This window comes from Ursus americanus, chromosome 12, assembly GCF_024610735.1.
Source record: "Ursus americanus isolate L20-20 chromosome 12, mUrsAme1.1.p, whole genome shotgun sequence".
Taxonomy (NCBI): domain Eukaryota; kingdom Metazoa; phylum Chordata; class Mammalia; order Carnivora; family Ursidae; genus Ursus; species Ursus americanus.
The window spans coordinates 25,804,194-26,009,142 of NC_142138.1; the positions used below are offsets into that span (position 1 = coordinate 25,804,194).

The window sequence follows — 204,949 nt, forward strand, 5'->3', positions numbered from 1 at the left end:
CGCCAGCCTCTAGGAGCTGGAGGGACTGGGGTGTGGAGAGAAGCATGCTCTTCCAAAGCCTCCAACCGTTCTCCAAGCCTTGCCCATTCTCATACAGTTAGGATTAGAAACTGTAGTTAGATGTTAAGAAGGTCTTCACATTTAGTGAAAATGGGCATAATTGTCTAGTAATATCTTTTATTAAACAGATATTTAGTGTGTTTTCACAAGCCGTTTCCTGTTTTATCAGAGATCTTCCAAGGTCCTGTTGCTATTCTTACTCCCCTTTGACGATGAGGTACTGAGGCTCCACGAAGTTAAAGGATATGCCCAAGGTCTTCCAGCAATTCTCCAGCCTCCGTGTTGTTTGCATGGATACCATAACCACTCTCAGCAGGTTAACATCAATAGAAACATTGTTCCCACATTTTGGAAGGGTCTTGTTTTTTCTGCCTCTTCACATTGTCCAGGAAATGAAAAGATTTTAAAATATTTGTAAATTTCATTTTCCTCATATTTCCTCATCATACAGCTGTGTGAGTACCATTACTCAGACTTCAGATAGACTTCTGGAGCACTCCGTTAGTTCCTTTGCCTTTCCTAGCTTAGTTGGTATCTTTTTTGGCTGTAAATGAGTGGTAGGTGATGAGAATGGGGTATGTTCTCACATTCTTTGTTCCTGGGCTGTTGTACTGATTCTGTATGACAGCTTGAAAAATATCGTTATAGGATTTGTATAGTGTTTAATTTTTTAAAGATTTTATTTTTGTGAGAGAGCGAGAGAGCACGAACAGGCGGGGAGGGGAGGAACAGAGGGAGAAGCAGAGGTGGACTCTCCACTGAGCAAGGAGCCTGATGTCAGATTCGATTCCAGGACCCTGGGATCATGATAGGAGCTAAAGGCAAAGGCTTAACTGACTGAGCCACCTAGGCGACCCGATTTACATAGTTTTTAAAGGAGAAAAGCAAAAATGTAATTTAAACTTCATTTTAACAACATGCTTTAATTATATTATTATTCATTTTGTGTTTTGATGTCTTTTAAAACTTTTTTACACTTTTGAATTTTCTCTTTTAATTTTTAAAAAAGATTATTTATTTATTTGTCAGAGGGAGACTGAGCACACACAAGCAGGAGGAGGGGCAGGCTGAGGGAGAAGCAGGCTCCCCACTGAGCAAGGAGCCCCCCATGCTCCTTGCTCTGCAGGACTTGATCCCAGGACTCTGGGATCATGACCTGAGCCAAAGGCAGATGCTTAACCAACTGAGCCACCCAGGCGTCCTGTGAATTTTCTCTTTTAAAATGTCATTTCCAATGAGAACAACAGCTAAGAAGGAATAGTAAAGTGGTTTACTTTTTAAATCTTCCCCAAACTTTTGTCTTATTAATTTGAATTAATCTGAAACCCTTAATCGTGAAAGTTTTTTCTAAAATGTTATTTTAAAAATGAAATTGTAATTGATGTTATTATTAGATACATACTTTATGTAACACATTTGGATGAAAGTACATATCAAATTAAATTTTTCAGCAGTGAGTCTCTACCGTAATTATATATTTAAAAACTTAAAGACTTTTTCATGATTCATACAGCAAAGAAAGCAAAGTTGATGTTTCCCAGTTACATCAAAAATTATTCTCATCTTTATGAATATTTGACTTATTTGAAAATTTACTTTGCCCATTGCAGTGCATGTTGTAGCTAACTGGACTTCGTAAGAGTAACGAGCATCGCATAGTATGGAAGAGTTAATGTTAGACTCTTTACTCACCTCTATACCAAAGCTCTAAATGTGTTGCATTTCAGATGTTTTGTGTGACACTTTCCTCCTTTCAGCGATTTGCTTCATCTTATTGTAAGTTGTCTGCTTTGTAGTTATTTACCTTATAAACTAGTGATTTAGGGGATCTGAGGAGTCACAGAATTGGATACTGCCAGTTGGATTCTGGTTGGCACCTTTTAGTGTGGAAGCAGAGCCTGAATTATGTTGATCTGAAACACCAGCACCCTCTAGTGACCAACCTAATAACATGCTGTACACTACAGTAAAGAGAATTTCTAAATGACAGTTATATGTTTTACCTAAGGAACCTCTGCTACTTTCTTAGAGATCTGCTCATTAATACATAACTACGGTCATTTTGTTTTCCTTTGAGTACACAAACTGTCATGTCTGCTTAATCAATAGATCAGTGGGGTAGTAATGTTACAGTCAGATCATTGAAAGACCACATATTCAAATATTTTTTAAAAATTTAAGTATATATTCACCCATTGTATATTTTTAAATTAAATCCTTCTCTAGGAATGATTTTAATCTACAGATTGATTTCCCCCGTGTATCTTACATTTTTTAAAATTCACATGTATCAGTATTTAGCTAGTATTGATGAATTTATTCTGCTACTTCTACTGAATTTGTATCACGAAATCTTAAAATAGACATGGTTACAAAAACAAGATTGATAAACGGGCCCTTGGTTACCTCATTATGGATGGAAAATATCTGCAATTCTTAGTCCATAGATCCAACTGCTAATTTCAGCATATTTTTAGTCATTCATTCATTCATTCAAAAAATGTGTATTGAGCACCCAGTTCATGTCCAACACTGTACTAGTTGTTAGGGATATAAAGAAAATACATGGAAGTCTACATTTATGGAGTTTATGTTTTAGACAAAATTCTTGATTTTTAAAATCTGAAATAACACAAGAAGGGAGTGCTAATTTCAGTGGCTTCTGTGATTTACTATGGAGGTAAGATCTTATATAAAATCCAATTTAAAAATTTATGTACAATTTTCATGAAAAACTGGAAAAATATGTACAGTTTTCATGATCAAGTGAAATTTATCTCAGGAAACCAAGGTAGATTTAAACACTCAAACATCAATCAACATAATTGCCATTTTTAACAAAATAAAGGAAATGCTTGAAGTCTTCATTAAATCAAACATCTGGGTACACTGAGTCTCTTTGTATTGATTGCATTTTCTTCAAAGTTTTCTTCCTGTCTCTTTACATGCTTAGTAGTCTTCAGTTGAAAACTGCACATTGTAGTTAATATACTGTAGTGACTACAGAGTCTATCGTTTTATGAGAATTACTGATTTGGTCTGGGGTGGGGGGTTTGTGGAGGAGGAGGTCAGATGCTGCAGTCAACCATCAGGTGGTTAACTTGCCTGGATTCAGACTGCCAACTTTTCGTCTCTTGCGGTACACAGCTGCTTCTATCTCTGCTCTGTACTCACGGTTTCTCATGGCTGCTTTGCGGATTGATCTACCCTATACTACATAATTTGTTGGTCAGCTAGTGATGGGGACCACCCTCTCTGTTTTTCTTGACGTACAAGGCTTCTTCTCTAATTTCTCGCTGCTCTGCCAGCCTTGGGTTGTGCTCTAACATTTCAAGCTTGTAAAGCTTCAACTTTTTGCCACCTGAGGTGCATATGAGGGGAATAAACTCATTTAACAAAAACATCAAAGTCATGGACGTAGTCTTGAGCAGTTTTAAGACTAGATTCTACTCTGGCCTCTTGCTTTTTCGCCAGGGGGATACTCTCTCATGTCTAGTTTACACATATTTGGGCAGAAGTTCTCTGTCATTCCTTTTACGGTTCTTATCATCTGGATTTTCTACTTAAATTTGCAGTGGTCTTTTCAGCCTTGAACTCGTCTCTGGCACTTTTTCACCAATGAGACTGATTTTTCCACCACTGATATCCCACAGACATAGTCATGAGGGTTGGGCATCACCCTCAGTCCTACCCCTTTTAGTTATAGGGTTTTGTTGTTGTTTTGAGATTAAAATCTTCTCCAATTTATGTATGTACACTTTTGAACGCTTTCCAGTGAGTTTTGTTTTAAAATTTTTAACCAGATTTTATAATTGTTACCTGTAGTGCAGTATGATAATAACATAAAGACAGACATATCTGTTCAATGAAACAGAATACTCTACCTACCTATATTTATACATTTGTACTTATACAGGTAGATATATACGGCTGTGTGTGCGTGTGTGTGTAGAGAGAGAGATAAAAGAGAGGTTATACACATATGAATTCAATTAATTTTCAACAAAGGTGTTAAGATAATAAAGTATTTTCAACAAATGTTACCAAAAAAATTGGATACCTGTATGAAAATAAAGATGAACATAAACCTTATCTCATGCCACACAAAATGGACTGTAAATTAAATGTAACTATACTTAATCTTCTAGATTAAAACAGGAGAAAAATCCCTGTGACTTCTTTGGCCGCCCATCTTTACTGGAAGTACTTTTGCAACTTGTCTTTTGTTTTTAACATTTAACATCTGATTCTCTCTTTTGGTCAGTATGTATAGAAATTCTTCATTCTTCTTAAATACCACAAATAATCCAAAAAATTCTTTCTGAAGATTTGGATTATTTACAATTTCTGCTATAAGAAGCAGTGGTGCAGTAATATTCTTGTATATATTGGTGTGTGTACTTGTAGGACTTACTTTTTACATGATAAATCCTTAGAAATGAACTGCTATACATGAATGACCCCCAAATTTATATCTGCAGCCTATTATTTCTTTGTTATACCCAACTATTTGTCATTCCATTCGGACGGCACATAGACATCTCAGTGTGTTCAACTGGAACTTCAAATTTTCTTTCCCACTCCTGGTTCTGTGTGAGTCTTCCCCCTCTCAGAACACAACACTACCATCCACTTGCTGAAGCCAGAAATCCAAAGGCCATCCTGAGTCTTCCTTTTCCATCAGCTCTCCCAATCTATCATCCAGTAATACTAGTTTTAATTCAAAATATAGCTCATATACATTCACTTGTCTCTGTTTCCTCATCTACCACCTGGTTCAGGTCACTACCATCTTTAATCTACTGCAATCATTTTTTCTAATTGCCTTGCTTTTATCATTTTAAATTTTATAACAAATTAAGCTAAACAAAAAGTTTAACTAGAATTTATATTTTAAAATGCTAATATCATCTTCATCTCCCCTTTTCACTCCCAAAACCATTATTAACAGATTGAGATGTATTCTTCCCAATTTTTTTCTATGCTCATGCAGATTATTTCTCAAAATGAGTTTCTGCTTTTGTTTGCCAGCACAGTACTGCTGTCTAAAATATTTACAATCTGATAGGTGAAATGTATTTTATTAATTTGACGTTAAATCTATTTCCAGGTCTATTAACTTCTTTAATTGCTTTGTACATTTTCGTATTGCATTGTCATATGCTACTAATTTTTAGGAGTTCTTTGTACAGAGATCTCACCTGTTTTTCATTTTCCTAGTCACTTGCCTTTTTAACTTTGTCTACTATCCTATGTAAAAAATTTATTCAGAAAAAAATGCTCATTTTTTCCTTTATGGTTTTGAGGATTTCTGCTTAAGAAAGTTAAGGTCTCAGGGGTGCCTCAGTGGCTCAGTCGGTTAAGCCTCTCTCTTGATTTTGGCTCAGGTCATGATCTAGCCGTTGTGGAATCGAGCCCTGCATCAGGCTCTGCACTCAGCGTGGAGTCTGCTTCTCTCTCTCAAAAAGTTAAGGTCTCTTCTTGATTCCTAAACCCAAGTTACATCCTGAAATATTTTTGCTTTAACCCAATAGATTTACATTTTTTACTTTGTAGCAAGTGGTAATGAGGTGGAAGGTTAACTTCCTTTTTGAAGGACTATCATGGGGGGCAATTATTAACAGATTTGCTGTAATTTTGTTTCTATGCTTGAGGTTCTTATGTGCTTCCTGCATTTGTGGAAGTTTCTTTTCAGGCATGTGCTGATCACGACTTATCTGAAGACGAGGCGGACCTACCAGGGATCTCCACGTGTGCTCTTTTCCTATTATTCACCATATGAATGAATCTGACTTTGTCCTTTCTGTCCTCCCCACCCCATCTCAACTCAAGAAGTCTCCACCCAGGAAACTTCTGTGATGTATCCCAAAAACCCAAAGGAGTAAGGTGGCAGCGTTCAATAGGTTTCACCTTGCTTGTTTCTCTTTATCAGATTATCAATCACTGTTTTCCATTCTTTTAGTTCAACGTTACTGAAAAATCCTGTTTAATACATTGTTTTGGGTGGAAGGGTAAACCTTGCCAGGAAGCAAGTTTTCTGCTTATTTTTGTTTTCTTTCTACTCCATGTTTGATCTATTTTTGACATGGAAACTTAGATATTGGTTTACCTTTTTTCCTAATATATGCTTTCAAAGTTACACATTTCCCTCTAAACCCTGCTTTAGGCGAATCTATTTCCATTGTCATTTGTTTTTTAACATATGAGGATGTTAAATCCAAACTACTTTCTAGTTTTGCTATTGAGTTCTAGCTTAAGCCCACTGGACAAATACATCCTGTGCTATAAATCCTTTGAGAATCGTATGGTTCAACAGTCTGCGTGTATTCTATGTGCAGTTGCTCAACGTAATGTTTTGCAATTATTACATCAACTTGACCATGTTTATTCCATATGCTTAATGCTATTGTTACTGAGAAAGCTATTATGAATTCTTACACAGATATATTCACCCTTTCAGTCCTAACATTTTGAAGTTATTAGACTTTGATACGGAACGCTTTATGAGAAGCCTGGGCTTAAACTCACTTCCAAATTTATGATGATCATCTTAGTGCTAAATAACCCTCTTATCGGGGTGCCTGGGTGGCTCAGTTTGTTAAGCAGCTGCCTTCAGCTCAGGTCATGATCCCAGAGTCCTGGGATCAAGCCCCACGTGCAGCTCCCTGCTCAGGGGGCAGTCTCCTTTCCCTCTCCCCCTGCTTGTGCTCTCTCAAAAATCTTTAAAAAATATTAATATTGCCACATATTGGTTACTATTTGCTTGGTACCTTTTTCCCCATCTTACTATCAACTTGTGTTCTTATTCTGAATCCATCTTATAAAGATAAAATGTGATTCTGAAAATTTTAATCCAGTGTGATAACCTGTAATTGGGGTGTATAATCCATTTTAATTACAGATATAGTTTAACTTGCCTGATGTAGTTCATGATTCTCTTTAAGAAAACCTTTTCCAATTATCAAATTTTCATTATCCGATTTTTCTCAACTTTTTGTTGTACCTTTTCATGGTTATTGCAGAAACTTAAATATGCTTCCTTGACTATTAAAGTTTACCTTAAATCGGTATGAAACTTTCACCATTTCTTGAGGAATGAAATCTTACAATGGTTTAAAATCACTTACCTTCTTCCTTATGTTATCTTCCAGGTTTTAAGCCCAACACATCAGTTACATAACCCCAATTTAGGACTGTATTATTTTGATCACACAAAGGCTATAACTTTAATCTGCTTAAGCAAGCCTTCTCACTGTCCTTTTCCCATCAAGTAGGTCTTTCTAATCTTTCTCCAAGAAGCAGCCAAATTTATGTTAAAGCTAACTAGGACTATTTCAAACCTTTCAATATTTCCCAACTGTTTTTAGAATCCAATTCAATTTCTTTTCTATGGCCTAGAGGCTTTGCATGATGGAGTCTCTACCTCTACTACTTCATTTTATGCTATTTTTTTTTTTTTTACTCATTATACCGTACACCACTTTCACTGGCTATCATCTTTGAACAGACTTAGCAACTCTGGTACAGATCTTTCAGGAATTACTCTCCCAAAGATAATTTGCCTGACCTTTAGGTCTTCTACCCACCACTCCTTATTTTCTTCATGGTACTAATCAAAATTTGTAATTATTCTGTTTTCCTAGTTTTGATAGAAGAGTCACTAGAATACCTTGCTGTTTCCCCATGTAATCATTAACTAGTTCACAGCCAAGCATGCAGTAGCCTCAATCAACATTTGTAAATAACTGAATAAACATAATGCTTCAGTATGTTCTAAATACTGACATTGGCAAATTACCCTCTAAAAGGCCTGTGCTACTGCATGTAGCACTGGGTGTTATATGAAAACAATGAATCATGGAACACTACATCAAAAACTAATGATGTACTTTATGGTGGCTAACATACATGATTAAAAAAAAAAAAAGAAGGGGGGAAGGCCTGTGCTAAATCATCCAATGATGAAAAAAAAAAAAAAAAGGACCTTAAAATGATCGTATAGATTCAAAAAGCCCAAGCCAATGCAGTAAAAATGGCACTAATGACAAGTGTGTAATGGTGTGTGTGTTAAATGTTGTCTTTGTAATCCTTGAACAAGATTTTACATGTGAATTACTTATAAATCCTAGTATTTCCTTTCCTTCTTTGCCTACATAAGAAATCAAATGTAGAGGAAAGTTTGCTACTTCCTAATTGGCTTACCAAACTCATAAGTCTAATTAGAGTTCATGTCAGTCATCATTTGCTCAAAATGTTTATAATGGTCAGATACTTGATTTAGATCTTGATATGAAATGCTTTATGAGAAGTCTGGGTTTAAACCCATTTCCACCATTAAATGGGGGAAAACATAAAAACACAACTATTACAAGTAAAATGTCCCAATCTGTCTCAGTACTTTTCCATCCTAGGGTTTTAGTACTGCAAACGCTGCAGTGCTGCATATGTAGCCTGGGAAGTATGGATATGGTCTTTGTATCTGGTAGCCAAGTGAACCACTTCTTGACCTTTCCTTTTCTGTGATCCTAACGCATCAACAATGGCAGTTTTAAAAGTATGACATATGGGGGCGCCTGGGTAGCGCAGTCGTTAAAGCGTCTGCCTTCGGCTCAGGGCGTGATCCCGGCGTACCGGGATCGAGTCCCGCATCAGGCTCCTCCGCTGTGAGCCTGCTTCTTCCTCTCCCACTCCCCCTGCTGTGTTCCCTCTCTCTCTGGCTGTCTCTCTGTCACATAAATAAATAAAATCTTTAAAAAAAAAAAAAAAAAGTATGACATATGGCAATGCAATCTTGTAATGCTAATCACACAACTTACAAAAGGTGCAAATAATTTCCTATTCTCTGATTACTGATATCACATTAAAATTCTTAAACTCTAACCTACAATTTTTGATTACAAGAATGCAGATGACTTGACTGCTCAGAATTCTACCATTCAGGCAACATTTTCAGGTTTGAAGCCAACAGGTAGATTAAAGAAGGAATAATTTCACCACGAAGAGTAATATACTTATCACTTTTTTCTATCCACGATTTAACACTCCCATTTTGTATTTATTTTCATGTTTTCATGTCCCTACTGAGCAAATAACTTGTAAATCACACACTTTCCTCCTAAAAGCCAGTGTTAAGAGTCCAAGAAAATGTTCAAATCATTTTTGCCAATAAAATGTACTTCAGTGGTGTAACTATCAAGCAGTGATATATTATTCTAAGCTATTTTCCACTAAAGTTTTTAAAAAGGCTTGAAACTGTACTTTAAAAATAAAATACTTATTAAATTTGGTTATACATGATATGCCTACACATAGGCATATCATGCCTACTGTTCTAAAGACCTACATTTGTAAGACAGTATTTTAATATACACAGAATCATTTTGAACTATTTAATCTGCTCTTACATCAGAATAAGGCAAACTACATTTTAAATTCATCATTTTGCAAACAATGCACCCCATTACACTTAGTTCAATGATCATGCACTCTGCAGGAACTCAATTTACCAATTTATAGCAAAGTTGCTCAGGTTAATATTTTTGCTGAGGCACGTTGGGAAATAAATCAGTAGCTGACCAAAAGATCTTTCAGCTTAGTATTTTTCAGTGCTTCTGTCATTAAAAAAAAAATCTGAACAGATTTCAAAATGTATTACCAGTGAGGCTGTTGTTCCCAATTCTATCTTGTTTGCAATAAATACAAATTGCACCCTTTAAACACAACACTGAGGAACACAGCTTATTTACATGAGATTTCTAGAGATTCTATAGTCAAATGAAGCATAGCTGCATTGGTAACCTCAAAGTTTTCATAGCTTATGAAGAAATGGTCTCATTAAACTTAAACAGAAAAAAACCTCTTCTTGAGACTTAAGTTTGGGAACTAATTTTCATGCTGGTTAATCTTGCAAAGATAGAACTTCAGAAAAACTCCAGCAATCAAAGAATTATTTTTGATAAGAACAAAAACATCCTACATTAGTACTGGAAAAGACAACTAATCAAAACTTATGGAACAAAACCGCTATTAACAGACTCCTTTGTCAAACACTGCGTGCTTGCCAGGACAAAGTGCTGTTTAAGAACTAGGAATACTGAGTAAAGACAAGGCCTCACAGGAAATTCACATAATTCCTGTGGAAACTCAGAGGAAACAGGGATAGCATCCCAGCATTCTGAATTGAGTCATGAAGGCCAAGTGAGGAAGTGATAATAGGGGTGTGTGTACGGGGCATTTCAAGCATAGGAAACTTGTACGATGATGAAAATCTATCACAAGTGGTTCAGCATGGCTCAAGTGGTTAGTGCCTGAGTTGTGGGGGAGGAAAAGGTGTGAATACTGGAAAAAAATAAATGACCTCTTAATGATATGTGAAAGGATTTCAGTTTAATCCTGAAAGCCAGGAGAAGGCAGATTTTAAGCAAAATAGTGATATAAACAGATTTGCTTGTCACCAGTGATGAAATAAACATTTGAGCATTAGTATATATTAAAACATGAGTAAGGGGAAATTAAGAGCCAATATTTGCAGGTTGGAGATACTCAGCCTTTGTGATGACCCTGATAACAGCTAGCTGTTTCATCTTTGGGTAGGTACAGTACCTTTTTGCTCTGAGTACAACTTTAAGGTCTTTTAACTCATCGTTTTCAGTGTTCAATGTGGTCCCATTTAACTCTGACAGATTATGAAGTTCCTTCTTTCTCTTAAGTTTTCCCAGTCATATTTTTGGTACCCAATACAAGATCAAACCTTGAGCCTTCGCAAATTAGCTCACATTCATTATAAACTTCTCCTTCAAACCTATTTGGGTCAATTCAAGAGTTTTGCTTTCATTCAGGCAAAACTAATTCTTCCCATTTTTATCACTTTATTTCTACCATAAAATATTTTATAGGTGCTCCCCCACTAAATTAAGATAATGGGAAAAGGGCCGTCCTATATATTTTTAGCTTCAAATCCAGTCCTTTTTACACCCTTGACTACTACTATGTAACTTTCCTCATAATCTTCCTAGGTATATTATTTAGGAATTTACCTTGTTGTTGGAAATATTTTCCTTATGCTAGTACCTTTTATTTTGCTAAATATGTACATTCAGGAACTATCACATATTACGTTTTTTTAACAGTGCATGCAATGCTATGTAAAGAAACCACATTGTTTACTGGTCATGCTCAGTGACTACAAACTTGGTTCTAATGGTAACCGGATCTGTCTCTCCTGATAATTGTAATTAATTGCCAAGGCTCCTTTTTAAAGTCAAAGTGCCATGGCCCCTCCACTCCTCACCCTACCATGATGAATCTAGATCCCATTCCTTCACCTATTTGATGACACCTCTCCAACAATTCTTCCCTCCCTCCTCCATCATCTACTTTATTAGTTCTACCGGAAGAATGGAGGCATGTCAAAAAAACCACAGGAACCAAATCTCTAAGAACTTCCCCAAGGCCAAAGCTGGGACAACTTGAGCAATAAAGCACTGGACTATGGCCTAAAGTATAAAAAAAAGTATGCCTGAGTCCATACAGATACAAATGGGAGAAGTTGTTTTTTTTTACAGAATAATTCCAAGCAAGTAGATAAGCCTTCCCCCAACAGGAGTTTAATTCCCTGATCTCCACTCTGAAGGTGGACTATATTAGTACCTTGCTTCCAAAGGATAAGTAGGTTAAGGGGCAAATACTAACTACAATGATGAATCTGGGCAAATCCAGATATTATGTACCCCAGATACATGATGCAAAAGGCACTTTTTCTCTAATATTCTTACCCTTCTCCCAGTCTAATCATCAGAAAAACCAGACTAACAGAATGGGAGATATTCTCCAGGATACCCAGTCAATACTCCTCAAGGCTGTCAAGGAACTAATGAAAAACTGTCAGACCACAGGAGACTGCAGAGATATGACAACTAATTGCACTGTGGTATCCTGGACTGCATCCTGGAACAGAGTAATGGAAAAATGGTGAAATTCACATAAATCTGGATTGTAATTAGTAATACATCAATGCAAGTTTCTTAATTTTGTCAAAAGTACATGGTAATGTGTTAAGGATGGTGAAAACAGGGTGGGGGAATATTGGAATTGTGCAATTTTTGCAACTTTGCTATAAATCTAAAGTTATTCCAAATTAGCCTGTCTGCCTATCCAGCTACCTACCTATAAATGACTGAAATTAATACCCTTACCAAACCACTAAGAAACCCTTGACCATTTTGAATATTTACCTTCTGAGACAAATTATTTGTTTATTAGAGGTAATACTGAAATTTGCCATCAGACTTGGGGGTAAATCCCCATTTAGTCATTCTTGTGGCTCCCTTGGACAAGTTTTAAATTTCCTTAAGTTATAACCTTGCTTTTTATAAAAAAGTTATGTAAAGCTGACAGGGAGAACCATATATTGCCTGTAATCTCTTACTACATACCTTAAACTGTCTTTCAATTAAAACTGCCCACTCTATTTTCCAGTTCTGGAAAGCTACAAGGTCATTTAAAAAACATCTCACGACTGTATCAAAAACAGGGGGCGGAGTGGAGAAACTCCCTGCCTTTTTTTTTTTTTTTAAGATTTTATTTATTTATTCGACAGAGATAGAGACAGCCAGCGAGAGAGGGAACACAAGCAGGGGGAGTGGGAGAGGAAGAAGCAGGCTCATAGCGGAGGAGCCTGATGTGGGGCTCGATCCCATAATGCCGGGATCACGCCCTGAGCTGAAGGCAGACGCTTAACTGCTGTGCCACCCAGGTGCCCCAACTCCCTGCCTTCTTATCAACATCTACAGACTGGCTGTGGAAGCCAGAATACAAAGGTAAGAGGGGAAACAAGACTTGTTTTACTTTTATAATTGTACCTAGAGATGGTCTTGTGTTTATAATTTGCCCTGAACTCAAACATTAGATATCATTCAAATAGTGTTTAGACAAAAGGATTCTAAATGAGAATTTAATTTAGCAGTTAAAGAGGACTGTTGTTCAGTGTTAAAAAGTCAAAGTTTTAAGTTAATTCAAGAAGCACAATATGGAGTGCTATTTTACCACATGAAATAAAGTGTGTGATGTTGTGGTAGGAAATATTCAACAAATCTGGGTTTTCTCCATTAAAAAGAAAGTCACAAAATTTTGAGTATCTAAGGTTATAGTTATAGTTGATCATGACTTTGGTATGTTTTAAACCAAGCATTCCTGTATAAACACAGGGTGATGTTATACAAAGGTAAATGAATATAAAAGAATTTAAAATGCACAATAAAAAGTAACAGGACTGTAATTAGCTTAAAAATGAACATTTACTCAGAGCTTAAAAATTCTAATTTATTTCTCACAAATGCCACTTGATGCTTGACTCACAGCTTTATTTACATTTGTCTACAGCATCATTTCCTCATGAAATGAACTAGTACAGCTTAGTTAAACCAAATGAAATCATAATCATCTGAATTGTCTGTAAACTATTAGCTAAATTTATAACCTTGCATTTGCTTAGTACAGCCAAAGTTTCAAATACAGAAAGCACAAGAATAAACCAATGGTAACATGTAGACTCTAGAAGATCATCTGGGCAATTTAGAAGGTGGACTTTCAAGAAGTCTGAGGCACAATTACAAGAGAGTAAAAGTTCTTGTGCAACCTACAGTAAACGTAGCAAAGAAAATTAAGACATACAAAAAAAACAAGGGGAAGTTCACTGTAAAAATATTATCAAAATACTTCTACATAAGATATTTTGCTTTCATCTTTAGATCAGTTGAGAAAAATCACTCATTTTAAAATAAAAAACAAATAATTTTGTTTGGTCTGTCTACTAAACACCTTAAAACTTTAAAATTTTTAATTGCAGTAGACAATAATTTAAAATTAAGGAAAAAAACAGAAAGTGGGTACTGATCCCCATGACAAAAAAATCCCCAAGCGCACTGTCGATTTCCCTTAATATACTTACCTTGCATTGCCACTGAAGATACTGCTAAGAGAAACCTTTCTGTTTTTAAGCCAGAGGACAAAATGGAGCTCAAGTCACCAGATTTTAATTTTGAGAAATAAAACAAACTCTGAAGTATTTTAAGCCATAAGTAATTTTAAGTGAATAGGAACAGTATTTTCTGCGTGTCATGCAGAAATAAGCATTTGTTACTCAAAAGAAAATTTTATGCAGTGTTTGAACATCTCAAGGCAAATAAATATTCACCTAAATTCACAATCTCTCTGTTGGCCTTTCAACCAGAGAAATACACTTCTGAAGCTTTCTTCAATTTGTTCCTCATTAACAATGATTTAACTTTGCACTACCATATGTGATAATTGGGTTTTTAAAGGTTATCACAGAGCTTCTTAAAATATTAAAAGATAAACATTTTGAAATATATGTTTTTCTCATCAATAATACCAGTAAAAAGAGGAACTGGTTTTACACTTTTGTTCAAGCTCATTTGTCAGGCAAGGAGAAATGAATAACATCCCTTTCCTTCTGCAATTCACAAGATTTTTCTTCATTAAATGTGGTGGTACAAAAAGTAAAACTGAGTAAGAGAGAGACAAAGATTCTAAGGCACCCTCAGCATAGGGAATTTCAAAATATAAGTTTTCAGTTGGCCGTTTTTTATTTTTTCTGATAAGAATCACTTTGACATAGATTAAAATAAACAGGTTGACTCCTTTTCCCAGATTAATATAAACAGATTGTTTCCAACTACTTTACCACAGTCTTGCCTCCATGCCCAAAGTTCAGGCAAGCCTAGGTTATCCTGTCTTCAGTCAAGAGACAGTTCACATTCGGAAATGAAAAAAACAAGAGTTCAAATTAGGAAACGAAGTACTTTGTCATAGCTGAAATGGTTTTAAGTGAAGCAAATGGTTGTAAATAATGAATGATAAATAGAGCATCTATTTGGGGACATTATGGCTTAAAATACTATTTACTTTAAATTTCACAAATAAACACAGCTGTATTGTTCTGAAAAGCAATGAAAGGCATGCACCTCTACTAGCAGATTTAGCACTTCTGACCAAGTAAGACACCAACTTCTTAAAAAATATGCTTCATGCACTGTACTGATTTTTTTTAAGATGTAAATTTTAATACATTATTTCTTTTTTGAACTTGAACGGGAACCAGATTGGGATGATCCAGAAGATGACCTGTGGTGCCTGTAAGACATAAGGACAAAGCAGATAATCTAGTAAGCTAGAGCTGGTTAACAAGCATTCATTCATAAGACTGAGAATATAATAAAAAATAAAACCTCGTTATGCTGGCAAAAAGAATAATTAAAATATAAGATACAAATGTATACACATAATCACTAACTAGTGTTTAGATGTTGGATGTGAGCCCAGTAATAGCATAACCGTAATTTAAAATCTCTATAATTTACAAGTATCTTCTCAAGATATAGCCACCTCTCAATTATTTAAGGTAATGAAGGAAAGCCTTGCAAAAATGTGTAAAATTACAGATAATATACAACAAAAGCATATAAACTTGGTAATGGAAGTGTGACTAAATCAATCCCTGTGATACACTGTAGTGTGTTAAGTCTACGTGTAAAACAAATACAGCAAGGCTTCTGTGTATATATTCATAAATAATTACATTTGGAAATCTAGGTCACATAAGATGATTGTACAATTAGTTATAGGGTTATATTCATGCAGCTAATATGAATAAGTCAATATATCAACCTGGGTAAAGTAGTGGTGTTCCGAGGGGTTGGCCCTGGGCTCAGGGTTGTTTAGTGTTTTCACCAATCACCTGGCTTATGGAATAGAGAACATGTTCATTAAGTTTAGATGACAACAAACTAGGGGGATTATATGTGGCTAAGATAAAAATTTGCAGAGTGGTAAGAAAGCACAGAATGAATTTCACTCAAGTACAGAGTAATTTTCTTACAAAGGAACAAATGCACAAAAACAACACTATAGTCGTGTGTAACCTTAATATCTAAACCTTAAAATGTGAAGCAAAATTAATCACTCTGTATAAGAAGGAATCATGAGGTAATCCTACCACTGAAACCAGCAATAATTAGATTCTACTTAATTCTTATTTTCGCAAGCTGAAAGGATATGGAAAATTTGCAAAGATCACAAAGGAAATCACTAAAATGCCTATATAATTAGACATTGAGAAAGTTAATGAAACTGAGTAATTAATTAGCCTGCTGCAGAAAAGGCTGACAAATGACACCTACACTCTCCAAATTTTAAAAATGTCAATATATTAAGGTGATCTAGTAAAGGTTTTTCTCTTAAAAAAAAAAAAGATTTGGACTGCAAAATGAAAAATGTATTAGCAACAAGAAAAATTTCCTTATATCCTCATAGATGAAGGGCACAAAACAATAATTGCTGTGGAAATGCATTTATACATATTTAAATGAGAAAAAGATTTCCAATGATCTAAAAGTCATTTTTTTTACTAGAGGCCCCAGAATTCTGATTTCTAATATTTAATGTAAAATTAATAACATAAATACATTTAAAAATCAACTTCTAAATTATTTCTACATACAGCCTCCGAATTACAATCTTAAAAGACAGAAATAACCGAGAGTTGGCTATAATAATCATATACGAAAATAAAAATTTAAACAATAAAATGACCGGATAGTGAAAGAGTGGTTTGATCTACAACTTTTCTAAGCAACCTGATCAAAGTACACAGGATAAACAAGTAATTAATGGTTTTGAAGTTCAAAGTTGAAAAGTGTAATTTAAAATTGGAACAAGGAGATAATGAAAATCTAATGCTTGACTAGGAAGTTTAATCTATTAAACACACTTAAGAACACCCATTCTTATTTCTACAGAAACCCAAACCTTTCAGGTGACCGTGATCTTGTTCGTCTTTTTTTGCGATCACCAGATGAAGAAGATCTAGAACGACTTCTCTTTCTGTTCCTCTCAGGAGATGATGATGAACTTGAGTAAGATCTTTTTCGTGGGGAAGAAGAGCCCCTGTGGGACCTGGAGCTGGATCTTCATTGATTGAGAAACAAATCAAACATTTCATTAAAAGAAGAAATGAGGCAGATCATTTAATTAACAGCTCCAAAAATAAACAGGATATAACAACTGAAAATTTTGTAAGAAGGAATACTTACTGCATACTCAACAGAAGACTTCTGGTTCAACCATGAAAACAATTCTATTTAAGTACAATTACTTTAATTTCATCTTTTTAACATTCTAAGTGTTCATCACTTATAATTAAAAATCAGCTTATTTCATTTTAAAGTATACATAAATAACAAAACCAAAAGGTAACTGCATTTGCATGGCTTTATATCTAGAAAACATCCTCCCATTTGGGAAACAAACTTGTATATCATACACAACTTCCCGAGGCAAATAAACAATTCCTTGAGGAATTATGCAACTTATTAGTTAAGTTGCTATACAAAAGGCAGGGATAGGGCACAGCAATGAGAAAGAACAGTAACTATTAAACTGCCAAATAATCAAAGAAAAATAAAACGAATTAACTTTAAAACTCTCATTTATATTAACAATCTTTATTTTTATGAAGGACTACTATTCATGAAGTATGAAGTGTTGACATTCACATGTTTCAGGTAGAAGTAAATGTGCAAATGTTTAAATGCAAATTTTCTTCATTTACATATTTTGGTTGAAGGAATTTAGCTCAAACTTCCCAAAAAATTCACCTTTGGGCTTAAAATAAAATCAGAAAGCCCAAAAGGAGAATTCTTTGGAAAGTTATAAGCAATGAAAAAAAAGTTTGGGAAGAACATGAAAGCTGTTCTGTAAATCTGAATTCTAGTACTTCCCAAAGGGAACTAGGATTTAAGGATCTTCACCTAAGAAGCACTCAAAAGATCTAAAACATTGATAATACATAATAACAATAAACTCACTTGCTCTCCATTTTGTATTGGCTTAATAAAAGCTTGCGTATCATTCTTTCTTCCTTTAGTGTTAAACTGCAATTGCCCTCTAATGCTACAGATTTGGCTCCACTAAGCAATTATTTTTACCAAAAAACTATCATTAACATCAGTGTGAATTTCCACACAAGTGGAATTTTAGTCGTTTTCTTATTCTTGTTAAATGCTTTAAATAAATGATCAATAAATCAACCTGAAGGGTAGCATATTTTGACCAAATTTAGGAATAAAACTTCAAGAAAATAAACACTAATGTTTCATTTGCTTATTCACAAATTGTTTCCCTATACAGGTTGGACTAAATGCAAACTGAAGTTAACAGTAATGCTTACTTAAGACCACATCCTACCTAGATTAACCAACCATATATATGTATTTTTTAACCAACCATACTTCTTAATTTAGTTTGTAAAATTTAAGAGGAATGTTTGTTCTATATATAGTATTTATGTATAACATTTTATATTTATAATTCTATAATATTTTGTATAATATTACCAAAAAATAGAAATATGAAACATTCCAGAAACTTTATCCGATGTAAATGACAAAACAGTTTCTGTAAATACTGAAACAATTGCCCTACAAAACAAAATCTGTTTTGAGGCAAGGTTAATTCTCTTCCTTTTAAGAACATAGTAAACTTTCTCTTTGCATATCTCTAATTTTATTTGAACTATTATTGCAAATATGACTTTAATGTACTAGAGATCTGGTGATAAGACTTGGCTCCATCTTCCTACTTCATCACATTTTAGCTAGCACAAAAATAACAATCGTTGCATTATGCAAAATAGTGATCTTAATTCAATCATGGGAATGTCTTGGCACACTGCTGGCAATGGAAACATCTCATGGTGAGAAAATTAAGCTGAGGCAAGTGCATTAGTTTTCTAATGCTAAAATAAAATTGACAAGTAGAAGCAAAATAAGGAAAAAAGCAGCAACGCCTTCTGCAGCCTTTAAATATTTTTTCTCTCTGCTTTACAGAGAGATGCTACCTCATTCACCTTGATTTCGACCCACGAGATCTCGAACGTTCTCTGGAACTGGAACGAGATCTTGACTGCGAACTGGAAGAACTTCTTGAACGGGACCTGGAACAACATGGAAGGATTTTTTTTTCCAGGACCACTTAAATGAACTTTGTGAAATGAACACTGAAAGAAAAATATATATTAGAATTCATTTTCATATAAAAAGACAACTATCTGAGATATATATTTTCAAAACATAGTATTTTAAGGTAACTAAAACATTTTATTAAATATTTATGCCCAAACTTAAGCTATTTTTTTTTTTAAAAATCAACTATCACTTTCCAAGTTTGACTAAATTACTCCAAAAATCACTCAAAATTGTACAAACAAAAACACTAAGCATTATCTCACTTCATTAATACTGAATACTTTCTTTTCACAAATAATTTTTAAAGCAACCCAGGACTTACACATCCAGGCATACTGAATGCTGCTGTTTATAATTTAACTTCTCTGATAGATCTCTATCAACTTCCCTAATAAAATTCCTTCTGTTTCCTTAGTCTCTAGCTAGTATGACACTTTAAGTATGACGACATGTGTATGTTTGTTTAATTGCTATGTTTTTCTGTCTACTCAAAGGTTAGAGAATTAAAGAGAAAATACATTAACAATCCTGTCATTGTCTTAGGTAATTATATTACTGAAAAATGATACAAGGGGAGATACAGCCCATTTAAATTTTAAAAATCACAAATGAAATAAAATTCACTTATTAACCTAATATATATCTTTAGTTTATCCCTTAAAATACCACTCTACAGAAAAAGATTACTATTATATTCACATCTTCAAATTACTATATTATCACTCCTGTAAGCTTTCAAGCTTTATAATACACAAACAAAAATTATCTAACTGTTAAGTACTCAATTAGCTAACACTTTTATCCCTAAATACCATTAAAATTCACGGCCTATGGCTTCGCTGCATCGTGAATAGAATTCTTCAAGGGAACACTGTCTTTATAAGGTACTGCTTTTGCTCACCTAAAATTTTCATTGTTGACTATGCAATCAGGTAATATTTATTGAAATTTTACATTACTAGCAAAATAATACTCAAGTACAACACCAACTAAATCCTCTTTTTCCTGGACATCTCAAAATCACGAGCATTAAGCCAACAGAACTAGTATGTCTGAATTTACTCCTTTATTCAAAATACCTCTATCAAAGTAAATTATTAAAACATTGTACATTAAGCAATGATTTAATTAGTATCTAGAAAATTTCTATACTAGACTTTAACATCATGAGTGTAAATATAATCTTCACTCAAAAGTTCCTAAATGTATACTACCTATTTAGATAATTAAGTATCACTATATGTAATGATTTAAATGAATTTTTAAAGTATTTTAAAAATGGCATGGTGTAAAAATGAACCAAGGAAGTTTCACATTAAAACTCTGCATTTCTGAAAATACTAGACAGTAACTTCACGGCACTAAGAAAAAATTATTTTGTAAATGTTGACTTGAATGAAATCTCTAAAATAAAAAGGAAAGCTTATTCAGTCAAGAAAATCAAAATTTATAAATAAAGAAGTTAGATACTGACATTTTGACTGGTGTTACCCTTGACCTGTACCCGTTTACCTGGACCTAGACCTTGAACTTGAGGGGGAGGATGAGCGTGATGAAGATCGTGAATGTGAAGATCGAGACTTTGAGCGACTTCGTCTATTAGATTTCTTTTTATTACTATCTTCTTCTTCACTGGCATCAAGATTATATTTTGAGAGATCGGCATCATCTTCATCCTCATCCTAACAAAAATTTAGTCAATTATTTAGACATTTGTATATTAATGCTATCTACTAGGAATAATGAACTGTTCTGTGTACTGGACATCTCCATATGGATATATGGTATCATCTACATCTCGGCAAATTCTCAATCCTAAAACTTGCCTACTATATTCCTCATCTCAGCTAAACAGATTTGACCATCTCAGACATTTCATCGAAGAAAACCTAAAAGTCGTACTTATTTCTTCTTTTTCTGTCACAATGTATTACCAAGTAAGCTGTCAAGAATTTTCAATTTTACCCCTTAAAAGTCCGTGAATCCCTCTTCTTTATCTTAGTTCACAATTTTGCTCTTTTCTCCAGTACATTACAGTATAATCTTTCACGCAGTCTCCCTAACTCTAGAAATCCAGTCTGCCTCCCCAATATCTCAATATATTGATAGTCACCACTCTGAAATCTATCAGATTTGTTTGATCTCATTTGTTAAGCTTTAAAAATTGTTTCACACTGATTTGTTTAGTTGCATTTGAGGGCTTCTTATGATCAGACCTCAAGTGCACCCTTAATCTGGATGTATACATCAGGCCATAAAACTTTATACTCGACTCACAGAATAAATACCACCTGACCTGATGGTGGGGTTTGTCCCTCTCACCACATTCTCCCCCCTGCTCTAACCACATTGGTTTATATATGATTTTTTGATGTTGCTTGTTTCTTTCCTACTTAAATGACTTTTCTTTGTTGTTCTCTGCCTGAAAGTGCTCTGACCACAGCACTTGTGGCCAGCACCTAGTATCATACTATCATTCAAGGTCTCAGCTCAAATTTCATCTCCTCAGAAATCTCTCCATCCACTGAAAACAAAGTAGCTCTTCTCATGATGTTACCACATTTATCTTTACGATGCCATTGCTATCTAAATTATCTCGTTCATTTATATCTTTCCCCTCTAAAATTGAAGTTCCAGTAAAAGAAGGATGGCTCTGTCTCCATTATTATTGCATCTCCAAAGCCAGAATAGTGCTGGCCAGAGCGAAGCTCAAAATCTTTTTGAGAACAAATGAATACATAAAGCATATCTTCGCTACTGCACAAATATCGTTGAAAAGATTTGTGTTATATCATAGCTCAAATAAGACTAAGGGGAAGTAAGACAAAGAAATCATTTACCTCATCTAATTTATATTTAGAAAGATCTTCATCCTCATCCTCTTCTTCTCCCTCAGATTCTTTATCTTCAACTTCCTTTAAAATAGATGCAGGACCAACTGCCTTCCCTCTGTATTTTTTCTTTTTACGTCCAAACTAGAGAAAAAGTTTCATATTTCTGTCAGCTTAAAATGTTTTAAAATTACTATTTTTCTAAGAAATTACTTTTATATATTTAAGTCAATATTTTCAAGTTAATTGTAACAATTATATATTTAAGTTAGGACTTCTTAAAAAATGGTAGGCTACTTTAAAGGATACAAAGTATACTTAGAAAAAGAATATACATTTATTGTTCCTTTGCATTTAAGATATTTTTTAACATGTTTTCTAATTTGTGTTCAACCTGCATATTAATGTATAGCTTACCTCATCATATTCACCATCAGATTCTTCTCTTTCTATATATTCAACATTTTCTCTTTCATTAAAACCACCACCATAGCCTAAAAAGGGAGGGGCATAAATTGTTACCCTATGACAATTCACTGAAATAACGAAAACATGTCAAAATCACCTCCAAGCAATAGAGGAAAAGAAAAATCTCATCAATGACATTTGCCTTAGCTAATTAAATTACTAGCTTAAAAAAAGCATATTAAAAAAACATCACTACGGGGTGCCTGGGTGGTTCAGATGGTTAAGCGTCTGCCTTCCGCTCAGGTCATGATCCCAGGGTCCTGGGATCGAGCCCCACATCGGGCTCCCTGCTTGGCGGGGAGCCTGCTTCTCCCTCTCCCTCTGCTGTTCTCCCTGCTTGTGCTCTCTCGCTCTGTCAAATAAATACATAAAATCTTAAAAAAAAAAAATCATTACAGAGAACCGTGTCAAAGTTAGATACTTTGGCTGAAAAAGCCCTGGTTGCTACATTTCTAGCTCTTCTCAATTTCAAAATGTCCTGTATGACTTAGAGTATGCATGGAATACATGGGTGGAAAACATCTCCTTAAATTCTATGCTATAACCAAGTTTTGAAACTAGTTTCTTTTGTACTTTATAATTCTTCTGGGAGGAGTGGGTTCAGTAAGAACTAAGAATCAAATTTCACTGATTACCAGTTGCAGACAGACTGTATTTTTCTGGTATGTTGAAATTTTGCTAGGTTAAAATGTAGCTAGGGTTTGGAATATTCCTAATTATATAAACAAATACGATGACATAATAAAGGACATCCAAATTGGTTTTAATACTATTTTTAATATATTGTTCAAAGTCACTCAGGTTCAGTGAAGTAGGCAGTAAATTTTTAAACTGAAAATACTCTATTAAAAAGTAATCAAGATCAGCAAACCACTATTCTTTGATGTCACAACGAACATCTACAATTGGACCGACAGTTTTTTGACACAGGCTGAAGAGAAACTGGAGTTAGTTTTAGAGAAAGAGAGTGAGATTTTGAATAAATCTCCCACTAAAAAAAAAATGGACATATGCAGGCAAGAGGAACATTACCTAACTACTACTGTGCATACTGCAGAGCAGTACCAGCACATAGAGGCAGTGATTCCAATTTAAGGATTTCATGAACGAGCAACACTAAATAAATTTATGAAACAAAGAAGTATTTTTAAAGAATTTAGGATATGTGGCTTTAAAATTACCAATCATGGGCATTTAAAAAAATGATCAATTACCCTATCATCATTTTATAAGACACACAAATAGAAGGGATTTAACTGTCCCAAGAAAATAATTTACTAAATTTAACTTTCTTAAAAAAAAAACATTAATCTTGTCTTCATTATAGTTTAAACCAGTGAAAACTGCAATTGTGTAGGTGCTTATCCCTCAAATACTTGCTTGTGATCCCTTTCCTCCTCCTCCTACCTTATTTCAGAGACAATATGGACTTCAATTATATTATACAAGAACTTTCTTTCGCTTCTGTACATGACATACACATGAAGAGGGTATTAAATACCATTAACAACTTTTCCTTAGTAAAATCTTGCCTCTAGCTTTTCAGAAATTAAATATAAAAAGAGAAACACAAATACAAATGAGTATATGCTGAACCTCAAGAAAACAGCTCATATTCAATGATAATTTTAGATTACAAATACTGTGGAAAGTTATAATCCACTATAGTTTCTTACCTCTAGATATATTTAATATTGTATCAATATGTCCTGAGATTAAGGTATGAGTAGTGTAAAACACAACAAATTTTAAAAGATAACTAAAAATAAAGATCTAAGCTTCAAAGTACTTAGAAGTAGGAGAAAAACAAAAAAAACTTTCACAGGATCTAGATGGAAAATAAGTCATTTTAAGTCATTTTAAGAGATGATTAATAATAAAGATCTAAATTCTAAAAACTTAAAAGGAGAAAATCTAAAACAAAAACAAAACAATCCACAGGATTTATATGGGAATTAATTCACATATAAAAAAAGGGAAGTGAACAAATATAATGCAATAGCATGATTATCTTCAGGTTAGCAGTACAGAAAAACACCTGATAAACTAGACTGTTTATATGTGGAAACATGTAAAAATATTAAAACAATTCTATTTAAAATCCAATAGTTGGGCTTCTAGAGTTCTTTGTTCACATTTAAGTAATTTGCAACTGAAAAATGACCTGGTAAATAAATTATTGCAGGATTTAAAAAATGAACTGTAATTCAGAAGTAATTTTGCATAGGTATGTACGTATAATTAATTTTTTTTAAGATTTTATTTGAGAATATGGGAAAGAGAGAGAACACGAACAGGGGTAGGGCAGAGGGAGAGGCAGACTCCCCACTGAGCAGGGAGCCCAATGTGGGGCTCGATTCCAGGACCCCAGGATCATGACCTGAGCTGAAGGCAGCCACTTAACTGACAGAGCCACCCAGGCACCCTGTAAAATTACTTTAAAATGAATATCATAGCAAAGATAAAGCTAGTCTCATGTTCTCATACAGGCTACAGAAGAACAACTTAATTTTTGAAAACAAGGACATTACTGAAGTATAAACTATTCAAAACTAGGAGAATGGCTAAGTAAATTATTTGTATAATTATTTGAAGGGATAATGCAGAAGTCAGCAATCTTTCAGTAGCACATCAAGTTTTCTTTTACTCAAACTATCCCATACTTAGTAAATGTTTCCCAGAACCTCAGACTTCCTTATTAAAAATAGTGAAGAGACACTGGAGAGCAATGCTTAGGTTATTTTCACACCTTCAACTGTGACCAGCAAAGATAACTAGTTATAGCCAGAGAAGTGGGAAGGGGTCAAGACACCAGAATCACAGAAAAAAATACTGAGTAAAGGAAAAGTGATAAGACATCAAACTTTGAGGACTTCAGTTTCTCTTGCAATAGTGAAACTTTAAAGGAAGAGTCATAAAATAGGTCAGAGAATATGAATAGATATAAGGCTTTTTGGGAATACAATTTAAAAAACTGTTAAATGTTTTGGACTTTATCCTAAAAAAAGTTTTAAACCAATGAAGTTTTTACTTTGGAAAACAAAACAAAACATCTCTGGCTGCCAATGGGGTGAGCGGGGGGAGGGCACAGAGTATGTACAGATAACAACTAAGGGGCTATTTCTCCAAGACAAGATATAGTGGTATTCCTATCTAGGAAAGTGGTGGAAAATAATTTTGGGGGGAATAGAGGAGAAATGAAGGAGTTATTAAGCACATCTAGATTTCTGGCTTATGCAACAAGCATATGGTGGGTAGAACTAATCCTGAGAAAGAGATCACTAGAAGAGGGCCAGGTCCTGGGGGAAAATCATGAGTTCAGTTTGGATATAATAAGTTTGACATTTACATGACAATGTTGAATAGGCAGCTGAATATATATATATATATGGGTCAAAGAAATCTCAGCTGAAGACATACATCTGAGTATTATGGTGTGCCAAAGATTAAACTTAGGGCTTAGAAAAAAATGCCCAGAAAATAAAGAGCAAAGAAAGAAAACTTAGAGACTGGACCTTGAAGAAACTCAACAAACATTCTGTGGCCAGGCAGAAGATGATTAATCTAAGGACACAAACTACCAGAGGTATGGGGAGAAAAAAGATCAAAAAGATGAAACACATAATTCAGAGGTGAAGGCAGGGAAAAAAAGGGAGACTCTTATTAGAAGGCCCCAATCTACCCAATCAATACAAAGGCCACGAATGAAAAGAGCGGGGTAAAATTTTTGAGGATTGAAAAAGAAAAAATATCTAGGAAATTGGACTATAATCTCACATGAGAGAACATTATTAAAAAAAAGGGGGGGGGATAAAACAAGAATTTCTGTGGGCAGTCTTGATGGCATAGGTCCAGATGATTCTGGAAGGGCTAATGGGTCTCATATCCCCAGAAACCACACAGTGGAAGCAGTCTGAAGTTCTCAAGGAAAGGAAAACAGGGAAGTAGTTTACTAAGTCTAAGTCTGACAATGATAACTATATATAGAAGGAAGCCTTTGATTATATGTTGTATGAATCACTACATGATAAAATCAGATTTGATGATGTGGTTGGGCTTATTGCTGATAACTGAAAAACTACATTCTATTAGGTAATTATTTTCATCTCACCACAGAGAACACACAGAGCCAATAGTAACCTATTACTTAGGCCAATGGTTACCAAACACCACCCAAATCACCTACAGATTTTTGGGACACACACCCAAAGAGCTTTCATAGTTCTACTTTGAAATCTGTTTTTAAAAAAGTTCCTCAAATGACACCAAGGCACAGCCAAATTTGAGTATTACTGCCTAACCTTTAGACAACTACCTTAAAAAGGTGCCTCTCTGCCCTTCCTAATGCCACTGTTTGTTAGCACAGGACTTATAAACTGGGATATTATTAAACAAAAGACTTTTTCGGGTATGAGAGAAAAATATCAAGATAAAAACCTAAGAGCAGAACAGCCAGAATCCTCAACTACTGTGCTCTTATAAGAGAATGTGATAGAACTGTCAATTAATTTTTAGTTATCTTAAAATCATTTAGTTAGAATTTGATTATATTTTACCTGTTCTTTCTTCTAACTTAGCATACTTTGGAGTATTACACATGTTACACTCTGATCTTCTGGCCCAATTCACATTACTGCATCTTTAGAAAAGAAAAATACCAAATTAATAGGCTATAATACAATGTAAGAAAAAAAGTAAATTTTTAGACATTCTAGAATTTTAAAATAAAAACTTGGATGAAATCACCACCATAAAGAAATGCTTAAGAACACCGCAAAGAAAATGTACCAGTAGGCTTACATTTTCTGAAGAGAAAATATGGATTCCAACAAGACTGAACTATCTAAGCAGAGAAGAAAAGCTATACAGTTTGAAGAGTGCCTTTGTAATTTTTTTCAAAAATGAAGCAAATAATACCTAGAGATTTTGATGCCTCAGGGGGAAAATTTGTTTTAAATTGAAGGTTTCACTAATTTTTCAGTCTCCAAACTCACCTCAAAGAACAGTAAAGTTATCCCTTCCAAATAAAGTTAAATTTTTTTTTTGAAGTGCAAGCACTGAATTTCACGGCATTTCAGATCAAGTGACTTAATCTGTTGGAGAATTCTCCAATATAAATTTAACATCTATAGGATCAGAAATTTATGTAAAACCCTCTTCTGATTCAGTCCTTTTTCATAGATGTGATTCATTTGCACAACAGAAAAGATGGAAGTTGGAAAAAATCTACACAGAACTTGAAAATCGAAAGTATTAAGAAAAACTACCTAACGAGATATAGTTATGGCAAACAACTTATGATTCTAAAACTACTTTGTAAACAGGCAAAATGAATTTTGCAGTGTATTTCGTATTAATGATGGAGGCTGAAAATTTTTGAGATTTTTCAATAATAGAAAGTAGGTTTTGGTAGTTTTAAACAGCCCTTTTTTCTGGAATGCAAGCTTACCTTAAGCATTCACTTACTAGTATACATAATCCATCACAATAAAAACGACTACTACCATTAAAAAAATAGAATTTAAAAATTCTTTATACTTCTCTATCAGACACAGACTAAACAATCAATGTATGTTTGATTTAAAGGTTTCCCTGGTTTGTCAATGTGACTAGTAAGAATTGGAAATATTGACAAATAGTGGCTAGACATATTATTATGGAAGAAAAAGTGGATAATTTAAAACACATACGTTTTGCACTGCCAGTCATTAGCACTAAAAAGGCCTCGGCTCTTTTCTGCAAGTGTCTTCCCTATTTCAGTACCCCCAGCTTTCATCATCTTAGCCTCAGTTGTTTTCTCTGAAAATAGGAAAATAATGCATTATGAATCTGGGGAAATTAAAAAGATGATCTGTATACAGTGGTAACAGAAGCTTTCTTAAATGCTTACCCCGACCACATCTATTACAGCTGGTTCTTCTGGCAAAGTTTACATTCCCACATCTGAAAATTAAAAAAAAAAAAAAAAAAAAAAAAAAAAAAAAAAAGACATTATATAAATTTACAGAATTTTAAAAATTCTATATACAAATTTTTAAGCATGTCCTCAATATATACCTGCATCCAGAACTTCTAACACCATCTCAAATTACAAAACAAACAAAAACAAAAAAGCAGCCCCACCCCCAATCCTTGCAATTTAGGTTGAAAAAATGTAATATTTAAAATCACAAGTCCAGGATAAGAAACCTCCAATCTTTCACTAACTGGTTATGTGATCCTGGTTAGTCATTTAGGATCTGTGTATTTCAGCGTTCTATTAGCACCTATCATCGATTATAACAAAATCCCCCTGGCAAATGACTTGAGATAGGACTCTACTTCAACAATTACTGTGAGGCACCGAGACTTAAAATAAAATGAAACAGCTTGAAAATAAATCCTAGTATAGAAAATAAGAAGATATATACAAAAAAGTATTAAGTATTATAAGAAATACATAATACTAAAGATGGACCAAGGGGGAAAATAAAGATAAATCAGAGATGGCTTCATGGATCTTGACAAAATCATCTTTTTATAATGGAATCTAAGGAAAGAAGATAGATTATACTAACTAAAAATATAAATAGGTTCAGTAATTACAAGGAAATGGGAGTTTTCTGGGAGTATTTATCAAACTTCTGAAACCTAGTTGAAAAAAATAACAACCACAACCAATAAACTCAACACAGTGCAACACAGTATCACTTTATGTTTATATTCAGCAAACTTAATTAAAAACAAGAAAACTATCAGGTTCACTAACAGTGGTCTTAAAAGTGCATCTGTATAGAATCACATGCAAAGCTTAAATTTTTAAAAGTTGATTACTTTTCTTTTAGGTGTTATACTAGAATGAAATAAACGTGAATTATGAAATGGGCACTAACCTGAGCACACCATATAATTTTTATACCTTTTTTCCCCATAAAAAATATGCCTTATGACCCAAATAAGCATTGAAAATATATCATGAATATACAAACTGTAGAAATAATACTCTATTCACCTAATTGTAATGGAGTTGAATGTACTCTTAGACCTACTTCAAATATTTGCATTTGCTGTCATGACACCATCAAAGACACATCATTCCACAAGTAACCAACAACACAAAAATCACAAGTTGTTTAACTTTTGAAAGTTTTCAATAGTATCACTTACAGCAATGCTTATTCACAGCATATGAATTTGTTCTATTATATACTGTCAGGCAGACCTGACTCTTCAGATCATCCCAGTCTTTATGCAAATAAGCCATCCATTTATTATGAAATAAACACAACAATACTTCATTTAAACTACTTAAAGTGTGGATAGAAGTCAAATGTTGGGGAAATATGGATTTAATGCCCTTAAAGGACAGTAAGTGATTTAACTTTTCTAAAACTGCTATCAACAGCTATCAATTAAGAGTATTCACATTTGGTATATTTCATTGCTCTACAATTTTTGGACAATTACTTTCCTTGTATTTCCAAATAGGTACATTTGACCACCCTTCAAAAGAATCTGGCACTTTAATAGAGCACACTGGCTTCAGCAACAATGTCAAAAAGCTCAGCCACTAAAACACGTGCTTCTCTGCTGCCAGGAATCTCCAGGGCTGAGCAGGCAAAAACACAGGCCTCTCGCCTTTCGGCTCTAACGAGGCGAAAGGTTCAACTCTTGTGGCGAAATTAAAGATCAATAAAGAGAAAAATATCAGAACTTCCTAAATCAAAGAAGGTTAGTGTTCAGGGGTGGGGGGCGTACGAACAGTAGGGAAGAAAGCTGAAATTAAAAACAAAACAAACAAACAAAAAAAAACAAGGCAAATCATGAGAATCAAAAAGACGAGTTCAAGAAAGGAGCTTCCCGCGAACGAGAGTAAAGTTCTGCAGGAAAAAGTCACGTGGGGCATATCCAATAGCAAGCTGGCCTGGACTCTGGAGATTTCCTTATCGCTGAAACCCGGCCGAGGCGGGGGTGGGGTGTGGGGGCAAAAGGTAGGCCATCTCGCTCTCGAAAAAGAGGGGCTGCTTTGGAGAGACAATGTCGAGGAAACTTGGAAACATACTCAACACAAAGGCTCCCGAAAGAGCTCATCGAGAAGAGACTGGAGCCTCCTTCCCGCCTGGGAGCTGGCGGTTCGCCGCCTCAACCCGGCTTGAGGTACCGGAGACCGTAAAAACGGAAAACGCCGAGCGAACCTGGGAAAGCTTCCACTGATAAACCCTGCCCCAATTCGGGACCCTTCACGAACTCACTTTTTGTCAGGGCAAATCCAGTCACCGTCACTGACTCGGAAATTCTTGGTCGACATCTTGGACGCCGCCACCACAGCCACCCGCAGCTACGTCTTCGCAGGAGGAAGCGGGCTGGGGACTTTCGGCACTCTGGGGCTGTCCCCACGACGCCTGACTCCGACGCACCACTGCACCAGGGCTTGATAGTGAGGACACTCGGCCGGGATTGAATGTGAACGTTCTAGTCCAGAGTAAGATGCGTGTGCGATTGTTTCCTGGCCGAAAGAGTTATGGTACAAATGTATTCTCTGGAGCTAAACTAACAGGCGCCGCAGGGTCAGCCCAGGCGGGAGGCCTTCGTGGCACTGGAAGCCTCGGAGAGCCCCCTACAGGCGGGAGGACCCGAAAGGAAAATATTTCCGCTCATATGGGCGGAGCTAGGGAGCCTAGGCGGAAGTGACTGTAATCGGATTTGCGTTTGGGACCGCGGGCTCAGGCTAGGTTTAGTGGATAAGGTATGGTGGGTTAGTTAAGTATTTGTAGAAACTGTTTTAATAAAGGATTGAGAACTCTGTTCTTTAATTATGCACACAGCACACGGATATCATTTAGAAACTTACTGTTTTTTGACACATACGTGGATACAACGGATAAGCAATGTACACGTGGGAACCGACCAGTAATTTTAGAACTAGGGTATTGCCAATATTGTTAAAATTATCTGTGTCTTTTACCCCTTGCTTCCTTCCAGGGGTAACACTCTCCTCTATTTTGGGTTTATTCTTTCGCTTTTTAAAATTTTATGTTTATAAACTGTTGAGCTTTACAAGGATAGTAGGTTGTTATGTAATTTGCAGCTCCCTCCCTCCCCTCAACTGTACTTCCAAATTGGTTTTAGGTTGTTAAATATGTTTGCTTGTACCTGTAGTTCCTTAATTTTACTGCTGTATACTGATAATATTTCTTTGTGTGACAGTTTATCCCTTCTATTTATCAGGTTTGTCATTACAAACCCTAGTATAAACATTCTAATGCATGGTTTCCTGTACCAAAATGCAAGAATTTAGGAGTACAACATATACCTAGAGAGAATATTCTCAACTACTTCCTAGTATTTAATAACTGCTTTAAAGTCTGATAATTTTAACATCTTAGTCATTTAGGGGTTGGCAGCTGTTGATTTTATTTTTCCTCGAGAACTGGTTATATTTTCCCATTTCTGTATTGATTAATTCTCTTTGTTGAGTAATTGTAGTTTTTATCTTAGACATTTTGAATATTATGTTGCATAGACTCTGGGTCCTGTTAAAAGCCTTTGGGGGAATACTGATCATTTTGTTTTGTTTTAGGAGGTGATCAATCCAGTTTGAGTCAGTTCCACAAGTTTAGTCTCACTTTCTGTGTGCTGGTCCCTATCAGTTCAGTTTTCAAAGGCTTTGTTACTTTGCTTTGAGTCCGTCCTATACATACTACACTCGGGGATTATTTTGGAACTTGGGCAGTACATTAGTTCCCCCTTATTTGCAGTTTTGCTTTCCCTGGGTTCATTTACCTGTGATCAACTGTGAGAAGCAGATGATTCTCCTTCTGACTTATCCTCAGAAGGTCAATAGTAGCTTAACACTGTTACAAATGCCTATGTCATTCACCTCACTTCATCTCCTCCTATAGGCATTTTATCATCTCACATAAAAAGGAAAGGGTGAGGGGTGCCTGAGTGACTCAGTCAGTTGAATGTCCGACTCTTGGTTTTGGTTCAGGTCATGATCTCTGGGTCATGAAATGGAGCCCCACATCAGGCTCAGCAGGGCTTAGCATGGAGTCTGCTTGAGATTCTCTCTCTCACTCTTCCTCTGACCCTCTCCCCTGCTCACACATGCTAAATAAATAAATAAAATCTTAGAAAAGGGTGAGTACAGTACAAAAATATATTTTAAGAGTGAGAGACCACATTAACATAACTTTTGTTACAGTATATTATTGTAATTGTTCTATTTCATTATTAGTTATTATTGCCTAATTTATAAATTAAGCTATAAATTATCGTAGGAATGAATATATAGGAAAGAACAGTATATACAGGGTTTTATCTACAGTTTCAGGGAGCTGCTGGGGGTCTTGGAACATATGCCCTGTGGATAAGGGGAGACTACTATCGTTTAAATTATAGTTTAGTTCCCATACCTTTTGCTATACAGCTTTGTGTCTTTCCTGCGGATGCTTAATTCAGCTGTGAGAACAGAATTTATGTGGGTTTATGCATAGAATTAGGGGGTCCCCTTCTACAGCTCTTTTTGATATTCATCTGATGCTCTCTGTTTTGCAGGGACCCCTCTTCCTGGCCTTCCTGCCAGAAATACGAGGTTTTTCTTGGAGTTCTAACTGCCTTCCATAGCTGCAACAGCTGACTAGGGCCAACACTGGGGCAAAGAGGTGAGAGAAAAAAGCATGGATTCCCTCCATACCCTTCATACCACAGAGGCCTCCTTTCCCACTTCCCTTGTTTAGAAATGTAGGGTTTCTCTTGGTCCAAACCTGGGCCCCAACTCTCAGGTCAAAGCCCAGAGGGAGAAAAGGAGGGGGGGGGGAAAGCCAGGTATTCCCCCCCTGAACTTTGGCTAACAGAAATCCCTTTTCTCCATTCATCCTGATAGAAATACAGGAATTCTCTTAATTTTTGCTAGAGACCAGGCCTCACCTCAAAGCTGTGAGAGAAAAGTAGAAAAAAACAAACAGCATTTCTCCAACCTTTGATTCTCCCCAGTCTGCCTGTTTGTTTACTTTTCAGAGCCCTCAGGTAGTTGTTTTTTGTATTTTGATCTGAGCTTTTAGCTGTAATCAGCAGGAAAGAGTAGTAGTCTTATTTCATCTTGGCTCTGGCAGTATAAGTCAAGGAAATGGAAATTACTACTGCAGATGAGAATTAAATTCTCATTTAATCATGAGAATGATTAAAATGAAAATTTCAGACAATTCTAAGTGTTGGAGAGGGTGTGGAACAACAAATTCTTCTACATTCTTATACATAGTGGAAGTGTCAATTGCTGTATCTCCTTTAGAGAACATTTGTCCAGAATCTATTAAATCTGAACCTTATGACCCTGAAATTCCACTCCTAAGTATATTCCCCACAGAAATGCACATTATATTCACCAAAGATGTATATAATAATGTTCATTGCTACATATTCATAATAACCCCAAACTAGAAATTCCCAATTATTTATTAATGAGAGCCTGGATAAATAAATTGTCATGTATTCACACACTGGAATATCATATATAGCAATGAAAATAAAGTGCAATGACATTAAACAGTGTATAGTATGGTATTGAGTTGAATGTATAATATTGAATTGAAAAAGCCAGGTACAAACTAGTACATTTACATCAAGTTCAAAAGCAGGCAAAACTAATCTAAGATAATGGTTACCTTAGGACATGGGGAGGACATAGCAACTGGAAGGGTACATCAGGGGCCTTTTCGGATCCTGGTAATATTTGTCATGATCTGGGGCTAGTCACATAGCTATCTTCATTTTATAAAAATCCATCGAGCTGCACACTTATGATTTGGGCATTTTTTAAAAGAAAAAGTTTAGAAAACACTTATATTTGCCTATCTCACCTATCCCCTCATTCAGTAGATGCTTGGTGAATATTGTACCAATTTCAGGGGCAGAGAGTGTGATCACAGACCTGCTTGTGACATGGTGAGTATCACTGGTGGATACCTTCTGGCCCTAATAGTGATTGAGCTCTCCTATAGTTGTAATATTGAATCTACCATAACTTATATTAAGTCATATTACAAGGCTATTAGGAAAAGATCTATTCTTGGTTCTAGAATTAACAGAGTTTAAGGTGGCAATGACCCAGTCTCTGAGCTTTACATTTGTAGATTCAAGAAGAATTTTCTAAAAGTACAGATAAATCAAGAAGATTCTGTTTATGCATGTTCAGTCACATTCAGAAAAAAATCTGCTACTCAAAAACAATGGAAAGTAACTTTTTATAAAGTTCCAAATCATTAATTCACTAAAAGAGTCATAATTGAGATATAGTAAAATAACTTTTTTTTAGTTGACCAGAATTTTTTCCCATGGTACATAATCCTTATGTTCCGAAGTATCTGGAATTACAGCTTAGCAAGCAACCATAAAAATGTTTGCTCCCGAAATAAATAGCTCTTACTCAAACAAAAGAACAAGGAATTTAAATAAATAAATAAAACACTGAATTTAACTGTCATACCTAAGAAAGTCCCTAATTTTAATCTGGGCACTTGTGGAAAGTAAAATTTACTTCATAGGTCACAGGGACAGCAGTGACTAGGCAGAGTTGTGGCGTATGTGAAGTTGTGGCTGGTCTTAGTGCAATCTGTGCAGATATTGCAGGATAGAGGGGAGGTGGCTCTAACCTCCAGAAAGGGACTCAGAATTTGGAAATGGAATAATAAAATACCATCCTTTAGAAGTGAGGTTGGAAGGATTGACATGCAATTGATTAAATCAGCCTTCTGAAAATAGAATTAACTCACTCTAACATCTGATTTGTAGTTGTAATATGAGGTGAACAAAAATCTCCTAAAGCCAATCCATATTCCTGAGGGAATTCTTTTACAGGTAATAATCACTACTATTTATTAATCACTATATATTCAGTAGTGTGCTAAGAGCTTTACATTCATGATCACACTTAGAATCCTACCAATCTTTAGGAAAGTTGTTGTTAGCTTTGTTTATAGATGAGAAATCAAGGTTTAGAACTCTTAAGTACTTCGTGAAGGGCTGACTCAAGTCCGATTTCTTGGTTTCTAATCCCAGCTCTGCTACATGTTAACCATGTGACCTTAGGCAAATTACTTGATCTGTATTTTGGTTTCTTCACAGAGGAAATAAAGATGATGATAATAGTACCTGTATTTTATTTATTTTTAATACCTGTATTTTATTTATTTTTTAAAAGATTTCATTTATTTGAGAGAGAGAGAGAGAAAACAAGAAGGGGGGAAGGGCAGAGGGAGAGGGAAAAGCAGACTGCCCACTGAGCAGGAAGCCTGATGCAGGACTCTATCCAAGGATACCGGGATCATGACCTGAGCCAAAGGCAGATGCTTAACTGACTGAGCCACCCAGGCACCCAATAGTACTTGTTTTTTAGAATTGCTTAAAGGGTTAAGTGAGCTAACTCACTTAAGGCGCTTGATAAACAGAACTCAATAAATAAAGGTAATTATTATTATTCAATTAAAGGCTAGAGCTTGTGAATAACATCCAGTTAATGTATCAAAAGTCAATCAAGTATCGTTAGTAAAAATTTTCTGTGAGAATCATATGTCAACAGAAAGAGGATTTACGATAAGTCTTAAACAATAGTGAACAAGCATAATATATCTGGTAATGACCAGAAGAGAAGGCTATTTGTGCTTAAGGATTACAACTAACTTTTCAGAGAGAGATATTCCGAGAATAGAAAAGGAATTTCTACCATCCCAATTTGAAAGAAAAATCCCTCAAGACTACCCATTCTCTTTCTTCTAATTATATGCTCACCAAACAGCACTCTGACTGATCATTTTCTCTCCTGAGTACATTTAAACTACCATGGCAAAATACCCAGAGCGAATTCTCCATACACATTGTTCTTTTAGATTTAGCTGTCTTTATAGATTGATAAATTGACATTCTGAGATGCATATCAGTTTCTTATGGGTCTGCATAACATGTTGATCCCCAAGAGTTTAATTAGCACTGGTGGAAACAATAAAGTTGAGTTTCTGAACCCACAAAGCTAAAAATCTGGTTTTGGGTATTGTGCTACAGCTCTTCATGCTGGCAGGTAACAAAAATCACAATAAAATGGCTTAAACATCAAAAAGGGGAGGGAGTTAATATTATAGAGAGAAGGTGTTTGATGGAATAGCAGGGCAAGAGTGCAACGCAGATTGAGGAGACTGAAAGAAGCATGCCAGCACTCTTGCAGTAGTCTCTTGTCACTGCCTCTCTGACTCTCATTCTTCCCTTTCTGTAGACCAGCTTTCCCTGCTACTTCATTCACGGAACAGACAGAAGTAGTACATACTGACTTTAGACCTGAGCAAGTGGGGCTCGTAACAAACCCTGTACCTCTGGCAGTCCCACCCTTTGGAGAACCTTCTTCAAATGTTCTAGGTCCCCTCTGGTGCTTGGCAGCCAGAATCTAGTCCTGTGCAGGTCTTGGCAATGGAAGCCCTTAAGTGTTCTGTTGTTGCTGGTGGTGGGGTTTGGCCTGCTCAGCAGGCCCTTCTGGGTGGGATACTCTAGCCCTGAGCCTGGACCTTATTGGCCTCAGTTCCTGTTTCTCCCTTGCAGAGTCCTCTTGACAATAACCCCCTCTCACTGTGAATGGAGTCCACCAGGTGCCAAGTGAGCTCTGGGGCTTACACCTATGGGTGTAGGTTTTAGGCTGCATGGCCTTGCCTATTCCTGGTGAGCCAAAGCTCTCACTGGCCAGGACAGTATTTCTTTCACGGGATTGCACCAAGTTTTAGCTGCCAGGATGGGGCTGATTCACTGATTTGGGGATGATTTTCGATAACATTGGACACAGGACAAATTTAGGACCTTGGTTACCCACTGTCCTCCATGGGCTGCCTGTGTGAGGTGGTGCATGGGTGCTTACCTGTCTGTGTTCAGACCTGGGAGCCTCCTGGTAAGGATCAACTGAGAGGTGTGAGTAGCCCACGGGTCTTTAATCCAGGGGTCCCTGCCCTTAACCCATTGTCGGTGCCCAGGGCAGTCACACCACCCTTTTGCAAGTTATGCGCTATATGTCAGGTAATCCTGGTCATGGCCATTCTTGTCCCCTTCCAGAGCTTTCCAGACTGTAGTACTGCAAAGCCAATGGTCCCTTGTTATCAAAGTCTTTTCTTGCCTTTAATCAGTGTGGTGACATTCTGCTGTCCTGGGTTGGTCTTAAGCCCTGTGGGACAAGAGATAGATATGGCTTCCCTGAGTGGGACTGCCCTTCTTGCTCTGTCCAGGGTCCCTCATCTGTCCCCACCACTGGTAACTGGTATGTGGAAGGCAGGACTGTGATCAACATTAAAAAGGTCACATTCTAGCAGTGCAGTGATCAAGGCTTAGTTCAAGAGAAGACATGGTTGGAAGATGTGTTGTTCTATGATAATGCTCTAAATTCCATAAATAAATGCTATAAACTTCGAAATGATGATTTAACATTACTATAAAATAGAATAATTGTTTGCATTTTCCTGTATCCTCTGGCTAAGGCTTGCATTTGTGGTCATCATCAACAAAGCACATTAACAATGTTTGAGAGTCATTGGAAACCATTATTCAAAGGCAGTACAATGGATGTTGCTATGCGATGAGTGATGATGTAATCAGAATTCAATAAATGACATCAGGGAACTGCAGAGATCTATACCGTTTCAATTTTGAAAAGTTCCAAAGAGCCATAGCATTGTGAATAATAATAGTGTTGCTACATTTTCCTTGCAGCGGGATATATGAAATTAGCCAGGAATGGTATCTTTGACAATAAATAACACAAAGAAGTAGATCCTGGAAGCTAGGAAAAGTTTTCTTGTGCATTGATTGGACAATAAACATCTGTGTCAGTACCTTTTTCTTGCCCTCAATTTTTACTAGTAAATCACTACACCTCACATGGGCTCATGATTTTTGTAATTACTTCTGTAATCAAATTGTTGCTATTGATGGCTCCCACCTGCACACCCCTAAGTATTTCCGCAAAGCCTTGTATACCCTAGAGGCAGTGCTGGACAGAAGATAGTGTTAACAAAGCTACACCTTTATATCTCTTTTGCATTTTAGAGATTCTCAACTGGAATCTCTTGGCCCCAACTTCAAATTTCCAGACAAAGGCTCTGGCTTTGCTAGCTTGGTCCCATCAACCATGTCAGGTGGTCAAGGGCATGATGTAGTGTACAGCCCAGACTTCTAGGAGGGAAAGGGAAAAGGATAGCACCCAGAGAAAAGAAAAAGAAGTTGGTTATGTTAGTTTTCTAGTGCTGTGTAATAAATGACCACAAAGTTAGCAGCTTAAAACAACCTATTTTATTATCTCTCAGTTATCCACTGGGCACACAGTTCCATCTGAGGCTCAGAGTCATCTTCCAAGCTCATTCAGGTTGTTGACAGAATTCAGTGCCTTGCAGCTAGAGTCTCATTTTTTTGCCAGATGTCAGCCAGAGCTGGCTCCTGGAGACTGCCCTTAGGTCCTAATCATATGACCCTCTTATAACACGGAGTTTATTTCTCCAAAGCCTGCAAGAGAATTTCTCTACAGTCTATTCCTGCTGCTGCTGTTGCTGCTACCACCATTACTATTACTATTACTTGCTACCGCTACTGTAGTCTTATAGAATGTAATGTAATCACTGGAGAAAAGAATCCATCACCTTTGCTATAGAATGTAACCAGATCAAAGGAGTGGCATCCCATCATATTCATAGGTCCTGCCCGCATTCATAGGGGGAGTATAATACGTGTATGCCAGAAGGAAGAATCTTGGGAGCCATCTTAAAATTCTGCCTACCATGGCTCTTAATAGTCAATCACTCCATGAAATGGCTGATACAGTTGCCTCTATCTTAAAGCACCGAGAAATCTTTAAACTGACCATCCTCCTTTTTCTTCTCAACATTCTTTAAAGAACAGCATAGTTTATAATACTGCTTAGGATGTGTGTGAATATTCGTAGACTTTCAAGTCTCATGTACCCCAAAAATATATCTCTGGGAATAATTTGTAACACAGATCTCTTTTTCTACAATTCAATGACAAATTATTAAACAGTGTTTACTTAGTACACTTACAATTTGATATTCTTAGAAATTCAGTGGATTAAATGATGTGAGTATACACACACACATACACATGCACACACACACTTCACAAGTCCCCTACAACTTAAATTCTCTTTTTGTTCTGTGCAAACCATTAAAAGGGAATTTTTGCCAGCTGGTGTTTCAGAGTTCTTTATAAATTAGTTATTGTATTTACTAGTCATGTGGGAGTGGAAAAGTCTAATTGGGTCAAGGAGGCTGGCCCTGCTGGAGACTGAAAGGCAAAGCATGTATAAGGTATCACTTGTGCAGTGCTTTTTTGAACACATGTTTTAAAAAAAAAAAAGTGAACGATACTGAAGTTACATGCAAATTTATGGGAAAATCTCATCATAATTAGAATAAAAATTTATTGAAATTTGCGACAAAATATTTTAGCTGACATGGACTTCGCACGTGTTCATGCCACCCGGAGGAATGGACTGCTTAATGTTAAGAGCACATTCATTCACTCATTCCCTCACTCACTCAAGGGGACAAGGCTAGATATTATAGCAACAAAGAGGACAGTATCACAGCCTGGTGCTCACAGAGTCCTGGTGAATATAGATGTGTAAAGAGATGGAACAAAGTGTCGTAAGTGTAGTATGGGCATAGAGAATACTGTGGGCATTCCTAGGTGGAACAACTTTCCCAGTTCACAAGTGGGGAAGGGAAATCCATCAGGGTTAGTTCATTGCAAGTAACAGAAACCAAATCTGGTTAAACTTTATCTTTCAGTGTTAGGACAAGAGGGAGCAAGCCAGTCACGTGGGGCGTGAAACTTAAGGAGGCAGTCTCACAGCTGCTGGACCTGGAGGTGTCATCTGAGAGTGAGTGTCTCCTTAAATTTTGGGGGTAAACAGCTGCTCACTGCAGTCTTGGTCCTGTTTTGCCCTTCAGTCTTACCAACTTAGTCGAAACTCTTTTTTTCCCCCTAATTTTCTTCCCAATGAAAAACAGTTGAGAAACTCATTCACACTGATGTAAATAACTAAAAACAATTTAAAGTACACATTCTTTTATCTTTTTTTTAAGATTTTATTTATTTATTTGAGAGAGAATCAGCAGGGGGAGGGGCAGAGAGAGAGGGAGAGAGAATCTTAAGCAGGTTCCATGCCCAGCCAGGGGCTCGATCTCACAACCCTGAGATTATGACCTAAGCCGAAATCAAGAGTTGGATACTTAACTGACTGAGCCACCCAGACGCCCCAAAGTGCATATTCTTTTAAAAGAATTTTCAGCTTTGCAGAAATCATCAAGCCCTTAAACGATGGGGGGAAACCTCAAATGTTGACAGGGCCACATAGTAGCAGGAGTGAATGAAGCAAGCCTGTGTGAGACGCTGTGCAGTGAGGGAGATTGTGATGGGCTTTCAGAGACCTTCACATTCAATCTAAAAATAGATACTGTTTTGGCCAAACAAAAAGTATCTGCTGGATTATTAGATCAGTAGAATAGTTGTTCGTATTCCCTGTCTAAGGTTAAAAAAGTTCAGTTGCTATGTCAGAATTTCTGTAGGCAAACAGTGTAAGGTCATAACGGAATTGGATGGAGAATACCTACTTGGGGTATTCTTTCTCCAATTAAACTTTCCTTGTGAGGCCTTATTAAACATTTCTTTGGCCTAGTTATTCCCACTTTTTGCTGTCACAGCTTATTGTCTTGCCTGTATTCCATGAATCACAAGACATAACTGGAATGTTTTTCCACAGCTTGTAACTGGAGAGAAATACATAACATTTAGGAAAAAGAAAAGTTGCAGTAACACTAGACTCTTAAGAGTCTCTTGTCTAGACAGAAGTAGGAGACTTATATAGAGGAGACAAGAGGAGTCAAAGTTTATGTATGTCCAAAGTACTTTCCTATTACCAGGAAACTCCAGGTGCTTCTGAGGGGACTGTCAATCATGGTACTTCCCCTAACTCCAAGGACAGGTTGGGATTCTTGTCCCAAGCTGTCCAATTGGAATACGCAGTCTCTTGAAAGGGAGGAAGGAGCAAAGCAGCCAGCCTGTGATCCATTCACTTCCTTTATTAGAGGGACACCACTAGGGGAAAGAAAAGAAGAAAGTGACATGGTCTAACCTTGTCAACTGGACTTGAGGCAAATAGAATAATGATTTTAGAGAAGAGGAGCAGGCTTTGTCTACAGAATGCCCTTAGCAGGATCTCCCTTGGCAAAAACTGCTTTCAGTGAATAAACCTGGAATCTATTGATTTCTGGGACATGGCTTCCTGGGACCATGTCATATAAGCTATACAACTCTTGGAGGTATAAGATGAAGATGGTTCATAAATAACATGCCTCCTATTCTATGAGGTAATAATCTGCAAAACTTCACACAGAAACTTCATCTATTATTCTGGACTGGTGGGTAGCAAAGACTTTGCAAGAATGTCCCAGACCTTTCTCTGCTTTGTCTTTGTCTCTTGATGTCCTGTACTCTTGAAATTTTTAGTAAAGCTTGATCTAGGAACTATCTCTGAATTTTGTGAGTCCGATTTGTTAATCCAGTCCTGTGTGTTAGCTCGACTGGTCATGGTACTTGGTTGAAGAATGAATATGTGAACCAGAAAAGACCAATCAGAATAGTCCCTAGGATTCATTTAGGAACATTAGGTGAGGAAAATTCTCTCTCCATTGGGGTTCCTAAAATGGTAAATGTGGATGTGAGACACATTGTAGAGAGAGAGTCCACCCACATGAAACAAGTCAAGCAGACAAAATAAGAGCTGATGGGAGAGAAAGGAGAAGTAAGGGATGGGAAGAGAGAGTGAATTCTGAATATAGCATTTGAATCCCTGAACTTTGTTCTGTCTGAAGCCATGTCTACCCCTGGACTTCCTCCATAAGCCAAGTCAACACATTTTCTTTGTGCTTAAGCTAGATTGTGTTGGGTTTCTGTCACTTACCGCCAAGAATTCTAACTAATATCATAGCTGGAATTTGGTATGGACCAGACTAGGAGAAGGACTTGAGAGCTCAGGGACAGACAAGCCATTCAGGAAAGAGTAGTTCTCAGAGATAAAAATCAGATGAGAAACAAAGAAAATCCATATCATAAAGCTATTTAGAACTTCTGCCTCTGGTTCATGCATAAACATTATTGAAAGGTTAAATAAGATTACAACTATTATAACAATATGTTAAACCATCTTATCCTAAGCAGTGTGGAGGCATGCTTTTCTGCCTTCTTTTTCTTTTGCCAGCTGTATCCTGTGACCTCTTTTGCGGCTATGTGACCAAGTAAGACAGTGTTTTGCAGCTTTGGCTTTGGGTTGGGAAGCAGAGCTCCATTTTAGAAATTGTCCCTTTATGTTGTAATTACCTATTTGTTTTCTTTAATCCCCAATTCCTCATAGGTAGGAGACAAATCTTATTTATTTCTTCAATCTCAGCACCTGGAGCAGTTAGTGTTCAATATTTGTGGAACAAACGAAGAGAGGAGTTTTGTTTTTGCCATCATTGAAACTCTGCCCAAGCCTGACCAATGGGAAATTGCACAGGCATGATTCCTTCCTGTTCCCTACCAAATGTGCATAATTATATTACTCAGTATGCGACCAACTGTTAGATTGTGATGAATGCTATCATAGTTAAGGCATGTTGCTAACATTTGCAGTGAGCAAGGAAGGACTGTTTTAAATTGTTCCACAGTTTAGAGTAGTGGTTAAAATCATGGGCTTTTGGAACTAGAATTCCTGCTCTACTGCCTGGTTCCTGTGTAATCTTGGTCAAAGTGTTCCATCAAAATACATCATACTGTTGTTGTCAATGTTTAATAAGTGCTATATTTAAACTCTTGGGTTTAAATATAGTAAACACAGTAAGTGCCATGTGTTTGCTGTGATTAGTCCTATTCTTCTCTAAGCCTCCCTTTTATCACAGGAAAATGGGTATAAAATTACATCTGTGTGTAAATTTCAAATAAGATAATGCATATAAAATGCTTGGCAGTAAATACACAATACAGAGCAAGTATTAATAGCTATTACTAGGATATAGTTAGATTAATTAAAAGTTACTATGTGTACCAAACCTGGATTACCCATTTTCAAAAACAAAATAATAATATAACTCATTTAACATTAAAATCCACTCATAGACTCTTAAGTAGTATAATGTTGGGATTAATGGTAGAGGCGTTGAAACCAGTTCACCTGGGTTCAGCTCTTAGCACTACGACATATTACTTGGCAAGTGATTTAAGTTCTCTAGTCATCTCTGATAAAATGAAAATAATGATAGTATCTGCATGATAATGTAGTTCTGAGGGTTAATTGAGGCAATGCCTCTAAAGTAATAAACACAATGCCAGGAAAGTAGTAAGCAGGCAATGAATATTAGCTCTTATTATTGCTCTGAGCCTCAGTCACTTCCAATGGTAAAAATGAGGATAAAGATATCTACCTCACCAGGCTGGGATGTGGATAAAATGTGATAGTTCCAGTGAAAATGTCTAGTAAATAGTAGGTATTTCATAAATGCCAGTTTTCTTTCCCATTTTTATGATTCAGGAGACAACTCAGAAGTTTTACAATGCCTTAAGGTTATCAGTATAGATATCAATTGGATTTCTACATGTGTGGTTATAGGACGGAGAGGATTAGGTAAAATTTGATCAGTGACATACTAAATGTTGTTTATTGAATAAACATCATTCAGACCATTCAGTTGGCTTATTAGCTGTTCTATCTTATTAAAGAAGATTGTGCCAGGAATACCCCATTTTTGTATATTTGTTTGATTCAGGCCACAGATAAATGGCGATTTATTCTACTCAGAGAAGGATAGAAAAGTAGGCTGGTATTTCAAGTTTCTTGCAGTGAACATGGTGCACAATCTGCTAGAACTGAAGGAGAATATTATTAATCAAAGGGTGCACAGGGAGGCAGAGGACTTCATTATGCTGTTTTGCTCCCACAACTTGCACCTGGAGCTTTTTAATGAATGTGCCCTTTGGAGACAGGTGGCACTCTGCAAAGTGTAAACCTCTCTAAACCTCTTCTTGTTTCAAACTGACACGTCTTCATGGCACTGTGAATAATCAATCTATGCCTTAAATGAGGTGAAAGGCTTTGGTAGGAGTATAATTAGTTGAAACATTTTTTTTTTCTTGGTCTTTAGGAGTACACATGGCTAGAACAAGGGAAAGAAAGAATGTCAAGAAACAGCTGGAAAAAAGAAATCATGTATTCATTGAAAAAGGCAGGCCTATAAATGATGATATTTTGTGCTGGGTGAACAAGCACAGTAGATGGCAGTTTAGTAACACCCAATACCATTTTGTCACGTTTAGAAGTCATCTTTTTAAAGAATATGTAGAAAAATATGTATGTTTCATATATTTATTGTCATCTTTTTTGGGAAAAGTTCTGCGTGTGATCTCTGTTGGCATAGAGAGACAGAATTGTTATAAACTTGTCAAATAGCACAGAATATAAAAGGGACATTGGGGTGCTCTGGGATTTTTACACCACATTTTATTAGCATCTCATTCATTTTGAAGCATATAAAGACTTTTTAAAAAATATATATAGAAGCAATAAAGCACTTGGAAATTACTCTCAATAAAATAACACCACAACCAACAATTGATTTCTAAGAAAAACTGGCTGTACTTTTGCATTTCATTGATGGTTCTTTAATTGTTAGTTAAAGTATTAGGCAAGCTATTAGAGGTATGGAAAGAGAGCCAGGGATAGAGGATATTAGGAAGAGAAGGTAAAATTTCCAAGAATTTTTGAATGTGAAAATGAGAGAGAAAAAAAAAAGAACCCAACTTTTCCTGAGTTACCAGCTTAAGATTGCATCACTTGTCACATGGAATTCACCAAAAGTCCAGGCATTAAAAAAATTCTGATCCCAGAACAGAAAGCTGACAGTTCTTCCTACAATGGAATCAGACCATTACACACGCTCTTTTGGTTTAATTGAGCATACATTATATCCTTCGGCAAGAAATCTTCTGCCATGGTACCCTATTTTCTTGGGCACCAGGGCTTGACAGATTTCTCACACAAGTAAGCAGTTGAGAGTGATACAATTTTGACATGAAATGTGTTTATACTTTGAAAGCCATTAAACAAGGCTTGTTTGCTTATAATTTTCTAATAAAATAAAGGGCCTTCTGTAGAAAGCAGTTTTAAAAACATCATAACATTTTAAGTGTGTAGGTCTTGCAACGTTTGTTCTAATTTTCTAGTGACAGACACAGAGTGATAAGATTTTCCTAACAGATGCTTAGTGCTGGGTACTCACATGTCACTCAAGCTGACAAGGTTTTAGGAAAAAAACACTTTCGTTACCATGTTACCAGTTCGAAAAATTAACTGCACATAATTGCACATAATTCAGTTTTGCTTAATTGAAAAGTATAAATGTCACAAAATATAATTTATTAAAATTAATATGATAGAATTAATTGGAAACATACCCTAAACAACCCACTAGATCCTATTCTACAAATTTGTCTGTCCCAGACAAGATTCTAATCCTACATACCTGGAGAAAAGCTTTAGTTTAGCTTACAATAGGATCATAAAATTTTGGAGTTGGGAGAGAGACTGTGAGATCATCTATTTCAAATCAATGCCTCCTTTTAAAGATTTTATATATATATATATATATATATATATATATATATATATAAAAGGTTTGAATTTAATTGATATTAAAATAAGATATAGCAAGCACCATTCAGGTTGTGAATGAAACGAACATAGTTTCTTCATTCATACATTCATTCATTCATTCAATCAACAGATATTTATTGAGCATCTCACATAACTGGTATATTCCAGAATTATGCTAGAGACTGGTAATGTGAGAATAAATATTTCACTCTTTCGGCCTCTGAGGAGGACCTCAGAGGATAGCTGGGAAGGTAGACAAATAAATTAATGACTGTACTGTACTCTGATAAAGGCCATGACAGGTTTGTATACAGTCATATGGGAAAAATGATGAGGAAGCAATCTATGTCACTTGGGAGTTTTTCAAAGACAACAGACAGGAAATCACTTGAGCTGGAGCAGGAATTCTCAAAGGAGAAGTGGGGGCTGAGGATCTAGGAGAGAAAATAGATACGAAGGCAGAAGTATGTTTGGAGAGTGAGTGTGTGAAATGTAGGGAATGGTGGGAAGTGATATAGAGTCAGACTTGGAAAGTTAATTCAAGGAAAGACTACAAATATCAGATTCTAAAGAATCTGGCATTACTTTTGTAGGAAAGAGGGCACAATTGAAAAAATGTGCAAGTGAAGACAAAAAGATATCATCTGATTTATATTTTTGAAAAGTTACTACGTTAGTCATAGACATGTTGAAGTATGTTTTGGTGTTATACTTGGACAGTGGAAGTAACAATGGACAAAGGTGTATATTAAGATATGTTTTAGAAACTGACTGAAATTGGTGGTCAATTGCTTGGGAGAGACAGGTGCTAAGGGAAAGGGAAAAGTGGATGACTTCAAGAGGTCTGGTTGGCATGATTAGTTTTGAGGGCTTGGATAGGCACTTATTTAATCCTCTTCACAAGCTTTTGAAGATTATAACAGATGAGAAAAACCAAAGTTTTGGAAAGTTAAGTAATTTGACAAGGTTACCACATAGGTAGTAACTTATGGAAACCAGGTTTGAGCACATTCTGTTTGACTAATTCCAGAACCCAAGCTCTTAATCACTGTGCTAGTTCTTTCTGTACTGACTGAGTGGGCAGTGACACCTTTTACTGGGCTGGGAAATACAGGGAAAAAAAATGTTTTGGGGCATCTGGAGTGGCTCAGTTGGTTAAGCGTCCAACTCTTGATTTTGGCTCAGGTCATGATCTCAGGGTCATGAGATCGAGCCCCATGTCAGGCTCCATGCTCAGCAGGAAGTCTGCTTGAGATTCTCTTTCTCCCTCTGCTCCCACCAAGCATGCTCTCACACATGCGTGTGCACACACTCTCTCTCTCAAATGTAAATAAATCTTTTTTAAAAAGTTTTGAATAGAAGATAATCAGTTTGACCTTTAACATTTTGAGTTTAAAAGGCCAAATAGTGGAAATATTCCTAAGAAGATTGGAAATAACAGTCCTAAAGCTCATGAAAGATGTGGAGTTAGAAAGTTCAGATGTAGGGGATATCAGTGAAAAAATGATGGTTGAAGCCATAAGAGTGACTCGATGGCCCAAAGAATAGGCATAGGGAAGAGGATTGAGCAGAAAGTTTATGGTGACAGTGGAACAAAAAGAGTCCAGGGAATGAGACTGAGAAGGAGCATTCAAATGGCTTAAAGGGAAACCACCATAATAAAACTTCCACACAAGTCTGTGAAGTAGAGATTTATTTTTCTTCCTTGAGCGTATGTTGGACAGAAGGTTGGCATCATCTTCTTAATTGTTCATTATTGCATTAAGAGCATTCTTAACAACTGTGAAAACTGTCACTCTTTCTTTTTTTTTTTAAGATTTTATTTATTTATTCGACAGAGATAGAGACAGCCAGCGAGAGAGGGAACACAAGCAGGGGGAGTGGGAGAGGAAGGAGCAGGCTCATAGCAGAGGAGCCTGATGTGGGGCTCGATCCAGTAATGCTGGGATCACGCCCTGAGCCGAAGGCAGACGCTCAACCACTGTGCCACCCAGGCGCCCCGAAAACTGTCACTCTTAGCCTCTCCTTTTCTGAAGTTCACAATCTTTTCCCATTCAGGGTCACCATTTTCTACTCCACACAAGTTCCCATCGTCAAACTAGACCACGAATCCACATTTTTGATGATGATGGATGTGCCCACTCTCAACTCAATTTCTAGACTGTGCTTGAACTAACTTCACCTCTGACATGTTTCCCTATGGTTCCAGGAACTGCTCTGCTTGTGAAATATTTAACCATGAAATTCCAATGACTGAGCATAATGTCCTCCTCTTCCCACTAACTCAATTCAGATTCAACTTAGTTCACATCGCTTATTGAGTATCTATCATATGTTGTGTCCTAGGATTTGGTAGATATAGATATATATCTCTCTGAATATATATGTATTTACGTATATATATGTTTCTATCTATCTCCATCTCCATCTATATCTGTATCTATATCTGTATCTATAGATCTTAGCACTGAGACATTGTTAATCTCAAGAATTTCACTTAATAGGAAGGGAGCAGATATGAGACATTTTTTGCAATCTCAGTGTAATAAGTAAAATGCTAGAGGCATATTATAGGAACAGTAGTGTGATATGATGGAAAGTTTGAGCAGTTGTACTTGAATTGGAGACGGGAGATATATTATTCATTTATAATTACATAACTAAACCCCTAAACATAGATGCTTAAAATAGCAATGGTTTATTATTTCTCACAATTCTGTGGGTTGACTCGGCCCTACCTATATTCAACTAGTGGTTGGGATGGGTAGGCAGAGCCAAGAAGGTTCTACTTACATGTCGGGGTATAGGTGCTGTATGCCAACTCTCCCTCCCTGTGGCCTTTGTCTCTATATGATATACTTTAGGCACAATAGCTTGAACTTCCTTACAGCATGGTAGTTGGTAGTTACACTGGAACTGGCACAGTGCTAATTCTACAGAGTTTTATTGGCCTGCCCAGAATAAAGGGCCTTTTGCAGAAGTAATGGCGTGAGTGTTGCTGGGATGGGATAAAAATTCAGCAGCCATTTTTTTTTAAATACAGATTACCACAAGAGAATTTAAAAAGGAAGAGATGCTTGAGATGAGTCTCAAAGGCTGAGAAATTCGGAAATTTGTCAGGTGAAGGGGGATTTAGAAGAGGAGCTCTTCAGGAAAAACAGCAGTGACATAAAGGGAGGAAGCAACATAGTCATTCGATTGCCAGGACATGTAGAATGCCTGTGAGCATTTGTGGGAAGGAATGAGAAATGCACTCGCTAGGCAAGTAAGATTATGGAAAGCCTTGTTATAAGAAGTAAATTGAACTTTATCTTCCAGATAAAGGCTGCAGAATAGCCTTAAAGAGGTTTTATGTAGGGGAGCGGCTGCTCTTTACTCTCATTGATTCTTCTACTTTGCAGGCTTTGTATGTTCTTGATCAATAAGCCTTTGGCTTTCTTTCCTTATTCAAACCAACCTACAACTCATCGTATTCACTTAAACCTCTCTCTCACTAGCCCAACACTCTCATGACCTTCTTTTCATTCCATTATCCTAAGCCTCAATTCTAGAATAACCTAACCATCTGTTTGTTCTGATCTTAACACCAGGCATTGAATAATACTGGAGCAAATCACACACCATGTTGATTACCTGCCTTATACATTCATGATTTCCAACTTCTGTTGGGCTCTTAATATCCTCTAGCAAATCTTTACATATTCTTGCCCATTCCCCATGCTGGTCATTTCTTACCAGTCTTTTTAAGTTTTGTACTTAATGCTGCCCTATTTCCCCTTAGCAGATTACCTTGACTATTTCACAGAGGAAATAGCTGTTATAGCTGTGAAAAACTTGCTTCAGACCATCTCTTTGAAGTTCACGTATTCCTCTCCTGGATCATCCCCTTCCTTTCCTTCCAAATTCCTGTCATCTGCCTGGGACTTGTTTTACTTCTTCTACACCTCTGAATTGGCTTACAGTTCTCATCCACTTTCATCTTCCTTCCTTCCACAGTCATGATGCCTCCTGTCCTTCACCTGTGCTCATACCCCAAGCCTTCTACCTCTTGCAAGTTCTTGCTCTGACAATGATGTCCTTTCTTACTCGCTTTTTCAGTCTATCTCTTCCCACAACTTTCTCCTCAGCCTAAAACATGGAAAAATCTTCCTCATCTGGTCAGCATTTTCTTCCGCCTTGCTTCTCCCACAATCAGTAATCTCGCAGTGTACCCTCCTGCTGAATCATTCTTATTTCATATTTACTTCTTAGCAGCCTGCAGTTTGACTTAAGTCTTGATCAAATGTCAAGCAGTTTCTTTTTTTTTTTTTTTTTAATTTATTCGACAGAGATAGAGACAGCCAGTGAGAGAGGGAACACAAGCAGGGGGAGTGGGAGAGGAAGAAGCAGGCTCATAGCGGAAGAGCCTGATGTGGGGCTCGATCCCATAACGCTGGGATCACACCCTGAGCTGAAGGCAGACGCTTAACCGCTGTGCCACCCAGGCGCCCCTGTCAAGCAGTTTCTAACACATGGTATGCATGCAATAAATGTGTATTGGTGATCAATTTCTAATTGCCAATATTATGATCTCTTTTTAGCCCTCATTTTACTTATGGTGAGAGGCGAGGGACAGTTTCCATTTTAAGGTCCTGCCCCTGGCACGGTGGAACTTGCAAACCACACATACAAGTGGACATAATGGCTGGGATTCTGTACTCCACAGATTTCTTAGAAAATCAATGTTATTCTATTAGCATTTTGGTTTGTTGGAGCCTGTGTTGTAACAATTGGTAAAATGTATTGAATATTACCATTATTGATATTTCGTATATATATAATATATATAAAGATTATATCTTATACTATATTTTACTATATAAAAATTATTATTTTTTAAAAATATTTTATTTTATTTATCTGACATACAGAAAGAGAGAGTGTGTGTGAGCACAAACGGGGAGGGGCAGAGAGAGAGGGAGAAGCAGGCTCCCCACTGAGCAGAGAGCCCCATATGGGGCTTGATCCCAGGACCCCGGGATCATGACCTGAGCCAATGGCAGACGCTTAACCAACTGAGCCACCCAGGTGCCCCCATAATTATCATTCTTATTACATCTCTCTTGAAGTGTGGTGCCTTTTTAACACATGATAACCACAGATTTTTAGAGCAAACAAAACTTTCTATTATGCTAGACAGATTTAGGAAGACAGGAATCACGTTTCCTAGCACATAATAGATAATCAATATATTTTTATGGGATGAATGGATGAATGTTTCTTGTATGTAACCCAGCCAAAATTTTCTATATGAACATAGAATGTATTTCTGATATTCCAGATTAAAAATACCATCCACTGTTAGGGCTCAGAGTGTTCACGCATTCTAAAAGACTGTTGTGCTATTGTTATTGAAAGAAAAAAAAAAACACCATTTAGTACAGCAATTCATAGGTAAATTTCTTTGTTTTCTCTGGAAATTTCATCTGTTAGGGTGTTGTTTTAGATGCAGTCTTTCCATAGAAACACACATAAACTCATGAGGAGTTTGAACTTAAACTACTGCTATAAAACTAGGTACTTATTGGCCTTCAATTCATCTGACTCTTATCTTATGGAATGTGAGCTCATTTAATGGCATCAAGCAAGAGAAACTAGAATAGCATCCCGTGTACTGCATACCTTTGGGACCATCCTGTATAATGTTGACATTCAGTCTCAGCCAGCCTGACAATAAAATGATCCATTTATCCAACACAAGCAAGCAAAGGAGGAGATACTGCATCTTTTCACTCTACCTCCCACTCCCAGAGCCAGTCCGATGCTTCCTTTGGGCCAAACACACGCACACATAAAGCACTTCATCAACAATGTTTCATGTTTTCTGTTAAATTGGATTTACTCTTCTTACGTGAATTTTCCCCTAGATACTTTTTCCAAATAGCACAGAAAATATTTGAAGTGAACTAAAACTTTTCAATAATAAACTTTGTGGTTATAAAGACCTAGGACTAGGAAACACTTATAAACAAATACAAATGAACAGCTTTACCATTATATAGACAAGACTACTGAGGAGCTTAGGAGAAATCACTGATGCTTTAAAAAGAGAGATGTATTAGTCTAAACTTTAAAAATCAAACTTTTCAAAGAGGCAGTATTGTCTAATTGGGGACTTTTATAAGTTTCTTGGGAATCTACTCCATAAAGTAATTGTTTTAATCACCAAGAGTATTGAATAAATTTTTTACTTCTGTAATTCCATTCCCTGATAGTTCTGTTTCTTTTCTTTCTTTAAAGCACCAAAAGCAATCCTCTTTTTACCTAGTCTATGACTATTATGGTTGCTTAATTAGATTTTTTTTTCTTACTGAAAATAAATCATTCCTCCTCGGGCTATGTTTTATTGCCAACGGAGAATTCAAGAACGACCAAATAGCCTCCAATTTTTTACTGTTGCAAGCGACATAAATCCAACTCAAACTAGCTTAAATAAAAATAAGAAATCTCCAACTCATAACTGAAAACTCCACAGGTGAGCCTTGGCTTCACATGCAGCTTAATTTAGAGCTCAAATCATCAAGAACCCCCTCTGGGTTGCTTCTATTCTCAAGCTGACTTTCCTTGTGAGCATAATGGATAAGGCAATTCACATCTCTACTAATTCCAGTTGAAAGTCAAAGCTTCTCTTCTCTTCTCCAGGAACATATGTACCAGTGAGTTATTATGATGGTTAAAACCAGTAGTATTTGTTACGTTAGTTATTATTATTATTATACCCTTAAGTTTGTGCTACTTGTCCATCTCTGTACCAAGCACTGTGGTCATACAGGATATCTGGATAGTTTTAAGATCCTTAGAGTTTTAGGGGAAAGTGTTCAATCCCTTATAAATCATATATTTGAGAATAAGGTAAGTAAATTCTCTCAAGGATCAATAGAGTACTTTTTGCCAGAAATAAGGGTGAAAAGCTGGCAAGGCAATTGTGATGGTTCATTTTATGTGTCTGAATGAGCCATGGGGTCTCAGATATTTGGTCAAACATTATTCTGGGTATATCTGTGACAGTATTTTTGGATGAGATTAACGTTTCAATCAGTAGACTGAGTAAAGCAGATAGCTCTCCCTAAGGGGTGAGTCTTATCCGATCAGTCGAAGGCCCAAATGAAGAAAAAACGATGACCCTCCATGAATAAGTGGGAACACCTCCTGCCTGACTACTGAGATGGGACATCAGTCTTTTCCTGACTTTGGACTTGAACTGAAACATTAGCTCTTTGAAGTAATAAGTAGGATTCTAACAAAGAAAAAGAGACCTGGACAGAAAGATTTTGGATGGGAAATGTGGCAGAAAGGCTTACAGGAAACCATGAGAAACCCTGCTTAGCTACAGATGGTATGAGGGCTGAGTCCTCTATCAGTTAGTGATCTTTCAATTGCAACATTTAGAAAATCCAGCAGAAAATGTCTAAAACCAGAAGAGAATTTGTTTGTTCTCATGACCGGTACGTACAGCTTGTGTGCCATTTATCAGTTTCTTGCCTCTGGGCTCCAAATTCACCCTTTGATATATGCTTTATGGTAACAGGCAATCCCTTTTAATGTTTCTCCTTATAAGTGAGACTTTTATGTAGGCATTGTTAGTAGAGGGCACTGGATGGGCCTCGGAGGAGGAAAGGGCTCTCCTGCCTTGTCTGGCTGTTGCTTGATAGGTTTGCAGTGTGGTTGTATGGACATCTGGTGAAGTTGTGCCCCAGAACGTGGTCTTTTGGCAACCTTGCAGGCTGGCAGTTAGCACTGTCCTGCATGCTGGACATAGATTAGCACTCCACAGTCTTCCTGTCTGCACCAGTACCCCATTTCCCTTTTCAGGTCCCTGTGTAAATTGTCTGTGCCCTAAAGGGTCCCCACTAAGCCAGCTTCTGCTCCCTCTGAAAGCCTTGCATGCTTTGCCTGCCATCCAGAAGGTTTCTACCCTCTACAGGTTGCTGACTGCCTGCTCCCCACCTGCACTCCACAGGGTTGCTTCCTGATTGCCCAGCAACTGCAGAACAGCTCAGGTCTGGGAACCCGATTTGATTTCTGGGCTATCCAGTGATGGAACTAAACTACACCTTCTCCAAGGAGGTCTGAACACCAGCATTGATGATGGGGTCTCCTTCCAAGTTTGTCCTTCCTAGGGTATTCTTCCTCAGCCCTAGGGTACCATACAAAATTTCTTTATATTTTATAGTCTCTCTTATCACAGCATAATACTCCTTTATATTATTATATTTATATTTCTATGTAGTTTCTACCTCCTGATTGGACTCAGACTGATATACTTTTTCTCAAGGTTCAAAAATTATTACCAGGAGCAATCTCTTGGCTATGCTTTCCTTGGACTGCTTCCACCGCAGCTGGTCTTTCTTTTTGTGGCTTCACATATTATATTTTTAAACTATCAAATCCATTTGAAGACTCAGAACTTTTCCCCAGAAGCCCCAGCTCTATCTCCTCACATGTCATAGCTTGGGTTGGGTTACATCCCTGATCCTATTCCTGTGTCCATGAGGGATTCTCAATTTCCCACTATCTATCTACCTGGAGACAATCACTTCTTCATTCTAGGATTTCTCACTTCTAATATGCTACTTGTGATATCAATTTCTACATCACTGATGAATTTTGCTCTTATTGGGTCTTGAGCCTGCTGGCTTTTGGGCTGGGACTAAACCATCAGCTCTCCTGGGTCTCCAGTTTGCCACTTGCAGATATTGGGGCTTGTTAGCATCCATAATCACACAAGCCAGTTTCTTATAATAAATTCCTGCCCCTCCAGTCCCCACATCTTGTTGGTTCTGTGTCAGTATTAACCTCTGAAAAGTAACGGAACAGAGGAAGAAGATACAGAATGGAAGGGTAGGGGAGTGGATGAAGACATGAGGATTGGAGGGATGTAGAGAAAGAAACAACATGACACCTTTCTTTCTCCCTAAAGGAAACTACACTGACTTCTAACACCATGGATTAGTGCTGCCTGTTTTTGAATTCTTTTTTTTTTAAAGATTTATTTATTTATTATTTTTGGAGAGAGAGTGAGTGAATGCAGGCGGAAGGGGCATAGGTAGAGGGAGAGAGAGAATCTCAAGCAATGGGGCTCGATCTCACGATTCCCAGTTCATGATCTGAGCTGAAATCAAGAGTCAGATGCTTAATGGACTGAGCCACACAGGTACCCCATCTGTTTTTGAATTTTATATGATGTCATTAGATAGCATAAATTATTTTGTGTCTAACTTCATTCAGTATTGTTATGAAATTTGTACATGCTGTTGAATGTATGTATAGTTCATTAACTTTCATTGTTTTATAAGTATTCCAGTGTATGAATACACCACTGTTTATTTATCAAAGTGACTGCTTAAGTGGAATTTGGGGGTTATAGGATATCCATGTGTTTAGCTCTAGGAGATTCTGAGAATCAACTTTCCAAAACAGTTCTATCCATACACTTCCACCAGCAGAATATGAGTTCTTGTTGCTTCATAACCTCTCCAGCACTTAGCATTTTCATACTCCTAATCCTTAGCATAGGAAATTTAAGCTTAATTTTGTCTGCAGGGGTGAGCCACTGAAGGATTTTCAGTTAGAAAGTGGTGTGAATGGGAGAGCTGCACCCATAGTGTTGCATAGATTAGAGTGAGAGAAAGGCATGAGGAGGGAGGCTAGTTGGAACCCTATTTTAGGGATTTCATAAAAACAATGTGAAAACAAACTAGAGTATTAACAGAGGGGCTAAAAAGAAAGATCCTGCTGTAGCGTGTGCCTGTAAATAATAAGATTTGGCAATTAATACATTGTGCAGGTGGAGGTAGCAAGGGTGACTGAAGATGAGCACATGCTTGGGCTTAAGTGACTGATGAAACACTGGTAGATTCTAACCAACTTAAGAAAGCTTGGGAGAAAATGATGGTTTGGGGGAAATAATTTTTACTCAAATTGTATCATTTACCTTACTTAACTTTTTACCAGACTCTTAATTTAAAGCTGTGACAATCTTTTTTTCCAACTCTCATTTCTTATCGCTGGAAGATCACTCTCAGTAGAAGTTGGATCTGTCAGAGAAGAAAGAACCAGGACTATGGTGGGATAGTTATATTGCCTGCCTCTCGGTGAACTCAGTATCCGGAGGAAGCAACAGAAGGTTTTCTATTATTCAAACCTGACAGCTTTGGTGTAAGGAGTGATAGTAGCTGGGAGAGTGACAGGTCTGGGACTTCTGGGAAGCCTAAGTCCACACAGCTTTAAAAGCAGGAGCTATTCTGTGCGCTCACTTCCATCACTAATTCTTTCCTTCTCTCTAGGCATTTGTTTCTCTCACTGGCGTAAGCAATTGCTTCTTCTATTTTTGCAGCACATTCTTTGTCTACCTGGGTATTCACAGAGATATGCCAAGCATGTAGATGCTCGAGGACGAGCACCCCACTACCTTCACATGTACTGGTGTGGAGATAGTAACTCCAATTGATTGTTTTCATTTTTGAGACAGTTTCCTGGCATAACCGTCCAGGCATTGCTGTGTTGGCCTATCTATATGCATTCCTGTTCGGTGGATCTCATAGGCTGTGTGTCAGTTTTAGCACAGCTTCTTTGGCAAAGGTTTACCTTTTATACCTTTGGTGATATTTTACCTACCATTGTATCCAAAAGCTTAAAATGACTTGTTAAGCTTATTTATATTGTTTCCTCCAACAGAATCACTTGACAAAGGATTTGTCTTAAATTTCTACTTTCCAAGCCTGTTACTGTATCTTAATAACTTACAGTGTGGCGCCAACAGGAAACAGAAATAATAGTACCTTATATTTCTAGACTGCTTTAAAATTTTCACGGCACTTTTACATCTGTTTTATTTCTCTTTACTCTCCCCATCACCTTAGGAGTGAGGTGTTATTATTTTCATTTTTCAGATGAAGAAAACTAGGCTCAAAGTCAAGCATAGTGTCACAGCCAGACTTCAAATCAGATCAGTGCCTGTGATTGTTAGTTTTGTCTGGGCCTTAGTCTGCCCAGCTCTCTGGTTAAACCTTGATTCTGGGTGTGTCCGGAAAAGATTAGCATTTGAATTGCAGGACTGAGTAAAGCAGATTGCCATCCCTAATATGGGTGGGCATCATCCAATCTGCCCCCTGAGGCCTGAGTAGAACAAAATGATGGAAAAAGGGTGAGTTTTTCTCTCTGCCTGTTAGAGCTGAGACATCGGTCCTCTCCTGCCCTTGGACTGAGACTTACACCATCAGCACTCTTGGTTCTCAGGCCTGTAGACTCATGTTGAAACTTACACCTTTGGTTTTCCTGGGTCTCCAGTTTGTGGACTGCAAATGGTGGGGCTGCTTAGCCTCCATAATCATGTGAGCCTATTCCTTATAAAATATCTCAGTTTCCTCTTGATTTACTTTCTCTAAAGAACCCTGACCAATATAGTGTCCTTTTGCAGTGCTTCTGCCCTGCTTACCTTTTGCATCTAGCTATGGGTTTCCCCATTATCCTTCAACTATTGGTCAGGAACTATATTCCTGTCAGGTGAGGATTATCCATATATTGAGTATGTATACTTTAGCATTAAAACATCAGCAATTCTCAAAATTATCAGGTAAAAATTTAGTACCTAGAAATGAGGTAGGGAAACTGAAGGGCCCCCATAAAAGACTGCTTTTTTGCTACCTCTTTTCTTGCTAGGACCTGCACCTCCACCTTACACATGCCTTAACGTACGTCCCCTTTGTAAAGGTCAAGCAGTTGATTTCTTTGGAGTCTTCCAGCCTAATAGATAACATCTCACCGGGTGAGGTTGTCATGCATGTTTTCTAAGACCACTGACTCCAGACACCTTGATGCCAAGACCCTTGGCTCCAGGGCATAAGTGACTTGTGGAGGACACCTAAGCACTTGTCCTTGTTTTGTCTACTTCCTGGTTTCTGAGACGGCATGTACACCAGACCACCATTCTCAATAAAAACCCCAGACACCAAGCAATGACGAGATTTACTCTTTTCTCCTTTCCAAGACTTCCAGATGCTTGTCTGTATCTGCGATCTCTCTACATCTTCAGTAAACTCTGCTCTCACTTCATCTCAGCTGAGTTTGATTTTCATCCTGCGCAAAGCCAAAACCCTGTTGGCTCGTCCTCCGGGTCCCCCTCTGGGTCTTTGGACCCAGCAAGCCTGCATCAGAACCAATCTGCATTCAGGAGTTAATTTTATGGCATAAGAATTTACCTTTTATCTTTTTATTTATTTGCTTTAACCAGTATCACCCCACTGTGTGAATAGGGTTTAGACGAATAGCCTGTGAACTTTTATTATAGGCTTGTCTTACATTTGACTTTTTTGGGGCACCAATAAAAGCTGTCAACCACTGTCCGATTATATTGCCAAAGAAGTTGGTTTTCGTAATCTAAGAATTGCGTCACTTCATATATAATATTTTTCTTTTTTTTATTATGTTCAGTTACTCAATATATAGTACATCATTAGTTTTTGATGTAGTGTTCAAGTATTCGTTAGTTGCATATATAATATTTTCTTGATAGAAATAAATTTATTTTCCTGGATATGTTACATAGATCTTCAGTATGTGTGTATTTTTTAACAGATTGGTTATTGGTAAATGTATTAAAATAATAATCCAAAACAAACTAAAGAGAGAAAAAGCAACTCTTGTGTTAGCTTAACATTAAATATTGGTCAGCACCCAGATGAAAGACTAAAATGCAGGTGAGAACAGATGTAATGTTTGTTAATTTATTAGCAGCATGCAACTCAATCATGCATTGGAGTCTACTGGCTAAGATCAATGTAATGGAAAACACAACTCTCTTGAGTGCTGTTCTTCTAGGCTCTTCTAGTGAAAAGATATTTTTAGGCAACACTATGAAATGCAGAGAACTGTGAAAGGTAATGAGGTGTTCTTCACAGAGCAGTGTACCATGTCCATTCTATCACTGAAAGAATAATGACATGAGTCAGAAAAGCTGAACACATATACATTTAAATTCCTGAAAAATGATGTGGGTGTGCAGTTATTTAATTATTTGGATATTTTGTCAATGTTTACTTCCCGGCTAACCAGTGAGCATCTTTATATTCAGCCATGTAACAGATTTATGAACATAGTTCAACTTCCCTGCTTCTGTGGGGAATCCAAACAACATGAACAAAGCTGGAGAAAGGGAGTTAGTAATTAGGTTCCAGAATGATGAGAAGTAGGCAATTCTTATTCAAGACTATGAGGATTCTGTGAGCCAAAGAAATTGGCAAATATGAACTTTAAATCTGTAGAGGTCAGAGGAAAGAGAGAACATTAGATTTGAACAAACAAAAATTAGGCCCAAAAGGTATGTATGTATGTATGTATGTATGTATTTTTTAATTTATTTATTGGCTCCATGCCCAGTGTAGAGCCCACACTGGGCTTGAACTCATGACCCTGAGATCAAGATCTGAGCTGAGACCAAGAGTCTGACCCTTAACTGACTGAGCCATCCAGGCACACCTAGGCCAAAAAATTTTTAACCACAAAATAAGATAGGAAAAAAGCAAAAGCCACTGGGAATGGGCAGGTGGTTCCTTGACAATTTCTTCATTTGACAATGCTAGGGGATAAGATGATAGAGATTTTTCTTTAGAACAGTGGATACATGATGAGTGAAAGGGGTCAGGATGGCTAAAGGGGCCAGGAGCTGAGTAGATGATTATTGATTACTCTTCCCTACAGTACTTTACCCAGTAATCTGTCATTAGTTACAAATGTAGTCAATTATTTTGTTTTTCTAAAGGATTCTAAACAGATTTTGACTGATTTTTAAAAATTGAGCTGGGTGATTTTGGAATTCAGTTAGTAATACAGAGCTACAGACTCAGAATGGGAGAAAAATTTCAAGGTTATCCAATTGCTCTTAATAATAGGAATCCTTTCTATAATGTTCAGATTGAGTAATAATCTCGTGTTTGGCTCTCTGTTGACATGGTACATGTTATTTTATGAGACATTCCATCCCATTGTGTACAGCCTTGTATCTGTAATTTTTTTTGGCTGCCTAAACAGCTTTTCTGATTTCTAGCAGCATTTTGATTTATGTTTGTGAGAAACTCTCTTCTCTATTAGATGCAGCCTAGTGGCACAACTTACTAATCATGGCCCTGACCGACCCCACCCTAAATGGGATACCAACATGACCCAGGGTAGAGCCGCCAGCCTCTCCGTCTAATTTGGATCTTGAGCACAGTGACAAGTATTTGGCATTGTTTCATTTCTAGCGTTGGTGCCCTGACCAGACTATTTTTTCCCCCTGAAACTGCTTGCATTTCCTGCCTTCTCATTCTCTGAATGAATCTACCGTTTTTTCTTGTTTCCAAAACTGATTCTCCTGAGTCCTGTCAGTTATATGTATGACAGTCAACTGGGGAGCCTATTAAAAATGAAGAATCCCAGACCTCACCCCCCTCAAGTTGTAATTTAGTAACATGGAGTGGGGGTACAGGAAGTTAAATATACAACACGTCCTCTGGGTGACACTGAGGCAGTCAGATTATGGGCTGACTTTTGGGAAACACTACTCAGATGATAGAACTCAAATGTAAATTTGTACTTCAATAAAAAATTTCTGAAACTGGAAAAGGCTTGCTGACCACCTCATTAAATGAATGAATCCCAGTTCTTTCATTCACTCAATAATGCAACAAACAGATATTGAACGTCTATCCTGTGCCGGGCACCATAATGAGCCTTGGGATATATGATACCATTAAGATTATTTCAAACTTGCTATTGGTGGGCACTGAAGCACTGAAAAAAGAACAAGGAGCACATATCTGTATTTCCACATCCTATGTTCAGTACATATTACCAATGATCTTCAAAAGAAATGAACAAGCATTTACTTCTGTATTTCAATATGCTCCATACTCCTCAAAGATATAACAATGTAGATTTTTAATTCTAGGTATGTTCTTTCATGTATGTAAAACCAGAAATCTCAGCTCTAATTAATTAGTCTTTGACATGATAATAAAGTTCAACCATAACAATTTTTTTGCCAGGTTTAATAAAACAAGATTTTCTTCTTTTGTTGTACTATGGATTTGCCTCAGAGTTAGACACATAATGTACAATAAAAACAACTGTATAGTTGAATAGGATATGAAAATGTGCAGAGGCTCCTTCTTTCAGCTAAAAACAAAAATAACTCTATGCAAAATACTTTCTGTTAAATTAGGCTCAGACTTCATATTATTTTGGAGGGTATTTTAAGATTCTAAATTGATGGTCTCGAGTCAATTTTGAAACTTAGATCCCACCTCACAAATTTTTGTTGACCTCTAAAATTTCTCATCATAAGCTTGACTAGTTGTAAAATATATAGTTTACAGAAAATTGTGAACATTAATATAAAAATTTCATTAGTCTTTGAAATGCATCCATTTGATTCCTGCCATAATCCATATAAAAATACATGAACAAACTCACTTTAATAACCAAAAATTCTTCATTTATTTTTTCTCTCTGAACTCCTATTTCTATAGCACTTTTCCAATAAAATTTTATCCTGGTTTAATACACTTTTTTCTGCCTGAGAATCTTTTAGTGATCACTTTTCCTGCCATAAAAACAGATATGTAGGTTGAAAAGTAATTAAAAATTTGTGACCGTACGACTCCAAGTGTTAAAATTTCTTCTGAATTGATTTTTCATTACGAGTCAATATAAAATTAACCTAAACAACATAAATAATTATACATTTAGATAAACATAAGGATAAAATTTATTAAAAATGTATCCATTATTCAAATGGTTGAGCTATTTTTTGTTCAATAAATGTATGTATCTGTGAATGCATATTACTTATTGCTAGAATGAGGCAAAGCTCAGCATCAATCTATTCTATTTTTGTTTTTATGGATGTAAGATCTGAGAAAACATATTCCCATAAATAAGTAGATGAGAATGGAAAGAGTTTTGTTTTAGCAATGTCACTCAAATGTTTGAATTCCTTCCAAGTTATAAGCCAAAATCACATAGTTATCTATCATCAAAAATTATTTTTAATGATCTACCAGCTGTCATCTTAATTAGGTCTTCTTTCAATTTTGTTAAAGGCAAAGAATTGAAACCAATTCCAGATTTTATGACTCAGTTATTAGTCATTTACTTTCTCAATACCAACACCTATATTTTGAATTGTCCTATTGTTTGCAACTCTGGAGATTTTTACACTCAGGGTCAATGTACCATAGTAAGATGGTAAAGTGGATGATAGGCATGCCTCTCTTTTTTAAAAGGAACAACTGGCATGAATATTCTCAGGCAGTCAAATTTTGGAAAGAGTACATCTGGAACTTGGGATCTGAAAATTAATTTCGTGAAAATTATTCCATTCCCCCCAAAGCATAGATGTCCCAGGTAAAAATCTGATGGTGTAAGCATGTCTCCTTTTGAAGATAGTTACTGGTTATTCAACATTATGTGAATGTAGATTTTTCTATATTGGAACAAAGAGACCTATTCTAAAATAGCTGCAAAAAAAAAAAAAAAAAAAAAAAAACCTCCTTTCCCACATTGTCTTCTTACCATGTGACATTGACACTCCTCTTGTTGAGAAGTGGGGATCTATTTTCCTTTCCTTTGGCTTTTGGGGGGATTGGGACTATTAAGGAAATAATGCTCTGTGATTTCTGAGGCTAGGTCATTAAAAATGATAATGTTTCTGCCTGTCCACTGGGATGTTCATCCTTAAAACCCAACTCCCATGCTGTGAGGAAGCCCGACTACATAGGAAGGCTGTGAGTTGGTATTTTGGCTGAGCCTCCTTTGGGGTTTCAGACAACAGCCAGCATCAACAACCATATGTGTGTGTGAGGAAGCCTTTGAGATTACTCTAACTTCAGCCACCTTGGTCATCTGGATGTGACTGCATGAAAGACCTTAAGCAAGAACCCCAAAACTGGGAGAGATAATAATATTATTACCATTACTTTAAGCTACTGTGTTTTGGGATGATTCATTATGTAGTAATAATAATCAGAATAGGATCTACCAGAATACTTTAGTATTCTAAATCATTTGACACCCAGTCAATTCAAAATTTATGGAAGTGTTACCTGATATCGGGTGAAATTTATTTTTGCATGTGGTGAAAATTGCAAAGTACATTGGTAGTGCATAAAGATGGCAAGGAACATTAAATAGTTAATGTTTAATTTCATTAAAGAAAATATAGCTTGAATTTCATATGTTCCAATTTATTGTTGTTTAGAGTACTGCATGTATATGACATCACCCAAACTCCTTATCTTTTAATTTTTAAAAATTTAATTATGGGGCGCCTGGGTGGCTCAGTCGTTAAGCGTCTGCCTTCGGCTCAGGTCATGATCCTGGGGTCCTGGGATCGAGCCCCGAATCAGGCTCCCTACTCTGCCGGGAGCCTGCTTCTTCCTCTCCCACTCCCCCTGCTTGTGTTCCCTTTCTCGCAGTCTCTCTCTCTCTGTCAAATAAATAAATAAAATCTTTAAAAAATTAATTATATTCTCAAAGTAATACTCATGCTTAAATTTAAAATCCAAACAGTACTACAAGCCTAAAGACAAGCAAACAAGCAAACAAACAGAAGCGCACCCCTGTCCCCTTCTCATTCTCTTCAAGCAAACTTTTATTTTCAATCATTTTTAGCTGTTTAATCTGGCATTTACATCCCAATTTCTAATACTATATTTTATTCCTAGTTCTGTAGTTTTGTTTTTAATTTTAGGTATTATCTATTAGCTTCCTTCTCTGGAAGTTTAGGAATATCTCTTTTACAGTGCCTCTTCAGCCCTACTTTCAATGCATACACCTGCTTTTCCTCCTGTTCTCCCATTATAGTTATATCAGGGGTTTTTTTTAAGATTTTTTTTTTTTTTTTTTTTTTTTTTTTTTTGGTCAGAGAAAGAGAGAGCGCTGAAGCAGGGGGAGCAGAAGGAGAGGGAGAAACAGTTTCCCTGCTAAGCAAGGAGCCTGATGTGGGACTGGATTCTAGGACCCTGGGATCATGACCTCAGCCGACGGCAGACTCTTAACTGACTGAGCCACCCAGGTGTCCCCTTATCATGCTTTTCTGATACATCAGTCTTTATACCTTAAGTTTGTATTATACTATGATTACATTTCTCCTCTTTTCACAAGTTTTTATTATGTCATTTGGTTTGTTATCTAGGTCCCTATGACTATTTTAGCCCCAGACTTTTTCACAGAACTATAAAACAGCTTTCAATAAAACTCATGCCTTTGAACACATAATGTCTAGGTTCCATTCTCCCTTCCTCTCTTCCTTCCTTTCTCTCTTCCTCCCTTCCTTCCTTTTTTCCTTCCTTCCTTCCTTCCTTCCTTCCTTCCTTCTTTCCTCCTTTTCTCCTCCCTCCCTCCCTCTCTCCCTTCTTCCCTTCCTCCCTTCCTGCCTCTCCTACTTCCTCTCTTTCTTTCTCTCTCTGTCTTTCCTGGATCCCACTGTCCTCCTATGCCAATCAGGATTCATTGCTTTCTAGGCCAAGAACCCTAACTGATATTCTTGGCAGTCATTGCTGGGAATTTTCTTTCTTTTTTCTTTCCCCCTGAATTAAATTTTCTTGTTTCTTAGATTTTATCTTCCTATTTCTTGGTCTATTTCTTTGTCTTGATGGAGCACATCTTGTAGGATTTTTTTTTTTTTTAACAAAGCTTGCATACAAGATAAAATTTTTGGAGATCTTACATGTTGAGAATATTTTAATTCTACCTTTACTTTTGATTAAAGTGTAGCTGAAGGTAGAGCTTTAGGTTAGAAATAACTTTCCCTTAGAATTTAAAGTGTTACTTTGTTAATTTCTGTTGATTTGTTGTTATAATTTTTTAGTCTGAAGCAACTTGGATTTCTGATCTTTTTCATATATTACTCAGACTTTTTGATGATTTGCTACTTGAATCTTTGGTTTCAGCTTTCTGAGTGCTGCTAATGAGATTCTACTAGCCATGTCATTTCCATCTTACAAATTAGTGTTTTCATCTTTGTCTGCTGCCCTCACTGCTTCATTCCCTCCTCCGCTGTCCTTGTTTTTGTGGTCTCATACCCTTTTTATTCCTTTACTCTTGTTTTGTTGGTATTTCAGGGTTGAACGTGTGTGTTTATCATGTTTAACCTGAATTCTATAACTTTCTAATGTTTTCACATCAGGGATGTACTAATTCTGCCCCCTTAAGTTCTTTGTGAATTGTATGACTTTTCAGCATTCATCAAATACATATATACCTGGATGAAAAATGAACAAAAATGCATCCTTATGTTTTCTTTTGATTCATTGGTATGAAGGGAGACAGAGGTGTATTGTTAGGTGTTCATTCAGGAGAACTAGGAAAACATATACAGAATTGGTTATGAAATTGTTGGCAAGACTGATGGAGTGAAGAGGGAAAGGTGAGGTTACCCACCTACCCCCGGCCTGGCTGGGGAGCCGAGAGGACACGGGGTTGCCCAGAGCTCAGGGCTGCTGCGCTGAGGAGCCCTGGAGGTACTACCGCTGCTCACTGCTGCTACAACTATCACCACCCTTTGCAGGCAGCCAGGCCGCCACACCTCACTTATGCTGCAGGAACCCAGGGGCCCTAAGTCTCCTGCTTCAGAGGCTGGGGAGCTACTGCTGCTGGAGCCAGTGCTCAGGAATGCTGTGCCGCTAAGGCGAACGGGGCACCTTCTCTGCCTTTGCTGAGCTATTGCACTGCCTGAGCGGGACTCCACAGCCTGCACTTGCCCTGCCCGTCTCCTTGATGCTTCCACGCACCATCAGAAACAGAAAAAAAAAAAAAAAAAAAAGGAAGAAAAAAAAAAATCAAGCCCCTAACAGTGCCTCCCATTGGCAGAACCCACTAGAAAGCAGCTGGCAAGGAAGTCTGTGAGATGTGGTTTACAGGCTCCCAGCCATCCTGCCATACAGAGGAGATTCCAGAATGCTGAGAGCCAAATGACAAATAGCCAGCCCAGAGGGTTTAAAGGGAAAGTCAATAACTGACTTGTGAATATTATCATTTTTCTGGGTAGGCATATCTATTTGGCACATACTCTGAGTGTGATGCACAGCTATAAATATATTCTATATACATATTTTTAATAGTCAAAGGCCTTTGAGAATAAAATCAGAGCTGCTTGTGGCAAAGAGGTTTGATAATTTTCCAACTGTGAAGAAAACTTTAATGATTATGGTATTTCATTGATTATTTTGGCATTTCCAGAGTTTATCTTAGATATTGCTGGCTTCTCTGACATTTTGCAGAATTTGGAGCAGGTGTATAAATTTAAAAGGTTGTTAAGTGAGACTTTTCCCATTGTCTCAGATTTTCAGTTTAGGCCAAAAACGGAGCACAAGAGATGTTAAATTCCTCACATTCTAAAGATTGCTGTGAAGACAGAGCCAAAATTAGGTTCAGAAACCACCCCCAGGGCCAGCTAAGAGAGAGCTGGACCGGACCTGTTGCCACCAACCTGCCCCTGCTTCCCACTTTTCTTTCTCCTGTCCTGAATGCACCTGACTACATTGAATGACTAGACAATTTTTTTCTTTTTTTAGCTTGTATATTAAAGTGAACGTGGTCTTTCAGGGGAATCTGGCTATTTTTGTTGCTAAAATTGAAGATGAAGAAATTCCTGTTTGGCCAATATGTAATCATGGGAAATAAAAAGGTGTCTGTCTGTGACTTCTGTGCTCCACCTATCAGAGAGACTGAGAGTTCAACTCTGCCCCCCGCTCCAAACTATTTGCTCTTGTTTCGAAAAGTCAAAGAAATGACACATATATGACAGAATATCGTATTCCTATTTACTTGTTCTTATGCCTTCTAGGCAGAGCTATTCAAAATGAAGGAATGAGTGCTGTTAAGAATTAATGTTAACATGATATTTGGATGACTTTTGGCCAGAGGATTCATAAATGCTCAAATTCTTTCGGGTCTTGGCCATCTTTTCCTGAGAAATCCTCTAAGAAAGTGTATGTGCGGGATGAACTGATCAATACAGCACAGTGACATCACACTGTAACAACTGCTGGGATTTCACTCCCAACCAGGACTCCACAGAAAAACTCCTACCTATATATAGTGGGATGGCTTAAATGGTCTGGAAGCCAGGAAGGCCAAAAGACTTGTTCTGACCATTTCCACTCCAATATCCAATCCACATTTGGACCTCACCATTCTCATGTGGTGAAAATTCCACTTACTAGTGCCAAGGTGTGAGACGTAAGGAGAGCTGGAGCCTTAATGTGCCCTCCCTGGACCCTCTTGGGCTGTTGGTAAGCCACCTGGTGGAAGAGAAAGAGTAGATAAAGAGAGAAAGGGAGAGAAGGACCAAGCTTTCTGAGGGGCAATCAGGTTCTAAGCTTAGCCTTACTTCACCACACTCCTGTAAGTGAGAGTCCTGAAAGACAAAGATTGAGGGCGGTTAGCCAGTCTTTTCCTTCGCTTACTACCATTACCACATCTTCGAAGAAGTGAAGGGTAAGATCACACAAGTGTGTAACTTTTACCTCTGTGAATGCTCCGTTGTGAGCCAGTTCAGAGAGCAGTCTGACCATCCAAGTCAGCACTGGGATGAGGTAGGCTTGGGGGAACAGCAGGAGTGAATGAAACCTACAGCTCCTCTGAGAGGCCACCGAGATCATTGTGCTGATGTCAGTCTTGTAAGTAATCACTACGGATACTTAGAAAGTCTGAGTTTTCAGGTCTTCGTGTTTTATACTTGCTGTGTAAAAATTATCCTGATGGCCGTGAAACTGCTTTACCTTCTCCTCTGCGGAGGCACTTTTTGTCTGTCTTGTTGATTTCATATTTTCTAGACTCTAGGGTGCCTTTCGTGTCTGGCCCTGTGTCCTCAGTTGGACAGTGTGTTCCTGTGGAGCAGGTGCCTTGTCATTTGCCTCTTTGTATTCCAGAATCTAACAGTGTTTGGCCGTGAGTAGGCACTCAGTAAATGTTTGATGATGATAACGTTGCCTGGTGTATGAAGGACATTATTTAGATTCATTAGGGCTTTTACCAGAACACATTTTTTTTTAATGAAAACTATCTTCAGATCTCTATTTTGAAAGTTTTTGTCAGTATTTTTCTTTCTTAAAAAATTGATTTAGCATTTCAATACAGCTTGATGGGCTAAATTTACTTTTTGCCTTTGCACTTATTCTTTTAGAAGAACATATATTTGGAAAAAGATATATGTGAAGAACTGCAGAGACAGAGGCTGTGTCTTTTGAACTAAAGTGGTACCCAAGGGTAGAGTGATAGAAAGCACTTGCTTTGGAGTGACCCAGCCCAGCTGGTTGAAATAAAAAGCTGGGATCAATCCTAGGACAAGTTGAATTGTTTTTCCATTCTTGTTATGCCCCCTCTCCAATGCTCTTTCTCAGAGCAAAATGACAAGTATAATAAGAAATACAAATGGGAAAAAATAATGGGAAGGGATTATACTTTCTTGCCAGTCAATGTGCTAAGTTATGTATATCAGCTCATTTAATCCACACAATTACTCTATATAAAACACAGTGTTATTATCAGCAATTTATAAACTAGAAAACAAGCTCAGAGGATTTGAGTAATTTGCCTAAATCCACCACCAGTCATGGCAGAACTGAAATGGGAACACTCCCTAGTCTGGCCTATGACCTTGACCACCACACACCATTGTTGCCTAAAGACTAAGAAATATTCTTAAGAATAAAAAGGGGGGGATTTTGAAGACCAGGAATGGCCTACTTTTCAGACAACTTTTGGAAACTACCCAAACCATCAGCAATCTGAGCTTTAAATTTTATAAAAGTGGCAATCAGGCCAATTGAGGATTTACCTAGAGTTTTGGACTGACACCTTTACTGAGGCTTAGAAGTAACTGAGAGGCACTTTCAGTTGAACTTTGAGATTGACATATTTTGCTTACTGTTCTGCACAATAGTCATTCTCTGCTGAAAAGGATAACTCACTTGTATAAAAGAATGACCTGGGATTGGCTTATTGTTGGAAACATAAAAAAAGTTGTAATAAACCAAGACAGGTTATTTTGAAGGCAGCAAAAACCTGGGCTCAGGTGAAGGATTAGCTTTTTTATATATGTATATAATTTCATTTACATTGTCTACAGCATCCATTCTTGTGTTTTACTTTTTTCTTGCTTTGGAATAATGAATGGAGTTATTTTAACTGAGTGCTAATGTGGTGAGTGCCAGGTGAAAAATTCAATGGAAATGCTGTCACGAGATTCTTTTGTTTTACTGACAGAGGTGTCATGTTCTCTTGATTCCTGATATATGGAGTGTGAACTGATAAATCGTTTGAAGATGAAATTGTCAGTCACCATTATCACACTCAAGCAATTATCTTTTCTGGTGGCTTTCACTGCATGAAATTCAAGTTTTGGAGTGTAGAAGCAAAGAGAAAGAGAAAACAATATGGATGTGACCATAAATTGGAAAAGTGCTTAGGTTAGAAAAGTAAGGTTCCTGAGGGGCTGGAATTAGGCAGGGGGTAATTGTCTGCTACTTCTGAGACCAAGAAAGAGAAGTAAGCCAGGAAGAAGGGGGCAGAAAGGATGTGGATCCATCTGGTGCTAATGAAGCTCAAGCTTCAGGGTCCCTTACATGATGGAGATCACTCCAAGGCTTTGATAGGGACCCTAGTAATAAATTCACACAGCCATATACTTTTGTAAAATTTGTGCAAGATATTTAACTGCAATCAATTAAGTCTCCTGTCTTTTCCCACTCTGACTTCTCTTCCATTAAATTCTTCCTTCTTTTGGGTGGTTTTGGAGAGACCCCAGACATTGTTTGAGATCTAGCTAAGAAAATCTGAATGGAGAATACATTTTGTTTTAGTTCAGTGAAATATATTTAGTTGATTCCCATCATCACTTCCTATACGTTTAAGTTAGTACTTCCTCATTCTAGAATAAGAATAGCTTCTAGGAATATTCCTATTGTTCATTCTGCCAAGCTGGTTGATGCTATGACTCATAGGTATGTGGCCAAACAACATGAATGTGTCTTAAGGAGCCTAGCATCTAATGTATGTGTGTAGTGGAACAAAAACAAGGCTTGAAATACATGGAGCCAGAAGCTAGTCCATAGAAAATTTTTCTAATCATCAGATGTGTAAAACGATAATTGGAGGATTTGGTTTCTATCTATAATCTTTCCTGTCAGGAATATACTTAATAATATAGCATGTAAGTTAATCGTATTTTTGCTTTTTGGGGGGAGAAATTGTTTGAAAGAGAATCTGTCAGAATTCTGTATTTGTAGGGCACGTGTGTAGTATTTCCACAATGATGATTATAATAACCATATACAAAAGAAACTTTAGAGAGGGTCTACCAGCCGTTTACTGGCACATATCAAACTTCCCCAAACTTGTTGGCTTGAAACAAAAATCATTATTCTGTCATTAGCGATTTGGCCTGGGCTTTCTCAGATGGCTTATCTTATTCTGCGGGGCGTTTGCTGGGCATGCGCTTAAGTCTGGGATCTCAGCTGTGGTGGCTAGTGCTTTTTCTTCTCCCCCCTCACAATATTGCATCCTCCACAAAGCAAAGGTTTCTTTGCTTTCTGAGTGAGAGCATAAGCAAGGTCTCATACAATGTCACTTCTATGAATCAAAGAAAGTCACAAGGCCAGCCCATATTCAAGAAGTGGGGAGATAGGAATTTTACCTTCAAGTGGAAGTTGTTGCAAAGAACTTATGGTCACTTATTTATTCTTTACCATGTAAGATTTCCCAATTTGACAAAATTTTTAAACATTAACAATACTAAGTTGTGAATCTGAAAGAGATCACTAAGCTATCAGTAATAAAAAAAAATTAAGTCAACTGTCCTAGAGGCAAATTTGAATTACCATTCTGTTCTTTTTCTATAAAATAATATTAGAAAAATTGTGGTTGTATGAAGAGACAAAGAGTATGCAGCTGAAAATATGGTGGGCATGGAGAGAAGGATGAACAAAATATGTCTTGAGGTCTAGTTGAATTTGTATTTGGTTTATATAACCCAGATGTCAGTACCATGCTTAGGAGTTGATAGGGCCTGGGTGTGGATGAGTTAACATTACTTAACAGTTGAGAGATTTGGGGTAAGTTACCTATTTCTTTGAGACTCAGTTTTTCATCTGCGAAAAGGAGTAATACTGATTTCTTCATGTTTTTGTGGCTGTAAGTGTAGTAAATAATGTATTAAAGCACATAATACTCCCCTGGTATGTCACAGACAGACAAAGATACACCTTGAATATGTCTACAATGGTCCAGGTTCTGTTCTTAGAACTGGGGTTTTAGGGATGAATAAGACAAAATTCACAAAATTCTTACCCTCAAGAAGGTTCCATTCTAGTGAGGAACTTAAGTCTAGTAAGACACTGACTTACTCTTGAGGAGCTTATATTCCAGGCCTCAACACATCTTAGTTCTCCTTCTTAGCATAAAGACATGAATAAAATTATAAGGAAAAAATACTTGGAGCAATAGTCTATGGAGATTTTATACATTTCCTACTTAAAAGTGTGCATTAATTGATCAAAAAGAGCTTAAAGAGAGGAGATGCTGGGAGTTCACATGTAATGAACTTGCCCAAACCGTAAGTGGAGGCTAAATTATTTAGGATTACTCTAATCCGGTTAGCTAGGAAAATTGGATCTCTCTCTGTCACATTTAAAAGAAAGATTCTTATCGAAGGCAAGCTGTTCCCTTGTTTTCTTAGTATCCTGGAGAATTAAAAGAAAATCTAATTTAGGAAAGCTTTTCTGTCTTTAAAAAAAAAAAACAACTCAATATGTTGAAAAGGCAACATTAAAAATGCATTCCCTATCTGAATCACAATTATATTGAAAATATCAAATATTGAGTTTATATGCATTTTCTTTTAGCATCTACTTTTTCTATAGAAATAACATTACAATATGCATTAAGCCTATTAATTTATTTTTCTCCTAGAGATGAATACATTATCATTATGTAGTTGCCTGGCTGGAGGAGGGAGGAACCCTCAATTTTTTATTGAAGTTGCAATTTCAAGGGGGAGCTCATTTTAAACGTTGTCTATCTTTAAATCTGGGCAATTGGTTTTGTACTTTTTGATTAAATAGTGTTTTTGAACATAGTAGGAATACTAGAAAAACAGATCAACCTCTCCTTTATTTTTATTTTTTCTGTAAAGCCTACTAATGTTCTATGGTTTTAGAAATTATATTTTTGGGGGTTTTACAACATGAATTAATAGCAATGAAGGAGACAGTTACTTTGTCTACACATGTTTTGGGGGATGTGGAATGTTGGTTTATTGACTAATATGGGGTATTAAAAAATACAACATAGTTAGAAAACCCCATTCTCAAAAGTTGTCTCCCTCTAACAGTAGTTAGGTATTTTTGCTTATTTTAACATATAATCTAAACTTGATTGTGTACTGGAATCAAATTTTTGTTTTCATTTTAAAAACACATCCTTTTCTGTTCTTCTTATCTAAAATATGGCTTAGTATTTCAGTTAAGCCATTCTCCAACTTCCACTTTCTATTAGTTTTCCTTCCTTTTTCTTTACAAAATAATTCTTATGGGGGGGGGGAAGCAAAGGGAGAAGGAGAGAGAGTCCTAAGCAGATTCTGCACTGAGTGTAGAGCTGGACATGGGGGCTCGATTTCAGGATCCTGAGATCACGACCTGAGCTGAAACTAAGAGTCAGACCAACTGTGACTGTGCCACCCAGGCGCCCCTCCCTTTAGTATTCTTAATTCATTAAAAGCTGATTCCCTATTGCTTTGGACTTTATTTTGAAGGAGCGTTTTACCAAAGATAAGCATGATTGGCTTCACTTCTCTAAACTGAGACTATTTTAAAATAGTAACTTTTATTATAGAATTGAACTTTTTCTTTCCCCCTATACCTTACCAAATACTGTTTCAGTCATGCGTTATGAGCAAGGCTGTGCAACCTTTTTTGTATTCACACTAATTATTCTCCAGTTCATTTCAGCCATAGAAATAGGTGGCTTAAATCTCTGGATTTGAATTGCTTTCAGTTAGACTAGTTGATTGTATCTCTTCCACCTTTCAGTTATTGTCAGCTCCTTTTAATACGATGTGTTTTCTTCTCTAAAGGGAGTATCTCACCAATAGCACAGATCATTAAAAAAGTGATACATTGAACTTCATCAAATGAAAAACATTTGCTGATTGAAAGATATCATTAGGAAGCTGAAAAGACAAGTCACATATATCTGATGAAGGACTTGCACCCAAAATATATAAAGAGAACTTACATCTCAGCAATACAAACAATCCAATAAAAAATGAGCAAAATATTTGATCAGATATTTTACCAAAAAGTTATACAAATGATATCAGTAGTCACTAGGATAATGTGAATTAAAATCACAATGAGATACTACTACATAAAATGAAAGTGACCAATAATGCTAAGTGTTGGTGAGGAGGTGGAGCAACTGAAGCTCGCATACATTGTTGCCGGAAATACAAAATAGCACAGACATTTTGGGAAACAGTTTAGCAATTTCTTTTAAAATTAAAAATATACTTATCATAAAGCTGAGAAATTCCACTCCTGGTCATTCGCACAAGAGAAACAAGAATGTATACAAATGCTCTTAGCCACTTACTCAAAATATTAAAAAAGAAAGAAAAGGAAACAACCCACATGACCATTAGCTGCTGAAAAGATAAACAAATTGTGCTGTTTTTATACCATGAAATCCTACTCAGCAATAGAGAGGAAGAACTGCTGATACACAACAATAATATGGCCCCACCTTAAAAACATCACTCCAGCTGAAGGAAGAGAGACACAAAGGACTTCATTTTGTATGATCTCATTTATATAAAATTCTTAGAAAAGGAAAAACTATAGTAACAGAAAGGAGACCAGAGAGATCAGACTGGGCAAGGGGGTTTATTTCAAAAGGGTATTAGGATGACCACAATGGCCAAACTATGGAAAGAGTCCAGATGTCCACTGACTGATGAATGGATAAAGAAAAGATGGTATGTGTATACAATGGAATATTATGCAGCCATCAAAAAAATGAAATCTTGCCATTTACAATGATGTGGTTGGAACTAGAGGGTATATATGCTAAGCAAAATAAGTCAATCAGAGAAAGACAATTACCATATGATCTCACTGATATGTGGAATTTAAGAAACAAGACAGAGGATCATAGGGAAAGAGAGGGAAAAAATGAAACAAGATGAAACTAGAGAGGGAGACAAACCATAAGAGACTCTTAATCATAGGAAACAAATTGAGACTTGTTGGAGGGGAAGGGGTATAGGGATGGTGTAACTGGGTGATGGACATTGGGGAGGGTATGTGATGTAATGAGCACTGGGTATTATATGAGACTGATGAATCACAGACCTGTACCCCTGAAACAAATAATACATTTAAAAAATTTTAAAATTTAAAAAATAAAATAAGTAAATCACAGGGATATAACATATAGCACAGGGAATGTGGTCAATAATATTGTGTTAACTTTGTAAGGTGACAGATAGTAAACAGACTTACTCTGGTGACGATTCTGCAATGTATAAAAATGTCACAGCACTGTGTTGTATACCTGAAACTGATATAATAGTATATGTTAATTTATTAAAAAAGGGTGTTAGGGAACTTTTGGGGAGATGGAAAATATTCTCTATCTTGAGTATGGTGGTAGTTACACAGCTTTATACATTTGCCAAACTTCATTGAACTGTACTGTTAAAATGAATGCTCATTTATCATAAATAATTTGGAAAATACAGAAAGCTTTATAAAAATAAAAAAATCATTTCTTATCATGTATTATAACTACTATAAATATTTTTAGTAAAGCTTTATTTGAAGAACTGAATATTTCAGAAAATACAAAGTCATAGAACATTACTTAGCACCCCAGAAACATGTCTCCTGCCCCTTTCTAAACAGTAAATCCTCTAGTCAGTAACACCAGAGCTTAGTTGTTTTTATTTTTAAAAATTTTTTTCATAAAGTAATTTCATCTTATTAATTTTTTAAGATTTTATTTATTTGTCAGAGAGTGAGAGAGAGAGAGCAAGAGAGAGCACAAGCAGGGAGAGCTGCAGGTAGAGGGAGAAGCAGCCCCCCATTGAGCAAGGAGCCAGATGTGGCACTCAATCCCAGGACCCATGACCTGAGTGGAAGGCAGATGCTTAACCAACTGAGCCACCCAGGTGTCCCACCAGGGCTTAGTTTTGTCTGTTTTTGAAATTCACATATGGAATTATTTTCTTTATGTCTAGTTCCTTTAGCTTAAAAATACATTTCCAAGTCTCATCCATGTTGCATGTAGTTCTAGTTCCTTCACTTTTATTGTTTTATAGTTTCCCATTGTATGAATATGCCAGAATGTATTTATCCATTCTACTGTGTACAGTTATTGAGTTATTTCTAGCATTGGGTTATTAAAAATAGGATTGCTATAAACATTCCTGTATACGTCTTTTGATGAACAGAATATATATTTGTCAGGTGCATACCCAGGAATGGGATTGCATATGTGTGAATTTATAGAAATTTTGAAATAGTTTCCCCATGTGGCTGTATCAGTTACATTCTAACCAGTGGTGTATGAGCATTCCAGTTGATCCACTTAGTAATGTTTTGATATATTGTTCACAGAATTATAGAGCAATATCTCCCAGTTTATTTTAAAAATTTTATAATTTTTAATAAAATTTGTCTCATATGTTATTCAGAGATTTGAAATTTGCTCTTTGAATTTCCTTGTACTTAACCTTATAACATAACTATGTTATTAAATATTTTCCAGAAAGATTATTGTTAATGGCTACATAATGTTTTATTGTAAGGTTATTATTATCTCCCGCAACTATTGTCTGAACTTCAGTTTCTTCAACTATACAACAGTAATAGTCATATCCATGTAGAGGGGTTTTTGTAAAGGCAAAAAGTAATCTAAGTAATGCTTTACATAATATATTTTTAGAAGATTTTAATTAATTAATTAATTTGGAGAGCACTTGTGTGTACAAACGGGGGGAGGGACAGAGGGAGGAGAGAGAGAGAAAATCTCAAGCACACTCCATGCTGAGCATGGATGCTTTATTTATTTATTTATTTATTTATTTATTTATTTGGAGAGCACATGTGTGTACAAGCGGGGGTGGGGGAGGGACAAAGGGAGGAGAGAGAGAGAGAAAATCTCAAGCACACTCCATGCTGAGCGTGGAGGCTGATGCGGGACTCAGTCTCACAACCCGGAGATCATGGCCTGATCTGAAACCAAGAGTCTGAGTCTTAACTGACTGAGCCACCCAGGCGCGCCACATAATATTTGGCATATGATGGACGTTCAACCAATTAGTTCGTTTCCTCTTCCAGCATTGTGTTCCTCTTCCCTAATGGAGGAGGATAAATCAAATATAGTAAGGGGACCTTTAATTTAGTTCATTAGAGCTTTATAGTTTTCTTCATATAGATTTTGTTAGATTGATCCTTAAGTATATAATTTTGGGGGGTCTTACTGTAAGTGTAATGTGTTTTTAATTTCAAATTCTGGTTGTTTTTTTGTTGACATGTAGGAGAGCAGTTAATTTTTGTGTATTAACCTGTATGGTGCAACCTTTCTATAACCACCACTTACTGGTTGCAGGAGGCTTTTAGAGTGGTTGCTGATTCTTTCAGATTTTCTGCAAAGACAATTATGTCATCTGTGAATAAGGACAATTTTATTTCTTCTTAATCTGTACACCACTTTATTCTCTTTTTTTTTTTTTAAGATTTTATTTATTTATTTAACAGAGATAGCCAGTGAGAGAGGGAACACAAGCAGGGGGAGTGGAAGAGGAAGAAGCAGACTCATAGTGGAGGAGCCTGATGTGGGGCTCGATCCCATAACGCCGGGATCACGCCCTGAGCCGAAGGCAGGCGCTTAACCGCTGTGCCACCCAGGCGCCCCTTATTCTCTTTTCTTGTCTGGTTGTACGCTGGGTCAAGTATGATGTTGCTAGGAATGGCGAGAGGGAACGTGCTTGTCTTTGTTCCAGTCTTAGCAGGGAAAACATCCAGTCTCTCACCATTAAGTGTGATATTAGCTGTAGAGTCTTTGCAGATGTTCTTTATCAAGTTGAGGAAGTTCTCTTTTATCCCCAGTGTGTTGAGAGTTTTTATAATGAATTGGTGCTGGATTATGTCAAATGCTTTTTCTGCATCAATTGATAGGATCATACCATTTTATTCCATAGCTTGTTTAGGTGATGGATTACATTAACTGATTTTCAAATATCGAACCAACCTTTGCATACCTGAAAGAAATTCCTTGATTGTGATTTATAATTATTTTCATTCATGTTGGATTAGATTTGCTAAAATTTTGTTGAGGGTTTTTGCATCTGTGAGAGATCTTGGTCTGTAATTTTCCTTTATTGTAATGTCTTTATTTGATTTTAGTATTAGGGAAAGCCTGGCTTCATAGAATAAGTGAGGAAGTGTTCCATCTGCTTCTGTTTTTTGGAAGAGATTGTACAGAATTGTATCATTCCTTTATTAAATGTATGGTAGATTAACCAGTGAAACCATCTGGCCTTGGTGCTTTCACTTTTGGAAGGATTATTATCAATTCAGTTTCTTTCATAGGTATACATAGGCCTATTCAGATTATCTATTTCTTCTTATCTGAGTTTTGGTAGTTTGTATCCTTCAAGGAATTAACCCATTTTATCTAAGTTATCAAATTTGTGGGCTTACAGTTGTTTAAGGTATTCCATTATTATCCTTCCAATGCCCTTGGGCTCTGTCACGATGATCCCCCCTTCATTTCTCATACTAGTAATTTGTGTTCTCTCTTTTTATCTTAGTATGGCTAAAGCTTTATCTATTTTATTGATCTTTCCAAAGAGCCATCTTTTGTTTTTTTTTATTTTCACGATTGCTTTTCTGTTTTAGATTTACTTGCTTTCTGCTCTAATTATTATTATTTCTTTTCTTTTGCTTGTTATAGGATTAACTTGATCTCCTTTTCCTAGTTTTCTAAAATGTAAGTGTAGATTGTCTATTTAGACATTGTTTTAATATATGAATTTAACGCTATAAATTTCCCCTTAAGCACTGCTTTTGCTGTATCCGTAAGTTTTTATTAGTTGTGTTTCATTTTCATGTAGTTAAATTTAGTTATTTAAATTTCTCTTGAGATTTATTCTTTGATCCATGGACTATTTAGTAGTGTGTTGTTTAACTTTCAAATATTTTGTGATTCTCCAGCTATTTTTCTGTTATTAATTTGTAGTTCGTGGTCTGAGAACACACTTCGTATGACTTCTACTTCAAAAAAATTTTTTAAGGTGGGGGTGCCTGGGTAGCTCATTTGGTTAAGCATCTGCCTTCAGCTCAGGTCATGATCCCAGGGTCCTGGGATTGAGTCCCGTGTCAGGCTTCCTGCTCAGTGGGGACCCTGCTTCTCCCTGTCCATCTGCCACTCCCCCTGCTTGTGCTCTCTCGCTTTCTCTCTCAAATAATAAATAAAATCTTAAAAATATATAAAATAAAATTTGTTAAGGAATATTTTATGGCCAAGAATGGTGAATGTTTCATGTGAGCTTGAAAAGGATGTGTATTCTATTGTTGTTGGTTGAAGGATTGCTTAAACCTTAATTAGATATAATTAATGGTGCCATTCAGGTCAAGTATATCATAAAAGATTTTCTGCCTACAAAGGCAAACATTATTCTGGGACAACAGAAGGCACTTCTATGACCTCTGGTCACCAAGAAGGTAGTTACCATGGAAGGAGGGCAAAACCAAAAAACTACTGAAACCCGGTGCTATCGTGTGAAGGAGTTGTTTCATTTTGTAGATTGTTATCATCAGTTCCCTGAAGAACTTTTACTAACACGGGTGTGAGAGTAACTAATTTAAGGACCTTGTCTTTGGTTTTGAATGCTGCAGGGTGGGAGAGCGTGTTTGGATTGATACAGGACTCTCAGCTCACGATTGAACAATCACAGATGACTATTCAGATAATTCAGACACATAGGAAGTTATTCCTGAGGGGACAGCTAGGCTGGTGAACTGGATAGAAGCCACTGTAAGGTCTGTTTACATTGAGGAGGGGGACGGTCCAATTCGCCCCTAAATGCTAAGTGGAATGCTGCAGACGAAGTAGTTGATGTGCTTCACATGCAAGCTATATAAGACTGGCTTGATGATAATTAGGAAATTTACCTACTGAACATGCCTGTTACCCAGGTTATGTTTAATGCTGTGATTAAGGGGCTTTTTTTGCATGGGCACCCAGTACACCCAATATAACTTTACTGCTGCAAAGTCAAGCAAGAGCCTTATAGAATTTGCTTTTTCAGTTTCCCCTTATGGATCTTACAGATACTAATAAAAAACATTAGGTTAGTTATCAAGAGAATGCAGGGAGGCAGAAGGGAGAGTCAAGGGACTCCTCCCAGGAAAGTGAAAATGTTTACACTGTTATTAAGAAATGGGGTGAATCAAGCAAATGTTAATAGAGGGAAAATAAGAGTCACAGGACTTGTCCCAGCAGGTGGATGGTTATTAAGAATGGGTTGAGTAAAATGCACATTGATGGTGTTAAAAGATAAACTGAGGCATATCAAAAATTTTGAGTTTATATGAGCAAACACTGATTTGAATCGAGCAGCCCCAAACCGGAAATGGTTAGGAGCACTCCACTGACAGGAGCTAGGGGAAAGACTTTATTTTTTATTTCTTTAGGGGAAAGACTTTTACAGAGAAGGTACAGAAGCAAAGCAAAGAAAGTATTACAGCTGAAGTGGTTGCCTTATTTGGAAAAGCCTGGTGAGCTGTTGGTGATTGGTTGTCCTCGGGTTTAAATTTCTTAACCTTTGAGGTATTACAGGCTTAGGTTTTGGTTTGCTTACTACCAAGGCATTAAAGTCCCCTCAGTCTAATGGCCTCTTTACTAAATTAATTTTAAAATGGTATTAAAATAAAGGTCTGAACACAGCATCCTTAAAGTTGGGTTGGCCCAAGGAGCCCCCAGGTACCCCCCAATATTAAAAGGTTCCAAATGAGTCCCTCAGTTTACCACAATTTGGAAAAAGTTAAAAAGCCAGAAGGCAGTCATGATCAGACAGGAGGGCGGTGGAAACCTAGCCTATTAAAGGAATGCCCATGAGAATCCCATCCCTATGGAAATCGCTATGGGACATGTGGATGCCCATCAGAACTCCTTTCCAGGTTCAGATAGTGATTGGAATCACTAAGCGGATATTTGCATGTGCTTGCTTCCCGTGGCTACCTTGGTCCACGGGATGGGTGGACATGAGAGTACTGCAGCAGTGCAAAGATGGGCTTGAGCTAGACGTAGGCCTCTTACACCCTCAGAGGCACAAAATGCCAGTAAGAACTGTTCTGTCTGCCAGCAGAAGAGACAGAGACTGCAGATGGCTGTGTGACAGATTCCCTGGTAGGAAGGCCCGGAGCATTCCTGGCGAGTCAGACTGATGCTAGTAGTCCTGGGGACTACAAATGGGCTTTGACAAGAATAGACTCTGGCTCTGGATTGGGCTTTGCTTACCGGGCGGTACATGCAAATGCTCGGAGTGCTAGAAAAGAACTGGAACACAAGACACTGCACCAATTTGGACCTTTGAGTCATATTTCTTCAGACCAAGGAACACACTTTACAACTTAAAATTTCCAACAATTGGCAGAGAGAGATTTTCTTTAGAGTAATAGTTTAATAGAGAATTGGAACGGGCATTCTGACATCAGTTGTCTAAACGGGGTGGGGGTAGATCTGGGCATGAAGCACTGGCTTCCACACCTTCACGAGTGTGCTCACAATCAAGAGGAGTGCTCACCATCAATAGAAGTGGGTCTGTAGGAGTGTTTCGACTGGATAGCGTCCTCTGTTTTTCTGGTAGATCTGGGGAAGAGTGAGTGGAGGAGGATGCTTGTATGAACATGCGGTTCGTGCCAAACTGGGAGGATGCCGGTATAACGACTGTATTTTTCTTTCTTCTCCACATCATCTCAGTTTTGTTTTTTCTTTAATGCAGTAGTCACAGGACCAAGGCTTCAATTAAAAATGTTGGAAGCAGGAGTGATTCCTAAGCAAGAAACTGTATTTTTAAACCTGTAGGTCAGAATTCCTAAGAGCCTGAGGGGGTGGGTTGTGCCTTCACCCCATCTGTAAAAATTAGGGTTAATGAATGTGGCTATATTGCCTGCTGATAAAAATAGCCCACTAGGGGCACCTAGGTGGCTCAGTCGGTAAGCTTTGGCTTGGGTCATGATCCCAGGGTCCTGGGATTGAGACCTGCATGGGGCTCCCTGCTCAGCAGGGAGTCTGCTTTTCCCTCTCCCTGACAAGGAACCTGACAAGATTGAATAGAAGCCTGAAAACCTGAGAGGCCTTGCCCTGGGAGACATTTTCATACAATATGGTGATGGATTGGACTAATTATTAATGACTGAGTGGAATTCTAGTAATGAGACATTATCTTTTGACTTCTATGTTCTTTTTGCCATGAACAATGATCAGGGGGTTGGACTATGATGTAATAAATCTATATTTGGTCTTTGCCTCTGTTCTTGACATAGGACTTCTAAGACCGTCGGGATCTCTGGAGTGATAAGAGTATCTTTTTTTTTTTTTAAGATTTGTTTATTTATTTTAGAGAGAAATAGAGCAGGGGGGAGGGGTAAAGGGAGAGGGAAGGAGAAACACAAGCAGGCTCCACTGAGTGGGGAGCCCGAGGGGGGCTCAATCTCACGACCCTGAGATCACTACCTGGAGCTGAAACCAAGTCGGAGACTCAACCGATTTTGCCACCCAGGGTGGCACCTAAGGGTGTCTTTTTGTATATTAATGTCTGGAAGCTGGGGGCCCCCAGACAGCCTCAGAATGGGGGCTGGTTGCCAGAAGGACCAAGGCTTGGTTAGAGGGTTAGAACTTTCAGTTTCATCCCCATCCTCCAGGGAGGGGAGAGGGGCTAGAGATTGAGTTAATAACTGATCATACCTATGTGATAAAACCTTCATAAAAACCTCTCACTGAGGGGGTTTGGAGAGCTACCAGATTAGTGAACACATCATATGCAGGAAGGATGCCATACTTTACCTCCACCGGGACAGAAGCTTCTCATGCAGGACGTCCTCAGAATTTGTTCTGTGTACCTCTATATCTGGCTCTTTGTCCGTACCCGTTATCATAGCCTTGGTTATATAATAAACTGGCACATGTAGGTAAGTGTATTCCTGAGTGTGGTAAGCCATTCCAGCAAATACTGAACCTGAAGAGGGGTCATGGGAACTCTTGATTTATAGCCATTTGGTCAGAAATATGGGAGGCTTGGTTTTATGACTGGCATCTGAAACAGGATCCCTCTTGTGGAACTGAGCTCTTAAGAGATCTGATGTAAATTCCAGGTAGACATAAATGAATCAGAGGACACCCAGCTGGTGCTGGGGAACTGCTCAGTGTTGGAAAAACCCCACAGAGCTGTGATTCCTTCTATTCAACTGTCTCTCCAGATTTTATAGTGGTGGTTTGCCCTGACACCTCAATTCCTTAATAAGAAAATCCAAGAAAAGTTGTTGATTTTCAATTTGTTCAGCTTTTTCTTACCGTAAGGATAGGAGTGACTTCCAAGTTCTTTACATGTCAGAGCTGAAACCGAAGTCCACACATAGTAATTTCCTCTCTTGTGCCTCCTAGGTTTTATACCAAAACTTGTATTAGGCTCTAACATGGATGACTGTAGGGTCGCCTGGGGTCCTGGTTATACAGGCTGTAAATAAGCTAAAGTCTGTAACTTATTTTAGTACCTCTTTTCAGTCTTACATGTTTCTCTGTTTGGATGGAAATCACATAATCCCCCCCGTTGCTACGACACCCTTGGGAATAGTTAACTATTCCCTGACAAGGGCAGTTGTATTTGACTCCTGCACCAATTCAGTTTTGTTATTGGAACACCTTACACTTTTCCTTTTTTCCTTTCGAGGTATCTCTCCTCTTTTGGCGTTTGTGTTTATTTTTGTTGTTTTTCTCAGAGATGCCTATTAAGGTGACTAGACTATGTTCTACTGTGAAAATTAACTTCTGCGTGGCCATATAACTTAACTATCAGAAACAAGATTTGAGAATACCCCTCTTAACCACCTTACTCTATTTGGGTTTCTATAACAGAATTCCACAGTCTGGGTGGTTTATAAACAAAGGAATTTATTTCTCACATTTTCTGGAGCCTGGGAAGTCCAAGAACAGATGCTCGCAGGTTGTCTGAGAAGAGCTTCCTTCCTGGTACATATAGACAGACTTCTTTTGGCTCTATCCTCACACTGTGGAAGGGGCTAGGGAGCTCTCTGGCATCTCTTTTAGAAAGTCTCTCTTCATGAAAGGGCTCTAATCCGTTCATGATGACTCTACTCTCAAAACTCCCAGAGGCCCCGTCTCCAAGTACCACCACATTGGGGATTAGGTTTCAACATATAAAATTTTAGGGAGCACAAATAGTCTCTAGCGTTCTGTCCCTGCTCCCTCCAAATTCATGTTCTTCTCACATGCAGAATACATGTAGGGGCCAAGAGGAGGCATCCAAAATGTGCTACTTTGCAATATTGATTATTTTTTTAGAGTTACTTAAGAAACAACCAGTGCAATGCTGCTCAGACCCTCCCTCTGTCCCCCTGAAAGCAGGAAACAAATATCCTATGTGAAAAATACCCTCCCTATAATAAGAAGTAAAAAGACCGTTTTATCACGAGATAGTGACTTTAAAGTAAAAAATTTGTAGAAATAAACCTTGTTACTTTTTACTAATCTACTACCTCAGCCCAAATTCTGCTTAGAATTCCTTACTAATTAAAGCTCCCGAAACCTATTTTCCTTACCCTGTAAATTCCGCCCAAACTTGTTGTCTTTTTGTCTAAAATGTATAACCGCCTGCCTTGGTCATTTCTTTAGGTCTCAATTTTATTATTGGGCCTCTGTGTGCATGTAATAAAACTTTTTTTTCTCTTGTTAATCTGTCTCATATAAATTTAATTCCTAGTCCAGCTGGAAGACCTTGAGGGGAGAAGAGAATTTTTCCTTCCCTTCATATACTTATTATATCCCAACAGCCCCAGAAAGTCTTAACTCGTTCCAGCACAGTTCTAAAATCTCAAAGTCTCTTCCAAATATCATCTAAGTTAGATACGGATGAGACTCACGGTACAATTCATCCTGAGGGAAATTCCTCTCTAGCTCTCAACCTGTTATGTACTTTCCAAAATACAGCAGTGGGACAGGCATAGGACAGATGTTTCCATTCCAAAAGAGAGAAATATGAAAGGGGTAGCAGGTCCCAAGGAGTCCAGACTTCAAGGCAAAATCCATGAGATTTTAGGGTTCAGGAATAATCCTCTTTTGCTCAATGCTCAGCCCTCCTGGCTTCCAGGTCCCATCTTCTAAACTCATTGAGGCAGGGGTCACACCTGTGGTGGGAAGTCCTGTCCCTGCAGCTTTGCCAGGCAGGAGTTGGATCCCCAAGACTTTGGGTGGCCCTACCCCCACAGCTTTGGGCAGAGGTTATCTATCCTGTTAACAGCAAGGTGATGGTCTTCCCTTTTGAATCCAAGGAGGCAGCCCTGATCGCCTTCAGGGTCTTCACTAGTGCATGTTCAGAGCAGAATAGTTCTACTGTCCCATCCTATAAAATCCAAGCCCAACACCTTCCTTCATTCCATCCTGCCTTTTCCCCCTTCAGTTCAAACTGGCAGTTTTCCTGCCAGGGTGGCTGATTAAGTTTGTGGTTCACAGCTCTATTAATCTCCTATTAAATGTTCATGGTCACTTGGCCACATCCTTACTGTTCTCTTTCTAACACACTTTCTCATTTTCTGCAAAATGGATAGGCTGAGAATTTTCCAACTCTTTAATTTCTAGTTTCTTTTTGGTTAATAATTCTATCTTCAAGTCTTTTTTCTCTTCTCACATTTTACCATAAGCAGTCAGAAGGAGCCAGGCTGCACCTTTGCTTAGGAATTTCCTCAGCTAAATATCCAGTTTCATTGCTCATAATTGTACCTTCCACAGCACACTAGGACGTGAACGCGGTTCAGCCAAATTCTTGGTCACTTCATAACAAGTATCTCCGTTGTCTGAAACCATGTTTGCCACTTCCATCTGAGACCTCAGAATGGCCTTTACTTGTCCCTAATTCTACCAAGATTCTGTTCACCATAATTTACTTACTCCCTGGGATGGAGGGTTTTTCCATAGCTCTCCTCTTTTCTTTCTAAGCCTACCTCAAGACCACCATTAATGACCCATTTATGACAATGTAAGCTTTTTATAGCATGTACCTCAAAACTCTTCCAGCCTCTGGCCATTACCCAGTTCCAAAGCCACCTCCACATTTGCAGGTTTTCTTTGTTTTGTTTTGTTTTGTTTTTATAGCAGCTCCTCCACTTCTTAGTATCCATTTCTGTGACAGTGAAGACCCTCTGTAGCCCCGAATTTTAACTATCAGGGCCAAGATTTGAGAATGCCCATCTTAACATGACTTACCTATTTGTTCCAGGAAATGCTTATCTAGGAGGATATGGCTTATAAACTAGTAAGTAACTAAACTGCTTCAGGAAATTCCTGATTGGTCCAGGAAAATTGATGTCTTACCTGGGCAAAGAGCTTGCTTGTGTAACAAGAGCTTACTTATGAAGACTTGCTTTAGAAAAACTCTTGTCTCACTATGTCTGTCAATCATGGACTACTATTAATTAATTTGCCCAGTCCTAATCAGTTCCTCACCTTGAAAGGCTTGCTGATTTGAACCTAGATCTCAAAATCATATGTATCTACATCTTCTGTATCTGTATCTGTATCTATATTTATATTCTCCTCTGACCTCCCCCTTCTGGGAACCACTAAGACTCTTAAGGTTATTTTGTTCCTCCTTGCGGTACATTTTATCAACTCGACTTTGCTTGATTTACAAGATATTCTGATGGCCGTGGACCCCTTGTAGTATTGGAATTTCCAAGGCAAGTATTTTTACCATAAGCAGTCAGAAGGAGCTAGGCTGCACCTTTGCTGCACCATTAATATACCAAGTATATTAATTAGACTCCACTGTAATTCTTAAAACACTGGATTCTCCTGAAAGATTAAATCAGATAGAAAGGGCTTTTTTTTGGGGGGGGGGGGGGTTCATTGCCTGCTTCTACCCAGCCAGATCCTTATTTTAACCAATTCCCATCATAACAGACCATTAATTCTGACACATTCCTATGAATTAAGAATACTCTTATCTCAACTCTTCAGGTGGGGAACTTGGCAGAGAGGCTAATTGACTTGCTCAAGATCACTATGTGAACCAACAGCCTGGCTGAGATACAGCCCAAGCCTCCTGACTCCCGGGCCCATGATCTGTTCACCAGATGTGCTTTGCCATCATTCTGCTCTGCTATCAATAAGCTACTGACCTCGTTTCTTTCTTAGTTGCCAGAAGTCTACCTTATGTGCCAATATCATTTCTCTAGTTCATACCTGAATTGCTTTTCTGCCTGGCCAACTTTGTAGTGTTACAGTATTTTCAGAGTATGGCAAACGTACCATAAAATAATATATTTTTTTAAAAAATGGCATAAGATACGGAGGTAGGAGAATTCTTAAAATATGCTGAGTCTTACAATGTATAGCTTTGCAGTAATAGAAAAATTCAAATAGGTTTCAAAATTGAGGTAAGTTCTACGTAGCCAACCACACACTGTGCACTTTGAGAGGAAAATGGGGAAACTAATGTTGCTTTGTAGCTAACAGATCATAAGTTATACTGTAAATACAGTGTTCTTTATGTAAACTCACTTGATTTAGGCAGAACATCCTTGAATTAAACTTTCTATCCATCTCTTATCTTGGCAATATGTCTTCCAAAATGTCATGAATTGAAATGGTTTGTCTTGCAATGGATTCCACTTTCTTTTGTTTTATGTCCCCTTTTTTCATTCATCTGAGTTGTATCTACTATGAAGTTACCAGCATGATTTGCTTCTTTGCAGGCCAAACTAGTCAAATAGACTTGTTATTAAGGTCTATCAAGGGCTTGATGGTTCCCACTCACCTTGGAAAACATGAAGAGGTAGTAAACCTCACAGGAAAGAAGTTTCTGAGGCTTCGTGCGGGTGATTAGAAAGAGCCTCCAGGGAGCCAGGAGTGAATTTACTCACCTAAAAAGAGAAGCTCCTAGGAATCCAGACTAACTGCTCCCAGCTTTCACAAACATGTGGTACCCTCTTTACCCAGAACTTAATGAGGGCATGAGCTGGTAACTTGTGGCAGAATTCCTAGAATTTCAGAAGCCTGACCCCTAATATTTTAGAGGGGGACATCATTTTTTTTCCCCAGTCTCTGGTTCAGCATTGCCTGAAAAACTTTTGTTTTGAGAAGTTTTTACTGTTTATTTAAGGAAGATAGATAAAATTCTTGTACTGTATATGTGTGAGTCAAAGATAATCCCTGGATGAAGAGATTTAGGTGGCAGCTGTAGAAATAAGGGATAGGTAAGAATTGGTCTTGAAAATAAACCCATAGGAACAGTAGCAATATTACGTACCAAGTAAGAAAGTAAACAAAATGTCTGTGTTGAGCTAGGGACCTATGTGCCTTATGGAGTATAAAGATGATAAAGAAACAGTTCCTGCCTTGAATCTAGGTGAATGGGGAATACATTTATATAAACAGGCCACTCTAAGAACAGCTGAATGTAGAAACAGGATTCAACTAAGCTAAGGAGGACTTCCTAGAGGAAACAATGTCTGAGCATGTTTTTTCGTAACTCATCTCTGATATTTAAAATGTATGTTATTTGGGGGCGCCTGGGTGGCACAGCGGTTAAGCGTCTGCCTTCGGCTCAGGGCGTGATCCTGGCGTTATGGGATCGAGCCCCACATCAGGCTCCTCTGCTGTGAGCTTGCTGCTTCCTCTCCCACTCCCCCTGCTTGTGTTCCCTCTCTTGCTGGCTGTCTCTATCTCTGTCGAATAAATAAATAAAATCTTTAAAAAAAAATGTGTGTTATTTTGCTAGGACTGCCTTAACAAAATACAACAGACCAGGTGGCTTACACAATAGCAATGAATTTTTGCACTGTTCTGAAAACTAGAAGCCCAAGGTGATGATGTCTGGCAGGCTCGGGTTTCTTCTGAGGCCTTTTTCCTTGACTTTCATCTGGTTGCCTACTTGCTGTGTCCTCACATGGTCTTTGTTCACTCCTGTCCCTAATGTCCCTCAGTGTGTCCAATTTCCTTTTACAAGGACACTACTCAGGTTGGATTAGGGCCAACCCATATGACCTCATTTAACCTCAATTATCTTTTTAAAGACCCTCTCTGAATATAGCCACACTCTGAGTACTGGAGGTTAGGGCATCAGCATAGGAATTTTAGGGGAATGCAATTCAGTCTAGAACAAAATGTTACAGATCTCCAAAAGGCATTGTAGGCTTTTCCTTTCCATCTTAATTTTATTTTCTCTTTCTTAAGTGAGAAGCAATGTAGCATAACAACTAAGGGCATGGACACTGGAGTCAGCCCACTTGAATCCAGTCTTTGCTGTGCCACTTACTGTATGTGTAACCAAAGGTGAGTTGCTTGACTTCGCTGTATCGTGGCTTCCTTGCGTGTGAAATGAAGATGTTCATGACTACCCCGTTGGGTTGCTGTGGAGTTTAAATGGATGAGTAATATAACATACATATGTGCCTGGCACATAATAAACACTCAGTAAGTATAAAGTATAAAGGATAGCAATAATTTCTGGGTATAAAGTTATACAATATGATACTTACACATACCAGTGCTCATAAACAAAAAAATTATATTCTTTGGAGTCAGATCTCATTTTTCATCAAATGTCATAATGAGACAGAAAGATGTATAAGCTTAAGGTGACTATCCCAGCTATAATTTGTGTCACTTACTATTCACATATTCACATGCAGCATACATCTGCTTGATCATCTGTGTTTCTAAAATAATTCTAGTGAGATTTCAGACACCTAATATTGTTATTAATAAAAACTGCATGTGTCTTTTTCATTCGTGTGGGTGATAATTCCATACTTAGGTTTGCTGTGCGAAATTCACCCTTAATCTAGTCTGGTATATTTTTGGTGCATGTGTTATCCCATGTATTTGTTCTTCATAAAGACATTGCCATCATTTTTTCCTCTCATAGTCACAAACTCTAAATAATAGCCAGTAGGAAAACAAAAAGTTTTAAATGATAATCATTATGTGTTGTGCTTTCATAGACGGTGCCTGTCACCAATAACAATGACCAATGAACTATTTTCAGGCACCAACCAACTTACCCAAAGGGATGTCTCTGCAGCACTTTGTTCTTTTTATTAACTTGTATATATAGCATTTGCTCTCTGCCTGGCCCTGCTCTAAGCACTTTACATATATTAAATCAGTTAGGCCTCACAACAACTCTATAGATGCTATTATGTCCAAGTTTTGGGTGAGGAGACTGAGGTACAAAGGGAGTAGTCACTCAGTGAGTAGTCAGGCCTAGGTCATCTTGGCCAGATTTTCATTCTGGGCACTCTTTTTCCTTTGGGCTTAGAGCACACTAATCATTTCCCATCTCCTGCTCACTCCTTCTTAATATCCTTTATTCGAGCTTCCTCTTTAGATGGGATGATTCTTGAATATTGGAGTTTCCCAGGGTTCTGCTCTTGAAATGCTCCCTTTAAACTCTCTCTCCCTTATCTCTAGGGCTCACCTACAATCTAAATAGAAATGAATCTTACATCTGTATCTAGAGCCACTTTTCCCCTGAGTTGAAGACATATTTCCAACCACCTCCCGGGCACCTCCAACTTGGATACTGAGCACCAGAACATTGAACTCCCCGTCTGCCTCACTCTCCCCAGATCTCTCCACTTCCAGTCTCTAACCCCAGCGCTAGACTCTCCGGGCTCCTTTTTCTCCCGTGTCTGATCTGACACCCAGTTCTCCTGACTCTGGCCTCAGGTGGCTCTCTCCTCTTGCCCCTGAGGTCTAGTCTTGCTCTCATTGCTTCAGTTTAGGATCTGTAGCTAGGTGTCATTTTCTATTGTCTTAACATCCATTAATGATTTTCAGTTGCTAAAAGTTACTGTTTGAACAGGGTGCTGGTAGCTCATACTAGCATTCTCTGCAGTTTGACGTCTTTCAATCATTTCATTACTGCGAAAACACCAATGTCCCAGGCCTAAGCTGGGATTTTGTTTCTTGAGCTAGCTTTCTGTCTTCTATTTGCTAGGAAAGAATCCAGTTGTTATTTTATCTCAGTAATATTCTTCTGCAAGAACAGGATGCTTTCATGATCGAGCCTTTTTTTTCAGAGTTCTAAAAAATAGAGGTTTTTTTTTTTCCCTGTTTGTTTTTTTCCCTTAGCAATTACCATTGCACAAATAGCATGCAAAGAGATAAAGATCTTTTAAGAAAAACCCAGTTTATTTTTCTCTGGGCTAGTTCCCTGATCTATAAAATCTCTTTGGGGAGGTTATTAATTACACTGTACATTATCTCTCATCTGGACTTTGCAACCTTCAAACTGTCTCTTTCTCTCCACTTTAACTTATCCTCTACATAACCTTCCTAAAAATGGAAAAACAAAAATATTGGCCACTGGATTAGATGAAAATTGTTTCAGAATGGCTTGCAGGCCTTGTGACAAGTTGGCTGAAAATGACCTTTTCACCTTATCTCCCTCTTCTCTCAGTTCATATCACAGCAATTTCTGGCCTCCCTGCTTCTACACATGCTTGTCACTCCTTCCTCAATGTCATTTCCTCCTTCTGGACCTAAAAACCCACACATTCCATCAAGACCTGACCCTGACATGACTCCTGGGCACTCTTACCCAGTGTGTCTAACCACCTACTGTCGTGTTGCCCAGGACGACCCCGCCCTGCTGTGGTTAAAGGCCAGAACTCTCATGCCTAATTTTCATCTGGCTCCTGGCCATGGACACTTTTCTTGTTTAACTCCCAACCTTTTGTTTCTAAAAATCAATTTAGATTCTATGACTTGGTTCTTTTTTTTTTTTTTTTTTTTTTAAAGATTTTATTTATTTATTCGACAGAGATAGAGACAGCCAGCGAGAGAGGGAACACAAGCAGGGGAGTGGGAGAGGAAGAAGCAGGCTCATAGCAGAGGAGCCTGATGTGGGGCTCGATCCCAGAACGCTGGGATCACGCCCTGAGCCGAAGGCAGATGCTTAACCGCTGTGCCACCCAGGCGCCCCCTATGACTTGGTTCTTACCCCTACTTTTTCAATAGGGTTTCACTTCTGACTTTGTCCCCAAGCTTGCCAGGCAACCACCCCACAGGATGAAGCCTTAACCCCAGATTCAGTCAGCTTTCAGGAAACTCCTTTAAATCTGATGTCCCTCAAGAGAGGGATCACACAGTCTGTTAAAAATCTTCCCATTTTTTCTCAGAATTGTTCACTATCTCCTTGGGGCCACGGCCATATAATATTATAGTTATTTCTGTATTGCAATTATAAGTACTGTAATACTTCGGGCCACACTCTCAGGTGTGAGGAGTGTAACCTGGCACTTCCATTCCACTTCCATTAGGCCTCCTTTCGGACACTGTCCGTGTTGCTCCCAGAGCCCCTCATGTCCCCTTTATGACTTTTATATATTCTTCCCTGAAGGTCAGTGTGCCTTCACTTTCCTCAGCCTGCATCTGTAATTCTTCTTCAGAGGACTGCCTTCAGACTGGGGTTGCTTCTCCCAGAAGCCTAGAGAGCTGGAGGTGCCCAGGAATGACATCCCTCCAAGGGCGGCTCTTAGCCAAAGATGGAAGGGACAGGAGCACCTTCACTCTGAGAGGTAGGCTGAAGCCCTTTCTGTGGGACTTTGACTGAACTCTTACTGGACTTTTTTTTCTCTTCCATGCTCTGCTTGCCCTTCTCCCTTATTGGTTTCTCTCAGGAACATTTCCCCAACAATTCACTTGCACGGGTCTCCTTGCCTCAGGATCGACTTCTGGGGATCTTGGCCTAAGACGTCACTTAATCTCCCTTTCAAGTCTATTTAGCTTGATTACAAAAACAGTTATCTAATTGAATTCTGAGTCAACTTGGAAACTTCAGATTGAATCTCAGCCAATCCAGAATTTTTGCCATCGGAGCTCTTCTCTCTTCTCTACAAGTTCTGGTCGAGTAGTCCTGGTAGCAGTGATGTTTTTGCAGTGTCATGAAGGATTGTGCCCGTCTGTTCCCAGCTGTCAGAATTTGTCAGGGTGACATATTATCTTACTACCCAATTATCTGTTTCCATGTTTGCACTCATTACTATGGTTAAAGCTTAACAATGTCTAGTCTCCTATCTTTTTGTGTTTTTTTTTTCATTTTTAGCACTTAGAACACAGACACTAACTGTTGAGTGAAAAAAAAAAATAACAATCCAGCACCTTTGTAAGCTAGGCCTTATCATCTTCGCTTTACGGAGGGCATAAATGGGACTTGGAGATATTACATAATTGAGGCAATGGAAGATAACTGATTAATAGCAGAACCAGAATTCAGGTCTTCTGACTTGATATAAATTTTTTTCACCACCCATTCTTGCCTTCCTCCATGCCACTCTAAGGATTTCATGGCTATGTCAATTTGCCTGGTGTTCAAGGGAAGGTCCTGTGTATGCTGCTCTCAGCTGTCAGGAAAAAAAGTCACAAACATCTTCCTGGAGGCCTGTCAGAGAAGAGTCATTCTAAAGCCTCTGTGATTCCTAGAACTGAAAACCAGAATGTTCCTGACTGGGCTTCCTCCTTGAATATGAACATTGATTAACACGTTTCTTTCCTGTTTAGAGAAACTTTCCACATCTTAGAGATTTATTTGGAAACCCACCTGTTGTAAGATCAAGCATCAATTTTGATATCATTTTTATCTGCTTGATAAGCCTTCTATGGGGGCAGGGGAGAAGTCCTTCCCTGCTGGAGAGGAAGCATTGGGTCTTTAAGGAAGGTATATATTTGTAGCTTAAATCAGAAAGAAGACCAAGTAATAATGGAAATTGCCCACGATGGCAATGGAAGAAATGTACTCTTGGAATGTCTGCTGTAAGGACAATGCTCTTAAATGATTGATAGCGAGCAAGAAGTCCGGGCCCTGCACTGTTTCTCCGTCTCATCAATTCTCACTCTTAGGAGTTCAAAGTCTTAGATCACATGTATCTTGTAGGATTTAAAAGGCATGCCTGATATCTTCAGAGGAGCAGAGGTGGCATGACCCTTGGCTCCTGTGCGTGTGTGCAAGGCTCTGGGCCCTCCTGTTGTAGCATCGCACCTGTGCTGAGCGGGGTGAGTACAGGGGCTACTTAGATGGAACCAGGCTGCTCATACCTGCTGCCTTGCAGGAGGGAGGAACCATGCAGTTTGAAAGACGTGATTTAGTTAATACGCTACACTCTGCCTCTCAGGCATCTGGGGGCACGTCTTTTGTTATTTTACTTATTTCTCCTGACAAGGGCATGATATGGTAGTTTGTTAGGGAACAACCGTACCATTTAGTGGAAGAGCACTTTCCGTTTTAAAACTTTTAACTTGAATTAATGTCATGTAGAGTATATTTGTTTTAACCTATTGACTCTTAGCACTTAAACACCTTAGGCAAGATCCATCTATATGTACAGAACCTGAAATCATTTGCAATTTGGTAATGTGTCTCGCTGTAGCATTTTTGAAGTGATTATGAATTAAATACAGTAGTATCGTCTTATATTCCATTTTGGGATCTTAAAGTTGACATTTACTTTTGCAAATAAATTCCATGCAAAAACTGGCATAGTACTCTCTCCAGCTTGCACATTTATGGTATTTTAATCTTTTCATTTAAAACCCTGAATAGTAATTTGGGGACTTTTTAAAAAAAATTCTTGAGATATATTGGGAATAAAGAGATGCCTATATTAGGAGGTAGATTAAAAAGCTAAATAATAATTGGTTCATTTAGGAGTGCCTCCAAATAAAATTTCAAACTTAATGAAATTTGACCTCAACTAAAGCTTCTTACTGTGTGTGTCCCTCTATTGTGTGCTGTCCTCGTGGTGGCCTTTTGCCTTTCTTGTCTTGCGTATGTCTTCTATGCCTCTAGGAGTATGGATCTCTTCGGCATCATTAAAAGCCATGATGACTCTTCCTTCTGAAATGGGTGAGGACTCCTTCTTGCTGGAGCCCAGGAGAGGCTGAGAGCAGGGATGTCCCTGAGTCCTCCAGTTCTAGCTCAGCCTTGTCACTCATGAGAACTTCAGGCTATTGGTGAACTCTCCAAAAAAACATTAATTTTACTTTGATGAAATGTAGTTTAAGCTCATATTGAAGGAAAAATTGTTGCCTTATCGGCATATATCTGGCCTTGTCTTTTTAGAAACAACAGATATCCATAATTTTCCTGAAGGCCAATAATTGTTTTCTTGCTCAATAACCTGATAGTAAACTCTACTTTCGTTTTTATAGGCTATTCTCTTTGTTGCTTGGGAAATGACTTTGGGAACCAAATTCAGAATTCTAGATTCAGAGACCAATCTTGATTCATGCATCTAATAAGTGTAACTGAGTGCCTACCATGTAACAGGAATTCTTCGAGGCACAGGGGAGACAATGATGAACAAGACAGACAAAGTTCAGACTCTTGTGAAGTGTGTATTCTGATGGGGATGGGAAGACAAACAAAAAAACTTTGCAAGTAAAGAAGAAAAATATCAGGTTAAGCGTTACGCACAGTGTTAAGATGGAGTGGTGTGATAAGGAGTGATTGGAGCTACTTTAGATGATCAGGAAGGCTTCTCCAAAGAGGCAATATTTAAATGCTAGCTGAATAACAAACAGCAGTGAGAGGGGCAAGATTCCTGGTAGAGCAAAGTGCCCTAAGGGCTAGAACGAATATGTGTTGTTAGACTAGAGGATCTAAGACAGCCAGGATAGCTGAAGAGTTCTGGGCAAGAGGAAGAACGGAAAGATCTGATATGAGAGAGGTAGGTAGAGGTCACATCATCTAAAGCTTTGTAAGGCATGTGAAAGAGCTTGGATTTTATTGTAAATCTATGGGAAGTCGTCAGAGCTTTTTTGCAGGGTAGTGCTATCTTAAAATGATTACATTGGCTGCTATATGGAAGGTCAAAAGATGCTAAAAACTCACAAGAAGGAGACAGAGGAAGAGGGCTGGCTAATTAGCAGATGCTTTCCCTTGGAGGTCTTCCTTTTCCTCCTCTTCTTGTGAGTTCTTAGGCTCTTTTGACTTTTTGTACCCTCTCATGCTTCTTGAAGCTTTACTTGAAATCTTGCTTAAGGATATTGCTTGGTTCCCAGCATCAATAGATTTAACAAATACTTAAATATCATATCTACCCCTCCCCATAATGCATAAATATCACAAGGGCTGTTTAAGTGTCTGATACATAGTAAGTGTGCAATATTTATTGAAGTAATGAATGAATATGTGTTATAAAATGAGAGAGGCAAGGTATTAAGGAGAATTGTCTTTGGAAAGCAGCCCAAAATTCTTTGTTTCAACATCCTCTATTAATTTTGTTTTTGAACTCTTATGTGGACAAAAGGTTGCTCTTAATTAAAGGTCTTATGTGCACACATACCGACATACATACACGTGCACACAGGTGTTTGACCACTAACAAGCAAATTAATGTGTTAAAATTTTGCTCCTTAAGAGGAAGCGATTACATTGCAAAACTTTAGCACTTTTTGAAGTTATTTCTATTTGGGATTGTTGCATTTCTTATCGTACTGATTTATTTTTACCAGTACAAAAATGTTCATTTATCTGCAGATTTTGTAACTGAACGAAGTTGTATGCTCAAAGCCCGAGGTTTAGTCAAAATATTTGTTTATATACCCACAGTGACCATTTGTAACAAAATGTAGCCAACACCAGTAGAGAAAAGTCTACATTTTAAAAGGATAGGAAAGATCTTCCATGGGATGAGGAAGGTTTTGCTCTGTAAGCTTTCAGAAAAAGCTTGACAATATTTTAAAGGGAGAATGGTGATTTCACACTTAAGACCATGATCTGAAGATATTACAGGAAACTACGTAAAAGCAGGAGGGGATTGATGTAGCACGGTGCCTTTTTTTATAAGCTGGCTTTCCCACGTATCAGTGATAAAGCCACCCCTTGCTTTCAGCCTGGGTTAGGATCTGGCTAACCTTTGAATGAACCCTTTATTCCTGCTATTGTCATGAACAGAGAATTCCCAAGAGGATCAAATGCAATAAATTCCTTTGGAAGGGAGGAGTATGAAGTCAGAAATAGGAGCATGGACTTGTCTGGAGCCAAGACCCTGCATCAGTGGGTACTAGGTAGTCAGGAGCACACTTGCTTGGATCTGGGAGCCAGAAGCCACTGACAGAGTAAAATAGGAGGAAAGTTAACTAATCTTATTATTATAAATTTGTTGTTATTAGCCAAGGATTTTACAGCATGATGCTATTTAATCTTTATGATTGTTGTTAACCCTATTTGCAGGGAAAAAAAAAATCATAGCTCAAAGAGATAAAATACCTTGCTAATGTTTCAAAATTTCTACATCATGAAGGCAGGGTTTGAACCCTGTTCTAAAAGAGCTCAAAATTCATGCTTTTACTGCTATTCCATATTGCCTAGAAGAGAAAAAGTTGACACAAACTTTGATAACATCACAATTTTGTGTTGTTAATGCTTGCCCAACACTATATACTTTTATTAGGCTAAGTATAAGGAATAATAATAGAATAGAATGTAAAATAGGATACACTTTTTATTTGACAAGAACAGCTCCACCTTTAGAACTCTGGAGGTCACTGGGGTAGGAGTGTGCAAATTTTCCATGAGAGCCTAAGGTGCTTTTGGGGAGAAAAAGATTCCAAATCCCCAAACCAGTTTTTAGCACCAGATTCAAGTGGACATGCAGGAGTATTTATTACACTGATAAAGTAAATTTCTGGTGTTTATAAACCACCTGGTCTATTGTATGCTATTTTAGCAGCCCAAACAGACTATGACAGAGTTCAAGAGAAGATATGGATGGAAATGTAAGGTATTTCCCTACATTTAGGTCACAGAATTTTAAATGATAAATTTAACAATCAGAAAATGAATCATTAGTCACATTTTCCTCAATACTCTGGATAAGATCTGCATTTGGGGCTATTATCGATGAGACATGGCAACAACCTTTGAAACAGCCATCGGAAGCCAATATTCACGGGTGGCACAATGAATGATTACGCTATTATATAAATAATGATGCAACCAGCATTAAACAAATGGTATTAAAGAACTACAGAGGCAAGAAGATCTATCATGTTTCAATACAACAGGTTTCAAAGAGCCATAGCATTGTGAGTAATAACAGCACTGCTACATTTTTCTCTTAGCAAGAGATATGAAATTAACCAGAAATAGGGGATTTGACAATAAAGAACACAAACAGCTGGTTTCTGGACCTGAGCAAAAAGAGATGGTAGTTGGACACTATAAAGAATCTTCATATGCACTGATTAAGAAATAAAATATATAAATGTTTCTTCTGTACTCACTATTCTGAATCTTTATTCAGGTACCTCACTATAGCTAACATGGGCTTGTGAATTTTTAAATACGTTTTAAAGTCAGATTGTTTATATCGTACATGAAAATGTTTTCCTTAGAGATCCTGCATAACCTCGGTCTTCCCTGGTGTTAGCAGAGGAAACTAAAGGCATCATAGGATGTCTCCCTTGTAAGGAATCTAAATGTATCCATCAAGTTATGAAGCAAATGCTTCTGGGGGGAATTAATATGAAGAAGTTGCCAAAAAAGAGGAAACTCCCCAAAACATTACTCAAAGAAAAATGAACAGATAACATTTTGTGCCAGTAGGAAAGTGTAGCATTAACACAAATATTAGATACCTCCAAGTGCTAAGCTTTAATATCAGGGAGGGCCACCGTATAATAATAGGCCCCACTCTTGATTACTTTTCCTAATGAGAGTGAAGCACAGCATGGAGAAGTGACAACTTGAGATAATTCAAAATGTCACATTAGCTTTGAGTTTCAATCTCTTCTATAACCAGTCTTCATAAAAACTGCTAATGAGTAGTAAATTGGACTGATTTGAGTTTTACTTCAATTTGCTTCTTGTGCTAATCTTTAGAGAAAGGGTGTAAGACAGTGAGATGACATAGATAACACTAGAAAAAGGAGATTAGAGCGAAAGTCAAGTGACCTGGGTTAGAGTCTCTGTTCTGCAGTCTGCTCTGGGCAAGGAAAGTGAAGAAATCAGCTGTTGGTGAACATCTGTCAGGTGCCAAGCACTGTGCTGGATCCAGAGGAGACAAGTGAATACAGGTGCAGCTGTGTTTCTCAAGCCACTCACAGTCTAGTGGTGGAGACTGATACATAAAAAGATGATTGGGGTATTTTTTTAAAGATTTTATTTATGTATTTATTTGTCAGAGAGAGAGAGAGCGCACAAGCAGAGGGAGCAGCAGGCAGAAGGAGAAGGAGGCTCCCTGCTGAGCAAGGAGCCGGATGCAGGAGTCGATCCCAGGACCCTGGGATCATGATCTGAGCCGAAGGCAGATGCATAACTGACTGAGCCACCCAGACATCCCATGATTGGAGTATCTTGTGAATCGTCTCTTCTAAAGTTATGAGCAATGGGCTTGGGAATTCAGAATATAGTGTGATTAACAATGAGAATGTCAATAGGAACACATGACAGTGCTGTCCAATAATAATGCAACTAGTAATTAAAATATGTAATTTTAGCATTTTAGGAAGTACATTGAAAAGAGTAAAAAGAAACAGGTGAAATTAACTTTAATAATATATTTTATTTAATCCAGTATATCTAAAATACTATTTCAACATATAATAGATACACAGTAAAGAGATAGCTTACACTACCTTTTTTCTATACGTTTTAAAGCTCAGTGTGTGTTTTACACTTATAGTACATACTGGTTCAGACTAGCCACAGTTCAAGTACTGAGTGGCCACAAATGGCTTGTGGCCTGAACAATGTAATGGTAAGTCTGCAATTATGTCCAAGAAGACTTAAAGCGTATGCGTACCATTCGTTGAGGGATTTCTAGCTTAACAGAAGGACACTTGGGAAGGACCTATGGGATTTAATTCTCTACAACAGTGGTTTTAATATATGGGTTCACAAACATAATGACTGGGTACGTAAGAATCTTCTAGGAAACTTATAAAAAAGACAGATTCCTAGATCTCTGTGATTCTGAATCATTAGGTCTGGGTTCAGCTTATGAATCCAGATTTTATAAAAGAACTCTGATTATTACTAAGTGCATTGCAGGCTGGGAACCACTGGCGATAGGCTCAGAGGGCACCTGTGGCAATTGAAAAGGTAATTTGATTTTAGGTAGCATTAGCAGAAGGCTCTTCCTCTGTGCGAGGAAGCCATAAGTTAAGTGTTTTTTGAGGAATGATATCCCTTCTATTTTGGACCGATGTGGAGTCTGGAGCCAGCTCAACCTTTTCTTCAGCGCTGTCCACTTGCTCAGCTCAGAGCTGATGTTGTCTCTACATGAGGCTTCAGGGACAGGTGCAGATATAATTTCCTCCTTTAGTTTACACTTTTTTTTTCTGGTCTGATATCTTTCAAATGAGTTGTCTGAAACCTGGCTATGAAATCATTCTAGGTAACATTAAAAAAATTTTTCATGGACATCTACCAAATTAGGAAGCTTAGGAAGTGAGGCCTCAAACTCAAATTTGTACAAATCCCCCAGGCAGCACTTGGTGTGTTGGAAAGGCATTTGGGATACAGTGACTTAGAGAATCTTGTGGGAATGTATTGCTGGGGTTGCTACTTTCATTGCCAGATTTCAAATCTGTTTCACCACCACATACATTGTAGTATAATGGCCTCAGGCAGTCCTTGTTTGCTATTTGGCTCTGCAGCCTCTATGATCTTGTTAGGCTATTTACCATGCCTGAGCCAGTGTTTCCTTAACAGTAAAATGGGGATAATAATCAGCTCATAACACTGTTGCTAGTGTTTCAGGCTCACTTCTTTGTCCTCTTGTCCGTGTTCCATCACTGTGCTCATAATCTCATCTGGTCTCCTGGCTTTATTCTATTTATTTATTTATTATTTTTGGGGTGGGGTAGGTGTAGAGGGAGAGAGAAAATCTTAAGCAGGTTCCTGATTCGGGGCTTGATCTCAGGAGTCTGAGATCATGACTGAGCCGAAATCAAGGGTCTAACCCTCAACCGACTGAGCCACCCAGGTGCCCCTGGTCTCCTGGCTTTAAATGGCCTCTAAGCAGATGACTCCTCAGTTAGTATCTCTAACTCGCCCTCCTTCTATTGCCCAGACCAAGTGTGTCCAACTGCGCCTGTAACATCTTTACTGGAATATCTGAGAGGCATTCAAATCTAACATGCCTGAAACATCACTCCCCAGTTTCTAAGATCAGTTTCCACTATAACCTAACTCATCTCAGTAAACGACAACTCTAAACTTCCAGTTGTATACGTCAAAAACCTTGGACTCAGCCTTGATTCTTCTCTTTCTATCACACTTCACATTAGCAAATCTTGTCAACTCTGCTTTTAAAATATATCCAGAAATTGATAAGTTTTTTTTAAGATTTCATTTATTTATTTGACAGAAAGAGAGAGAGAGCACGCACACAGGCAGGGGGAGAAGCAGGCAGAGGAGAAGCAGGCTCCCCGCTGAGCAGAGCCCAAAGCCCCCTGCCCTGAAGTGGGACTCTATCCCAGAACCCTGGGATTATGACCCGCACCAAAGGAAGACGCTTAACCAACAGAGCCACCCAGGTGCCCCTGGAAGTTGATAGCTTCTCACCAGCTCCACCATTACTGCCCTGACTATTTCTTGCCTGGATTATCTCAATAGTTTATAAATTATTTTCCTTGCTTCTGTTTTCTTCCCTCCCTCATTGTCTGTTCTCAACCGATTAGCCAGAACGACCCTTTAAAAACAGAATTCAAGATCACATTACTGCTATGCTCTAAATGAGATTGTTTTCCTTCTTAGAGTAAACCCGGAAGTCCTTAATGTTGCCCACAAAACAACTTTTGGATCTGGAGGTCTGTTTCTTCTCTAATCTCTGCTCCTCCCTAGCTCCTTCTTGCCTCCCTTGCCTCATGCACTTCTCGCGATTCCTCTAACACGACGACGAGTCTTGTTTCTGGGAAATGAGGGGAATGCCCTTCACCAGTCAGTCTTCCAGAGAGTCTCAGTGGGCAGTCTTATGGTGTCCACAGGCAGACTTGGTAGTCTGCAGGTAGTCCTGGTGCCTGAGTCTGCAGTCGTGGGCCTGAGACCTGGGTCTGTGTGGGTGGGCCCTGATACTGAATCTGTGGGGGCCACTCAGGTACTGGGGACCACTGTGGTGGGCCTGGCTAATGGGCCTGTGGGGGCCAGCTGGTGCCGGGGTGGGCCTGATACTGGGGTCTACAGTGAAGTGGTGTACTCCACTCTCCTTCCTCTACAAGGCGAGTGCCTCTCTGTACTGGGCTGCGTGGTCCTGGTCAGTGGCAGGGATAATACCTTTCCTATTGTCTTCAGTGTGTCTTTTCTCACTTTTGCTGCTGCAAGTTCTCACGTGTAATCCTTAGTGCTTGTGAAGATATTCATGGACAGTTGTTCCAAAGTTGATGTTTCTGTGAGGGGACAGGCATTGGAAATTCCTTTGTCACCCTCTTGCTGATGTCACTCTCTTTTCATGTTTTTCTAACAATACCATTCAAACTTCTGAGTAAACTTTTCAGTCTTTTTTTTTTCAGTCTTGAAAGATTAAAACTCTAATGGCAGAATAATAGTTGAATGTGGTTGATATTCTGGGTAAAAAGTTTCCTACTTTATGCTTTATATATCTCACCCATAGATGCCTGTTTAAAAGCTGGTAGAGTAAAGACATTGTCTGTTTGAGGACATTGTCTCTTTGTCAGCTGAAAAGGATTTCTCAAATCTCCTGAAAGGTTGGTATAAATGCTAACATGTAGAGCGTGAAGAGCATTTACACTAGGCAGTGATTTCATGGCTTGACCGTACTCACTCTCTGAGAGTCCCTAGTGCTAAATAATGGGTTAACGTTGCACTAAACCTGACCCATCCTTTGACTGTGACATGTGGAAGTTCCCCCTTCTTCTCTTGGCTTAGTTGCTCCCAAGTGACGGACAACCATGAAAATGAGGAGCAAATGACAAAAGGCTGTCATGAGCAGGGCTTCTCCTTTCTCCCTTTGGCTCATCGACTATGGAGGATCTCACAGGAATGTAAGCTCCTGCCTTCCCTACCTAATGTCATTCATTCGTACACCCTTTGCTTATAGATTGGTCCTGAATTTTCAATCCAATTCTGACTGGGTAGTCCAATATGAACCACCTCAGTCTTACTGAAAGTTAGGATCTAGAATTAATCATCTTGGTTCATTTGAGAAGGTACAGGGATTTGAACTCCAGGGCCTCTGACAACTTCAAATTACGGTCTTGGGAAAAAGAAGTGTGAATATGGGTGTGTTCGGTTTAAGCTCTTGACAAAGAAGGAGTCTTAGTAAGGGAACACTTTCTTGAAGAATTACTAGATTCACTCCTTAGCCCTTTCTTTCTGAATAGGGGTACAAACTGGGTAGGACGTTCAAGGAATTAAGTCTTAATTCTTATGTTGTTGTTGTTTTTTAAGTTAACACAATTCTTTCCAGGACTAAGTAGACAAATTTTCATTTAATGATGAAAATCAAAATAACCGTCTTAATTGCCTCTGAGAGAAAAGGTTTTCCTCCGGTAATGGGTGGTATCATTTGAAAATGCTTCCCTGTGTGTTCTCCCTCTTTAATACAATGGCTTCTTCGACTATGGACTTTTAGTTTGAAGACCCTTTGGAAAGGGAATAGAAAAGTACATTGTGATATAGGGGAAGTGTCTGCCAGATAGGAATGAGAAGAAAAAATAAAGGCCTTTCAGTTCTCTGAGGAAAGGGATAGATGGAAGATAAGAGAGAACAGATCAGATGTTAATCATTTCTGCCCATGTGCCCCACCTGCCTCACCCAGCTTCATCCTTAGAAGGTATGTGAACACAAAATGTATATGAACGCAAAATGTAGAATTTGTGGAAGAAATGGAAATAAGAAGAGCTTGTGCCCCACTTCCTCTTTGAGTTTCTGGAAGTAAACTACCTAAGAGAATTGCCAACATTAGCACTGGTATTTGTATGGGTGCCAGGCTGAAGAGAATGATGGTGCGATATGTTTAGGTAGAGAGAAGTCTGGCTACCAGAAGTTTCCCTTAGCTCCCATATAGAAAGGATGCAGAATGTCCTTGTATAGTCAGAGGAGATGATGCAAAGATAGCTGAGAGTGGAGAGCCAGAAGGCCTACTTTGGGTTGGGGACATATGGAGGATGTAGCTGAGATTTTAGATAATCTGAACTATGAATGGAAGCCAGAACAGGCCAATCAGAGTGGGCATGGAGATCTACCAATCATGCTAAGAAAATAGCCAAATTTCACCAGCCATAAATTTCAGTAGCATATACTAGAGGGTTGTAAATAATCGAAAGGGTCAATGAACATTTTTAAGGAAGCCAACAAGCTTCTAGAGGAAAGAACAAGGGACAACTCTCTGATTTAGGGATCCTTTTACCCTCTGCCATTAGAACATTTAAGATTTTATGATATTATTTATATCCACAGGAGATGTTAGCTTGGAGAAAAAAAGATAGAAGAAACCTTGAAAGATTTTCCAAGTACCGCAAGAGATTACATTAATCTAGTCATTTAATGTGAACATGACTGAGTTATTTGACTTGATAAGCTTAAATTTCCCCACTGCCCAGTAAAATTGGGGACTTGAGAGCAAGATAAGGTCAGTCACAGAAAATAAAAAACCCATATTTTTCATGTAACTGAGTTTGTAATATGTTAATTATTAGCCCCTATAATGCAATTAAATCACAAGCTTGTAATGCATGAAATGTGACAGGGTGCCTTTCCACTTATCACTGGGTCTTGATATTTGTGCTTTTATTATGTGATTTGGAGAAATAACCCTACTTCTGGGGTTCTCAACTTTATTTTTAAGGCTCAGTTTTACAATTTACTCAGGTGTAAAATTTATAAATTTAGTGTCTAGAACATATATCAGGGCTGAAATGGGAGAGAGTCTGTGATTAGTGGCAGGAACAACTGTGACTAGGAACCCATGCAGGGCAAAGATCGTGAACTGTAAATGTGCTATGAAAACTAGCGGGCAGTTTCGTATCTGGGTCAGTTTCTCTGCTCCAGTATGGTAGATCTTCATTGCACCTACTGTCTTGCCATGCAATTGGCTAGGCTAATGAAACATCGGAATACTATGAGTTCAAGCCCTCCTGCAATAGGATAAAGACAGTGTGTTATCATGGTATTGGCTCAGGAAATTAATAGTAGTTGGCTGGTTATCCTCTTTCCCCATTTATTACTGCTCCCTGCTTGTGATATTTTTAACTAAGAGTATAGCCACATGTTTTAGCATTGTGTAATCTTGTGTAATGCAAGGCGATTTCCTGATACCACCCATTTCAGAAAGAGAACTCAGATTAACAAATATTTACTGAACCTATTTGTGTTGGTACTATATCAGGTGCAGTGGATACAAACATAAGCCGTGGCCCCTGTCTTCGAAGACCTCATGTTAGAGGGGAATCTAAGTTTGGGGTATGCTGTAGGGTTAGTTGAAAAAAATGATAAACGTAATGATGATGCTAATAATAACAATAATAATAATAACAACGATGATAACTACTTAGCACCTACTTTTCAGATAAGGCTATGTGTTTTACATATATTGCCATCAATTCTTCTGATAATAGTGCAATAAAATGCAATTTAACTTCCCCAATTAACTCAGATACATATATAAAACACTGAGCCAGAAATTGAACCCAAGGGTGTGTGACTTTCCATTGTAACAACTTATCTAGCAATTGACTATACCTTGGCAAAAGAAAGATATAATTCATAATAGGCTCATAGATGCCAAGAAAAATCTGCCAAGGAAGTCACATTGGTGTGGAAAAGAACAGAACAGGATTCACACAATTTCTTAAGACCAAAAGAAGAGGGATTTGGAGCTACCTTTCCTGTTTGTACACAGGGAAAGCACTGTTTACTGAAAAGGTAGATTAGCGCTTGAGGGACATTATCAGTGGCTGAAGGCATTATTCCTGAGCTCAACGCCCTTCAGAACATCACAGTTTCTTCCCCTTTCTTCTTAGGTCTGTGAGTTCAACAGTATCAACCTCCTAATTTTAGCCATTTTGAAATCAAGTGATGTTTCGTTTTAGATATGTACATGAATTTAGAGAGAACAAGTATATATTTTTATTAAGTAAAGCAAAATAAGTTTTGTTTTACGTTTATTATACCTTTATGCTTTAAAAGTAGAATATAGGGATTCTTTTGATAGTCAAATGCATCCTTTTTTATATCCAGTAGATGTCAGCATTGGGCTGTTTCTAACCATTTGATCCATCTCCATATTATTTTGAAAGGACCATAAATATTCAGTATGAAATATACTGAGATGTAAAATAGCAGGTGCAGCAAATCTGTGGTGAGGATACATTTAATGGGTGAAGGATTCAATATTCCATCTACCGAGCAAACAACTGTATATAAAAACCCCATCTGTAGCTTTTTTATCCATGTCCATTTTTAAAAATCAATTTATTTCAAAATACCAGTATACTATTTTGTAGAAGATAGCTTTATACAATTAAGTGACAAAATGGATTAAAGTCATTGACATAAATGTAAATATTTGAGTAATTTTAGGTTGCATCTGCTTAAAATCAGAAAGGGACACTGAAGGGTTTTTGAAAATCTCATTAGGATATAATTTCAGCCATAAAGTTTTTGGCAAAGTGGTTTTTTTTAATTACTCTCTTTTTCTGCTCAATATGAAGATTCCAGCTCCTCTGGAACACATTAAAACCACTTCTGGTAATGTGTACCCCAATAAAGCCAAATAGATGGTTGATCAACATTAAGTGGGAGATAATATGTATAATTCATGCTTCCACCGGATTCTAAAGTTGACACAAGTATTTGAGATTCTTGGCATACAGAACACAAGTTTCCTAGGAAATTGCCCAGTTCTGTGGCTGAGCTAAGTAGATCAGGCCTTGTATCAAACAGAAGTGGATTAAGAAGTCAAGACATCCTTGTTTCCTTAAGAGTATAGTCTTACTCATCCAGCCTTTGTCAATTCATTATATGTAAATATATGGTAGCTGAGGGAGGAAACCTGGAAAAAGCTAGAGAAATCATTTAGCCCAGAATCTTCATGAAGAAATTGATGACCAAAGAGGTCTTGTTTGAGGTGTAAGAGCTTGCATGTGAGCATGAGTCTTATTTCAGTATTCTAGTTCATTTTGGAACAACAACAACAGAAACAAATCTAGCTATCTATCTCTCTGTCATCTATCTACCCATCTATCTGAGAACATGTACAAAATGCTGTAGTAGACTCTAAGAGAATTAAAAATTATCCTTATTCCCTAGGATTTTGGAAGATCATTGAAGAATCAGAAACATTAATGGAACATCCAAATACATTTTAACAAATTTAATGATGGAGGTATGCTCAGGGTACAGGTAAGAGCCATTTAGCTTAATTAGGGAGAGTCTTCATGATTTCTAAACAATGAACTATTTCTTGCTTGAAAATTCTTCCAGGAATTATGTTACCAAACTGGGGACAGAGAGCATCATTATTTAATGGGGCAGCATGTGGTATCTGAAGACAGCTTGACTGACGTACTACACTGTGGTGTTTGGGGTTTCCCCCCTCCACGTTGAGGATCAGTCTAGTCCAATATTTGTAAGTGGCTTATAAATGCCTGTTTCAGAATCATCTCAGAGATCAAAATTCAGAAGGGTATATGGCCTAAAGAACAGAAAAACGAAAATAAAAACAGCAATTTTGAGGCACAGCCAGATGAACAGATGAAGGTACCACCCATCTAGCCTATACTAAGCCACCCACATTGGTTCATCTTGATACCAGCAGCATGAAATTTGTCACTATAATGAACATAATCTTTGGTCCTATAAGAAAACCAAGCTAGACAGTTCATATAGAAATCAGAACCATAACTGTGGCCTCACTTATATTCTGTTCTTAACCACAAAACTCTTAGGTCACTATATGTGATGACCACATACAAAGTGAGGAAGTGGTTTGAGGCTCTGCTAATATGTATATCTGATCAAATGAATATGTTAACATGGCATTCAAAGTATGATCTACCTTAAAATAATTTAGGTGAGTTTCAATGGTCACACAATAGACTGCTATCTGGAGATGATGGTTTAGCAAATCTTTTCCTTGCCATTTCCTGAATGATGGGAAAGAACACCTCTTTTATGAGCACTATATAATATTTCCAACCATTTTTTCTCATCTCTTTGGAACACTGCAGGGAAACACATTAGGTCATAACTCAGTACTAGAGGAAAATTCTGATGATGAACCTAGCTTGTTCAAAGCATCTTTGACATTAATCTGCCATATGCAATCACTACATGGGAGATTGAAGACCATATTTCAGTTTTGTGTACTAGAACACAAAACCCTATCATACACTTAATCCAAACTGTTGGAGACATGGTCTTCTTCAGATAATAAGCGTAACAATAGGAGTACAGACAGGTTTTAGGAAATACAATTACCCAGTTTCTCTATTCATAGACTGCTGGGTGTCATGATCAGTGACAAAAATTAGTGTGGATTCACCTGGACTTCTGCGAGCCAGAATTATTCAGACCAGAGGAAAGAAAACGTGCTTTAATACTCCAGTAGCTTTTCATTTGGATTAAGTAACAAACATTCTAAAAAATACCTTTGGTATATATTCAACAGTCCCTGTTTCTGTATGTAGAAGAAGAAAGTGGATTGGAAGCTTGGCATAGGGAGATGGTTATGAGGGTGCAGTTCTTCAGAGATTGGGCATAGTAGTTCTTACTCTCTGTTGGTATAATGGTGTTTAGAAACAGAAGTCAAGTTTGCATATGAACTCTCATCTTAAGTAGATTTATTCTTTTTCCAGACTTAATTCATAGGTTTTAATAATTTAAAGCATAGGTTTTCTTTACCAAGATCTTCATTTATCTCTAAGATGAATTATTTTAGCCTGTTCATCAATCTTGTTTCATTACCTTGATACTTTAAATTGTTTTATCAGTCAGTTGCCATTTGTCCACACTCCTTTCTGCCATGCAAGTAAGGCATTTTCTTTGGGGTTGGGAACTCAAAAAATAGGATATTGGAGAGGGAGTATTTGTGAGTTGTTGTTGGTTTTTTTTTTTTTTTCCCCTATGAGTATCCTAGAAATCTTTTTTACTTGAGGTCATGTATTTTGGTTTCAATGGCTAGACTTTGATCATTATACCAAATACTCTCTTACTGATGAATATTGATTATTAAGTTGATTAAAATGATTGGCTCTAATGGACCATAATCCCATGAGGAGAATGCAGGCTTAGGGTTCAACGGACTCTTTGTCAGTCAGAGAAGCAAATATCCTGGCGCCATACTGCTGCTATATAATCTCCAGGGCCAGTCTATTTATTTTTGCCAGTGTACCAAACTAGTCTCAGAGAGTTTTGCTGTACTTCTGTTGGTATTAACTCTGTGTGCGTGCATGCGTGCGTGCGGGCGGGTGTCTCATAGGTAGTTTTGCTTGGATTTTATTTGAATTTTATTCATCATAAAAATGAGAGTGATCTGCATACCTTTTAATTCAGGGTTAGCTCTTTTTCCTTGATTTTCCCTGCAGACTGCCTGTCTGTGCTTCCAAAACATCAACAACTGATAGATTTCTATACAGCTGCCTGGGCAGCTGTGGTAATGAAATGTGAATGTGCTTTCACAATATCTGAAGGCTTCTGCTTGGGGTTATAAGCAGAAAGAAAGAACTGCGTTTTAAGAAGATGTTGGCATATTCTTCAAATGTTGTTCTGAAAATGATGAAACTTAAAATAATTTATCATTCCAGGGCTGTTTTAGCTTTATAGTTTTAACAACAAGATACCCTCCCATTAAAATCCTTTGTGTTTGTGTCTTTCTCTCTCTTTAGGGCTCATTATAACAGAAGTCAGGAGATCTGGCTCTCAGAGACGGCATAGTAATAAGCACCAAAGTGTTGTTCTCAAAGAAATGAGATCCAGTCCTGCATGGGTGAAATATTAGAGAAAAGATAAAGGCCATTACGGTGTTTCCTGTGCATATAATCATATGATTTACCATGATTTAGAAATTATTTTCTGTAATTTTAATGAGACAGGTTATGTCTCCACTGAGTAGGAGGAATATTGTAGATTATTTTTTGCATCATATTAATCTGACCATGAGATAATTCTTTTCTAGAAAAAGGGAGGTAGAGTCTACATAAAATCAGTGTGATCAGACTCTGTGTTTTTATTACTTTCCTGAAATACACAGAGCTGATGATTTTATTTTATTTTTTAAATTGAAAATTAACAATTGCTGGTCATCCACAGAGAATCAGTGATAAATAATGTTTAGAGGAACAAACTCAACAGGCTGATTCTGTGTCAAGCCTAAGGCATCCCTGTGTGTGGATTGCCCTGAGACCCCAGCCAGGGAACAAGCTAGAGGCCCAAATGTCACTGCTGGAAAAATACAATGTATTCCAGAGTCAGTCGTTCGGGGTCCTGAGGCTGCCAAGAACACTCTGCGTCAGTTGGCATAGAGAACGTGTCGGCACAGAGGAGGCGTAAGGGAAGAGCATTCCCACCCCATCAGGAACAAAAGGAGATGGCTCTTATAAAATACACAGATCTCAGAGACTGTAACGGGGGTGTCCAGTTAATGAAATACTTGTTAAGAACCATAATGAGAGGCAGCAAATACTATTTCACCTCAATTCGCTGCAACCCTTTAAAGTGAACATGTACAAATCTTAAAATCTTTAACTGCCACAGGAAAATTTGCCTTAAAATGCAACTCAAGGGGAAACATGGTCGAAAGCACTGTTGAGAAATACACTTGTTTAATCTTTTTCCTTTACAATAAAAATCCACAGTCTCTCAGACAACATTTAACAACATTATAGGAGAGTATTATATTTCTGCTTGCCCCAAAATGTAATATATTTCCTCTGTATTTCTGCTTCAACCTTTTAGTCTCAAGCTTTATTCCAGGAAGGTAGTTCTGAAAACACCTGTCTTTTTGAGAATGAAATTTTATGGAATCATTGATTTGTCCTATTTAGGAGTAACAGAAATTATTTTCCTCATTTAATATAGAGTTTTACTAATTTGTCTATTTTGTTTTATGTGAGTTTGTGCACCATATTTAAAGGTTCCTAACCCCAGGGGAAATCTTAAGTGTATCACTTAAAATAATGTAGTTCATGCAGGTAAATTCTATCAACAGTTATTCAAACTCAATACCCAGGGATCCATACACTTAAACTATGATTTTTTTTTTTTTAACTTTTGGATAGAGTCAGCATAAGCAGTGATGCTCTTGCTGAAAGATCAAAGGTTTTCCCCTCAGCACAGACATACAGCTGAGGAAGCTCTGAATTTTCTCTTTAAAAAAAAATTTTTAAGATTTTATTTATTTATTTGCCAGAGAGAGAGAGCGCACAAGCAGGAGGAGCAGCAGGCAGAGGGAGAGGGAGAAGCAGGGAACCTGACGCAGAGCTCGAGCCCAGAACCCTGGGATCGTGACCTGAGCCAAGGGCAGACACTTAACCAGCTGAGCCACCCAGGCGCCCCCCCCCCCATTTTTTTTTAATTCAAGTACGGATAATAGTGCTGTATTAGTGCAGGTGCACACTATAATGATTCAATAATTCTGTACATTTCGCAGTGCTCATGAAGATGAGTGTACTCTCAATCCCTTTTACCTATTTTACCCATCCCCACACACACCTTGCCACTGGCAATCACCAGTTTTTCTCTGTATTTAAGAGTCTGTTTTTTTGTTTGTCTCTTTTTTCTTTGTTTGCTGGTTGGTCTTGTTTCTTAAATTCCCCTTAGGAGTGAAATCATTTGGTATCTGTCTTTCTCTGACAAACCTATTTCACTTAGCATTACATTCTCTAGCTCCATCCATGTTGTTGCGAAAGATTTCATTCTTTTGCTGAGTGATATTTCATTGCATATATATTCCACCTCTTCTTTATCCATTTATCTGTGGCTGGGCACTTAGCTTGCTTCCATATCTTGACAATTGTTAATAATGCTGCAGTAAACATAGGGGTGCATATCTTTTTGAATTAGTGTTTTTGTTTTCTTTGGGTAAATACCCAGTAGTGGAATTACTGGATCATATGGCAATTCTATTTTTAACTTTTTGAAAAACCTCCATACTGTTTTCCACAGTGATTATACCAATTTATGTCCCCATCAACCGTGCATGAGGGTTCCTTTTTCTCCATATCCTCACCAACATTTGTTATTTCTTGTGTTTTTGATTTTAGTCATTCGACAGGCATAATGTGATATCTCATTGTGGGTTTTTTTGTTTGTTTGTTTGTTTTTTAAGTAGGCTCCATGCCCCAGTGTGGAGCCCAACATGGGGCTGAACTCACGACCCTGAGATCAAGACCTGAGCTCAGATCAAGAGTCAGACGCTGAACCGACTGAGCCACCCAGGTGCCCCTCACTGTGGTTTTAATTTGCATTTCCCTGATGATGATTGATGCCAAGCATCTTTTCATGTGTCTGTTGGCCATATGTATGCCTTCTTTGGAAAAATGTCTATTCAGGTCCTCTGCTCATATTTTAATTGGATTCTCGGTTTGTTTTTGGTGTTGAGGTGTATAAGGTATCAGGTATCAAATTAGAATTGGTTCATTTGTTTCAGATCCAGTTTTGTACCAAGCACTACCACACATACCTATTTTTCTAGGCGTAGAGGTTGGGAAATGTTACAAATGTTACAAAGATTATATAAAACCAGGGTCTTCTTCTTAAAGAACTGATGGTTGGGGGTATTTAAGAGTAAGATCCACATAAGAAACACATTTTAGGCTGTATTTACTGGAGTAGAAGCCAGCTCAAGCTGCATGTGTGAGCTGGCATGAGGTATGTCTTCAGGAACTGGACATTTTTCACCCAGTATTCATTTTTATTATTTTTTAGAGTCTGATGCCAAGGGCAAGGAATCTGGGTGTCATGGTTTGGGTTCCTTCAGAAGTAGACCCTGAGGATTCCAGGGCATCTAGTTTCTTAGGAGGGATTCCAGGAAACACTTTTTGAGAGCAGGGAACAGGGACAGGGAAGGAAAGACAGACAATAAATGACTTCATTCACTAAGCAACCAGAGTTAGGTCTCCCTTGCATTCTCTTGTCAGTCATTGGTTATGGGCTGCTTCTAGGGCTCATTAATATCCTTGCACTTCTGGCCTGCCCCATGCATGTGAAGAACAGGCCTTAGTAGCCAGAGAAAGCCCTCAGGTATTTGCAGGTGCTGACAGTGGTGTTTGGAAGGTGCATACAGAAATGGTGAATGTAGAGAGCATGTGGGAGGACACCAACAGTATCTGCTACAAGAGGTCAGAGATAGAAGGTTCAAAGATCTTGGATCAATCTTACTTTGGCAGTAGAATGAAATAATATTTTAGACTGAGGTTAACACAGAATATGAGGCAAATGTTACAGAAAGCAGTTTTTCTTTTGGAAATACATTAGGACGACGACATCATTTTGTACACTGGCATACAGTTTCTCAATAGATCCAACTCCCAGGTTTATGTTAAGCATTGGAAAGAGCTGTCTCTGCAGTTGAGCAGATGAAGTGGTTGGCTTGCATTTGGGGGGCAATGTTGTATGAAAAAAATACTGTCTTTAAACATTGGAATCACATTCATTCTTCGAAAGGCACATGAGACCTGAGACTGAGAAAATAACATAACTCCTGTTTTCACAATGAATTTAGGGCATGTGCTCCTCGAGTGGAATCCTAAATGGAATTACCTGCACTCTTTCACTTCTCTTTTTTTCCGTGGGACTGAAGTTAAGTAAGTGCAACTTAAATATGCATAAGATGTGACTCCATTTATATCTAAAGACCAAACTTAATGGAGTCATAACTGGGTCCACTCTCTAGGTGTAATTGGAAGGTGTGGCATGCTTGGGGCATGGAATGGATTACAACCACCTTTCTTAGCAATCAGTTAAAGCTCTTTTAATGATTAACATGATAAATTCGGGAACTAAACAGATATAAAGGATTAGCTACCAAAAGGTAAACTTCGGACTCTGCTTTTCAAGATAAAACACTAGGACTAGTATTTAAACAATGCTGTTTTACAGTAACAGTGGAAGAAATCGCAGATCTTCATTCACTTCTTACTTCCTAGAATAGGGATTAGGGAAAAACAAGAGTTGAGAGGTGGGAATGGAGAAAATGGGGAGAGAAAGATAGTGGAAATATACTAATCCACATGATTACACCTCATTGGTCCTGTCATTTGGAAATACATTCTAAGTGGCGGTTCTCCGGGGGGGTGTACTTTTCTCCCCTAACCTCCTAATAACCCCTACTGTTCTTAACTCTGGATTTCTGTCATATATCTTTTATCTGAGCCCCTAACTGGATTAGAGGAATAGGACTGAGACACTGAGATGTTGGAATGTATACCCCGTAGAGCCTGAAAAGTTCATTATGCTACCACTGTGGTCCCCAATTCCTAGCTCAGTGCCTGACACATAGCATGTGATCAATACATGACTATGTATGGAGAGAATACATGGTGATTATTAAGGTGATTTTCTAACTGGTATCTAGCCAAACTCCCTGATTTCCAAGTTCTAAGAGCCCCATGGGAAGGACTTGAAACCTGTCCATAGGAAATGGGGTTTAGAGGCATTTGACAACAGGGGAAGGGGAGACTTAATGGAAAGTAGTGGCAGGGTCATGGAAAGAAAAGTTTGCATGAGTTAAAAGGAATGTGCTGTGATGGAAAGTCAGCAACTGTGCTGAGTGAGGGAAGGAACAGCGGTTCTGCACAAGTAGGAGACAACACTGCAAGGCCTTTCTGATTTCCCAGGCAGACTTCAGGGCTTCCTTTCTCTGTGTTACTATCTTTTATATATAGTGTGCTTTCACTTTCACATGTGTTACGTTGTATTGTCATTACTTTTTGTAGGCCTAGCTTTCGGTTCTTAGCCCTAAGGTAAGTGCTTGAGATGCTAGGAGCTAGTGAGAGAGATAACAGGACCTTTTAACTGCTTTCTAGATTGTGCATAAACGCTGCCTGTGGACAAGGCATGGCAATTCTTCCCTCAAACACCTTCTGTTTTCTCATGTGCTATGCCTTTGCACCTGTTACCTCTACTTGTGATGCCTTAGATCTGCTAGTCTGCTTGGCCAACTCCTACTCATCTTTAAATCTCAGCAGACACGCTGTGTCCTTTGTGAAGCCTCTGATTAGGGGACTCTCTTCTGGTGTTCACACCCCATAGAGAGCCCTCACTGTATTGTATTGTAATACCATGCTTGTGCCTGTGTGCCCTCTGGGCTGTTAATGGGGGCTCTTTTCAGTTCTGCCTCCGTAGTCTTCATCATTCCTGCAGATTCTGCCATGGCTACAAGGCTTACTGAGAAAGAACTGTCTAGAAAGTGCTTGAGCAGTTACCTGTGTCTTGCAATAGTATGGACAAAGGAGGGAGCGCTTTCAGAACTTAGAGCTTTGGCACTGGATTTAGAGTCAAGTGTATATGCAATCTCTGAACTTGTCTTTGTTCCCTGCTCAGAAACCCTTTCTCCTGCCACTTTCAGCCCACTCTATTCTCTCTGGATATGGTTTCCATGATAATTATCTTTTCTCCCCTCTTCTCCTGTCTTATCAGTGGGGGTAGGCAAAGGACAGAATATGGCCCTTATGCACCAGAATCTGATAATGCTGGGGTAATTAGTTTGTTCTCAGAGATACGTGATGGTTCTCATGTCTCTAACTCCATAGCTGTAAGTCTCTGAGGACAGGCACTGGGGCATTTTATATTTGTATCCCTAGTTCCTAGGGATTTATTAGCTGAATAAGTGGCTAAGACTACATAGTTGTTTGGCGATTTCCTTACTACCCCGAGCCTCTAGCATTTGAATGTGAACCACCTCATGCTGAAGGATGATAAACCTTAGCATCAATGTTCAGTTTCTGACCCAGCTAACATCTAGAAGTTAGGAAACATTAATTCTATCCCTTCTCAGCCAATATTTGGATTTATGGCCAGAAAAGAAGTACTTTAGTTCCTTGAAGCATTTACCTTCATCTATAAGACAAGAACTATGGCTTCCTATCACTTAAAATTGGAGGGATTTACTGACCTTAACCAAATGGTTATCTAGAATTAGCCATGTATTATACTTTGCATTCCTAGGATTTTTATTCTTTTTTGAAACATGATCAGCCACCATATGTTATTTGAACCTTTTAGCAACACAATGAAGAAAGTGAGGCAGTTATTATAAACTCAAAAGGTAAGTTTAAAAAAAAAAAAGACCCAGGGAAGCCCTGTGACTTTGTATAATCTTACAGCTAGTTAATGACAGAACCACCTCATTTTTAATACATAGGCAGAACATTCAGAACATTTCTTCAGCTCTTAATGTGTGCCAGGCCCTGTTGTATGTATGATATATGTATTAACTTATTAATGTCTTTATGATAACTCTCAGAAGTAGGATGGTAGGCTGAAATTTTGTCCCAATTCTTAACTCCTCCCTGTCTGGTTCTTCATGTCTTTGCCATGGTTTCATTGTGGGAGAAGCATATGCCTTCACTCTTTGGCTTGGCCATGTACCTACTCTGCCCAATTACACGTGGGCCAGCATGATATAGGCCTCAGAAGGCCTTGTGTGTTTTTCCTCTTCCTCCTGCACCTCTGTCATTGACATAGGAGAAACCTGCCCAGCAAGGAGGAAGGATGCCCCGTGCAGAGCCGCCCCAATTGATGCATAGACTTACAGTAAAAAGCAGAGCTGCCCCAGTTGCTGCAATGGGAACTAGAGAACCACTCCTACCCCCAAGCCAAGCCCAGCATAGATCAGCTAGACCCCAGCCTATGGCAGATCTGTAAGCATGATTTTTCTTTAAACTACTAAGTTTAAGAGTAGTTCCTTAGATAGCATTATTGTGGCAATGGGTTGCTGACATACATAGGTAATATTATTTGTTATTCCTATTTTATGGATAAGGAAATTGAGGCACAGAAAGGCGAGGTAATTTGCTAAGTGTTGCTCAGTAAGCAGAGGATCTAGAATTCAAAGTCAGGTAGTCTGTCTCATAGCCAAAGTTCTCTAATCCCACACACCGCCTCTCTAATATTCTAATGGGAGTAATTCTCAAAGGATATTTAATTATTTGGGAATTCTGTTTTGAAAAGGGAAACAGAAAGGCAGTGTGTTCTAAAAAAAAATCTGCAAGGATGTTAAAGTTAGACATTCCCAGGTTCAAATCTCAACTCTGCCACTGACTGGCTATGTAGCTTTGTGTAAATGATCTGATGACTCTGAATTTTAGTTTCCTCAGAAAGATAATAGTCGTGAGTATTCATCACTTAATCAGTCCCATTCACTGAGCACCTCTTCTGTACTAGGTACTGTTCTAGGTACTCACAATACTGAAATGAGTAATACTCAAATAGCTACAATCTAGAAGCCAAAACAGACAGTAGGCAGCAAGACAAAGGAGATGGTAACTATGTGGTATAGGACAGATCAAGAGCATGGATAATGGCGCCCTAACCTTGTGTATTTGTCAGGGTTCTCCAGATAAACAGAACCAATAGGATATATAATGCCCTATTTATTACAAGACTTATTATAAGGAATTGATTCGTATGATTATGGAGGTTGAGAAGCACAAGGTCTGTAGTCAGTAACATGGAGGTCCCCAAAAGCTGATGGCATAGTTCTACTCTGAGTTCAAAGCCTGAGAAGCAGGACAGCCAACAGAATAAGTTGAACTCTGAGTCCGAGTCTGAAGGCAGGATAAGACAGATGTCCCAAAAACAGGAAGAGAGAATGAATTCTCCCAGTCTTTTTTTTTATGTGTGTGTAATAATTTTTTATTGTGATATGTTAGTCACCATACAGTACATCCTTAGTTTTTGATGTAGTATTCCATGATTCATTATTTGCGTGTAACACCCAGTGCTCCATGCAATATGTGCCCTCCTTAATACCCATCACTGGCCTATCCCAATCCCCCACCCCCCTCCCCTCAGTCTTTTTATTCTATTCATGCCTTCAACAGATTGGATGAGGCCCACCCACATTTGAGAGGGCAATCTGCTTAATCAGTCTCCTTTTTTTTTTATTATAATATTTTTTAATTATATTTCGTTAGTCACCGTATAGTACATCCCTAGTTTTTGATGTAAAGTTCCATGATTCATTACTTGCATGTAACACCCAGTGCACCATGCAATACGTGCCCTCCTTAATACCCATCACCAGCCTATCCCATTCCCCCACCCCTCTCCCCTCTGAAGCCCTCAGTTTGTTTCCCAGAGTCCATAGTCTCTCATGGTTCATTCCCCCTTCTGTTTAGCCCCGTCCTTCTTCTTCCCTTTCTTCTGCTACCGATCTTCCTACTTCTTATGTTCCATAAATGAGTGAAACCATATGATAATTGTCTTTCTCTGCTTGACTTATTTCACTTAGCATTATCTCCTCCAGTCCCATCCATGTTGCAGCAAATGTTGAGAAATTGTTCTTTTTGATGGCTGAATAATATTCCATTGTATATATGGACCACATCTTCTTAATCCAGTCATCTGTTGAAGGGCATCTCAGCTCCTTCCACTGCTTAGTCAGTCTCCTGAGGCGAATGCCCTCACAGATGCTCTTAGTATAATGTTTAACCTAAATATCTGGGCATCCCTTGGCCCAGTCAAGGGAACACATATGCTGATTTTGGAGGTGGTCAAGGAAGGCTTCCCAGAAGAGGTAGCACTCACTACTGAGTCTCATATAAAAATTGTATGTGTAAAGCATTAGCCTAATATATATTAGATGCTCATTAAATTCCAGTTTTCTTTCTCTTTCAAAAGTCATAAAAACAAATATTACTTTCTTGGCCTACCAAGAACTTTTCGGGCCGTAAAGCATGGGGGATTTTTTTCTCCTTATGTGCTGAACTAAAGAAATGCTGACTCTCTTGCTGATGATGCGGGTCATGGGCATGGTTCATTTGTAATTGCACAACATAATTCTACCCCCAAATAGAATGCTTTTTGATGGTGTTTTAAAATCTCCAATTGCTTTTACTTATGAGGTGAATTTACAGTGAGTTATGTTACAAGGTAATTTAACCTGACAAGACACACCATACTAAACATTCACAGACACAGTTTTGTTTCTCCCTCGAGAAGAACCTGTTAAAGTAGAGTGGTAATCGCTGCAACAGGATCAGCATGGGGGAGATTGATCACACCTAGAAAAGTGACCTCTTGGAGTTTCTTTGCAAAAGGCACACCTTTCCTGTTGATTGATTACACATCAGGGTGACCATCCCTGGATGGGAAAACCCAGTGTGGTCCTTACCTTCTGCTGGCACAGGCACTTTTTTTTTGTTAGGGTTCATGAAAGATTGATGTCAGCAGCTGTGGTGTAGGGTCTCAAATATTCATGCCATGAAAATCCAGCTAGTTTTGAACAGAGAGAAAAGGATTTATTACCCATGCATATAAATACAATAAGCTCAATTCGAAATGGTGATTCAATTTGAATAAACCCACAGAGGGCAGTCCTCTTCAGAATTGTAGAGAAGGGGACTGAGATGTAGTCGTAGAAGAGGCCACTACCCTCTACATCCTGTCCCCAGCATGCCTCGGGTTTCTGGTGTATCGATAGTTTCCACTTCTCAATTTTTATTCCGGATCAGTACTGTTTCACTTTCATACAACAGCTGTTCATTAAGGCTCGCTCCATCCTCCACCCCAAGTTGTCAGTGTCATCACCTGACTAATAGTTACTTATCCTCATTCCTTGAAGAAATTGACACTGGCTTCATAGTCTTTTTCTTCGCTGCATTTCTCTCCACCTTCCTGAGTAACTTCAGTATATCCACAAAAATAGTACATCCATTCCAGTCTCTCTCAACTTCAGGGAACTTTACCTTTGTTTCCTCACTTCCTAGAACATGTCAGCATCTGCTGTCATTCACTGACTCGATTCTGAGATATTAATTTAAAACATCCTAATCTCTGACCACATCTTTCTTTTCCTATTTTTGTCTCTTCCTCTATTACCATGGCTAGGTTTATCCAGGTTCCTAGGACCGCTAATCCCTTGATCCTTTTACTTTTCCTCTGCCAGCTCCCTCTCATTGTCACTTAGTACCCAGTTTAAATCCTATTGTTTATTACTTCAAAAATGGGGGAGGGGAGAAGGAAGCCATTATCTCAAATTCCTTGTCCTGTTTTCTTATGTCTCAGCCATCTGGAAAATCTTCAACTTTAGATCAATCTGATTTTTTTCCCTTTTCCTTATCCAGGATGCTGAACATTACAAAACAAAAATGTTAATCACACAATTCTGAAAGTGAATGCCATTTAAGTGCTATTCGTGCCAATTAATTTCACAATCTCCAACCTCAAATGGATCAATACCACCTAAAATTTCTTCTGTGGATCCCTCTTAACTTTTTGTACCACTCTGAACACCAACTTTTCAAAACGTTTCCACTCTTCAAACATCCATACATCCTGTCTCTTCCTTTCAGCAGATGACTCTGTCTCTGGCTTCTTAAAAAAAAAAAAAAAAAAAAAAAAAAGGGACAGAGAGAGAGACTCATTAGATTGAAACTACTTCAAACTTCTGCCACCTTACCTACAAACTTATTGCATTCAACTACTTCTTCCTTGTTCTTGTATCTTTCATCTCTCAAATGCAAATCCTGTTTTAAAGCTACTCCTCCATTATTCCATATCCCTTCCCTGTCATCATTGTTTTCTTATCGAATACATCCAGTCTCTTTTTTTAATTTAAATTTAATTAATTAACATATAATATATGATTAATTTCAGAGGTGGAGTTCAGTGATTCATCAGTCTTATATAACACCCAGTGCTCATTACATCACGTGCCCTCCCCAATGTCCATCATCCAGATACCCCATCCCTGACCCCCTCCCCTCCAGCAGCCCTCTGTTTCCTATGATTATGAGTCTCTCATGGTTTGTCCTCCTCTCTGATTTCATCTTGTTTTATTTTTCCAATTTCTTGTAATAGAAACTTCATTCTCTGATTTATCATTCTTTCTCGTTTTCCACATTAGACAATCACTAGGACCTGTCAAAACTACCTCTGAAATATTTCTCAAATTCATCTCTTTTTCTTCATCCTACTGCCACTGGGTTGTTGCAATAGTCTTTTTATAACCAGCCATTTGGCCTCCAGTTGTACCTCAATCCAATCTGTTCTTTGTATCTCAGCCAGAGTGATTTTTCCAAATGCCAACATGACTTCCCAGTTTAAAATCTTTTCGTGCTCCACATTGCCTTTAAAATAAAGTTCAGAGTCTGTAAGGCAGCTTGCAAGTTTTCCATTATCTTGTAAGCTTACCTCTCTTGCTTTCTCACCAACGCCTACCACCTCACCTTGATAACTAAGGTGTGAGCCAATTGAATTTCCACAAAGTTGCCACTCCTGTTCTTACTTCATGGTCCTTGCACTTGCTATAGCTTTTACCTTTTTTTAAACCTCTTCTTTACTCCACTTCAGGTTTTAATTTCGTTCCTCCTCTGTGAACTTTTAACTGAACCCTCCTTTCAAGACCCAGTCAGATATCCCTTTTATGTTTTTCCATTGCACCATGTATTTCCACCATTTTAATTCTTACCACACTGTATTCCCATTGTTTTTTTCTGTGCTCTACCACACTAGACAATGAATTTGTGAAGGACAAGAGTGGTCTTTTTTCACTGGGTTATCCCTAGAGGGCTTGGTGCAAACTAGAGGCTCAATAAATACTTGTTGAAAGAAAAAAATTCAGTAGCCTAGTGACAGTTGCTATGGTATTTCTGTGTACTGATTATAGACAGGCATAGGTCGTTGGAACCCCCAGTAGGCAGGTAGTTCACTTAAAGAAATAAAGAGGAAATGTGGGCAGCTCATTTACCATAACATGGAAGAGAATCAAGAAACACAATCATGGCAAATTTTGAGTTCATCTTCATTTGAATATCGTCTTTACTTTGGGGAGTTTTAATGGTTTCTGATATTCTATGACATTCATCTTTATACTCTTTGTTATGAATGGGATGGTTCTTTACAAGATGTTTTGTTTTGTTTTGCTTTGGAGGGTTGTGGGTAAGGGAAGACAATCTCTTATTTCTGAAATCATTTTATGCCAGAGAGATCTTCAAATATCATGAGAACATGTAGTATTTTGTTTTTGTGCCAGGTGGTTAGGCTTCATTCAACAGTAGCATTTTATTAGAAATGTACTATCACAGGTAGTTTCCAGGAGGGCATTTGATATGGATTGTTATATGGAAAAGAAATTTTCAAATACTCATTTCTGTACTTAAAACTCTTGGATAAAATAGCAAATGTATAGGTGGCCTAATGGGACCATTTAAAATTTTGTGTTGCAAATAGTGTTGCTAAAGAGAACTTTTAGGTCTCCCATAATTCTGGGTTGTACCCACTCACTGCTAGTTTTAGTCAGATTTCAGGGAGGGTATTTGACAATTGACTAGTAATGAGGTTTAGTGTACATTTTATGTAACCTTCTATCAGGTAGGCCAATTAAAATGTTACATCTGAAAAAGCACATATTCTGATTTCTGCCTAGGGATGTAATACATTAACTTACATTTGGACATGCTTTTGCTTTATACCCTTCAATTAATGACATCTCCCAATTTACTCTCTTGGGCTGCTTAGCTCTCTCTCCTCCTGAAGGCCTGGTGATAATAAACCCTAAACCGTGGATCTGATCCCATAAAAGACAGTTGGGATTCACTGAACAGAACATGAAAGATATGCCTTGTCCATGTCCACGGCTTGGCTAGCCCTTTTTCAGTTGTGGTCAAAAAAACCAAAAGTGAGATTGGATGGATTTTTTTCAAGGGCATTTTTTCCATCTGGAAAAAAATGAAGCAAAGCAGGCTGGCTAAGAGGAAATTATTACTGTTACTGGAACCCCTTTCTTAGTTTCCTGAGACTCCCAGGGTAAGGTAAAGAAAAATGGACCAGTCTGGCTCATAGAATCCTAGAGAACTTTATTGTGTTTATAATGACACCAGGATCATAAAAACAAGCAACATTACAAAATAAATTTAGCCCAATTCGAAGGCAAATGATTTTTCCCATAACATATTTCAATGATTTACTTAAACAGGAAAAAATGCAAAAGTAAATAATGATAACTAAATGTAAAAGTACAGATAGACAGTTAGGGGAATATTTAGGGACAGGGAAAGAGAGAGAGGAGGAGGAACATGGTATGTTTTCTATATAGCACAGATTCTTATTATTGGAATTCAATTGTGCCGTGCATTAAATCATGCCAGTCTAAGAACTGTGAATCACAGAGTCTAATTACTTGGCAGGTTTTAGGTCTGACCCTCAATTTTGGCCCTGTATGAGTCTGCTTGGACTGTCATAATATATATACCCATACATACATATAGATATTCATAGCACGGATTACATGTCTTAAACAACAGAAATTTATTTTCTCAAAGTTCTGAAAGCTGGAAAATTCAAGATCAAGTCTCTGGAAGGGTTTGGCTTCTGGGGAGAGCTTTTTTTCTGTTTTGCAGATGGCAGCTTTTGTCCTCACATGGACTTTGCTTGGAATGCTCCGAGAAAGAGAGAAAAGACAGAAATCTCTCCTTCTTTCTCTTTTCCTATAAGGCCACCAGTCCTATTGGGTTAGAGTCTCACTCTTATGACCTCATTTAACCTTAATTACCTCCTAAAGACACTATCTCCAAATACAGTTACATTGGGAGTTAGGGCTGCAACATTTGAATTTTGGGGGGGCAGACTTCAGTCCATAGCAGGTCCTAGGAAAGACGAAGATATTCCTAGAACTTAAGAATAAATGTACAGCCTGTTGCAATAATAGGGGTATGAATGTAGAGGATGGAGTTTATATAAACTGATTTTGTTACTGAGCAGTTGAAATTAGAATCCCAAATCCAACTGAAACAAATTTTTAAAAAGCAATATATAACTGGTGAAACAAAAGAAGATAAGTTGTGTGATAAACATAGAAATGTGCCATCCATTCTTCTTTCAAGGAAGGGCTTGTGGTCAAGCTTCTGGGAATGCTTTTTGCAGGCAAACTCCAGGGGTCAGCCCCTGCAGGTACCCCTTCAGCTGTAGGGAGCCACAGGCCCAGGGGTACGTGCTTCCTGGAGCAGCCAATATCCAAAGACTGATGGAGGTGAGGATAGTAACAGATTGCTTTTTCAACACAGCATGTGACAGCTCTCACGGGTCACTTTAGCTCCAGAGTTCCCTATGGGCTTGGCTGCAGCTGTTTTGGGGCACAAAGCCTGGCTCCCTTCTCCTCTGTGCTATGGGTGTTAGTCCATGGCGCACCTTAGTAAACACCCTGCGCTCTATACCTCATGTCAGAATCTGCTTCCTGAAGAACCTCACCTGCAACAGGCTATGATCCTGTTTCATCTGACTCATCTTTTAGAATCTTTATGCAGCATGATCAAAAGCAAAAGAATGAGATAACTTTATGTATATTGACAGCTAACTTTTCAGCCTGATTCATTTGACCATCACTGTTTCCAAGGATTTTTATTGTTCCTTTATTTATTTTGTTTACAAATGTGTGTGTATATCATTTTTGTAAAATTGGATCATTTTTTATAGATATCCATTTGTATGTGTAGGTATGTGTGTGTATATATATATATGTGTGTGTGTGTGTGTGTGTATACACACATATATACACTTGTTTGTATGTTTTTTGACTAAATCGTGGTCTTTCTTCCATGTCAGAATATGCTTACACAATACACCGACAGTTTCAGTTTGTCCTTGAAAACTTTTTAGCTTAAAAAATTTCAACTCTTGGGCACCTGGGTGGCTCAGTCGGTGAAGCCTCTGACTTGATTTTAGCTCAGGTCATGTCTCCAGGTCATGAGATCAAGCCCTGAGTTGGACTCCACGCTCAACACAGAGTCTTCTTCTCTCTCTCTCTCCCTCCCTCGGCACCTCCTCCTCACTCACATGCTCTCTCTCTCTAAAATAAATAAATAAGTCTTTTAAAAATTTTTTCAACTCTTCAGAAAACTTGTGAGAATATACTTTACCTAGATTAATCAATTATGAATAATTTGCCATATTTTTCTGTTTACATATGTATATTTGTGCGTATATACATCTATGTGTGTGTATATATGTATATATATATATTCTCTAGCTTACTTTTTGTAAGAATATAGTATGTAATACAAATAACATACAAAATATGTGTTAACTGTTTATGTTCTCCGTAAGGCTTCCAATCAACAGTAGGCTATTAGTAGTTCAGTTTGGGGTGAGTCAAAAGTTATATATAGATTCCTGAATGCATGGGGTGGGGGCTGTGGGTCAGTGCCCCTAACCCCGGTGTTGTTCAAAGGTCAATTGTATATATTTTTAATATATATATGTTAAATATATATCAGTTACTTGAAAGCTAGTTGCAGATCTCCATATAGTTTTTACCCTGTATATCTCCATATAGTTTACCCATATAGTTTACCTATACTTTACCACGTATTTCCCAAATATAAGAATTTTCACTTGATAACAACAAAGCACAACATAATTATCATACTCCAAATATTTAATATTGTTATGGTATGTCTAATATATAATCTACCTTCAGATTGCCTCAAGTGTCTCAAAATATCCCATTTTTTAAATTTGAGATCTAGTCAAAAATACACCAAGTTTAGTTGCATGTCTCTTTAGTATTCTTTAATTATTTCCTCTGCCTCCCTCCCCTGCCTTTTTTTTAAATTGGTCTTTTATGGCATTACTAGTTTTGAAGTGTACAGGCCAGTCGTTCTATAGAATAAGCTTCAATTTAGATTTGCCTGAATGTTTCTTCACACTTAGTCAATATTACATAGATGGTATGTCCTTCAAGGTATAATATATAAGGAGCTATACTGTGTCAATTTGTCCCATTGATGATACTGGTATCCATCAGATTTCTTCATTGCAAAGGCCCTTTTTGAAGAAGTAAATTTTAATAGAGATTTATATAGACAAAAACTCCTTACCCAGCTAAACAATTTCTTTATCTTTTACACTTCAGCTTATTTCCCCACACCATACTAATCCACATCCCATGACAAATGATAAGGACATTATCAAAAGATCTGGGGAAAGTGAACTTGTAAATATGACATTCATTCTCAACTCGGAAATGTTTTTGTCCTTAGAAGTACCATCCAGTAATTTTATCTTCTTATTGTGGCCTTTTGTCATTTTATGACAGTGTCTACCCAAAAGTACTTGGGAAATTTCTCTCATGGATCAGAGCATTCCTACCCTCTTGTCACCTTCGATATTACTAGTATCTGTATGTGTTCTCCCCAACGTCCAGTAAAACGAAAGTAGATCAGATGAACAGCAACATTACATAAATCCTATGTTTCCTATAGGGGAAAAGTGGAGATGGAAATGAACCTGAAAAGATAAGGCACAAAGCAATGTAAGATTATCACCAGACAGCCCCCTCCAAAGTTAGAAAAATGAAGGACATTGGAGACCATATTGATAAGGGAAAAAAGAAAAAGAGTGGGGCACAAATGTAAGCAAATTGACTGCAAATTTTTATGAACAGCTCATTGGTTCCTCCCTTTTATCACCTTTCGATCCTGGACAAGTTACTTAACTAACCTCCTTAAATCTAATTTTCCTCATCTATTAAATGGGGATAATTACACTCACAATGCATAATTTCTGTAAACTTTTATAAATTTTTATAAGAAATATTGGATGCTGAATTCCTAACTTCCAGCGAGTATTATACAAATGATATCTATTGTTATAACCATTATTTTTTATGGTGCTTTGTAGTAGACATACAGTAGTCACATTAGACATTTGATCTGATTCTTGAAAAACTCCCCCCCACCATTTTACAGATAAGAAGTGGAGGGTCATCGAGATTAGCAAAATTAGTGGCTTGTCAAGTCACATGTTAACAAAACATTAAAGCTGGGACCCAATCCAAGTCTTGATTTTTAACTAGCATTCCTTTCACTAAACCATGTTAAACTAAGAGTGAAGCAATAGTGCCATCTTCCTACAAGAAGAAAACCTTTCTTTTTAATGTCTCTAAAATAGGTGAGTAGATAGCAGTCCCATAGTTTATGCAACACTAATATTAATGAGAAGAAAAATGTCAACTCCAAATCATAGAAAATAAACCATTAAACAGAATTGCAAGAAACAATGTTTCTTAGAAACAAAACAATTATTTCAACATTTCCTCAGAAGATATCATCCCCAAATACATGTGTGAAGACCAAACCACTGTTTCTTTGTCTTTTTTAAGAGCTACAAGATGAGTTTTAGGAACATGATCATTAGATGTTCTAGCACTGTTTGGCAGGAATTCATGCTTGTTATAGAATAAATTATTCTTTCTGATTGGCTTTGTGGGCACTTGTTTATACTCAGGTGAATTAATAATTATGCAAACAATCAATTGTACAACTATTTTAATATGTAAACTATGTGCTAGTCTGTGCGTATGTAAGATGGCTTATGTCTGCACAATTTTCTAACCTATTGAAGGTGGGTAAATAAATACATATGTAAATGAATCAAGGAAATATTTATTGAGCCCCTACTATATATCTTGCACTGTGCGAGGCCCCAGAGATTAACAGCAACAACAAAAGACATAGTTATTGAGCTCAAAGAGATTACAGTTAGCTGGAAAGGGAAAAAAAAAAAGGAATAGACAATGAAAATATATCATGTACACAAAAGAAGTTCAGTGAAAGCTAGTTTGTGACACAGGTCACAAAAATAGCAAAAACACACCATTTCAGGATTGCAGAGAAAGAATTAGGGCCCTACTTCTTTTTCTGCAAAGAGCTGAAGGGAGTCGGTGAGATTTGTGCACCTTCAGAAGAGCTTGCTAGTCCTCTGCATCAGCCACTGGGCTGAGCCAGGGCTCTTTGGGCACTTCCCTACCTGTAATCATGTCTCTAAAAATTGGAGTTGTTTTCTTGTAGAGTCATCAGCAATAGCTTCTATTCATATCCAAGACCCTTACTTTTAGTTTAGGGACTCGTCCTTCCATATGACTTTTGAAAGTGTCCTGTCAGGGCGCCTGGGTGGCTCAGTCGTTAAGCGTCTGCCTTCGGCTCAGGGCGTGATCCCAGAGTGCTGGGATCGAGCCCCACATCAGACTCCTCCGCTGGGAGCCTGCTTCTTCCTCTCCCACTCCCCCTGCCTGTGTTCCTTCTCTCTCTGGCTGTGTCTATCTCCGTCAAATAAATAAATAAAATCTTTAAAAAAAAAAAAAGAAAGTAAGTGTCCTATCAAATTGCATGCCGATAGCGTAGTAGGTGGACTGAATTTTTTTTTTTTCCCCACTAAGTTTTTGGTCTCTGGTTGCTTTTGTCATAGAATAAAGATAGAGTAGAAATGAAAGTGTTCAGAGCAAGTTAGGCTGATGATCAAAGGTCATCAAGATGTGTTCTGATACCTGGAAAATGTGGTACCTCCAGTATGACTTTTTTTCCCCGATCATCTGTTTAATTAAACAGTCAGAATCATAGGAGTCCTACATCACAGCTCTTTATGGTTTATTAAACATTTTCCTACATTACCTCATCCTACAACAACCCTGCAAAATAGGATGGGCAGCCTTTTGTCCTTCTCTGACAGATGGGGAAGCTGAGAGACAGCATGTTGATTTAGTTTGTTCAATATCACATGTAAAGACCAAGCTGAGAGCACAACCCAGTTATCTCAGGCTCCAAAATCTTTGCTGTGTTCACTCCAGCACACCAGCTTCAGGAGGTGCCATCCCAAACCCTCTGGTGCCTTGTTCGCTCCTTCCTTGTCTTCCACCTCTGCTCCTTCTCTATCCCTTCTCTTCCTGCCCCACCTTTCCCTTCCTCGCTCCACTCCCCATTTCAAATTCTTTGCCTTCCCTTCCCTTTCCTTTTATTCCCCTTCTGCCTCTTTTTCTCCTTCTGCTCAGAATTTATCGCTAGACTAACACTGGCGGCTGATCAAACTTGCCCCCACCTTTAATGGTTTGGACCATCAGGGCCCTCGATCTGAAAGAAGTATACTGAAAATGTTATATTTACTGTAAAGTCACAAACCAGAATATATAGAATATCTTGGTTGGAATGGAAATTTGATTATTTCTCATTCTTCCACTGGGCAGTTGGTTTCCTTAGGCCTAATATTCAAACTATGAAGGGCAAGGGACTGGTAGCCAAGGCCGCAAGGGACACTGTGATTGAGAAAGAGCAGAGGAGAAGTGATACGGGTCTTTATAAATTGATGGCTCTTGCAAACAGTTCCCGATGTTGTTTTCTGTCTGCTCCTGCCCATTTGTGGGAGAATCAGCTCAAAACAAGGCCAACTGGGAACATCTGTGTATGAAAAATAACAAAAATTCCATGTGTGATGTGAGAATGACTTTATTGCTGGTGCCCTTCTTGGAAGAAGAGCTAAGAAGCAAGAGACTGAACAGAAAAGTCATTGTAAGCACAATATTCCCATTCTTCTCCAAGCATGAAGTAATGAATCTTCCACTTCTTCTGCCTGTTTTGTTTCTGCCTTTTTAAAATAAAGCACTTGTTGAGATTTACATTTGAAACAATTTTTGGAAATAACTGGAGCATGCAATCACTTGAGTAACATGCAGAACGTTTAGTCTCCACGTCTGCAGAGCTCCAGAATTGCCCCTTTTGGAATTTGCAACTCATCCTCCCATCTGTGCATTTGGTCCCCAGAGACCAATGCAAAACAAAAGAGATGAACGTCTTTGGGAATCTTTAGGTCTTTGAACATTAGAACCACTGGATCTAGAGTCAAGAAAATTCTGAGTTCTGGCTCCAAGATCTGCCTCTAATACTCTGTGACCTTGGAAAAAACACTTAATTCCACTGCAATTTCTTTATCTGCAAAATGAAGAGACTAGACGAGGACAACATCCTATGATTTTAAGATACCATAAGAACAGTCTGTTTCCAAAGCCCTGAAATGTGGTAGGCCACTTGGGTAGACTAAAATCACTTTCTGGTTTATCTTTCATTGACTTTTACAATAACATTATAGTAGAACAGATGTTTTTGATGTTTAATGAATGATTGATATAAATTGCCGTAATAATATTGCTTTACTGTTTTCGTCCTGGTTCATTAGCTGTCATTAAAGATACCATGTGACTTGTATTTTGCATGTGCTGTGACTTGTATTTTGCATGTGCTGTGATGTAATCATCCAGAAGCTGTATTCCTTCCCCCACCAAAAGATCCCCAAGTCTACCATTTGAATCAATGGAGGTGTGAAATTCATTTTCAGATCATCTCTTTAGGAGATCACAAGGTCATTGGCTCTCATCAAGAACATGGATGAGGAAAACAAGATACTGGAATAGAGCAAGAAAGAGAGAAGCCAATTCCCACTGCTCCCTGAAGTTTAAATAGTTCCCCTGTGGTTTCAAGTTCAGTTCTGTTCTGCTTTTAATTTAAAACCATTCTCTACCAGGCAACTGATTTTTGCTAGTCTCTTGGGTGATTCTCTAAGACAGATTTCACTGTATTCTACCCTTGTGTGTGCACTTAGCTCCCATTAGCAGTAATGGGTGTTACGCATGTATAGCTCCCATTAACAATAATGGAAATTATACGTGTGCATCCATAGGAAAGTATGCTCCCCAATGTTGGAATTTTTTCAGGAGGAAAAGTACTCCTTCTGCAGCATTTGGCTTTTGTTTTAGGCTCTCTATTGTGGTGACGATTTGTGCTGCAGAGAATGAACACCGTGTGGAAGACTGCCAGCCTCCCTGTGTGCAACCTGTACGTTATTTTTAAAAATCTTGGTTTATAATATTTTTTTGCGTGATTAAAACAACAGTCAGGCAAAACTTGTTAAAGAAATAAAACAGCTCCAGAGCATTTAATAAAAGGTCAGGGAGGGGGCTCAGTAAGTCCTTTAAAGCCAGGAATTCTGGTAGTTAATATTACCTGTTTGAGGGTAGCAAATATAGATTTGAACAGGTGGAGAAAATAATTCTTCAAAAATAACCGAATGCTATTTATGCAGACCATAACAACCTTCCTCCAGACGAACATGGTTTAACCCAAGGAGGCCATTTCTGTCATAATACAGTGTTGAAAAACGGTAGGCCAAAGGTGATATTACAAGGGGTTGTGAATCATCAGCATATTAATATTGGAACAAATCCTACAAAGATAAGATATTTAACTTTAATATGAAGTCAAGAATATGATTTATGTGTGCAGTGGCAGAATGCACTTAATATTTAAAATGTTTCTGGATTATCGAAATGATGGTCAAAGTATTCCTCTCTTCTGAGAGTGCCTTTGGCTGAATGCCCAGTACTGTTGTTCATCTGTGACGGAAACTGGTCTCTGTCTAGACTTGGATCCCCCCAGCTCTGCTTAGAGACGAATGAAGGCAGATCGTGTGTAAGGCTTGGGCTTTGGTAGGAAGAAGGAGGCACATAGAAGGCCTTGGTGTGTTTGGGAGTACAAACATTGGGAGAGATACATCTAAGTCCAAATGATGACTCTGTCCCTTGGGACTCTGAGTCCAAGTTTCCTCATTTGTAAAGTGACGATCATAATTCTCATCTTCTAGTTGTTGTGCGGATTAAACGAGGTCTAGCATTGCATTAGCTGAACTATTATTAACCTAACTAGGGGGATAAAATTTGACAGTATTAGAAATCAAAACATTTCTCTAGCCAGATAATGTTGACTAGCTTCTAATTATCTCTAACCTGTTGTATATTTTAAACACATACTTTATTTTTTCATTATTTAACCATAAACATGCTTATCATAGCCTGTGCTTCTAATTTTAGGGGAAGGATAAACATAACAATATTCTTAGGAAAATAATCCCAAACACACAAGCTGACACTTACTTTATTATTTTATTTATTTTTTTAATTTTGTTATTTTGGGTGGGGGAAGGAAGAGGGAGAGAAGAAAATCCTGGGCTCAATCTCACAACCCCAAGATCATGACCTGAGCCAAGATCAGGAGTTGGACACTTAACTGACTGAGCCACCCAGGCACCCCAAACACTTTCTTTATTTTTAAAAAAATTTTTTAAAGATTTATTTATTTTAGAGAGAGAGAGGGAGAGTAGGGGGAGGGGCAAAAGAAGAGGGAGAATCTTCAGCAGACTCCCTGCTGAGCGTGGAGCCCCAGGCAGGGCTCATCTCAAGACCTATGAGATGATGACCTGAGCTGAAGTCAAGAGTCAGATGTTTGACTGCTTAATCAACGGAGCCACGCAGGCGCCCCTACTTTATTCTTAATACTAACCAAAGTTTAAAAATTATAAACTCTAAATTTTTAAAGAATTTACAGCTACATAGAAACCTAAATTTCTTTTTTGAGGGTGGTGGGGACTTAATGTTTTCTTTCCCTTGTTGACTCATCACTGCGATAGTGAATGAACAAGAAATTTGTGAATAATGAAGTTCTTTGCAATATTTATACACAATTCTATTAGTGTCTTAAAATATTGAAATATTGTGTAAAAACATAGGTCTTACCCTTTCACATATTAGATTCAGTAGTCCCTTAGCATGTTACATTAGAAGGAGAAAGAGACCATGTGTGTGACCACAGGCATGATACTTCATCTCCATTAACAGCAGTTTCTTCATGTGCAAAGTGAAAATAGTTGTGTTTACTTTATCAGCTGGTTTTGAAGAGTAAATAATATAACATATTTATAAAGGACCTTCTGTGGTGCTTAATTGTTGCTTCCCTAAGCAAGCCCTTGAGAATGAAGAGAGCAGCCTTAGGAAGTTACCACAGTTGTGGGCTATGGGCAGCCAGCACCACTGAGGTACTTTGGGTCCTGAGGAAACACTGGGATGGGAAGTGTAAGTATTCATGTGAATGAGAAAGATTGTAGAAGGTGATAAAGGATATGTATTCTACTGATTACTCAGGCTTACCCGGGGCCAGCATAGCTAGCGGCAGTATGGACATGCCTAGAGTCTCTTCAGAGTAGTCTGCCCTAGTGCTGAGAGGGCAAAGCTTGTCTCCAATGATACTAGGGCAAAAATTCCCTCTGCTTGTCCTGGGATGAATGGTGAATTACAGCCTTATCATGGATAAGGACTGCTTTGTGTAATTCCTAATTTTTTGGAAGGATTCATTTTTTTTTCTACCAGACAAATTGCATTTATTAAATAATGATTGGACCCCCATTTTTATGACATGTATATCTGTCAATCAGGATTTATGATTAAGTCTAGGTAGTCGGTGCTTCCACAGAGTTAATATAACCTGTCTTGTAAGTTGAAAAAAAAAATAGCCCCTAGAGTCTTCTCTTAGTACATATTTAACTTATGATTTTATTATTTTTTTTCCAAAACACTGAATATAGCTGTGGACTGCTAAAGATCTGTAAACTTGAACTTGTTACTATTGCTTACAGATCATTGCATAAAAGATCTGTGCTCTTAACTATAGAGAACACACTGGTGGTTACCAAAAGGAGGTGGGCAGGGGGATGGATTAAATGGGTGATGGGGATTAAGGAGTGCATTTGCTATGATGAGCACCAGGTGATGTATGGAAGTGTTGAATTACTATATTGTACACCTGACACTAATATTACACTGTATGTTAACTAATTGGAATTTAAATAAAAACTAAAAAAAAATTAGATCTGTGCCTGCTAATTTGCTCAGGTTGGGACAGAGTCACTAGGTGACTGGTAATTGCTACCCCCAACACTCTTTATATTCTGATCATATTTTTCTTTTATAGAACTTATTTCCACCTGCACCATATGTTTTTGTATATTATCTATCTCCACGAAGGTAGTGACTTTGTCTGTTGTTCTTACTGCTCTAACTCTGTGATGTCGATCGTTGCCTGATATGTAGTAGGCGTGTAGTACCTGTGTGTTGAATAGAATGGTTGATGAACATTGCCTCATTTGAATAGCTATGGGTTCCTGCATAATGCAGGTGCAATGGAGAAATAGAGAGGAGGTGTCTGCAGAGTTCCATCTGTAAGACCGACAGCATGTCTGACTCAGTCTCTTGGGCGAAAGACGCTTGACTGCTTAATCAACTGAGCCACCCAGGCACCCCTTCTTTATTTTTAATACTAACCAAAGTTTCAAGTGGGAATGATCCCCACTTTTTCCATGAGCTCTTCAGACAGCTCAGTTGATCTTTCCGAGCCTTGGGTTTTGGATCTGCGAAAAAGGGATAATTATACTTCTCTCACAGGGTAGCAGTAAAGATCAAACATAATAATGTATGTCCTACTGTTCTGTGGATTGCAAATCTTTGTTGTTTTAACATGGCATTATTGGAAAAAATGAGATTTGGGACATCATCCAAACGGTTCTGCTCTGTTTCTGAAAGCCATATGAGCTTGGGTCAAATCTCTTAACTTTTCTAAGTCTTAATTGCTTCACCCGGAAAGGGAGTTGTTATTAATGACCCTGAACATCCCATCCAGTTATGAAATTCCATGTCACTAAGGACTATATTTTTCTTTTCATGTTCCTTCCTGAGGTTTAGGATTATGTAGGTGTTCTTCCAATTTCTATGAAAATACCATAAAAGAGATTTAATGTCAGGTATTTGCTTCATTTTCTTTATCACCATTAGGCATTGTCCTACTTAGAGTGACAAATTTACCATCGAACAGCGCTCAAGTTTCCAGTTATCTTTTAGTACGACAGCCCACAGTGGCTATAAGGAGCGCCATTTCCCACATAATTACTACTGTTGACGTGCGACTCAGCACATTTGACAGAGGGGCTTGCTGTTACGGCAGGAAGGGTGCCAAGTTAGAGCGGAGTCCAGCCTTTCACGCTCATGCTATTCTGTCTTTGAAAACCGTGTCCTTCACCCCCCACTAAATGTGAGAGAGCAAACCGCTTTGCCTGTAGAGAACACTCTATTTACAGAGACTGTCTGTGGACAGCTGGATTTATGGGTGAGCCGTGCTGACCAGGTTACATGTCACACCTCAGGCTGATGAAGCCCACGGTTCACATGAATGTGCCTGGTCTGTACAGACTCCGCAGCGGAGTCCACGCACTCTTCTAGGAGGCAGGCCGAGAGGGCACGGGAAGCTGCTGCAGGCGTGAGGGCTGCGATAGCGGGAGAGGATGCCGTTATGAGGAGAGAACCTCCTTCAGGGCATCACCTTTTTCTCCACGGCAGAGAGGGGGACCTGCCTCTGCACCTGTCTCAGCCCTAGCTGGGGCTGCTAAACGGCCACCGGGCATGAAGCTACTGCGAACCAGCAGGGAATGGAGCTAGACAGCTAGCAGTGTCAGTGTTGGATTTAGGTGGGGTAAGTGGAGTGACAGACAGACTGCAAAGACCAGACGGAGTTTGAGTTCCTTAGATTTTAATCCTTTCAAGTGTTTAGGGCTTGCCATAATCTCATCCCAGTTTATGGGTCTCTTTTTCATTTCTCCCCAAACCCACCCTAAATTCCAATTAGGAAAACCTTACGGCCTTTAATCAGTCACAACGAGCTTCACCGTGTTGTTTTGCTCATGCAATGCCTTGGGTGTAGAGGTCTCTCTCCTTTGCCACCGTCCATCTAATTCTTGCACTTCTAAGATACAGATTAAGTCCTGCCTGGTCCATTTGATCCTACGAACCATACAAGTTTATCCTTTTTCTGAACAATTACTATATTTTATGCTCATCAGATTTAACCCATAGATTATATGACCCTCTGATGTCAGAGTATCCTTCTTTTTTTTTTAGCTTCTCATAATCTCTAATAGAGTATTGGAAATACAGTAAGTCCACACAAATTTATTGTTTATAAAGGTCTAAATGATTTTTAACAATTTTTTCTAATTCAGATGAAAGCATCTTTGGTACCCAAAACTGTCTTTCATTTATTTTGAATTCTCTTCTTTTTAAATCTGTAGAGAACCACATAAAGAGCCTAGTATAGACTGTGGCGTATACTAAATGCACAGTAAATATTAGCTTTATCAGCCTCACCCTCACTGGCTTTTTTTCTCATGGCACAGGCTGTATGTCAGCATAGAATATGTTTCAAGCTTAGCCCTCCCTAAACACATGCGCCCCACATTTTTCTCAAAGGTCTCAAGGAGGAAGGGTAACCCTAATTCACCTTTCTTGGGGTCACTATCTCTTCTTTCTTCCCACTGCCACCATAATACTTCTTTCTGTTGGTCAATATTATTGCCAGCCTCTTCTAAATTTATTTTTCCCCTTTAACTGACCTCTCTCCCCATGGAATCTTCCACAGTTCATGAGCTGTTTATCCTTAACCATAGCATTGCCAATTCATTAATAAAACTATCATGAGTGATAATGATTTGGGTAATTTTAAATATATTTCTTTTTATAATAATGACAAGAATCTTTCAGTGATTCTTTTTTGTATACTTTAGAGAATGCATTCATTTTCTTAGATTTTTTTCCCTGAATGCTTCCTAATCATTCTTAATTCATTTAATTTTTTTTAAGTAAGCTCTACACCCAATGTGGGGCTTGAACTCACCACCTCGAGATAAAGAGTTGTACACTCCACCACCTGAGCCAGCCAGGCGCCCCCTCTTAATTAATTTTAAAAGTAAACAGAATGAGATTTTTTTTCTATTTAAAGAAATGTTATTTACCCCAAAGTAGTGTATGCAACAGCTGTTTGAATGAACCCAAAATAAAGAATTATAGCATCATGAACAGAAAGATTCATTTTCCTTCTTAACTCATTTCAGATTTTGAAACCAACTTGCATTTCTTAGAAAAAATTGATTGAGAGGTGAGGGTGGAAGGACATAAGCTATAGTAAAGGTGTCTGTATACTGGAACTGTTAGATCCATTTGGAGTTCTGGCTCTGCCATTCCCTAATTGGGTGACCTTGGACAATTTGTGTAACTTCCCTGGGCCTCATTTTTCTCGTATATAGAATGGGTATAATTTAGTTGCACCTACCTTATAAGGATTTTAAATAATTTTTGCAAAAGACAACATAATGCCCTGGGATATAGTAAGCACTTGTTGCAACTGTGGAGTGATGATGTCAGTCAGGGGAAGACTTTGCCTATGCCATAGTCCACCAATAACTCCCCAGGCAGCTACCTCAGCCTGACGTTCTCTGGAGCTTTGAATTCACTGGACTCACAGTCCTTTGGGAGTTGCAGAGCTGACACTTCATTACCTAAATTGTTTTCCTGATGTCTGGGGAGTTCCCCATGAAAACCGGAGAAAAATGTGAGGAGCTCTGGCCATAAACAAAATCATGAAGAAGATAATTCATGGGGTTTAGTGTCTTAGCATTTTCTTTTTCTATACCCATTGTTGAAAGCTGTCATGTGCCTGGGGATATGTGTGGCAGCAGCCGTAGTTAATTCTAGATCTGTCATTAATTCGGTTCATAGACACAGAATATGGTAACCGGATGCCATGGTGATAAATGACGAGGGCAGTTCAGGCTAGGAATCAGGGAGCTCTAACATGGAGTAGTCTTTTACTCATATGTTTATTCATTCATGTATTCATTCATTCATCTAATATTTATTGAGGGCCTTCTGTGTTCTACGCACTGTCCAGGTGTTTGGGATATGTAAGTTAACAAAACAATGAATGTCCTGCTTCAGAAGCTTAAGTTCTAGAAGAATAGACACACAATAAAATAGAATGGATACACAATACAATGACAAGTGTGGGAAGTATGAAAATACCATAAAAGAGATTTAATGTCAGGTATTTTCTTCATTTTCTTTATCACCATTAGGCATTATCCTACTTAGAGTGACAATAGAAAGTATAGAGAAAGGCCTACCTTAGCCTGTGGGTCATGGAAGGCCCCCTTAGAGGGGTGCTATTTAAGCTGCGTAGGAATAGCGTGAGGGAATGAGGCATGTTCCAAGGATAGCAAAGCACAGGGGTTTGCAGGAGTGAGCCGAGAATCGGGGCCTGTTAGGCAGGCCAACATCTTGTCACCCCTTAAAATGGATATTTAAAAACTATTTGTTCTATATTTATTTCTTGAGGCCAGGAAGAAATTGATTTTTCTATTACAAAAAATTATATGCAAAACACATTCACTTAGTAATTCACTTCAGCTGGGTCAAAGTAGAGTTGATATTGTGGAATTATTCAGTGACATGTTTCCCCTTCTCTTGCTTTTCTTCAGTTAGTGTGTGTTTTGAACCAGAGACTTCTTGAGAGGTGTACTAGAAATGTAACATTTAGGTAATAAAATAAACTACTCATCCCTAATAAATAGCACCATGCCACATATTATTTGGTGTTAGAAATTCAACTTACTGCCAACTTTTAGCTGTTACTCTAAATACGTTTTGCAGAAATACTTATTAAGTCAGTATGTCTGGGGGACAGGAGAATATTTTTATTTACATTTGGGAATGCTGACTCCTTTTTCCAGAAGTAACACCAATGTTAGTTCTACCAGTTAAACAAAACTTGGGGAGCCAAGTCAACAAGCCCAGTATTTCTTTTTTTTTTTTTTAAGAGTTTATTTATTTATTTGACAGAGAGAGAGCACAAGCAGGGAGTGGCAGAGGGAGAGGGAGAAGCAGACTCCCCAGTGAGCAGGAAGTCTGACTCGGGGTGCGATCCCGGGGTGCTGGGATCATGACCTGAGCTGAGGGCAGATGATAAACAGACTGAGCTACCCAGGCGCCCCCAAGCCCAATATTTCTTTTTTTTTTTTTTTAAAGGTTTTGTTTATTTATTCGACAGAGATAGAGACAGCCAGCGAGAGTGGGAACACAAGCAGGGGGTGTGGGAGAGGAAGAAGCAGGCTCCTAGTGGAGGAGCCTGATGTGGGGCTCGATCCCATAACGCCGGGATCACGCCCTGAGCCAAAGGCAGACGCTTAACCGCTGTGCCACCCAGGCGCCCCAAGCCCAATATTTCTAATGCACTCCAGTGAGGTGAGCACCCCAGCTGGTCTAGCCCCTAATCCAGCTCTTAAACAAGTCAAGGGTGACTGGAGCAGGAAGTCCAAAGGAGAGAGTGTGTGAGACAGAACTGAAAAGGTAAGTAGAGTCCAGTTCTGAAGGGCCTTGTATGACATGTGAGGAGTTTGCAGTCTGTAAGAAATGTGAAACCGTAGAAGGGCTTTCAGGAGGGAGATGACACAGCAACATTTTTGGTTTAGAAAGATCTTTCTTACTCCAGTGTGAGCAATGCCATTGGTGGGAAGCCAGACTTGGCTAGAGGAAGATGCACCAGTAAAATGCTGGGGTGATTGAGGTAAGAAATGATAGTAGCTTTGGGGCACCTGGTGGCTCAGTTGGTTAATCATCAGACTCTTGATTTCGTCTCAGGTCATGATCAAGCCCTTCGCTGGGCTCTGCGCTCAGCAGGGAGTTTCTCTCCAGATCCCTCTCTCTCTCTGCCCCTCCCCCTGCTTGCATGCACCCCCGCTTTCTCTCTCTCTCTCTAAAATAAATAAATAAATCTTAAAAAAAAAAAGAAATGATAGTAGCTTGGACGAAGAGGGTGTCAGTAAGGATAGTAAGAAGTAGAGTTTAGGGCGTGTCTTGATGTTTGAAACAGGGTAACTGGCAGTGCCAGAGAAGGCATTCTTGGGTGAACCTGTTGGCAGATAAAAAAGCTCCACATCTGAGACTGGAGTTCAGGGGCAGGACTCCTGTCCATGGGTGTAGGGCATGAGTGAGAGAAGAGATGAGGCTTAAATAGGCAAGGTGTTAGAGTTTACAAATTCCCTGATTAAAATAGGGGTCCTGGCAATAGAGCTGATGTGCCAGGTAGAGACTTGATTATGAGCAAAAAGGTATGAGCAAAAGAGAAAGAGACATGGATAGGCAAAGTACAGTTTGGTGAGGATGTGGCTCTGGGAGGGACTCAGTCTTAGGGCTTTAACTGTCGCACTCTTGTAGCAGAGACTAGGATACTAATAGCTGACAGTGGCATAATGTTTTATGTATTCAATCTTTGCCTCCCTCCCATTCCTTCTCTGTACAGCAGCCAGAATTCTTAAATAGAAACCTGATCATTCATTGTTCTGCATAAAACACTTCAGGGTTTTTTTGGATAAAGACCAAAATCTTCGTTCCGGTTTACACGGCTCTGCATGCTCTAGCCCTGCTCACCTTCCGGACTGTCTTTGAGGCACCCCACCTCACCTCTAGGATTCAGCTGCCAGTGTCTTTTTTCAGTTGAAAAAAAATTCTAAACAACATTCTGCTTATTTCAAGGCCTCCAGATATGCTGTGTCCTGTAACTGAGAATACTCTTCACTTCCTTTTTAAGTTTTTGCCTAAATGCTGCTTCATCGGGAAAGTGCCCGTTATGTACTATCACCTCCATTTTCTTTTCATAGCCCTTATAACTGTAATTAATAATCACTTAGAAATGTTTTCTCAAAAAGAAAGAAAGAAAGAAAGAAAGAAAGAAAGAAAGAAAGAAAGAAAGAAAGAAAGAAAGAAAGAAAGAAAGAAAGAAAGAAAGAAAGAAAGAAAGAAGAAAGAAAGAAAGAAAGAAAGAGAAAGAAAAAGAAATGGGGGCACCTGGCTGGCTCAGTGGGTTAAGTGTCTGCCTTCGGCTCAGGTCATGATCCCAGCGTCCTGGGATTGAGCCCCACGTTGGGCTCCTTGCTCAATGGGGAGTCTGCTTCTCCCTCTCCCTCTGCCTGCTGCTCCTCCTGCTTGTGCAAGTGCTCTCTCTCTCTCTCTAATAAATAAATAATCTTAAAAAAAAAAGAAATGTTTCCTCATATCTCTTGCCATGAGTAGACTATAAACTCCATGGGAGAGAAACTGTGTTTGCTTTTTTATTTGGTGTATCTTGTACCCTGCACAGTGTCTGGCATATATCAGTTATCAGCAAATACGTGTTGAATGAATGCTTAAATCTGTGGATGATTTTTAAGGTCCCAGTAGCTCTGCCTTAATCTGGGGCATTGGTTCTTCTAATGGCAGCACCAGTAGTTGTTCATCAGTAACAGAGAAATAAGCGACTTCAAGTAAGGAGGGACCTTCCTAATATCCCTTAGATTATATTGCTTAGGCAGTGCCTACTTTACTTAAGAAGAATGTTATCTTTGTTAGGCAAAGAGCAAGTAGATAGAAAGGACAGAAATGCACCTAAACTAGCATTTGGAGAGAGGAGAATGGAGGGTAGGAAATTTGGCCACCTACCTACACTGAAGCAATGAAATCCCCGAATATAGATATTCAAAAGCAGAAGGAGGATGTTTAATAGATATTTTGCTAGCATGGATTCTTTTTTTTTTTTTGAGGTATTAATTGAAATTTTGAGATGTTTTTCTCCTTGAATTTTCCCACTTCTCTGTCCTTCATTCAACCAGATAACTAGTTCCATACTTTCTTTCTTTTTTCAAAGATTTATTTATTTATTTATTTATTTATTTATTTATTTATTTGAGAGAGCAAGAGAGCACGAGTGCGAGGGGCAGAGGGAGAGGGAGGGGAAGAGAGAATCTCAAGCAGACTCTGAGCTGAGCACAGAGCCCCATGCGGGGCTTGATCTCATGATCCTGAGATCAGGACCTGAGGCAAACCAAGAGTCAGGTGCTCAACTGACTATGCCACCCAGGAGCCCCTCCATATTTTCTTTTGGCAGGGTTTCTTGGCTTCTGTTTGCCCACTGAGGATAATAGAATTTAAAGACAGAGGAAATTGGTATCCCCGTGCGAAACCAGAAGAGACAGAAAGTTCTCCAAGGAAAATAGAGTTTTCTCCCCACTGGGGGGAGGTCTGCTAGTCCTTGAACATAGGGGATGCTCACATCCTCCATGGAAGCACCTAAGAGTACAGCAGTACTTCAGAGGAAATCTTTTTAAGTGCAAAACCATGTGGGTTAGCTATCAAGCTTAGAATCTTAGCCCTGGTAAAGAGTCCCTTGCTCTGTGCATGGCATGGAAATGGAACAGTGGAATACTTGATAAGGTCATGTGGTTGTAGAAAAATCTAGGCGTTACCAATATGGCCAGATACTTAGTGACCATTGTTCTAATGCCTGGTCCTGGAGACCTTAGAACCTCAACACAAACCTGGGTGTGGGAGAAAGCTGCCTGGAAAGAACTAAGGTTGACTCACCAGCTCAGTGGGACTGGGCTCTCAGAATAGAAATTAGGTGATTTACAGACAATAATGAAATGTGATTTTACTTGTTCATCCAATTAAGATTCATATCTGCTACTTTGAACAATAATGAAAAAAAGGCAAACTAGTCTTCTTTTCCTATTTTGAAGGGATAGTTCATTTTTATTTAACAATTTTAAAATTTCTAAGTTGAGTTAAATGTGCAAAGTATTTTAAAGAGCTCAGGACTGAACTATCTGCACTGAGCTAACTGATATCATCATCAGTAGACAGCACTTAACAATACCTTGATGATAAGAGTAATAAATAAAGCCCAATTTTAATTCATTCTGGTAGTCACGTCATGCTGCACACATCTGTGGGAGCTGCCCTCTTTATCTGGAAGAAAAAAACTAACCCTGAGCACCAGTCTTCCAACAAATAGTTGATCTATTATCAGTAAAGAGTGATTATCTCAGTGAAGCACAAAAACATTACCTTTAACAGAGTAAGGCAGTCAGATATGTGTTCCCCATTACGGAAGGAAGATGAAAAGGCAATAGGTCTACTGTAAGAGCATGTTGGTGATGGCAAAACCAACTTGACATTGGTGGAAAATCGGTGGCAAACAGTTTGGAAATTTGGAAATCGGAATGTTGACTACTTATTTACGTGGGTTGATGCGGAAACAAGCTTTTCCTTTTTAATCTTTTTTACCTGTAAATTCTTTTACTCATTCATTCCTTTTTTTTTTTTCTTCAACAAATATGAAGTCTCATTACGGACTAGCCATTGAGCTGGGTGCTACAGGAGGTACAGAAATGAATGAGACACAGGTTAAGTCCTCAAGGTATTTTTAATTTGGGAAGGTGATAATTCATGTGCAAGAATGACTAACGCAAGGCAAGTAATAAATGTGTAAAAGACAGGGGACAACGATACTCCTTCCTTCCTTCTTTCCCTTTCTCTCTCCTTTCCTTGTTCTTCTCTCCCCTTCCTTTCCTTTTCATCAAGACTTGCATACATAATGTGTAAAGGTTTTGTAAACAAATAGGAAATACCAGGTCTCCACTACCAACTCTGGGTATGAACACAGACATTAGAATTTAGGGAGTGGCAAAGAGAGTGGGGTCTTTGAATTTATAGGAAATACTGTTTCCCAGTGTAACCAGACATGACTTTTTTTGCAGGTGAAATCAGAGAAAAGCTCAGGTAAGGCAAAATGAAGAAAGGTAGGGCCAGTGGTGGGTTGGAGCTCGCTCACTTTCATAGGTATGCTTGTCAAGTATTTAGGAATTTTGAGAGCCAGATGTTAAGCTGTAAGTAGCTTGAAATCAGCCATGGTAGAAATATTTGTATCACAGAAAGAGGTAAATGCTACAAATCATGGCTTAAAAACAAAACAAAAAAACCAAAACAAAAACAGTAAGCTGCTTTACCAGCCCACCAATGGAAATGACAACTCCAAAAATTTTTCAGTTTCCTAGTGGGCAAAACTATGGGTATTGTATGTGTGAGTTTTAAGAGCATCCGAGGGAGGTAATACCATAACTGAGGATAAACTAGGGACTGCAGAGCTGTCTGTGAGTGCCCGAGGACCAGGGGGCTTGTAGAGCTGAGAAGAATAGAGAAGGAGACCCTCCACTTCTCTGATCATCAGGGGTAGGCCAAAAAACCATTAGATGAGTGGATAATGGACATTTGGGTAAAGAGAATTTTCACTGCATAGGCCAGCCATAAATATGCTAATATTTGCCATGGTGTTTCCTGTTCGATAAGTTTCTTACTGAGAGAAGGCATGGTACAGAAAAGTGGCCTGTTTGTACCCTATTATTATACAATGTGGACTTGACATACCATAAACAATACTTATATTTTTATTTTATTCACTTATTTATAACTACACACTTATACATATCCAGGCACGGTAATAAGCGCCTAAATGAAACAGGAAGGCACAAAAACCAAAATAAAAGTCCTTGCTTTTTAACTTCAGTAAGATGCTTAGGTCTCATCCTGCGTTCTGCAACTTTTAAAATGCAATCAGCCACACTCCCCAGGGGACTCTAGTTCCTTTTCTTAAAAAATAGCAATAAAGATCAAATCTCGGGGCTAGAAGTAAAGATTGGGGGATGCAGCATGCTAATGAAGCCACTTGAGGTACAGAGCAGAAAATATAATTTCTTTTTAAAGAAAAGATAACAATTTTATGATTTTGAATTTAACCGAATTTTTATTTTAGCCCTAACATGAGACTTTTAAATCTAATTTCTTCTTTCTCCGGTAGTTTTAATGTAGCTTATTGCCGTACCAAGCAACATTTTGTCCCCTATATTTGGAAGTCTTTTCTTATTCTATTTTTATACCATGCCTCAAGTGCCCTAGAATGGCTACCCAAACAACTCTTCTTATCATCATTTTAGAGGACAAACTATATGAGAAGTAAAAGAAACTCTCCCCATATCCTGAAAAATTATAAATTATATAGAGACAGAAGACATGTACTTTTTATGTGGAATTCTGTACAATTAAAAGATATCAGCAATAAAAGGTACAAGTCTTTGAAATTCTGCCTAAAGTTAGCCTTTAACTTCTTATTTACATGAATACTTAAGTCTCTCTCTCTAGACTATATATATATATTTTTCACACACACACACACACACACACACACACACACACACATATATATATTTATCTCACCTGTGATTACAATGGATATATACAAGTTCTATTAGCTTAATATTATTTTATCAGTCTAATTTTTCAATTAAAGAATGTCAGATAGCTCTTCTTAATAGATGCCCAGAATCCTCAGAATGTTTTCAAACCTGAAAAGTTCAAGTGGAAAAATTTCTGCAGGTAACATTACCTGGTTTCACAGGACTCAACTCAAAATAGACAACACCAATTGTGTTATAACAAATTTCATGTTCAATATTATGTTTAAATTATATTTAAATATTCTATAATTCTTTTGCTAATAACTCCAGATATTTTTGGCCCATTCCTTATCTTTTCATTTTCACATAAAATAAGCACAGAATTTATCAAGTTTTAGTCACATTGAGTTTCAATTCAAATAACCTTTGCAATACATACGTACATATATGCATACATGGGTATGTACGTATACATATGCACACACCAGGCTGGTGCACGCGCGCACGCGCACACACCACACACACGTATTCTAAATTGGTAATTTGTATTAATTGATTAATTCTTCCAAGATAAAACCCAAATTGCCTTATTCTTGTAACTTGGTAAATTTAGCTCCAAAAGATCCACAAATGTAGAATATGGTTTCCCAAAATCTTGACAGGGTGATCAGGCATTGGGCTTCCTGCTTTTGGCAGGAAGATTACTCTTCTTAAGATTCTGTGGTTTATTTTAAATGCTCCGCCACCAAATAGATTCTCAGGAAGTTAAATGCTTTCAGGTTGACCCTGTAAAAATTCTACTCTCTCATTTTTCATGTCCAACTGTCATCAGAATTCATTAGGGGTGATGCTGCCATTTGAGGGCCCTATGTGGTCCTACCAGTTCCTCCAAAGGTCACTTTCACAAAAGACTGCTGACCTTACTTTTAGGCTTCTGGGGAAATTTGTGCTCTGTTGCACCAGTATTCAACACGTGGCTGCTCCCCCTGCTCGTTCCTCTCCCATATTCCTAATACTAGAATTCCTGATATTTTATTAACTTGATCCATTTTTAAGTTCCCTGCTGTAATATATTATCCCTCTAGTTCAGTATTATCCATTTGATGACCCCTCCTATTCAGTTTAAGTGGGAAAATTTCCGTTTAGATAGAAGGGTCTGCGAAATTGACATCTATACGTTCATTTCCAGGATGATACATGATTCCTAACAGTAGTGAATTGTAATGTTAACATAAGTCATCCAAAGAGGATAAATAATTTATTCTCACAGACAGAACTGTATTTAGAAGAGTTGATACTCTTAGACTGGGCCCAACTGAGATAAGGAGGAGGCCGGCAATGCACTTGTTTTCTGTATGTCTACAAATCTTGGGGAAATAATTTTCTTTTATCTTTTCATTCATTTTTTAATAGGTGATTTTTTGAATCTCAATGTAAGGCTGACATTTTTTAATAGAAAAGGGAGTGGATATTCCTTCCTACAATAGAAGGTGAAAGAATGTTTTAAAACAGGGACTGGCAAATTTACACACAGGAGGCCAAATTTGGCGGGCAGCCTGTTTTTTTGTATGGCCTGTGAGGTAAACGTGGTTTTTACATTTTTAAAGAGTTACACACACATACACACAGAAGAATATGCAACAGGGATCATGTTTGGCCTGCAAAACCTTAAATATTTAATATCTGGTATTTTATAGAAAAGTTTCAAAATAGTTGTAATAAAACGACAATTTACAATATTTTCTATGTGACAGGTACATGGGGTTTTATATGTTTTAACTCACTGAAATCTCATAGGATCCGTAAGTGTACCGAGAGTTGAAATATTGTCCCCATTTTGGAAATGAGAAAACTGAGGTGTGAAAGGTTAATATCACCTATCTTATGATGGTCGGAGAGAAGATTACAGGAAGGCAGTTGGGGACCAGAGCTTGTATTTATAACCATTATACTGTACTGCCACTGAATGGGATTTGGCACTTGTTGTTTGATTTTTGTTTGAGGGGTGTGTGTGAGTGTGTGTGCACATGTGTACCCCACTCCCAATATCACTCTGCAGTTAGTCAAATAGAATAGTGATGTGATAGGAAGAATGTTGTTCACACAAGGGCAAAGTATACAAGTGCCTTTAAGCATGTAAAGGGCACAGCGACTGCACACAAAGTGTACACAGTGAAGCAAACACAGCAATGCTAGCAGTTGCTTGAGTAAGATCCTCTTGCTCTCAAATCCCTGTGAAGTTGCCCGACTACCGATAATACTACTTGATCTGGGTGATGACTCTTGAGGGCACTAAGATTGACATACAGTGGTTTTATACCTTCTTGGTCCCTTATGCCTGCTCTCTCAAGAGATTTGTGCGATGCACCTGTCTGCCCAACATTTGAAATTACTGTAATTGGTAACACTCCCAAAGCATTCCTCAGTGCTATTGCGAGACTGGAGAGATTAAAGGTAAACTCGAGGCTTGCCACCCTATTGGCAGGTCAGGCTTCAGGCCTGCCCGAAGCGTATCTCAGCAATAGCCAGTTTGCTCTTCTTCCTAGGAGCTTTTCTTCTCTTACTCTTGTTCTTTACCTATCAACTTGGGGAGAGGCTTTAATTTGTTATGAGTTCCCATCTCTACTGCAGTTTTCTTCTATGCGTATCCTGAGTTCTGGATCCCTCGATTACTATTTCTTTATTGATTTGATTTTACTTGCCTTTGGTTTTGCAGGTATGTGGTAAAATCTTTAGCATGCTATTATATTCTCAGTGCCTTTATAAATTTATTCCTTTTTTAGTTTTATAGCATCATTTTAAGAGGACTTTGGGAGGAGAGGAGAAGTACATATGTACTGTCTCCACCATTCTGAACTAGAACTTATCAAAATTTATGTGGCAAGAAAATGCGGTTGGGGATATACTGATAGGTTTCCTTCCACTTTATGCTTTATTGCATTTCTTCTCTTATATTTTGGTAACTTCCCCATCAGTCCTGAAATGATAAAAGTAAGAGAGTCCAAGAAGCAATTTGATTGTAAGTTCAAAAATCAATGGGGACGCCTGGGTGGCTCAGTTGATTGGACGTCTGCCTTCCGCTTGGGTCATGATCCCAGGGTTCTGGGATCGAGTCCCACATTGGGCTCCCTGATCAGCAGGGAGCCTTCTTCTCCCTCTGCCTGTCGCTCCCCCTGCTTGTGCTCTCTCTTGCACATTCTCTCTCTCTCTCTGACAAATAAAATCTTTAAAAAAAAAATCTGTGGTGTAAAACAGACAACATTTGGACAGTTACATTATTTTCCTGTCTCTAGACCAGATAAGGAATGGGAATGCAATAGGGAAAGAAAAGCGGGCTATGTGAACTGGTGTGATGTTAGCATCGAGCGATCGCCAAGCTCTGTCCAAGCCACAACTTTCTTTTTTTTTTTTTTAAAGATTTTTATTTATTTATTTGACAGAGATAGAGACAGCCAGTGAGAGAGGAAACACAAGCAGGGACAGTGGGAGAGGAAGAAGCAGGCTCCTAGTGGAGGAGCCTGATGTGGGGCTCGATCCCATAACGCCGGGATCACGCCCTGAGCCGAAGGCAGACGCTTAACTGCTGTGCCACCCAGGCGCCCCAAGCCACAACTTTCTCTAACTATTTCCTGCGAGATGCCAGGGTTTGGGGCTATTTCCGGATGGCATCCAGTCTCCATTCCAATGAATGGCATACATTGTCTGGACCGAGTAGCCGATAAAAGGTCTTTTTGTTCCTGTTGGTGAGGATCACCCTCTGACAGCAGCCACCAAGGTACTTGTCTCTCTTCCAGAAGGGTTGAAGCCCTGAGATTTTGCTTAGCCTTTAAATGATCCAGTCCTGTGTGAATAGCCTCACTTCATGGCCTGGGATGATTTTAGCCAAAATAGTAAAGAGTATGGTTCCATTGTTCCCAGTGAGGAATTGGTGGAGATGGTATTTATCAGTCAGGGGCCTGGCAGGAAAGAGTTAATACACTTCACTGGGTAATTTTAGAAGAGTTTAATGGTGTTTTGAAGGTTTGGACAGGTTTAGGGCACCAATAAAGGTCAATACCCCGTGGCTAGCTACAAGAGGTTTACCTTCTGAAGACCTGAAGGTCAAGCGGAAGGAGTGGCTTCCAGAACCTAGAGGTGGTTTCTGTTTGGAGAGGGATTGAAAGAAAAAACATTTTAAAACCCTTTCTCAAGCTTATTTGGCTAAGCCTTTTTTTCATGTAATATCTGTTACCATCTTGTGGAACTTTGGGAGATGCTGGTATGGATGTATTCTCACCTAATGAGGTAGACTAAATGATTCCTCTTGACAGTATTCCCAATTTTATGGTTCTATGAAATTTTTAGAATTGGACCTGTCATCCAAAAAGACCAATTTAAAAACAGCCTTAGCTAAACTCTCAGTTTCAGGGTTGTTATTCTACGCTTTATAGCTGCTCTTTAGTGGAGAGTAAGGAACTGTGTCAAAGATTCATTCTTAATGAAGCAATTTTCTAATTTTGTATTATCTTTTGTGTTTCATATTTACCTATGATTTTCTGAAAACTTACAATTTAGAGGACAACTTAGAATATATTACTAAATACTTGGTTGTTGCAGTGCTTCATACATGCCAAGATATGAAAATTTCATCATAAATATCTTTGAACAACAGTACTGTGCAGCATTCATAGAGGAGGATAATTCATTTTTATTTCACTGGGCGTACATCGGCATGTGACTTTATGCAAAATAAACTGTAAGTTCAAGTGGGAAATGAGGATCAAGATTTTGGCTCTTCTGGCTTTTGTGATTAGATTCAAAATAATAATCAATGGGAAGGGGGGAATCAGGCTCTTTCGGCCCCAGTTCTGCTGGTTATTCTTAATATCTGAATTTTCGACAGGCAGAGTTGGTTTAAAATCCTTCAGTATGTCTCTTTTTCTGTCTGTAGTCTGAACAGGAAGTTCTATTTTTTGTATTTTGTATTTTGTTTTCTAAATATTAAATTCCTCCCTTGCTCAGCAAATTCATTTGAGAAGGACGACAGTCTATCACTTCACTGATCCTTGTTAAGTAAATGATAGATCTAATGTGTTGGGCATCCAGAACTCTGAGGAGAATGGACTTTGTCTTTTTCTATGACTGTGGAAAGCTGAACATTTACTTACTTAACTGTAGTCCATAATGTGTGTGATATCTAAGGATATGTGACATCCTCGACCAAAGGGTGCAGGATTACATGGCACTGATGAGACCAATTCTCTGACACATGGGTTGTGTCTTTTGTAGAGAGAAATGATCACTGTTTAAGGGTAAGATAGTGTTAAGAGAAATAGTGTAATGTAGTGTAATTAAAAACCAGCCCTGGTGGGGGAGGGGTTATTACTAACTTCCGTGATGTAAATATTTCTGTCATGGCCACTTTCAAGTTATGAACATGACATCATTGAACATGGACTTGGAAAAAGATGTGCAGTGGCCCACTATTACATAGGGTTTCCACCATGCAAATATAGAAAGACATACAGAAACTCAAGAGCAACGATAATAGTAAAGTACAGTTAAATAATGAGGAAGTATTGTATTTTGACTATCACTGTTGTTTTCAAATAATTTAGTTAATTGTAAGTTAATATAATTTGATTTTTACTAATGGCTATGTTTAACAACCAACTTGAAAAAGTCCTAAAAATTTAATAATTGGCTTTGCTGAGCTAGTACCAGGTGTCTCCCATACATCATTGGATAAGAGTTTAAGATTTAAAGTCAGATAGTTCTGAATTTGATTCCTTGCTCTGCTACTTACAAGCTGTGTGGCCATGTGAAATTTATATTTCTTCTTTAAGCCTTAGTTTTCGTGAATGATAGGTAAGAGTAAAAATTATATCTACTTTGAATAGTTGTTGTGAGGATTAAATAAAATGATAGCTCCTCCCCTCTTGGAAAGTAAGGGCCCCCTGGCTAAAAATTTCACACGGTCCCTATTAGAACTGTGATCACAAAGCTTTTCTTTTTCTTTCTTTCTTTCTTTTTTTAAGTGAGAGAAAGCTATTAAGAGGAATGCGCTCAGCAACACCTAATGATGTAATTTGCATAATTCAATGGAAGATAGGCAGACTTCTTAAAGGATTCAGACCGTACTACTGCTGAGAATGAGTACTTGGGATATGTGTAGTTGGGTTCCAACAGACATTCCTCCTGCTTTTGGTGGTAAGATTGCAAAGAAGATCTGCTTCTAAGGGAGTTTTCACAGAACTGCAGTGTCTTGTGAGACCAACAGACTAAAACCTCCTATTTGATTCCTCCTTTACGGATTCTGTACAGGAGAAGGAAGATTCCTCCTTTGACAGATGGTAAAAATGGGTGAAGACTTACATAGGTGACCTCAGAAAAGGAAGGGGGTGATTTAAGAGATAGGCATAAATCTGACCAAGGACTGAGAATGTTATGATCATAGAGGTCAGTGGCAGCTTTATATTCATGAAGTCACTCGGGCTCAGTAAGTATGGTCTGTTTCACTGAGAAATATTTCTTTTAACACTGTTTAATAAAAAATTTGTTTTTTTAAATTGTTTCTAAAAACTTTACAGAGACTCACACAGAGCATGAAATAGAAAGAATGTGACTCAAACAGATATTCTGAAAATAAGATAAAATGATCAAACTATTGTAGATCCTGGCTTGTCTATCCCAAGACTAAAAGGTTGTATCTATTGTTTTGTTTAAGCCATTTTTAACAAGACAGTCATTACAACAGACGAGTTTCCAGACCAGATGTGTATAATGAGAACCCTTGAAAGTCACAAAGACTCCACAGAGCACAAGAAATCTATATTTACGTACTTGAGTTACAAAAAGTAAATCAATTACAAATGCCTCTATAATAGTGTCTTGAATAACAGATAAGAAAGAACATTCAGTATTATTTTAAAGAGCTTAACAAAAGTAATTAGGATTATTAAATTTTTAAGTGAAAGACTTTTGCTGTTCAGAGTTCACAATAAAGATTGGCTTCCTTCAAATTGCTAAATTTGATCCATTAACAATTGGGAAATGTTAAGATGAAAAAAAAATACATGTGACATATCTGAAACAGTTTAAGAAGACTTAACTGTAGTAATAGGAAAATGTGTAAAAAATGAAATGGTAAACAAAGTTGAAAAAAAAAGACACGGGGCGCCTGGGTGGCACAGCGGTTAAGCGTCTGCCTTCAGCTCAGGGCATGATCCCAGCGTTCTGGGATCGAGTCCCACATCGGGCTCCTCTGCTATGAGCCTGCTTCTTCCTCTCCCACTCGCCCTACTTGTGTTCCCTCTCTCGCTGGCTGTCTCTATCTCTGTCAAATAAATAAATAAAATCTTTAAAAAAAAAAAAAGAAAGAAAAAAAAAGACACCAAATATTAGTGCATTTTTTGGCTTCTAAACTGGATTCAAAACACTGATTAATTAATAATTATTAGGCCTTGCCAGTTTAACAATAACAACAAAAAAGCCTGATGAGTATTTTTAAACTTTTTGCCCACTGACAACCACCTAGATATTGTGACTTTCAATTTTAAAAAATGAAACGAGTTCTGGAAAATGTAACTAACTGCTGAAAAACATTAGCGATAAATTGTATGACAATGCAGCTGTTATGAAAGGTGCGGACAAAGGGCTGCAAACTCTCTTTCAAAACTTTAATAAGCAAGCAGAATATGTGCCATGCCAGCTCATTTCTTTAATCTTGTCAGAGAAAAAGCTGCTGTGACAGTAACTGAAACTGTTGACTACTCTAGTATTTTGCAACAGCTATGTTTTCAGATTCATCTCATAGAGTATTTTAAACAATGGGGTATTTAAACACATATGCAACTTATATTTTCATTTAAAAATCTCAATGTAACAAGAGGATCGTGCTATTGCAAAGTTGCTTGAGCCTTGTGTGATAGACATAATGATTGCTTAGGATCTAAAGTATTCTTTTTCTATGATTTGGAATATATAAAAAGTTTGTTGAAAAAGCCGATGCATTTAACTGTGCCATTTTAACTGCTCTTCTGAAGATATTTTGGAATGTTTCAATAAAACAAGTGAGAAAGTATAGCTTCCTGATTTGGAAGTATATAAAAAGTATCATTTTGTCATCTTTACGTTTTCTTTAAGAATTGGGAGAAAATACAGATGCAAGGTAATGGAACCTTACTCAGGCACAGTGGAATTGAGTGATGACATTAATAAAAATTATACCAATATTGAGAAGCAAATAGTAGTAACAAAAATTCGTCAGGTGACACCAACATTGAGTAAGAGGAAGAGATAAGGTTCAAGGAAAAGTACTGAATAGGTTCTTTGATTGTTTGATATCCAATTCATGAAGAGGGATAAATTATGTGAACACACTGGGAAAGACGTTTGAGATGAAATCCTGGCGAACTTGAAAATACCAGCACTTATGAGACTTCATTACATCAACAGTAAACTGGAAAATGAGCTGTGGATTGAAAGAAAAGTGGAAATCCTTTGAAATCCGACAGCTCATATGGAAAATAAACTAGACAGAATACTTCCAAATTTTACAATAATCCAAAAAACTTACATAACGTGACCACTTTTATTGGCAGTTTTCAAAAGTTTCTTTTTCATATATGAAGCTGAAAGAAATTTTTTCTAGCATTAAAAGCAATTCAATCAGTCATGCTAGAGGAAATACTGAATTATCTCCCTGTTGTCTCTAGAGGATACAATATTTTAAATTTTTCATTATACAAAGAAGTGATAAAAAAATGTGCAGCCAAAAAATATAATGAAATCCATTACTGTGAGGTGTGTCAGGCAGGTGATCAATTATGTGTGTTAATTATTATGGGCTTTGAGGTATTTGCCCGTCTTTAAATGTTGTAATTTGTTGTGATTTCTTATTTATAATAAGATTACGTATTAACTTTTGTCCTCAATAATGTATCTGTAATTTTGTATTAATTTTCTTAAAGAGGGCTCTCCAAATTGTATACGGTCTAAGCTTAGACCGTAGCAAACCTGACCTCGCTTGTATACTGGTGCTGAGGACACCAAAGGAACAGGGAGAGTGGGAAGTTGTTTGCTCTGCGTGGACCTCTTCGTAGGCCACTGATCTAGGAATTCACGTAGTGATTTGCAGCAACCCTGTGCGCTAAAAGCTTGGCTCAGGAATCAGACTGGGTTTGATAACATAAGATACCGCCTAAGGTAGCGATACCACCTAATGGCTATGCAAACTTGAGCCACTCAGCTTTATCTTTTTCTTTTGCAAATGAGGATAGCAATGTGTCTCCTCACTCAGCTGTTAACGAGGATTAAATACACTGAGGAGCTCAATATATGTTTAAATAAGTTAGAGACAATAAATACAAACAGCAGAATGCAGGATATGGTGAAAATTCAGGAAGGTGGAACTCTAAGAGAAATAGGAACCAAAGAGAATGTCATGATAAGAGGGCAGTGAGAAAAGATTTGGAGGAAGATTTGGTCCTAAGCAGAGATCCCATTTTCATGGAATTCTTCATTTCAAACTCAGCTGAAGGACATTGACTGCTCCTATTCTTGTGAAGCCTCTGAGACTGGGGTGGTGGAAAGTATGTAATTTATAAATTTCTGAGTCTATTGATTCTTGAGGTCTTCACAACGTAGCTATCCCCTTCATATGAATTATCTCCTTTGGTGCTGGAAGGACTACACAGTGATAATAAACCTCCTTCATTCTCAGAGGAAAGAGAGCCTTTCCTCTGCATTCCCTCTGGTGGGAAAGAGCACTGGCAATTAGCGAGCATCTAGAAGCTTCCCTGGGACCTTTTGGAAATAGGATAGAGTTGCTCCAAAACACCCAGCACTGGGAGCATATTAAGGAGGGCACATGACTAGTCCAGCTACAGATGGAATGTCTGTGTTTCCTTATACTCATATTTGAGATTGGAATCCTCAGTGTGATGGTATTTGGAGATGGGGCCTTTGGGAGGTAATTTAAGCCATGAAGCAGAGCCCTCATGATGGGATTGGTGCCCCTACAAGAAGGGACAAGAGAGAGTTTGCTTGCTCTGTCTGCTCTTCGCTATGGGAGGATGTGGTGAGAAGGCAGCCATCTGCAAACCATCTGCAAACCAGATACTTGATCTCCTGGTACCCTGGTCTTGAACTTGTTAGCCTCTCAGAACTGTGGCAAATACATTTGTGTTGTTCAAGACACCCACTCTCCGGTATCTTGTTACAGCCGCCTGAACTGACGAAGGTCTCTCTCTTGGCCAGAGCCTCTATTAGGCTTTGTGCAGCCCTTTTGCTAGGAAAGCAGCCCCCCCACCTGTCCTCCAGCCACTCCCACCAACACTAATAACAAAATGCCAACTGAAATGATTGAGACACAGTGACGTGCCAACCCCAGGGTTGACTGTTCAGATACGTCATCTGCTTCCACAGATACCGCGCCCGCCTTTTCTCAGGACAGCCTCCTCTGACACAGAGTGAGAATGCAGAAGATCTTGGTGCCTGCCCGGGTGATTCACTTGGAAGATTTTCCTCAGCCGTGCGTGCTCCTCTCAAACGCCTGCTTCTCGTGAGCTGCCTTTGCCATTTCTGTTGTTCAACTTCTTGAGCACTTCTTATGTGCCAGGTACTGTTCTAGGTGTTTGAAGCACATCAGTGAACAAAACGAAATGCTGCCAATGAAATTTTGATTTGGCATATATTTGGTAGTTACTTTCTAAGTATTTTTTAAAAATCTTTGCCAAATTTGTAACTTCCCACTTTCATGTTCATCCTGCCTTGGTGTTCAATTATGCATTCATGTTATTTCTCATATTGCCTTTTAACGGAAACATGTCTAATCAGAATAAATACAGTTGTAACTACGAGTGACTTCTGTGTATAAGACATCTGTTTTCAGGGATGAATATGCTTTAAATTATTCCTAGATTACATAACCATGTTACACAGACATGGCACACTCCATGGCTCACTGGAGACTTGTTTTATTTAAGGGTCAACTAATGCTACTTGGATGCATGAGTGATTCCGGATATTATGTCTAATGCTCTGTTCCTTATCAGTGACCATTACTTTCAGGTTAGTGGATTCTCGGCCTCCAGGCAAAACTTAAAAAAAAAAAAAAAAAGAAAAAGAAAAAACCCAACTATGGGTTTATACATTGCTCCAGGCTCATACCAGAGAAGTCTAGAAAATTGCAATTTTCTTAATCAGGTTGAAAAAAAATAAGTAAGCAGAAATAACATGGTTATGGTTAATTATAAAACTTATATTGCTATTAAAAAAGTTTCCTTCAGAGTTTTAGAAACCAGGGCATATATCTGAGGGAAGGAAAAAACAGGGGCTACCATGAAATTAACAAAATGGACATAATTTTGCTGTTGAGGTAATCTTCTAAGTTCCTTGTATTGTGGCTGTACTCAGGTATGAGAAATAATAAGGATTTCATATGTGAAAACTTTTGCAGACTCTTGAAATCCACATGGGAGATGGCCTGCAGAGCTATAGATCAGGGAAACGTGTACACACAGCTTGTCTTGAACTCAGCAAAAGATTTGATAAAGTGCCTCCATATTGTTGTCACTAAGCTGGAAAAATGTGAGTGGAATGAGGTGTAGTCAAGTGAATCTTCACAACCATACTCACTCAGTCTGTGTGACTATTGGTGTTCAGCAAATGTTTGGGGAACGCAATTGACTCCTATTGGTCTATGTTTATCTGTACGGCACTCCATTTCTAAACCCTGTTCTGTCACAGATGTGTAAAGGTTTCCAGGACCACCTTGCAGATCACATATCTTCAGTCATATTGTTTTACCGAGGGCTTTTTAATAGTTAAATATAACAAGACTTTTTCAACCCCATCCTATCTGCTGCTTCTGTGGCATGGAACACTGACTTCTACTTGTTCTTAGGAAAGCCATCTTTGACTTCCAAGGTATTGTTCTTCTAGTTCCCCTCTGAATTCTGCAAGTATTCCTCCTCCTTCTCTAATTTCACTTCTGGTCACCCCTTAAATATTCATCCTTGCTCTTCTTCACAGTTTTACTGCTCTTCGGGTGATTTCATTCATGCTCCTGGCCACATACCAAGACAATAGCTTTTTAAAATATGGTGACTTCCAAATCTGTATCTCCAGCTCGACCACTTTCCTGGACACCAGAACTTTATGTCCCATCCTACTTTTGGCGTATTGTCTCATTGTCTCCCCTCTTAATAAGTTCCTTGGAGCTATTCAACATGAGCCATCCTAACCTCTCTTCTCGCAATCTTAAAGTTTCTGATAATTGAAAAAGCACTGGCAATGAACACAAAACTGTGTTTGATTTTTTATAGCCGTCACTTACTAGGTATACAAATTGGGGCAAATTATTTAACTTATCTGTGTTCGTTTTTTCTATTGCTGCTTAACAGATTACCACAAAGTTAGTGGCTCCCAACAACACATATTTATTATCACTTAGTTTCTGTGGGTCAGGAATGTGGTCATGGCATAGTTCATCCTCTAGTTAGGTGTCTCATAAGGCTGTGATCAAGGATTCAGCAGGGTTGAGTTCTTATCAGATGTTTACCTGGTGAAGGATTCATTTCTTCCCCCTCAAGTTATAATAAGCTGCGTACAACTTACTTGAATTTATTTGTAAGATGGGGTTAGGTATAACCTCAGATAAGTATAAGTGGGTGTTTTACCTGCATGAATATTTGCTGTGACATTCAGAAGTGCTGTGGAGTGTGGGTTATACAGGATTGTCCTATGCATTTTTTGTCTCCACACCTTAAATACCATTAGTGTCTCCTATACATTATGATAGCCAGAAACACTCCACAATTTTTAACACACCTCTTATGGGTGATACTGCCTTCTTGCAAGTCACTGGGTGAGAGGTTTAAAATATCATTCCTAACATACAAATGTGAGTTTTGTGGCAGAAATCCATAAAAACACATTCACTCACTTATTCCACAAATTTTTATTGAGTACCTCCATGTGAAAGGCATTCTTCTAGATGCTGTCTTATTCATGCAGTGAACAAGACGGTGTCTTTCCTTCTCTCATGGAACTAATATAAAACAATAGAAGGGATCTTGAGAATGAGTATCCATCACTTAATACTCTTCTTCGCTTCAAAGGCAAACCCCTTGGAAATATAGAACTTACCAGTTCCCTGAACTCTCTATTCTTTAACTTCTTGTTCAGAGTTCAGTTGAAGTTTATCTGACAATGTTCTATGTAAAACAGGAGTGCCTACTACATGATACATTTCTTCGAAATATAGCCACAAACTTCCTTTCTTTTTTTCCCCGTCTTTTGTCACATGAACTTTCTTTTCCAGTCAGTTGAACCATTGACTAATGGTGAAGCACTCTTAAACTCTTCCACTTCTGTGCCTTCCTTTATGCTGTTATCATTGTCTGGAATGCTCCACACTGTCCCCACATTTTCATCTGTTAAAATTGTATTCCTTTTTTTTTTTTTAAAGATTTTATTTATTTATTTGACAGAGATAGAGACAGCCAGCGAGAGAGGGAACACAAGCAGAGGGAGTGGGAGAGGAAGAAGCAGGCTCATAGCGGAAGAGCCTGATGTGGGGCTCAATCCCACAACGCCGGGATCATGCCCTGAGCCGAAGGCGGACGCCTAACCGCTGTGCCACCCAGGCATCCCTAAAATTGTATTCCTTTTTCAGGGACCTTCCATAAAGTTTTTTTGATTCACCAAAGCAGATGTGATGGGCAATGTATACCACTTTAAAGTTACTGTGTTCCCACTTTTAACAATACTTTGCTGTTTTGGGCTTGCGAAGGGTCAGAAACCTAGCAGGAAGCCAAAAAAACATTTGCTTAGAAAAAGGAAGGAAGGAAGGAAGGAAGGAAGGAAGGAAGGAAGGAAGGAAGACAGGAAAGAATTCTGCCTTACAGTATGGTTATCTGTACATTTGACTAATCTGTAATCCTTACTTTATCCCAATTTTTAAGCTCTTTAAAGATAGGGTCTCTTAGTTTTCAGTTCTCCTCAGAGCCAAGTACAATGTTGCATACTTATTGGTTTATTCATTTCTCAGGAAATACTTATTGACTACCTACTGTCTGCTAGAAACTTACAGGTGCTGGAGTTGAGTGCCTTGGCTCTGGAATTAGAGATCCTGCATTTAAATTCTACCCCTTCCACCAACTGACTGTGACTTTACGCAAGTTTCTGAGAATCTAAAGCCCTTTACTTCCTCATCTGTAAACTAATGATACAATAGTGATTCTGGTCGTGGTGATGATGATGATGATGATGGCGGCTAATGTACAGTGTATGGGACACTCTGTCAGGAATTAACATCAAGAACTAATGTCTGGTGTCAGACTGATCAGGGTACACATCCCAGCTCCATTGCTTACTAGTTGGGTGACCCTAAACAAGTTAATTACCATCACTAAGCCTGAGTTTCTTCAACTGTCACTTGATTAAATGGAGATAAACATGCTAGTGCTTTCTATTGTTGACAGAATAAAATTCAAATTTTAAAAAATGGCCTAAAGCCCAGACCTACATTATCTGACTCCTCTCTACCCAGCACAAACTCATTCTAACTCCTCATGGGCTTACTTCAGAGTGGTCTGCTTTCTCTTTTTCAGACAAGCACCTTTCCACTTGAGTCCTTTGCACTGTCATATGAGAGGTACGTTCCATGTTTATTCAAGTTCACCTCTTCCCAGAAGCCTTTACTGCCCACCTTATCAAAAGTAGCCCTCTGCTCCCCATCTCCCTCATCATCTAGTCATTCTCTCTGACCTTATTTATCAAAATGGTTACATTATTTGTTATAATTCCCTTATTAACATTTTTTGGGTCTCATTGTTTGCTTGTTTATAGCTGATTTTCTCTACTAGAAAATAAGCTTTATCAAGGTGGGCCAGAGTGTGTGTAGTTTGCTAATCTAGTTCTAGTGGCTGGCACCGTGCTCGACCCAATTAGGTGCTTCAAAGATAGAACTGTATGCATAAGTGAAAGAATAAGTACTTCATAGGTTGTTAAGAAGGTTAAATGCATAGTCCTGGCAAGAAATAAGTGATTAATTGATATTCGTTAATGTTATTATTACTAATGATACCGAGATAGAAATGGGCTTTTGTAAAGACTGCCATCTAGAGAGGAAGATATGGCTGTATAATAAGCCAACCACTATAAGCCAAGTACTATAACAACATTATTGCATGCATGGGGCTTTTGTGACATGGGGACATGCAGATATGCTCAGGGAATATTTACTGAACTGTTGTTTTGATGTGAATGTTCTTCAAGAGCATGGCCTAAGAATAAGCACCACGTGAGGGTAGAGGGTGGAGGGAATGCCAATCTTCCTCATTAGATTTAACATTTTGGTACTTTAGAGGTAACAGTCTGCTGTCCAAGGTAGAGAATGCAGTACAGGCCAGGGTGCTCTATCTGTTGACTTTCTCATTTGCTTCATCATCCCTACTCAATGTTTAGCATATCCTGGTGTAGATCATGTTCATGCTTTCACGACCTTCTCCACTCCTCCCTACTGCTGATTTCAAAGAGGGATTTATGAGGCTTAGCCCTCCCATAGTCTCCTCAAAGCATCTCCAAAACTACCCTCCATTAAATTCATTCAAGTGAAGGCATGACCCTGTTACAGAACTGTAGCTTCAAGACCAGCCCTCCAACCTCCTCCTTCTAACCTGTTTGCTGCTCCTAGGTAGACATTTTGGGAGCTGCTACCTCCCTCTTTACTCTTTCCTCTGCTCACACCCTATAATCATTCTCCCCAATTCTACAGATTATACGTTTATCTTCATAGAATGTTCTATATCTGCATCCCTTCTCCCCTCACCAGCTTTCAGTACTTACAAGTTTATTCTTAGGAAACATATTCCCTCCTATTAGAAATTCTTCAGAGCACAGTTGTGGAGATAAGACTGACCTCTCAAATTTTATGATTAGAACCACAATATTTCCATGTTGATAAATTATAGATACAGCAAGGCAGTTTCTTTTCCCACCAGGATTTCTGTTTGGGAATACTAAAACTGCCAAACAGTGAGAGACAACACGATCATTTTTTCTTGGTTGATTTTTCACATCAGGGATATGCACTGGCAGAGGTTGAAATAAGAACATTAATTTTATTTTAAACTGAGGAAATACAAAAAGCAAGATCTTCATGTTATGTAGAGAATATATTATTGGTAGGGATGGCTCTGGTGAGTCACCACTGAGTAACTTCAGTTTGTTGATTTTGTGGACACACAAAGATCAGATGATGCCCATCAAGTTTGATGAGACACTAATGACAGTTACCCTTCTGGCAATACTATCCCTGAACTTATTAAGAGTAGTGAAAAAACTGTCACTGAACCTCTCTGAGGGCATAGCAGGCCACTGGTGGGAGAACAGGGAGAGAAGGGACTGTGTCTGGCTGAATGGATAGTGATTACAACTGATGAACTTTTAGGAGTAGATCAACAAAACATTTTGCCTCTTCAGATTATCAGGCAATAGATTTCCTGTGAGTAACATTCTCAGAGAATCTCTTGCCGTAGAACTGTAAAAAGAAGCTTCAAAGAAAATCCCACAAAAGTTAATGTGTGCTGCTAGGAGAGATTTCAGGGTGGTAGTGGTCATCATTATAAACAACAACAACAACCACAATAGTAATAATTGCAACAGTATATGGGACAGCGAACATATATACAATGACAATATAAAAACAGACAATATCAGAGAAAGTAAAGAGCCAGTGATGGTGGCTAAGAATTATTTAGCACCTAATGAATGTTTTTATGCTTATTTTATCCATACAACAAACTAAAAAGGTAATAAGCAAATAGCAGAGTTGAAGTTTGAAACAAAAGCAGTTTGGCTTCAGGGTCCATGCTCTTAACTACTGTACTTTATCATTCTGTTCTATGCAATATAATATAATATAATATAATATAATATAATATAATATAATAAATATAATATAATATAAATATAATATGTATCATAACATAACATAATATGGCTTCTGCATGGTGTATTGTAGTTGTCTGTGGACCTGTTCATATGTGTATTTTCACCAATTTGTAAGCTCCATAAGAATGGGGACTGGGTCTGTTTAGTTTACCATGGAGTTCCCAGAAGCTAACCTAGTGCAAAGTACCTAAGTGTCCAAACAATATTTATTGACTGACTAGTGTTAACCAGCAAAACTGAGACAAAATAGGCACTTTTGGACTTAAATACTGAAGGACAAAATGAATATAACACTATTGTGCATCTTCCCTTTGAGAAACTCAAGTCCCCCTCATTTTCTGCTATTGTGTGCCATAATGTTAGAAAGCAAGATTAACAAGGATATTGCCAACGGCAGGCAGAAGGCAGTGGACTCAGATGAGAAACAAGAGAGAAGAGTTTTCTCAAAAGCTTTTGCTATGTGCCCATCAGTTTCAGAAAAGGTTTGAGATATAGCTTGGCATGACAGAAATCACTGAATCCTGAAAATGTGCTCCATTTTAATTACAATTTTATTTATAAGAGTATAATCAACTAGACTGAGACACGAAGTACAAATTCCTCTTGGATCTTAGTCCCCCATACTCTTCTCCTAAAGAAAAAATTGTTCAGTCCAGATTAGAACAACAAACATGTTATTGACAGGCTTTGTGTCTAGGACACAACTGTGAGAGGTCTGGAAGAAGCCCATTATCACCCAGACATTCCAAAATCTTACCAATCCACGGGCATGAATGAGGTCGATTTTATCAATACTCAGGCTCTTCATTTCTAAACTCGTGGAGGAGTTTGGGTACCTTTCAAAGTTCCACCATCCCACAGATATTTTTGGAAATCCAGAAGAGTTTTTAATATAATTTTGTAAATTAGTATAAACGTCTGTTATGCCATTTCATTTTCATTTCTACTACAGTCACTAAGGCCTCTGCTGATTCATTCCAGTTCTGATGCTGTGAATCTTTATGGCACTATAGAATTTGGCAGTCTCCTACGAGTACAAAATATTCACATACAAGGTTAGTGAGGGTTGTTTGGGTCCTGAAATGTTAAGCTATTTAGGGAAAGATCCACTTTCTTTTCTCATTCATGATTCTCTATCTTCTTGGAGTGCATATGGCCACCAGGGCACCAGATTGGGGTGGAATTTTATTATCTGCCACCTCACTATGTCTTTTCTGTCATCTAATCTTCAAACTCTGTTGTGAAATTGCCATTATAGATTCCTTTTTCCCTTGGTACGGATTCTTTCTCAGGGGCTTTGCCATATTTCTGTGCCATCTGGCAACCTTACTTTCTCCCTCTCCCAATCCAACCCCAAAAAAATATGTCTGTGTATATAAATCTGAATTATTCTCACCGTGTTGTGAATCAACCCCCACGTAAATCAGTGAATACAAATAATGTGTAGGATGCCATCTAACTCCATATGACAGTTAGTCTGACTGTGAGCCTTGGCTCAGCTGTGACCTCATCATGTAAGATACTGTAATCAATTTTATTTCTAAATCCCAAGATATGTCTATCAATGGCCAGATATTCCCTAGAGATTATACCCACTCATTCATTGGAATCCCCCTTTTTTTATGGAAGTGAGGAGAAGTATTCAGGGACTGTATTAGTCAGGGTTCTCTTTATATATGTAATAATATATATAAATATATATGTGTGTGTGTGTGTGTGTGTGTGAAATTGGCTCATGCAATATGAAGGCTGAGAAGTCCCAAGATACGCAGTTGGCAAACTAGAGACTCAGGAGAGCCAATGGTGTACTTCCAGTCCAAATGCCAGCTAATTTGAAGTCCAGAAAGAGCCAATGTTTCAGTTTAAATCTGAAGGCAAGAAAAAACTGATATTCCAGTTTGAAGACAGTCAGTTAGGAGGAGTTTCCTCTGACTCAAAAGAAAGTCAGTCTTTTTGTTATAGTCAAGCCTTCAACTGATTAGATGAGGCTCACCTACATAAGAGAGAGCAATCTACTTTATTCAGTTTACAGATTCAAATGTTTATCTCATTCAAAACACCCTCACAGACACACTCAAAATAATGTTTGACCAAGTATCTGGGCACCCATTGCCCAGTCAAGCTGATAAATGTAGTGAACCATCGCAGGGATCTTATGCCCTGATTTTCATCTTCGTAAGATATGTTTATCTACTAAATAGCTCGAGGCCTGGGTAGAAAGCAGTCAAGTTCCCAAAAAGCTAGGGAAATGGAATATTAAGCTTTGGAAACATTGTAGAATGGAGCTGTATTGTAGAATCTCTTATATATAATAAACAAGAAACTCAGCTGAAAAATATAGTCTCTAACAACTATCAACAAGAAAAGGCAAACAGCATAATATCAAACATTTCAGAAAGGTAGCAGCTATGGAAAGAAACAGAAGATTCTGGAGTGGAGCAGAACTGTCCCCATTACCAAAAAGCCATTTGGGAATGTTAACAGAGTTCTGAGAATTCTCATTATTTCTTCCAAATCTAGAGAGAATAAAATTAGGAGCATATACTTCTGTTTTCCTTTCTCAAACTGGTTGGTTGACAGTATGAAACCATAGAGATGAACAAGTACTGATTTTCTCTGAAAGAGGTTGAATTATTTAGGTCAAAATTAGGCTACAAATGACAGAAAATTGAAAATAGTAGCTAATTAAGATATGCATGTATTTCTTTCTCACATAAATGTCGCAGGAGTTGACCTTGGCCTGGGTTATGATGCTGTGTATAATGGGCAATCTGAGGCTTCTTCTGCCTTTGTGATCCAGTATTTGTTGTTTCGACCTCATGGAAAAGAACATGACATTCACATTCCAAGCAGTGGAAGGGAGAAAAGAACAAGGATACTGCCTCTTGTGGGAGGTTCCTGAAAGCTTTTACACACTTTTCTTGCATCCAGTCAGCCAGAAATTGGTGACTACACTCAACTGAAAGGGAGATACAAATATGTAGTTTTTATTCTGATGAGCAGTGAGCACACCTTATGATACTTCATGAGAAGTGAATGGATATTGGAGAGAAGCAATCCTAATACTAATTTTAAGGACCAACCTGAAGGCTGAAACTATTCCTTTGAGACTAGCATATTTTCCACAATTAGGGGAATTTTAGCTTCAGTATAGGGCATTTAACAAATTCCAGCAGAGCAGAAACCCTGGATTATAGAAGAGACTGCAGATCAGTTCAAGTCAACTTTGATCTCTTCACCTTACCCTTTCTGCCAGGACCTCAGGTTACAGACCTGTAACCTTGTGCATGGAACGTAAACACTATAACACCTCAAAGTACATAGGTAGTTTGGAAGAGAAAACAAACTCATTTCTGATATTGAACGAAGGAATCAGGAATATATTTACACTACAGAAAAGAAAAGAAATAAAATTAGAGAATTGGGATAAAACTGCTCAAGGATGAACAAATGGGGAAAAAAATGGCTTAGCACAGCTATCTAACCAACTTAAAAAAACCTTGTTTTTTCAAATAATTTACAATGCAAAAGACTAAACCCAACTTTGAAGAAACAAAAACCCAAGGAACAGAAAGAAATTCCTCACAAGAGATTTACGCTATGAAATAACTTAAGAATATAATTAAGTAAAACAAGAAATCAAAGAGAAGACAGAACAGCAGAATGAGATTAAAAGGAAGGTTGCATGCTAAAGAAACAAAGTAAGGATCAAAATAATATCATTTGGAACTACTGAAGATGTCAGACTAAAACGTAGAAAATAGCAGTGATTAATAATCTATTTGTATTACAGTAAATGAATATGCAAATAATTCAAGGCTAGAACCCTGATTGTATTTCCATTTCAAACATGACCAAAAAAGTTCTGGGGCTTGTACATCATGGATATGATTAGATGGAGGGGATTGTTATAGCTAGCCCAACAAAAACTTTTTTTTTTTCAGTGAATTCAACGCCTTTTTTTTTTTTTAAGTCATCCAAGACTGAAGAGACAAGTGTGGAGTGTGAAAATAGCATGCAGCATTTGACATTTTAAAATTTGTTTTCTACTAGCTCCATACAAAGAAGAGCTTGCTCCAGGGCTGGCCTGCGATTTGGTCCCACAACCAAAGCTCAGCGTGGTGAGGTGAATGCCCCGTACAGACCGGACAGTTGGCAATTTACTCCATCTTCTTGGTAGCATTTGTCCCACACGCTCCCGCCTCTGCTGGTTTCCTTGAGATTGCTACAGAAGTCAGAGAAGACACATGCATGGCTTTGAAAAGTGGTGTAAATTTTTCTACTTGCATGAACTATATTTATCTAAACTAAAACTTGGCTTGGAAAGGTATTTGTATTATGGCTAGGTCTGTTTGTCTACATTTCTTTAATTTATGCAGTATATGTTAATTACTCTTTTCATGTGAAAATATTTTGACATTGCTTTTTCTCATTTCTTTGACTTCTTGAATAATTTTATCCGGAGTCTGCCTCTGAAGCACATCTGCTCTCTGGGCTTCTAGCCTTTTATTTAGTGTATACATCCTTCAGCACTGGCGCCCAAGCCTCTTGTTCCTGAAATCTTCAGACATTTTTAGCAAATTGGAATATTATTATGGAGGTGACTTCAGGCAATCTCATTTCCAAAGGTTAATTCTGGATGATCACCTCATCTAGACATTCAAAAAAGTAAAGATACACATTCAGACTAATCAAATTTAGACGTATTCATGTTCCAAGAACAAAACAAGGTACTTAGTTGTGAGCCGAGGCAGGTCATTCAACAAAATTGGATCTACCTGACCCTCTCAGAAGCTATATAATGTGTTTTATCTGTTGTCAGAGGATGATCAAAAAGATGCAATTGCTCTTTGCATGAAGGGAAGCGTCATGTGAATTCAGATATAACGCTTCTTACTCCCTCTACTCTTGAAGTCTAAGAAATGTGCATGAGGAAGAAGACGTGTATTTGTGAACTTGAGGAATGGATTTGGGAAGGTTTCATCTCTTCAGCCTAATACGTAGACAAGCTTTCTACAGTCAAATGCAGCAACCTAGAGAGTGCCCACCCCAGAGAGGAGTCCTTTCCCCTGTCGTCGTGCAGTACACACATCACGTTCCCCATCACTGTCCTATCCTGACAAAGCATCACTCTAATGGGCCATTTAAGTGACTGAAGAGAAGACAAACACGTAGTTCAGAGAGGCTCTTGTTCACTAATCACTTTTCCACACAGCTGATAAATTTTTACGGTTTTTTAAGCTGGTATTTCTGAAACATCTTGTTAACAGTTACTATTAGGAAACGTTCACAGGTACAATAGGAATAATGCCGCTTCTCGTTGTTACTATCTTGGTATCTGGCCTATCAAGGTATTTAGAGAAAAATGTGGAACTGCAGTGCAGGTTTTTCTCAGGGTACACTGAAGCAGCCTTTGCTATAGCTGTGAGATTTTAAAAAAAGTATTTTCCAAGACATCTATCTTATACAGACAAGACTATTTTAAATTGGACTCATTAAATCATTTGTTGTCACAGCCAACAGCCGTGTGGAGGCTAGTTAACAAATGAAAAATGAGCCTTTCTAACTTGTTTACTTTATATGGATGCTTTCTTTATTTCGTTTTTTTCCCCCCTCTGGTAGCACATTGACTTAGGGGATCTTGTTACAGTACTGCCTGACAAAAATTAAAAATGTGAAGGCTGAAAATACTAGAGATGTAATGCCCCAGTTCACATAAAATGCTGGTGAAGAGGTTCCCACTGATAGCGATACCGGGGCCTATTTTCTAGTTCAAGGAAGAGAACCAATTAAAACCTCATTTACTTTGTTGAAAGGTAACACAGAATTACTTGAGAAACACAGAATTCTTGGCACAGAAAGAAAAAAATGATGGTCCTAAATTCATCTCTGAGTTTTTCCTTGGAGCCCCTATTCTGCCAGCTGGAGATTGTTTTCAACAATATAAGCTAAAGTACCTTTGTTAATTTATTCAGTCCTTCACTCACTCACTCACTCACTCATTCATTCAGTTGTTCATCAGTCTGCTTCTAAATGCTACAGTGTATGGAAGGCATCCTTTACAAGTTTATTGGCAGGTAGTGTTTTTCTTTGTTTTTGGTATATGTTAATCTTTAGTTAATTTCAGTTTATAAATATTCTCTTCTTGGTCAACATTAAAAATTTTTTTTTCATACTACTGCTTTCTTAGCTATGGCCTAAAAAATATGTTCATTTATATATTTTTTGGGTTTTACTTTTCATCGAGGAGTCCTTTTTAAAGTTTCCTCACTTTTGTTTATTTCCTACTGGCTTTTCCTGGATGTGTTGCCAAGTCTTAAGCAAAGTAGAATGGTATTTTCTGATTAGCCCCATTAAATACTTTGTATCTTAGAACTTACAATAGGAAAATGTTGATGATGAAAAAGAACTTTGGGAACAGCTAGATCAAAGTTTGAATTTCACTTCCATCAATTTTCTTACTTGGAAAATGGAGTTGACAGACGCATTAGAGGTTAATCTAAAGAGAAAACGAACTATGCATAGAGTTCCCTGCACGTAACAGACACTCAGTAAGTGTCACATCTATTCAGAAAACTTAAACAACAAGCAAAACAAATTCTTTTGAATTCTCAAGTGGTATCTAATTTTTGGCCTAGTATCTACCAGGGGTCCCTTTAGCTCTTTAGCTTTATCCTTTGTGATGAATGATGAGATTCCACTGAATTTTATGCAAATATTTGTATTTTTTAAAAGAGTTCAAGTCAAATCCTCAAAGTTCAGTCGGTTTAGATTTTTGACGTCATTGGTATTACTTGAGAATTGGGTCATTACTGATATATAGGATTATTTACAGTTCCATTACCATGATAGACACCCTCCCCCCAGGTCACTAGTAACAATGTTAGCTAAGCACAAACCTCATAACAACCCTAGAAATAGCAACTTAACATAGTCCTACAATTTAATTTATTCCTACTTGTCATTGCTCTGTTCTGTGGTCTGGTAGTCAGTCTGTAGACTATCACAGAAAACATATTTGAACTAATTTCTCAAGCTATTTTACTTCCTTCAAATTTCCCATTAACTCATATAGTCCACATTTTATTCATTTAGTAGTTCCCCCACTTATTCAAAAATTTTATCATCCTGAGCTTCCTTCCCTGTTCTCTAGTTTCCCAGTTGAAGCTGGATATCTCTCATCTGTCGTCTTGTACTCACTCAGTAAATTGATACTGAATGCATAGCATGTGCCAGGCATTCTTGGCACTGAAGAAAACGCAATAGATAAAACATATTCCTTGACTTCTTGGAAGTTTCAGTGGAAGGTGGAGAAAGGCCAATGATTATTGTCTAAGCAAATAAATAACCAATCTGATTTGAAAAAGTGAAGAATGCTGTGAAGAAAATAAAAGATGGATGGGCGTCTGGGTGGTTCAGTCAGTTAAGCTTCGGACTCTTAATTTTGGCTCAGGTCATGATCTCAGGGTCTAGCTCAGCACAGATTCTGCTTAAGGATTCTCTCTCTCCCTCTCCTGCTGACCCTCCCTCTGCTTGTGTGCTCTCTCTCTCTTTCAGATAAATAAATACATCTTTTTAAGACCAGAAGAAGAAAATAAAAGATGGCAATGGGAAAGGGACTTGGTGGAGTGACGGTGGTATAAAGGTGGTGAAGGGTGATTATTTCAGCCAAGATGGCCAGGGAAGGCTTGCCAGAAGTGGGACCTAAATGATGAGAAAGGAAAAACATTACAGGCGGAAGAGCAGCAAGATGAAAGGCCCTGAGATGAGAACGAGATGGGAACGGGTCTGGCATTTCTGAGGCATGAAATGAGGGTTAGTGTTGCTGGGATGAGGTGGATGAGGGAAAGCGTGACAGGAACTGATGCTGAAGAGGCAGGTAAGACTCAGGTCATGTAGGGCCTGGTCGGGTGTGGTAAGGTGTTTAGGTTATTTGTTTTTCCTAAAGGCAGTGAAAAGACACTGGAGTGTTTTAAGCAGCAAGTGGATTGATCTGATTTATGCTTTGAGAAGATCATTGTGGCTGTTGTATGGAGAATAGACTGGAGATTGTGAGGTTATAAGTGTTGAGGCAGGGAAACTAGTTTGGAGCCTATTTCAGTAGTACAGGTGAGACGTAGTGGTGGTTTGGACTAGGGTTTTAAGAACAAAGCTACGAGGAACTGTCAGATCTGGGAGAGATTTGGGGGGCAGTGCCAATAGGACTTGCTGGTATGTTGGGTGTGAGAAGTGATGGAAACAGTGGTGCCTTGCTGGATTTGGCACCGAGAGACTGAAACCTACAGAACACTTGTCACGTGGTACTATCATTCCTGTACATCACTTCATGCTCTGCTATGGAGCCTGGAAGATCCTTGAAAAACGCGAATCCTTCCTGTTTATCTTTGGATTACCAAAACCATTGCATAGGTCCTGTTCAGTAAGTATTTGTGGAATGAATGGAAGACATAGAGGTAAATCTAAAATTTTTCAACTTGACAGAATCATAGCTGCTGTGTTAAAAACCACAGGGCGTGTGGTGTGGTATAAGAATAAAGGATGCAACTTCTTGGCAAAGACACCAGGATGTTTACAGGTGAAAAGCACGTATAAAACACATTTATGGATAGAAAAATATTTTCTTACCTGAATGATGAAAGTTCAAAATTAGATAAGACGTAGGTCCTTCTTTAATTGCTTTAATTGCTTAAACTTTAACTACCTTAAACTTTAAGCTGCTATTTGTGATATTAGAGAGATCTGTATCAATTAGAATACTTTTGGATACAATTGACCTAAGTCCAAACCTCAGTAGTTTAGGTAGAGAGAATACTCACTGGCTCATAGAAAAACAACAGCAACAACAACAAAACCAGGATAAGGCCTACCTTGGGAAATTGCTCAAACGGGGTTTAAATGATGTTACCAAGGGTTCGTTTTCCTTGATAGCTTTGTTCTTTATTTTAGCTTTACCTTGATTCTCAAATGGTTACAAGAGGGCAGCATCAACTCCTGTCATGATTTTCAGTGCAAGAAAGAGGTCTCCGACAGTGGAATGAAGGTCTTGAGCCTGGCTCTCATTGGTTCACTTTTGATCACGTGTCCAGCCCTCAGCCAATCTGTGCGGCAGAAGAGAAGAACCTTGGGATTCTATTGGGAAGAAAATGGAAAATGGCAGAATGAATAGGAATGTTGTCTCTCCATTTTTAAGCATGTGTATGTGTGGCTTTATACACTTGTTTTTTCAAAAAAAGTAGTTGATATTTAGAGATGTATTAGACTTTCAACTTCAAGAATGTAAAGACGGGGCGCCTGGGTGGCGCAGTATTTAAGCGTCTGCCTTCGGCTCAGGGCGTGATCCCGGCGTTCCGGCATCGAGCCCCACATCAGGCTCCTCCGCTAGGAGCCTGCTTCTTCCTCTCCCACTCCCCCTGCTTGTGTTCCCTCTCTCGCTGGCTGTCTCTATCTCTGTCAAATAAATAAATAAAATCTTTAAAAAAAAAAAAAAGAATGTAAAGACCTTCCATTATTTTTGTGTCCCTGGGACTTACTGCTGTAAAGTAGGCACTAAATAATACTTGTTGAATGAATAAGTAAACATGAGATGTCCCTTAAGTTTATAGAAATCTTTGGGGGACTTTGCTATCAACTTGTGTGATAAAACAAAATAATTCCTGTGCGTGTGTATAAATAGTTTGGGAAAAATATTCATAGATGATCCAAATAATGCAGAGAGGAAATTGTTAGGCTCAATTATGGCATCCTGAAGAGGTTTTGCAAGTTGAGATTTTGGCCTGCATTTTAAAATTTGGATTCTTTTTGATCTCTTTCACCTTTTAGGTATAAAATAAACACCATATTTCCTATGGCATTTCAGAGAACTGAACTTGATAATTCTGGCAGTGCTATTTTGCTCTTTCAAGACATTCAACAGCAAGCACATATGTGTCTGACTAAATGTCACTGTGCTTAAGATTTCTTTAATTTGGATTTGGAAGCTGGCGAATGGAGAAGCAAGACAGAACTTTTAAGTTTCTTATTACCCTGTCCCATGATGTGTCTTTGTTCATTTGATTCTAATGATTCCAACAGGAGTTGAAACAAAAGCTGAAGGATTGGCCTACCATGGGTTAATTACTTAGTAAAAGGGCTATTTCTTGAGTCTGTTGGTGGGGAATGGGTCAGAAAAGACTAATTAGACAAGCTTCAAGTTCTAGGGAAATGCTAGTGGAACAGGTGAAAATAAACTGGTGATAATTGAGGGGCTAATTATCCTCCACCTAGCAATTGGCCACCAGGTGTTCTGCAGCACATGAAAGAAGGGACTGACAGAGCAACAGAGGCTTTTCTTTTTTTCCCAGAGAAATGAGGAGAGTGTGGGGAAACACACACATACACACACACACACACACACACACACACACACACACACACACAATCCCCAGAGGAATTTGAAATGTGTAAAACGGTGTTTCTTGTATTTTTCACTTGTTCTTTCCTGCTGCATTGGGTAGAAAACTGGACCAAGGATATGTGCTTGTGTTTTATTTGTTTTTAAAGAACGAGTGTGCCTTCTGGTCTGTGTACTCATGAAGAATTTCAGTGTTGGGTATACATATACATATATCCTTATAATTAAGATTATGGTAACCATCTACCTGGCACATTTATTAGACAGAAAGTTTACTGGCATTTAGAAAGGCCATTATGAATAACAGAATGAAAACCCACCAGTCTGAATTGTTACGAGCAGCGGCTTTGTAATGACCAAACCTTCTCTTACACGTGCTGTACTGGAATATAATGAGTTCTTAGACTATCTCCAGGGGTAAAAGGGGATGTTACCAGGATATCCTGTAAAGGATCTTTCAACTCCCTTCTTCTGTCCTAATCTGTCATTTTGTTAAAAATCAGCATTCAGAGTTCAGTAACTAAACGGGACTATCTTTGATGTAACATTTTACAGGTAGCATAAATCAGTCGAAAGAGTGGATACCTAGGATTAATGATTACCATGACAATAATGTAACATCCATTCAGAAATATGTCCACAAGCCAGAAATGGCATGATGAAGGTAGAAAACATTTTTTTTAAATGGCAAAAGTGGAAAGCAGGTTGTCAGAAGAATCAAGCTCACACATATATGACTCTTGTCCACCAGTTCTGATTCTGCTGTCTTGAATGGAACAGGATCATTCTGTGGTCGAGGGTGGAGACAGCATCCCCTCTTTGGTCACTTTGCTCTGGAGCGAGGACACCTGCCTTTCTCGACCGCCCTTAACATGGGTGGAGCTCCCAATAGTGACACCGCTCTGGTCTCAGACAGCTCTGCTGCAGGTTAAATGGCTGCTTTGAGAAAGTCCTCCCCCTGCCCCTGTTGTTGCCATTTCCCTTGGAAAGCCAAGCAATCAAGGGTGACTTTGGAACCAGATTTGAATCATCGCTCTACCACTTACTAGTGCTGTGACTTTGAGCAAAGACCTTAAATTTGCTGACTTTTTCTTTTTCTCGTCTGTAAAATAGAAGTAATGATTACAACCTTGCGGGGAACTTGTAAGGACTAAATAAGATGTAAAATGTCTTTTGTACCATTAAGGTTTAACTGGAAAAACAAAACTGCTGTGTGGTGTGTAAACACCATGAGTGTATTATATAGGAAATGGAATACAGAAAATGTGTTACAAATGTAATGTGATAGACAAACGGGGAACGATTAAGCAACTTAGTGGTTAGTAGCAGCAGGAAGCAAGTTCTACTGCTATGCCAAAAGGATAGAAGGAGAGAACAGGGAACACAGGGATTATGTTGGTTTTGGCAAGCTGGACTGCAGCCAGTATGTGTCCGAGGAGGACACACTTGACAGTGATGCTCTCAGAAACAGAGAGAAAGAAGGAGAGATGCCTCACCGTCCAATCTCCATCCCTTGTCTTCCATTAGCTGAACTCATCCAGAAGCCACCAGACATGGGAGCCAGCCTGAGAATACAGCAGCCTGCTGGGCGCAACTCCCCTGAGATATAGAGAATGGGAGGAAAGCAAAGAATGGCTCAGGTGGTAATAGTCCAATGACTGCTACCCTTGGCATGTTGCCTGATACACGGTAAGTACTTGGTTGGGGAGTCAATGGATCCATGTCTTCCCTTTCCCTTGGGTCCAGGAGTCTTGTAGTTCTCCTTCCCCTCTCTCTCTTCCTTGCCCTGATCTTTTAAAGTTCGCTAGAGCCTGGGAGAGATTAGGGAAGAAACATCAGCCTCTGCCTAGGGCCTGTATTCTCTCTAATGCTTCTCTCTTCCTACACAGCTGAACTCCTTGGAATCCCTTTCTTTCCCTCTATTTTTTTTTCTGAGAGAAAACAATTTATTCTTAGATAAATGCAGGAAGTGAGGATTTTCTTAAGATCTCTCACCTTCTTAAATAGCTGCTGAAAAATCAAGAAACTTTATTCTTGACCCCTGGCTACATTTATTAGAGAGTTCCTAATAGACTTGTGTATCCGATCTCCCTACTCTCAGCAAGGCATCAAAACTTTGAGCACTGTAGCGGGATGAGGAGAATGGAGACAACGCAAAAATACACCTGTCCTTACAGGTAAGTCTGGATTTGACGGAGAAACAGCAAGGAAGGAAGATGGAGAGCCAAAATGAGCAAGACTGTATTCCCTTCATCGTCTGGATGTTGTGAATGATTATCCTGAATAAAAGAATATTGAATTATTTTCAGCATCTTCTGATTAAAGGGGCCATATACCTTCCAAAAGATTTTGAACCAAAACAAACAAACAAACCAAAAAAAAAAAAGGGTTAAAGATTTGACTTATTGAGAAGTAGGCCTCCATTACGTGAGTAATTAATCTACTCTGGACTGCTCTGGCCTTGTTTTACAGTATTCGAACGAGGCGTTACTGTATAGCAAAGCCTGCTTTTTCTTCTTCTTTTTAAAGTAAGTTGCCCCACATAGAATCATCAAAGGTTTACCACTTTCTAAAAGCTGAATGAAGGACCAGATTACATTTGTATTATAAAACATATTACTTTTTCATTTTTCTGTGTTTAATATGCATGTAGAAATTAGATGTTAAAGATCAGAAAAAGACTACAATCGCCTTTTTCTTCTATTGTGCACGTACCCGTCTAAGAAGCCCCCAGACTTAGAACGAGGCGTTAGGAGAAGCTTCTGTGGAGCAGGGAGTCATGGGGATGAAGGTTAAAGATAAGAGAACTCTGAGTGTGGATTTTAATCCAATTGGGAAGCTGTCAGCAACATAATGAGAAGCACAAGCTGCGGAGGGACCATGCAGAATGCAGCTCTAAACCACAACCTATGACAATTTAGAAAATCCATCTTTTTTAGCCTTAAAATAAAAGCTTTCCCCACTTCAAGGACTGTCTGGAGAGTATGTCTTCTGTAAACTCTGCACGAAGACTGATTTAAGATCACCGAGAGAAGAGTACAACATATTTCATTGGGGAGACTTTTCCAAATTAGAATAGCTCTTCTCCAGCGATGTTTTATCCTATTAACTCTTCAGTGGTTTGAAGTTCTTGATTTTGTATGGCTCATGTGTTCCTGTTTTTTGGAAAGATACTTAGCCAAAGTCTAAATTCTTTGGAAAGAAAAGTCAGGAGGGTCTGATTGAGTCAGCGCCAATAGCCACCAGTCCCCAAGAGAAGAGATAGGTGACTAAATCAGCCGAGTACTATACTAAAACTTCTAGACAGGCCAAAGGATCTATTACCCAGAAAACCGGCACATGTCGGAGGACAGGGAGTGGTGAGAAAAGGGGGATTATAGATTCTAAGCCAAGGTAGTGAATTTTATAAACACTGTAAGTTTTTAGGAGAACGCCTGATGTTTTCATTAGTTAAGTGGTGTTATTGTTTACAAGGAGCAAAAATTCACTCAAGCTAGTGAGACCAAATAATTGACATATTAATTTGTGATTTGGGGTTGTTCTCTGGCTTCTTTTTCCTCATTTCAAACTGATAGCCAGACTTTTTTTTTAATGTAGTTATTTTCCACTCTGTTTTATTTTTTTTCCAGCTTTATTGAGATATCATTGACATACATTCACTGCCTGAATTTCAGGCATATAGCACAAAGGTTTGACTTACGTATAGTGTGACCTGCTTACCACAATAAGTTTGGTTAACATCCATCATCTCATATAGATACAATAAAAAGAAATGGGGGAAAAAAAGAAACAAGTTATTTTCTCCTTGTGATGAGAACTCTTAGGATTCATTCTCCGAACACCTTCTCCGTGTATCATACCCCAGCAGTAACTGTAGCTGTCATGCTACACATTGCTTCTCTAGTACTTATTTATCCTATAACTGGAAGCTTGTACCTTTTGACCACCTTCTTCCAATTTCCCCACCCTCCCCCCACCTCTGGTAACCACATTCTGATCTCTTTTTCTATGAGTTTGGGGGTTTTTCTGTTTTGTTTTTTAGATTCCACATATAAGTGAGATCATACAGTATTTGTCTTTCTCTGGCTTATTTCACTTAATGCAAGGCCAACAAGGTCCATCTATGTTATCACAAAAGGCACATCTCTCTCATTTTTTATGGCTGAATAATATTCCATTATATATATATATATATACACATATATATATATATACATATATATATATGTGTATATATATATATATACACACACACACACACATGTATATACACACACACATATACATGTATATATATACACACCATGACTTTTTTATTCTCATTCATCAATGGACACTTGGTTGCTTCCATGTCTTGCCTACTATAAATATTGCTGGATAGCCAGGCTCTTTATATTTCATATCCTCAGGGTCTTTTGCAGGATGCAGATTAGAATTTGCTGGAAGGTACTAGCTCCTTCTCTCCTTTGTGAAAGCTTATACTCCTTGAAAAGATTATGTAAGGAAGGAGAGAAAAAGGGATGCTCTTAAGAGAGTTTGGAAGGGAGAGGATGAGGGCAAGGACGAGATTTTTTCCTATCTCAGTATGGTGAGAGGATGGCTTTTGTGGGTCCTATTGGAAGCAGGGTCTTGCTCAGTGCTCAAAACAGTGACATCAGAAGGGACATAACCTCAGAAATGATGGAATTGTGGCCACTGCTGGAGCCTAGAGCTAAGGCACAAGATCCTCCAGCTTCATTAAAGTTTCACACACTAAGCTCAGCAAGAAAGCGGCTGAGCCTTCAAATCCCAAGAGACCTCGAAGACTGAGATAAAATGTATTTCAGCATTAATTCCTGCTGACTAATGACCACTTACTGAAGGAGACTTCCTGAGGCACTGGTGTTGCCCAAGACCCTAGAACCTTTACATAACACTTTGAGTGGGTGTGAGAGTAGAAGAAATAACAAATGAGGTGAAATTCCAGCCAGTGTGGTAGGATGAGGACTGGGAGATGAATTTAGCAGACTTAGAAAAGTAAATAAAATGTCTTATTTTTCATAGTTTACAGACCAAGGTATAGATCACTATACTTAGGCAGAAGTGAAAAATTTATCATAAGGATAAGATTATATTGTAATCCTTGCTTACATCCCCAAAACTACCTCATTCTACCACCCTTCTTGCTTACGGTACGCTAGCCAAGCTGATTATTCCCCAACCAGCCCTGCTCCTTTATACCTGAGGGTCTTTGTGTTTTAACTTCCTTTTGCCTAAAAATGCTCCTTCAAATAGTTGCATGACTGGCTTCTGCTCACCTTTCAGATCTTAACCTTAAAGTCATTTCCTAGGAGAGGTTATTCCTGATCGCGCTAAATAAAAAGATCCTCTCTCATACCCACTTCTATGGCAAAGCAGTTATTCTCAATTACCCTGTTTTATATTCCTTGTTAGGAATTATCATAAACCAGATAGATAGATAAGTAGATAGAGTATTATTTTTCTAGACCTGCCATACCAAGCAGCACAGACTGAGTGGCTTAACAGCAGAAATTTATTTTCTCATAGTTCTGGAGGCCAGAAGTCCTAAGTCAAAGTGTTGGCAGGCTTAATTTCTTCTGAGGCTTCTCTTCTTGGCTTGCAGATGGCCTCTGTCTTGCTATATCCTCACATGGTCTTTTTCTCTGTGTGTGTCTATGTCTTAATTTCCTTTTCTTATAAGGACGCAAGTCATACTGGATTAGTCAGACTGGCCTACCCATACAATCTAGTTTTCCTTCATTACCTTTTTAAAGGCCTTCAAATATAGTCACATTCTGGGGTACTAGGGGTTAGAACTTCAAAACATGAATTTTGAGAGGATACAATTCAGCCCATAACAGATAAATAGATAGATGGATGGATAGATGGATAGGTGGATAGAATCTCAGTAACTTATTCTGCTGGGGAGAGACACTCATCGGGCTGTGGGCCTAAGGGAAGAGGTCTGGGGTCCTCCTACTTGCTTTAATCCTTACTCTCCCCCCTCTAAAGATACCTGGCATCTCTAATTCCTAAGCCTTATGATGCTAGTGGCATGAATCAGTTTGCTTCTTTTGATTTCTTATTCCCCCTCCTTTACTTCTTTCCTCTACCAGTCATTTAAGAAATCACAACAAACTCAAATCACATTCAGTGACATACAGCTGCTTCTCGTCTTCTGAAGCATTGTTGGCATTCCTTACTGGCTGTTGTCTTTTCTCTTATTCACTTTATCATTTGATTTTATACATTTTTTTTTTTGCTTTCTTTATGATCATTCTAGGAGGATCTCATGATGATGTGGAGATAATCTGCAGATTCAATGCTTCATGGTTAGTTTAATCTAGAATCTATGTCACTTTTAGCTTTGTTTAATAAGACTTTAAGGTCCTAAAACCTTGTTTCTAATTCCTGATGAGTTCCTTATCATTAATTGTGCAAAAGTTCTATTCTTAATGATCAATATGTTTATTTTTATAAAATTAATTACATAAGAAGGAGAATTATCCATGAAATTATAAACATTATATCGAACGCTGGTTCTCGTTACTATGATTTGATGAAATTTTTATGTATAAACCTGGGTCACTATGTAACAAAATGATACCACATCACACAAGAACATTAAGATCATTAGAAAAGATAATTTGGCCCAATTTGGCTTTTGGTTTCAGTTCTTTTTTTTTTTTTTAAGATTTTATTTATTTATTTAACACAGATAGAGACAGCCAGCGAGAGAGGGAACACAAGCAGGGGGAGTGGGAGAGGAAGAAGCAGGCTCATAGCGGAGGAGCCTGATGCGGGGCTCGATCCCAGAACGCCGGGATCACGCCCTGAGCCGAAGGCAGACACTTAACTGCTGTGCCACCCAAGCGCCCCTTGGTTTCAGTTCTTATTACTTGCCTAGACAAACCCTATGTATAGTCCAACCGGATTGGCAGCTTGTTCTCCAAACATGCCTCACATATTTCAACCTGGGTGCATTTGTTTGGTGTATTTCTTCCTTTTAGATGATTTTAAATGATGATTCATTTTAAATCCTTTCCATTTTTCAAAGCCCACCTCAAAAGCCATCTTTCTAGAGGCTCTTATCTAGATGTTCTGTGTCTCCTTTGAATTTAATATTCCTATTTCTCTTCTGCTCTTACTTGACTCTAGTCAACTTGTGGGTCAACTTAGTATATCATTCTTACTACACTAAAAGCATCTAGAAAACAAAGTTTCAGTCAATTCCTCATGAGTGTCTATGGCACTACTTTGCATTTAGCAAAAGCTCAATAAAATTTGTTGATTTGAATTAAATTCCCAGGTCACAGTAACTTTAGTTGATAACTAATGGGAAATATGAATTTATTTAAATACTAATCTCTATAAAATAATTAGAAAGCTAATCTGCTTTTAATACTATTATGCATCCTCCTGCCAAATGAAAACCCAACCAAAGCATTGTAAATCCAAAATCATACTTAGTTTTCATGTTACATTGGTAATGTGGGGATTTGTTTTTGTTTTTGGGTTTTGGGTTTTGATTTTTTTTTTTTTTTTTTTTGCATTTACAAAAATTAGGGCAGTGCCTTGAAAACTGATTACATAGACTCACAGGAAAAGGTTTTAGGACAAATTTATTATAGGCTTAAAGACCTGTCAGTCTGTTAAGCACAAAAGACCCAAGGAGTATCTTTGGCTATTATTAGAATAACAGAAAATGAAGACATCAGTTTAAGAGATATTCCTGCTAATGCAGAATTGGGAGCAGAGAGCAGTAGTTGAAGAAGGGAAGAGAGCAGAACTAAGCAGATGATACATCTAGTAGTTTTCCCCCAAGAGGTTTTGAGTATAAAGAAGTGGCACTACCTATGTGCTAAAAAGCCTTCAGGGAATTACGAAGCTTCCGCGCACTGATCCGTGCCATAGGATAGGAAATTCGGAGCAGTGAAAATGGGTCAGCCTCAATAATTTCAGAAGAGTCTTACTTCCTCGAAACCAGCACACATTTCAATATAACAAATAGTATAATTTTTTCAATGTTGTACAGCATTACCGAATGATAGCCAAGGATTACATCCTTTGGTTGTTCCACAGCTGTCATCAGGGACCAAAAGAAAGCAAATTGTCCTTTTCCACATACTGTACCCATGACCGAGCCGTGGCACGTCACACACACAAATGATGAAAACATAGAAAGACATGGGAATAGCCATTTTTAAGAATTAAGCAAAGGACTAATGCTAGAATTAGCTAAGAGGCTAGTACTTTGTTACATTATATCTACTCAATAAATGAGCCATCGGTTAATTCTTCAAATCTGGTCAATGGTGATGAAGTATAAATTAATAGTTATAAGCTGATATGAAAGAAGTAACAAGAAATAATCAAAATATCTTTTTCTATATTGTGAAAGTTAGCATGTCTGGACCAACAGAGATCCACAGCATGTTAGAACAGGTTATAACATCAAATACCGCGTAGTTCCTTGTTATGCACAGGGCTGCCCAGTACACAGATTTTTGAAGTCTTATTGTCCTTTGCCCAAAACTGATTAGTGGAAGAGCCGGGACTAGAATTCCAGCCACCCCCTTTTTGGGTTCACTTATGCTTTTTTTTACTCATCACACTGCCCAAAACAAGCCACGTTTATTGAGCAGTAGATGCAACAACTATTCTGTTCATTTACCAGAAAGCACTGAAGCCTTAATTTCTTAAAAATCAGGACAATTTATAAAATTCCTTCATTATCTTTGTATGTGGTGGTGCATATTTCTCTCCAGCTAAAAGGAATGGGTCATAACCGTATGCTTTCAATTCATTCACCTGACCGACATTTACTGTGTTCCTACTATGTGTTAGTTGCAGCAAAATCTATTGTTTCAGTTCATTGACAATATCCTCACCAATAGTGGGTTTTTGATACAAACAAGCACATTAGGTAGTTTAAGGGGAAATAAATAGGGTTTATAAAGCACATATCCCCCCTTTTACTTAAGACCTTTGCATTGGGCACTCAACCTATTTTCTCCCCTGGCTATAAACAATTCCTTTCACCTCAGTCAGTCATTTGTAAACCAATGCCCTTAATTCCAGAACTATCGAGAAAATGGATCATTGCGCATTCAGTATTTTACTTGGTAAGTATGTAGCACAGTCATATTGTTATGAACGAGGATACAGGGGTATAGGACTGGTCTATTATTACAGATGAGATCTACTGGTTCTTAAGGAATAGTGTCCTAAACGTTATGTTATATAAAAGTGAAGTAGTCTTAATAGCTGTTTAACTCTCTCGCTGGAACTTGGTTATTGGGCAGCAGTAAGGAGCTTTTGGGGGGCATTTGCAGTGGATTTCTTTTTATAGCTTTCGTGATTATTAGGCAAAAGGCATGTCATGAGAATAGTAAAGCCATGCCTTTTGCTTTCTGAGCAGGTCTCTGTAAGCAATTTAATGTGCTTCACCGAGAGAGGGTATGGTAGCTAGTCCATGGTAAGCCTAAACAAACGGCGGTAGAAATTGAAATGGTTGTTCCTGGCTCAATTCACGCCCCTGGATTGAACTGAAATATTACTCATGTCATGTAGGGATATTGAAGAGAGTTGTAATTCTGTTGGTTTCAACTAGGTACTGCCAGCAGTAACTGCCATATGAAAAACAGTGAAAATACATTTCCCGAAGAATTATTAGTAAAAGGTGAAACTCCAACAAGGAGTGCAATTCAAAATAGTAATAAAATAAAGAATAAGGAAAATTATTTGCTATCTACAAGAGTAAAATTATGGAAAGCTGTCATCAGTGAAATTACCCTCCTCATAGAATTACAGAATTGTTTAGATTTCTTTTACTGCTTCTGTTGAGTAAGCCGAGTTTACATTGTTTCCAGAGACACACACATTATATTATTTATTTCCGTAACTGGTAAAATTCCAGCGTCATAAATAACTTTCCCACAGCCTGTGTGGTTTTATTTAGTGTGTACATATTAATGCCTTAAATTACATTTCTATAGCACATTCAATGAGCATACTAATAAAATCACAGCCGCTTCAATGACCTTGAGACAGAACCTCAGTCCTTCACCTACAGAATTTTAAAAACACAGACATGGAGGAGGCAGAGGGAAGATGCATAAGTAATTGTGGATTCAAAGCATATGTTTATCTCTGGGAGTATTTGCTCCTCAAATGTTGTTAATATTTAAATATACATTTTCGGAAAGCAGCCATTCTCTCATAATAACTCTCACGACCAACCTAAAATTTTGCAGGCTGCCAGTCTTCCAGTTAGACCCCTTAACTGTGCTGCTCTCTTTAATAGTAATTGTCAATTTGTCAATCCTGCTAATTGCCAAAGCACTTTGCAGATATCAACCAGGAAATCTCATGGAACTCCTCTGAGATGTAGTTCTCTCCCTTCTTAAAGGAGGGACAACTGAGCCTAAGTGACTTGTCCTATAACCGCAAAGGAGAGCAAAGGACAGGATTGGGATTAAAATTCTGGGACCGGCAATTACTAAAATCAACAATCTTGGGTCAGCAAAGCCATTTTTGGATTTCGGTTCCCTAATGGAAAATGAAGTATAGAGACATGAAGCTATTAAAGGCTATTTAGTTAAGTGTATTTGTACTTTGCTTCTGCTGTGTAGGTTTATGTTTCCCTACTTCGTAAGGTTGGAATTACAATAAAAAAGTAAAATGGGACTAACAAAAACTCTAAAGGAATGAACGATACTATTACAGCCTGGAGTTATCCCAAAGGTCACTATCGCTCAGCCCTCAGAAAATACTTGAAAAAAATCTCTTCTCTGAGAATATTACTATCGAGGACATTTAGGGAAGGGCAATATAGATTTCGTGATTATCAGGTAAACTAAGCATTGTCTCTGTTATCCCTTGGCCTTCTTTTAGCGCTAATGTTACCATCGTATTTAAAAAAGTAAGCAGACAAAAAGATAGTTTTTGGGTGGTTGGTTTTATACCATCTGCTGTTTTGAGGAAAAATTAAAATGAGAAAGGTATATTTTTAGAAATTATTTACATTCTACAGAATATCTTTACATTCTGTGGTAAAATATTTTTATTAAAAATCAGATCAATTTATTTTTCTGATGAAGGCAGTATATACTTATAAAACAGTTCAAACCAATATCATTGAACACTATGAAAACTAGAAAATTTGGTCACAGTTTACTTAAAGTAGAACAGATGATTGAAATCTAAAAAAACCAAAAAACAAAACAAAAATCTATCTATTAGGGTAAGACTAGAGGAAGTAGAAGAAAAAAGAGACATGACTAATTAACATTCTGGGCAATTATTAATGTGCTCTACTTCCTAGAAAATTCTAAACCATAAGCTCACTGAATATTTTAGACCTAGAAGGATAGCGAGAGAGATTATCTTTTAATATGATGTCTTCATTTAATACTGCATTTCGTTGATTCTAAGACCCACATTTTTTCACATTTTAACATCACTGAAATTGAAATGCATCCTACAATCAAAAGTATCTTATTATTGCTGTTGGGTAATGTTTCCAAATTTCTAATAAGTATTCATCCTTGAGATTCATAAAAGAAAAACTAGATTTTAGGGGACTTTTCAGGAATTCCCTGAACTATGTTATTCTGCCTTTTTCATAACACACTATTTATGTGTTTTAAATAATAATGAGTGACCATAGTAATAAATAGTGAATCATTTTACTATGGTAGGGTTATACTGAGAATTTCGGAGGTTTCCTATTAAAAGACAATGAGCAAATGATGGTCAACATCATGAATCAGTATGTTGTAATAACTCGTAAGTCTCTACCTGATATAGATGTCGTAATAGGACACATTTATGAAGTTAAATAACCGTCACTTAAAGAAAGATTGTGCTAAATATTTAATATTTAAAAAGTTACTACTCTTAAAATGCAAATTTAAACTACAAAACATTATTTGACCCATCTGATAATCTTGATCTTTGTTTCATACAAATATTCCAGATGTTAAAAACATTTCTTCCATTTTGCACTGATGTCGGTTTGATTGAATTAAGAGTATGTCCAAAGCAACCTCAACTTCTGTAAGTTTATTAAGGTACATGCTGCTTTATAGAAACTCTTTAACAACAACAACAAAGTAAAACTATTTTTCCAGCTTGCCTTGATTGTGATGCTGAAATCAATGTTGCTTTTGCTAATTCGTATTTTAGATAATTTCCAATTTCGTTCCATAGTATTCCGCAACAATATTCTCATCTTCTTTCTGTTGCATTTCTTTTGTTAAAATATTTACAAAGTGTACTGATAGCAAATATCCAGACACTACAAAATGCCAGTAAATATTGCTGGGAAGTATTAGAATAACGTAACATTTGGATTTCCTAGCAAGACGAACAGTACCACACACATTCAGAGGTCAAAATTGCTGATTTAAGGACTCAAATTGGTTAATGTATGGAACACCACTCATAAAATTTGTGTGAATATACAGCACTTACGAGCTTCTTAATAATTATTTTATTGGCAAGAACGGCTCACTAGGAGCTGCAGAAAGGGCTGGGAACTCACATAAAACATGGCAAGAACTCTAAGCAAGAATGATTGATTAGTAACGTCTCCCATTGATTGTTAAGCTTGAATTTTCACAAGAAAATCATTATATTTTTCCTGTTTTTTTTCTGTTGATTTTTTCCACAAGATTTTGGATTCTGAAACACGTATACATTTCCTAAGGAATTTCTACATGGAAATGCTACTGTCAACCAGACAGCGGTTATGACGTATAGTTGCTGCCTGTGCATTTGTAAACATCAGAATCGTCAGAATCAAAATTTACAGAACGAGTGTCAGCAGCATGGAAGAAAATTCCAGAGGTGATAGTAGAACACTTTTTAAACTCTTACTCTGAACCAACTGGTTTTGAGGGACAGATAGAGGAGGGGATGTATCAGAAATGTTTAACAACACTTCTTAAGTGGGTTTCTAAAGCAAACTAGTTCTACCTGATTGCAAAGCCTTCTTAAAAGCCCAGAACTAAAGGCTCTAGTTCTCTTCGCATTTTTTTTTCCTTGAACTGCTGCATCAACAGTAATTTTGCTGGCACACATGATGTGATAGTGTAGGGAAATGGGCGTCAAATGACGCAGATCAAAAACTGATTCCAGAGAATTGGAATCTGAAAGTGAAGATATTTTAGAAGGACTTTAACCAATTTTCCTCTTTATATAGGAATATAATAAATGATACAAGTTATGTATAATTAAGTCTGAGAGCTTTTTCCGTAAGTATTAATTAGAATTTCAAAGTGATAAGAAAGTGTTTTTCTTTTCTTTTTTTTTTAAGATTTTATTTATTTATTCGACAGAGATAGAGACAGCCAGCAGAGAGGGAACACAAGCAGGGGGAGTGGGAGAGGAAGAAGCAGGCTCATAGCGGAGGAGCCTGATGTGGGGCTCGATCCCATAACGCCGGGATCATGCCCTGAGCCGAAGGCAGACGCTTAACCGCTGTGCCACCCAGGCGCCCCAAGAAAGTGTTTTCTAATAGTGTAATTGGTAGTGTTTTTTCTTAATTGGTACATAAAATAATAGTACATGTTATAATCAGTGATCTCTCAGGTTTGATAAAAACAACATAGAGGCAGGAACTGAGACTGAGAGATTACGTGGCTTCCCAAATATACCTTATGTTTTGATAAATGTACATATAGGATCTAAAACTGTATGTATTTATTTTAGAATTAATTCTAACATTTTCAAGGCCTAACTATATTGATACACATAGATCAAATACATTAATTTTAACTCTAGAATAGTATTACATTCCATGAACATCCCACAGTTTACCAATCCCCACCTGATGAGCTTTTCCAATATTTATTATTAACAATGCTGCAATAAGCATTTATATTAGTTGACGTAACATTAGGTACTCTGTTTACAAATCCCCAATGGCTCAAACGTGATAGGACTTTATTCCTTGCTCACATACAGACCAAAATGCACATTCATGATTGGTGAAGGCTTTCCTCCAAGTAGGAGGGCCCAGGTTTTTCCATCTTAAGACTCTACTATTTTCATCATATGGCTTTCAATGTCTCTGCTTGTTTGCTTCAAGCCAGTGGAAGAAGAATAAGCGTGGGGATTATGTGTGGCTGTTTCTTATGAGGCAGGTCTGGATGTGTTACACATTAATTCTGCTCACCTATTGTTAGAATTCAGTTGCAGGGCCACAACTAATGATAAGGAGGTGAGGAGATGTAGTCTAACTGTAGGCCCAGGAAAAGGAGGGTGTAGGTTTGGTGAAGTGCTATCACTTTCTGGAAACCACAAAATCCTTACGTATGTCTCCTCGTGCCAACTTATGAGGGTCTATCTAGGGCATATACCTACATGTGGAACTGCTGAGTCTTAGTGAATAAATCTGCAACTTAATTTAAACATCAAGTCACTGTGTTTTGCTATTCTCCCATTTTAGTCAACTCCTAAGATTATCAGCTTTTAAAATTTTTGCAGTTTGATAATGGCCAAGGAGCATCCAACAACTGCTTTAATTTGCATTCTCTTAATTAATAGTAATATCGAGGATCTTTTCATGATTATTGGTCACTCAAATGGCTTTCTTCCATAAACTCTGTTTCTATTGCTCACTTTTCTACTGAGTTATCTTTTACTTTTGAGTAGTATTTGTTCTTTATATATTCTATTTTTAAAAAGATTTATTTATTTATATTAGAGAGAGACAAAGAGGGAGAGGGAGAGGGTAAGGGAGATGGGGAGAGAGAGTGTGGGCAGGAGGGGCAGAGGGAGAGAATCTTCGGGCAAACTCTTCTCTGAGCGTGGAGTCAGATAGGGGGTCATTCCCACTACCCATAAGATGACGACCTGAGCTGAAGCCAAGAGCTGGACACTTAACCGACTGGGCCATCCAGGCGCCCCTGTTCTTTATATAGTCTAGATAATAATCCTTTGGTGGTAATTTGCATTGCAAACATAATCTCCCAGTTGTGACTTGTATTTTCATTTTGTTTATGTCTCTTGACATACAGAAGTTAATCTTAATGTACTTAAATTTATTCTTTCCTCTATCTTTTATGCTTTTGTGTCTTGTTTAAAAAATTAACAAACACATCTACATCTTTTTCTAAATGTTTTAAAGCTTTGTTTTTTATATTTAGCTTTAAACTCAATATAAAATTTACTTTTAGATAAGTACAAGATAATGTTCTAACTTTCTTCCATCTGGATGGCCAATTGTCTCAGCATCACTACTGAATTTTTCTTTCTTTCTCAACTCATTTGTGTTTATATTTGTATGATATATGATCCCCCATATATATATTAGAGTCTGTTTGTAAGTTCTATTCCATTGCAACCAAACCTTAACTTTCTAGTTCTTATAGCTTCAATATTAGTTTAAACCATTTTATAAGTATATACTACATTCATAATAAAAACATATTGATCTGATTTTTAATAAAAAAATTTTAGTGTAGAGTGTTAATATATTGTTATTTGAAAAATAAATTGTTTTCTTATCTCCAATTTCTAGAGTCAGCAGAAGATCCTCAAATTAAGATTGAGTTCCAAGGCAAAGATTAAATCAAATACGTGAACATTACGTATTACCTGGTGACATAGGCCGAACTGAGGAAGTGGAGTCATACCTTTGTGAAGACCTTCTAGAAAGCATAAACTCGAGTCCCATAGAAGCCTGATGGACCCAAAGAATCTGATTAAATAGAGAGGCAGGTCTAAAAAGGAATTGTAAGTGTGGCTTTGACAAATGGAGTTGACTTGCATCAAATATATAGAGAACCCATAAAGTTCTGAAGACAGAACCAGTCTGAGCAAAAAAGAAACTGAGACTGTTAGCGGCTTGACAAGGACTGTAGACCCTCACATTTCTACAAGCAAGAAGCTGGCTGAGAAGACTGCTCAGTAATCAAAAAGGAGCATGTTTTCCAAAGTCTTCGTCAGAAGTGGACAGTGAGAACGATGGATAGTGATGTAGCTCACCGAAGATGCAGCCGAAGTCTGTGGGTAATAAACTGGACCTGTGCTCTGAAGCATCAAGTGGCTCAGAAGCAGTACCCGACCAACAGGTATTCCCTACCGCAAAGTGGGGTGAGCTGGCTGCCTTTCATCAGTTGGATTTTCAGGACTGCTATTGGAACCATGGCTGCCATGTGATTAGCCTGTCCCTGTTTCACTATTTGTATACTGGGTACATTGCGTGGGGAGTGGGGGGGATACGGAGGGGTTACTGTTTTTTTAAGTCCATAGGTCTCTGGATTAAGAGAAATTGCACTTGGACCTGATATAGATCATAAGAACCTCAACTTTGAGCCTGATGCCGTGATTGGATTAGACTTTTTAGAGTCCCAGAGGAAGAGTGGTTGTGGGAGTTTGAATTATTGGCCTCTATTCTTCATTTCCTGTAGCATGGCTCATCGTGGGTAGAGTGTATTTCCTTACTCTGACTTTGTGCTTGGCCATATGGCATTTCCACTTGACTTCTTGCCCATCTGTTGTCATTCTCCCAGGTGGCTTCTTCCCCTTTCACCTGGGCCCTAGAATGAACGTATGTGCAGCAGAGCCACTTGAGCCAACCAACAGGCCTTCATGAAGGAAGCAGGGCGGCCCAATTGAGCCCATCCTAGATCAGTAGAGCTGCTGCAGTTTGTCTGCAGATCCTTAGGAATAAACAGTTGTTTTAAGGCAGTGATTGGCAAACTTTTTCTTTAAAAGACCAGATAATAAGTATTTTAGGTGTGGGCCATGTGATCTGGGTGTCTATAGCAACCATAGACAGTTCATAAATGAGTGTGGCTGTGTTCTAATAAAACTATTCATGGACACCAAAATTTGAAATTCACAAAATTATCAATGCACAAGATATTATTCTCATTTTGATTTTTTTTCTCAACTATTTAAATATATAAAAACCATTCTTAACTCCCTGGCTGTTAAAAAAAAGTGGCAGGTTGGGTTTGGCTCCTTGGCCAAAAATGGTTTGCTGATCCCCCACTTTAAGCTACTGAGTTTTTATGGTCTGAAATATTCTTTACTACCCAAGGCAGATAACCTATAGCCCATCACAGCAAACAGTCTGAAAAATCCTTTGTAGACGCCTCCGTCTTGTCAAAGTTCCACCACTAATAGTAGCTGTTCAAACTTCATCTGCTCTCTGCACTCTTTTTCTCTCTCCGCCAGATCCTAGACCCTTTTATTCCCACCCTTGTACCCCAAGTTATTTGTTATGTAAAACTATTTCTTCCCTTCTCATTTTTTCTTCCATTTTCATTTTATCTTTCATCTCTGATAAGCAAAACCCAAATGCTTTCTATGGGACCTGCCCTCTTAGAAGGTCAGGTACTTGGGAAAATGTGCATATTTAATCATTTACCCAGGTACACGTAATTTACTCATGCCAAAAATATTACTACTTGATACTATAAGAAAATTCTTAAAGGCAATATTGTGTAATAAAACTAAACACTTTTTTAGAAAAGATTTTATTTATTTATTTGACAGAGAGAGACAGCCAGCAAGAGAGGGAACACAAGCAGGGGGAGTGGGAGAAGAAGAAGCAGGCTCCCAGGGGAGGAGCCCGATGTGGGGCTCGATCCCAGAACGCTGGGATCACGCCCTGAGCCTAAGGCAGACGCTTAACGACTGAGGCACCCAGGTGCCCCTAAACTAAACACTTCTAAAATGTAGTATTTCATACAAATAAGAATAAACAGAAGGCTGGATTGTCTCCCCCCGCCCCCCATCACCAACCCTCCATCTATCATGGAGCAAGAACAAATGGCCCAGTAACTGATGAATCATAGTTAAATGCAACCACAAACCCAGAAATTTTTAAAGTGTGATTCAGCACAAGTGTTTTCAAGTCCATTTCAGTGGATAGTGACATTTAAACTGGGAGTTCACTGTGACAACTACAGCAAAGCACTATTAGGTTACACACATCTGCGCTTGGTCAGATAAACGCACTCACCAAACTGCCAAACTCCCTTTAGAGGGATAAGGAAGCCCATTAATGGAAACTCATCACTGACCAGGATGGAACTGGTTATCGTTTGTCAAGGACAGGTTATAACATATCCCTTCGTACCTACAGCTATTTGACGTGCTTGGGGTATTTCAGACTGTAGAATATATTTTCTAGTCTAAAATCCAAATAAAATGAAGGATAAAAATCAGGCTTTCACTATTTTCTTTTCCTCCAAACTTCCCTTGTAAAAATTTAATCTGAGACTATTTTTGCAGAATATTTTCTAAGACAAAGATATGGATCAGGACCTCAGCCCCACCGTGGTCAAGTTTGATTAATTGTGACCAAAACTTCAGAGGGAGAGAGGAGAAGAGAAAGAGGAGAAATCAGAGGGAGAGGGAAAGAAGCCATAGGGCCTGAGAGAAGGCAAGGCAGGGGAGGGGAGAGGGGAACAGGTGAGGAGGGAGAGGCAGGGAACCAGGAGAGGGCCAGTAGAACTCACATTAGAAAAGGAAGGTTAATTTCTCCTGAAATCTCCTGGATAGAGAGGAAAGAAGGAGCTGTCTCAGTTCCCGCCTGATGGAAAAGACTTAATTAAAAATTTTAAAACTGCTGAAAGTGCAGTTTTATTGGCATAGTAGCTGTTTCAATGTGAACAGCACTTTTGAATTTTAAATACAGTCGTTTTGTCCCTAGTTCAGAAACTCTGCAAAAGGGATACATTTTTGAAAGTTCAAACAGGAGAATACCTCAGAGATTGGGGTCTACAATTGTGAGTGTGGGGACAGCATACTAATGTCATCTTGCCTGCCAGGTCTCACCAGTTGATCTAGTCAGAGTGCCATGCAGAGAAGTCCAATGTCACTGCTGGGTGTGGTAGACATGAGATGCCCCATTCAGATCACTCTTCAAGGAAAAACTTTGGGCCCCAGCTGCTGGGAGAGCAATCAGCTGACAGCCTTCAGGGTCTGCCTCAGCTGTGGAGAATCATTTCAACCAAGGTCATACCCTGGCCAAGGCAGCCTACATCCAGTGGTTAATCAAGGTGAGGATATGAAGGTCCGGCCATTTTGTCTGATAGCAGAACAACTCTATGGGTCTATGTTTCAGAGCTTGCAGACTTAATCTTTGAGCTTTGAGACATAGTCAGGCCCGTATCACATTCCATTTCTACCTCTCCCTGATCCTGTGTCCTCCCCCTACCTGCCACAGTGTTGATCACTACTCAGTATCCTGTAGCCCCGCCCCCTCTCAGTGAGACGGAGAACCCAGCCTGTGACACTCAGTTCAGGCAAATGAAAGTTCTAATTGATTTGTGATGTCTGCTGTGGGCGAGGATAAGCACACTTCTGCTGGGCTGCTCGTCAAGCCTCAAACCGTTGGGGCAGAATAATCGGTAACTTTCCGAACCTGAGCGTCAACATCAAAGGGAACATTGGAATCTTGTGGGGCAAACCCCAGAAAGATTCAATCACTTATTCAGAAAGCATTTTTTGATCTTAGCTCCATATAGAATCTAGTAGTACCTCCAAAAACTTAAGACGTAATTTAATAGAGACTACCTGAAATTTCTTAAAGAGGTTGTGGAAGCCCAGAAGACAAAGAGAAAACTTTGCCAGGAGAAGTGGGGAAGAAGAAATGACATGTGTTTTCCTATCATAAGGACAACGTGGCAGGCCTCCTCAAGTGTGGAAGCTGGAACGGACATAGGCAGCAAGTCGGGAAGCATGGCGTGCTCGCGGAATGGCAGGTGGTTTAGCCTGACCAAGTGTAAGGCGACCGCAGCTTGGAGAGGGTCAGGTGGGGAGGCAGAATATGAGACTAGAACATCTGGTTATTGCCAATCAGAGAAGGTCTTTCCTGCCTTGCTTAGGAGTTTGGACTTTATCCAACAGCCACTGGGCACTTTTGGAAAGGAAACTGTGTTTCAGTTGCACGTGTGTTGATGTCTTGGACAGATGTTAGGCTTTTTTTGTGTTTTCTGTATTCTAATATCGTTGTCCTTCGGATTAGTGTACATCTCTGTGGGCCCTTTATCCCCTCAAGAGGGCAAGTATTTCAGGTGTTCCTTAGTTAGTTAAGGCATTCCTCAGAACAACTGGAGAAGGAATTCCTGTTTCTCTCTGGGTTTTTTTTAGTCTTGGGCCTGAATTTTAATGAGGTTTAATATGCTTGAAGCTACTGCAGAATCGTGGGGTGTTAGGCAGGGCGGGGAGAAGACCTCTGACATGTAGAAGCAGGCTGGGACCACACACTAAAGATGAATAAAATATGACCTGTGAAATCAGATTTCTCAATTAACTTCCTTTTTGTGATCCCAGAACTTTAGGGAAATTGTGTGTAACAGTGTGTGTCTGGGCTGGACTGGAGGTATCTCCCCGGTGTGCCAGCAAGTGGAATTAGGAAACACCCTGCTGGAAGTCCTCCAACTGCTCTGGGCAGGCTGTCTCCTTAACTGTGATAGCATGCTAAGGGACACAAACAGATGTCCAGCCACATTCCCTGATTTGTCTGGGTCTCGGGAGCCCCATAAGAAAGCCCATAAACTCATCCACAATTAGAGTTCATTACAGATACAGCCGATAGACCCAGTGAGGGGTGGGAGGGAGAAAGGATGGCTCATAGACGGGGGGGAGTAGACTCTCCAGGAGTATGAATGCATGAGAATTACCAGGATCCTTGGCAGAAACAACTCATAAGTGTAAGCTGAGGGGAAGGCTCAACTCCAGGGCTAAATGGGGCAAAGGGGCAGGCAGTCATTTTGATAGAGCATGAAGCTGTACTTGAAACTCTTCTCACAACACTGCCCCCTAGAGGACCATGTGCTCCCTGGGAAGGAGAGGGCTGGGTAGTAAGGTTGATAGTGTTATCACCCAAGCAGTTCTGCCATAAAACCTCATCAAATAGACCTGAACTAGAGAACGGATAAATACCCGCAGCTAAAAGGACGAATGTCATCCAGAGACTGGGAGGCAGAAGGTGGAGTAGCTCAATGGTGTCATCAGAGAGAAGATTCTGGTCTGTGACAGAGACTTGACAGTGAAAGGTGAGGGAAATGTAGGTGGTAATATTAATAGGACACTGTGGCATTAACCATGAGGAATGAGTGAGACAGAGGATCTAACCGTGCTTCTGTGACTATTAGGTAGATGATGATATGACAGTTTAGCGAGGAATGCAGGTAAAAGGACCAGAATGAAGAAAAATAAGAAAGAGAATGAGTTTGATTTGGGGAAATTTTCATACGTTGGAGTATGTTGTTTGATTGTCCGGTAAAGTACTTGGGTGGGAAAAACACCAGGCAGTTGAGTAACTCGGATTAAGAACACTTAAGAGAGGTGGCAGATGAAGAATTCATATCGAGGGTTGTTAAGAATAGAAGCCTGGGGGCGCCTGGGTGGCACAGCGGTTAAGCGTCTGCCTTCGGCTCAGGGCGTATCCCGGCGTTATGGGATCGAGCCCCACATCAGGCTCCTCCGCTATGAGCCTGCTTCTTCCTCTCCCACTCCCCCTGCGTGTGTTCCCTCTCTTGCTGGCTGTCTCTATCTCTGTCGAATAAATAAAATCTTTAAAAAAAAAAAGAATAGAAGCCTGGAACATACCATGTTTAAGGAACAATTAGAGACAGTGGGATGAAGAGGACGCAGAGAATGTGTGGCAAAAATCATAGGGAGAAACTGGGGAGATCTAGGAATGGGCGTTTTGTGGAGTTTGTGGGGATTGTTGCTACTCTGGAGACATAGCACACTGGAAAGAGGAAATAGTAAAGGTGAGGTCACCCCTGTGAGATCAGGTGTTCATTCAGAAAGATCAAAAGAAGGTGTGGCCTGTGAACCTGTCAACCTGTGGTCCTCAAGCCGGGGAAAGCCCCTTCGAACACCAAGAGCATCACATGTGAGGATATTAACTCTGTAGCCATGTGACCTAACGTATTGTACCGTAGAGAAAATATGTTAAGAGTCTGCTCTCAGGGACATGGACCCAAGGGAAAGTCCAATCCTAAGAAGCATATGTAATTATTAGCAGAGACAGAGCAAAATCAGGGCCACCGAGTCACCTACCCCACTGTCTCCCCTTGTCCATTCTCTGTATTTGGCTCACAACCATGCCCAAGAGAGCTGCCTCAGAATCTTGAGGGAATAGACATGGCACTGGGCAGGTATGTGTAGTTCGAGAAAAACATTTCCCGTGAGATTTTATCATGCATCCTCATGGTTGAGAAACTCCTGCTGTACATCTGCAATTCTCCCTTTCTAAAATACCAGGCTTCAGAAGTTTTCTAACAGTTGGAGAACCCAAGTGGCCACCTAGCAGAGGCTGTAGTGCCCATAGGCAGGAACCACCTGGACATGGTCGTCGGTGCTTCAACTATGCAGCACTATGGAGCAAGGGCTACGTAACTGCTGGGCATGCTGTCTCTCCGAGATGATTCTTTGACTCAGATATATTTCTAGCTGGAGAGAAATATCAGCTACCTCTCCTGTGTCTCCCTCTGCAAACCCCGCCTCAGATATGCTGTGCTTCAAGGGAAGGAATACTTGAAAGTCTTGCTTCATACTGTGCTTGCACCCCCTACCCCACCCCATTGCTCCTTTCCTGGGTGGGCTCCAGAACTCCAGTTACTCCACAAAAACGCCACAATTGGGTATGGCCCCAAAGAATCACATTCTGCCTCCCTCCAAAGGGTAGATTTTTCATTTTTCCTCAGAATTAAGAAAGTCAATCAATGCCATAATTCTCTTGTTTTATCGTGCACTTGGTAAGAAGGAAAACAGGATTTACTGAAGAAGAACATGCAAGTATGTGTGGTTTATAATGTGGAAAACTAAGTTAAACTAGCTTGGCTCTAGTCGCCCCTGAATAATATTCACTTTTCTTGCGAATGGTGTTTAACCAATCTGGTTTTTCACACTGCACAAAAGCAGAATTAATTAATATTTTCCTATTTTTTTATTATGGCTTTGTTTTCCGACACGAATGAGACATTTGAATCTATTAATAAGTAAAAATGTAAATGTTAGTATTAGCATAAACTAAGCAAAACTGAAACTCTTTTGTAAAAGATGCTACTTAAAGATGCCAGAGAGCTGCCTGATAAAAATCAGTCAAAATAAGTCCAGAAGTGTTTCTTCTTGAGAAAAAATAATATAATTGGTAATTATAGAGCCAGAATAGAAGAGAATAGCTACTCTTTAAATAGTTGATTAAGGTTCAATGACTTTCTCTATGATGTTTTGGGGGGAAAAAAAGGACTATTTAGTAGGTAAAGGAGAAGACCTTCTAAGATAAACAAATGGAATTAGGTAAAGACGTTTTCTCATTTATATCCAGGGGGGACATCTCATCCTCTCAACCACTCACATAACAAATTAGTTTCATTAAAAAACCGAGCTAAATACACTATTTGCAAAGATTTCTTGTTTCAGATAGATGTTTCCTTTCCCAAAGATCAACTTTCCTTCTTTATTTGAAGGCACAATAAATGGATTCTTAGAAATTCTCTGCTATAATTTCTTATGATGTTTTAAGGCACAATACTCAATTTGCTTTCCTGATATTTCTTTTAATTCATTCATTTATTCTACAAATACTGAGCACCCACAATGTTCTAGGCACCATGTTCAAAACTCTAAGCAAGCAACCCCCCATTTTAATTTTGTGCTATGCAAAGAGTTGAGTGAAAACATGTTTTCTCTCATAATCATGCAAGGATACAACTTCCTTTTATCTCTTTTCATGCTGAAATTTTTTTGGCATAAACATATTTTCACTTTTGACAAAAGAAAATTAGTTTAATTCTCACCACTGACAACAAATCTAAAGGCAGCTTTTTAAGTTCTTAAGTTTGATTATCATTTGCTTTGCTTTGCAGGGTGCACAGCACTAAACGGGAATATTCTTATCTTCCTTTCTTCTTACTACCCTTTACACTATTCCTACTGCTCTCCTTCCTAGAACCTTTGCTAAGAACTCTTATCTGACTAGATCCAAGCAAACAACCTTACCAACAAACACAGACAGGGTCTAGTTAAACATGTTAATTTCTGTAGTCTGTTTTATAGAAATTGACAGGAGCTATTGCAGAGTTCACTTTAACTGTGGCCTTCTTGGACCACTGGAGACCAAGTCAGTCTTACTTAACTGAGAGAAAAACTAAATTTAACCAATCACATTTATAAGGCAAGTCAACCAACCAAACCAACAAACCGAGCCAATATTAAGGGGTCCCAAGGCCCAACTGGAGATGGCATAGCTGTTGACTGGAAAGGGCCTGAACAGGAGTGGGTTGGAGAAGATAGCAAATCCCTTCATAAAATCAGATTTTGCAGATCAGCAGTGAGAATGTGTTGATGATTTCTTAATATATTTGCAACTGAGTAAGGCTGAAATTTCATTTGAATGGAGGTGTGTGGAAACGTGCACTTGCAGTGGTCTTTGTAATTAACTCCTAAAATCAACTTCTTTATATTCATTTTCTTTCCTCCCTCTCTCCTTCCCTTCCTTATTCTCATTTACTGACAAAGCAGTACTATTCCTACTTCATGAAAATGAAAAGCTTCTCTGTAGGGCTATCTCTAGGTCTTAGACAGATATTAATAAACTTAGCCTCAAAGAGTCATGAGTTTGTTGCTAGAAGCATGAGTTTTGAAGCCCTGTGGACCTAGGCTCAAGTCTCTTCTCTGTGACCTTCAGCAGTGTGCTTATCCTCTCTAAATCTCATTTCCCTCCTCTGTAACATACAGAATATTATTATTTACCATATAGGTTTGTTTAAGAATTAAAAAGCACCCAATGTGTTCTAAGACTTAGATAAATATGTTTTAAACACCTTTGAATGAAGAGCTATGGCACATGAGTACTTTGGAAAGTGCCTGGGGGCACCTGGATGGCTCAGTCAGTTAAACATCTGCTTTCGGCTCAGGTCCTGATCTTGGGATCCTGGGATTGAGCCCAGCCATCTCAGTCTCCCTGCTCAGCAGGGAGTCTGCTTCTCCCTTTCCCTCTGCCTCTCCCCCTGCTCGTGCATGTGTGCACATGCTCTCTTTCTCAAATAAATAAATAACATCTTTAAAAAAAAGTGCCCTGGAAATAGGGGCCAGTCCTATGGAGGACGGGTTCTTCTGCCATTTACTGTTTGCAAGGCGCAAGGCTTATTCATCATTGTATTTCCAATATCAAACACTATTTCCAAAACAATAGTGGGCATTCGGTGTTTGCTCAATAAATGAGTAAATGAAAGCATGAATGATCTAGAAGAAGTCCAAGTAAATTTCTTCTTCTGTGCCAAGTCTAATTGGTAGGATTCAGGAAGAATTATTAGGGTGCATATGTGCTTGGCTGCAACGATCAATCTGCTGTCTAGCCAGGGCATGCGCCCAGGGAATAGCACCATGAGTGCTACTGAGGGATTGGAATTATGGTGATGGTATTTCCTTCTGGTCCACTTGCTCTTCATTAGAAGGTACAAGTAATCTTATCACATTCACCTTAGAAGGACTGGCATCAGAGGAAGTTGCATTGATCACAATCCGAAGCCCAAATATGCAGGCCATGAGCACTTCTCTCCTCGCATTGTTTCTTTTAGACTCAGTAAAACAATGTTCCTTCCACCTTAATTCTTCCCTTTATTTCTTAGCTCTCATTTTATTCAGATACTGGAACATCCTACTTTCAATTTGCTATTTGACAGGTGTGACTCTATTAAGCTAGATCAGATTTACCAGTAGAATTTCAAAAAAAATAAATAACAGTGGAGACTCCATTGTAGAAACTGATTCACAGTCCTCAGCATGGTGCCAGGTAGTTTTGTATCTTGGGAAAGTCCACAGATGGTTCCAAGGCATAGCTTTGGTGGAGAACTATTAGTATACAAAATGCCTTTTTATTAACTTTATTTGAATTATGGTTTCAGATATTGTTACTTAAGGATCCTTAGTTTTTTTCATCTTTAAAATGTGAATAACATCCTAGAGTTACTGTGGTAATCAGAGATAATACCAGAGATAATACCAAATATTAATCCTTAATATTTGTGTCCCTAAAGAGATGTAAGGAAGACATCATTCTAAATCCGAAGGGACTTGAGGGATTGGAAAAAAATGTAATATTATTATCAATATTAACACTCCTTTGAATTTATAAAGTGCTACTGGGTTTACCCAGAATGATCATGGAATTAGATATTCTCATTAACTTACTTCTCTGGGCTAGCTGGAAAATAAATTTTGATTGAATTCTCCTTGCTGAAAATATTCCTAAAATCTAATAGTCTTTTCTGCCTTAAAAAATCGAGTATAGTGCACATAATTGAATCAATTTTGATAATTCCAGTACCACAGTGTTATCATTCAGGACGGAAACATTTTCATTGTATAGCAGTATAAGCGCTGCTCATTGAAGGCTGGGATGAAGTATTCGGATATTCAGGGTCTGTCTGGGAGGTGGTTTTACTGCTTTTTGTTTGGTGCTTGTTTTTAATAGAAACCATTGTTTAACCCATTCCTGGTTGCATCAATCATCTTGAGGACGTAATGTTGTGCAATCGTCCTTTGCAAGAACATCTGTTATCAACCCTAGAGAACTCTGTCCTCAATTGGGAGCTTTTAAATTCTGTCCCCAGCCCAAATGTGAAAACAAATAGGACTGGTCCTCTGATGTATGTTAGCACTTCGGGCTATGTTCTAGGGAGGACAGGAGTAGGGAGACTGAATTTCCTGCTATTCTAAGCTGTGCTTTCAATACTACTGGGAGGCCATTATTTATGCTCCAAACAGTAAAACAGTCACCCACTTAGAATAATACTTGCCTTACTGAGTTCTCATGAAGACAAAGTATGTTAACATTTGTAAAAGCACAGAAGGGCTTGGTCCCTGTCTATCTTGTTTACCAGTCTATCTCTAATGTCTAGAAGAGTCCTTAAAATATTTGCTCAGTGAATGAATAAATATTACTCTTCCTTTCCTGAGCATTGGGACCACCACGGCACTTTTACTCTACTTGTCTAAAGGCATTTATCATATTCTACATTGGGGTCTTGTTCGTCGTACAATCTCTTGTATTACACAGTAAGCTCCTTTAGCATAGGCTCATGTCACAACTTTGTTCCTGCACAGAACATAGCATAGCATCTGACACAGGAACTCAGTGAATGTATGATAAATGAATGCATGTTGTAAGTAAACCCGACTACATAAATAGTATATGTAATGAATATTCATTATGTTCTTTTCTTTTTTTTTTTTTTAAGATTTTATTCATTTATCTGACAGAGAGAGAGACAGCCAGCGAGAGAGGGAACACAAGCAGGGGGAGTGGGAGAGGAAGAAGCAGACTCATATCGGAAGAGCCCGATGTGGGGCTCGATCCCAGAACTCCGGGATCACTCCCTGAGCTGAAGGCAGACGCTTAATGACTGAGCCACCCAGGCACCCTCTCGTTATGTTATTTTCATAAGCTCTGTCGACTAGTAATAGAAATTCTCTGTTCGGGGTGCCTGGGTGGCTCAGTGGGTGAAGCTTCTGACTCTTGATTTCCGCTCAGGTCATGAGCTCAGGGTCGTGAGATTGAGCCCAACATTGGGCTCCAAGCTGCGCGTGGAGCCTGCTTAAGAGTCTCTCTCTCTCCTTCTCTCTTTGCCCCTCCCCCACCCTCTTTCTTTCTCTAAAAAAAGAAGAAAAAAAAAAGGATATTCCTTCTGAAATCTCCCAAATGAACTTAGCAGAAAAAGAATTACTGACAGTATCTTATATTTTTCTTTCAACGTTGTTGGATAACACTGCTTGGAGTTTAAACTCTTCACACATCCGGTGGCTGTTTTAATGATATTTAAAGTCACACAAATATGTAAGACATATTATAATAGAATTTTTCTGAGAACTGAAAATTATTCTAAGTAATGTACTTCTTGCTTTGTGCAGAATGCCACCAGCATTAGGTTCAATGGGAAAGAAGGGGAAATTGGGTTGATTCCTTGTTTTTAGCCTCCGTTAGATGGTTGTAATTCATTATTTGCTAGGTTTCCAGAGGGTATACTTCATCAACTCTGATGCATTTAGCACGCAGCTGCTTTCTGTCTCACGAGATCCCGGCCGTCGCAGCCTACCACTCCTCCTGAAACCTCCCCACTGCCTCCCAAAGAAGTAGTATGTCAATATTATGCTTTTATTGATAGCCACACAATTCACGTTCCACTTCTTTCCCTAAACTTTTTTCATTATGTGATTTTATCTGCTGGCTTAGCCCTTTCATGCTAGCCATTTGTTTTGCCCCCAAGCATCTGGCCTTTAAAAATATAATGCATCTTACTGGCTTATTGAATAAGAGATATATAGCTGTGCTTATCACCAGGCATGACTGTGCTTACACACTAAGTCTTAACTGGAGTACCTCAGCTTCCCCAGTACTGTGGGAATGCCCCTAATGGCCTGCTAACTCTCCTAGTTGTTATGCGATTATTAATTGTGTACTGCATTAAAAAAATCTTGGGCTTGTTGTAGCTTCCAAGCCTAAAGACTACGACATCTGCCCCTTCAAAATACTACAAGCTACTACTCAGACCATTAATTTTCAGATGAGGAGTTATTTTGTATAGAGATAAAGTGATAATCCTTGTAAATAAAGAAGAAACAATACATGTAAAATATCTATCTTTCAGGAAGATTTGATTCTGCCTCATATTATATTTTCATTCACAAACTAAAGATTACTGGCTTAGAAAGCATTCTTCTAAAATGTGAGTTTGCTATTTCCAAGACAATTATAAAGAGAAGGCAATTCGTTTTAGCTAATCTAGAGAACATGCTTTAAATGCAGTCAGTGAGTAGAAAATGGGTGATGTTTGATGCTTATAAGTGTACACTTTTATGTTAGCTTACACGGGTATTTGAGACAAATTTTCAGATGATTAAAAATTTAGGGAAAAGTTGCTCCACCTGAAAGGTAGAGACAGAATTCATAAGTTTGATATTTTTAAAGCCCTGACTATAAATTGTTTATCAGAAATGATAGCCGGGATCAGCACCAGACTGTATAGTTACAATATAGTGAGAAATAGGCATACCTCTAAGAAGTTTTTTAAAAGAGCTAGAAGTCAGAGGGAGAGCACTAAAGGTTAATCAGCTGTTACTAGGATGTGATCCTCACAATTAGTACTTTAGTGCCATTAAGAATCGTGTATTGTAGTACTTGTTATAATGAATGGTAAAGGTTTCTGTGCCCATCTTCCCCCCATCTGGTGGACTACGCTAATATTCATCATTGTATCTGCAACACCTAACCCCAGTGCCTAGTACAGGCAAGGTTTGCAATAATTTTTAATTAATTAATTAGGTACTGATAATTTAATTAATTAATTAAATATAACAATAACTAAAACATAATTATGAAAATTAATTTATAACTGTATTAAGAAAGAAGTAAAATTAAGAGTTAAAAATGATCTGTGCATCATAGCTAACATTTGACAGGATCTTTTAAATTATGGATTCAGTTTTGGAGTAGAATTTATTAAGAATAGTATTGGAAAACTTGATAGGCTAGAAAGAACATTAATGTCACTCCCTGTTGGAAAAGATGTGAAGTTTGTCTTCTTATCAAGTTATCCAAAAGATTAGGCAAATTCCCGTGGCATTCTGTTATATGGATTTACGCAAGGGCAAGACTCTTAATCCCAAGGCTTCAGATATTTGTCTATTTAGCTGTCCTTAAGGATAATTTTTAAGTAGATTTAAAAATAATGATACTACAGGGGTGCCTGGGTGGCTCAGTCATTTAAACGACGGAGTCTTGATTTTGGCTCAGGTCACGATCTCACACGGACCTCACATGGAGTGTGGAGCGTGCTTAAGATTCCCTCTCTCCCTTTCCTTCTGTCCCTCCCCTCCCTCTCCTTCTCTCTCTCTCTCTCTTCCCCTAGGAAGAAAAAATAATGATGCTACTTTGCATATTAGTTAGGATAGGGTTAGGCTTGTAGTAATGAAGACCCAACCTCCCACCCTCCACCCTGACCCCAAAGGTGGCTTAAATAAGACAGACATTTATTTTTCTCTCCTGTACATGTTTCCATAACAAAAGCTTAGCTTCCACTTACAATAGAGATCTAAGTTCTTTCTCTCTTGCTGTTTTACCATCTTTAGCACAATGATTGTGATTTAAAGTGGCTGATCAAGTCAGTTATTATATTTACATTCCAGGAAGTAGGAAGAAAAAGCCAAGAAGAGTCCCCTATTTTTTCCTTTAAGGAGGCTTTGCACAGCTTGGAACGCGCACACGGAGGTTCTGCATACATCTGATTGGCTGTGTTCTCTTTCTGTTAATGAGGAGGGCGCTCAGCTACATATTGAAAGGCAGCCCGCAGTTTCTGTGACATGATAAAAAAACAAAACATATGCCCATGGTGAAAAAATGAAAAACAAGCAACAAAACATACAGTGTAGAAATATACAGGTGCAAAGTTGAAATTTCCTTGTCTGTCACTTTAATGGAATCTGTCATTGGAGTCTGCTTAAACATTTGAATACCGTTTGTTCCTAAGTGTTCCTCACTGTTAGCCTGGTCTTTCTAAAGAAGAAAAAAATAAACCTATATTTTGTAGTTTTTCTTTCAGCCAGGGGATGGGTATGGGATTTAGGCTACACCAACTAAAACATCTATGTGAAGCTCAATTTAGAACTGAGTTATTGGGGGGGTGCCTGGGTGGCTCAGGCGTTAAGCGTCTGCCTTCGGCTCAGGGCGTGATCCCGACGTTATGGGATCGAGCCCCACATCAGGCTCCTCTGCTGGAAGCCTGCTTCTTCCTCTCCCACTCCCCCTGCTTGTGTTCCCTCTCTCACTGGCTGTCTCTCTCTCTGTCAAATAAATAAATAAAATCTTAAAAAAAAAAAAAAGAACTGAGTTATTGGGGAAAGAAGTAGTTCAGTGCACCCATTTGCTGGAGCAGATTGCCGCAGGGGCTTCATGATTCCGGGCTCGAGAGCTGTGGTGGCCACTTCCTGATTCAGCGCTCCCTGACTGTAGCACCGGAAATACACACAAATGTATCTTTTAAAAATATTATATTTATTTATTTGAGAATGAGAGAGAGAGAGAGGGAGAGAGAGAACACTAGCAGGGGGAGAGGCAGAGGGAGAGGGAGAAGCAGACGTCCTGCTGAGCAGGGAGCCCGATGCAGGACTCCATCCCAGGACTTGATCCCAGGACCCTGAAATCATGACCTGAGCAGAAGGCAGACACTTAACCGACTGAGCCACCCAGGCGCCCCTATATTTACATTTTTTAACCCATGCATATCTTCTTAAATACATAGTACATATATTATTGTTTTATATGGGTTCATTTATACATGAATGACACCATCTTTCAAGTATTCTTCTGTAGCTTTATCCACCTCATATTATGTTCATGAAATTCATCCATATTGATTTATGTAACTTTGGTTCATTCATTTTCACTCTTGTATAGTATTATATAAATTTAACACAATACATTTATCTCCTTTTAATGGAAAATTAGTTTTTGCTATTATAAATAATCCTGCTGAGAATTCACTTTTGTTTTTTCTCTGTATATGCCCACCTGTGTTCACAAGCAAGAGTTTATCAGGGTGTGTATCTAGGACTAAAGCTGCTGGGTTCGGGTACTTACATCTTTGACTGTATTAATTATTGCCAAAGTTTTCTTCAAGGTGATCGTACGGATGTGCATTCCTACCAACAGTATGTAAATGCTGGCTTTTTTTTTTTTTTTAAAGATTTTATTTATTTGACAGAGATAGAGACAGCCAGCGAGAGAGGGAACACAAGCAGGGGGAGTGGGAGAGGAAGAAGCAGGCTCCCAGCAGAGGAGCCCGATGTGGGACTCGATCCCGGAACGCCGGGATCACGCCCTGAGCCGAAGGCAGATGCTTTAACGACTGCGCTACCCAGGCGCCCCTGTAAATGCTGGCTTTTATCCGCACCTTTGCCGCCACTCAATATTGTCAAAGTTCTTAGTTTTTACCAATAAAGTAGGTGTGAAAAGTATTTTATTGTACTCTTAATTGGCATTTTCTTATCACTGAGATAAACTGTCTTTTAATAGGCCTATTGCCCATTTATATCCTTTTCCCATTTTCATTGGTTGATGCGTGGAGTGTATATATATATATATATATATATATATATATATATATATATATATATATATTCTGGATAATAATCCTTTCTCAGTTATATGTATTGCAAATCTTTTCCCAAGTCTGGGACTTGCCTTTTTATTTTTAAAAGAACTTTTTTTGGACTAACAAAAGTTTTTAAATGGTAGTGTTACGGAATTTGTCAATTTTTTTATGGTTTTGTGTCTAGCTTTTAAAAAGTTTCTCTTTTGAAATCACAAAAATATCCCCCTTATCATCCTGTAAATTTTTATAATTTTGCCTCTCACATTAAGGTGGTCTATCAGTTGGTAGGATCAGGGAAGCGGAACTACTAGGATGACGTAGACTAGGAATTTATTTAGGGACTTGACTTTCTGTTACTGTGAAATCTGGTAAAGTGTCTTGGTTCTGTTGTTTTTTTGCATATGGTGCTGATCCTAGTCATAGGGTACACGATAGGGAAGGAGTGACAGGTGTGATCTTTGGAAAGTTGGCGTAACTAGAACCTCAGGGAATGAGCTGGAGTCTGCCTTTGTTTCTCATTGGGCGTCACCGGCCTCTCCTCATTTCTAAGCCACCAACTTGCAACTGAGGATGACCTGCGGGAGATCCCGGCTGCCACTCTTGTCACAGAGCTACAACGGCACCTGGTCCAGGATGTGGAAAATCTAAAGGAAGTTATCCCATTGGAGCTCAAGGCGCTGTGGATCTCAGCTACTGCCTACGCCAACAAGGTCAGCCACCAGTTCGCAGAAGTGTGTATGAACCACAGGAGGGCCCAGCCTACCTTGACCTTCTGAGAGTAAACACGGTTACTCTTCTCTCCTCCTTTCAAATCTCAAGGAAGTTTCTCTGGTGGCCAAATTTACCCACTAAAAACCTGCAGAGAAAGTAATTCTGGGAAACACAGCTCAGTTCAGCCAAGTTGACTCTTTACAAAGATTGGTGGAATCGGGAACTACTAGGATGACATAGGCTAGGAATTTATTTAGGGATTTGACTTTCTGTTACTGTGGAATCTGGTAAAAAAAAAAAAAGAAAAAGAAAAAAGTCTGTTTTTGCTGTGTCTGGTGCTGATCTTAAAGTCATAGAATTTATTTGTGTACTCTATGGAATGGCAATTAAAATCTAATTTTTTCCATCTGGAGAACCCCAGCCCCATGCATTGAATACTCCATTTTATCCCCCACAGATTTGCAATGCTGCTTTTGTAATACATTAAATTTCAGTATATATTTTGTTTCATTACTATTTGTTGATTTCTGTGTTATTATCTCACAGTTCTAATTACTATGGCTTTATTATATGTTTGAATATCTATAGTAAACTAAGTCCCATCATCTTATTCATTTTCATTTGGAGTATTTAGTTTGACCCTTTG

The 204,949-nt window shown here is 38.3% G+C and overlaps 1 protein-coding gene and 1 long non-coding RNA gene across 9 annotated transcripts; one reads left to right on the forward strand and one right to left on the reverse strand.

Annotated features, from left to right (window-relative positions):
- Positions 1-13,366: 13,366 nt before the first annotated feature.
- Positions 13,367-30,768, reverse strand: ZRANB2 (zinc finger RANBP2-type containing 2). Of its 3 annotated transcripts, none has more exons than XM_045802021.2 (11): positions 30,634-30,768; positions 28,293-28,345; positions 28,093-28,201; positions 26,959-27,041; positions 22,352-22,428; positions 21,944-22,078; positions 20,616-20,785; positions 18,986-19,072; positions 16,888-17,046; positions 15,748-15,821; positions 13,367-15,213 (listed from the first exon to the last, which is right to left on the reverse strand). In XM_045802021.2, exons 1-10 carry the CDS (start codon positions 30,687-30,689, stop codon positions 15,788-15,790), a joined length of 963 nt encoding a protein of 320 aa, XP_045657977.1. In that variant the 5' UTR covers positions 30,690-30,768; the 3' UTR covers positions 13,367-15,213; positions 15,748-15,787. The 3 variants fall into 3 exon arrangements, 2 of the variants coding, with proteins under 2 accessions (XP_045657977.1, XP_045657976.1); XR_006780433.2 differs by having other exon boundaries at positions 15,122-15,213; positions 15,748-15,817; XM_045802020.2 differs by lacking the exon at positions 15,748-15,821.
- A 222-nt stretch (positions 30,769-30,990) lies between these two features.
- Positions 30,991-170,513, forward strand: LOC123795315 (uncharacterized). Of its 6 annotated transcripts, XR_015726264.1 has the most exons (7): positions 30,991-31,127; positions 32,939-33,045; positions 40,207-40,298; positions 88,656-88,754; positions 130,133-130,211; positions 154,534-154,726; positions 170,014-170,513. It is a non-coding gene; the product is annotated as an uncharacterized LOC123795315 (long non-coding RNA). The 6 variants fall into 6 exon arrangements; XR_015726265.1 differs by lacking the exon at positions 130,133-130,211; XR_015726269.1 differs by lacking the exons at positions 130,133-130,211; positions 154,534-154,726.
- Positions 170,514-204,949: the final 34,436 nt, after the last annotated feature.

Excerpts from the sequence above, each read along its gene's own strand:
- ZRANB2 (XM_045802020.2), bottom strand. The coding sequence starts at position 30,689 with ATGTCGACCAAGAATTTCCGAGTCAGTGACGGTGACTGGATTTGCCCT. Across the intron at positions 28,346-30,633 it reads TGGATTTGCCCTGACAAAAA|ATGTGGGAATGTAAACTTTG; the intron begins GTGAGTTCGTGA and ends TTTAATTTTCAG. Across the intron at positions 17,047-18,985 it reads TCTCGTGGGTCGAAATCAAG|ATCCAGCTCCAGGTCCCACA; the intron begins GTGAATGAGGTA and ends CAATCAATGAAG.